This window comes from Camponotus floridanus, unplaced genomic scaffold (assembly GCF_003227725.1).
Source record: "Camponotus floridanus strain SB8 unplaced genomic scaffold, Cflo_v7.5 scaffold38, whole genome shotgun sequence".
Classification (NCBI taxonomy): domain Eukaryota; kingdom Metazoa; phylum Arthropoda; class Insecta; order Hymenoptera; family Formicidae; genus Camponotus; species Camponotus floridanus.
In genome coordinates this window covers 516,629-754,141 of record NW_020229525.1, presented here as the reverse complement: position 1 = coordinate 754,141, position 237,513 = coordinate 516,629, and the positions used below count along the sequence as shown (strand labels likewise).

Sequence of the window (237,513 nt, the reverse complement as noted above, 5' to 3'; positions counted from 1 at the left end):
GAATACATTTATGTATTTTACGTTTAAATATTTTTACATGCGTCGTAATATGAGATACATTTTCTCGTAAAAATTTCCCTTCTTTTTCTCCGTTTTTTACATTTATTTAAAATTGAATACATTTATGTATTTTACGTTTAAATATTTTTACATGCGTCGTAATATAAGATACATTTTCTCGTAAAAATTTCCTTCATTTTTCTCCGTTTTTTAAATGTTACTTAAAATTGAATAGATTTATGTATTTTACGTTTAAATATTTGTATGTGCATCGTAATATAAGATACATTTTCTCGTAAAAATTTTCCTTCTTTTTCTCCATTTTTTAAATGTTACTTAAAATTGAATACATTATGTATTTTACGTTTAAATATTTTTATGTGCACCGTAATATAACATACATTTTCTCGTAAAAATTTCCCTTCTTTTTCTCCGTTTTTTACATTTATTTAAAATTGAATACATTTATGTATTTTACGTTTAAATATTTTTATATGCATCGTAATATAAGATACATTTTCTCGTAAAAAAGATAACGTTGCTCTATATTTATTATACATTTCGGCGAACATAAGGATTAATTTACGAGTGAATCCTCTTTTTTATCAGAACCGTCTAAAGAAGCCTCGATCATTTATTTCTCCATCATATATGCGCGAGTAAAAGTGTAATCGTTAAAGAGTTAATCTAGCCAGAAAGCTCCTCTCCGAAAACGAGCAGTCCCTCGTACCACCTGCACGGCGGTCTCGAAGGGTCATTCGGGGGAAGAAGACGAGCGGAGGGCAAAGAGAGAGAGAGAGAGAGAAAGAGACAAACCACCTACTCTACCTCTCTTAGAACGTTAATTGGTCGTTTCACGAATTATAAAGCACGAGGAGGGCAGAACATTCGCGGGCACACTTGCTATCGCGTCCATTAACATGCCTGCGTTCGCGCTATCGTCGACGTCGTGTCTCTCGCTTAAACGTTAACGACGTAAAAAGATACTAATTATTCCGCTGCAGCAGCAGCTCGCCTCCTTCTTCGGGTCGCGTAGCCCGCTTTCCTTATTTCCCGCGCGTTTCGCTTTCGGCCGAGAAATCGCGGAATTACCGTGTAATTATGTCGAGGAGAGGGGAGGGTATTTATTTAGGTTTACGGCGCGCTGAGAAAGTCGAAAACTATGATTTTCGCGATTATTCCGCGCACAGACTCCGAAAATAACGGCGCCATCGACGGGACTCATCGATGCAGAAAATTACACCTGGCGTGCGGGACACTCGTTGTTTACTCGGGACAACCAGTTCCCAAACTAGCCCGAGCTAATAACGCCCGCGGGATACGGATACCGCGAGTGCATAAATTATATATCTTCGCGCGTTGGATCGCGGAATTAATTTTCCCTCCGTGCACAGAAAAAAAATAAGTGTCAAATCCAAATTTATGTACTTAAATTAACGCGTTCATTGTTTCGTATATATACGCAACAATTTATAATCTTCTTAGAAGAATTTAATAATTTTAAATTTCAACAACATTACAGTCTTATTTTAATATTGTAATTATTACCTCAAGAATATATAATTATTTAAATAATTAGTATAATAATTAGCATATAATTCTTTATATAATTAGTCTATAATTATTTGAATAATTAGGATAATAATTAGTATATAATTATTAAAATAATTAGTATAATAATTAGTATATAATTATTTAAATAATTAATTTATATAATATTTATATAATTATTTCTATTTTAGGAAAATTGTAATCTTTGATTTAAAAATGTTATTTTCTGTCTAACATTGTTCCTTTTCCATTCAAGAAAATTAAATTTTAAGTCACAAGAATATATTTTTCTCGATTGAACTATATAAAATAGCTTCATTCAAGTAAACAATTATATTTTCCTTAATTAACGCGATATAATCTCATTTCAAGATTTCCATGTTGAAACTAAATATATTTTCAAAACAAGAATGTCCTTTTTTTCTGTGTGCGCGAGAAAGCGAACGATACCGTAAATTTTCGATAAGTGGCGCTCGATCGCTCGTGATGAAAGAATGCTTAGGAAGATAATTCTCTTAATTAGTCCCTCTCTCGCGGTCCTTACACGGGTGGCGTTTTACTCGAGACGCTTCTTCATTCGGAAGATAATTAGATTTTATATCGAAAGTTAAGGATGTTTTGTACCTATTTTCAAAATATTGAGAATTTAATGAAAATTGTACAGAATGTCCTTACATATGTTTAGAATCTTCAGTACAATTTTTAAATGGATTCACTAAAGCGTTCACAAGTTATAAGGATTTTAATTTGCACCGAATTAACATGTGTTCTTATGGGAAACGTATAACCGCGTTGATTCAAATGACAAAAACACATGGAAATAATATTCAGAATTTGTTTAAAATTTGTAAAAGTTTAGAGGAAATATTTGGTCAAATAATATTATACAAGTACTAACTGGTTAAAAAGATATTAAATATAATTCAATCAAGTTAGCCATGTATCTGTCACAAGGCGAAATTCTTTGCCAAAAGTTAATCATTTCGATTCACAAAATTCGGAATATTTCATTAAAAACGCAATAAATATTAAAAAATACATCTCTGCACTGTAGCTAAGATCACATTATAATATTCCATACAATTTCTCATACTCAAAATACACCAAAAGTGGATATTCGTCAATATTGATTTTCAGCTACTTTTTGCTGGGATTATGCATACAAAATATCCTTAATTAAATACCATCATTGTCCATACCATCATTAAATACCACCATGTCCTTATATATGTTTAGAATTTTCAGTACAATTTTTAAATCGATTCACTAAAGCGTTCACAAGTTATAAGGATTTTAATTTGCACCGAATTAACATGTGTTCTTATGGGAAACATATAATCACGTCGATTCAAATAATAAAAACATATGGAAATAATATTCAGAATTTGTTTAAAATTTGCAAAAGTTTAGATACAGAGGAAATATTTGGTCAAATAATATTATACAAGTACTAGTTCTCTGCCAAAAGTTAATCATTTCGATTAACAAAATTCGGAATATTTCAGTAAAAACGCAATAAATATTAAAAAATACGTCTCTGCACTGTAGCCAAGATTAAATTGTAATATTCCACGCAATTTCTCATAATCAAAATACACCAAAAGTGGATATATTCGTCAATATTGATTTTCAGCTACTTTTTGCTGGGATTGTACAAAACATCCTTCACGCGATACCTTTCGCAACATTTTTTTAGGCAACGATAATTATCTTTTTATACTTGTATTTTATGAGGAGAGAGATTTATCGATTACATATACATATGTGTATATTGCTTAATCACGCGTGTTGACAAATCTCGTTTCTCATGCGTGCAGTTTGCGCATCTTTGAAATTTGACATTTTACCAGCTTGTCGTTACGGACTCTATTCATGAAACTGTCGTTCGGACGCATGTCCGGATCCGTGCGTGTGCAGTGGCAATGATTCGCATTATAGCATGGCATGGGCGCGGGATGCGAGAAACGTTGGTAAGCATGAGTCGACGATCGGCGGTAACTTTGCGTACGCTAGCGTCGTTAAGACAAAGCTCGAGGCGAGTACGGGTAGGCCGGCTTCCTGGTGATCGGTTATATAATACGGCGATCTCCCTGCTATTCGCGACCATTAACTTATGCACAAAGTAGCGGCCCTTAAGTGTATTCCTGCACTCTTCGTGTTTCAATTTTACCGTTGAAACTGGAAGGGCGCGATGCTCTAATTGAAATACTCTGTACCTTAGAAACGTGATAATGGAAAAAAATTTTTTATTACACTTATTCTATTGCGTCGACATTTTGCGATGGAAAAATTTAATTTTTTTTTTAATAGATGAAAGTATGAAATCTTCTACAAATATTAGATAATATTTGTAGAAGATATATTATTTTTTATTTATTATTTTATTATTTTTTTAAAGAGATTAGTTTTCTCTCTCTCATAATTGAATTATGAGAGAGAGAAAACTAGTCTCTTTAAAAAAATAATAAAATAATAAACAAAAAATAAACAATAAAATAAAAAAAATAATGGAAAATCTATTTTTATATAAATATTTATATAAATATTTTATATAAATATGACATATTTTTTTGAAAATTTTGACATGAATGAAAGAGATCATGATAATGGAATTAGTAGATCGCAGCGTGCGTTGGTGAACGTAGACGCCAACAATACAATCGCTCGTAAATTTTCGTGAATCGTGGACTTATCGAACCTCGATAGAGATGTACATTTCACGCGGTCAACACTCGAAATCTCTCTTCGCTTTGTGATCTAACGGCCCGCCAGTGACTTATGAACCAACACGGGAAGCTGCGGTCGTTCACTTGCCATGGAATAGACTTAACTTCTTGCGCGACTTCGCGGTCAAGGAACTGAATTACCGAGTGTAATTTGTAGCGGTGGAAAGACGCGAGCGTCAGCTGTAGCTCTGCGGAACATTCTATCATTCAATTCCGGTGATGCTATTAAATTTCAATGGCTTATTGTGGTCCGATGCAGGCAGGTGAAGCCTGGCGTCTTTTATCGCCGCCAGAGATTCCACGATTATTTGAATCGAGTTCAAATTGCAATTGTATCTGGCTTTTTGTAGGTGACATACAAGAGAGAGATAATAGAGGTATACGATGTACCGAGATAGTCGACACTCTCCCCCTTCTAATACAGCGTAACGATATTTTCTATAATGCTTTGAGATGATTACTAAAATTGTAGTCATACAATACAGAGTTATAATTTACAGGATCATTTATCATTTCCGTCAATTTGGATTATTTGTGTAATTATAGATTAGTCATTGAAAATTAAAAAGTGTATTATCAAGCTTCAGGAACAGTAAAATAAAATCGAATCGAGTTCAGCTTTACAGACTTCACTTATGGATTGTGAATGTTTTCAAAGATGTTTTGTATGTGCAATCCCAGCAAAAAGTAGCTGAAAATCAATATTGATGAATATCCATTTTTAGTGTATTTTGAAATTAAGAAATTGTGTGGAATATTACAATTTGATCTTAGCTACAGTGCAGAGGTATATTTTTTAATATTTATTACGTTTTTAATGAAATATTCCGAATTTTATTAATCGAAATGATTAACTTTTGGCAGAGAATTTCGTCTTATGACAGATACATGGCTAACTTGATTGAATTATATTTAATATCTTTTTAACCAATTAATACTTGTATAATATTATTTGACCAAATACTTCCTCTAAACTTTTGCAAATTTTAAACAAATTCTGAATATTTTTTCCATGTGTTTTTGTCATTTGAAAACGACGTGGTAATACGTTTCCCATAAGAACACATGTTAATTCGGTGCAAATTAAAATCCTTATAACTTGTAAACGCTTTAGAATCGATTTAAAAATTATACCGAAGATTCTAAACATATGTAAGGACATTCTGTACAATTTTCATTAAATTCTCAATATTTTGAAAATAGGTACAAAACATCCTTAAATTAAATAAAGGATATAGAGATTATAATACGAAAAAATAATAAAATTTAATTATTTTTTAAACTATTAAAAAATGCATAAAGACAGCAAACAAAAGTTTTTCACATTTTCGTCGAAACATCTGTAAGATTTGCATCGATATCGAGTTAAAGTAATATTAAAAATAGTGCGTACTACATTAATCGAATCTAAACTCTTCTTTAAGATTAAATAAACTTGAGAACTCTGCTTGTTTAACTTAGCACCGCAGGTGCAGCTTTCTCATTAATTCTTGCAATCAAGTCAACGGTGCAGAAGCGCAAAAATTCCATTGACTGTCCGCTTATAATTCATGATTCCACTCTGTCATCACGGAGGCGGGCAATTTTTATAGAACGCACATCGTATATCTCCGCGTCAATTATGTCAGACGTAAGCCTCTTACGTTTGCATAGCTGAAAATAAAAAGTTCACTTTGTATACTCAAACGACGGAGAGAAATATGTTTATATGCATACAAAGGCAGGGAGGTTTGGCGAGTGTGCCATAATCCGACAAAGTTACCAATTTTTTTTTTCTTCGGAGAGGGATAGAGAGAGAGAGATGTCCTTCGAGATCTGCGAATCTTGACGCGACTCTCTCTGCGCTCAATCTTAGATTACTTGTCGCGATCTTGTGTAGATACTTGGTCCCTTATTGCAGGCTTAATCCGTTACTAATACATGTATACGGAATCCACCGAAGAGAGTTGCTTTAATTACTCTAATCCAAAGTTAATTACATTAATTTTTTATTAAGAGTAATGCAAAGTTATAACTAAAAAAATATGCATACGATAAAAAAAAATTAAAATGTTTATAGCGAATTATCTACATCCTTTTTTATTCCTCTTTGCAATATATATTTTACATAAAGTCTCTATATTTATATAATATTAATTTTTAAATGTATTGTATGCAAAAAAGTATAATGCATCGTAATTTTTGAATTGTGTTTCTTTCTTGACATATCATTGTATCTATCATATTGAATAACATGTATTTTTACAATTTTTTTTTGAAATGGTAGCATTAAAAATTGTTTTCGATATCATTTTTTCTTTGTTTTTAAAATTTTTTGTATCATTACGAGTCAATTTTTATGAGAAACTTGTTTTCAATTATAACTCCTGCAAGAAGCATGATTAAAAAATATAAGAAGCTTGATTGATTTCTAAACTATCTTGATGTAAATCTATCATTATTCCATGCATATGAGTAACTGGACTGATAATGAGTTTTGGTCAGTGATTGAACCCAGTAGAATGTCTCAGATCGAATGACTTGGCAAGATGAATTGTGATTACTTGACGTTACGCATAATCTCAATGTTACGTCAAACTATTAAGTAATGTTGGACTTACATTTACATCGTCATGGAGTGGTAAACATCTTGGAAAAGAATCATGTGACGCGATGGTGCGTATCTTTCGAAATTGTCTTGCTATACATAGAGTGGGCGTTTTAGTTCAGTCAGATTTAAAACGATAGCACGGTGAAATCGTATTAAGACATAATATGTAACGTAAGGTGTTTCAGATTCGATATCGCAGGCGTGACACATTTTCAAGATACGTGTACCTCATTAACTCAACCTTGTCGCGCATTTCTTTCTTTTTTTATTATCAATAAACTCGCGAACTTAATTAGAATTATGTGACCAAAACACGATATTGTTATTAATAGCGTTACGTGATGGAGGTAAATCAAGGCCGTTAGCGAGCAGACAGCCGAGGTCGCCACGACAATTTTCGTCGCAATAAAATCTCGAAGAGGGGTGTAATTACACCTGATGTCAGTTAATCGCCGGCGATCGAAGGCCGCGGCGGCAGCGCTGTCGCTTACCTATTAATTACGAGCTTCGATTATTAATTTGAGCGAGAGCGGGGTGTAACCAGCCGTTTCCCGGTATTAGCTAGCGCCATTAATTAATTATTTTCGCAGGCAGGCCTGTCGCATGATGCGTGCGACGCGTGGATTGATGCCCTCGCAAACCTGGTGGAGGGGTGCGACTAGGATCGTAAGTTGATTCAGAGATTAGGGACTCTTTTGCGACCTCTCCGTTATATTAGCGCGAACGGGAGGTCTTTATCGAACGCGATTTCGAATTAATTCGATGTCGATCTAATGCACTTGGCCGGTATCTATCGACGACAAACCCGTTTCGAGCACTTGATGTTTTACCATGAGCCTTCTGCTCTTCATCGAGGTTAATGAACGGCAATGCGATCGTGTTTGAGAAATATGCAGGCGAAGATTGCAGGCGAACTTTCAGTTTCGATACGTTCGAAGGAGTTTACGATGCACGACGCGCGCGAGCATAAATGCGATGCATGTTAAAAAGACGCGACTTTCGCGTCGAGTACGAGCGCGTGAGGTAATAAATTTGTCAATTTATACGCTTGTGCGAGCATGCAACTGAGCGTATACATATAACGAATGTAATATACGGAGTTATAAAAACTATTATCGACTAGTCGAATTACTAGAGAATATCGCGGAAGCGATCTAAATATCTTAATTCATGAAATACAGAGATCCTCGGGACAGAAGTGGTTTGTTAATCATTACTTATATTTAACTAATGTCTGAATTTACGTATACCGGCTGTTTCTTAATAAGTGCGAAAAATTTTAGGAGATGATTCTTTGTCGAAAATTAAGGATATTTTGTACAATCCCAACAAAAAGTAGCTGAAAATATTGACGAATATATCCATTTTTGGTGTATTATGAGTAACAAATTGTGTGGAATATTATAATTTGATCTTAGCTACAGTGCAGAGATGTATTTTTTAATATTTATTGCGTTTTTAATGAAATATTCCGAATTTTGTGAATCGAAATGATTAACTTTTGGCAGAGAATTTCGCCTTGTGACAGATACATGGCTAACTTGATTGAATTATATTTAATATCTTTTTAACCAGTTAGTACTTGTATAATATTATTTGACCAAATATTTCCTCTGTATCTAAACTTTTGCAAATTTTAAACAAATTCTGAATATTATTTCCATGTGTGTGTTTTTGTCATTTGAATCAACGTGGCTATACGTTCCCCATAAGAACACATGTTAATTCGGTGCAAATTAAAATCCTTATAACTCGTGAACGCTTTAGTGAATCCATTTAAAAATTGTACTGAAGATTCTAAACATATGTAAGGACATTCTGTACAATTTTCATTAAATTCTCAATATTTTGAAAATAGGTACAAAACATCCTTAAGGGGAGTTTTTCATATAAACATATATTCTTACATCCCTGTCAAATTACGTTCCTCCAAAAATAGAGGTAAAAATTAGATTTTAATTTTTTTTCTCAAATTTAGAACAAGTTAAAGAAATGAAATTAGGTGAATATTTTCTACTAGTAAAAAGGTTATTTATTAATATTTTTTTCAGTCTCCCGTATTATAAGAGGATGAAATTATCAAGCCTTATTCAATTTTTTATTAGAACTTTTTAATAGCCCGGAATATGATCATTTAAAAATATGCATTAAAAAGTTTGATTTATTTAGAAACTTTTTTTCGTCTTTTATTTTTTTCATAAAATCAGTAGTTTTCAAGAAAAAAAAGATACGTTATCATACATAGCACGATGCTAAATTTCGAATTACAAAAAGTTAAATTTTAAAATAAAAATAAGAGAGTAAATGTTGGGAAAATTGGAACAAAAACAAAATTATAATAAAAATCTAAAAAATAAAAATCTAATATTTTATCCCCATTTTTGTAACTTCACAGGAAGAGATGGAGGAGTATATGTTTATATGAAAAACCCCCCTTAATTTTCGAAAGAATCATCTAAAATTTTTCACACTTGTTAAACATCTTGTATTGTGCATAATATGTACACACAATAAGCACGATCACGCGTAAGAAGCGAGTTAAGGAAAAGAGAGATGGTACTTTAACAGCGTGTAACGTCCCGTTACGGATCTAAACGGATCTAAATGAGAATCGTGGAAATCTCATTCGTCAACAAAATGACGATAATTACGCGAGTACGCGATAACACTGCATCGGATGTGAGTTTCCGCTCGCGCTGGAGGGTTCAAGCCGAGACCGTTGCTGGATCGTCGCACGAGGATCGTTCTTCAATCTCACCGTCGCCGTGAGCGAATCCTTCGAGATCGACGTTGCGAGAAGACAAATTTCGCAATCCGTTCAAGCGTGACGAGACGTAGACTCTCTATGCAGTTTGCGGTAATTCCCCCGATCGTGACGATCCCCGACGTGATAATTGAGCGAGATCTCTTTGTCACGCGATGATCGAACTAATATTTTACGACAAGATGGGGTCACGCTTTCGATTGTAATATCTTATGGTAATTAGACGATTTATAGCAAGTTGTAAATCATGAATAATTTAATTTTGTTTTCAATCATTCTTATTTTACATTCATTTGGAATAAAATAATTTACTTTGTAATATTATGATTGACATGCAATATTTTATTATTTTTTAATACACATTTTTTTCGTTTACTTTAAGGATGTTTTGCACCTATTTTCAAAATATTGATTATTTTTTAATTTAATGAAAATTGTACATTTAATGAAAATTGTACAGAATGTACTTACATATGTTTAGAATCTTTGATATAATTTTTAAATCGATTCACTAAAGCGTTCACAATCGATAAGGATTTTAATTTGCACCGAATTATAATAACATGTATTCTTATGGGAAATGTATAACCACGTCGATTCAAATGACAAAAATACATAATAAATAATATTCAGAATTTGTTTAAAATTTGCAAAAGTTTTAGATACAAAGGAAATATTTGGTCAAATAATATTATACAAGTACCAACTGATTAAAAAGATATTAAGTATAATTTAATGAAGTCAGCCATGTATCTGTCACAAGGCGAAATTCTCTGCCAAAAGTTAATCATTTCGATTAACAAAATTCGGAATATTTCATTAAAAACGCAATAAATATTAAAAAATATGTCTCTGCACTGTAGTTAAGATCAAATTGTAATATTTCACACAATTTCTCGTACTCAAAATACACCAAAAGTGGATATTCGTCAATATTGATTTTCAGCTACCTTTTGCTGGGATTGTACATACAAACATCCTTAAATGACGATATTTAATAATTATATTTTTAATCATTATGCAATCATTATATATATGATAAAAATACCATAAAAAAAATAATTTATTACTTTTATTAATCCAGATTTTTTAAATAAATTTAAGTGTTTCTATATATTCATCTTCTATGTACATATTTCTTTAATTTTTGGATTTTTTTCCTTACTGAAAAATTATTCTTTTATATAATGAAATTTATTGAGGGAATTATTTTTTTTTATTTACGGTAAAATTTCATTTATTATAAATCGCAGGACAGGTTGAGAAACACTCTCGGCGTAGCAAAGTGCGGTTAAGCATTACGAAGGACCGTGCCAAAATGACACGCTCACCGTAAATTCATGTTCGTTTCAGAATGCTGTCCCCGGGACAAGACGCGCCGCCCAATAATTACTCGTCCGGAAATGTTGTCCTCCAAGGTGCACCGTGCGGTCAGTGCCGAGAGTTGTGCCCCGCTGGATACATGCCACACTTTTGGCGGTGAGTACCACCATATGTAATATATTTGCGTAGCCTTTGTTCTCGCGAACGAGAGAAGCACAGGTGCAAATTGTCCATTTTTCTGCCCTCGGCATCGAGATAAGAGGGAAACAGTCGAGGTTGTATCGCAAAAAAATAAGACCCCCGAGTCGGGCTGACCCGAGTAAGATCTTGAGGTCAGCAACTGCGCGTGATGGGCGGATCGATAAGACGTTGAAAAAAAAAAAGGAAACATTCCTTCGCGCAAAACCGGAAAAATGATTGCGAGTTCATTCCGCGAATATACGCGGTAAATTGGCCCGATGTATACTTCTCCGTTCTTCTCATGGTTAAAACCGACAGAGTAACACGTATCATTTCGAGAAAGTATCGAGCTAGAGAATCTCGCAAGAGAAATGATTGATGCTCGAAACATATTTATCGCGTATCTTGGACTCATATTTCTCGCCAAATGTACAAAAACTGAATTGATGAGAGATCTTAAGCAACATTCTCATGCATAAGATGGATCGTGCTTCGCGCATTATTTTTTTATATTTTGAATAGAACCAATAACGCGGGTCAGCTTCGATCTAATTGCAAGATAGCGCGGCTGAAGACTTTGAAAAAAAATTTTTTAAAGAGAAAAGACACATTCGTTATAAGCGGTAGCTTTGACTTAGTCTCTCTCAAGCATCTCTGGCTCACCGGTCGTTATCATGGATCGTAGTTATTTCACCTTGCGTGAAAGATAGATCAGTTCAAAGATTATCTTCTTCTACGATCTTCAATGAAACTGAGCGAGGTAAGATTTTCACATCAACGCGAACTTGAGGTGATAGCGGTTCCATTCATTGGCTGCATTTATGAATGCTTGATGGAAGCATGCGATTAGGATCCATCAGATTATCGTTGTCACCATCCTTTATTAACCTGCAAGAACTTTAACATAAAAGATAGGTGTCTTTTTCGAACGAAATTTTCAAGTGGTGAGAAAAATAACCGATGAAAAGGTAACGAACGGATATTATCCGATTATTAACCGATCACTTTAATCGAAAAAAAAAAGAAACCGAATAGACATCCAATCAGAAAATATCAATCGATCGGATATCTGATCAGAAAGTTCAAAATTCGGAACTTTCCGATCAAATATCCGATTAAAGTGATCGGTCAATAATATCGGATAATATCCGTTCCTTTTCACCGGTTATTTTTCTCAGCGTAGCGATTCACATTTTTCCCCTACTTGATAAAAAATGGTAAAGGAGCTACGTCACTCGTCTATCCGTCTCCAAACATCCGATCTAAATTCGCACCCCGCGCAGGGGCGTTTTATTTCCGATGCAGCAGCTGACGCTGCCGATCACTCGATCAGGTTAGCCTTCGACGGGAGAAATGAGAGGAGGCGCAAAGGAGGCGGTTAAGAGAAGAGGAGCCAAGAGCCGCGGTCGAGCTGCGAGAGCAGCGAGTTCGAAAGAGGGCAAAACGAGCGTTTCGGGTCGTAGGGTCGACTCGTCGGTCTCACGCGAGCCCTGCGTGCAACGAGGCCGGCGATGGGGGCCGTTCCAAGACGAATCGGCTGGCAACCGAGGTAACCCACGGCAAGGGGCTGTGGGACGCGGTGGAGCGAGAGAGGGATACGTATGTTGGTCTGTAATTAACATACCGAACCTCCCTCGAACCAGCGCGCTGGCCCGGTCGTTGGTTCGTTGCTTGGCGGATCGCTCGTTCCGTGGTTCGCGAAACGCATCTCGCGTAGTTGTACCTACATCCAGGCTCCATTATCGCCTTAGAACAGCACCGACAGATTTCATATCCACGGCCTTTAATGCTCGGGCGAGAGTTTACCCTTTCGCTATTAAAGACGAGAGTAGTTGCTTGATGTATGGCATCATCTCTCTTTCTCTTTCATGGCCTGTCTAGGAGAGCGATTGCGAGCTTCAATCGGAACTGACATGAATCTCGAACAGCCTAATGATCGGCATTTTATTATCATTGATAATGAATGTAGCGCAAATATGATAAAATTATGCATAACGTATAAATTATCTTTCTGTCAATTGCGTTCCCGTTATTCTTCTCATTAAAAAACATGTTATTTTAATGATCTTATGAATTATTATTTTATGAGCTATTTTAATAAATTTGAATAATAAACTATTGCGAATAGTTTTTTATTATCGAGCCTTTAACCGAGTATCAAATCGAAACTTTTCAAATAAAATATTTGAAATTATATTATTGCTAGAAGAATAAAATAAAAAATAATACATGTTTTATATATATTTTTGAAAATTTAACTCACAAAATTCTCTATTTCAATTTTCAAGTTTATAATTGGATTCTTTTTCTCAAAATTTCATTCAATAATTGTAATATCTTGCAATATCTGACGTTCAATATCTAACATTCGAATCAGTCTATGAATAAAAATCAACTCTTATCGCCTCAAATTTAAAAATAAACATATTTGACATCCATAAATAAGAGAGGGGAGCATATTATGTTGAGTATGTTATACTTGTTATGTATATTATGTAACTTTTATGTGATTCTGAACTGAATTGAGATTGAATTCCTTTTAATGCGAATCGATTGAACCGCTGAAAATTGGGCTTAATCGCATTCGGAATGATTGAGAATCGTCGAAAACACTTTATATATTTTTTGGCGCAGATCGTTATCAATATCGAAGATCGCCCGGTAAATTGCTAAAGATAAACATACGAGCCCGTTCGATACAGTTAGCGCTAACGAAGCGTTACGAATAATCGACAGGAGATGAGAGCGCCGAGATAATTTTATACTTGAACGTTACATAATTTTATCTTCGCGCCCAATGACCGTGGCTTCGTCTCGTTAATGCCATTAGGCTTTCTATAGCCTCGAGAATGGCCGCTCGACGGATCCGGTAATCACCGGCTTTCCCGCGATTGTCGCGTTCCATGTTCACTGCATGGCATCTAACGTAAGTACAGAGCTGCGCAAAAAGAAGGCTCCTCGCGATCCTTGCGGGATGTCGTGACGGCTCGATGAACTTGACGGGGAAAGTGGCACATAATGAACATCCGTTATTTCTGATTCTATTCGTCACGAGGAAATAGCCGTTAAAATGTTGGGGTTTCGTCTCTCGGATGTTGCTGCTTTGACGACCCTCAAAAGCGATGAGCGTCGACGTTGAGTTCTACCTCCTCCCAGCCGCGGTCTCTCATCATCATCATCATCATCGATATCTTGTCACCCAATGAGATGTGAAATTTACGGCACGCGGAAGTTTGGAGAATTGTCTGCAAAATTTATGCGTCATTTTATAAAATTTCTTTTGAGTGTTGATTAAAAATAATGCGAGTTTTTAGCCTTAACTTAAGGATGTTTTGTACCTATTTTCAAAATATTGAGAATTTAATGAAAATTGTACTGAATGTCCTTACATATGTTTAGAATCTTCGATACAATTTTTAAATCGATTCACTAAGGCGTTCACGAGTTATAAGGATTTTAATTTGCACCGAATTAACATGTGTTCTTATGGGAAATGTATAACCACGTCAAATGACAAAAACACATAATAAATAATATTCAGAATTTATTTAAAATTTGCAAAAGTTTAGATACAAAGGAAATATTTGGTCAAATAATAATATACAAGTACCAACTGGTTAAAAAGATATTAAATATAATTCAATGAAGTTAGCCATGTATCTGTCACAAGGCGAAATTCTCTGCCAAAAGTAATCATTTCGATTAACAAAATTCGGAATATTTTATTAAAAACGCAAATATTAAAAAATACATCTCTGCATTATAGTTAAGATCAAATTGTAATATTTAACACAATTTTTCATACTCAGAATACACCAAAAATGGACATATTCGTCAATATTGGTTTTCAGTTACTTTTTGCTGGGATTGTACATACAAAACATCCTTAAAATATCATTTTTAATTTCTCTTAAGCGTCGTTTACAATGAGATTTTAAGGAGACTTAAGGCGTAAGACTTAAGAAATTGACGATCACAGTCAAGTATTAAGAGAATATTCGATTGTGATTGGTCAATTTCTTAAGTCTTACGTCTTAAGTCTCCTTAAAATTTCATTGTAGACGACGCTTTACGAATTTATCTTTAAAGCTTATGTTTTTTTGTTTTTTTTTATTGCCACTTTTTAAAGCTGGGAATAATAATAAATATAATAATAATAAAAAAATAATAAATAATAATAAATAATAAATAAATAATAATAAAAATAATAATAAATAATAATAAAAATAATAATAATAAAAATAAATAAAATATTTTTATTTAACAAACAATTTTATGTTAAAAAGCAACATCGATGTTTTCCGTAAGAAATGTAGATCTCTCTGGAGAGATTGAGATTCCAGGTGTGCATGTGGGCTAACAGGCTACACGACAGCATCGCACCTGTCGGGCCGACTTGGCCACGTCGCCCAAAATGTAAGTCGCGAAAAGGCTTTATCGAGGCGCGTCTTGCGAATGTTGGACACAAAGTTATTCCGTTAAGATTTCGGGAGAGCCCGGTTTCACCTCTAAATACGATCGCCGCGGTTAAATGAAACTCCCCGGATGAAACGCGAGTAGACCTAATTAGCGGCTACCGAAGCGGTCGCGGTGTACCTTAAAAGGCAGGAGACACGAAGCGAGGAGCCTGAGCCGGGCCCAGAGAGAGGAGCCTAGAGAGGAGAAAGGCGCCTTCGAAAGGCGCGGGACGGCGAGGGGTGGACCCACGAATGGAGACCGAGAAAAAGCGACCGGATCCGTTGCCATAAAAATCATCCCGGGATAAGAGCATTTCCGAGCCGCCGAGATATCCTCATCGGGTTGGCTCCCGCCGGTATTCGGTTTACGCATACCCTCTCATTTTTTAATTAGTAGGAAAACCGGGAATACGACGGTAATTTACACGGGCGCTTAGTCTAAGTGGCTCCGTGGAATTTACCGGAAAACTTTACACGGCGCGGTTCTCTGCCCCCCCTCCCCCTCCCCTCCCCCCCGCGCGCGCACACCTGTCGTCTCTGTCTCCTCCTCCTCCTCCTCTCGTTTCCTCCTCTTCTCACCCTCGTACGCGAGACATTCATCATCGAGATCCTTTAAATCACTTTACCGGCCGCATAAACGAACTCTGGCCGCTCATTAACGAAAAGAGATATTCGACTAGCGTGAGAGCTATTTATACACACGTTCAACCGGGATAATGAACTTTTAAAGCGGGAAACTTCGCTCGCGCGAGTGCGATGATGGACTGCGAGTTCATCTAACCCCTTCGCTCTTCGCGTGTTTAATCACGGACAAATTTTTTTTTTTTCGCTCGTCTTCCGTAATAACGCGAACGCGTAACGTCATTCGACGTTATTTACGATAAAATTGTTGCCTGGGAAAGCTTCGACGCGATGTTATTCTTTTCACAATTTTTTACTTTATTTCTGATATTAAATGAATCTTTGGAACTTGTCATATAAATTGCAAAAGTTTATATTATTTATCGAAAAACAATATATTGCAAATTAAGAATGTTTTGTATGTACAATCCCAGAAAAAAGTAGCTGAAAATATTAACGAATATATCCACTTTTGGTGTATTTTGAGTAAGAAATTGTGTGAAATATTACAATTTGATCTTAGCTACAGTGCAGAGATGTATTTTTTAATATTTATTGCGTTTTTAATGAAATATTCCGAATTTTGTTAATCGAAATGATTAACTTTTGACAGAGAATTTCGCCTTGTGACAGATACATGGCTAACTTGATTGAATTATATTTAATATCTTTTTAACCAGTTAGTACTTGTATAATATTATTTGACCAAATATTTCCTCTGTATCTAAACTTTTGCAAATTTTAAACAAATTCTGAATATTATTTCCATGTGTTTTTGTCATTTGAATCGACGTGGTTATACGTTTCCCATAAGAACACATGTTAATTCGGTGCAAATTAAAATCCTTATAACTTGCGAACGCTTTAGTGAATCGATTTAAAAATTGTACTGAAGATTCTAAACATATATAAGGACATTCTGTACAATTTTCATTAAATTCTCAATAGCTTGAAAATAGGTACAAAACATCTTTAAAAGAAATCTTTATACAAATATAATGACAAATGTATAAATAAATATAAAAAAATAAATATGAAAAATATATAAAATAAATAAAAATATAATAATAAAAATATATAACTTTTTTTACAAATATTTTATATTATTATCAGTACAATAAATAAATGTTATTTACGCATTTCATTGTAAAAATAATATAGCACAGGAAACAAAAAAATTAAGACAAAGAGAGGAAGAAGCCTTATTTTTATTTTTTCGACAATGTGGCCTGCTAATTATACCGTGGTATATTAAAATAGATATTGACAATATTTGCATATTGCTTTGTTATATCTTTTAGCGAAACTTTCCATCATATTATAGTATAATTGCAATTTTTTATCCAATAATCATCATGCATTATCGATCGAATACTCTTGATAGCCTTATGATATTTTCTTAGATATTTTCTCTCTCAAATGAACCTTTATTCTTAAATCAGCCAATTAATCTGCCGATTTAAATGGAAGCTCGATGTTGGTCGAACGAGTAATCGGGGATGCGGATTATCGCGGCGGGGATCTCGCTGAGTAGCTGAGAGCTCGCGGGTACAAATAACGGGGAACCCGAAACGCGCGAGAAGAGATATTTATTCCGGCTGTCGACTCGCTTGCCACCCGCGTTTGCTCGCTCGATCTACCGATCGGCGACGACAACTGGAGACCGCGATTTCTCTCGCGTACTCGAGGGCGTCCTTCACTCTCCATCGATGGAATGAAGAACGCAACGGGAGCGAGAAAAGAGCCACGCGTTGCTCTCTCCTCGGAGAGCACGTCAAGAGAGTACCCCAAAGGTCTTCAAGTTTTTGCCCAACTCGCATACGAGAGCCGCAACAGGGAGCGACATTCTTCCTCCTTCGGGCCCTCGCCTTCTACATTCTTGACGTTCGATCGACGTTCGGGAACCTTGCCCGTCAGTTTCGACTTAAAATCGCGCGATTGCCGTGATATAAATCCGCATTTGTACTTTGCTTCTTAAACGAAACCATAGAAAAATATCGGTGAAACTCGATTATAATTAAAAATTTTGCTATCAGCGAAAGTGGATATATTTCTTTAAAATATTTGGAATATTTTAAAAGTTCCATATTTTCACATTATAATTCCTCACATTTTGATATAATAATGTTAACGATTCAATTAGCATGATTCGCATGGAAAATAGCTACCTGAAAGAATAACAATTAAATTGAAATTATATTTCAAATTAAAATTCAGTAATCATTTTGAGCTACAAGCTCTCTTGCATAAGTCATTACGACACAGCGAAGGAATCGACAGTCTGATTTCAACATGATATTGCTGCGACGTGAAAGTATCGCGTTCCGTTGACATTCCGGCGCTTTCCGTTATCGTCGTTAGAATTTCTCAGATCGACATTCCTCGATGCGAAGAGAGCAAGAATTTCGGGCATACAGGGAGAGAATTGACACACGAGAAGAAGCCAAAAGGGATGAATGAGGGGGTGAGAGGGGGACGCGTCTACGTCTACACCGGATGCTTTCCCCTCAGCTTCGCTTTCATGATACAACACGGCCCTTCGCTATCTATGAATAGCTTTCGGTACGTGCCGAGCAAAGTTAATAAATGTGATGCTTCTAATCAAGTGAATGGAGCAAGTTTTCGATGTACATGTCGCAAAGTTGGCGGCTCGAGTCTGCGACACCTAAGAATTATTTCGAAAATTATCGAGATGTCTAGGAATTCGAGGAACTCTAAAAATTTTAATACGTCACGTATTAGTTACCAGTAATAGTTAATCATCTCGCCATAGAATCTAAAATGTTAGGAATTAAGAAGGTGAGAAACTAAGGCTTGTGACTCGTAAATTTAAAGAGTAAATATATGAGGATTGCAATATTAGGAATCAAAAATTTTTGCAAATTCAAAGAATTTAAGAATTATAAATTGAAAAGTATATTTATTCTTTGGTTAAAATCGAGTTAAAATCAATGACAAAATATTTTTCCTATTCTTTATTTATTTTTAACTTTATGCTAATGGAAGTTTATTTCGAAAGTTAATGGAGAATAAAGATTCTTGAGTTTAGAAACTTGAAAAAAATTTAATCAAACTCTTATAAAAAAATTAAATCAAGGTTAGTGATAGAATTTTCAAGTGAAAAACATGTTAAAAATTAAAAATTTGCAATTTGAAAGAATTTAAGAAAGAATTATAAACTAAAAAGTACATTTATTCTTTGGTTAAAATCGAGTTAAAATCAATGACAAAATATTTTTCTTACTCTTTATTTATTTTTAACTTTATGCTAATGGAAGTTTATTTCGAAAGTTAATGGAGAATAAAAATACTTGAGATTGAAAACTTGGAAAAGATTTAATCAAACTCTCCTAAAAAAATTAAATCAAGATTAATTCTCAAATGAAAAAATGTTAAAAATTAAAGATTTGCAAATTGAAAGAATTTAAGAATTAAAAACCGAAATACATACTTCCGAATTTTAAAAATCAATGATAAAATTCTATTTTTCATTTCTTTTACGATATACTAATAACAGATTATTTCGAAATCTAATAAAGAGCAAAGGGATATTTGAGATTGTTGAAAACTTGAAATAGATTTAATCAAATTTTCTTATAGAAAAAAAAATTAACTCAAGGACTAATTACAAAATCCTTAAATGAAGGAAACTATGCAGGTAATTTGAAAAAAAATTCTACGTACCGGATATCTTTCCTAAATCACGATTAACGTGTCTTGCTGCGACGAGCTTTGCGTTTCTTGCGCGTCTATCGCGATTATCGCGGACGAGACGGACGCGAACAAAGCGCAGTTGCGAAAATGCCGCAAAAGTCGCTTCGTTACGCCTCGACTTCCGGCGCGAGAGCCGCTAATAAATTTTAATTCGCGCAGCTGCGTCGTGCAGTTGCAGGCGCGAGCGCAAAAAGATAAAAGGCGCAACAAGGACGTCGGCGCGTTTCGCTTTGCGCGCGACCCGCCTTCCGCAAATCGTTCATCGTAATTTAATAGGCAGATTTATGGTTTTTGAGAGGTCCACGTCGCGTTTCGCGTTTTCCTTCCTTCCGTGAAAATTCGGGCGAAACGCGCCCGAATTTTCACGCGGGCGGCACGCACGTTGTTGTTTACGGGGCCATCCACCCGTCGTTTGTCAACCGTTAAACACCGGCCACCCTCGCTCCTCTCCCATTTTCTCCCCCATACACCTCGTGGCCGATAGCGCGGCTCTTTTGATTAATGAGACACCCCATATATATCCGGCCCTCGCGGCCCTTTCTCTACCCGCGCATCATGTGCGGGGGAGAATCGCATTGTTGCATTCGTGCTTTACTGCATATTGCGGGTCGACCGATGGTTCACGCATGGTACTTTCAACTTCTCGACGTCGGGAATACCATTGATATGCTTTCAATGATATTGAGTCTTTCAAATATTGACATCTTGCCTGTGATAAGACTCAATAGACGGTATTATGGAGGAAGTGAATTGAACTTTTAAGGATGTTTTATACCTATTTTCACAATATTGAGAATTTAATGAAAATTGTACAGAATGTCTTTACATATGTTTAGAATCTTCAGTATAATTTTTAAATCGATTTACTAAAACGTTCGCAAGTTATAAGGATTTTAATTTGCACCGAGTTAACATGTGTTCTTATGAGAAACGTATAATCACGTCGATTCAAATGACAAAAATACATGGAAATAATATTCGGAATTTGTTTAAAATTTGCAGAAGTTTAGATACAGAGGAAATATTTGGTCAAATAATATTATACAAGTACTAACTGGTTAAAAAGATATTAAATATAATTCAATGAAGTTAGTCATGTATCTGTCACAAGGCGAAATTCTCTGTCAAAAGTTAATCATTTCGATTAACAAAATTCGAAATATTTCAGTAAAAACGCAATAAATATTAAAAAATACATCTCTGCACCGTAGCTAAAATCAAATTGTAATATTTCACACACAATTTCTTACTCAAAATACACCAAAAGTGGATATATTCGTCAATATTTTCAGCTACTTTTTGCTGGGATTGTACATACAAAATATCCTTAAGTCCTTTTTTTGATAGCGATGAATAAAACTTGAGGTGTCTTTAGATTTTTCAAATAAAATAAAATTAATCAAATTAGAAGATATTTAATAAAATTAATTAATTAAATTAAATAAATTGTCAAATTATATTGATGATATAAAACGTTGATTGGCGTATCAATATTCTGTCGGATAAATGAAAGTATTTCATTGAGTTTAAGCGACTCTAAAGTATAGTTTTCGTGTCTCTGAATGCAATGAACACATTGCAGCGCAAATTAAGCGTGAGCTTAACCTTGCAACGAGCACGCGATCCTTGCGGCGAAACGCAACTCGCGTGCTACGACACTCGTTAAAATAACGAGACGTTCGTGACAAGTCCTATATCCTCGCGAGAGAAAACAATGACAACAGAGACGGTAGTCGGTGATAACCGAAGAAGGGTTGAAATTATCAATACGTATATCTCTTATTTTCTAGATGTTTAAATTATTATTAAAAGAAGAATTTATCGAAGATATTTTTCTCGTCGCTCAAAAAAATTCGAACGAGATGATTTCTCAAGTGCTCGCGTCATAAATTTCGCTCGCATCTGCTTCTGTCAAGGTTGAAAAAGTGAATGGAAGAAACCATGAAAGTAAATTCCGGTTTTTACGGTGTCAGACTTTATCCAATGAAATAAACTATAACAAGAATTAATATATGATATTAATATATGACTTATGATTAATATATGACTAATATATATTAATATATGATATTAATATATGACTTATGATTAATATATGACTAAAATATATTTATATAATTTTATGCAGAGAGATATTTTTGTTTTAATTAATAAAGTATAATTTAAAAAAATGAAATTAGTATAAAATCTTCTAAAATTAAAAATAATGTATGAAACAAGAACATTTTAGAGATATAAATATTACTGAATTTTATAATAATTTTTTATTTAATATAAAAATATATATATACATAAATGTAGTTCGCGTTTACTATTCAACATTTAACAAAAAATTTTTTTACTGCGTCGACTTTTAATTGTCGAGTTTTATTTTAGATAAGACTTGAATTAAAAGACACTCTCAATTGACGAAAAAAAAATCTCTTTATTTTAGCAATTTTAACGTAAAGGATTTTTCGCCAGTTTTTTTCCCGTAAAATACTGGTTTTCCCCGACATGAATTTTATCCAAACATGTGGAATTTTGCCAACCCTAGTTTCCGTCGATCTCGTGTGTAAAAGTCGCACACGTGATAAACACGATTTAAATCTCGTGATTTATATATCGTTCCCACTGTAAAATGTTTCACGAAAATATATAGCGCCGACAGAACGTTACACGCTAATGTTTCGGAGCATATCCCATGCTGTATGTCGCGCGGGGAAAAACGCTCGAGGAACATGTAACACCGGTTCGCCGGCACGACGTGACGCGCAGCGGCACGCTTGATTGGACTTCGCCGGTTTGACGATCGGTCTCGAGATCACGGCGGCAACTCGGTCCGACTTGGATAGGACGCGACGGTTGCATCACGTACGGCCAACCAACATTTTGTCATCGTCACCACCGGTCATTGCCGCTCGCCTTTCAATAGCGCTATTACTCGTCGCGGTTACCGTAACGAGCAACGTGCGGAGCAACCCTCGTTAGGTCGCGAGTGTGTGACTCAAGGGCGCGGGAATTCTGAGAATGCAGTACCACTCGCTTTTTCAGATCCGCAAAGCTTGTCCGGACACTGCTCGTTTAGGTTTACATTACTTAATAATGTTCCATCATGAAACCATATTTCATCATGATCTTATTTTTATTTGTCTTTTTACAAAAAGAGTTTACTTTTATTTACTTGGGAAAATAATTAAGTTTCTTTTATCGATATTTTGGAAATAAGAGCAGCTTTTCGTTGGAAAAATTGAATGTTCAAGTGAAAGAATCAGAGAAAAAAAATTGTTTCTCCGCAACGTCAACTTTCGAATCATCTTTCATATAATTATGCGTTCTAAAGATGAAATAAATTGATCAATGTATTGCATCATTAATCTCAAAGATATTATCGCTTGTCAAATTCCTAAAGATTAAATGACGTTACAGATGTTTTAATCGAATTATTCAACTTTATTTTCCTACAAGAGTTTTATTAAAACACTCGAGTTTTAATATCCCTGGCAATTCGCGGCACACAAAGAAAAATATCATCATATCAAAATATCATTAATATTTTTATTTATACCGTGGATAATTAAGACCGTTAAAAATTAAAATTACAATATAATCGCCCTTCAAATCGATAATGTAACATTTTAAAAATTTGTTCTTAAATTTATATATTTGTTAATGAATTTTTGAACCTGTTATTAAATTTTCAGCTTGAATTTTTCGATAACCTGCCCTTCAAGTATATTTAATAAAGATTAAAATAATAGAAATACAACAATTAATATTAAATTTGTGATTTAATATTCTCAATTGAATAATAAATTCTCAATTTAACAATTTTTATTTAATCATTTCTGTACCATTAATATATAAAAATTATTACTTTGTTAGAATTTTTAATTAAAGTATTCGTAACAATTCAAGTCTTTAATTATTATTCGAATTAAAAAAATTTTTGCTCCATTATTTATATGTACATTTCTACGCTAAAATCTGATGATCTGCACAGAATAAAAGATAAAAATTGCTTAATTGGTATTAGAAAATCTTGCTTGAATTACAGTACCAGCCAAAAATATATCCTTATTTGGTCAGCGAACGACCTTTTTAAAGATCCTCCATGGCAATCCATCGAGCAAAATACTCGCAACATCGCTCTGGAGTCGCATATAATTGTGTTAAATAGCAGCATTAGGTGTGAGGTCCGGATAGCTCAGTGGTCTAGAGCAGTTGCCCGGAAAGCGAAAGACTCGGGTTCGATTTCAGACCCAGCCACTTGCACCTCACATATATTTCTTGTCCACGTGCTACGATGGATGGATCTGTCATTGATTAGTAAAGCGAGAGTTACTCGTTTGTTTTAATACTTATGAAGGATATGAAGGGTTAGCTAAAAAGATCTATTCGCCTCTACATCCGTATTATTGAATTTATATTTTGGTTCTTTTCCTTGAAATATATCTTCAAGTATATTAATATTCATATTATGAATATATTCATAATATGAATATTAATATTATGACTTGTGTAAAGTACGTGTGTGTGTGTGTGTCTTCCACATAAAATAGGCCGCTACTGTTTGTTAGCATTTAATTATTTTATAATCTTCAGTTAATTTTTTTATTTATTTCCGTTATTTTATGTTCTTTTATTAAATAATCTGATATTTTTCCTGTTACACAGAGAAAAATATCATTCTACTACCAAGAAAAGCGATTACTCAGTTTATTTTTCTTTTTTAAATATATTTTTTAATAGTTTTCTTCAACAAAGAATATATTCTTGATAATAATCTTAAAATATACTCATCACAAGTGTCAGAAAATCTCATTATCATGTACTCAAAATTAAATTTATTTTATATCAATTCTATGTAATAAGCAAACCAAATTTTAGTTTTAATTTAATATTCTTCACTGAAATATTGCACTTATTAAAATTCAGAATATATATATTCAATTAAATTTATAATATATTCAATTAAATTTCATGCTTGTGATAAATCTTGTGATATATCCGCGGATATACAAACTTACGATATATTTAAAATAAATAACATTTACTTCAACACAGTAGGGTATTCAATTTCTATAATATCAATTTATCGTATCTACAAAAATTTGTTGCAATACCTTATTATGTTCATATTTATTGGTTAAATGAAAAATATTAGCAAGGTTATTTAATGTTGTCTCATATTGTTATATCTAATTTTTTATTGTGAGATATTACTATCATAACGAATATAACATATAATGAGCTTTTATGTATTTTTTAAATATATATTCCTTTCGAAGGGAATAAAGTACTCTATAAATACGAAAACTTATAATGAAGATTATAGAAGATAATAAAAAAAAGAAACAGATTAAAATGAATAATTTTGTATATAAATGTAAATATGGATATGCATAGTTTAGCATTAAATCTTCTATCTAAATCTGTCTAATGTATCTTAATTTTTATAATTAGGTACTAAACTTATTAGTTTACTAATTTTGTGCCGATAATAATCATCAATTAAAAAAATATTCTATAAAAATTTTCACAATCGTAAGTATTACAATAGACATGACTAAAAACCGCAAAATAGTTTGAAATTAGCGAAATTAGTTCCATCAAAGCATAAAACATTATAATGATAAGAAGAAATAAATATATTAATCGAATATTATACATATGTAAAAAACTTTTAAGTGCGTATTGGAGTAATTATAAATTAAAAAGGTACAATATTATGCTTATCAAAAATACCATTTAATTTAAATATTTACATCAATTTTACATTATTTTTACTACACTTTTGATACAATTTTCTACAAATTAAATACAAAAATCTACTGATTTATAAATATATTTGTTCATGCAATACGTTTAAAAAACTATTCTTCTAGAAATAATAATAGGTCATAATATATGATGATGTGTATAGCGCGCACGCGCGTGTGTATATATACGTGCGTGAGTGCTTGCGTGTGTATGTGTGTGTGTTTGTGTTTGTGTTTGTGTTTGTGTTTGTATCTATATCTAATAAATTATAAATATAAATGATATAAACAATATAAAACAATATAAAAACTTAAAATCTTTGCTTGATAAATAGATGATTAATAAATTATATATTCGTCAAAAACAATGGATACAATTATGAATATGTTATATTTAAAAGATAAAATAATGGCACAAAAAAATGATTATTCATCAAGAACACATTAATTCTCTCACTTATTCTTAATGTTTTAACAAATCAAACTCATGAAAGCTATCAAAAACAATGATCTAATCAAAATCAGAATTTTGTTTAAATTAACTGCTGATGGTTAATTGATGTGTAGCGATATTACGATATTGATCATCTCCTTCAAGATTTATAAGTCTGATTGAATCATTGACATCTGAATAGACAGACGGGACCTTTTGATAGAAGTAACTGATAATTGCAGTAAAGGGGGAGTGCATGAATTTCGGTTAATTCCGTGAGCGTTCGACTATTCGGCACAATTTGACATTACATGACGATTCCATTGACATCATCGATTCTCAACTAGATTTTCACAGAAATGTTTAAAGAGTGTTTATTTGGAGAAAATCGCTAACGTCGTTAAATATAAAAATAATATGACAATAATAATATTAAATAATATATAAAATATACATATATACATATATATACATATATACACACATGTATATGTATGTATATATGTATACATATATATATATATATATATATATACATATATATATATATATATATATTACTTATATATATTATTTAAAATATAAATATAAATAAATATATATATATTTATTTATTTATTAATATTATTAATATTATTTATTAATATTATTTAATATATATGTTATATATTAAATAATATATATAAATTTAAAAATAATATAATAAATATAAAAATAATATAACATTAGTCACAACACAACTTCGCACAATGCATGTGAGAGAACTTTGATGTTAATGAAAGAAGTTGGAGTCGAATTATTAACCGTTCATTATCGGGAGTAACCTAATTCAACTGAAGTTCATAGAGTTCCCCATTACCGCGATTATCAACGATTAAAGTCCTTCTCGTCTTAATTGATAGCTAATGTTCCGTCTATCTATTCAGATGTCAATGGTTTGAATTATGTTAACAATTCTTTTCATTGTTTTCATTGTTTTTCAATACTTTCAATAATATTCAATACTTTCAATACTTTCAATATAAACAGGAGAACATCGAGTGTCTTGATTACAATATAATGATACTAAAGTATCAGAAATCAAATCTAGAGGCCGAACTTGTGTGTGTAGATGTTGAAGCGATGTTATGGTGTTGCTTCGTGCAATATCACTAATCATCTTCGTCACTGCTTGCATTTTGACTGATTTTCCTGGAAGGTTTTCCAGAGCTGCTTTTAAAACGGCCAGAAGATGTTGATGGCTGTGGATTCATGGTCGATGCAGCATCTACATCTTCTGTTGGCGAATTATCAGTTTCCTTGTAACTGGCATGTTCTTGCATCGGAAGGAGGTCATCAGAATGATGAGATGATGATTGTAACTCTTGACAGCGTTCATTGATAAGTTCTTGAAGGTTGCTATCAAAAAGGTCAGATGTTGGTGACTGTGGATTCATGGTCGGTGCAGCATCTACATCTTCTGTTGACCAATAATTAATATACAAGTCATAAATATCTTCCATCAGACTGGACAGGACATCAGATCGACCAGATATTGATGGACTGCTGCTCCTCATTGCATCATCAGAATTTACAATAGCTTCAATCTCATTCGATTTAAGTAATCTGTTAGAACATAAAAAATAATTGTATTAATTAATACTATAAAATATAGCTTCAATTATATATCACTAAATTTTTCAACTATTATTTTTTAATGTCAAAAAATATTTTTATTATTAAAATATTATCAAAAACTTGAGTATTCTTAAAAATTTGATATCAAAAAACCAAAATTTTCGGTCGATTATTTAAAAAGAAATTCTTTATACTTATATTCACAATTTATATTTACATAAAGTTTTACAAATTCTTTCTCTCTCTCTTTCAATTATCGAAATACTAAACTAATAAATTTTATATTTATTTATATATGTAATGATATTTTTATGCGGTAACACCTAACAATAAGTTAAATTGACTCAAATATATATACCAAATATATATATCAAATATTTATCGTAAATACATACTATATGTGCTAAATATATGAATTTTATAGTTTTATATCCATGATTCTCTTTTGTTATTATCATGCAATAGTATCTATAAATGATTCAAAATAGGTAAATTAATAAAATTTGAGTTTTGCCGTTTTCTTACCCGTTTGGTAGTATATCCGAAGGTAAATATAGTTTCGAAGGTGAAGCGCGTCCGAAGGTAATGTCGGATGGATGATATTGAATAAAATGCTTGAGCATGATGCATAGATTACTATATGGAAACTTATGTTTACATTTCTTACACATTTTTGTTTTTTTGATCGATTCTATCTTTTGATCTTCATATTCCTCAATCAGGTCATAATACGTTTCGGTTAGGATCGCGTCTCGCCAGTTTTTAAGATCTCTCCATTCATTTACCGTAACGTTATGTACGTATTTTAAATGTGTTTCCATAGTATCACAACGCATGTATAGTCGAAGCTTTATATCATATGGATTTTGAGCACATAGTTTGCATTTTACATTAACGCTGCTTGTATCAGTTGAGCATGGCACCCTTTCAAAGAACACTTCCCATTCTTTACTTCTTATCTTTTCAATTTCTTTATAAATTTCCGTATGCATAGTAGATAAATGACTATATATTTTTTCCATATCGTAATTATACTTTCCATGGACCCTTTTTGTACCACAAATAACGCATGTCGATAAACTTATACTATCTTTTATCGAAAAATAATCCCATATCCAATTTTTGATACCTTTTGTATACGTATATTTAGTTTTTGGCGACATGATATCCTCTATGTCACAGTTCGTATATTACTAAATACAAAATGAGATTTCAAGAAAAAATACGAAGAATATAGAAACTGGTGTCATAAAGACATATGATTGTATAAATATAAACATTGCTAGACTATCTAAATCTGGCTAACATGCCTGCTTTGTGTGTGTATTGATTTAATAATATTATTTTATAATGGGTGAAGAAATTCTCGTCAAAGATATCAATATTTTTATATATACCGTAATTAAAGTCGTTAAAAATTAAAATTATAGTGTAAACGCGCTTAACATCGATAAATCGATAAATCGATAACATAAAATTTTTTAAATTTACTTTTAAATTTATATATCTGTTATTGAATTTTTGAACCTATTAAACTTTTAGCTCGAATTTTTAAATAATTTGCCTTTCATTATATAAGATAATAATATTTCATAAAGATTAAAACAATAGAAATACAATAATTAATATTAAAAAATATGTTATTCAATATTCTCAATTTAATAATAAATTCTCAATTTAACAATTTTTATTTAATCATTGTACCATTAATATATAAAAATTATTACTTTGTTAGCATTTTTAATTAAAGTATTCGTAACAATTCAAGTCTTTAATTATTTTTCGGATTAAAAAGTTTTTACTCGATTACTTATATGTACATTTCTACGCTCAAATCTGATGATCTGCACAGAATAAAAAATAAAAATTGCTTAATTAATATTAGAAAATCTTGTTTGAATTACAGTACCAGCTAAAAATATATCACCTTATTTGGTCAGCGAGCGACCTTTTCATAGATCCTTCATGGCAATCGACATTGCATTTATCGAGCAAAATACCAATACCACTCTGGAGTCGCATATAATTGTGTTAAATAGCAGCATTAGGTGTGAAGTCCGGATAGCTCAGTGGTCTAGAGCAGTTTCCCGGAAAGGAAAAAACTTGGGTTCGATTCCCGACCCAGCCACTTGCACCTCACATATTTTTCTCGTCCACGTGCCATTGTCATGGATGGATTCTGTCGTTCGTTGATCAGTAAAGCGAGAGTTACTGGTTTAATATTTGGATATAAAAGGAAGAATAGATATTCGCCTCCACATCCGCATTATTGAATTTATATTTGGATTTTATTCCTTGAAATATATCTTTCAGTACTTCCTCATTTAAATTGCATAAATATTCGACGCAAAATAGGCCGCAACTGTTTCTTAGCATTTAATTATTTTTTTAATTTTCAGTTAAAATTTTTTTATTTATTTCCGTTATTTTATGTTGTTTTATTAAATAATCTGATAATTTTCCATTAGATACTTGTACACTGAAAGTTTCATCACAAAGTATACATGTGGTCGTATGTATATTTTTTAACGTGAAAAAATTCCATTTCCATAAGTTGGCCATCTTATTGGGACTACAGATCGTCTACTACTGAAAACAAAATAAGATTTCAAACGAGAAATTCTCATTTTACATAATAATTTTTCAATAATAACTTTTCTTTAATCATTTCTGTATTATTAATAGATAAAAATTGTTATTTAAAATTTTTAATTGAAATTTATTCATAAGGAACTCAAGTATTTAGCTTGAATTATATTGTTTGAATTAAAAAATTTATGCCCGATTACTTATATATTCACTTTTTTAGTTTTAAAAATTATTGATTATATTCGAATTATAAGTAAATGACAAATTTTTGAATTATTTTATTTAGATAAAGTATTAGTTAAATGAATTTGATTTTAATATTTATAACAGTTGTCAAACGCGATATGTTTGTCTTTTGAATAATATTTGTGAAACAAATATTAAACGTTTGAATTTTACATGCGGATTTATATGCACAAGAGAATAGAAAGACCTTTAGAAATTAATTTATGCACATATCGTAATATGTTGCTTTTCCTATAGGTATTGATATCTAAACTTAATAGGATTTCTGTCTTCGTGAAGCATTTTTATATATGTATATGAAGTATATATATAAAAAAAAACAATCAAATGAAATAATATCTTCATAAATTTTTCTTAATATTTTTTATATTTTTTGTAATTTATCGCTGTTGGTTTTAATTTTAAAAAAAGTATAGGGTATACATTTTTCTCTGCGCAGGATGCGATTAAAAAAGAAAAAGTTACCCTCGATGACAGTCGAGGTCGTTGTGTACGCGGCCTTAGAGAAGGACCTTCGTCCTCGTGCATTGAGTAATGCGTCTGGTCCGGCTTTAACTCTGCCGACTGCACCGGCGACGTGCACGCACGTCCCGCGTGTATGTACCTCTGTCCCCGCAGACTCATCGTTTTAATGCGGGCGCATCGATTGGCGATCGATATGCGATAAGCGGAGTAGCGACCCGCCGGGCCGGTCTAACAGCGAATTTTCGTTACACACGTTGCCCTCCATCTAGCACGGGGCATTTACGTCGAGCACGCGATCATTTTTGCCCACCGCTGCGGGATTATTAACGCACCGTGCTATCCCTAATCGACTATAACGCATACGCGGCTGCGGTCTCTCGCGAGTCTCTCGCCGACCGAGTTAATCACTCGCCCTCCGCGAGCGCGGATGCGACATTTTTGCGGCGAACGTGCCCAGCGTGCTGGATGCAGGAATGCTTAATTCCGGTGTCGCTCGTCGGGATGTTTTTTTTTTCTTCTTTTTTCTCTTCTCGTGTCCGCGCGGGGCAGCCACATATATCAAAGCGCAATTTATTTACGCGTTAATTACGAGATACTAGAGTCGCAAAAAGAGATTAGGGTAGTGAATAGGTAGGTTAAATTTCTCCTGACGAGAATCTCGCGTGTTAATTTTCCGACGATGTAGCAGGCGGGATGTCTGCGTGCGTCTGACGTTACGATATAGTTTGTCGCGATTTTCGATATATAATATAGCGGTGCGCCGTTCGATAAGAAAGCGCGATAATGTATTTATTCGCTCGTGGCGTCGCGTATATTCGTGGTTAATCAACATTTCACCGGTCGCGAGTTATGGCATCACTGTCTTGATCGATTATTAATTGGATATTAAATTACACGATATCTTTTGCGTTTATTTACTCGCACAGTAGCCAATTCATAAATTGCTTCGTGAAAGATAAGGAAATGCGCAAGAGGAGTCTGGGTCTCCAGCTGAGAGAATCGGGCTTTTATGAATTTGTTCGAATGAAATGTCTGTTAATCATGTTATACTAACATGATATACATATGTAATTAATATATATATTAATTATTGCCATGCTAAATGTCACGCATACACGTGATGATGTCATAGAGTGTCATATGATATGGAATTAATGGAGGGACTTTACAAAAAAAAACACTACTCTTGTATTTAATTAACATATATTTTTTTAGTAATATGATAATTATTAAAGAATATAATAATTATTAAAGTAATTAATTATTAATTTTAATAGTTATAATTAAATATTGAATTTTAATAATTATTATATTATTTTATCTTAATTGATTATTTTAATATAATTCATTAAAAGAAAATAATAATAGGAGAATATAATAATTATTAAAGTAATTAATTATTAATTTTAATAGTTGTAATTAAATATTGAATTTTAACAATTATTATATTATTTTATCTTAATTGATCATTTTAATAATTCATTAAAAGAAATATAATAATAGAAAAATATAATTAATAAAATTGAAGAATTATTCCAATGTATACATCTACTATCATACTTGCATTTTTGTCACATTACATAATCAGAATACATGTGTATATGTGCGCATAAAGTTAAAGAAAAAAATTTTCTTACAAGTTTCTTACAATTCAAGTTTCTTTTTCGTGTTTGCCATTAAGGATGTTTTGTATCTATTTTTAAAATATTGAGAATTTAATGAAAATTGTACAGAATGTTCTTACATATGTTTAGAATCTTCAGTACAATTTGTAAATCGATTCACTAAAGCGTTCACATGTTATAAGGATTTTAATTTGCACCGAATTAACATTCTTATGGGAAATTAATGTTCTTATGGGAAACTTATAACTACGTCGATTCAAATGACAAAAACATATGGAAATAATATTCAGAATTTGTTTAAAATTTGCAAAAGTTTAGATACAGCGGAAATATTTGATCAAATAATATTATACAAGTACTAACTGATTAAAAAGATATTAAATATAATTCAATCAAGTTAGCCATGTATCTGTCACAAGGCGAAATTCTCTGTCAAAAGTTAATCATTTCGATTCACAAAATTCGGAATATTTTAGTAAAAACGCAATAAATATTAAAAAATACGTCTCTGCACTGTAGTTAAGATCAAATAGTAATATTTCACACAATTTCTCATACTCAAAATATATACCAAAAGTGGATATTGGTCAGTATTGGTTTTCAGCTACTTTTTGCTGGGATTGTACATACAAAACATTCTTAAAATTTTATTTTTAAATAAAACTTTACATTTTTTTATTTATTATATTTTGCGAAAATATAAAAATTGCTGTTTTGTAGTGGTAGCAATCTTTCTTACGAATATAAGAAAATAAAGATTAGACTAATTTTCCTTTATAGAAATCTTTTAGTGACCAGTGATTGAAAATAAAAGGCAATTATTCCACGCAATTTCTCATACTCAAAATCCACCAAAAGTGGATATATTTGTCAATATTGAGTTTCAGCTACTTTTTACTAGAATTGTACATACAAAACATCCTTAATATCACAAGCATCTCGAATGATTTTTTTAAGGATTTTAAAGATTTTAATCCAACGGATACGGTGACATGTACACCGCGAATCTCTATCCGCGATATATATTTCAAATCGTGACGAGCCCGCGCGTTTTACGTACGTCATTCGTTATGACGCCGACCGGATAATGAGCACTTGGAAAAATTTATGCTCCGAACGCCTAGGATCGAAAGTGACCTCGAGTGTAATGGGCGCGAGGGGATTTAATGGCATCTCCCTTTCTCTCTCTCGCGCGAGAGATGCTCCTCTAGCATATCGCGGGCAGCGTTACGCAGTTATATCGCAGCTGTTCGATACGCGATACGCGGGATGATGATTATAGGAGAGGAAGTCGAGGAGGAGGAGGTGGAGGAGGAGGAGAAAGAAACAGGCAGGCGATCTCGCAGATGCACGAGTAACTAAAAGAAAGAGATCGGAGAAGTGTAGAAAGAAAAAGAGAAGGGTAGGGAAGGGAAAAAGAATGGTGCGTACAGGATGATGGGGGCGGGGACGCGGGGGAGCGGGGAAGGAAGATGCGCGGGAGAGGTAATAAGGAGAAACGGAGCAAAAGAATCGTCGACTCTTGGCTGTGCTCTGTTACGATCGACGAGACGAGAGAAGGAGAGGGCGAGGGTGGGAATTAAATGGGGCGGGCTCTTGATTAGTTTGGCTATCCACCCCCGGTCGGTCGCGCGGGACTACCCGAGGGTACTCCCACGCTTAATCCAGCATTATGAATATTTTCTCCTCGTCGTTGTCGTTATCCCCCGGCAGCGCGAGTCGGGAAGAGCGAACGGAGCCCGACGGAGAAAGGTAGCGAGAGAGAGGGAGAGAGAAAGGGAGAAGAAGGGAGGCGGAAAGTCCGGTTTGTGGTCGGAATAGGGTGACGGCCTGCGTGCGTTCTATATCCCATACGTGCTATCCTCGTGTCCCATTGTGGCGCCGACAACGAGAGACGACCCCATATTTTTCGCGCTTATTCGTTCACCGGACGAAACGACGCAAACAACCGCGTAACTCACGCGTCAGTTAGGAACAAGCTGAAAAGTCGGCAAATCACGGCGGAGCAAAATAATACACGACGCGATTTCGAAAAATACGCGATATAATAATCAAACGAGATGTCAAAATTGACAATTTATTTATGTTTAAAGTCGTAAAATTTTTATAGGAAAATCTTTTTATTTTTGGCATTTTTTCTTGGAATACTTTTGACAAATTGTGTTTATTATTACTTATTATTTTATTATTATTTTATTATTATTATTTTTATTATTTTATTATTATTATTATTTTTATTATTTTTATTATTTCTTATAAATAACAGTAAAATCACGTATACATTTTCGCGACAAAAGAGATGTAAACCTAGGACGAGAGACACAATTTGGGCGAACAAACGGATGAACTAATTTAGTTTCGCGGCGTACGCGCTTCAAGGTTCAGGGCGTTAAATAAGTTTGCGACGCAAGCCTTAATCCAGTCTTCTCGACTATCGTCACCGCGATGGAATTTCGCTCGTCAACCGTTGCGGATCTCATAGCGAGATGTCTCGCACGATTCGTGAAAATCATCTCTTCACGTCGCCGTTGGTCGAAGAAGAAGAAGAGCGAGTAAGGGAGGGAGAGAGAGAGAGAGAGAGAGAGAGAGAGAGAGAGAGAGAGAGAGAGAGAGAAGGAGAGGTAGAGTCAGTTCGTTGTCGTTTTACGACTAAAAGGGACTACCCCTCCGTCGATCCTCGAGGCGGAATGAATCTCTTGCTGGGTAATTAGGCAGATTACTTTCCGGAGTCGTTCGAGTCCCGGTTTCTTACTCCGGAGGTCCGCTAGGTGCAGTATATATATTTCGTCTACGCCGTAGTCGGAGGTTGGGGAACAATTAAAGGAAGAAATTCTTCGGGCTTGTGGGGCGAGGAAGGGTCGGGGACGTCCGTGGGCGACGGTGCGGCCGATTCGAGCGCGGCTTAAATTTACCGCAGGGCTAATCGACCAAAAGGCGCGTTCCTAGCGGAAGTAATGTCGCGCTTAAAGGCCTCTTCTACTCCGACCTCGCGGAAACCATCGTCGCGATTACCGAAAATATCGTTGCGGCTGGAAGAGGTCTCTCTCTTTCTCGCTCTCAGGCATCAGCGACGACGACGACGACCAGAGAAAGGTCCGCCCGAGGGCGAAAAGGAGCGACACAAACACAGACGCAAGGGCCGCAAAGGTTACCGGGAGAGAGTCACCATGCGAATGTACCGTTTTTATTTACGACCGAAGGAAGATCCAGGCCTCCTTCGACCACGCCGGCGGTCGCTTCCCGTTAATTAAATAATATTTCTCGTGAAGCCCGGCGTAAAGCCTCACGATAAGAGCCGCGAGGGGAAATCGCATCCTCGTCGAACTCGGGGAAAGGAGGAGAAAAGGAGAAAGGACGAAAAAAACATGGCCCCGCTAAGAGCACTTATTGCAGTATTGAGATCGTAACTCAGAGGCCAAGACCCGTCATAAACGCGCCCCGTACGTCCGACCGCTGGCCACTCTTTTCTTCTCTTCCTCCTTCCGTCGCCTTTTTCTCTCTTTCTCTCTCTCTCCCTTCACCTTCTTCACCCTCTTCTGCGATAGGATATGTTCAACAATCGCCCACGACTGTAGGAACGACAAAAAATCAAAGTGCTTGTTTGGGTAGTTGAAGTTGTATAGAAAAGCTCTCTCTCTCTCTCTCTCTCTCTCTCTCTCTCTCTCTCTCTCTCTCTCTCTCTCTCTCTCCCTTTCTTTTTGCTTGCCTTTACATTTCACTTTGTACACACTCACGATCACGGAACGGTGCAATTTGCTGCCTTAGGCAAATTTTCAGTCTTACGTATCTCACCTTTCTTCCCACGCTATGTATGTATATATTTTGGAAAAAATTATATAATTATTTTGTTTCGATCAGTTGCACACAAGATTATCTTTTTGTTGCGTTTCTTAGATTTTTGCCATTATTGTCGAATTTTTAGAAATTTATTATTGTCATTTATAGTTTCAACATATCTCGATTCGTCTGTTAAGTATTTACGATACTTAGAATTAATAAAGACTATTAAGGATGTTTTGTACCTATTTTCAAAATATTGAATTTAATGAAAATTGTACAGAATGTCCTTACATATGTTTAGAGTTTTTAGTACAATTTTTAAATCGATTCACTAAAGCGTTCACAAGTTATAAGGATTTTAATTTGCACCGAATTAACATGTGTTCTTATGGGAAACGTATAACCATGTCGATTCAAAACACATGGAAATAATATTCAGAATTTGTTTAAAATTTGTAAAAGTTTAGAGGAAATATTTGGTCAAATAATATTATACAAGTACTAACTGGTTAAAAAGATATTAAATATAATTTAATGAAGTTAGCCATGTATCTGTCACAAGGTGAAATTCTCTGCCAAAAGTTAATGCCATTTCGATTCACAAAATTCGGAATATTTCATTAAAAACGCAATAAATATTAAAAAATACATCTCTGCACTGTAGTTAAGATCAAATTGTAATATTCCACACAATTTTTCATACTCAAAATACACCAAAAGTGGATATTCGTCAATATTGATTTTCAGCTACTTTTTGCTGGGATTGTACATACAAAACATTCTTAAAATTTTATTTTTAAATAAAACTTTACATTATTTTATTTATAATATTTTGCGAAAATATAAAAATTGCTGTTTTGTAGTGATGGCAATCTTTCTTACGAATATAAGAAAATAAAGATTAGACTAATTTTCTTTTATAGAAATCTTTTAGTGACCAGTGATTGAAAATAAAAGGCAATTATTCCACGCAATTTCTCATACTCAAAATACACCAAAAGTCGATATTCGTCAATATTGATTTTCAGCTACTTTTTGCTGGGATTGTACATACAAAACATCCTTAATTAATAAAGACTAAAATTAATAAAGACTAAATTTATACTGTTAACTGCGAAAAGTTATTTTAATTTCTTGAATTTTTTATACTTAAATTCAAGAGAAATATATATTTCATGTCCGTGAATTGCGTGATTCAATTTAGTGTTGGTAGAAAAACAGATTTGTTGGTGATACGTGCCAGCGCGTATTTCTTCGTTGCGCTAAAGTTTGTAGTCCACCATTAGCGAAGACAAGTTCGTGGCGTGCATACAAACATGTAATAATGCGAGATGCAACAACGATCCACAAACGTGATGCGACGTAGCGACGGCGATCGCGGTTCGATAACAGCGATTTACATTCCGCAATCAAGCTCTAGTGTACGGCTCGCTATCAGTTTCAGATCAAGTTTTTAGAAACCGAGCTTGCCTGAAATAATAATATGCCGAATACACTTCGTATCTCACCGCGTGACAGAACAACGACTCTATCCCTCGGTCCGTATTTATTCTTGTGCAAAACTTCCGCAGGTTTTGCTTCGCTGAAAATGAAAATTAAAGTTATGCGCCCAGACTTTTTTCCGATAATAAATAAATTCACTTTTGAATATACTTTTTTTATATACCTTTTCTCGTCCAATACCAAGTTGATTTTTCTCCCCAGCGAACAATCGATATATTAACGATATAAGCGATCAAAGAATTGTCTGATGAATAAATGAGCGATTATTATAGAAGTATAATAATGAAACTTAAATAACACATTATTCTGAAAAAAAAAGAAATCAATTGCAAGCAGATTTTTTCGCCAAACTAGAAATCATCTTTCTGACAAGTTTTACAAAATTCATAACTCATTCGGATTTATCTGGCTAATAAGTCTGATATGATATTCGATCTCGTATATATATTTTAAGGTCACGAGGCCCATAAGCACCGTTTTTACCTCGCCATCTTTATAAATTGGCTGTAAAATAGATAGAAGGAGACCGAATCCGGTTATTTCAGAAGTAATAATTAATTATGCGCCATTACTTTAATATTGGTGGGGAGAGAGGAGAAGGGGGAAGAAAGAAGCCGGTCTCGTCGCCATCGACAACGAGCGAATTAAGATTAAGCGTTGAAACCCGAGGGAACGGATATATAAAACTTTGTAGTTCGCCCTTTCTCTTTCTCTCTTTCTCTCTCTCTTTCTCTGTATCTCTCTCTTTTTTCTCATTTACGTAAAGGAGAACAGAAACGAGCGATCCTCGCATGGCCGTTAACCCTTCAAGCGTCGACTGTGAACCCGATCTACTCGTTAAGTTATCGCGAGACGGCAATGAGAACGGCGTGGAATGTGCTACAGGTAAATCGAGAGGAGAGGTAAGTCGTGGAACCTGCCGGATATCGACGGGGAAAGGGCGAGCGGGTTTTAATGCGATGGCCGTGACTTCTGACGAAGCTAATACATATAAATATCTATGCCCCTCTCTCTCTTCCTCCCTGTCTCTCTCTCCCTCCCTCCCTCTCTCTCTCTCTCTCTCTCTCTCTCTCTCTCTTCCTCTCTCTCTCTCTCTCTCTCTCTCTCTCTCTTTCTTTCACTTTCTCTCTATAAAATTTCTTTCCATAGGAATAGAAAATCGCGAGCGCAGAGAAAATTGTATCGAAACAGACAGATGTATGTGTATTTCGTTTTGAAAATGACTCTCTCGAAATTCACCTGCGAATAGAAGGACGCATAATTCGTGTTCCGACGAAGATTTTTTTTTTTTAATGCGCGCGCGATCTTTCAATGGCAATTAAGGTAATGGCGCTCATTAGAGCGCCGAGATGAAGCGACGAGACCGGCAAAAAATATTTGGGCTAAAAGGGTTGATCTCTTTTTCTGAACGCTCGCGAGAGGAACGTTCTCTCGATTCGAGATGTGTCTTCAGGAATGTTATCTACGCGAATAAAGTTGTGTTTTTTTTGTGGTTTTTTTTCCTTCTCAAGTTTGCACGGGGCATTGATGGAGAGTTTTTGTTCGAACCGAAGAAAAAAGAAAAATTAAAGAATACGCGTGTTTGACCTGTCTGCGTTAAGCACTCTTCGCGCTGTCTTGACACACGTGCAGAAATCGGGCGTGCATAATTGACTGTCTGTCACGTCTGATGCATAAATTCTCGCGAAACGGAACGAGAATTATCTTATCTTCATCTGAACACCTGCTACTGGCTATATTTGCAGTATAATTGATTGTCAAAGTTGATTCTCGAAAGTTGGAACGTACGCTATTAAATTTCAAGGTTATTGGCAGCATTTATAATATTCTCACTACGTAATAGATTTTAAAATTGCGACACCACGATGTTAATATTGCCACTTGTTGCCGTTTCATAAAAAACTCTCGTCAATAAAAACTCAATAAAACAAGATAATATTTATTAATTAACATTTTTATAACGGTTTTCGTGAAGGCACAGGCACGCACTAAGAGAGAGGAGCAAAGTTTAGTCCTCTTTTATTTCTTATCCCTTCGTTGGGATGGATACATAAGCTTTTAACTTAATAATCACTCAATTATTAAGTTCTCCGTCAATTACGTCAGAAATGCGATCCATTATCGATCCATCAGCGATTTAGTTTACTTGGATAATTATTACCTATTTAACAAGTTTGATACTTACCGAACACCCTGTATTTACTCCTCATTTCTCGTATCATATCTCTTATCTTGGCGTCTCTCGTCGCTCGCCGACCAGACGTCGCGACGCCAGTATTCTCGCAAACACAACGATCGTGTTTTCCGCGGATGCAACGCGGTGGCTGGACCGGATCGCGAAAGGGGGGTGGGAGGAAAAGCGGGCGCCGCGACGCCAGACGCCGGCGGACGTCGGGCGCCGGCTGTCCTAGACTCGGGACAACGACCGGGCGATGTTTGCCGGGCGAATGACAGAAGAAGAAGGGAATCGAGCCAAGGGACACGGAGAAGGAACGTTACTCGCTACGTATTTTTTCGATACTTCGAACAAGTACGTCCCGTACGTCACGGACGGGAAAAGGAGGAGACGCTCTCTCTAATGGACGGTGGAGATGAAAAGGAGGAGCTCTCTCGTTGCCGAATGTCGACGAGATGAGACGGTGGCGATTTCGCGAAGAGCATAATCTCGATGTAGGCCACGTCGCAATCACAACGAGTGGCAATTTCGTGTCGTCTATCGGCATTCTCTCCCGTGCGGAAGTACGGGTTCCTCTCTTTTCCCACGGATGAGTCGCTTCTCAAGTAGCTCGTCTTATTGCGCAACGAATTTTAGATTGATAGATGAAAAGTCACGACATTCCTCCATTCTTCCATTCCGGATCCATCTGATTATCTCGCGTCGTAGTAGTATTAATTCAAGCGGTATTCGTGTCATTAGCGAGAAACGAGGCTAATCGAGGCAACCAGCAAAGTAAATACGTGCCGTGTACAACATCGCGAGATATTCCCTAATAATATGATTGATAGCTTTCATTTATGAAAACGATTTCACAATGCAGCGTGTTATCAATGGACGATTATTTAGCAACTGTACGATAACTGGTCACTTAGTCTGAATGATCTCCGAGTAAATTGCCATGCTTGTTACGCGTGGTATAGATACGATTTTATTGTGAAGTCGCGCATCTCCGGAAAATATTACGCCGTTATGCCGATTATTCCGATGTCGTTCTTAAAAAAAAGGGAAAAAGAAAAACTAGAGGAATGCTGCACCGCATATGCTGATTATGTCCGACAACGCGCCGTGATATCATTCTCAAGGTGCTTTCGAGCATCAACAGCCAAAGCCGCAAATCCCGCAACCATCGCACGCAAGTAATTCCGTTTAATAACAATCAACGTTGATCTCGTTACGATTCCGCCGCGGCTGCGCGGATGAGAGTGATAAGAGGGAAACAAGAGCGGCATCTCTCTCATTCTCTCTCTCATTCTCTCTCTCTCTCTCTCTCTCTCTCTCCCTCCCTCCCTCCCTCCCTCCCCCCTCCCCCCTCTCCCCGTTTGAAATATATCTATAAAATATAAAAATATTGTCAATATAAATGTTTTATCATCAAAAGTGCATTATATATTATCTTAATATTATTATTTAATGTTATCTCATATTGTTATATCTAATTTTTTATTGTGAGATATTACTATATATATGAATATATAATAACATATGATGAACTTTTATGTATTTTTTAAATGTCTATTTCTTTCGAAGGGAATAAAGTGCTCTATAAATACTAAAACTGATAATAAAGATTATAGAAGTTAATAAAAAAAAGATTAAAAATGAATAATCTTGTATATAAATGTAAATATGGATATGCATAGTTTAGCATTAAATCTTCTATCTAAATCTGTCTAATGTATTTTAATTTTTATAATTAAGTACTAAACTAATTATTAGCTAATTTTATGCCGATAATAATCATCAATTAAAAAGATATTACATAAAAATTTTCACAATCGTAAGTATTACAATAGACATGACTAAAAACCGCAAAATAGTTTGAAATTAGCGAAATTAGTTCCATCAAAGCATAAAACATTATAATGATAAGAAGAGATAAATATATTAATCGAATATTATACATATGTAATAAACTTCTAAGTGCGTATTGGAATAATTATAAATTAAAAAGGTACAATATTATGCTTATCAAAAATACCATTTAATTTAAATATTTACATTAATTTTACATTATTTTTACTACACTTTTGATACAATTTTCTACAAATTGAATACAAAAATCTACTGATTTATAAATATATTTGTTCATGCAATACGTTTAAAAAACTATTCTTCTAGAAATAATAATAGGTCATAATATATGATGATGTGTATAGCGCGCACGCGCGTGTGTATATATGCGTGCGTGCGTGCTTGCGTGTATGTGTATGTGTGTGTGTGTGTGTGTGTGTGTTTGTGTTTGTGTTTGTGTTTGTGTTTGTGTTTGTGTTTGTGTTTGTGTTTGTATCTATATCTAATAAATTATAAATATAAATGATATAAACGATATAAAACAATATAAAAACTTGAAATCTTTGCTTGATAAATAGATGATTAATAAATTATATATTCATCAAAAACAATGGATACAATTATGAATATGTTATATTTAAAAGATAAAATAATGGCACAAAAAAATGATTATTCATCAAGAACACATTAATTCTCTCACTTATTCTTAATGTTTTAACAAATCAAACTCATGAAAGCTATCAAAAACAATGATCTAATCAAAATCAGAATTTTGTTTAAATTAACTGCTGATGGTTAATTGATGTGTAGCGATATTACGATATTGATCATCTCCTTCAAGATTTATAAGTCTGATTGAATCATTGACATCTGAATAGACAGACGGAACCTTTTGATAGAAGTAACTGATAATTGCAGTAAAGGGGGAGTGCATGAATTTCGATTAATTCCGTGAGCGTTCGACTATTCAGCACAGTTTGACATTACATGGCGATTCCATTGACATCATCGATTCTCAACTAGATTTTCACAGAAATGTTTAAAGAGTGTTTATTTGGAGAAAATCGCTAACGTCGTTAAATATAAAAATAATATGACAATACTAATATTAAATAATATATAAAGTATACATATCTACATATATATACATATACACACACACATGTATATTTATGTATGTTTACATATATATATATATATATATATATATATATATTACTTATATATATTATTTAATAAAAATATAAATAAATATATATATATATATTTATTTATATTTATTTATATTTATTTATATATTTATTTATATATTTATTTATATATTTATTTATATATTTATTTATATATTTATTTATATATTTATTTATATTTATTTATATTTATTTATTTATTAATATTATTAATATTATTTATTAATATTATTAATATTATTTATTAATATTATTTAATATATATGTTATATATTAAATAATATATATAAATTTAAAAATAATATAATAAATATAAAAATAATATAACATTAGTCACAACACAACTTCGCACAATGCATGTGAGCAGAACTTTGATGTTAATGAAAGAAGTTGGAGTCGAATTATTAACCGTTCATTATCGGGAGTAACCTAATTCAACTGAAGTTCATAGAATTCCCCATTACCGCGATTATCAGCGATTAAAGCCCTTCTCGTCTTAATCGATAGCTAATGTTCCGTCTATCTATTCAGATGTCAATGGTTTGAATTATGTTAACAATTCTTTTCATTGTTTTCATTGTTTTTCAATACTTTCAATAATATAAACAGGAGAACATCGAGTGTCTTGATTACAATATAATGATACTAAAAAAATCAGAAATCAAATCTCGAGGCCGAACTTGTGTGTGTAGATGTTGAAGCGATGTTATGGTGTTGCTTCGTGCAATATCACTAATCATCTTCGTCACTGCTTGCATTTTCACTGATTTTACGGCGTTTCCTGGAAGGTTTTCCAGAGCTGCTTTTAGAACGGCCAGAAGATGTTGATGGCTGTGGATTCAGGGTCGATGCAGCATCTACATCTTCTGTTAGTGAATTATCAGTTTCCTTGTAACTGGCATGTTCTTGCATCGGAAGGAGGTCATCAGAATGGTGAGATGATGATTGTAGCTCTTCACAGCGTTCATTGATAAGTTCTTGAAGGATGCTATCAGAAAGATTAGATGTTGGTGACTGTGGATTCATGGTCGATGCAGCATCTACATCTTTTGTTGACCAATAATCAGTATACAAGTCATAAATATCTTCCATCAGACTGGACAGGACATCAGATCGGCCAGATATTGATGGACTGCTGCTCCTCGACATTGCATCATCAGAATTTACAATAGCTTCAATCTCATTCGATTTAAGTAATCTGTTAGAACATAAAAAATAATTGTATTAATTAATACTATAAAATATAGCTTCAATTATATATCACTAAATTTTTTAACTATTATTTTTTAATGTCAAAAAATACTTTTATTATTAAAATATTATCAAAAACTTGAGTATTCTTAAAAATTTGATATCAAAAAACCAAAATTTTCGGTCGATTATTTAAAAAGAAATTCTTTATACTTATATTCACAATTTATATTTACATAAAGTTTTACAAATTCTTTCTCTCTCTCTTTCAATTATCGAAATACTAAACTAATAAATTTTATATTTATTTATATATGTAATGATATTTTTATGCGGTAACACCTAACAATAAGTTAAATTGACTCAAATATATATACCAAATATATATATCAAATATTTATCGTAAATACAATACTATATGTGCTAAATATATGAATTTTATAGTTTTATATTTATGATTCTCTTTTGTTATTATCATTTAATAGTATATATAAATGATTCAAAATAGGTAAATTAATAAAATTTGAGTTTTGCCGTTTTTCTTACCCGTTTGGTAGTATATGCGAAGGTAAAAATATTTTCGGAGGTGAAACGAGTGCGAAGGTAATGTCGGATGGATGAGCTTGGATAAAATGCTTGAGCATGATGCATAGATTACTACGTGGAAACTGATGTTTACATTTCTTACACATTTGTGTTTTTTTGATCGATTCTATCTTTTGATATTTATCTTCCTCAATCAGGTCATAATACGTTTCGGTTAGGCTCGCGTCTCGCCAGTTTCTAAGATCTCTCCATTCATTTACCGTAACATTATGTTCGTATTTTAAATGTGTTTCCATATCGTAACGCATGTATATTCGAAGCTTTATATCATATGGATTTTGATCACATAGTTTGCATTTTATATTAACGCTTCTTGTACTATCAGTTGAGCATGGCACTCTTTCAAAAAACGATTCCCATTTTTTACTTCTTTCCTTTTCAATTTTTTCATAAATTTTCGTATGCATAGTAGATAAATGTCCATATATTTTTTTCATATCTAAATAATTCCTTTTATGGGCCTTTTTTATACCACAAATATCGCATGTCGAATTTAAACTGTCGTCTTTTATCGAAAAATAATCCTGTATCCAACTTTTGCGAGCTGCTCTTTCTCGTTCTACTGATGGCTCTGGATTGTTGCTCGATGTAACATCAGAATCTACAGGATCTACAGGATCTACAGGATTTACAGGATCTACAGGATCTACAGGATCTACAGGATTTACAGGATTTACAGGATCTACAGGATCTACAGGATCTACAGGATTTGCAGGATCTACAGGATCTACAGGATCATTCGATGGATTTCTGTTGAATCTGTTAGAACATAAAAAATAATTGTATTAATTAATACATAAAATATAGCTTCACTTATATGCATAATACAATATATATCATCAAATTTTTCAACTATTATTTTTTAATGTCAAAAAATACTTTTATTATTAAAATATTATCAAAAACTTGAGTATTCTTAAAAATTGTATATCAAAAAACCAAAATTTTCGGTCGATTATTTAAAAAGAAATTCATTATACTTATATTCGCAATTTATATTTACATAAAGTTTCACAAATTCTCTCTCTCTCTCTTTCTCTTTCAATTATCGAAATACTAAACTAATAAATTTTATATTTATTTATATATGTAATATATAAATATTTTTATGCGGTAACACCTAACAATAAGTTAAATTGACTCAAATATATATACCAAATATTTATCGTAAATACATACTATGTGTGCTAAATATATGAATTTTATAGTTTTATATCCATGATTCTCTCTTCTTATTATCAATAGTATATATAAATAGTATATATATAAATGATTTAAAATAGGTAAATTAATAAAATTTGAGTTTTGCCGTTTTTCTTACTCTTTTGGTAGTATATTCAAAGGTAAACGTAGTTTATTTTCATCCGAAGGTGAATCGGATCCGTAGGTAATGTCGGAGTTATGAACTTGGATCAAATGCTTTAGCATGATGCACAGATTACTACGTTGAAACTCATGATCACATTTCGTACACTTTTTTGTTCTTTTGATCAATTCTCCCTTTTCCTGAGTCAGGTTATAATACTTTTTGGTTAGGTTCGTGTCTCGCCAGTTTTGAAGACATTCCCATTCATTTTTCGTAACGTTATGTTTGTCTTTTAAATGTGTTTCCATAGTTCTGGGTGCTATGAATATTCGAAGCTTTATCTTATATGGATCATTTGACTTACATAGTTTGCACTTTATATTAATGCTTCTTGTACTATGTTTACTAGTTGGCACCCTTTTGAAATGCGATTCCCAAATGATTCTTTTTTTGTTAAAAATTTCGTTATAAAAAGCCTCATGTTTAGTAGATAAATGACTATTCATGTTTTTTATATCGTTTACAAACTTTATATGCTTCTTTTCTGTACCACAAATATCGCATACGGATATACTTATACTGTCTTCTTTTATCGAAAAATAATCCCATGCCCAATATTTGGTGGATCTTGACGTTCCATGTTCTGTCGACATGATATCCGCTATGTATCACAGTTCGTGTATTACTGAATACAAAATGAGAATTTAAGGAAAAGTACGAAGAATATAGAAACTGGTGTCTATAAGAAAGAAGGAAAGGTCGCGTAAAGACATATGATATGATTGTGTACAAATATTGCTAGACTCTCTAAATCTGCCTAACATGCCTGTTTTATGTATATATTGATTTAATAATGTTATTTTATAATATTGTGTATATATTGATTTAATAATGTTATTTTATAATATTGTAGGTGAAGAAATTCGCGTCAAATATATTAATATTTTTATTTATACTGTGGATAATTAAAACCGTTAAAAATTAAAATTATAATATAAACGCCCTTAAAATCGATAATATAATATTTTTAAAATTTGCTCTTAAATTTATATATCTGTTATTGAATTTTTGAACCTATTATTAAATTTTCAGCTTGAATTTTTCGATAATCTCCCTTTCAAGTATATTTAATAAAGATTAAAACAATAGAAATACAATAATTAATATTAAATTTGTGATTCCATACTCTCAATTTAATAATAAATTCTCAATTTAACAATTTTTCTATAATCATTTCTGTATCAACAATTTTTCTATAATCATTCTGTATTAATAAATAAATATTATTACTTTGCTAGAATTTTTAATTAAAATATTTGTAACAATTCAAGCCTTTAATTATTATTCCGATTAAAAAAGTTTTACTCGATTTCTCATATGTACATTTCTATATTTTTTCAATTTTAGAAATTATTGAGAGTGGGGAATTACATTCGAATTATAATTAAATGACATTTTTTAATCGTTTTATCTAGATAAAGCATTAGCTAAACGAACTTGGTTCCAATATTTACAACATTTTTGCCAAACGCGACATGTCTGTCTTTTGAATAATATTTGTGCAATAACTGAGCAAATAACGGTTAAATTTTATATAGATTTATATACACAAGAAGATAGAAAAGCCTTAACCCATTAATTTATGCATGTATTGTAATATGTTGTTTTCCCTGTACATATTGATATCTAAATTTATGTGTTAAGTCATTTTCATCTACGGGGTGCATTTTTATATACATATGTATGTACATGACGTATATATCAAAGAGAAATTCAAAGAAATAAATTAATAATATTTTTATGAAATTTAGTATTGCCTTTCCTATTATTTTATCGCTGTGGATTTGATTTTAATTAAAAAGTGCATCCATTTAACAAGAGTACATCAATCAAATGCTTCATTATGTTGAAAAATTTATTTTCTTGGAGAATGTTTTATCGTAAATTTTACATTGAGTATTATTGTGTATATTCAATTTCTATAATATCAATTTACCCATATCTACAAAAATTTGTTGCAATACGTTATTATGTTCATATTTATTGGTTAAATGAAAAATATTAGCAAGGTTATTTAATGTTGTCTCATATTGTTATATCTAATTTTTTATTGAGATATTACTATCATGAATATAACATATGATGAACTTTTATGTATTTTTTAAATATATATTCCTTTCGAAGGGAATAAAGTACTCTATAAATACGAAAACTTATAATGAAGATTATAGAAGATAATAAAAAAAAGAAACAGATTAAAATGAATAATTTTGTATATAAATGTAAATATGGATACGCATAGTTTAGCATTAAATCTTCTATCTAAATCTGTCTAATGTATCTTAATTTTTATAATTAGGTACTAAACTTATTAGTTTACTAATTTTGTGCCGATAATAATCATCAATTAAAAAAATATTCTATAAAAATTTTCACAATCGTAAGTATTACAATAGACATGACTAAAAACCGCAAAATAGTTTGAAATTAGCGAAATTAGTTCCATCAAAGCATAAAACATTATAATGATAAGAAGAAATAAATATATTAATCGAATATTATACATATGTAAAAAACTTTTAAGTGCGTATTGGAATAATTATAAATTAAAAAGGTACAATATTATGCTTATCAAAAATACCATTTAATTTAAATATTTACATCAATTTTACATTATTTTTACTACACTTTTGATACAATTTTCTACAAATTGAATACAAAAATCTACTGATTTATAAATATATTTGTTCATGCAATACGTTTAAAAAACTATTCTTCTAGAATTAATAATAGATCATAATATATGTGTGTGTGTGTGTGTGTATGATGATGTGTATAGCACGCACGCGCGTGTGTATATATACGTGCGTGCGTGCTTGCGTGTGTATGTGTGTGTGTTTGTGTTTGTGTTTGTGTTTGTGTTTGTATCTATATCTAATAAATTATAAATATAAATGATATAAACAATATAAAACAATATAAAAACTTAAAATCTTTGCTTGATAAATAGATGATATTAATAAATTATATATTCGTCAAAAACAATGGATACAATTATGAATATGTTATATTTAAAAGATAAAATAATGGCACAAAAAAATGATTATTCATCAAGAACACATTAATTCTCTCACTTATTCTTAATGTTTTAACAAATCAAACTCATGAAAGCTATCAAAAACAATGATCTAATCAAAATCAGAATTTTGTTTAAATTAACTGCTGATGGTTAATTGATGTGTAGCGATATTACGATATTGATCATCTCCTTCAAGATTTATAAGTCTGATTGAATCATTGACATCTGAATAGACAGACGGAACCTTTTGATAGAAGTAACTGATAATTGCAGTAAAGGGGGAGTGCATGAATTTCGGTTAATTCCGTGAGCGTTCGACTATTCGGCACAATTTGACATTACATGACGATTCCATTGACATCATCGATTCTCAACTAGATTTTCGCAGAAATGTTTAAAGAGTGTTTATTTGAAGAAAATCGCTAACGTCGTTAAATATAAAAATAATATGACAATAATAATATTAAATAATATATAAAATATACATATATACACACATGTATATGTATGTATGTATGTATACATATATATATATATATATATATATTACTTATATATATTATTTAATATATAAATATAAATAAATATATATATATATATATTTATTTATTTATTTATTTATATTATTAACATTATTTATTAATATTATTTAATATATATGTTATATATTAAATAATATAAATAAATATAAAAATAATATAACATTAGTCACAACACAACTTCGCACAATGCATGTGAGCAGAACTTTGATGTTAATGAAAGAAGTTGGAGTCGAATTATTAACCGTTCATTATCGGGAGTAACCTAATTCAACTGAAGTTCATAGAATTCCCCATTACCGCGATTATCAGCGATTAAAGCCCTTCTCGTCTTAATCGATAGTTAATGTTCCGTCTATCTATTCAGATGTCAATGGTTTGAATGTTAAAAATTCTTTTCATTGTTTTCATTGTTTTTCAATACTTTCAATAATATAAACAGGAGAACATCGAGTGTCTTGATTACAATATAATGATACTAAAATATCAGAAATCAAATCTAGAGGCCGAACTTGTGTGTGTAGATGTTGAAGCGATGTTATGGTGTTGCTTCGTGCAATATCACTAATCATCTTCGTCACTGCTTGCATTTTGACTGATTTTCCTGGAAGGTTTTCCAGAGCTGCTTTTAAAACGGCCAGAAGATGTTGATGGCTGTGGATTCATGGTCGATGCAGCATCTACATCTTCTGTTGGCGAATTATCAGTTTCCTTGTAACTGGCATGTTCTTGCATCGGAAGGAGGTCATCAGAATGATGAGATGATGATTGTAACTCTTGACAGCGTTCATTGATAAGTTCTTGAAGGTTGCTATCAAAAAGGTCAGATGTTGGTGACTGTGGATTCATGGTCGGTGCAGCATCTACATCTTCTGTTGACCAATAATTAATATACAAGTCATAAATATCTTCCATCAGACTGGACAGGACATCAGATCGACCAGATATTGATGGACTGCTGCTCCTCATTGCATCATCAGAATTTACAATAGCTTCAATCTCATTCGATTTAAGTAATCTGTTAGAACATAAAAAATAATTGTATTAATTAATACTATAAAATATAGCTTCAATTATATATCACTAAATTTTTCAACTATTATTTTTTAATGTCAAAAAATACTTTTATTATTAAAATATTATCAAAAACTTGAGTATTCTTAAAAATTTGATATCAAAAAACCAAAATTTTCGGTCGATTATTTAAAAAGAAATTCTTTATACTTATATTCACAATTTATATTTACATAAAGTTTCACAAATTCTCTCTCTCTCTCTCTCTCTCTCTCTCTCTCTCTCTCAATTATCGAAATACTAAACTAATAAATTTTATATTTATTTATATATGTAATATATAAATATTTTTATGCGGTAACACCTAATAATAAGTTAAATTGACTCAAATATATATACCAAATATTTATCGTAAATACATACTGTGTGTGCTAAATATATGAATTTTATAGTTTTATATCCATGATTCTCTTTTGTTATTATCATGCAATAGTATCTATAAATGATTCAAAATAGGTAAATTAATAAAATTTGAGTTTTGCCGTTTTCTTACCCGTTTGGTAGTATATCCAAAGGTAAATATAGTTTCGAAGGTGAAGCGCGTCCGAAGGTAATGTCGGATGGATGATATTGAATAAAATGCTTGAGCATGATGCATAGATTACTATATGGAAACTTATGTTTACATTTCTTACACATTTTTGTTTTTTTGATCGATTCTATCTTTTGATCTTCATATTCCTCAATCAGGTCATAATACGTTTCGGTTAGGATCGCGTCTCGCTAGTTTTTAAGATCTCTCCATTCATTTACCGTAACGTTATGTACGTATTTTAAATGTGTTTCCATAGTATCGCAACGCATGTATAGTCGAAGCTTTATATCATATGGATTTTGATCACATAGTTTGCATTTTACATTAACGCTTCTTGTATCAGTTGAGCATGGCACCTTTTCAAAGAACACTTCCCATTCTTTACTTCTTATCTTTTCAATTTCTTTATAAATTTCCGTATGCATAGTAGATAAATGACTATATATTTTTTCCATATCGTAATTATACTTTCCATGGACCCTTTTTGTACCACAAATAACGCATGTCGATAAACTTATACTATCTTTTATCGAAAAATAATCCCATATCCAATTTTTGATACCTTTTGTATACGTATATTTAGTTTTTGGCGACATGATATCCTCTATGTCACAGTTCGTATATTACTAAATACAAAATGAGATTTCAAGAAAAAATACGAAGAATATAGAAACTGGTGTCATAAAGACATATGATTGTATAAATATAAACATTGCTAGACTATCTAAATCTGGCTAACATGCCTGCTTTGTGTGTGTATTGATTTAATAATATTATTTTATAATGGGTGAAGAAATTCTCGTCAAAGATATCAATATTTTTATATATACCGTAATTAAAGTCGTTAAAAATTAAAATTATAATGTAAACGCGCTTAACATCGATAAATCGATAAATCGATAACATAAAATTTTTTAAATTTACTTTTAAATTTATATATCTGTTATTGAATTTTTGAACCTATTAAACTTTTAGCTCGAATTTTTAAATAATTTGCCTTTCATTATATAAGATAATAATATTTCATAAAGATTAAAACAATAGAAATACAATAATTAATATTAAAAAATATGTTATTCAATATTCTCAATTTAATAATAAATTCTCAATTTAACAATTTTTATTTAATCATTGTACCATTAATATATAAAAATTATTACTTTGTTAGCATTTTTAATTAAAGTATTCGTAACAATTCAAGTCTTTAATTATTTTTCGGATTAAAAAGTTTTTACTCGATTACTTATATGTACATTTCTACGCTCAAATCTGATGATCTGCACAGAATAAAAAATAAAAATTGCTTAATTAATATTAGAAAATCTTGTTTGAATTACAGTACCAGCTAAAAATATATCACCTTATTTGGTCAGCGAGCGACCTTTTCATAGATCCTTCATGGCAATCGACATTGCATTTATCGAGCAAAATACCAATACCACTCTGGAGTCGCATATAATTGTGTTAAATAGCCGCATTAGGTGTGAAGTCCGGATAGCTCAGTGGTCTAGAGCAGTTTCCCGGAAAGGGAAAAACTTGGGTTCGATTCCCGACCCAGCCACTTGCACCTCACATATTTTTCTCGTCCACGTGCCATTGTCATGGATGATTTCTGTCGTTCGTTGATCAGTAAAGCGAGAGTTACTGGTTTAATATTTGGATATAAAAGGAAGAATAGATATTCGCCTCCACATCCGCATTATTGAATTTATATTTGGATTTTATTCCTTGAAATATATCTTTCAGTACTTCCTCATTTAAATTACATAAATATTCGACGCAAAATAGGCCGCAACTGTTTCTTAGCATTTAATTATTTTTTTAATTTTCAGTTAAAATTTTTTTATTTATTTCCGTTATTTTATGTTGTTTTATTAAATAATCTGATAATTTTCCATTAGATACTTGTACACTGAAAGTTTCATCACAAAGTATACATGTGGTCGTATGTATATTTTTTAACGTGAAAAAATTCCATTTCCATAAGTTGGCCATCTTATTGGCACTACAGATCGTCTACTACTGAAAACAAAATAAGATTTCAAACGAGAAATTCTCATTTTACATAATAATTTTTCAATAATAACTTTTCTTTAATCATTTCTGTATTATTAATAGATAAAAATTGTTATTTAAAATTTTTAATTGAAATTTATTCATAAGGAACTCAAGTATTATTGAATTATATTGTTTGAATTAAAAAATTTATGCCCGATTACTTATATATTCACTTTTTTAGTTTTAAAAATTATTGATTATATTCGAATTATAAGTAAATGACAAATTTTTGAATTATTATATTTAGATATAATAATTATCTAATTTTATAACTAATATTATAACTAATTTTGATTATTAGTTAAATGAATTTGATTTTAATATTTATAACAGTTGTCAAACGCGATATGTTTGTCTTTTGAATAATATTTGTGAAACAAATATTAAACGTTTGAATTTTACATGCGGATTTATATGCACAAGAGAATAGAAAGACCTTTAGAAATTAATTTATGCACATATCGTAATATGTTGCTTTTCCTATAGGTATTGATATCTAAATTTAATAGGATTTCTGTCTTCATGAAGCATTTTTATATATGTATATGAAGTATATATATCAAAAAAAAAACAATCAAATGAAATAAATAATATCTTCATAAATTTTTCTTACTATTTTTTATATTTTTTGTAATTTATCGCTGTTGGTTTTAATTTTAAAAAGTATATACATCGATTTTTTACAGCCAATCAAATGTTTCATTATTTTGAAAGAATTATTTCTTTGGAAAATGTCGTAAATTTTAGATTGTGTGTCTTTCTATGATATTAATTTATCTATAGTTACAAAAATTTGTTGCACTTTCTCTACCACGTTTATATTGATTGGTTAAGTGAAAAATATTGGCGCAAGTTTAATATCGTATCTTAAATAGTTAATTACTCATATATAAAAATTTATTCTTAAATGTCTCCCTTTCTCTCTCCCTCTTTCTCTCTCTCTCTCGATTTTCCATGTATTGATGTGATCCAAAATAATCTCTCTCTGTTCATCTAAGTCTAAGTGTATAAATTCTATTATAATATAAATATCACATTATTCTTTATTAATATTTTATAATAAGAAATCCCTATATTATATTTTTAGCATGATATTTGATTGATGTGTCAAAGATCATATATATGTTATAAGAGGAAAATTATTTTTTTGAACATGTACATAAAAGCTGAATTTTTTATATTATTTTTCTACACAATCATGTTGCAATATGTTAATATAAATATAATATATAAATATACACATCTTTTTTAATTATTATAATACACATATGCGAAAAATTGACCTACAAAATCTATAATTATAGATTAGAGGGAAAGGTATCGTATTAGATTCTCGTGAAGTTGGCACATTTTTTCGATTTCGATTTTTTAATATAATAAATACGGAACTCTTTTTAATTTTGATCAGGAATTATAGAACTATGAAAAGTGCTATCAGAACTCTTAATATTTTTTTTAAATTCGTAGATTGTTGTGCCAGCTTCAGACACATTAAATGACGGATATATGTACATATATAAAACCTCAGGTGCCTGACATCTAGCATATCTAGCATATCTAGCATATCTAGCACCTAATTAAGAAATTTAGATTTGCTTTTCGATTTTTATTTTATAAAATTGTTTTATGTTACATTAAAACACGCAAAATGTATAATTGTACATTAAAATATTAAAACTCTTCTGTTAAACAAAATTATTTAAATTAGGATTAAAATGTTATGTATTATTATACGGGCTGATTGGTGCAGTACAGCCTTTTGTAGCTTATTTTGATATCTATATCATTACTATTGAAAAAACTTGAACTTTAAATTTTAATTACTCAATATACTATGTACAGAAAAAAAATTAAATTTAAGCAATTTGTAATAATCAGGAACAACTTGTAATAATCAGGATTATAAAATTTTTCATTAATGTGTAACATTTTGATTCATATCAATCAAAATTATCATTATTATTGTCATCATTATTATTAAATATCTAAGAATTCAAAAGCATGTAGATATCAATAATATAAAATTTGATTTTTTTTCAAGAAAGATTCTTGTGTCCAATTATTGAAATTTATTTTTAGAAATTATTAATTACAATTAAATTATAAATTAATGACAAAATTTGAATTATCAAATATGATTATAATATTTGCTGAATTGTATTTAAAGATTTATAATCTTATTCAATATAAATATAATATATATTTACATATCTATAAAATTGTAATATAAAATATTCATAATATTATAATATCTAATTAAAAAATACTTGTAATATTTGTGAGGAATATCAAACTTTTAAACTTTATGTGATTATTCGCAAACAAATGTACATTTAATAACGATTCAAAGTAGATAATAGAATATTCATAGAATTTACATTTCTCTTATTTTGTAGATTTGATTATCGAGAATACATTGATAAATGATGTGATAAACGTCGAATATATGTTTTATTAAATTAAAAAAAAATTGCTTCAAATGTCTCTATAAGTTTTGCTTTATATTTCATTAAAATATTGAAATATCTATGTATGCGAAAATCTTTTATATTTTCATAAATTTTGTTACATTATACATTAATACATTAGTTTATTGCATTTTCACATTAATCATAAAAAAACCCACTTATATCATTTCGTATCATACATTACTACTTTCAATATTTTGAGTCATTATTCTGATAACTGGATTTAACTTGTATATATATCATTTAAAACTTTTTTTTAAAGAGATAAAGCTGCACAAAAACTGCATTTTGCCTTTTTAGTTTTCTTAAAATATTTCCCTATTATACAACTAATAAATCTTCTCTACGTTAACATGGAATCTGCTTTGCACTGTGGATCATATATCAATAAGTACAAAAAGAAATTTATTTCAACAAAAAAATTACAAAGAATATAAAAACTGATATGAAAAAAGGATAAATCGTATAAAAGATATTTAACTTTAGGTACAAATATAAATATTAATGCGATCTAATGTAAATATATTAGTACAGTTCTGGAGTGTTTCAATAATATTGAAAGAATTACTTCCTTGTTAAATGTTACCGTAAATTTTACATTGTGTCTTTTTATAATATTGATTTATTTACATACAAAAAATTGTTGCAATATTTCCATCATGTTCATATTTATTGGATAGGAATGCAAAAATGTTGGTGCAGGTTTAATATCGTATTTTTTAAATAGTTCGTTACATATACAAATTTATTATCGGTTCTCTCTCTCCTTAATTTCTCTCTCTCTCTCTGTTCCCCTCCTTTTTCGCTATCCTATTTGAATTTGCCGTCGATGCACGCGCACAGATGCAGCGGATAGACATGTGTCGCGTATAGATACACGCAAGCGCAAGCAAGGTAGCGTGCCGTGAGAAAAGACCGGACGCAATATGTTTATGGGGAGGGGGAGAGGAGAAAACCGCGACCACTCACGCCCACACGCTTGTGGATATGTGTACTCAACTATCTCTATCTACTTACCTATCTATCTACCCACCTAGCGTACGAACTGATCGCTATTTAGATATTCCGCGTGAACGGAGATGATCGCGCGTTCACGCGCAGCATTCATTTCGTGCCGCGATGTAGAATGGACCGCGTGGCGAAAGATTAGCGGCCACGAATCGACCTAAGAAATTCAACATCGCGTGCGCAACTCGGGATGTTAGTTATCATCGATTCAATAGAGATTATCGCGCGGGAAATTCGTTGGAGATCGAGATAATAAATATTATTGCGCGATAATTAAGTCAGGGTATCTGTTCCTTAAAAAAAAAAAATATGAAAAACCTGGGGCAATTTTTTTTTTTAAATTCTCTTCGACGATGCTTTTATATTGCAAGCAATTTGCTGATAAGACGCGTGTTATGAATTATGCGTTTAAAATTATATTATAAATATACATCTATCTTTGTTTACACATTTATGGTCTTGATAAAATATTCAATATTCAGCATTCAATTGCATATTCTTTTTATTGTAGCTTTTTTATTGTAGCTTTGATGAAGAAATGAACACGTTATGCGAGTGAAAAATGTTTATTTGATAAATAAAGTTATTGATTGTTTTTCCAATAAATTTGCAAATCTAGCATTAACTCTAGATTTCGTATCATTGAAAAGCATTAGAAAAAGCTTATATATATATAAAACTTATTTTAGAAAGTATAAAAAAATTTTTTAAAGAAATTTTGAACAAAAATATCAGAAAGAAAAATTTGTATGGATATTTGTACAGATTTAAGGATGCTTTGTATGTACAATTCCAGCAAAAAGTAGCTGAAACTCAATATTGACGAATATTCATTTTTGGTGTATTTTGTGTATGAAAAATTGTGTAGAATATTACAATTTGATTTTAGCTGCAGTGCAGAGATGTATTTTTTAATATTTATTGCGTTTTTACTGAAATATTCCGAATTTTGTTAATCGAAATGATTAACTTTTGGCAGAGAATTTCGCCTTGTGACAGATACATGGCTATCTTTATTCAATTATATTTAATATATTTTTAACCAGTTAGTACTTGTATAATATTATTTGACCAAATATTTCCTCTGTATCTAAACTTTTGCAAATTTTAAATAAATTCTTAATATTATTTCCATGTGTTTTTGTCATTTGAATCGACGTGGTTATACATTTCCCATAAGAATACATGTTAATTCGGTGCAAATTAAAATCCTTATAACTTGTGAACGCTTTAGTGAATCGATTTAAAAATATCGTGTGCCATCCGATCAATCGATGGAAAATTTGTTTTTAAAAGCCATGCTAGATATTGCGCGCATATACGATGACGGGGCGTTTTGCGATCGCCCACCGGAATACGGAAGGAATCGTCGATATTGACCGTCCGCGGGCGCACAAGGGGATTTAAGGGAGCGCGCGCGCCTCGCCAGCTGGATCGCCAGCGTACCTAGGTAAGGGGTCGGGCAGTAAATTAATTACGGCTTAAAACATCGTTAGGATCCGCCGCAGCCACCGGTGGGTTCGGTTATTAGCGCAGTACATCATATCTCCTCCCGTCGCGACCGGATGCTTTTTCGCGCTCTGGCTTTTGCGTCCGTAATTCTCCGCGTTACTGCCGGACATTGCGTAGAATGGGATCCTTCGCGGGATAACATTCCTGGTATGGTCGCCCTTTCCTCCGCTTGACTCGTATCATCCGGATTGCTGTCGCATTCTTCCGGTCTTGTAGTCGCGAAAGCATTGTACCTCGCGTGCGAGAGAGAACGCGATATAATCTAATAAAACACCGACATTATAGGCTTAATGGTGCTGGAACGGGCTTTGCGCGCCTCGTCTTTATATCTTCTTTCCGAATAATCACATCATGCCTTTGTGTCTCTTTATCCTTCTTTTCGTCTTTCAAAATATAATCTTGTACGCATCCATTTATTTGTTTATCCCTGACAGCTACATTTCACAAGTTTGATCATTTCTGAAATTTCACACTAGACGTTAAAATTTTGTTTTCAGCCTGAAAATGATTTTCGATGAAAAGGGAGGAATTAATGTAAATAAAAATAAAAATATATTTCATAACTATTTCTTAAATCATCACCTAATTAATATTTTAACATAAAAGCGCATAATTTTTAAAAAAGACATTCAATTATAAATTACTTAAATTATTATTTTTCTACATATTTACATATTTAATTTTATTAATTTATTTTATTTATTTTAAACGTAGAAAAAAATTACTTTTATATTTATCCTCCGTTAGTGCCAGATACATAAAATTCTCTGCTGTTTTTCACTCTGTTTTTCTATATACATCCGTGATGCACTTGAATGAAGCGCGACAAGTCTCGTGGAAGACGGAAGACGATAAAAATGGACCCAGCCTCTCCATCCTGCTCGACTACTCGTACGTCCCACGCGTTCGATCGTCGACTCGGGGGATACAGAATTGTAAAATATACACCGAGGGCAATCGCAGATATCGGCTCGCATAAAGAGCACAAAAATCGCGGCCGTTTAGCTCAATCGCCGACGATTAAGCCCGACGTATAATTGCGGCTTAACGTCGACATACGCGTCCGCACGATTTTCCACGCGCTTTTGAATACTCACGTTCGTAAGGTCGGCGAGTTTAAGCTACCGCACAATGGAAAAGGGATTATCCCTTTTGCGGCGGTACTCTGACCCTTTTGCGCCATGAATGATGTATAATATTTTAATACCGTCAATTGACGGTAAATTCAACATTAAAGAGTCGCGATTGCAATTATAATTGCGTCTTTATTATTATTATTATTATTAATAATATTAATAATATTGATTGATAAATTATTTTTGTTTTTAATTATTTTTTATAATTGTTTTTAATTATTTTACTGTTACTTATGGAAAATAATTTCTGGTAATTTTGGATTCTTGTGTAAATGTATGTATGTCATTATAATTTGATTAGTGAGCCGAGTCGTAAAGTCTTTTGCTATTTTCGTATTGTTAAAATTTTTTCAATTTCTCTTAAATACCTACTTTGATGATTGAAAAATGTAAAAATTATTCATTGCTTAGATATGATTTCATTATTACTTTCTATCATAATTTTTATTATAATAGAAACAAAATTATAGAAATTTACATTCTAATTCAAAATCTTATAATTAGTTTTCTTTTCTGATACGAACATTGTCGATTCTGCTATTTTAATTTTCTACTTTATTAATTTCGTTCTTGCGTGTAGCGGTAAAATGTTCCATTCTCCTGACAAGTGCACTTGAGCGGTCGCTTTTTTGTATTTACAAAATTATGGTTGTTATGATGTCAGACATCAACCACGTTTCGTAGTTCTGAGGACTGCTTGTTTTTCTTCGAAAGTTGAGTTGAAAGTGGATCGCAACGCGAGACCCGTAATTTGTCTTCGAAATGTGTCATGCGCCGTTTTGCTGAAAATAACAACGCTTGGTGTTGTCGTTGATGGAAAGATGAAAATAAGATTCAATTTTCCGATCTATGAACGCGATCGTGCGCATCGCGATGCAAGCAGGTCGGCTTTCACTTAAATGCGAACCCACATTGTGTGTGAGCGGATTATCGTGAGAAACGTGTCACAGGGATTGTTTCGCATGTGGATTATTATTCGCGTGGGAGAAAAAAGCGACGTCGATCGGCCAGATCTCTTTTCGCCGCCTGCTAACCTTTCAGCTTTTTATTAACGTGCTCTAATTTACAACGATCGCGGAAAAGTGATGTCTCGCGCGAATAAAAGAATCGCACGATTTCTCTCAATAACCTCGATATCTCGGCCGTTTTACATACATGCTCCTCGTTACTCATTTTTATAATATCGTCTTCTTCTTAATCATACACTGAGAAAAAGATCTGGTTGCATTAATTAGAATTCTGGTAGATTCAACCGGTAGGTCTGTGTTGGAAAATGAACGAACCAGAATTCTTGTAGGAATTACCAGATGAATCTGATTAATTTCTTCCTGTTAAATTTACCAAATTTTCTGGTTAATAATATTAAACTCGTCAGCACCAAGTCACCTAAAATTTTTTCCATCTAATCTCAAAAGTCTGTTTAATATTCTGAATTCCAACAAGATTATTGCATAAATTCAATCCAGATTATTGAATAAATTATTTTAAATTAATTTAGTTTGTTAGAAATTAAACTGATAAACAGTGATATAAGAAGAGGATGCAGCTCAAACAATCAGAGAGCTAGCGTCTTCTTTCTGGTACTACTGCTCGTAAGAGAAAAAAAATATATTTTGGATTTAATGTTAATACTAGTTCTTTATATACATTTCATAGCAAATATTGAACACGAGTTAAGTTAAGAGTAGCTCGCCGCCTAACAGCAAGCAAAGAAATTAATGTAACAAAAAATTTTATAGATCGAACCAGAAAATACTAATCAAATCCTTATAGTAAAATCTATTAAACGTTCTAGTTATAAAAAATCGAGTCTTATCATGATAACTAGAAATTTTTGTTTGGTTTAATCAAAATGCCTTCAATCATATACGTCTTGTTGGTACAAATCAAATGATTTTTCTCAGTGTATAATAATTCCTTATATCTTGATTTATTTGTTTTTTTTCCATTTGGCGCATTTTACATCTCGTGTATATTTAAGGATGTTTTGTACCTATTTTCAAAATATTGAGAATTTAATGAAAATTGTACAGAATGTCCTTACATATGTTTAGAATCTTCAGTACAATTTTTAAATCGATTCACTAAAGCGTTCACAAGTTATAGGATTTTAATTTGCACCGAATTAACATATGTTCTTATGGGAAACGTATAATCATATCGATTCAAATAACAAAAATATATGGAAATAATATTCAGAATTTGTTTAAAATTTGCAAAAGTTTAGATACAGAGAAAATATTTGGTCAAATAATATTATACAAGTACTAACTGGTTAAAAAGATATTAAATATAATTCAATGAAGTTAGCCATGTATCTGTCACAAGGCGAAGTTCTCTGCCAAAAATTAATCATTTCGATTCACAAAATTCGGAATATTTCAGTAAAAACGCAATAAATATTAAAAAATATATCTCTGCACTGTAAGATCAAATTGTAATATTCCACACAATTTCTTATTCAAAATACACCAGAAGTGGATATATTCGTCAGTATTGATTTTCAGCTACTTTTTGCTGGGATTGTACATACAAAACATCCTTAAAATTTTATTTTTAAATAAAACTTTACATTTTTTTATTTATTATATTTTGCGAAAATATAAAAATTGCTGTGTTGTATAAGTGATGGCAATCTTTCTTACGAATATAAGAAAATAAAGATTAGACTAATTTTCCTTTATAGAAACCTTTATAGTGACCGGTTATATAATCGATTGGAGGAGCTTTCTCCTTCGAAATTTACCGTTATTTTCCATTGTTCGAAGCATTCATTATTCTCAAAAATGAAATGATAGGCACATAATACGTTTCGAGGGCAGCGCGCGGGCGTTGCAAACAGTAAAACGTATGTTAATCTCCTTCCTGCATCCTGTTTCTGCATCACGGAGCGCGATAAAAATTCGGACGGAACGCGCCGAGTGAGCAGAAGGGCAAGAATCGGGGGATGGGACTCGAGACGCGCGTCGCAAAAAAGTCTCGGTGAGATCGGATGCTGCGGCGAAGATGACGATGGGGTGGGAAGGCGGGGGGCTGGGAGGAGAGGGTAGGAAGAAAGGGAGGCAATCTGATTAGCTCTGATTAGTTTGCCCGCGCGGTTCGACAAGTGCAGCCATACGTGGATGCCATAAGCGATAACGATCGACGCGTCGATCCTGCCCTCGCGTTTCTTGCTCTCGTCTCGCGCCGTCGTCTTCGGTCCTCGACGCAAACGATATCGAATTTCATCTGTGTGTACCCTAGGAATGCGGGAATGCGCCGTGCGTAACTCTATACGTCAGTCACGCATAGAGAATTCGCTCGACGTTACAGGATCGACTCGGCAGAAGTAAGAGGGGGGGGAGGCACGTCTCGTATTATGCGTGCGTACCGCAAGGATGATCGAAGGCGGATTTACGAGGGAACGGGCGGATCTTCGCCACCGGTAACGAGCTTCATATCCGGCCGCTACGCAAGCAGATTTCTCGAGCTTCCTCGAGAAAGCGGAGAGAAAATCGAAAGTCGCGGTCGCGTATTAACTCCCTCCGATGTACGCGATCCAGTTTTCAGCTTGCATGAAAATTATTGTTCCTGTAATTTGGATTTGGATAATATAATAACTGGATACGCACGTAACTTTTTTGTAAAATATAAATGAATATATTTATTTGTATTTTTACAATTGCAGAGAGAATTGAATCTTGAGTTTCTTGTTATTATTTTCCAATTGTTACGGAAATATACATTATTTTAGGGACATTTTTATTTTATTTATTATAAAAAGAAATTTATTTTATTTGTTATAGAAAAAAATTTAATTATTTTATTTGTTATAAAAAAGTGAATAAAAGTGACAGTGTCATAAAATCGAATTTTCATGATAAATCTAAATTAAAATCAATCAAATAGGTAAATGGAAATTATTATAATATTTCAATATAATATAATATAATTGAAAATTATATTTATATCTATAATGACACATAAATATGATTTGATGTAATAAAATATTATATATGTAAAAAATGTAAAATTCGAATGAGACTTTATTATAAAAAAACGCAAGATGCGTATACATGAAATGAGATTAAGTTTTGCGAAAGCCTCGGAAGGCGAGTTCATTGTAATGAGATTATATACCGCACATTTGCTGCAGAGTGGCGAGTGCAGGTTACCGCGATAGTCCGCCCTTGGCTTCGTTGTGGCATTTTTACGGGATCGCAGCTCTCGAACGCTGGATGCGCATCGCCTGGTCTTACAACGATGAATGTGCGCCGGATAGAGAGCTCGACGGTCGCTTCGCCTATACCCATTCTTCTTATGCATTCCGCAGGCATACGTTTGCGAAGAAAGGCGCGCCGCGATGCGCCATGAAAATTATTGATCGATGAAAAAGCCGTTGCACATCCGGTTGGAGGTCTCGATTTCGTTCGCGGAATATTCAGTTCGTCTGAGACTAAATCCTGACGAGAAGATCCGCTTATATCGATATATCCTTTTTTCGCTATTAATTTCTTCATTCAGTTTAATTGCAAATAGCGATATCGTAATATCAATTTTTTGTACAAAGATCTTTTAGCGCGAAAGCGGATGAAATCCGCAGAGAAATATGTTAAGGGAGGAATGTTTAATTTACGAATTTATCTTCTTATATTTTTAGAAGACGTTACGCCCGGAGATTTGGAAAAGTTTGGCAAACTCGTCCCTCGATCGCATTTGCTTCCCCGGCTCTTTCAGAGCTCGTTTTTTATACGGGATAATTTTAAGGGTGGCGACCGAACCGTGACCGTCGTGAGGGAAAAGTCGTCTGAAAGAAGAATCGGAGCATCGCGATTCCATTTCGGTTGCGTTACTTTTCGCGCTTCTCGCGATTTTTGTCTCGCCTCGATGGTCACCTTTCATTTTATCCATCAAAAGATGCATATCTTCCGTCGACGCCTCGTAAAGTAGATATACATCATATCCTGCAAACATATAAATCGTAGAATTATTTTTTATTATTTTGTAAAATATAAATTATATGTCAAAATTTCTTTTCATACGTAGAGTATGCATATAATGTGTCCAAAAAATATTCTAAATGTCCCATACTTTCTTTCCCGCATAATTTTCAATCATTTATCCACAAAATTAACGAGAATTATCATACTCGAAAATCTTAGCGGCGAGTCATACATCAGAAAATTATTTTTCACGTGTAAAAAATATATAAATCGTATGTAAAAATTTCTTTTTATACATAGAGTAGGCATATAATGTGTCCAAAAAATATTCTAAATGTCCCATACTTTCTTTCCCTCATAAATTTCAATCATTTATCCACAAAATTAGCGAGAATTATCGTGCTCGAAAATCTTAGCGGCGAATCATACACCAGAAAATTATAATATTTTTCACGTGTAAAAAATATATAAATCGTATGTAAAAATTTCTTTTCATATGTAGAGTATGCATATAATGTGTCCAAAAAATATTCTAAATGTCCCATACTTTCTTTCCCTCATAAATTTCAATCCTTTATCTACAAAATTAACGAGAATTATCATACTCGAAAATCTTAGCGGCGAGTCATACATCAGAAAATTATATTTCACGTGTAAAAAATACATAAATCTATGTAAAAATTTCCTTTCATATGTAGATAATATACTCTTTCATATGCATATAATATGTCTAAAAAATATTCTAAAAGAAAATTTCTTTCCCTCATAAATTTCAATCATTTATCCACAAAATTAGAGAATTATCGTGCTCGAAAATCTTAGCGACGAGTCATATACCGGAAAAGGGGGCACTTTTTACGGTAAATTAACCTCTCGATCCCCATCATTACCGCAATCTTACCGTGCTTCTCGTTTGTTCTGCACATTATTAAAATGCGGACTGTACGCTTCCTTCGGAGCGGTAAATGCTCCGAGATACAAAGCAAAGTAAGGCGCTTCTCTCGGAGAGTTGCATTCTTCTCCTTCGTTCGCGAGAGAGCACTGACTTTGTATCTCGAACCGTTTTACGGGGAACGCACAGAGTAGAAGGCGAGTAAACTCGCGTGAGCATTTAGCGAGGAAATTGTGCCACGCTTTAATTCCCCGCCGCCCTCCTTTTTTCCGCGATGGGGCTCATTAGCGCTGCCGATTGCAGTGTCGTTTCGAAACAGCGCACGCGATGAAAACGGTTGTCAAGCACGGTGAACAGTCATCAGCTGGATAAATGGGACGGTCGGGAAGGAACGGTCATTTGGAACGGTCGGGGGGGGAAGAACAAGTGGAATGGGAGGGAAGGCGAGAGGCGCGTCGGCCCACGAATGGCGTCGATGTGTATTGTATCGTATTAATTATAAGTGACGTAAGGTGGTGATTAAACCGGTAGGAACCGGGCGACGATTTAGTCGACACGTACAAGTTTGCACGCGTGTGTTTGCGTTAAGATTAAGCGCGATAACGACATTCCCGCGGCGTGATACCAATATGAAAAAGTCACGCGATCATTCATATGTGTCGCGTTATTGTTACGGTCTTTAAAGAAGAATATTATCAGGGTCAGCATCGAAAAGATATATTTGAAAAATGATGTTTTCATTGAATTATGAAAGAACACCCCCTTCAAGAAAAGCTCTCTTAATTAATTTGTACAAAATCTCAAAAATGTTGATATAATATAGCAACAATGTATAATTAACCCATTCAGACCCTATGTGCATAATTATGCACAAAAACTTTAAAATCGTTTGAAATAGTTATTTTTTAGAATTAGTTTCCCTGCGATCTCTCGGTGGAAAAAAAAATATACATATCTCGAAAAAAATATTTATATATATCTCGTCGTTTTAAACCCTTAGCATCAATAAAAATTAATTCAATAATTTTTTACATTACAGAAAAAATTCAGGTCTGAATGGGCGTTAATACAGTATTATTTTACCAGCATTGTGTGCAATTGAATTCGCTCGTACATGACGCGTACACAGATTCATGTACCGATTTTCAATCCCCTCTCCCGGGAATGACGAATAACCATCATACATCCTTTTGAAGAGGATAATTTCAGAGGTTCGAGAGTTATGGCGAAATGAAACGGTACAGAGATTCGTGTCCCGCCCTGTGTTGTGTTGTTATCGGCCGTAATACATGCATACATACACGCGTTCGTCGATAAATTCGCATTAATTCGGATAAGAATGAAGCGGTCGTCCCAGCCATTTATCCACAAGCGCGCAATCGAGCGGGGAGTGGGAGGATAAGGTGGATCGTAATCTATGCCTCCGACGTGCGAATCGATGTTACGCCTCGTCCTTCCTGCACGAGAGGAGATCGTTTGTATAAAGGTCAAGCCGGTCAGTCTTTTCCTCTCTTCCCGGATACGTCACCCCTTCGTCACACCCTCTGCTCCTTCCTTCGTACTTCGGTGCACGAATTCCCGCCGGTTTTTCTCCGACTTTGACGAAGGAAAGGGATGTGCGCGGAACCGACTGATTCGAAGCGGAAAGTGAGTTTTCTTCCACGGGAGTCCGTTTTCCCTCCTTCATCCTCTTTTTCTTCCTCTTTCGAGTATCGTGCGAAAGTACGCCGCATAGGCGCATATTTCAAATGTTTCGTCTCCTTCATAGAGATAATTTCAATTTTTTTTTCGTGCACAGCTGGGCATTTTTAACCCATCATTTTTATCTATGTTTAATTACACTTTTTTATAACGAATATGTGTATCTATACTTTTATTCCTAGATATCTACATGTATGTTTATACATATATTTCTAAAAATGTTATATTTCACTGTATCTTATTTTTTTTTAAATAATTATATATCTGGATTTTTTCTTTAATAATTGAAAAAATAAAAACATTTTTCTTTAATAATTATATATATATATATATATATATATATATATATATATATTTCCACTCGATATCCAAATTTCGCAATTGCTATATTTACATGCACATTTTTTATAGTATGTGTACCTATGTCGGGATAGAAGTTTCTCCAAAATTGTCTTACGATATATATTGAAAATAAAGTACGCCTATGAAACGGAAACGCGAGTGTACGTCTCCAGCCGCGCCGGAGGCAGCACTCAGCCTTCGGGATAAGTTCGTTAGGGACTATCCGCCGCTGTCTTCTCTTCCAAGACACTCCCGAAGGACGAAGGGTCCTTCGGAACTTCGCGAGAAGAGACCTTGGTCCACCCATCCCACGGTCCCCCGACCCGAGCGGGGCTCTTCCCCCTTCGCCGCCTGTCGTCTAATTTCCAGCGCTTCGACGGCCGTTTAATTTCGAAAATTTACGAGCCCTCCGCTTCTTCTCGGTCGCGCGTGAAAGATGCGGTGCAAAGTAATGGGGCATAATTGATGCGATTTTCAACGAGACACATGGGTGTCGATGTTAATGTTAACGATGGTTAAATTTCCAATCTCTATTTCTTTTTAAGGATGTTTTGTACTTATTTTCAAAATATTGAGAATTTAATGAAAATTGTACAGAATGTATCCTTACATATGTTTAAAATTTTTAGTACAATTTTTAAATCGATTCACTAAAGCATTCACAAGTTATAAGGATTTTAATTTGCACCGAATTAACATGTGTTCTTATGGGAAACGTATATCCACGTCGATTCAAATGACAAAAACACATGGAAATAATATTCAGAATTTGTTTAAAATTTGCAAAAGTTTAGATACAGAGGAAATATTTAGTCAAATAATATTATACAAGTACTAACTGGTTAAAAAGATATTAAATATAATTGAATAAAGTTAGCCATGTATCTGTCACAAGGCGAAATTCTCTGCCAAAAGTTAATCATTTCGATTAACAAAATTCGGAATATTTCAGTAAAAACGCAATAAATATTAAAAAATATATCTCTGCACTGCAGCTAAAATCAAATTGTAATATTCTACGCAATTTTTGATACTCAAAATACACTAAAAGTGGATATTCGTCAATATTTATTTTCAGCTACTTTTTGCTGGGATTGTACATACAAAACATCTTTAATTAGCCGCAAAAATTAACACTATATATAAAAATTAACACTATATATAAAAAAAATAAAAATTAACACTATATATAAAAAATGAGTTTTCTCTTTTTTTATTTTACAAAATAAGGAATATACATTTTAAACGATACCGAGTATTTTATAGATAACTATAAAAAATTATCGTACATAAGTATTTTTTATTAAATATTTGGAACGTTTTAAGATAAAATAAACCTACAATAAAATTTATATGTATCGTGTTAAAAATAAACAAGTAATTAATTTTACAAATATATAACAGAAAAATTTTAAATATTATCATTTCCATCCATTACTCGATAAAGTATTAATTTTGTTCTTAATAAAAAAATACAATCATACAAATAAAGCAATGTATCAGCCAAATCTTTTTTAAAGATCTAAATTCAGGTGGAATAAATACAAGTGGTCGCAATTAAATAGATTCCTTAACGTTCTCGATTGCTATCTTGGCCGTAAACAAATTAATCTCGATACCCCTTTTCTTCGTAGAAGTGCGTAATTTCTTTTTTTTTCCCTACAAAGGATAGGTCGAACGAATTAATTTAAGTGCACTGGGGCGTTTCGACTTTTTCAGGAGAAAATGCGCTCCTCGATCGACACGCGATGGCATCGATCCGCGCAGCGAGATGAATCGGTGTGCTCAGATTACTCGCATTTTACTTTCTTGTCAGGACTGCTCTCGCTCTCTGGGCCTCTCTCTCTCTCTCTCTCTCTCTCCTTCTCGTTCTCTTTCGCTTTCTCTCTATCTTTCGATACAGCCGTCGCGCAGGGACGACGACTCGTCGGACAAAAAACGTGGCCGGTCGAGCGACCGGCCCTGCACCGGCTTGAAACAACTTCGCCCCTGAGATCGCGCGGCCTCGAGAATTCCGATTCCCAGGAACGTCGTGTCCAGGAAATAAGCATTAAGTTGATCGCGATGCCGAGACCGAAGATGAGTAACAACTTTTAGAATCATCGAACGGTATCGTACCGTAAAATTGATTCGACGGTTGCGCGATATGAAACCAATCCAAGATAGGAAAAAATTTCCAATGAAAAAAAAAGTAAACTTACTTTTTCCCCTATTATCAACCGCATCTCCTGAGGATATTGGTAAGGAAACATATTTCATAAATATACTTCGAAACCCTTGTGATTCCAAGATTGTTTACGTTCGTCTTTAATGTCAGAGGTCTATCGATCTCACAGGAATATCGTCTCGTATCTAAGTCGACATCTGTCTGCAGATAGATTAAACGACATCGATGATACGAAACGAGGAAAAAGGTGAATTTATTTTAATTAAATTTAAAAAAGTAAATGAAAAGAAGATTATACAGGAAATAGCAATTCTTCCTCAAATAACAGCTGAACACACATGCAACGTTTGAAAGCAGACTGTGCCCTAAATAAACACATTGATCTAATAATCTGAAAACATGGCCAGAATCGAGGACACGAGCGAGAGGCCCGATCGTGACGCTGTCGAAACGAGTTTCCGAGCCGTCATTCGCCACGCACTTTCGCAATTGTTTGCGCGAAAAGTTGGCCAAGGATCCCGCAGACTTGTTCCTGTAGCCTCGACGCGATTCCAGGCCGCGATAGAGAATCGTCTCGTCGCGCTAGAAAAATTCCTAGGTCGTCCAACATTTCGAGTTTTCTCCCCTTTCCCCCGCTAACGCCGCTTTTACAACCGTTCTATGCTGACGCGGTAATAAACGCGTTCGGAATCCACGTTCCTCTTAATCGACCGTTGCCTCCCAGTGCCTGTTAGCCGCGTTTTCTTCCCGGCTCGCGGGGATCGATCGATCGTCCCATCCGAGACAATCGACTTCTCGGCGAGCGAGGATACGGACCTGCCGCGATTTACGAGTCACCGGCTTAAATCTCCTTTCTCCCTCGTGCTGATCCTCCTCTTTCAGGTAGCTCCTTACTTATACGCCTGGCTCCTGCTCCGCTTTGAATCTCCGTTACGCGGAGAAATCGGGGGAGAAAAAGGGACGGGGGTAGAAGGGCGAGAGCGAGAGAGCAAATCCTGGCGGGGTTGATCGTCGCTCTCTGTCGCCGATGCTGCACGGCTCTTGGGAAAACCCCCTTAACGATAAACCCTCTCATCGGCGACGGGCTTATCGCCTCGAATTATCCGGAAAGCCTCGCGCGCGTCTTGAGGAAGAACGTAGGGAAGAACAACCGTGAGCGCGTCGGGGAAGCGGTACAACCTGCGGAGAGAGAGATGCCGGTTCTGATATAGAACATTCTCGCCGAATCGTCTAGGGGCCGATCTATCCGGGGATTGAAACCCGGCGATTGAACGCAAGTCTGAGAGCGACACAAATTGACTGAAAAATATATATCGATGCAATCGGATAAAAATGATAACTGCAATATTACGATATTAAAAAATTAATGTAACTTTGTAAAGTTAAGGATGTTTTGTATGTACAAGTCTCAGTAGAAAGTAGCTGAAAAGCAATATTGACGAATATATCCACTTTTGGAGGATTTTGAGTATGAGAAATTGCGTGGAATAATTGCCTTTTATTTTCAATCACTAGTCACTAAAAGATTTCTATAAAGGAAAATTGGTCTAATCTTTATTTTCTTATATTCGTAAGAAAGATTGCCATCACTTATATAAAACAGCAATTTTTATATTTTCAAAATATAATAAATAAAAAAATGTAAAGTTTTATTTAAAAATAAAATTTTAAGGATGTTATGTATGTACAATCCTAGCAAAAAATAGCTGAAAATCAATATTGACAAATATATCCGCTTTTGGTGTATTTTGAATAAGAAATTGTGTGGAATATTACAATTTGATCTTACAGTGCAGAGATATATTTTTTAATATTTATTGCGTTTTTACTGAAATATTTCGAATTTTGTTAATCGAAATGATTAACTTTTGGCAGAGAATTTCGTCTAGTGACAGATACGTGGCTAACTTCATTGAATTATATTTAATATCTTTTTAACCAGTTAGTACTTGTATAATATTATTTGACCACAAATATTTCCTCTGTATCTAAACTTTTGCAAATTTTAAACAAATTCTGAATATTATTTCCATATGTTTTTGTCATTTGAATCGACGTGGATATACGTTTCCCATAAGAACACATGTTAATTCGGTGCAAATTAAAATCCTTATAACTTGTGAACACTTTAGTGAATCGATTTAAAAATTATACTGAAAATTCTAAACATATGTAAGGACATTCTGTACAATTTTCATTAAATTTTCAATATTTTGAAAATAGGTACAAAACATCCTTAAATCTCTGTGAATATTATAAACTTGCTAAAATAAAATAACCTACATAAAAAGAATGCACATGCATTCGAGAAGCTATTATATGATTTTATAGTATTTATGCAATCAATGTGTGAAAATGTGCGTTGTGAAGAATCAAATAAATTGATTAGCTACTTAAAGCATATAAAAAAAAATACGTTATATTTACATATAAGTGCGACACGTGCCTATAAAACGCGCGTTCGGTGTGATTAAACAGGATGTAAGGTACGCGAGAGCTCCTCGAATATATACTTCCGTCATTTACTTTAATTATAGCCCATAGTAAATCGCGTAAAAGATGATGATCGTAAAAGTGCACGCAACGATCGTATCGTCAATTTTCGCTCGACGCGGAGAAAGAATGATTATTATTATATTTTAGTAGGCGTTCGCGTGTGAAAATCGATGATCCATAAACTTCGCGCCCGAAACCGCTCGCTTGACGCCGTTTGACGCCGATATTTTGAAAAGAACCATCCTCATGCCGATGGTATACATATATAAAGCTCACTTAGTCCACTATAGATAGCTCTAAGCCGCTCAGGGAGGAACGATAGCTACTCATCCGCAGAGATGCCGGCTTAGATATGAAACGACATTCTTGTTGTGAGGTCGACAGGTCGTTTCCCGTCAAAGTTGATCGTTTAGTGGACAATTCTCGAGCCATAACGTTGCTCAAAAATTTTTTTAACGATTAGATTTTACGACGGTTTCATCGTCGATACTCGAGAGAGATTTTTCGGTCGATAATATGGGAAAAATACTTCAGACAATTTATTAAGAATTGTTGAAAGCCGGCTGTCGTTTAAACACTCATTTAAAATATGGCCAGGTAGCTATAAAAGTGATGTTTTGTGACTTTGATATATAGCGCTAATATTCAGGCTGGAATTGACTTTTCTTTAAGAAAGGATGGAATTATTGAAAAATGGGATGATTGAAAAATAAACTTGAGTTGGGGTAGCCTTGAAAATAATAATTTCGTTTATTTATATCTTTAATTTGCATCATTAAATGATATTTATAGACACCATACGAAATAATTCTCATACGTCTAATGATTCGAAAAAACATCCGACGTTTTGCCGCTATTCTACAATGTTTCAAATCGCAGCCAAGAATAATTGTACCCGCTCGGTGATCATTCTTGTTTTCTGATTATCGCGAATTCGTTCGTCCATTTCTTGCGTCGGTTGGGGTGGAGGGGCACACTTGGACAATTTATCGCCGATAATAACGCAGCCAGCAGTCGCTCGTGCTCGTCAAAACTTTCTTACCCGATGGGCATACATATATCACGGCCTGGCACACGGCTTAGGTCCCGCTGTCTCGTCCCGTGCCGTCCCGGGGGCGGCCAAGTTTTCCGTTTAATAAGTCGCTGCAATTTTTCACCCTTCTTCAAGAGAGGAGGGCCCCCAGCGCGTCCTTTCAGGGGTCGGTCTCTCCTCTCGAGAGGGAAAGTGAGAGACGAGGACTCCCCTCTCATCTATGAGTCGAGGGAAGAAGGAGGGTCGACTTTTCCTGTCAAACTCGCGTTAAACTCGTCCTCTGTATTACGTTCCGCGCGGCAGCGATTACGACTTTAGTCGTGATAATTCGATAATAACGCTAAATTCGCATCGATCGGCTGAGAAAAGAAAACTTTTCGCAGTCTCTCTCTTTGGAATGGATATTTCGGAATGCCGTTTCTTAGGCCAGTGTACAGTGCACGTGAATACCTGCACTTCTTTGGTCAGCGAGCGATCTTTCAGGGATCCTCCCTGACAATCGGTCATTGCATCCATCAAGCGAGACACCAATTTAAATTAAAAATGTGTGTGTATAAAATTTAAATTAAAAATGTGTATATAAAATTTAAATTAAAAACATCGCTCTAGAATCGCATATCACTGTTAAAAAGCGGCATTGGATCCGAATAGCTCAATGGTCTAATTAGAGCAGGTGCCCGGATAGCGAAAGATTTGGGTTCGATTCCCGGTCCAGCCACTTGCACCTCACACACACACACTTTTTTTTCTAATCCATGAATTTTCTGACAATTATTCGTTGGGCTGAAAAGTGTGTGAAAGCTCTCTCCACAGGATATGCGTCGATGCCGTTGCCACGGATGGATTTATATATATGTATTTAGTAGTAGACGATCTGTGGTGCCAATAAGATGGCCAAGCTATGGAAATGGAATTTTTTCACGTTAAAAAATATACATACGGCCACATACTTATATACGTATACTTTGTGATGAAACTTTCAGTGTACAAGTATCTAACAGAAAAATATCAGATTATTTAATAAAAGAACATAAAAACAATAAATAAATAAAAAAAATTAAATAATTAAACGCTAACAAACAGTTGCAGCCTGTTTTGTGTGGAATACATTCGCAATATGAATATTAATATACTTGAAGATATATTTCAAGGAAAAAATTCAAATATAAATTCAATAATGCGGATGTGGAGGCGAATAGATCCTTTTATATCCAAATATTAAAACAAACTAGAGTTACTCGTTTATTTTAATATTTGGATACAAAAGGATCTATAATAAAATATTATATAAAATATTATAATATATTAATAAACTATTATAAAATATTATATAAATAAAATTATTATATAAAATATTATATTAATAAACAAATAAGTCTTGTTTATTTTAATATTTGGATCTCAAAGGATCTATTCACCTCCTCTTTACTGATCAACGAGCGACAGAATCCATTCGTGGCAACGGTGGACGAGAAATATACATATATGTGAGGTGCAAGTGACTGGGTCAGGAACCAAACCCGAGTCTTTCGCTTTCCGGGCAACTGCTCTAGACCAGCTATCCGGCCCTCGCACCTAATGCTGCTATTTAATACAATTATATGCGACTCCAGAGCGATGTTGCGAGTATTTTGCTCGATGGATTGCCATGGAGAATCTTTGAAAAGGTCGTTCGCTGACCAAATAAGGATATATTTTTGGCTGGTACTGTAATTCAAGCAAGACTTTGTAATACTAATTAAGCAATTTTTATTTTTTATTCTATGCAGATCATCAGATTTTAGCGTAGAAATGTACATATAAGTAATTAAAGACTTGAATTGATACGAATACTTTAATTAAAAATTCTAACAAAATAATAATTTTTATATATTAATGATACAATAATTAAATAAAAATTGTTAAATTGAGAATATTGAATCACAAATTTAATATTAGTATTTCTATTGTTTTAATGAAATATTATTATATTATATATTGAAAGGCAGGTTATTGAAACATTCAAGCTGAAAGTTTAATAGATTCAAAAATTCAATAACAAATATATAACTTTAAGAGCAAATTTTAAAAATGTTACATTGTCGATTTTAAGAGCGATTATATTATAATTTTAATTTTTAACGGCTTTAATTATCCACGGTATAAATAAACATATTAATGTCTCTAACGAGAAAATCTTTAGAAAATAATATTATTAAATCGGTACACATTTTACTATTAGAAAATAATATTATTAAATCAGTACACACACACACACACACACAAAACAGGCATGTTAGGCAAATAGTTTAGCAATATTTGTATTTATACAATTATATATATCTTTATCTTCCGATTCAAACTTGCTCCTTCCATTATCAGTGATCTTTTAGATATGCCTACTCCTAGTCTTGAAACTGTCAATATTATTGTTTCACTAAGCGTCAAGTAAATATTGTGTTGAATCATCGGTTTCTCGGCCAACCGGAATTGCACTTTTGATTTTTGGATTGGGCTCTTTCGCTTGTTTTCGTCGCATGTAAATTATTACTAAAATATATATCACGCGTATGAAACAAACGGTTTTACATTAGAACTTATTCTCAAATCTGTGATCTAAATTAAAAATCTCTCTGTATTCTTTAATTCAATTAAAGATATTTTTAATAAATATATGAAATCATTGAACAATTTTGAAAAATCCATGATACAGAAAATTATACATAGATTTCTTGTTCACGAATTTTTTGAATTTTTTATGTAATAAAATTGAATTTTGCATTTTATGACGCGTCAATTTCAATGACTAAAATCTTTTTTAAAATGTATTGTCATTTTTGATATTCATTTTTTATCGAATTTAAAAACTATACTTGGACATCTTATTATCAATATCAGTTCGGACTTTGGACATTTTTCTACCGGAGAAAATTGACATTTAGTTTGGATTTTTTTCATCGGAGGGAAGCGATATCGGGAAACAGCGACGTTAATGGAATCGAAGCGAACTGAAACCTTTGTGGAAATGTCGACGAGCCCTCTCGACGTTTATATTTAATGGTTTTAGGACTTTGATAACATTCAGAGCACGTCACGAGATTTTCTTTTCATTGCCTTTTTAGATCGCACGACAAGAAGGATATTGTTATACGAATACATGAAAAAATTCATGTTTAATTCATCTGTATCAAAAGACTTTGATGACTTTGCGTCTTACAATATTTCTCATTTGAATTCATGCAAAATAAGAATATTGCAATCGAAGATAAATGAATCAATTATAATAACTTAAAAAAAGAAACAATATACAACGTATACAATCTTCAATTTATATTTTTTCCTCCACAAAAAGTTACAAAATATAATTTTTATCCGATTTACGGAATACATACTTTAGCATTTTATATATATTTTTGAAAATTTATACAGTTGTAATATCGCTTTCCCGTTTTTTTCGATTTTCAATTTTTTGAAATTTTCTTTGGTTTGTCCCTGAAGCGACTTCAAACGACAGCTGTGTACTTTTGTGATGGATCGGATCTATGCAAAGTCGGAAAAATTCAATTGCGCACGTACCACAATAACGCAGCTCGTCAAGTAAAAGGTATCACGGGGCCATTATAACGCTCTACCTAAAGCAAAGGGTTAATATAGTTTCGGCGCGTCGAAATTTCATTGGTCCGTCTAGACTTTCACAATGCAGCTCTTTGTTCTGCAAAATCGTTCAAACGAGAACCCATCGAAATTCGGCAAACCTTTGCCGGGCAAAATACAACAAACGGTACAAAAGCCCGGCGAACGTTTAAGAGAGAAAGAAAATTTATTCATACTTTGAAGAAGTTTATTCAAGTTTGCAGCAAATATGCAAAGAGAAACAGAAATATTACTTTCGAGCTTTCACAGAGAAAAATGTATACCGTATCCAAGTAAATATTATTTTATTTTAAATATATCATAAGTTTGTATATAGCATATATATATATCACAAGTTCATCACAAGCATTAGATTTAATTTAATATATTCTGAATTTTAGTAATTACGGTATTTTAGTTAAGAATTAAATTATATTTATTAATATTAAATTAAAACCAAAATTTGGTTTGCTTACAACATTAGGCGTAAACTAAATTTGATTTTTCTTTGATATAACTTTACAATATTCTTGAAGAGAAAATTAATTCTTCTTTTGAGTGATAATAATTTTCTAACACTTGTAATGAGTATATTTTAAGATTATTATCAAGAATATATTCTTTGTCGAAGAAAATTATTACTTAAAAAAAGAAAAATAAACTGATTATTATCAAGAATATATTCTTTATCGAAGAAAATTATTACTTAAAAAAAGAAAAATAAACTGATTATTATCAAAAATATATTTTTCGTCGAAGAAAATTATTACTGAAAAAAAGAAAAATAAACTGAGTAATCGCTTTTCTTGGCAGTAGAGTGATATTTTTCTCTGTATTATTAAACCATATTTGCATCTTCGCGAAGATAAATTTTCAACTATACCGTATTTTTTATGTTTAGAAGTGACATAGAGACTAAATGAGCAATCTGTTACTGAAATATTTATCTAGACCATCATGTACATTAATTTAATAGACATTGATTCAGCGGTCGTTGGTCGGTGATCAATCATTGGTTCATTTACTCTACATATGGGATGGATGGAGAGATAGGAAACTGGCCGCGCCGGTCGAAATCAATCATGTTCGAGACGGCATAAAGATAAGCAGACGGGATAAAGATGGAGATCGTATAGAAGTGACCGCTAACAAGTGTAAGGGCGGTTGCGAGTCTTGCGAATGACTATCGGTAAACAACGGTGAATCACGGGATGTATAAAAAAACACAAAGATCCGGAAAAAGGAATGTGCGTGCGTGCGAATCGATCCGCTCGCGCGAAAGACAGACGGATGAGACGGACGGGGTCGCGGAGGGGGATGGGACCCGATGCTAAATTAAAGGGCGACGCGCGGCGGACGCGAAGGCGGATGTGCTTCGAGAGTAAAACAGGAGGACGGAAGGGTGGCGGGAAGGGTAGAGGTGGCTGGCTCTCTGCGTTAGGTGGGTACGTAGGTAGGTGAGAGAAAGATGCGAGGGTTAGCCTGCGGATCAAAGCGCGTGGCTCTGTTCTCGGCTGACGGGAATAGAGATGGAAAGCGAGATTCTCGGTGAATTTCAATGCGTTGTGCGATTCGTGCTCGGAAAGCCATTTTCGGGATCCGTGGAGGTGAGCGATGGGGATCGGCGCAAGGGATCGAGGTCGACGACGAGCTCGACGAACTGGCGAAAAGTCGCAAAGCTAGCGAATGTTTTTTATCCTTTATGTATTCTGCTTAAATTTGCTTTGAACCATCTTTGCAAAAATTAACGTCATCGAATCTATTTTTCTAATCTGTAATTTTAGGTAATAAAAATCGATATTAAATTTAATCGACTTGCACATGTCAACTGCTTTATTACTTTTATAATAGAAAGATCTATAAATAGATTTATTAATGCTACAAATTACTATTGTTACGCATATTTCTTAAGGATGTTTTGTATCTATTTTCAAAATATTGAGAATTTAATGAAAATTGTACAGATATGTCCTTACATATGTTTAGAATCTTCAGTACAATTTTTAAATCGATTCACTAAGGCGTTCACAAGTTATAAGGATTTTAATTTGCATTTGAATTAACATGTGTTCTTATGGGAAACGTATATCCACGTCGATTTAAATGACAAAAACACATGGAAATAATATTCAGAATTTGTTTAAAATTTGTAAAAGTTTAGATACAGAGGAAATATTTGATCAAATAATTATACAAGTACTAACTGGTTAAAAAGATATTAAATATAATTCAATGAAATTAGCCACGTGTCTGTCACAAGGCGAAATTCTCTGCCAAAAGTTAATTATTTCGATTAACAAAATTCAGAATATTTCAGTAAAAATGCAATAAATATTAAAAAATACATTTCTGCACTGTAGCTAAAATCAAATTATAATATTCTACACAATTTTTCATACTCAAAATACACCAAAAATGAACATTCGTCAATATTGATTTTCAGCTACTTTTTGCTGGGATTATACATACAAAACATCCTTAATTAAATACTACCATTTATTGTTCTAAGTGTTGAATAGAAATATTTCTGGCAAGTTTAAAAAAAACATTTAACGAAAATGATCTTAAAAGTTTAAGCTGTATTATATAGTGAGAAATCGTGATATGCAAATTACTTGTTTTTTTCGCATCGCATACGCATAATGAAATTTGGAGGCTTAATTCGATATATCCACGCTTGGTATTTAAATTTACTCCGGCATTTATTACGTGCATTAACATGGACGATGGTTGATGCAAAGTGTTGGTGCAGAGAACTGTGGAGGTACATATTGCGTTATAGCGGGGAGAGAGAAAGAGAGAGAAAGACAATCGTGGCTAATAGCGGTATCTAATTACCGGAGATGTTGCTGTCGATTAATTCAAGCGGAAGGTACTCGACGGTATCGTTAAACCTTTTTTACCGTCCTTCTCGAGTAAACGTCTTTTCTCGAGTAAACTACCAAACTGCCTACAAGTTTAAGTGAACATGATAAGATAATTAACCAAAAGTTTATAAGATGATAAATTATTATTCGCATCGTTCGTATTAAAAATGTGTGAAAGCTGTTTTCTTATATTTTATCGCGAATTATTCATCGTTTAAAAAGAGATTTTTAATAGACTAATAATTTTTTAAAAACTTTATCTCTAGATTACTGCTCGCGTCTTAATTTATATTAATTAATTTATTAAATTAATATATTAATTTAATAAATTAATATACTAATTTAATAAATTAAGTGTAAAAAAATTACAGATTGTGCCCTTATTCGATTATATTTATCTCTAATATTTGTTTGTTTTTAAATTTCAAATTAACTTATCCAAGATCGATTATTTCATCGCGAATTCTCGTGGATCGCGATGATGTTCGCGATCATTTTCCAAATCCGAGTGTTATATCGCGAGCAGCTCTACCAGGCAGTTTCTTAAGGTAGCTCGGCACCGAATCACACGCAACCCCCCCCTTCCCCCCGTCCGATTTACCATAAGAATGGTCCCCATTATCCCGTAGATCCGCGCCGGGAGATATTCCAAGTCGAGAATGGCCGGGAGCCGGAGCTAAGGGGCTGGTGACAGATGCTCTGTATGCAAATTTCCGCGAGCACCACCCGTGAAAACCCCATAACACGCCATCTTTCGGCCGATCCTGCTCACCCCCTCCTCCCCTGTTTATCCACCTGCACCCTCACTTTACCGCTCCTTCACCGTTTCACGATGTTGGCCGAGACGGCCTCTCGCCTCCTCGTGATAAAGACTTTTCTCTCCTCCCCGGGTGTCTTTTCTTCCTCCCTCCTCCTCTCGAAGGATTCACCGGGAACAAAGAAAGGGAGAAGCGTATCACCCGGGAAGCGAGAAAGGCGTTAATTGAAAGGAGCCGGGGGAAGCGCAAGCGGACCCAGTAAAATCTCATCGTGGCAAGAGAACGTCTATCGCCAATTTTCTCGATCCCATTGAAGAAGGAAATATCCTTTCCTCTCGACTGATTGACTGACCTACAATGCTAGATCGCATGGTATCGAGCTGCGATTTTCTTGACAAAATTTTGTAGATTTTTTAAAAATTAAGCAAAAAGTATTTTGTTCCCATGGATCACACTGCAATTTTCATCACATTTTCATAGAAACGCGTCTTGATCTATTTTTTACAGTTTTAAATGCACGATAAAAACTTGCACAACAAATTTTTTTTTAATATAATTTACTTTAAAATGTAATCATAAAATGTTGAAATACAATTGATATACTTTTTACGAAATATATATATACAGGGTGTCCCAAAATTCTTAATCAATCTTTCAAAAACAGATTCCTGGGATCATTTGGAGACGATTTTTCCTCAGCGAAAATGTCGATGAAGGCCATCATTTTTTACATGCTCCCGATTTTTGTCATCATATATCTTTGCAATTAAGCCTTAAATTAAAACTCAACTAAAGTAAACTCTATTTAAAATTAATCGAAGAATGTGGTTTTGTTAATATTTTATTTCTGCAAAGCTTAGTTTACGAAAAACCCCTTATTTCCAATCACTTATAATTCGAAAATTATTAGTGCCTCGACATTTTCGTTGAGGAAAAATCGTCTTCAAATGATCCCAGGAATCTGTCTTTGAAAGATTGATTATGAGTTTTGGGACACCCTGTGTATATATATATATATATATATATATATATATATATATATATAATATTAATACATATTTTAATTAATACATAAATATATAATATTAATATGTATTTCGAAATTTGTCATCGCGAATACTGCTGCACCATTGCATTGGAAATTGCAATTAGCGCACGCTCGGTTAGGTTAATCAAGCGACGTCGCGTAATAAGAAATTGTTACGGCTGCGACGTCGACGACGATAACAACGACAGGTGCGATTAACGAGCGTTTGACTGAAGTTTGGGGCTAAACCGACCGCTAATTAAATTAATTTCAAGATACGTCTCGTCCCTTCATCCTTCCCTTACTTAGAACGTCGCGGTGAGAAGGGGTGAAAGAACGTACGATCTACATTTCCCACTCGTTGATCGATAAAAAAATAATATATGTAATGCAAATATTTAAATGTTTCGAATGTCTAAAAATTAATTCTTTACGAAACTTTACTGTTTTGCTTTAAGAGAATTTCGAGATATTTTTTACTTTAAGAATCTAGAGATTAAAGTATGTATTTGAAGGATAATAAGGAGATATATTTGGAGGAAAGGGCTTTATTCTTTTTTAAATAATGATTCTCGATGCCCAGCTCAACGTTTGAAGTAAATTGAAATAAGACATATAAATGACAGAATTTTATATAAGATTGTCTCCCGAATTTTACGGTGCATTTATATTCGAGATAAATTGTTGAAATATTAAGTTAGTATAACTTAAGAGATCGTATATATACTGTTTACGGACTTTTTGATACTCGCAAAGCACACAACAACCGGCAGCACATAAATCCGCGCAAAAACAAGGTGCGATATTTATTTAGTCACCGGGTGTGTCGCACGTGGCGACATTAGAGCGCAAACAATCGGTGTAGCGATGTATCCTTGCTTCCATTCGACGTGCATTCCATGCACGAAAGGCGCTTTCGAGGGAAGTGAGGGTTGTCCGATTTATTTTGCAAACGACGCTTTCTTCTTCGTCATGACTTTGCGAGCATTTCAACGTTTTTATTGAAAAAGCTTCGCGCGATTGCATGAAGCTACGATTGTCTGAGAAGCAGCTGACTGGCGCAGGCATAAGAGAAGAGACACAAGGAGCAAAGGAGGAGAGGGTGAGTCGAGCCTTCGAGAGAAAGCCGGTGAGAAAGGATGGCTACGAAATGGTCTCTCGACTTAATACAACGAGAGAGGGAGGGAGGAAGAAAGAGCAATGTCGGGGATGAAATTTCATCGCGGGAATTCAATTAAAAGTAATATGCCAGGGGGAGGCTTTCGGCCGTGGAAAAAAAAGGGCAGTCAACGTTGATGGATAGATAAGCAAATGTGCGAATGGACGGACGGATTTAGCATCGACGTTTAACGTCAACGACGTTAAACAACCGGTGGATAATCAAGCAATGGAATGACGTGTCGAGTTAAAAGCGCGCTTTTAACGTTTCCCGAGTGCAACGCAGTGAATCAACCACTCGAATCGAGTTGCATTCGACGCGATGACATTTCAAGAATGTAAACTTCATTCACATCGTACACGTGTAATTATCCGTCAATTTTTCCCCCGCGTTGTAATATTATTTTTATACACGTAACATAATTCTAAATTGGTGCATTTTTCAGATTCGAATGATGTCTTGCACAGAGAAAAATATTATTCTACTGCCATTACTCAGTTTATTTTTCTTTTTTTAAGTAATAGTTTTCTTCAACAAAGAATATATTTTTGATAAGTCTTAAAATATACTTATCACAAGTGTTAGAAAATCTCATTATCATGTACTCGAAAAAATAATTTATTTTCTCTTGAAAAATATTATAAAGTTGTATCAAAGAAAAATCAAATTTACTTTACGTCAATTCTATGTAGTAAGCAAACCAAATTTTTATTTTTAATTTAATATTCTTGACTAAAATACTGCACTTACTTAAAATTTAGAATATATTCAACTAAATTTAATGCTTGTAGTGACCTTCTGATATATTTGCGAATATATAAACTTATAATATGTTTAAAATAAATAATATTTACTTGAATATAGTCTACATTTTTCTCTGTGTACAGAGCTAGCCTAGTTCTTGGAAAAAAAATTAAAAATCGAATTGTCTGTCATCCGAGCACACAGAGAAAAATATTATTCTGCTAAGAAAAGCGATCACTCAGTCTATATTTCTTTTTTTAAGTAATAAGTTTCTTCAACAAAGAATATATTCTTGATAAGTCTTAAAATATACTCATCACAAGTGTTAGAAAGTCTCATGTACATTATCATGTACTCGAAAGAAGAATTTATTTTCTCTTCAAGAATATTGTAAAGTTGTATCAAAGAAAAATCAAACTTACTTTACGTGAATTCTATGTAATAAGCCAACCAAATTTTTGTTTTAATATTCTTGACTAAAATACTGCACTTACTAAAATTCAGAATATTTTCAATTAAATTTAATGCTTGTGGTGAACTTATTTGTGAATATACAAACTTATGATATACTTAAAATAAATAATATTTACTTGAATACAATATACATTTTTCTCTGTGTACAGATCCAGCTTAGTTCTTGGGGAAAAAATTAAAAATCGAATTGTCCGTCATCCGAGTATAACGATCACGCGACGCGATTAAACCCGTTGGATGAATAATGCCTCGAACATATTAATATGCACACGTGCGTGTGCGTGTGGGCGTTAATAGCGCTTTAAATTTATTACACAATTAGATTTGATGCGCAAAGTTTCCCCGCGATTCGGCGAAACCGCGATCGTCCCCGATGCCAAATTGAACGTCGGCCAGAAAAGTTTTCGCGACTCCTTATTGTTTCGATGGCAATTAAGGGATGGCGCGAGGGGGGACGAGCGGGACGGAGAAGGCTCTCTCGTACAGGTTCCGGAAGAAGGGCGAGTCATCGTAAATTTTCGCTCCGTGAACCGGCGGAAAATTCGATCGGAATGGTTTGAATTCTTGTCTCGCGAGACGAACGGTCGGCACGATTCTAGAATACTGATGTGTCACATCAAGGGGGCGAAAGTCGCTTGTTTTCTTTATTCCTTTGCTCTCGCTTTCTATGGTCGTGGCATCAAGGCCGAACCTTGCCTCGCGAATATGGGAAGTCAATAGGGAGGCGAGTCGAGCAAGTTACTCGGTCTTTCCATTATCGGCAGATAAATAACGTCACTTCTGTAGAGCAATTTTAACCACTTTTGACAGATTCAAACAAAGAAACACAAGTTTACATCTCCATACTTTTAATAGCCGATGATAACTTTTTAATAATATTATAAAAAATCGAAAACAGAAAGCAAATTCAGCTCTTCAAAAAGATGAAGCTTTATTCGCGAATTAATTTAATTAGACATTGTATGTGTTAATTAAAAAACTTTAATTGAAAACTTTAGTTTAAACTTTTAAATATTTAATTTTTAATTAAAGTTTTAAATTAATTAAATAAATTTAATTTAAAACTCTAATTTAAATAATCATGACAAAGAAATGTACTACAATAGTTTCGATCAAATTTGATCAGGACCAATCACGGTACTTTAAAAACATCCCTACAATTGCATTATTGCGACAATTTGAGATTCGATCCACAACATATCCCAATATAAAATTATCGCCGGCGTTTCCGCTATTTGCATACTTTGATGATATGTCAAAGTATTGCGTTTCCCCCTTTTTTCATATTGCAGCGATGAAAGAAATAGAATCACGGAATAAACCTACCGCAGTTTCGAGCATGAAATTTACGAGACAACGCGACGGTGGCGATTTCGGGAAGACCCTCGGGATTCGGGTGATGCGCGACCTTTTGCGAGTTTCCGCCGCCGATATCGAACATCCTGTATAATTGCCGGCGTTTTGCATTTTTATCGAAAAATTCCATTTACGGGCGTACGATAAAACGGCGCGTAAATAAGCGGACGCTAGCAGCGGAGCTTAACGACTAATGATTCCGGTCTTTTCGGACTGTGAGAAACGCATCGCGCCGCGCGGCGAATTAAATGCCTGGCGAGGGGGGGGGGGAGGGAAAAAAAAGACCCGCGGTTCCCCGCAAACGACACCCATTTCCCCCCAATCTCGCTCGGAGAGTAACGGACTACAAACCGCGGTAAATTCGCTCTCGGGCAAAATCGATTCGGACACGTGTAAAAGAAACGCTTAAGAGGGAAATTGCCTGCGTTCGTTCAAATTCTACCGTGACATTCGATTTTCACCGCGGCATCCACGAAAAAAATCCCATGATATACGAAAATCGAATGTCAGGCTGGAATTTTTCGAAAGTTTGCGGTTTCTTAAATTAAGTAACGATAAAATACGTTTCTCTGGCGAGGATTTTTACCCGCCGTTTCCGAGGGGGATGGATAACGAGCGGCTTACAATGGATATAAAATAACGAGCCCTGGCCCGATATACGCTCCGTGGAAAAGCCGCTCTTTCTCTCGGCGGAAACGCCGGGATTAAACGCCGGAAGGCGCCTCGTTTTCTCGTCCGTCACGCTCTCGCCAGGCCAGGATCGCGATCCTCCGATTATTTCGTGAGGTGACGACGCAAGATCCTTAGTGGCGTGCTGAGAAAGGCGCGAAAGGTTTGAGGCGGCAGTACGATTTGAAGGGTAAAAAGTGCGTGTCGTTAAGGGGGACGCGCACGTATGATTATGGGACTCCTTGTCGACGACGCGCGAAATGACGCGCGCCTCGCTCCTTAACGAGGACCCGCGCGTCTTTGAGCCCGCGGGGTGCATGTAATCTTCAATACACACAGACAAATCCGTACTGATGAATCGCACCCTTGTCCTTAACCCCTTCCTTTTCCCTCCTTTCTTCTTCCTTCGCAGCGTGCCGCTGATACAAACGCGCTCTCACCGTGTCAGCGTAGTGGACTTGCCTCTTTCGTGCTCTCTCTCTCTTCTTTTCTCTGAAGCTTTTAACTCTATCGGGCGAAATTGCTTTCCCGCTGCGAGAGGATGTTGCTGTCATCTATTGAAATTGGTTTATTAATAGAAATCAATATGAACTTATTACGGTTTTTATTGTTATTATTATTCTGGAAAAACGAGTCTTCGCGACTGTTTCGTGTAATTTCTCGAGTTAATAATATATAATGTTAATAATAAATTAATAATGTTAATAATATAATGTTAATAATATATAATGTTAATAATAAGAACAATAAAAAGAATACCTCCTAAATTAGAATATTATTAATTACATTTCTAAATAATATTTGTGCGATTGCGAGTATTAAATAGATTTTGAAATCATATCATAGTCAATAAGGCTCATTTTTATTAAGAAGTTTTACTATCGATGATAAAAACTTATTTAACGAAATTTATGACTGAAATTTATGAGAGAATGTTCTTCTAAATGCGTTCATCGCGAAAATTTATTATTCTTTCAAATGTAAAAAATTCAGGCGGATATCCAATTTGAGTTAAACAATAAAATATTAGATAGCAGATTTGAAATACCTCCGATCGATATCGTTCTACCGAACGATAATAAAATCGTACATAAACTGACACATTCACATAGAAAAAAAATGTGTACTGTATTCAAGTAAATATTATTTATTTTAAATAAATTATAAATTTATATATTTGCAAATATATCACAAGTTCACCACAAGCATTAAATTTAATTGAATATATTCGGAATTGTAAGTGCAATATTTTAGTCAAGAATTAAAACAAAAATTTGGTTTGCTTACTACATAAAATTGACGTAAAGTAAGTTTGATTTTTCTTTGATAAAACTTTACAATATTCTTGAAGAGAAAATATATTCTTCTTTCATGTGTACACGATAATAAGATTTTCTAACACATGTGATGAGTATATTTTAAGACTATTATCAAGAGTATATTCTTCGTTGAAGAAAACTATTACTTAAAAAAAGAAAAATAAACTGAGTAATCGCTTTTCTTGGCAGTAGAATGATATTTTTTCTCCGTGCACAAATGCAGAAAATAGTTAAGATTTTAGATTTTACGTCATCTCGAATGTTTATATTTATGTTGGTGCAATTATAATTTATCTTACGAAATCCGACGTTAAACCGTGTTCCGGTACGACGAATGAATCCTTTCTAATTCGTATCTTTTGTCAAGCCTCAAGAGAGGACCATTACGCGGGGAATGAAAAGTCTTTGTCATCGTTAATTGCCTGGCTCGTTAATGACGACCGCACGATTATGACGACTTAAGCGGCAATTAATAAGTGGAAGGGGGGAAGGGACGGAGGAAAAATACATTCGCCGCTCGTTACGAAACCGTAACTCAATTCTTATTTTTTTTCGGGGAGGCCGACAGTCCCATTTTTATCATTGGCCGCATACGCTGTTTACCGTCAAGGACCAATATACATACGTTATTTCCCGAATATCTCGCACGGAATCGGAGAATCGTGCGAGGGGAATCCTCTCTCGCGAGGGGATTTACGACGAGAGGAATCGCAAGATCCATTAAAATGCGTGCATGCGCAATGTCTCTCGTTGATGGTGTCTCCCGAGGGAGGATGTCGATAAATTTATATAAATCTGCTTACATAGGTAATGCAATCTCTTGGAAATTTTACACAAACACGCTCCATCGAAGTACCATTCTTGTATCTTTATCGATAAAAAAAAAAAAAACTTACTGGCTTAAACAGCTATTGCAAAATATTTCAAATTATTTTTTTGTATATTGCCAGCAATGTTATAATTTATTATTTCATCGAGTGTACAAATATTTCTATACATATACTACTATATTATATTTTATCACATTAAATAAAATGCCAAAAGATTAGCTTTATTTCTCGAGAAAATCCATTTGAGATATTTTTTAGTGAAAATTTAAAAAGCAATCAATAATTTGAAGTATCAAAATTCTATTTAAAGGTAAAACACTTTACATTTTCTCTCAAGAGGAATAGATCGAAAGATTTGCACGAGAAAAAGAGATGGAAAATTCACAAATTAAAGAAAATTAAATAAAATAAGTAAAATTCATAAATTCAATAAATATATTACCGCAAGTATAGATTTAACCGGGCGATTCGCGAGACGCGCGAAGGGGTGGGCGTTCCCATCCATTCCGGACGACGGTGTGTCATCAACGAAAGACGGTTGTCCCCGCATAAACAGCAACGGGTATCCCACTCGGCGATACGCACGGTTGCTGTGTTCGCAGGGGGACGCAGTTGTCGCGGACGGTTCCTCCTCCCCTCCGCCCCCCCCCTCGTAGAGAGAGCATACGCTCTCTCCGCGCTTTCCATCAGAGCAAATAGAATTTGCGGTCGTACCCACGTCCGCATCCGGATCCCGTCTGCGAAATTCACATCGCGCGAGCACGACACTAACGCGGGATTTCCTAGGGGGAAGGAAAAGGGAAACGCGCAGCGACACATAACGAAACCGCATGCGACCGAAAGAGAGAAGATCCGACCGAGCGGGGGAGGAGGAGGAGGAGGAGGGGGGGAAGGAGGACTCGCAGCAGGTGCCTCCCTCGCTTTTACGACCGGTCGCCAAAGGGCAGTATACCGGATGTCGTTTACATGGGAATCGCTCATCGGGGAGAAACTCACTCTGCCAGATAAACTCTAGATTTGCGCGGATGGACCGCGCGGAAATTTATGCAAAACCTGGCGATCCGTCGCGTATCATCTTGCGCGACCAGCCCCTCCCTCCTCCCCCCGCGTCCTTCCCCTCTAATGTTCGATTCTTCGTCCGCCTTTCCCCGAGCGAGAGGACGGATCGATTGACTTTTTTTATCGATGCCTTTTTATTGACTCGTCCAGTCGAACCTTAACTTGTTGCTTGAAATTCTCTTTATTCTGGATTTTTAGCGAGATTACATTGGAATACGTTTGAAATTGCGACGAAAAAGGAATATTATTTTGCGCTCGAATAATTTAATTTTTATTTCCATTTTTATTTTTCAATGTTTTTTTACTTAAAATCTTTAGTTAAAATAGTGATATTTTAATACTCATCGAATAAATAATGGATGTGACGAGTAACTAGGACACATTCGTTCGCGAAAATAGTAATGTATATGAAATATTGATATGTAATACGATTTCGTTTCAGCTGACACATTTCAGATATAATTCTTAATCGTATTAAATATTTTTATTACATATTTGATTTTTAATGAACAGATAATAGTGTAGCGTATCTCTCTTTGACCCTATTTTTTTAAAGAAATGTCGATCGATCGGGCAAAAATATTTTACGACTTTTCTTATTCGAACCTCGTGTCTCGAGAAGAACGCGGGAGTCTTTGTCGTTCGTTGCTGAAACAAGGGATGATACGACAGGGCGAAGCTCATCAGGCGAACGTGTATCCGCGGCGAATACTAATGCGGCGAGTTTCTAGGGGGCCACAAACGTCTATACTGATATCCATAAGCCAAACCACCCACCCTGTTATCCTTCGTATAATGTTCAATAGCCGTTATTCGGTAACGTCTGTCTTGAATAATCGAGGAACGGCTCAATTTGCTTCATTTGCTTCCAGAGCACACGAGTTTAATGAAGGGGAATTGGATGATGTGTATTTGTTTGTATTAAAAGAGATACAAAGCATGCAAATTTTACAAAAATTTTCTGCGCCAACAGTCTCTTATTCGGTTTTTATCTCGCGACAAATTCTGCCGCGTGATAAAATTCGCGTGAGTTTGCATTTTTGCGCGATTTATCATTCTTTGAGAATCTACTCCGATATTCGGAAATAACGGATGCGCGACGATCCGTCTCAGGATTACGTCGTTACTATACGACACGTCCGTTTCCATTGACGTTGATTTATGCGCTAGGCTAATCTGAAAAAGTATACCGTCTGTCGTACCACAAGCCCGATGCTATACACTTTGAATGTTCGAAGTGCTTTTGTGTAATAGGATCTGTTGTATCACGGTCAAGTAGTTTATAAGGCAAACATTCTTTTGTGCGATGGGTTTTCATGGAATGCTATCTCTCAAATATATAACCGTTAAAATAAGAATAAATAAAAAGCATTAATTCACAACACATGTCAGTATTTTAAATATATTTTGAATATATTTTAATTATATTACATTTCTCTAGATAAAAAAATTTCTTGAAATTTCTCATAGGCATAGCTTTTATATTTTTCCATCTCTCTCAATTTCAACTTTCATTAATATAAGAAAATTTAGAATAATTTATTTTTGTAAATGTGTAGTCTTATCAATGAATGATTGTTATTTTACTTTAAATTATTGCGTTATTGATCTTATAAAATATATTTTTTTTCAAGGCAGAAAGTGAAAATATATTTAGAAATTAAATTACAGACACTATACATAATTGTTTATATGTTATATACATATAGTGAAATCTGATTTCGAAATATATTGTCGCTTACATTTGTAATTTTGCAATTAATTTTTCAAAATTTGGAATAATTTATTTTCGTAAATGTAGCCTTTTATAGATGAGTGATTATTATTTTATTTATAAATTACTGTATTGTTAAAGTTATAAAATTGTATATATATATGTATATATTTTATTCATATATATATATATATATATATATATATATATATATATTAGATACATATTATATAAAGTCTGATTTCTCGATATAACAGTCGCTTGTATTTATAATTTTATAACTACTATTTTTAAATTTTTATTTACGGACGAGGCTTATAATAAATAAATTGAAAGGAATTAGGTTCTATATATATATTAAACAACACAACTAGACAGAGTAGAAAGAGACTAGACGATAAGAAAACTAGCGATTAAGAGCCACAGCGGATGGTAATGCCAAAAAATTCTTTAATTTACGCGAAAATTTAAACGAGAACGAGGTATATGCATATATTTTACTACATCTCTTCAGGGGGGTAAAGAGGGTTTATAGAATTCTCAAAAATGAGAATCTATATCTTGGTAAATGCCAAGTAAAATATATGCATATGCCTCGTTCTCGTTTAAATTTTCGCGTACAATTAAAGAATTTTTAGGCACTACCGCTGTGACTCTTAATCGCTAGTTTTCTCGTCGTGTTGCTTATAATAAACGTTTTCATATACGGGTTATCGTGTACATACGTAAAAACAACGGGAAGGACGCGACGCGCGGTGACTGAAGGGCATTGACGACAGTACGCGTGGTCGCGCGCGGCCACGTGCTCCGCGGCCGAACACTCACGAGCGGCGCCGAACACGCCCGAGCTCGGGATTTCGTGCGCGGACCCACCGTCGGAATGCGTCGCACTTAGTCGTAGGCGCGTGCGACGTACCGTCGCGTCACTCGTCGTCGGTGTGCGGCTCGCTTCACTCCTTTCGCGTAACTCGTCGCGTTTCCGCGATCCTTGAAGATACCTTTAGATCGCGAAGATACTTTTCGTTTTCTCGACAGTTTCGCGAGTATGCTCGCAGTGATCTACCTGTGCGCGATCGACTCGCGATCGATTCGCAATTTGAGAAAAGACTCGAGGAAGGAGAGATAGTGCGACCAACTACTTTTTCCCTTTGGATATGAAGTTTGCGTCGAGCGAGAGTGGACGACGGATGTCGACGATTCGCCAGAGCTGCATGGAATAAAAGGTAATTTAGTTGTATTATAGTCTGTGTCGATTAATACCGTCATAACCTTTCAATACCGTTCACGTAGATGCTCCTTAAATGTTTTATCATTGACAGGAGTCGTATACTTCTGTGCTCTTACTGCAGTTATATCGAATTATGACGTCAGAGCAACGAATTATATAAACTTTTTTTCGATCGAAATAAATAAGTTTCTTGTCTCTTTATTTATTTATTTTTTTTTTTTGCGCTCTCAGAAGTGGATCAGGGAAATATAAAAGACACACACATCATAAAAAAATGAAAATTTACAAAACTTTTTTTTGTGTTATCTAGATCTTTGTCTATTGTATTAAATAAATGTATACATATGATTCTACGTGTTTTTAAACGAATATAAATTTTATGGCGATCGAAATTATTAGTTATTTATTATCTACAAATTTCGAAATGAATAAGTTTCTTGTCTCTTTATTTATTTTTTTTTTTACGTTCTCAGAAATGCATCATGAAATATAAAAAACACACGCATCATAAAAAAATGAAAATATACCAAACTTTTTTTTGTGTTATCTAGATCTTTGTCTATTGTATTAAATAAATATATACATATGATTAAATATATACATATGATTCTACGTGTTTTAAAACGAATATAGACTTTATGACGATCGAAATTATTAGTTATTTATTATCCACAAATTTCGAAAAAAGAGAGTCGTTGATATTTCCTTTATCTATCAACAAATACGAATAATAACATAAGTGGCACAAGTAGAAAAAAATTTATTTATTTCGTAAGAAAAAAAGTTACTTGATCTCTTGCTTCTCATAATTCAACATGACGTCAGTGAAGGATCAAGGGCCTTAATTTACCTGATTTTCAGTTTAAATTATATACACTGTCAAGAAGACAGTTTCTCAATCATTACAGTCTCTTTTTATGTTTAAAAAAGAATAGTTTTATCACTTAACTTGATGATTGCCTTTCGCATGGCGCACCTTCCGAGCATATTTCTTATGAATTATTCAAAGACAATCTGCGACGTGCAGGTACTGAAAGGGTTTACGGTATTCGCGATTTACACCGCGGGCGATGCGGCAAAGATGTTCGTTTCGCCCGGGAAGAAGAAAAGCGAAGTAACTTGGAGAGAAAATCCATCGAAGCGCGGCAGTATTTCGAGAAGCGCCAATTAGCAGTTGGCGCTTTTTGCTGTTCTCTTTGCATGTAATCAGAGTGTATCTGCTTGAAGGAACACGCTACGCCCTTTTGAGCGTATCGCCCGTTACGAATTCTAATTAAAACTCTCATCCATTTCGCCGCGATAAGATTAAAAGTATCGTATGTTTGTTTCGTTACGATGAGAACTCGAGATCGAAATGAGAAATTTCGCTCGCGGATTAACTTACCGGCTGGAAAAGTATAGTTTTTAATCGTGCATGCGTGAGAGCACGTGTACATTTTCTGAACAATCAATAAATTATTACTCGAAATTGCAGCTACTGTGTTAAAATTTTATTTAATAAAATAGTATTGATTTTTAATTAATTTCGCGTCAGCATCAGGAAAGCGTATTTTCAACATTAAAATTATAATTTAATTGCTCCGATAATGAACAGTAATATAGCGTTATATATTAGTAATGATTTATATAACTTTTTACCGTGAAAAAAAATATAAAATGATTTATTACTATAAAATTAATGCAATTATTTATTAATATTTTTATTTATTTATTTTTATTTCATTAATATTAATACTATTATGTATTCATATTAATATTATTATTATAAAATTAATGCAAGTATATACACTCTGATGTACATGTCAAGCATTAGTCTTTCTTCTACGATAATAATGTTTACGATGCTTTCTACGATAATTAAAATCCCATCATTGATAAGAAAAAGAAACTTTATGTTTAAAAACGACTTGAAAATAATGAATATCGACTTGAAACGGTAATAAAAACTAACGATCTAATGGACGAAGAAGAAATATTCGATGCATGTCGAGTAGCAGCAAAATCCAGATTAAGAGTCGTAGAAGGAATGGCATACTCTGCCGAATCACTGATAAGAAGGACTCTTTCCAAAGAAAAATCGCCGTTCCGCTGGTAGCAATCGTCTCGAGTTTCGACTATTTGTCCCTGAAAGACAAGATCCTAAATGGGAAAGTAATCCCTTTCGGGTAAGCGGCAGAGAGAGATAAAGGCAATCGTGGTCCGGGGAAAAGATTCGAAGAGATCTGTGTGGATCGCATGCTTGTGGCGAGTCTGGATAAGGCCTCCTCCAGATGAGGTCGCCGATAAGGGTCCCTCTTTTCGGGAGCTGGGCTGGAATTTGTCTTTCATGGACGCGAACGGTTCGTCTTTGATTCTCCGTGAATCTACAGCTATCAGTGAAAGCTGTTAAGACAGCGTTGAAGATCCGTCGCTAAAAATGAGAGAATGTCATTGAGCTGGTCGTAAAAGAACATTCGGCGCTGTTTGATCCTTTGTTCACGTAGAGTTATAGGACATGTTTCAGTTGGCAATATTGCGAGACTCTAACGCTTCCATTACGTCAGATTGATGATGAATATTTTTGATATAACGAGACAAAAAAGATATGGTTAAATTAGAATGAATTATTTCTGAGTAGGTTGGCAAAAATCGCGAACTTGCACAAATTGATATAATGAGAAAAAAAAGATATGGTTAAATTAGAATGAATTATTTCTGAGTAGGCTGACAGAAATCGCGAACTTGCAAAAATTTTATGAATCTGCAAAGATTCTTGGATTTTATTTAAAAGGGAAATTATCATGGGACGAGAACCCTTTAACTTTGGAGTTATCTCGTTTACCGAAAATTAGTGATTCGGATTAGCCCGATAAACCGACAAGCGCGAAACCGACCGATGCGAATTTTCCTGGCAACGCGCGAGAGACCAGTCGCGGTTGACGACTTCGTAACCTGGAGATTCGTCAATGTCAGACCCCATTAGCTGCAGCCCTTCGTCCGCTGTCGAGTCGCTAATTCCCTCAACGGCAAATATACTTTGCCAAGTAGGATATGCAATACCGTGCGTCGTCCCGGATCACCTTTAATAGGTTGCTGATTTAGAGATGCTCCAAAGGCTTGACAAAACAAAAATAAATTTGGAGTAAAAATATATGTGCGAAGAGAAATATAGAATTTGCAAATATGAGAGAACATTAAAAATCTTTACTTTTTAAGTATAAATTCTCCCTTGAACTTCACTATTTGATTATTCCCGTTTTACTCTTTATTTATTGTATTAAAAAAATGAAATTATGATAAATAGAAAGCGACAAATCTTGATGAAAGACGCTTTTGCCGATCAAATCTTCTGAATAACTGGATCTGAGAGTTGTAAGTTCGATTAAAATTAGCATGCTCGATATAGGATTCTAATGAATACGTATTCTTTTCACTATCGATCGTCTCGGAATATTGATTTACAGGAACTGTAAAAATAATTCTATCCAAGAAACGCGTAGTAGGAATAATCTCCATTTTAGTTTTCGTATAAATATATTTCTTGCTCTTAAAAATTTAAAGAAATGAATTAGTTTAATTTATTCAGATTTATCACTTTATATTATGTTTGTCATAATTTCATTTTTCTGATGATGTATCTCAAAAGTATATTTATACTAAAAAGAGAAAATAAAAATTAATACTTTTTTCTATTTGCAAATTTCACATTTTTTTATGTGTTTTTTACGTGTGTCGATTACAAAGGGAGAAACGAAAAAATATCTCGTTCGCGAGATATCTGTGTATTATACGATAAAATGTAGTCAAGCGTAAAAGTGACAGCGAGATGAAGAAAGCACCGAAAGCATGAAAAGTTGCAAAGCATCGCGGTACTATATTTAACGCAGCCGTTAATAAAGCACCGTACGCTCCCACACGTTCTCGAACTTTGACTCACGGTTTATGTCTCGGCATGACGCGTGCCGGCAGCCATTGCTCACGCACGCGAAAGATAAAGGGTTATTTAACGCTCGCACGTAAGAAGGCTCTCTTTAGATGTTAAACTCTTTTAGTACCGGCGTCTGATATCGCGGATGCAGATTTTGTTACGCGACTCGTTGAAGTACGTAAAAGCCCCGTACCTCGAAACCAAGAGTCGCCGTCATTTCGATATCGCATTCACTCATTCACGCACAATGAAATCTTTCTTTGCCACGCTCCCAAAAGAATTATAATGTTATAATTCTGCGCGAGTTATAATCGGACGTTACTGTTTTATTCATCGCTCTAGACTTAAGTAAGTTAGCGGTGAGAGAGATGATTTTCTCTTACACGCACACATTTATTATTGACTTGTGCTAATTATCCAAAAGATGGGGGATTCGGAACAAAGAATAATTTGGAGCAATAATATAATAATAAAATAATAAATAAATGTATATAACATATGGTAAAAAAATTATACACAAGATGTTTCTTAATAAGTCTGATAAATTTTAGAAGATAATTCTTTGTCGAAAATTAGAGGGGGTTTTTCATAAACTTCTTCCTGCGGAGTTACACGCCTCCAAAAATGGAGGTAAAAATTAGGTTTCTATTTTTTTCTCAAATTTGAAACGAATTAAAGAAACGAAATTAGATGGATATTTTCTAATAGTAAAAAGGTTATTTAATAATATTTTTTTCATCCTTCCGTATTGTTATAAGGGGATGAAATTAGCAACCCCATTTCAATTTTTTATTAGAACTTTTTAATGTTTATATGAAAAACTCCTCTTGATTTTCAACAAAGAATCATCTCCTAAAATTTTTCGTATATTAAAATATAAAAAATAAAAAATGTTAAAAATGGTCATGAAATATTATGAAAAATCTACTCTAAAAAATTTGCAGAAGATACACAAGATGCAAACATGCATCTTGTTTCAATTCCAGATAATAATATTAAAATGAATTAGAGTGTATAAAATATGTTGTAATTATAATATAACTAAAGATAATTAAAGATAAGTAGTTTGGGAGTGCGATAAAAACATTAATGTTCCGCGGTCAAGAGTTGAAGATAACATCGTGTTAGAATTTACGCGCATGGAAGAGGGATATCTCGAGAAAACGCTACAGAGCGATTATCACATGCGGGGACTTATCGAGAGAGCTCGCGAATACGCGCGAACTGTCGCACAAAGCGAATTTCATTTACGCGCGCGGAGGAAGGAGTACGAATTTATAGCCGCTCGCAACGTTTGTCCCGGAGCGCGCCCTTGTTGTCTCAGATAAAGCCTGATTTAACGCTGTTTTATTTTCATCCGGAATCGTAAAGCGCGCGGCGAACCGCTTGACGATGAGTAGAACTTTGTGTTGCCGGTTAAATATTTTTTTTTATTGTTTTCTTTTTTTTTTATTGAATACACAAAGTGTACTTTCAATAAATAGAATGGCGAAAATGATAGTATTTACGGCGAAGTACGTTTGAATATATTAATTCGTTTGAATTAAAAATTTGAATAAAAGTTTCAAAACTCGAGATATTAATATTTAAATTTATGCAAAAAGTCCAATCATTCAGCATGTTTGTAAATTCTGTTACAAAGTCAGTATGCAAATTGTTGTCAGATTATCTGTCCAGTTGTTTTGAAAGTATTGACGAAATATGCAAAACACATAATCATGATTTATACAGGATGTTTCTTAATAAGTGTGAAAAAATTTAGGAAATGATTCTTTGTCGAAAATTAAGGAGTTTTTCATATAAAAAGATACTTCTACAGCTCTCCCTGTGGAGTTACCCTTCTCCAAAAATGGGGATAAAAATTAAGGTTTTTGGGCTTGAGTGATGAGATTAGTCGTGTTTTTAAAATTGTAGGTCTTAATATTGTTTATAATGTAACATTCATTAACAATCTATAATGTCTTAATTAAGGTTTTTATTTTTTTCTCAAATTTGGAAAAAGTTAAAGAAATGAAATTAGGTGAATATTTTTTACTAGTGAAAAATTTTATTATTATTTATTAAAATTTTTTTCAGCCTCCTCTCATATTGTTATTAGGGGATAAAATTCGCAACCCCTATTCAATTTTTTACTTTTTAATATTCACATGAAAAACTCCCCTTAATTTTCGAAAGAATCATCTCCTAAAATGTTTCGCACTTATTAAGAAAGCCTGTATAGTCGATTAAACTACAGAAGTGCAAGCTAAAAGTGCGGTTTACTATTTTATCTCTTAATGACTGATCTTGTTATATGCTATTAAATATCAATCTCGCAGCTTCGTAATTTACTGAAATCGCTGTTAACAAGACTTTACATTATCTAGAGCTGGGCTATCCGATAAAAAGAAAATTGCCGTTTTATGATGGGTTGAAGATTTTCAATCCACGATGGAAAATGAGGCGCATCCGAGATATAATACATACTTTCTCCGCCGACCGCACGCATAATCCTCGATCAACGGCATCGAGGATTAATAGTGCAGGCGTAATAACGAGCTCGCTTCGCCTCGCGGCGAAAAGATACGGGATATGCTACGGTTCAATTAAAGCCCGCCGTAAAAAGGCCCGATCGTAAAAAACGTGAATAAGAGAAGTCGTCCGTTTCCCGGTGCGAGTGCTCGACGTGCCTCTTGCCGTAAGTCACGACGATGAAAGGAAATCTCTCGAGAGGCGACCGCGAAAATATGGCGTATCCCGAGACGACGCGGCCTTTAGCGCGGATCTACCGCCCAAGGAGGCTCCTCCTGGAAGCGAGCGGATTTGCGCGTGTTTGTGCGCAACGGAAATCTTAAAAATATCCGACGTCGGGACGCGCGTGACGTGGTCCGAAAATAGAAACGCGCCACCGCGATACACGTGAAGCCACCTTCCGGTGCGCCCTGTCAGGACACGACGTAGGACGCCAGCGAGAAATCTTTAAAGAATATTTTCTCTTTAGATTTGTTTTAAAAGGAAATTTCTAACGGATTTTTATTAATTAAATATTTTTATTAATTAAATATTTTTATTAATTAAATATTTTTATTAATACAATATTTTTATTAATTAAATATTTTTATTAATACAATATTTTTATTAATTAAATATTTGTATTAATTAAATATTTTTATTAATACAATATTTTTATTAATTAAATATTTCTTGATTTGTTTCGGTAGAAAATTTTTCTAGGGCTTTTATTAATGACATATTTCTTTTAGGCAATATAAATGAAAGGAAAGATATAATTGTAAAATTGTTATTTTTTAAAATTAAATGCGCATTACTTGGGAAAATTATAATGACAATCTTTATCATTGATAGAAAGAAAAGTCCAAGAAAAAGTCTTACTATTTTTCTACATGACATTTACCTGACTTGGAATAATTTCTTTTTTTTATTTTTCTTCCTGGAAAGTATAATCTCGACACAGTATAATCTCGATGCACTTTGCATTCCTCTGGTTTAGTCACGCCAATCCATAGGAAAGGGATATGTGATTAACTATGTCATGTATGCGTGAGCGATCTATTGCAACTGATCTTGTAGAGATTTCTAGTCAGATTTTTACACATAACGATTTGCACTATGCATTGATTTAAAAAAATCATATAACTCAGCCGGTATATAAATTTGCAAACAGAAATCCGAATGTGTAAAAATTTGACGATTTTTTAAAGGTTTTTTTTATAATTCTACGCCTCTTATTGCATGCAAATAAGTGCCTAGAAATGACAAGTCAAAAAGATATAATAAATTATGACATTGAGAGAGAAATTTTATATGTTGTATAAAGACTGTAAAAAACATGTATATTTTTCTTTGGATAAAAATGTGTTAGAGACATTTCTAATACATAGTTTTCTTATTCTCAAGCGAATCACTTTGCAATGAAAAACAATGAAAAATTAACTCTCAATAATGTTCTAGACAAATATTTGATTGGCCTTCCCCCAGTTGAATTGGTAAACTTAAATTTATAGAACTCGTGATATACTTTTGATGATTATTATCGTGACATTAAGAAATACTCTCTCTTCCCCGTACTTTGCCAAAGATGGAGGCCTACAGCAAACATGGAAATTATAAGATTGGACAAGAGAGTGTCCCCCTCGTCGCGTTCGTCTCGAATAAAATTTCTCCGCTGTCACCGGACGAGTTTCTCTTGATTTGCCGATTTTTCTCGGCGACACGACGCCTCTCGTATTGCGCAGGAACAAATATTTGACGTGATTTTTCTTCCAGCCCTCTGCCCTTTCGTTCGACCCCTCGTTGGATCTTCTCCTCGGACCCTATCCCCGGCGAATTTCCTCTTCTCGTTACCTCATTTTCCGCAAGTCCGGTCCCTGTCTTGTTTTCACAACCAACGGAATATTTCTCTCTACTCCTCTCCTCCTTCCTTCTCTCTGTTGCCGTTACTTATTACCTTCCTTTCATTCCTTATCATCTTCTAATGCGCATCGATTCTTTACCGTTGTCGTCTCTTTTCCCAGGATATCGTAATCTCGCGTTTCCTTCTGTTTTATATCTGAATCTTTTCACATTATCCGCATTAAAATTTATTGTCATAAAATTACGATGGAATATGAAATTTGAGATTTATAGCTCTCCCGCATGTGATTTATTTAAACTTTACATATGATTATTCACTCTATCCGCATCGAAGTTTCCCTCTTCGTGTCCTTTTGCGTTTTACAAATTTTGAATAATCTATTAGAAATAATAATAAGTCAGGGTTTTAATGTTACTAAACGAAATATATAATTTTGATTAATTATTTTTATCATAGTTATATATATATATATATATATATATATGTATATATATATGATATATATTATTAAATTTCTCTAGAATATAAGGTTGTTAAAATAGAAAAGACGTAAGCTTGAATAAGTCTTACAGAAATTTCTAAAATAAAAAGTATGATTTGTGAAAATAATATGATAATTATAATAATTGAATTGTTAATTAAAAGTCCGGATGAACCTAATAAAGTTAGTAATAAATGACCTGCAATTATATTAGCTGTTAAACGAATTGCTAATGTAAGGGGACGAATAATTGATCTAATTGATTCAATTAAGACTATAAAAGGTATTAAAATAAGTGGTGTTTCTTGAGGGGTTAAGTGAGAAAAAAAATCATTAAAAAAATCAAATATTAAATAATATTATTGAGATTCACATAGATAATGGTAAAGATAAAGAAAATCTTAAATGTCTAGAGGCAGTGAAGATATAAAGGAATAAGCCTAAAATATTATTGATAAAAAAAAAGTTCAATAAAAATAATTAAATTTAGTATAGAATATTTGAGAATAATTCTAAATTCTTTAATTAAGAATTTAAAAATAATATTTCAGACTATAATCATGTGGGAATTAATCAATATTGAAATGGAAAGATAAAAATAAGTTAATCTTATACTTAATCAATTTATAGATATATTTATATATCGGGCTTGCCAGAATTTTCGACAATCGCGTTTGAACGAAATAGCCATCGATCTGTCTACTTCGTGTCTCCCTTTCTCTCCCGTCGCAGCTGCTAACACCGAAAAATGCGACGAGGCGAGATGCACCTGTAGTACCATCTACAAATTCGACGTTCCCGCCGTCGCTTTCACATCGCGCTTTTTCACGCTTATCGCATTGTCCCATGTCATCCGTTTTTTCGCGCAATTCATTGCGTCCGGACGCTTCGCTGACACTTCTGATGTTTGGGGAAAAAAAAGAACGAAAAAAAAAAAATAACACCGCCCTCGGCGGAACTCCGCAAAGGGAGAAGAGAGCAACGCTCGCACTTGCATTACGAAATTACTTGGTGACGAAATTACATGATGGAGTCACGTATATGCTGGTAATTGTCGCAAAATGCAAAGTACCTGTAGCCAGCTTGAATACTCATGGGCGAGGAAATCTGAAGAACGCAAAGTAGGTCCTATAGATCATAATTAATGTACGTGCCATTTTCTTCGGTCACATTGAGTTGTTTTTGCTCTTTCGTAAGTTAATTTTTGTTCCTTTAAGCAATTCTTAATGTTATTATCTTGATGTTATTATTATATTATTGTGCATTTTATTTTTATTTAAACACGATTATTTATTATAGATATACTATATTGAACGTAAATTTTCCTCAAAACCTTTATATTTGTATTTGAATATAAATTTAATAATATTAAATTCTTGAAAGTCGCCAGTAGATAAAATAACGTAATTTAAATCGACCACACTGCCAATTTATTGGTTGGTAAAGAATCACAACGTTTCAACCATAGGTTTTGGTCCTTATCAAGTGAACTGCAATAATTTCCAATATTTTAAACAGTGATTAAATTACAATAAAATGTGAACAAAAAGGAGAAAAAAATGTACCTAAAAAACTGAATGCATTGATTAAACGTGGAAAAGATAGATTGCTTATTAATAGCAGGACTGAAGTCGTTTATAAATTAGACTGTAAAAATTGTAATAATTCATATATAGGCCAAACGAAAAGACATTTAGGCACTCGTGTCTCTCAAGGAACACTTTAACATAAAATTGCACGAAAGCAATCTGTCTGTTATTAGCAAACATAAATTGGAATTTAATCATGACTTCGATTGGTCAATACCGGTTATTTTACACAATGAAAGACATGTGAGAAAGAGAGAAATTGCTGAAATGTTTTTTATCAAAAAGTTTGACAACACGATTAACTTACAAAAGGAAACTGAGAGTTTAAACAATATTTATGATAGACTAATAAAAGCTGTATAGTCTTTCTCTTTGTGTTTGATCGGGAGATTGACATGACGGAATCCTAACAGCGATTTCCTTTTTTCTCACTATATATTGGTTAACTAAGATATTGTATGTACATAATAATTTTTTTCTCCTCTTTGTTCACATTTTATTGTAATTTAATCACTTTATAATATTGGAAATTAATGTAGTTCACTTGATAAGGACCAAAACCATGGTCGAAACGTTGTGATTCTTTACCAACCAATAAATTGCCAGTGTGGTCGATTTAAATTACGTTATTTTATCAATTTAATAATCAAATGTCACCATTATGCATTATTTTATATATCATATATAATAAATGGAATATATAAAATAATTGGAAATATGGATGTCGTAATAAGTGGGAAACTTAAAGAAACTTCCATTCTTTCCTCAATAGTCTATATGATATACTGCAGGTGACATAAGAAAAAGACGAGAGGAGCGTATTCTTTGAACATGCAAATTCTCATGCGTAGTTTCGATGGTCTCTTGTCGTTGTCGCGGAACGAGAGGCAATCTCGGTAGAATTGAACACCGGTTCCACCCGCGACATTTTTCCTCCAAAGGATCATTACCGAGCGTCGTCGTGGGACGCGGCGCGAATTTCGATTCGCGCTTTACATATATCCAAACGATCGCGACACATGGGGCTCTCCTCCGGTGGAAAATTTGATGTACTAACCGTTTTCGGGGAGAAGCAAGGCGGTAGAAAAATATATATATATAGGGTGACTCTCTCGCATCTGGCGCGCGATAAAAACGCGACGCGCGCGATGTCCCAGCTCGCACGCCTGCGAGAGGATAATGCTAGGGCGGGACGAGATGGCCCATCTAACGTGTCATAGAAAGGGATAAAGGGTGAAAGTCGGTGGGGTTGCTGAGGTTACTGCAACGCCGATTGCGATACCGCGTGTTCTAGCACGGAGACATTTCGTCGGTATCGCGAAAGTACAAAGTACGTGAGAATTAAACACATGAGATGGGTTTTAAAGTTGAGTTAATCAGTGTTTGTTAATTATTGAATTATTCTGCAGAAATACGCTCCATTTTCGGAATCTTACTATATTTGCATTTATTTATTTTTTTTTTACATAAATGAATTTAAATAAATTCAAGTTCCAATAGTTATTTAAATTTCTATTTTTTGTTTTACTATTGGATAATATCTCAATTTTATATTGATAAAAAAATTGCTCTTTCTCTTTTTTTTAAATAATATATATAAGTATTTTAAATTTTTACATAAATTTATTATAAAAATTATATAAATTGTATATATTTATATATAAATTTATATAAACTATATATTTATATAAATTTCTTATAAAATAATTTCTTCGTAAAATAATATATATAAATATATATAAATATTTTCGTAAAATATCTGATATTTGATATGCAAAATATTGTAACATTTCTAATTATCAGTTGATTTAAATGTTATATGAATTAACGTTTTTTCTATCGTTATAAAAAATAAATTCCGGAGAAGAAAAATGATAATATATAAAAAAAATTCTAAAAAAGTAATAAAACTATTACGTGAAAGGAAACACAAATTCTTACAGAAAGCGTCAAAGTATAGGGAGTTACAAGTCTATAATCTGTCTCAATGACCGTCGCGACGTTGGGCGCCTAAACAATCGATCGTACCGTTGATGATAGCATACAGGGATGGCTATTCCAAAAAAAGTATCGACACTTTTTCTTTATTCATTTACATAGTCAGAGTGCGATATATTATGATATGTCGCGATTAGCATAAAATAATTATAAGGGCTAAAATTTAAGAATAATAAAATCATTTAAATTTCCACTTCATTTATTCTAATTTAACATTGATAATTCAATTATACTAAATTAAATTATTATAAAAAAAGACTCTCGATCCCAACTAAAAATCTAGTTTCCCATCCACGCATCTCTCTCGGATAATTTCCAACTAGTTTGTAAACGAATCAAACACTTTTCCGATACCTTTCTTAGGAGAGGGTGACGCGCCACCCTCGCATCGTTTAACGTGCGATGCACCCATCGTGTGACACAGTCTTCTAGTTCTTATTAGTCATAGCCGCGGCAAAGGGAGGACGAGCTGCGGCCGTAACATAGGCAACGGCAGGTCGGGGGAGCCCTTCGCGGACGTACGCGATACACGCATATGCGCACGTGTACACATACATACGTATTTACATACACGTACATCCGCGCGCGCGAGCGAGAGCTCTAGCTTACGGGGGGGCTCGTAACGAGGGGCGCCCTTACGACTGCACCCCCGATATCGCCGACGCTAGTGTTTCGTCCGACGCTTACCCGTTCGCCTCGCGCCTGGGTTTCGGTAAAGGACAAAAACAAACAAAGATACGCGCCAGAAGCGTTAACGAATCTCGCGCCAGCCGCGCCCAAAAGTGCGTATTTACGCGCATCCCTCGTTTACGTCCACCTGTTTTGCACCAAATTTGCGAATCGATTCTAAATCTCGCTGATTCGAGAGACCCGTGTTCATCAATCGAAGGACGCCTGCCAAGTATACGTGTACGCGTCAAATCCGCGTGTTCGCGAATCCAATCACGGGGTCCGATAAATCCACGCGGTCTATAATAGACGCGGTGACAAATTTATGCGTCTGCAATCCGCACGTGTCCATAAATCTACGCATCTGCTATTCACGCGCCCACAAATCCGCATACGTCATAGCAGGAGCGATTCTCTCGAGTATGCGACCATAACCGGGAGGCTGGATCCCGAGGCGCGGTGGACCGTGACCTGATCTGCATCGTTGACAATAACATCGGTTTGGCGTGAAGATGCCATCGTGACGACGCCACCGCGGGGGTTGTAACCCTTGGATCATGGCGCGAGTCACCCTCGCGTCGCTGGCGCTCGTCTCGCTGAAACTTGGATCGGACGCTTCGAGGTACCGGAAGGAAGATCCGGTTGTGCGTAGAGAGGATGCGTCGCTTCCCGCAAAGACCCTACTACACCGTCGGCGAGCAGCTGCGATGGCGGATGACGAACGTGCAACACTCCCGCATCGGATTCGCGAACGTGAGGTAAATCTCTCGCGCGTACAGTGGCGTAGCTCGTGCGGCGTCTCTTCTTTTTTTTCTTCATCTTTATCAACATTACACGGTTTTCTATCTCCATGTAAAACTCTTTTGCAGGTATATGATTTTGAAATAATCTGAAATTGAAAATAAAATAAACAAAGTTAAAGGCTCCTCTAAATTAACAAATCAAAATGAATAGTGAAAGGCAGTAAAGAGCCAATTCATTTTGATTTGTTAATCTGAAATTTAACGATTATTTCATTTAATTCCAACGGAATTATTTACAACGGAAATAGTCGATTATTTGACATTCGAGAATGATTATTCAGTCAGCTGATACATATGAAATCATATACCGAGATTAATAGAGTCCTTTAAATATTGGAAGCAAATTACAAATTTAATTATTAGGCACAAAATTAAAAATTTCTATTTTCTTGCTTAAACTATTACACTGAAAATCCGTTTAATAAACCCCATGAGATTTAACTCTACGATATGCGAGTATTTTATTTGATTCCGAATTATTTACAACAGAAACAGTCGATTATTTGACATTTGAGAACGATCGTTCAATCAGCTGATACATATGAAATCTTATACCGAGATCAACAGTGTTCTTTAAATATTCTATGTCGAAAACAGCAGCCAGCCTCGTTTATAATATTTAAAAAATGTACACTTGCAGAGTGTTATATTGCTTCAATTTCTCTGCTTAAGTTGCCTATGACCAAACGGTAAAGACACGCATCGACAAAAACCGAATGTGCAATTACTGTGAATTTACAAATTGATGGCACTTTTAAGCACTGGATAGAAGAAGCACGATCGTGCCGCTTGACGCTGAAACGGATAATAATATTATAAATACCTTTATGTTTCTATCTTATGCGTTTTCTTATATTGTTATAGCATCGCTGAAGAGTATAATGTTTATTACAAAAATTGCACTTTGCACATGTAATGTAAGTTTTTGTGAAATACGGCCATACATAGCCAGCCATAATATTCGTTTATGAAAAAAATGCATATAACTTTTTTTGTAGAGTTTCCCAACGATTTTATTTTGTGCTTAAAATTTTTTTTTTCAAATTAATATTTTTGGAGATAAAAAGCATTAAAATTGTAAAATTTTTTTGTTAATAATTTTTTAAGAAACAACGAGCGACGGCTAAAATCTTTTAGATGTTACTCAGGGCAGACAACATATGTCAAGGTCAAGATAATCGAGACGATTTATCATAGAAACAAATTACAAATTTAATAATTAGACACAAAATTAAAAATTTCTATTCATTTGCAAAATTGCTATTTATTTGCAAATTATTACACTGAAAATCGATGAGCAAACCCCATGAGATTTCGCTAATTCTGTAGCGACTACGCTCATGCGAGAACGTCGGTTTTGTTTACCGCCGGACAATTCTTTTTTCATCCGTTTACGCCGTTATACGTCGAACGACCCTAAAACGCAGTACGGAATTTCGCGGGGCATTGTGAGGCACGCACATGCGGCAACGATACGCCGATCGTGGGGAGTTGTAAAGCACCTGATACTAACACGGCCTCGGAATCCCGTAAGATGACGTCGGTGCCGTGCTCTCCTCGCGCCTTGTGCGATTCTCGTCTCCAACGTCGGTTCCGATTACCTTGCCCTCGTCAAAGGTAACACGGGGCACCCGATCCGCTTTAATTGGCTTCTGTAGAACACGGTCGGAGTCTAATCCGAGGAAATTTGTGTATCTACATAGATTGCCGGCTAATTATCAGTCTTATTGAAGTCTATATTGAAAAAGTATGTACCTTACGCGTAGATATGGATTATAAATCCGGACCCCGCACAGAAAACGCTTGTATGCATTTATGCAGGCTATTTAGAAGATCCTACGCATCTATAAATTCCGTGTAACCGCTACCAGAAATCCAGATATGTTAGCAGATAAGCTAATCCTTGTATTCGGCTATCCTATCTAAGGATATATGTATCTACAAGTCGACGCGTTGCGTAGTAGCATACCTCGAGAGCTTTTCAAAACACTGTAATAAAGTATTTTTTACATCGAGTACTTTTCGAGTTATGAGGCTTGAGGCTGATAATTTCTTAATTTTTACATAAAATATCTAGCAAAATATTCATTTTTCGATTATCTTACCTTAATACTTTTATGTACAAAATAATGAGAGAAATCAATTGGTGTAAAGAAAATACATAATTGTTAATTGCAAATTACATATTTTTTTTTTTCTAAACAATTAGGTTTTTTTTACACCAATTGATTTCTCTCATTATTTTGTACATAAAAATATTCAAGTAAGATAATCGAAAAATGAATATTTTATTAGATATTTTATGGTTTATATAAAATTAAGAGACTATTTCAAGCCTCATGACTCGAAAAGTACTGGATGATAAAATACTTTATTACAGTGTTTTGAGAAGCTCTCGAGGTAAGAGCTTCTTTTGGGAAAGAGATTGCTTTGACATCCTGGTATAGATTTCTATTCAATATATGTATGAGTCAAAATTAATCGTATATCATTCCTTACGAGTTCCTTTTATTATTTCGCGAATCAAAACAAAAATATAAAACGATACGGTATATTTTTGATGATAATTTAAATCATTTATTCCTTTCTCGCCGATAAGTTTCCGGTCTTCCTGCCGAGCAAAGGAGGCGCGCTCGCCTCGGAATCCCTAAATCAGGATTAAGGACGAGCTACAGCTACCGGTAATCCTCTGCGCGGCAAACTAATGTCTCGTTCGCGCGCGTCGTAGATTTTGCGTTCTGTGTCACAGTTGGGAATAATGCGTATTAACTCGTTTGTACACAGGCCCTTCGTTACCGCTTCGTGCACGCCGCCGCCGCTTCGTTTAGGTCTCGGCCGTTGCCATTATTTCGATAATCCATCTTAATTTAACCTCGGATGAAGTCAAAACGAGCTATTAATTCATGCCTCTTTGCGCTTAATCCTCTCGTTATTACCTTTGCTCAGGATTTAGAATCTTTCGGAACTCTTTCCTTTGTCGTTTTAGATTATATTACATTCGTAGAGCATTTCATTTCATAAAATTTTATAATTAATCATTAATGAAATTAATACACACTTAAATATATACGTTTCTTAATAAGTATGAAAAATTTTAGGAGATGATTCTTTCGAAAATTAAGGAGGGTTTTTCAAGTAAACATTAAAAACTTCCAACAAAAAATTGAATAAGGGTTGCTAGTTTCATCCCCTTATAACAATACGGGAGATTGAACAAAATTTTAATAATAACTTTTTTACTAGTAGAAAATATCCACCTAATTTTATTTCTTTAACTTGTTCCACATTTGAGAAAAAAATAAAAACCTAATGTTTGGAGGAGTATAACTCCACAGGAAGGGATGTAGGAGTATATGTTTGAAAAACCTCTCTTAATTTTCGACAAAGAATCATCTCCTAAAATTTTTCGCACTTATTAAGAAACACCCTGTATAATATTATACATATTATATTATACATATCATATTGTACATATTATATTATATATATTTATTATATTAATTAAGTATTTATTATATTAATAAATACATAAAGGATCCCGAATGGCTTAAAAAATGCATAAACTTTCTTTTATTTAATAAAGAAATTTCAAAAGGAATACAATATACGAGATTTTTTTCCGGAAACGTGAATAATTCAATATATTATGGAAATATGCTGGGCCGCACATTTTGTAAACATCCGGCAGTGTATGCCATCCGATGGGTACATGTGGGTTCGTAAATACATTATTATTCTAAAACATGTAACCGCGCAAGAGGTTCGCTATCGAAACAAAAATAAAAATATCCGACACACTGTCAAAATTGTGTGCCGACACGTACGATCACTTTCTTCTAACAGACGTCCCTAGAGACGCGCTGATCTCGCCGAATCCCCTTGTCTTTCGATTCCCTCGAGGCGCGAGTCAAGTACTTGGTATTCAGACGATAGACCTCCATCGAAACTTGAGCGGCCGCGGGCCGAAACTTTGCGGGAGAAGCGTCTTATATTGGATCTACGGCTCCGTTAAGTCGTAGCGAAAAAGCCACAGGACCGATATAAGAGGAACGAAAAAAAAAAAAAGAAAAAGAAAGCGTTGCAGAGCGCGAAAATCGATCGGTGTTGCTCGTACATGCGTGCCTTTGTGAATGCAAACGTGTGTGCGTGCAAACGAGAGGTTTGTTCCCCCACTAGATCAGTAGAAGCGCCATTTTTCAACTTCTTCTGAACGCATAGACTGTATTTCAGTACTATTTGCGTTAACTAAATTGAGCCAAAGATGTAGCAATAGTTAAATTACATAGGTATCGTTTTTTCTTTAAATTGTCTCTTTTGCGAGATTTTTAAATTTAGATATTAATTTTCAAACTTACTATAATTATTTGACAATATTTTGGGAAGAATAATATCTTGGGATCGCGAAAGACCTTGAATTTAATTATCTACATATTAATATAACCGGAAAGTTGAAATTAGTAGGAGTTTGAAATGGAAAAGTTAAGGGGTTATACCTCAGCAAGTCGAAAAAAACGTATTTTTGGGGGAATTTAAACAAAACTGTTGGGTATTTTTATTTCATGGATTCTTTATCATAATATATAACTATCAAAGAAGTTTTCATAATTTTTTCAATTAAAAATATCGAGAAATGTAGACGTAGTAGCTATTTTCCAGAGACATCTTTTTTCGGAGGCGCTTGGCGGTGAGCAAGATTGCTCGGAGCTTGATCATCTGAAATAAAAAATTCAAAAGGATTTAGCTTTTGTATGAATTGATCTAGTCGGTGAACGAAGGATTTTACAAAAAATTGATTTTTGACAATGTGACAGACGTTTGACGCAAAAATACGAATTTTTCGTGTTAAAACTTTTCGTTCTTTTGTTAATAAAAAAAAGGTTTCATCAAAATTAAAATCCTTTCGAATTTTTTATTTCAAATGATTCAGCTCCGAGCAATCTTGCTCACTGCCAAGCGCCTCCGAAAAAAGATGTCTCTGAAAAATAGCTACTGTGCCTACATTTCTCGATATTTTTAATTGAAAAAATTATGAAAACTTCTTCGATAGATATATATTATGATAAAGAATCCATGAAATAAAAATACCTAACAGTTCTTTTTTTAAATTCCCCAAAAATACGTTTTTCCGACTTGCTGACGAGGTACGACCCCTTAATTTAATTCGATTTAATTTAAATTTATTATTTCTTTGATCGCGATGATATCTTTGAATTTACGTACCTCGATTAAATTTTACGTGGCCATTGTATTCGCTGAACTCAGGTTCTCCAACGTGCGCGGCTTCTCTCGGATGCGACGTTTAGCCGGGTCCGACAAAAACGAGCGAGGAAATTCGTCCGTCGTCGAGAAACGCGCGACGAACGAGCAAGGTGAATTCCCGGGGACGGGAACGCGATTCTCGTCACGATCAAAAAAGACGGTATGCTCTAATGCCGGGGAGAGAAAGAGAGAGAGAGAGAGAGAAAGAGAGAGAGGAGATCCGCTTGGTATTCGAGACGCGAGTTTCGTCGGTATAGTCGAAGGGGTCGTGATTGAATCTACCCGTGGAAGGTGACCGGCCACGGTCCAAGGAAGGAAAACACCCCGAGCGGCATTTATATCCTACGGGATTCGACCCTCCGCCAACCCCATTGCGCGAGCTACGACAGGAATAGTTTTATTATAGCAAGTTCCTTGACCATAACGCGCCTGCGAAACCCCCCACGGTGCCCCATCCTCCCGTTCCCTCTTCTCGCATCGCGCACCTCGACGTTCTTTCAGCTATTTCTTATACAATTTCGCCAGTATTCATCTGATCAAAACGATCGATCGAAAAAAGTTTTCTAAAAATGAAGGAGTGAGGAAATTGTAAAAATAAAAAATCAGTAAAATTGCGAAGAGATTTTATTATAATAAAACAAATATGTATAGGATGTTCGACAAAATGAATCTCTCTTAATGTTATTTATTTATTTATTAAATATTATTATTTAATATTATTTATTAAATATATTCCTGACAAAATTAACGCATAATTTTTTTTCTTTAAAATTTAAATATCAACTTTTAAAGAAAAAGTAAAAAAAATTATGCGTCAATTTTATCCAGGAGTATATATTTATGTCATTATAATAAAAATATAAAGAGAAGCGACAAAAAAGACGCCAATATTCTAATAAACATATAATCAAGCGATTATGCGGAATAAAAGTTGAATTATTAATATTATATGTGATAAATATATGTGACTTGGAAAACGCGAAAAGTTTGAAGATAGCGTACATTATACGAAGGGTGCAAACGTAAGGCAATCCGATACTGCGAACACCCTTCGGCTGTGTTTCTTCCCTCTCTTGCATCTGTTTCTTCCTGTCGCCGGTATTATTTATCTGTTGCGGCATACGGTGGTGTACCATTCGTAAACGCGTAGATTGTAATAAGCGTCCGATTATGAGCGGGCCTTTTACAAGTAGATTAGTTAATCTTATCTTATATCTCGTTCTCTTGATCGTAATAAATATTGGATTATTATGGTGAAAAGGACATTTCATATTCCGTTTCTTAAGCCGTATTAATTACTTAATGAAACCGCCTTGAATAGAAAATGCAAGCATTATATTTTATCATAAAATCATAAAACACAATAATAAAAACTATAACATAGAATTTTATTTTTGATTTTCACAACTAATTCCGCCTTGAATAGAAAATGCAAGCATTATATTTTATCATAAAATCATAAAACACAATTAAATCGTAAAACACAATAATAAAAACTATAACATAGAATTTTATTTTTGATTTTGACAACTAATTCCGCCTTGAATAAAAAATGCAAGCATTATATTTTATCATAAAATCATAAAACATAATTAAATCATAAAACACAATATAATAATAAAAACAATATAATAATAAAATATAATAATAAAAACTATAACATAGAATTTTATTTTTGATTTTCATAACTAATTCTTTCCACATATAATATTTTCATAAATAATTTTCATAAATAATTTTATAAATAAATTTTATATTTATATAATATATATATATATATAAGAAAAATTTGTGAAATATAACGAAGCTAGGTAATTCTAATAAAGATACGAGCGTGACAGAATGTAATAAATTTTGATACAGAAAAGATTATTACGAATTATATTGGAAATAACACGATATCATTTATTCATACAATTTTATTAGGACACCCTATATGTATGTGCGCTCCTGTGCGTAGGCAAACCACATGCATGAAGCCATCGAAGCGGTTTGTTGCAGGCGTCGACTACGCGCGAATTGAGGACGCTACTCCATTCATTCAGGTCTCACGAGATTTACTTCATTTTTCTTTCTCTGATTGCATAATATATCGTCCCGTGTTCATCTGTTTTATTTTTTCTGACGCATCATTTATTATACATCATACGCTAAAAATCACATACGCATATTCTTGTTATAATTTTTTAAATAAATTAGGGATTTATTTGGTCTTAGAAATAAATCTAATCTCGTGTTCCTTCATGTTAATTATGAAAAAATTCGAAAAAATATCGAAGAGAAAAGATTTTATAAAGATAAATAAGATGTTACACTTGCTGTTAATTTCAAGTACACTTTATTTTAAAAACTTTGGTTCAAGAATCAAAATATTTAATATAGAAAAAAACAGATTATAATATGATATACAATAAATTCTTTAATATAATAGTTTTTATTAAAATTTAGTATTCTATCATATATTTTTATTTATTCAGACTTTTTTATCTATTAAATGATTATAAGAATTTTCCATTATATATGTGAAAAATTATATCAATAAAATAAAATTTCGCGTTAATATCTTAAAATCGAGTATCTATTTATAATTGAATCTAATTAATTGAATTATTATTTGAATTATTATTAATGGAATTATTATTCCATAAATATATTATTAATGGAATTAATAGATATTATTAATGGAATTATTATTCCATAAATCGCGTGGCTCGTTCGATGTTGTAAAATAGAGATACAGAAAACGTTCAGAGCACGTTTCGATGGCAGTAAACTCTCACTTTAAAAGTTCCCCTTCGTGAACTGACGTATGGGTCACATGGCGCTCTATATGTAATATATACTTCACTTCTCTCGCAGCCCATCGCCCGGTCCTTTTTTTCCCGGTAAGAAACCGTCTAGTTTTGAAATACGTTCCACCTTTTGAGATTGTCCCCGAATCGTTGGGCTCTCCCCGACTTACTATCATATTGAATATGGAAACCCATAAGTCGGACGATAATGCAATATGCCGACGTCAGGTCCCAAGGTTTACATGTCGCATAGACTCGCTCGTATGTGAGAATTCTCTATTAAATCTGACTTTACCGCCATTTCTTTTATCGATGCGCTTATCGAAATCCATCGTATATTTGATTTCTGTCGATGGGACAGGTTTTTTTCCTTTTTTAGATATCTGTCTTTTTTTATATTTGCTAGCTAGGATTTTTTTCGTTCATGTTATAACATTTTTTAAAAATTATTTTACATTTTACATACAATTAAAACAATGGAAGCAAGAGAGAGAGAGAGAAAAAAAATTTGTAACAATTTTGTAAAGAATAAGAGAGATAAAATATTATAGAATATTATATTTTTTATCTCAATATTTTTTTAAATTAATGTTAGATATTAAACTTCGTAAATGTTTGATATTTATGAGAATAATAAATAAGAATTTCAAGAAATGATAAGACATTGTAATTAAAATTATTGTAATCATAAATAATATACAATATCTTCTCATGTTTATTGAGAATATTAACGTCTTTCTTAAAATACAACATTATACTTACTACTGTAAACTGCTTTAAAGTACGGGTTGATTAAATATCTCGGTAATTTCCTGATAATATGGCATAATTTACAAGCTTGTCCGCATAAAGTGTTATCGTGAAATTTATTTACTAGTCCCCCTTTTAATCCATGTTTATAACATGACGTATATCGCTAACAACATTGCCGAATGAAGTACCTCACTTTCAACGATCCCTTTCATCCGTTAATGCATTCCGCCACTTCCATCGATGTCGCGTATTCAATCCGGCGTAAATAACGACGCACCGTCTCTTTCCGTTTCTCTCGCTCCTTCGATCGATCGATTGGAGCTCGTAATACTTTGCCGCTCGTATTTTACGCGTGCCGTAAGCAGCTGCCTTTCAATGCCCAGAAGGGAGAAGCGAGAAAAGGACCGAGAGGATACGATCGAAATGAACGGACGAGCCTGTCACGTATCGTAGGAGTAAAGGGTGCGAAAGGAATCATTGTTTAACGCCGTTGACATTTGTAGAGTTTCACGCCGACGTTTTTCCTCCTCGGTATTGTCGGATAAAGGAGAGCTAAATGTATCTAGGATACGTCCTGCGACTGATCATAAAATTTCCCTTCCTGATAAATCGATAATACCCAGTCATCGGAATTATTGTTTAACGCTGTTGACATTTGTAGAGTTTCACGACGTTTTTCTTCTTTGCTATTGTCGGATAAAGGAGAGCTAAATTTATCTAGGATACGTCCTGCGACTGATCATAAAATTTCCCTTCCTGATAAATCGATAATATGATCATCAGAATTATTATTTAATGTCATTGACATTTGTAGAGTTTCACGCCGACGTTTTTCTTCCTCGTTATTGTCGGATAAAGGAGAGCTAAATTTATTTATATAATTAAATATATTTATATAATGAAATATATTTCAAGATTTCCATGTTAAAACTAAATATATTTTCAAAACAAGAATGTTTTTTTTTCTGTGTGCTTAATACCGTTGACATTTGTAGAGTTTCACGACGTTTTTCTTCCTCGTTATTGTCGGATAAAGGAGAGCTAAATTTATTTAGGATATATCTTGCGACTGATCATAAAATTTCCCTTTCTGCCCTGATAAATCGATAATACAATCATCGGAATCATTATTTAACACTGTTGACATTTGTAGAGTTTCACGACGTTTTTCTTCCTCGCTATTGTCGGATAAAGGAGAGCTAAATGTATCTAGGATACGTCCTGCGACTGATCATAAAATTTTCCTTCCTGATAAATCGATAATACCCAGTCATCGGAATTATTGTTTAACGCTGTTGACATTGTAGAGTTTCACGACGTTTTTCTTCCTCGTTATTGTCGGATAAAGGAGAGCTAAATTTATCTAGGATACATCTTGCGACTGATCATAAAATTTCCCTTTCTGTCCTGATAAATCGATAATACAGTCATCGGAATCATTATTTAACACTGTTGACATTTGTAGAGTTTCACGACGTTTTTCTTCCTCGCTATTGTCGGATAAAGGAGAGCTAAATGTATCTAGGATACGTCCTGCGACTGATCATAAAATTTTCCTTCCTGATAAATCGATAATACCCAGTCATCGGAATTATTGTTTAACGCTGTTGACATTGTAGAGTTTCACGACGTTTTTCTTCCTCGTTATTGTCGGATAAAGGAGAGCTAAATTTATTTAGGATATATCTTGCGACTGATCATAAAATTTCCCTTTCTGCCCTGATAAATCGATAATACAATCATCGGAATCATTATTTAACACTGTTGACATTTGTAGAGTTTCACGACGTTTTTCTTCCTCGCTATTGTCGGATAAAGGAGAGCTAAATGTATCTAGGATACGTCCTGCGACTGATCATAAAATTTTCCTTCCTGATAAATCGATAATACCCAGTCATCGGAATTATTGTTTAACGCTGTTGACATTGTAGAGTTTCACGACGTTTTTCTTCCTCGCTATTGTCGGATAAAGGAAAGCTAAATTTATCTAGGATACATCTTGCGACTGATCATAAAATTTCCCTTTCTGTCCTGATAAATCGATAATACAGTCATCGGAATCATTATTTAACACTGTTGACATTTGTAGAGTTTCATGACGTTTTTCCTCCTCGATATTGTCGGATAAAGGAGAGCTAAATGTATCTAGGATACGTCCTGCGACTGATAATAAAATTTCCCTTCCTGATAAATCGATAATACCCAGTCATCGGAATTATTGTTTAACGCTGTTGACATTTATAGAGTTTCACGCCGATGTTTTTCTTCCTCGTTATTATCGGATAAAGGAGAGCTAAATTTATCTAGGATACGTTCTGTGACTAATCATAAAATTTTCCTGCCCTGATAAATCGATAATACACAATCATCTGAATCATTGTTTAACGCCATTGACATTTGTAGAGTTTCACGACGTTTTTCTTTTTCTCTATTGTCGGATAAAGGAGAGCTAAATTTATTCAGAATGTGTCTTGTGACTGATCATAAAATTTCCTTTCTTATCCTGATAAATCGATAATACACGGTCATCGGCATCACGCGATGTTCCAATTAAACAAGAACAGCTCGTAGGCGGGAAACAAACGTGACGCGGGAAAAAACAGATCAACGACTCTTATTAAATGAATGTAAGAGCCACGTCAGCGCGTCCGGCTTTAGCTCTCTTCTCTCCGCTTTCTCCCTCGATCATTCAATTCCGTACCTCGTTTAACTTACGTCCCGAGATATTCGACCATAATTACTGTTTGCACGTCAAACAGCCGTGTGCTCGTTTAGGAGATTCGAGGATTAACAATGTCGAGAATGGCAAGAAAACGTGCCAATGTACTTTATTATCTGCCAACACATTAACAGAATTACGATCTTTGTTCGTTTTGCAAATGATGTTTATTTCATAAAAAATGTTGGCTCAATCAAACAATTATTATTAAGAAAAATCTGCAAAATTCTAAGAAATATTCTGTAAAAATCTGTAAAAAAGGTGCTCATTTATTATAATTTATTAAATTTTTTTTTCATTTAATTTAATTAATTTAATTTAATTTTTATTTAATATTAATTTATTGAATTTTTTATGTAGAGAGAAAATTTCATTATAAAATGCTGTTCTAAAGGAGGTCATGTGATTGCGCTCTGCGTAGAAATAGACAGCATATGACTTCTGACATGGTACAGCCTCGGGCTACAAGTTTCATCTCGCATCTGGCTTCCTGATCATCGATGAGCGCGTAAGACTTGTCATATTTGGATAAAGACGTTAGTGATAACAATGAGGTTACAAATTCCCGTGACATACTTTATGCGTAAAGTTTCAATTCGGAAAGACCTGTCAAATTTTATTACATTCTCACTTGATGAAGTAAACCGCGATTAATTCCACTTGATGAGAAGATTTCTTATTAAAATAAAGGTCCGTTTCTTCGCGAGCGACGATAAGCGATCGCGTAATTGCGTTTCCTCTAGAAGACAAGTATGGCTTTTAACGTAATCCGCCTCAGGGGCGCGCAGATCTCATCTCGCTAAATCGTGGATCCCGGAATCTGTAACCAGCGTGAGCGAATGAAGACATTAGTAACGTACCGATTCGCGCGGATTCTCTTGATACATACATCCGGCGCGCCGGGATAGCGTAAGCTCCCTAATTCGCGTCGTCGGTCTTATCTACGGTCAGGGTCTCGCTTGCGGCAGTTGACAGTCTCGCGATAACGTTTGGGCTGAAAATTCCTGTATGTTGCGCCAGAGGCGGAACGCGCCGCGGTCTGATTTAAGGGCTCGCCGCCGCCGCCCCCCCTCTGCCCCCCCCGTCGCCCGCGGGGATGGAAAAGCGCCCCAACGTGGGCGTTATGCCACCGGTAGATAGTCAGCCGCGATAAGCTAAATGCTCGAGCCCCTATATTACGGCCCTCACGACCGGGCCCTCAAGCTCTGTAAACCGAACCAAGTTTCTCTCTCTCTTTCTCCTCCCGTATAGTTGCGGCGAGACAGATCGTTCCCAGAGACGACGCACACATCGGCTCCACGCTTTACACGCTACTTTCGCGAGATTGTTCCCCTCCCTGATCCGCGATAGCGAGCAGCCACTTGCCGCGAAACGTTTATGTTTAGCCTTGCATTCGGCAGCGAGCAATGAATATGCAATTTGTATGATGATGATCGTGATATATTGGGAAAAAGAGGATAATTCTCTTTATGTAGCGATTAATAAATACACGGAATTTTAGGTGGATTTTATCGCGTGCGGCAATATCAATTTATAAAATATTTTAAAAAATCTAATAATATAAAATATAAATATAAAATTAATATATAATTAATATCTAAAATAATATAAAACATTAAAAAATAATAATATAAAAGATTAGAAAATAAATAATATAAAATATTTAAAAAATCAAATAATATAAAATATCAATAAATAATTAATATATAATTAATATAAAATATTTAAAAAATCTCGTTTCGCTCGCGCATGATTATCCGTTCAAGGCCCACGTGTTAAAAACTTAGGCCGTTCGACGCGTACTAATGCGAATGTCAGGTCGAACAGCATTATTTGGCATAACGTGCATGTTAATCAGACGAGGCTACGTCGGGTGCCAGCACCGGTGGCATAATTCGCTCTATTTACTAGCATTATCGCGCTCGGTGCATTTAATTGCTGAAAATTAGGTTACATCACCGAGCTGACGTGGCCACGCTCTGCTGCTGGCTTTTGCCATATTAAATCATATTAAAACCTTTTTTTTACGCTTTTACACCGCGCCGCATTTTTTACGAAAGAAAATATAATCGATGATTAAAATGCGATATAAAATGTTTTCAGTTTAAAAGGAGCGATTGTACGTGTATGAGATGCTGTGTTTTTTAATTGCGATGTGCTTCTGTTTCAAAAATAAAATGATAAAAGTAGATATTTTTTACCTGACATTTCTATTTTTCACCTGAAATTATTTCATATATGTAAATAGAGTAATAAAAGTAAAGTCTTCTCTGAAAAACGCGTCGTGATACGATATATGCATATATATATACACGCACACATACGTACACCCGCACATCTCATAGGAAAATTAATTCTAGCCTAGCGAAGCCGCCAGGATAGAAATGTGCGCCCGAGCGACGTTTTTCTTCAGCGACATATCTTACTTTCGGCACACACGTTGTATCAATCGCAACGACGTGGATTTTTTTAGCCAAGAATACGTCAAGAGTAATCGCGTAAAAATTTTCGATTTTCACGGTTCTTCTTGATATAAAAGATACGAATCTCAATATGAATTAAAAAATATATTTTACATCAAATATACTTAAATAATATTACTCGACGATAAAGAATTATTATAAATTTTTTAGAAAACTTCCCGAATTTTCTTGTTTACTGAACATTATATGTATTCATTCTTCGAATATGCTGGCTTTGTTGCGTTTCCGAGCTATGACGAAATGTGATAAGGCCTATGTAAAAAAAAATCGTTTGAACGCACATTTCTAACTTGACAATTTCACTAGACTAGAATTTCATTAAAAAAACTTGAGAATTTATTTTAGTATATCTAGTATATTTTTATTACAGCCATTATTTCACAGGTTAAGGCTGATGAAGGCAGAACGCTTTCAAAATTTTCCGCTTTCTTCTCTATCTACCACTCGGAGGAGATGTTGAAGTTGAAGTTGTAGTTGATGCAATTGTAGTTGTAGTCGTGGTTCTACGTCGCCTATAATTGTCCCCCGTCTTAAACAATTGACTGTTCTTCAGACAGAACAACATCTCCGGCACAAGAGACTATCAAAAATTATAAATTAACACTTACGGATTCCTGGAACATGGCACAGACCAGGATCGCCATGATTAGAAACACCACTGTCAACTTCATGTTGAAATTTTATATAGAATGCTTGCGTATAGAATGCTTGCGTCGTAATACAAGTGCGCGGTATTTATATTGCATCGAATGACTATCTTTATTTGTTAGATTAGGTTAGGTTAGGTTAAGCATTGACAATGAAAAATTACACGTGTCAGTTTTGCCATTTGCGTAGCATATCGTGTAATGAGACTAATTATTGATTTCACAAGATGTCAAATTGTTTCGCATTTTTCTTGACATATGCATAAAATTTGTCACATGGGGAAGCGGTCTGACAATGTATTTGAATAAATTGCGATGTTACAAGAAAAAAAGCAGCATACATTGCATTTAAAAAGAACAATGACATCATTTTTCATATTTTAGAATTGCTCTTCTTTCTAGAATAAATAAATAATAGCCAAGAGCTAAACAGCATATTGTAGCACATACAGTTGCAAAAATTGTTCGCACGATAAATTAATTTTTTTAATAATAAAAATTTAAAAAATATAATTATATAATATTCTAAAAAGAGATTGTGTTACACGTGTAATATGTATACGTGCGTATTTGCAATATTCGTATGATAAAATTGATTTAATTTAATGCTATTCGATTAGAAATCAAAGTGCTTCCTCTATTGTAACGTAACTATAAGAAAACGAATTATTTTCGACGATATTATATTAGATTAGGGTATTAACGAAGTATTGCGCTTTTTTCCCGCCTATACGTCGACAGTGATTATCACGGGACATATTATGGAAGGGAGTACAAGGCAAATCCGAGCCCTACATGCTTTCAAGTAATATAATAATATACAATTCTCTCTCTTTCTCTCTCTCTCTCTCTCTCTCTCTCTCTCTCTCTCTCTATTTCTCTCTCTCCCCCTCTCCCTCTCCCTCTCTCTCTCTCCCTCTCTCTCTCTCTCTCTCTCTCTCTCTCTCTCTCTCTTTCTCTCTCTCTCTCTCTCTCACTCTCACTCTCATTATACATTATCTTACTATAAAATATTAAAAAATAATAATATAAAATATTAAAAAATAATAAATTGATAAAGAATACGGCTCTATGTATTTAACAACATGATAATTATGAAACGAGCGATAAGAGCCTAAAAACGCGGATGGTAATGCGCAAATTTTTTTTTTTTTTTTTTTCAAACTTATTGTTCGCGAAAAAATTTTTTCAAGACGTGCACAAGATATTTATACATATATTTTACTTGGTGTATATGCCAAGTTATAGATTCTCTTGGTTTGAGACTTCTATAACACTCTCTTTACTCCCCTGAAGAGATGTAGACAGGAAAAATATCGGGGCGAAGTCGCTGAATCGGGAATCGAACCCGAGTCTTTCTCTTGCCGGGCGACTGCTCTTACCACTGAACTATTCAGCCTCACACCGACACTCCTCCTGTCCGTTTTTATTAATATATGAAAATAATGAGAACACGATCTTTTTAGCTCGGCGTGTAGTTCTAAATAAATTGATAAAAAATACGGCTCTATGTATTTCACAACATGATAATTATGAAACGAGCGATAAGAGCTTAAAAACGCGGATAGTAATGCGTACATTTTTTTTTTTTTTCAAACATCAATTGTTCGCGAAAAAATTTTTTTAAGACGTGCACAAGATATTTATACATATATTTTATTTGGTGTATATGCCAAGTTATAGATTCTCTCAATTTGAGACTTTTATAACACCCTCTTTACCCCCCTGAAGAGATGTAGACAGGAAAAATATCGGTGCGAATTAAGAAACGAGCGATAAGAGCCTAAAAACGCGGATGGTAATTTCATAATTATCATGTTGTTAAAATACATAGAGCCATATTATTTATCAATTTATTAGAACTACACGCTGAGCTAAAATGATCGTCTTCTCATTATTTTCATAGATTAATAAAAACGGGCAGGGGGGGGTGTTATAGAAGTCTCAAACCAAGAGAATCTATAACTTGGCATATATGTATATGTCTTAAAAATTTTTTCGCGAACAATTAATGTTCGAAAAAATTTACGCATTGCCATCCGCGTTTTTTAGGCTCTTATTGCTCGTTTCTTAATTATCATGTTGTTAAAATAAATTCTAGCCTAGCGAAGCCGCCAGGATAGAAATGTGCGCCCGAGCGACTTTTTTCTTCAGCGACATATCTTACCGCTTTTCGTCACATCTCGAAGACATCATCATCGCAAATCCAGCATGTTCGACGAGGGGCCCACAGGTACGATAAAGAGAAGCGATGAAGCTCTCTTTTCACACTCGCGTACCTTCGGCACACACGTTGTATCAATCGCAACGACGTGGATTTTTTTTAGCCAGCAATACGTCAAGAGTAATCGCATAGAAATTTTCGATTTTCACGGTTCTTCTTGATATAAAAGATACGAATCTCAATGTGAAATAAAAAATATATTTTACATCAAATATACTTAAATAATATTACTCGACGATAAAGAATTATTATAAATTTTTTTTAGAAAACTTCCCGAATTTTCTTGTTTATTGAACATTATATGTAGATATTGATTCTTCGTATATGCTGGATTTGTTGCGTTTCCGAGTTATGACGAAAAATGATAAGGCCTATCTATAAAAAAAATCGATTGAACGCACATTTCTAACTTGACAATTTCACTAGACTAGAATTTCATTAAAAAAACTTGAGAAGTTATTTTAGTATATTTAGTATATTTTTATTACAGCGCTTATTTCACAGGTTTTAAGGCTGATGAAGGCAGAACGCTTTCAAAATTTTGCGCTTTCTTCTCTATCTACCACTCGGAGGAGATGTTGAAGTTGAAGCAGTTGTAGTTGTAGCCGTGGTGCTATTCGGGCGTGCTACAACCCATGGTTGAAAACGCCGGTTAAACCAAGGAGGAGGTTAACTGTTCTTCAGACAGAACAACATCTCGTTATTCTCCGGCACAAGAGACTATCAAAAATTATAAATTAACACTTACGGATTCCTGGAACATGGCACAGACCAGGATCGCCATGATTAGAAACACCACTGTCAACTTCATGTTGAAATTTTGCGTATAGAATGCTTATGCCGTAATGCAGGTGCGCGGCATTTATATCGCATCGAATGACGATCTTTATTTGTTAGATTAGATTAGGTTAAGTTAAGCATTGACAATGAATAATTACATGTGTCTGTTTTGCTACTTGCGTAGCGAAACAACGATAGCGATGAGCCACTGGCTGCGAAACGTTTATGTTTAGCCTTGCATTCAGCAGCGAGCAATGAATATGCAATTTGTATGTTGATGATCGTGATATATTGAGGAAAAGAGGATAATTCTCTTTATGTGTAGCGATTAATAAATACACGGAATTTTAGATGGATTTTATCGAGTGCGGCAATATCAATTTATAAAATATTTAACAAATTTAATAATATAAAATATAAATAAATAATTAATATATAATTAATATATAAAATAATATAAAACATTAAAAAATAATAATATAAAATAAATTTATAAAGAATACGGCTCTATGTATTTAACAACATGATAATTATGAAACGAGCGATAAGAGCCTAAAAACGCGGATGGTAATGCGTAAATTTTTTTTTTTTTTTTTTTTTCTAAACGTTAATTGTTCGCAGAAAAATTTTTTTTTTTTTTTTTAAGACGTGCACAAGGCATTTATACATATATTTTACTTGGTGTATATGCCAAGTTATAGATTCTCTTGGTTTGAGACTTCTATAACACTCTCTTTACTCCCCTGAAGAGATGTAGACAGGAAAAATATCAAGACGAAATCGCTGAATCGGGAATCGAACCCGTGTCTTTCGCTTGCCGGGCGACTGCTCTTACCACTCTTACCACCAAAAAAAAAAAAAAAAAAAAATTACGCATTACCATCCGCGTTTTTAGGCTCTTATTGCTCGTTTCATAATTATCATGTTAATAATATAAAAGATTAGAAAATATAATCGATGATTAAAATGCGATATAAAATGTTTTCAGTTTAAAAGGAGCGATTGTATGTGTATGCGATGCTGTGTTTTTTAATTGCGCGATGTGCTTCTGTTTCGAAAATAAAACGATAAAAGTAGATATTTTTTACCTGACATTTCTATTTTTCACCTGAACTTATTTCATATATGTAAATAGAGTAATAGAAGTAAAGTCTTCCCTGAAAAACGCGTCATACAATATATGCATATATATACACACACACACATACGTACACCCGCACATCTCATAGGAAAATTAATTCTAGCCTAACGAAGCCGCCAGGATAGAAATGTGCGTCCGAGCGACTTTTTTCTTCAGCGACATATCTTACCGCTTTTCGTCACATCCCGAAGATATCACCATCGCAAATCCAGCATGTTCGACGAGGGGCCCACAGGTATGATAAAGAGAAGCGATGAAGCTCTCTTTTCACACTCGCGTACCTTCGGCACACTCGTTGTATCAATCACAACGACGTGGATTTTTTTTAGCCAGCAATACGTCAAGAGTAATCGCGTAGAAATTTTCGATTTTGACGGTTCTTCTTGATATAAAAGATACGAATCTCAATATGAATTAAAAAATATATTTTACATCAAATATACTTAAATAATATTACTCGACGATAAAGAATTATTATAAATTTTTTAGAAAACTTCCCGAATTTTCTTGTTTACTGAACATTATATGTATTCATTCTTCGAATATGCTGGATTTGTTGCGTTTCCGAGCTATGACGAAAAGTGATAAGGCCTGTGTAAAAAAAAATCGTTTGAACGCACATTTCTAACTTGACAATTTCACTAGACTAGAATTTCATTAAAAAAACTTGAGAAGTTATTTTAGTATATTTAGTATATTTTTATTATAGCGCTTATTTTACAGGTTTTAAGGCTGATGAAGGCAGAACGCTTTCAAAATTTTGCGCTTTCTTCTCTATCTACCATTCGGAGGAGATGTTGAAGTTGAAGCAGTTGTAGTTGTAGCCATGGTGCTATTCGGGCATGCTACAACCCATGGTCGAAAATGCCGGTTAAACCAATGAAGAAGATAACTGTTCTTCAGACAGAACAACATCTCGTTATTCTCCGGCACAAGAGACTATCAAAAATTATAAATTAACACTTACGGATTCCTGGAACATGGCACAGACCAGGATCGCCATGATTAGAAACACCACTGTCAACTTCATGTTGAAATTTTGCGTATAGAATGATGCGCCGTAATGCAGGTGCGCGGCATTTATATCGCATCGAATGACGATCTTTATTTATTAGATTAGATTAGGTTAAGTTAAGCATTGACAATGAATAATTACACGCGTCTGTTTTGCTACTTGCGTAGCGAAACAGCGATAGCGATCAGCCACTTGCTGCAAAACGTTTATGTTTAGCCTTGCATTCGGCAGCGAGCAATGAATATGCAATTTGTATGTTGATGATCGTGATATATTGAAGAAAAGAGGATAATTCTCTTTATGTGTAGCGATTAATAAATACACGGAATTTTAGGTGGATTTTATCGCGTGCGGCAATATCAATTTATAAAATATTAAAAAAATTTAATAATATAAAATATAAATAAATAATTAATATATAATTAATATATAAAATAATATAAAACATTAAAAAATAATAATATAAAAGATTAGAAAATAAATAATATAAAATATTTAAAGAATCTAATAATATAAAATATCAATAAATAATTAATATATAATTACTATAAAACATTAAAAAAATCTAATAATAAAAATACAATATCAAATAGTGTAGAAAATAATTGAGAATAATATAGAATCACTGAAGCAGAATTTTACGTGATTCTAGAAACCGCAATGGGCGCGATAAAAACAATAAAACTGATAACTTTTTATATTTTTCATTAAAAGCAACATCGAAAATAGATCGAGATGAGCAACTTTTTTCCACCACGAGAAAGAGAGAGCTTACTGTGATTCGAATGGAAAAGCTCTTGAATTTACGACATATATCCTATAAAGCGAGGAGAGCCCAGCCACGGCGGCCTTGGCTCAATTTCCGTCCTGGTCGCGCCCTAAATTTCAGATAACGCCGCAACTTGTCCCCCGCGTATCCTGTTTGCGGAGCGAACCCGCCCGCGATTTCTAGGATCCGCATCGTTCCCCGAGGAAAAAGTTTCACCTCCGGCGATGGGGTACCGAAAATTTAATTGCTTAACCGAATCAGCGTCCCCTACGGTTTGCGCCTACCGCTTCGCCATCGAAGAGCATTCACGCGATAAGATTTAAAGCGCTTTAACCGAACCGCCGCCTCTGACTTCCTTTGGGCTTTTCAGTGAAAATTCTATTTGAGAAACCAAGTACACAAGCTTGAATGGGGGGAGCGTAGCGATTTAATGGGTAAGGGATCAAAATCTGTGGGAATTCAAGTACAACCTCAACTGATATAATTAGATTTCTGCAATCTTTAAATAAGCTACCTCCATATTATAAAAACATATCATGATAGAACGTGGAAAAACTTGGAGGAAAATTGATTAAGGATAGAGAAAATTATTTAAAAAACTATTTTTGAATTTAAATTATTACAGTCTATTAATGGAATTTGAAAGCTATTTGAAAATCATATGCAGATAATTTTTTTTTTTTAATTTTATAAGTGGATCAAGGCTTGATTACTATGTTACTCTGCGAGTTATATGCGAGAAACTGACGCCAGGTAGAATGCAACCGTTGCAACGTTGATGTCTGTACTTGCCAGGAGACTTTGACTTTATAATTCTACCGAATATCTTTCTTATCCCCCTCCGGGATGATTATCGGAGTAACGATATTTATGCGTTTCAAATCGAAAGTGACTTCTCGAGGAGCGTTACCGGTGATTATTCGCCATAAAATTTATCTACGCAGACAGAATCGTGTGTAGCTTTTAACGTGCAATCAGTGTCGTTTGATTGCGCGATATCAACATGCACGTATCCAGCAGATCTACGCGTCTACGAATGATTAATGAATTATAACGATAGTCATTTGCCGCGTCTCGCGACATAAATCCGTTATGGCAATTTGTTCCTTCTTTTATCACGTAATTCTCTTAACTCGAGTTTATTTGAGAAAGTGCAATAAAATTCAGTGGACGCAATAAATCAACCTGGAAGTAAACTCTCCGCAATTTATTTTTGTACGATATTACTAATATACTTTTAAATCAAGTTTCTTTTAATATCACGGAATAATATGGAGGAATTTTTATACATCTGATATAGTCTTCTAACATATTTTTCAATCTCCCTCTTTTTATTTGCCCCGAGTTAGGGCCTAATGTATAATCTAAATTGATTTTTACCTAATTTGACATGACGTAAAGATGTCATATGAACAGCGAAAGCGCGAAGGAATCATATATGCTCTGTAATTATGTAGCATTTTCGGCAGACGATGGATCTCTACGCTCGCGTATCGGATATAATTACACATATTGAAATTTAATTGCGACGTGGGTATAGCTAAACGGGTCCCGAGGAGAGGCTTTTAAGAAATACCGCTGGGAGGCAATTAATATACCGGTCGCTCGGTGATTATAATTCCGTCGTTACGTCGGAGAAATTCCGGCTCCCGGCGACTACGACGAGCTCTAGTTGAATGCATAAAATACAGGCGCACTAATTGCATCGCTAACTGTAAGAGGAGAATGCTAAATACGGATTACCCGGATCGCTGCTCCGTCCGCGCGCGAATAAAGGCGCGTGTTAAATTGCGCGACGATTTTATAAAGCACGAGCCACTGGCGATTTAATGGCGGCCGGTTGACCGATAATTACGAATCCGACTCGCGGTGCAAAAACATGCCGATCGTCCGCTAACAAGTGTACGGCTTTCGTTTCACAAGCGCAAAATATCCCGCGTGAAATACGACGAAACGAAATTATTTGCATGCGGAGTCTGTTATAAGCGCGCGATCGAGCTTATTAAGGGAGCCGGGAGAAAGATGGGAGCGATTCCCGGTGGAAGGTATATTCGCGCGTGTCGCGAACAAACTCTTTATCACGTCGGATCGCATACGGTGTAAGGTACTAACTCACTTCTTCTTATCTGGGATATTTACGTGTATTTTATGCCACGCACAATTATATTAAATATTCTTTAACGCGGTGCATCGTTATACATATATATGTAATTGCACCTGTTTTATGGTATCGAAAGAGACTCAACATTTACAAATATCAAAATATCCGGAATCGATATTTTCGTTTATACATCTTAATACACACATTTTAGTGAAATACTTAATTAAATAATAATCTTTTTATTTGTTGCATTAATATCAGAATTATTTAATATATACTCCTGGACAAAATTAACGCATAATTTTTTCCCCTTTTCCTTAAGGATGTTTTGTACGTACAATCCCAGCAAAAAGTAGAAAATCAATATTGACGAATATATCCATCAATAAGCTGAAAATCAATATTGACGAATATATCCATCAATAAGCTGAAAATCAATATTGACGAATATATCCATTTTTGGTATTTTGAGTAAGAAATTGTGGAATATTATAATTTAATCTTAGCTATAGTGCAGAGATGTATTTTTTTATATTTATTGCGTTTTTACTGAAATATTCCGAATTTTGTTAATCGAAATGATTAACTTTTGGCAGAGAATTTCGCCTTGTGGCAGACACATGGCTAACTTTATTGAATTATATTTAATATCTTTTTAACCAGTTAGTACTTGTATAATATTATTTGATCAAATATTTCCTCTGTATCTAAACTTTTGCAAATTTTAAACAAATTCTGAATATTATTTCCATGTGTTTTGAATCGACGTGTTTATACGTTTCCCATAAGAACACATATTAATTCGGTGCAAATTAAAATCATTATAACTTGTGAACGCTTTAGTGAATCGATTTAAAAATTGTACTGAAGATTCTAAACATATGTAAGGACATTCTGTACAATTTTCATTAAATTCTCAATATTTTGAAAACATGTACAAAACATCCTTAAAAGCTAATATTTAAATTTTAATGAAAAAAATGAAAAAAAAATTATGCGTTAATTTTGTCTAGGAACATATTATTAATATATTATTAATTTCTAAATTATGTCTATATTATTTATTTATTTCTATTATTGTCTACGTGCTGTTAATTTATTTTTATATAGAAAAACATTGTATCTAGTGCAAACTTTTTTTCTCAATATTGAAATTTCACAATTTCTTCAATAAAATTCCACGTTGGGAAATTTTCAACCGTACTTCAAGTATCTATTCTAAGAGTTCATTCATCTCTTGAACTCACTCTTGAAATCCAAGGTTCATTATACGGAACCAGGAGATTCGGCCGACGGGTGCTGAAAACCTGACGTTGTTTGCGAAGTTGCCCGAAAGTGCGGACGCGGCATTTAAGGAAGGCATTTCAGACGGCGCAGGAGTTGCTCGAACAAGTCGAGGAGAGAACGCGCGAGAGAAGGAAAAGAAAGAGAGAAAGAGAGAGTGACGGGCCACTAACAGCGGGATTCCTCCGTTAAACACTCATGGAGGGCCTTAACGCACGAAACGCCTCCGTATTCCTCTCATCTCTCTCTCCCGAGCCGCCGTCGTCGTCGCTCGACGAGAGCTATTTATATCGTGTCGATTGCGCGTATTCCGAGGGTGCCGTCCCCGTCGATGTGTATGCAAACAAGGCGCTTGTTTCTAAATTGGGTTGCAAGTCTCGGGACCCATCGTTAATTAATATATCTCGTGGCACACGAGACCGAATTAAGCGCGGCGCGAAACGGACGGGCGCGCCTTCCTTCCGACGCGGACATCCGAGGGAGCTTCCGGTTTCCCCGCACCCCAACGACCGTCCTGGGAGTCGTACCAATCATAAACGGACCGTCAGTGGGAATGATGGTTATGAAACCGTGGATTTTCGTCGAGCATAGACGTGACCGGGTTGCAAAGGCCCGACCATCAAGTCCGACGCGTGTCCATATGATATATATAATATGATATATCGAATTTTCGCTCTTGATGTAATTTTTTTATTACACGATATTGATTAAAGGGTAGCCTCTGAGCAATAAATAGAAATTGGAATATAAATTACAGTTATATATTTTATTTTGCTCCGACTAAATTTTCAATCATTTATTTAATAATTTAATAACATTATACAGGGTGGCAATAAAATAAAATAAAATAAAAGTTAGTTAAAAAAAAATATTATTTTATTTTTATAAAAGAAAAAGATTTTTATTTTTTATTTTTATCGTTTTTTTTCAAGAAATTTATTTAGTTTCGCTTTCTTTTTATTTCATTTTGTTTTCACCTTTTGCTCTTCCTTCATCAGAGGTTTTTGAGCAATAACTTATTAAGGAAGCATTTGTCGATCCATGTTTATAGGAAATTTTTGGTTTAGAATTAAATTTCCTATAAGATCTCAAAGTCTGGCTGGAACGTTCGGGGGCACCCTGTATATAACATTTTAATTCTCCATTCCATTTCGCAAATATTGGGTTTATCTGGAAACTATACTTTTTTCATACAGATTATGTGAAATAAAATACATATTTTTCCTATAGATTTCTTTACTTTTATAAAAATGATTAATTTCTATAGATAATCATCATGGGCTTTGATTTGTGGCCGCTGCTTGTAATTCTTTAAGAAAGTTTTCTTTTATAATAGATTTTTTTCAGCGTAACGAATACAAATTTTGTAAGAAATAAGAATATGTTAAAGTCATCAAAAAAAAATGTGATTATATCGTTGAGTTGTAACGATTCAAGACACGGATCGACCCTGAGTTGATCTAAATTTATGAAACCATGGACTTTTCAACGTCAAGCGTGACTTGCTTACAAAGACGGTCCGACTTCGAAATGGCTTGTCATGATGTTGCAACAATCTAATCTGATTGCCTATATAGGAGGAACTAATATGAAAACAAAAGCTATTAAATTCAGTTGTACTCGAACTTGAGCCCCGGCGCGTTTTCTACCTGCGATTATTATAAGAAATTCTATATTACTCTTATGAACGCTTACAGGAAGGAGCTAATTTTATACGATTTCATTTGAGATGTTATCTCGCAAATAATCAACTTACTTATAACATTCACCATTTGCGATAAAATTTCTCGGAAAAGTGTCGTTTAAAAAAAAAAAGTATGCACAAAGTTGCCGTAAATTATTATGCCAAGTACGCGCATTGGCAATGGAATCACGAATGGGTGAGAGGATGCGTGTCGTTTCCTTACGAGACCACAGGGGAGAATGTTAAATCGCAACTGACAATGTCTTGAGACAACATTCGGAATCGCCTCGATTTGCTTACCTGCCCGGGGAAAAATCGTAAACAGTCGGTATTATCGCCGCTTCTGGCTGGGAAGCGGCTCGAGAGGGACGCTATAATTCGACACGCATCTCCGAGCATGCTTAAAAATTACGTCGCGTTTGTGGTGGGTACCGTTAGTGCACTCACGCATCGTCGACAGATCGTCGAGGGATCATACGTGTTGGGTTTATATGCGATAATAGTTGTGGTCGCGGCCGATAACTGTAATTAGCCCATAATGCGGCTTCGATTAAGAAACGGTTCAACGATAAGATGGGTACACGCTTGAGCAGCGAAGAGTTAAACGGCCGTTTCCGTTTTTCGATTAAATCGCTATTAAGTTTAATCCTACGCGCGACTCTGATTAGTATGTACCAAACCGGGTGAGAAGGCTGCGTCACGTATCCTTGATCGTACCTGATGATCCTGCCTGAAATATCACGAGAAATCGTTGCGAAATCGTTGTGAAATTTTTAACGATTCTCCTTGACCAGTTGAGAAGGTGTGATTATCGTCGGAGTGTAAGATAATATACGTTTATTAACGCATTAACACGCTCGCGATGGATGGTGTAGTCTCTGGACATCGTGGAATAGGTTGTTGTTATAAATAATTAATTGTACATTAATGGCTTCTGATAATATCTGCAAGAAATGCTGCATTTCACATTAGGCGCAATATTACAACTTTGTTTAAGCACACCAATTAAAATAATAAAAGACCTCGCTATAGTATTAGTATTGAAGTATAGTAGTAGTCAAAGAAACGGGTAAGACTAGGTCAATCCCTAATGTCACTTACAAAAAGTTCTTGTGTAACCCTCGATGATTGAGGTTACGAGAAAAAAAATTTGGTTGCATTAATTAGAAATCTGATGGATTCAACCAGTATGTCTGTTGGAAAATGGACAAATCAGAATTCCTTTAGGAATTACCAGAGTATGATTAACTTCTTCTTGTTAAATTTACCAAATTTTCTTGGTAATAATACTAAACTTAAAAATGACATTACCGTGTCCATGTTTAATTAATATAACAAAAAGTTTTATAGATCCAATAGAAAATACTAAATAATATTTATATTTAATATTTAATAATATTAAACATATTTAAAAAATATTTAAATATTATTAAATATTATTATATAATATTTATAAAATATTAAATATTTTATAAGTATTATATAATAATATTTAATATTTAATAATATTTAAAAAATATTTATAGATCCAATAGAAAATACTAAATAAATCCTTGTAATAAAATCTATTAAACGTTCTAATTATAAGAAATCGAGTGTCATCAAAATGCCTCCTATCAGATACATCTTGTTGGCACAATCAAACAATTTTTCTCAGTGTGGCGATCAAACTTCGCCCTTGCAAGAAGGTTGCATAAATCGTCTACCCTCGTTTTGTAATTGGAATTCAGAAAACATATGACGTATTGAAGTGTAAAGCCAACCTAATTGACGTCAAGATAATAGTGCAAAGGGTAGAGTTGCAGAAATATTTCGATTATCGCATCTGAGATCTCTATTAAAGGAAATACAATATACACGTGAGTGTGCATCCTTGCGACGAGGAATTCGACACTCCCGATCGTGCTGCGAAACGCGCGTAAACCGCGATATTTACGCAATCGTCGTAATCGGGAAGAGGGGAATAAAAAATGCAACGCGACGTTAACGGCGTGCCACAGGCGAGAAAATGGCAGGTAGGTGACAGTGGTGGTTTGACGACGCGGGGGACGAGGGGGGAACGAGGACGCGCGAGAGGAGGGCGCGTTTCGCGTGTGTTTTGAAATTCCATTACCGGGGCGAGATGAGGGTCAGTGCACGAGAGCGATTCATTAAGCGTGATATTTTCCTCCTGCATTTCTACCTGGCTTTAACGCGCCCTGTCGTCGGGGAATGCCCGCCCGCGAGCCCCCCCGGACCCCCGCGCCCCCCTCTCGTCGCCGTCGAATTGCCGCTTCTCTCCGGTGGATTCGCGCTCAATGAAGGAGCAATCCCTTAAAACAAAGGGCAATCCAGACTCGCTCGCGACCTCGCGTAGCGGGCAAATTACAGAAGTCGTCCCCTTTTCCACGTTCTTATTATCTCTTCGCGAAACACTACGAGTGAAAAACTATGTATTATAAACGATTATATTGTCCCTCGAGAGCGAATCCTGCTTTACTTTACCTCGAAAAAAAATAATAGAAAAATATAATAAAATAATAATTAAAAAATAATATTTAAAAAAACAATGTAAAATAATATAAAAAAAATAATAGAAAAATAATAAAATAAAAATAATAAAAAAATAATATAAAATAATATTTCAAAATGAATATAAAGTAATACGAAAGAATAATAGAAAAATAATATAAAATAATATGAAAAAAGTAATATAAAAATAATAAAAAAATAATAATATAAAAGAAATAATAAATGATAGTTATAGTTAGCTAAGGTTTTATTGATTGTTTTATTTTGTTCGAGATGTAAAAGCTTGAAAGGGGCAGAGAAAATGAACTTATTAATTACAAGTGTTCTTATAAACTTTTTGCTCCGATATCTGTTGTAATGGGACGAGGCCCTTATCCTTTTAGTCGCCGAGAAGTACACGATACGAAGATTGGATATAAACACAATTCTTATCGTAACAACATGACAGTTGGTAAATGTATTGTCCGATGTTACATGGTTCCCACCTTTCGCGACGCTTACCCTCGCATGTCTCCATTTTCGGGACACTTTATCATAAAAGCAAGGCGCGCTACCCGGAGGCGTCCATTATATGGTAACCAGATTAAGATATAAACGACGGTTATTAAGCGCTATTTCGGGTCGCCCGCGGGCGGTTACGGGAAGAATTAAGACATAAACGAACGGGATATTAACGCTCCCGTCCGATGAAAAATTCGCCCGTATCGTGCGCGATTGCGTCACGGGAATCCCTCGAAGAATCTCTTCCATACCCTCGAACGAAATACTTTCCGGGGCCATAAATATCGCGCGGGGCCCGCGCCTTCTCTCTCCGAAGGAAGAAGGGTTTCTACCACCCTAAATCAAGGTCGCCGCCGTCACCGTCGTCGTCGTCGGCGCTCCTTTTACTCCGTCCCTCCCTCCCTCGCACCGTCCCCGGAATGCTTCTCGGAGAGCCTCCGTTGAGAGATATGATTTAGTACTTTTGACGGGATTAATAATTTCCAACGGGGCGAGGGAGAGGTAGCAGATGTCGAGACATTTTCGCGCCCCGTTCTTGCCGCTCGTCGTCGCCAACCCCTCCCCGCATTTACTCTCCACCCTGACAAAGGTGAATCTGTCACGGTCCTGTGACGGATTTACCTCGGCCCGTGGATTTACCGCGTACCACCCGCCTCGGGAAGCCACTCGCCTGCGACGTAACTCATCGCCGAAAGTCATGTATTATTACGATGTAGGCGGATGCGCGATGTAATAGCTTCGTCGGTTCGCATGATTATAAAACATACCTGTCCGCGATGAAGTTTGAGCCGCGGCATTTTCTTATTAAAGGAGTTGCGTGACGCGACTTTTCGCTTTTTATTTTAATTTGTCCCACAGAAAAAAAAGGACATTCTTGTTTTGTATAGTTTTAACGTGGAAATCTTGAAATGAGATTATATCGCGTTAATTAAAGAAAAATATGATTGCTTACTTGAACGAAGCCATTTTATATAGTTCAATCAAGAAAAATATATTCTCATGATTTACGATTTAATTTTCTTGAATGGAAAAGAAACAATGTTGGATAGGAAATAACATTTTTAAATCAAAGATTATAATTTTCTTAAAATAGAATTAAATAATTATATATTCTTGAGGTGACAATTACAATATTAAAGTAAGACATAATATTGTTGAAATTTAAAATTATTAAATTCTTCTAAGAAGATTATAAATTGTTACGTACATACGATTGTTGCGTACATACGAAACAATGAATGCGTTTAAGTATATAAGATTTGGCATTTTTTTTCTGTTCATTTATATTTGTGATTGCATTCTAATTGCAAGTTGCTAATTTAATATTTGCAAGTGTCGATTTAATTTTAATTTAAAAATCGGAAAGTAATTGAAAGAAGGAAATTCCAGTCGAGAAATTTGAATCCCACCAATTTCTATATATTGGAAATATTTGTAATAATATAATATTTATATATAATATAATAATATAATATTTATATATAATATTTATAATATTTATATATAATATTTATAATATTTTTTATAATAAATTAATTTTATTAAAAATTGTTTAATATTACAACATAATTTATACAATTATCTTTAATTAAAAAATTTTTTATTTTTTTTAACATATTTTTCATATTCTTCATTATTTTAAATTTATTATTATTTTCCATATTATCAATTTTCTTAAATGATTTTTTTATTATTTTATTTATTTATACATAATATAATAATATAATATTTTTATATGTAAATTATATATAAAAATTCAACATTTATTGAGAAAAATAAGATTTATTGTTAAAAAAAATACAAGAAAGGTGCGTACATTTGTGAAGGATTACAATGAGAGACAAACTTCTCGAATAATATCCATCATTCGAAGGTGAAAGTTGAATGTTGAGATAGGTACGGAATGAAAGATGAGACGAATTTTTATCACTGACGACGATACCGATCTTCAAAGGTAACCCGCTCCCGACCCGCTGCACCATCAACGACGGGTCCCTCCCGCGCGGACAAGCCTCGAGTATTCGTGTTCTTTTATCTCCCCTGTCGTTCTTGACACGGACGTATTCATCGTCAGTCTGGTATTTTCGTACGTCGTTGTCTTCATTCCTTCAGTTATGTCTTTATCTGGAATTTGAATACTTTTTTTTTCTTTTACAAAACGGTACACATCGCAAACAATTTTTATAATAATTAAACGAGATACTTACATTTTAGATTCCGTCTTTTTAAGTATTTTAGCTTTAAAACTATCTTTTACTTATTTAAAATAATGAGGCAATTATTTCATATTTTTTTTATTATATTAAAAGAGATTGTATAAATATATAATAGTAATTCTATAAATCTCCAAACTAATACAGTTAATAAGTATGCTGAAAAAAAAAAAACATAAAATATAGGAAACTTGTAACGATGGTAAAAAATCTTTCACAAAACGGTACACATCGCATACAATTTTTATAATAATTAAACGAGATACTTACATTTTAGATTCCATCTTTTTAAGTATTTTAGCTTTAAAACTATCTTTTACTTATTTAAAATAATGAGGCAATTATTTCATATTTTTTTTTATTATATTAAAAGAGATTGTATAAATATATAGTAGTAATTCTATAAATCTCCAAACTAATACAGTTAATAAGTATGCTGAAAAAAAAAGACATAAAATATAGGAAACTTGTAACGATGGTAAAAAATTGAAACCGGTCTCTTGAAAACTCTGGACACTACATCGCGGCACGATCGAAGAGCAAAAAAACAATATCGGACGTGTATATGAAACAGATCTGAAGAGAGAAGACGTCGAAAAGAGATATAAAAGTTGAAGATTCTAAAGTCCGAGCATCGATCATCCAAAGATCGGAAAGCTAAAGATCTAATGATGATACAACGATGGAATGAGTCTTCGAAGAATGTATCTCACACGATCCATCGATGCGCTTATCGGTGCGCTCCATCATTAGAGCTTCTACAACTAGGACGTACATCTAGACGTACCTAGAATCCACTTCATTAGGAGCACTCTGCCTTTTTTTTGCCGGCGGATGCACCTGCGGAGAAGACCCGGTGAGCGAAGGAACTCAATCAGCGAGGTCGTGCCGATCGTTAAAGTATATCTGACCCGGGATTTCTTGCATCGGTAATCCACGCGAGGCGTGGATTAATCGGCCGGGCGATCGTTACCGTTAATAAATAAATCCCCGCAACGCAAACATACGGGATTTTACGTCTCGAAATGATTACCCTTCGCCGAGATCCGTCGCCTTATAATTATAAGTCTCGGACTGCGCGGGATCCTACGGGAACCCGAGTGTCGGGAGCAAAAAGCGTCTTATCCCTTTCCCGGCGAGATTTAACGAACGGCTCTCTCGATCTTCTCGGTGAATCTCACGAATGAGGAAAGAGAGAAAAATGGCCAGACCTTAAACTGGCTGCGAATCGAGGCGACTGACAGGAAGAAGATGTATTCCTCTTAGGATCTCGAGGCGCACACGCGATATTCTCGCTTTCGCTTTACGAGCTCTCCCAGCCCATTATATATCGACACTCGCATTTGGCGAATCTTGTTTCATTAGCCCCGCGATGTTCGGGGTCCGATGCAATATTTAAGCGTCCTATCGCGGCTGCAATAATTTTTTTTCTATTCGATATTGGGCGAGGCACGATCGATACATACGGTATCGACAATGGCTCTGAGAGAAATGGCGTTTCGATTAAGTGAATTACGGCGAGGTTTAATAACTATAAACCGATTTTACGAGCGATAAAGATTTTATTTCCTCTTTTCGGTTTGCGAACGATTGCTTCGAACATAATTTCCTCGATATTATTTAGCAATTATTTTGTTTTAAATTTAATGCATCGAAGAAAAATAGTATTATATAAAACGAACGTATTATTTTTTTATTATTTTTATTATTTTTGTAACGAAATATACTTTCAGAGAAAAAAGCAATGAAGGTACGAAGCAATTATATCGAATTTGTATATCGTGAAATTAATTTGCAAATTGACACATCGCAGTAAAAACAAGAAATTTATACACATGTCCCCTACGTAATTTTTTATTTATTTTATTTCACCTCGACGCTTTAACGGAAATTGTCACATTGCGGTCAAAATATATCGCGATATTTGCACGCGATAGAGAAGTTGCCAATATCAAATGATGTAAAATAATAATCCATCTCTCTCTCTCTCTCTCTCTCTCTCTCTCTCTCTCTCTCTCTCTCCTCTCTCTTTTTCTCTCTCTCTCTCTTTCTTTTCCTCTGACAATGAGCAAAATACGATTATTGGAGGGTCGAAATCGATAAGCGAGCAAATAAAATGTAATTTCCAACAGGCGTTAATCCGCGCCCCCTCTATCCTCCCCCTCCTCCGCCTCGTGTGCTCCCACAAACACCTGGAAGTGCAAACGCAGAGAGGGGAACTCGTCCCATCGATGCATTCTCTCCATTGCTCATCCCCTTATTTCCCGCGCGAGTAATCGTAGATTGATTGGATTCTTCTCCGCGGCGCGTCTAAGCGCATTCGACTCACGCACGAGGCATCCAACGCTCTCGCTCTGTCTCGATCGCAGGAGCCGCAACTCGCGGAACACGCGGAGCGAAGAACGGGCCCCTTCACTGGAGGGTAGAGGGGGGGGGGGAGCGGGGCCCCGCGGAGAGAGTGGGTGCGCGGTGGAGGGACCGAGGGGTGGAAATGTAGGCTGCTGCTGCTGCTGCTGTTGCTGCTGCTCGAGCGACGGACGCGCAGGTTGTTCCCGATCCGGCGCGCGTAATAGAGGCCAGGTAGGCGGGTCGACGGGCAGCACGAAAAGTAGGGCCCCGCGGCTTCTCCGGCGAACGTTTTTCTCTAAATTACAGCTCGGGCCCGATCCCCCTGCCTCCCCTCCGCCTCCTCTCTTCCTCTCTCTCTTTCTCTATCCGGTTCTTTCTTTCTCTCCTTCTCGTTCCTTCCTCTCCCGCGGGCTACGTCGAAGCGAGCCTCTTCGGTCCAGGCTGCTGCCTGAATTGCCGAGCGTGATCTCTCGCGGGTTTTAGGGTTCCCCGGCGCGAGATTCCAGAGTCGCGTCGGTGGAGTCGCCTGGACGTCGTCGGCGGCGGCGATATCTAACGTCCGGTTAATCGCGCGGATGAATTAACGGGCAAATTGTGTTTTTGATTTAATACGCGGCGGTTTCCACCTCTCTGTCGCTCTCTCCCGACCGGACTCGAGGTTTCCCCGGGAGACGGGAAGCTTAATGCATACCTCCGGAGAGTACATTATTCTCTAAATTATACCCGCGACCGAGACTCGTTCTCTCGGCTCTCCTCTCTTCCCTTCTCTTCTCCCTTACCTTCCCCCGCGGGGCTGCCGAGAAAGCCGACCCAGGCAACCGACGCATGCTACTACCTGAACCACGCACGAGTTTTCTCCCATGCGCGATGATCCTCTCCGGAGATCGCGGTCGTAATCATTGGCGCCCATTGTTTGCGCCCAGAAAATCTTAAAGCTGGAATCCGCGCCCGTCACGGGCGAATCCGGCTTCGCGATAAAATCCGAGGTCGACATTTTCATTCTCGCTGCGAGATTACCGCCACGAGAGATTAATTTTGCTTTTTAATCGTTCCTTTAATTATCCGCTCTCTTAATCCGCGTTTGTAAAATTAGAAGAAACAAAGAGCCGTCAAACGAAAGATTATTTCTAAAAAAAATTAAATTGTACGGATTACAAATTAAGGATGTACCTATTTTCAAAATATTGAGAATTTAATGAAAATTGTACAGAATGTTCTTACATAAGTTTAGAATATTCAGTACAATTTTTAAATCGATTCACTAAATCCTTCACAAGTTATAAGAATTTTAATTTGCAACCGAATTGTGTTCTTATGGGAAACGTATAACCATGTCGATTCAAATGACAAAAACACATGGAAATAATATACAGAATTTGTTTAAAATTTGCAAAAGTTTAAATACAGAGGAAATAATATTATACAATTCAATGAAGTTAGCCATGTATCTGTCAAAAGGCGAAATTCTCTGCCAAAAGTTAATCATTTCGATTAAGAATGTTTTGTATCTATTTTCAAAATATTGAGAATTTAATGAAAATTGTACAGAATGTCCTTACATATGTTTAGAATCTTCGGTATAATTTTTAAATCGATTCTAAAGCGTTTACAAGGATTTTAATTTGCACCGAATTAACATATGTTCTTATGGGAAACGTATTACCACGTCGATTCAAATGACAAAAACACATGGAAATAATATTCAGAATTTGTTTAAAATTTGCAAAAGTTTAGAGGAAATATTTGGTCAAATAATATTATACAAGTACTAACTGATTAAAAAGATATTAAATATAATTGAATGAAGTTAACCATGTATCTGTTATCGAAATTCTCTGCCAAAAGTGAATCATTTCGATTAACAAAATTCGGAATATTTCAGTAAAAACGCAATAAATATTAAAAAATATATCTCTGCACTATAGCTAAGATCAAATATTCTACAATTTCTTACTTAAAATACCAAAAATGGATATATTCGTCAATATTGATTTTCAGCTACTTTTTGCTGGGATTGTGTACATACAAAACATCCTTAATAAAGAAAAGCTAAATTTGCGATATTCAAATTAAATTTTTTATAAAACAAATATCTTGAATTTTAAAAAATCACACATTAATTATCGTTGATATTTTGCGTTAAGCCAAGCCAAGAGTTAGTCCGTTGACCCAATAACCTCCATAAATATTATTGCGCCGGAATCTAGCGGTGCGCCGTCAACAAGACATATATAATTCCTTCCGACATTTTGAAGAAGGTACGAGATCGCGAACGGTACTCGTCGGCGCGGGTTTATTTTCGCTACCGCGCTTTTCACGATCAGACGACTTTTCACCGCGTTCGTTTCAAAGAGAATGCAGTCGCTGCATCACGCGAGGAGAGGAGACCCGGCCAGAACTTTCCGCCGAGAGACAGACCGATGTTTATTGAACGAGATAGGTAAACCGGATCGCGCGAACAAGCCGGGAGCCATCTTTCAGGAATGAAAATAGAGGAGAGGAGTATCCCACGAGAGGGTGAAGCTGGACGCTGAAATTTCCGTCGTTTCTCCGCCGCGAGGAGGAAACGTCCCCCCGCCTTTTCTCCACCCCCTCAATCTCCGACACCCGACACCCTACCCACTACACTTGGATCATGAGAAACTGTCAGAATCGCGATATACGCGCGTATAATTGATGCAATTCGGCGCGCTCTCGAGCCGCAGGAGGGATCCCGCGCTAGCGCGATTAAGACGTAGTAATTTTACCGTTAATAACGGCGATTAATTCGCTCATTTATCAAGTCGCATATACACGTCACGCTCGACGTGTGCATTAGTGCGCTTCGCAATCAGCGTCGCGTAAGCGCGGGCCGCGGAAGGTCGACGGAGTCGAACGGACGTAGGAACGAAGGAAGCGAGAGCTTGGCGGCCGCAGCACATATATATGAATATATGCATATACGTGTGTGTGTGTGCACGCGTGTATCGCCGGCGCGGATGAACTCACGTATAGCGTTGGAGCGAGCCAATGGAGATGGATTCCAACCTGCAATCTGCATAATTCTCCGCCGGGGATTGCCTTATCCCTTCGCACTCGCGCGAGCGATTCGCGGAATCTCCTCCGGTCTCGCATTAAAACGAGTTCCTGTCCGTCCGTCGACCGTCCGGCGTCGACTCGTCGGACGATTAGAACTTGGGCAAAACCGCGCGATCGATCGCTTATAAGGTGCGAATGTGTTGTATCCGCGGATCCTTTGTTCCGTTCGCGATGGCCGCGGGAATTCCTTCCAGGCTTCTTGTTGTCGTCGTCGTCCGTTATCGATCGTCCATCGCGTAGCGTCGTACGCCACATGAATGACGATGAGTAACGGGGAGAGATCGGTTGTTGGATTAAAATCTAAGACTCTTTATTGCCGCTCGTTACATTGGAAGTAAACGCCAGACGATTGCCTCTCGCAAATGAGTCCAGGATTGAATATAAATAATGGATGCCTTAATTTCAATGGCGCTATAAATAGCGTGAGATTATAATGGCAGGACTGTAGAAAGAGATTCTGACATTATTCTTAAGAAGATCCGTAAACATCTCATACCTAAAGCGATAGTTATTCGTGATTAAACACACTATCAATATAAATTATATTTTAATAGCTGTATTTGTTTTTAATCGTTTTTTTTCCTAATTTTTCAATTTTATTAAAATATTTATATTTTTATTTCCCAATAAGTTACTCTCTTAGTAGAAAGAGATCCTGAAATTATTCTTAAGAATAAATCTACAAACATCCCAAACCTAAAAAGCGCGATAGTTATTCATGATTAAACACACTATCAATATAAGCTAATTATATTTTAATACGACCTAAATTAATTTTTTTTCGTAATTTTTCAATTTTATTAAAATATTTATATTTTTATTTTCCAGAAAGTTACTCTCTTAGGGGCATTCATTGAGAACAACTTATCTGTGCATCAACAAAAATTTAAAAAAAACTTAAAGTTTTTTTAGGGAGGCTATAAAGGGGGTACAAGGTTACCTTATATCTCTAAAAATTTTAAAATCTTTTTTTATTCCGACATAAAATTTGTCGATATAATTCTGTAGTTATCTTACAGTTTATATCTCATAGGGCCCTTATGTAAAATTTATCCCTATATATTTCGTCCGCTGGTAGCCTAAGAAACACGACGTAAGCCTTCGCGCAAGCCGGTCTTCCAAGAATTAATTTATCGCGAATGAGGGAATATTAGCGTTGTCCATTCGACGTTACGGTGGAGACTAGACCTCTCCCGGTTAATGGTAGACGATCTCCGGCGATCGTCGTTAACGTAAATTATCAGAGTCGTAAGATTGGGCGACGTGATGATACGGCGCAGGACCTCACGGAATCCCATCGTATAATTGGGAATTCGAAGTTGGCGTGGCGTTTCTCCCCACGTGAAAGAAATCCCTCGCTTCAACGAGTGAATTCCGAAGAGAGGCACGTTATACGACCGTAACGATATCGCGGCGAATGTTTATTGACTCCTCGCAATCTAAATTATTTTACGCGCTACGCGTATAAATAGAGTCGCGATGAAGGATGCCCCGAGCGTAGCAAGATTCTTTTTCCCTTTCATACGGTATTCATCGGTATAACTCGTGGAATGCTCCTTCTTAATAGCAGCATCCATATATTTCACCCAAAAAGTTTCTATAATTATTATTTGATACGCCATTCTCGTATATAACGTATTACTTTATCGAGTGTCTATTTCCTGGAAAAATGTGGAGAACCTGGAATTCTCAGGGGTTCTTTTTATACCTGAAAAAATCAAGGAATGCTGTATGGAATTTCATTGGAATTCAGGGAATTTTTTGAAAAAGAATTTTTTCTCTCTTTGATAATTTTGCTCTAAACAATTGGCAATTCCACGGTTGACCAAATGATATTACATGCATTTAAAAAATATATGAATATATAATAAAAATATGTAAATCTATCTCTGTTTATATTCAATTTAATTTATTAAAATATGCATATATTTAGAGATAAAAAATAATATTATGCGGGTGAAAAGTGTTTATCTTATGAAAGCGATTGATTTTATCAGTACAATTACAAATCTGGCACTTGAAACTTTAGAGACTTTGTGTCTTTTTGTAGGATTGGAAAACATTAGAAAACGCGTGTAGTAAAAGAAAATTATTTTTAAAATCATCAAAATATTTTTAAAATATTCTTTTTACCTGGAATTTTGAATTAAAAAAACTGAAAAATCAAAGAATTTTTTTACAAAGTTTGAATATTCTGTTTCAAATCTCTTTATAAGACAAGTTGATTTTATAATACTCGATACATGGGGATTAAACTCTCACGTTTCGCAATTATAATTAATAAAATAATAAGAAATTTCCGCCAAAAGGTCCGTTACATTGTTAATAACAGTACGAAAAGAAATTGAAAATAAATAAGCTATTATATTTTCCGAATCGTAGAATATATTTATCGCATCAAACGGAATTGTTTACAACTTTCTGATTTCGTGAGTTGAAAGTACTCCACATAATTCCGTTGGAATGCTTGGTGCACTCTCGTACACTCTTACCGCGCGATTCGCTCAGAAATCCGTTGGTAACGCCATTCCGTTCTCGTTCCTCGATGCGGCCCGGCAATCCGACGATTACGCAAACGCAATCATTTGCGTGGCAAATCATTCTCCATCGTAACCGAGCGAGGCACGGGGGAAGGAGGCAACGCTTCCTCGCACACGCGCGCCCAAGGTAGCAATGAGCAAATGTATATACGCGCGAATTAAACGAAAGACGATCTCTAATGTCCGACGGAACGGGGAGCATCTCCTGGTTGAGATGGGAGGGCGGCGGATTTAAGAGACCGACAATTATATAGCTTCTCGGAAGCCGCTCGTCTCGCTCGCGATAATAAAAGCTGCTGATGCAGGAGCCTCTCCTCCCCCCCCCCTCCCATCGCGAGAGATGCGAGGTGCGCCCGGTTAATTTTCCGCGACTGTTATAACCGTTGCGGCTTTTCTAGTCCACCACCCGTCGAACGTACGTGCTTATTTCCAGTGATGATGCACGGACAGCGGTAGGCGGCTCTTCCGGGTCACAAGTCTTGTAATTCGCCCCCGGGGCAGCCCCTCCGCCCGCACGATTCTCCTTCTCGTCTCGCTACTTCCCAAATAGCGGGATTGCCCTCGGGATCACGGTCGAAAAAAAGAGAGGAAAGAATCTTTGAAGATAGAGCTCCGATACATCCGTCGGATCATAAATCTCTCGCGCCGCGGATTTTACCGAAGATGAAGAGATCCGAGGCCATCTCGAAGAATGCGGCTGCGTAATGAGAATTGGAGAAGCGTCGAAAATTATCCCGTTTTCTCGGGGCGGTCGCCGATGTCGAAGACAGATAACGCACGATTCTATTTATGGACACGCTCGTTTAATCGTTACGCGTTTGTAGCCGCGAGAAAATTATCTCCTCGAGCTGTCTCGATTTTATACAGGATGGTTTATAAGTCTGGACGGTCAATTATCTCCGAAAATAGTGATCCTGTGGAAAAATGTTTCAGACAAAAGTTGTAGGGTTTTGAGTGACGCATTACACAGTAATATTACTATGGCCTTGAAGAGTGTTGTTTAGGTCACGTCAAGGTCACTTTCAATTTCTTAAATAGAACCCCCTATTTTTTATTACATATTCTTTTAGCTTATCTCGAGAGCTTTCCAAAACACTATAATTAAGTTAGTTTTCATTAAGTACTTTTCGAATTATGAGGCTTGAAATAATTTCTTAATTTTACATAAACTATAAAATATCTTGGAAAATATTCATTTTTCGATTATCTTGCCTTAATACTTTTATGTACAAAATAATGAGAGGAATCAATTGGTGTAAAGAAAATACATAGTTGTTTCGAAAAAAAAAAATGTAATTGTTAATTGCAAAACACATATTTTATAATAATATTACTGCGTCATTAATGCGTCACTTAAAACCCTACAACTTTTGTCTGAAACATTTTCCCACAGGGCCACTATTTTCGGAGATAATTGACCGCTTCCAGACTTTTAAACCATCCTGTATATGTAATCTTGGGTTAATTAAGATATTTACTCCATTATACGCGATTTTTGCTCACGTTAATATCCGACGCGTGTGACTGTAACAATGTTTTATTAATGAGGATCCAAAGAATTATGACACCTATGGAGGCCATAACATGGGCTATAACGCAAAACGTCAACATGTTAGAAGGACATCTGGGTCATAATTCAAAACGTGCCAATAACTTAGAAAGACGCACGTACCCATCGCGTTGAAATATAACTTTGGCATGTTACATCTAAACGTTTCCAGGTTTCACATCGTTGGCGACGAGGCCTAAGCCTCCTCGCTGCCACCTGAATTGTAAACTCGTCCCTAATAAAAAGTCGCACCTGACGCTCCCGTCCATTAGCCTCTTCTGCTCCGCCATCCGCGTGTGTTACTCGGTGTTAAATAATTTGACCAATTAGTCCCGAGTTAAGCATCCGGCGCTAAAAAAGAAGTTGCATGCAAATTACTCGCGCGTCGCGGTACCGCTACCCCCTTTTCCGGGACACGTCGTACGAGGCGGACCGCCTTATTCCTGGTAACTGTCGAGAGGCCTCTCATCCGGACCGGAGGATACGTTACACATACGTGAAGGAGCCTGGCATGTCGCCGCTCGCGCATTCTAGTACAAATATTGAAACAGGCTCCCCTTGAGGTTCCACGAAACGAGTAGTCCGCGTTGCACATCGAAGGAGAAGAAGCAGAAGGGACTTGTCGTGTATTTACAGCGCAGGGATATTCCGTTCGGGAATCCGTCGTGTCGGGACGCGCAGCAGGTCGGGAAGTCGTAATGAGCCGTCGTGGGAAACCGGGGGAGAGATAGGAGGAGAGCGGGAGAGAGAAAGAGAGAGACGGACGACGTCGTCGTCCTCTTTGCCAGTGCTACCAGTAGCGCGGGAAGGAAAGAAAGCGAGCAAGCGCACGCGCGACGCGTCCGGTTCGCTCTCTTCTCGCTCTACCGCATCGCCGCGATGCACCTGCGACCTGCTGCCTGTCGCCTTTTCCTCCAAGCGGCCCAATTTGCCCGAGTAACACACGAATAAATGTGAAAATTACCACGGGTACGCCATGATTAGCAAATGTCTACTTTCGGAGCGCGTCTTTCTTGGAAAAGCCATTACTCTTATGTAGGTGATTGAAGACCAAAGACCACACTGAAAAAAGAATTTAGTAGTAAACATTAGAATTTAACAACAATTACTAAACGATTTGGGCAAATAGTTCTAATTAAATGTGTGGTAATAATTACAAAAAAAATTAATTGAGTAAATAAAGTATTTAGAAATAAAATATTTAGACTATTTAAATTTAATTCATTCAATCACATATTTGATTCGTTTAACAAAACTTTAATAACTGTAATCAAACTTTGGTAGCAGAAAATAATACATTTAATAAGTATTATCAGATATTTGGTAATTTTAACTAAATCATGATAACGAGAAATTAAAAAATTAAAATTAAAATTAATTAAAATCAAATTTTTTAATCAAATATCAGTTATCAAATATCTAATAATCTTAAATTGAATGATTTAGTAATATTTACAATTTAATATATATTTAAAAACAATCATCAAAAATTTTATGATATGTATTAAATATATTTAATAATTATTACTAAGTTGTTTAATTGATTCAACCGCAAACAAAATTTGTTTGCAACTAGACCAATTGAAGATTTAGTAATTATTATAAAATATGGTAATATTTATCAAATATTCAATTAAAATTCACACCTAAATATATTTGATAATTATTACCAATCAGTTTTTTCAGTGCAGATTGTGGAGAATGTGATGTAATGAAACCTTGGAGATAGATTTCGTATATTTAATAAATTTATAAAAACATTTAAAAATTAATCTAAACACACGGGAAGAGTTTAAAAGCCTCGTTGTAACTAGGCTACAATGTAGAGTGATTTTAGTATAATAAATTACGCTGAACACCTGTTACCTGGGGAAACAGGTGATGCGTGTCGGACTGCTTGCAACGTACCGGTGTATCCATTCCGTTTGCTCGAGGAAGCGTCAACTTGATGAAAAGTCACACGAGAGTTTTATACGCGCGAGGAACGCAAAGTAACTGTCGCTTGTGAAGCGACCTCGTCGTGAAATTTTGCAAAGAGGGAGCGAGACAAAGCGATTAAAGGGCAAAGTTAAATTGGCAATTTGTAGGTGAATACAACGGACAATCCTCTGTTCGCCCATGTATGCTGCATAATACAAACTGGGTATTTTCAGACTTTACGGCTCGATGCAATTCTCATATGGATACAGTCATTCGAAGCGATGACGTTAAGTATAAGCGATACATCAGTCTGCATAAGCGAAAATCCATCCGATTGTCGACGTTGATGAACGCGTTGTAAGCGACGTGTGCGAACGTAACGTCGAGTTATTCACGTGCGCGCGAGCAACGCGTTCCTAAATGCGCTCCTAGATGCAGGGGTACTCAAACTTTGCAACTTGGTGGCTAGAAACGAAATGCAGGAGATGACGAGACGTCGGATTCGATCAAATTAAAGTTAGATTACGAATACATGAATCTCCAAATGGATCGAGTTAACATTCAATTTTCATTTCCCTAATAAAAGTCTTAATTTTTATCCTTGTAAAAAACATTTTTAACATTTCGATAATTTTCTCTGGAAGATGATCTTCTTGGTCCATCTGGAAACTTGCATCCTCGTAATTTATGCGTCACAAATATTATTTTAGAGTAAAAATGAAGTCTAATCTTGAGTTGGAGGAATTTTAGTTCGCTTTTTACATCAATTAATGTCTGTAATTGTCTGTCTTCGATTTAAGGATGTTTTGCATGTACAATCCTAGCAAAAAGTAGCTGAAAATCAATATTGACAAATATCCACTTTTGGTGTAGTTTGAGTAAGAAATTGTGGAATATTTGATCTTAGCTACAGTGCAGAGATGTATTTTTTAATATTTATTTCGTTTTTACTGAAATATTCCGAATTTTGTGAATCGAAATGATTAACTTTTGGCAGAGAATTTTGCCTTGTGATAGATACATAACTTCATTCAATTATATTTAATATCTTTTTAACCAGTTAATACTTGTATAATATTATTTAACCAAATATTTCCTCTGTATCTAAACTTTTGCAAATTTTAAACAAATTCTGAATATTATTTCCATGTGTTTTTGTCATTTGAATCGACGTAGTTATACATTTCCCCTAAGAACACATGTTAATTCGGTGCAAATTAAAATCCTTATAACTTGCGAACGCTTTAGTGAATCGATTAAAAAATTGTACTGAAGATTCTAAACATATGTAAGGACATTCTGTACAATTTTCAATATTTCGAAAATAGGTACAAAACATCCTTAGCTTGACATTTTTTATAGAAGCCACATCCGCGAACGAGGAGAAGAGTTAAAGTTGTCGGGATCCCGTCTTAATAACATTAAACGTCCATTTGGAGCCGAGCATTGCGGTATCCGCGAAATGTATAATTTCACGACTGCAATATATAAACGTAATTTCCCCATGTGTCATAAAGTTAATACGCGCGTTTATATCTCATTTCGCGGCACAAAGTACGAGCGGTTTTTTTTTTCCCCGCGACTGCGTCAATTTGGGACGGGGGACGGAAACCGACTGACCGCGTTCCCGCGTCCCTTCCGCGCAAAAATCCCCCGCGGTTTGAGAACCCGGGGGCCGGCAATTCCGTGCGACATCGGCCGCGGTTGCGGTACCGCTCGCTGGATGCCCATAGCGCACGATTACCTACCTACGCCCCGGCCCCTGCTCCAGCGAGTAGCAACAGCAATGTCTATCTTGCGGCATAGCCGCAGAGAGAATACGCTACAATATAGTTTTACACGCCGGAGGCGGCGTTGAGGCCCGTGCCGTCCGCGGCACCGGATATCGCATTTGCCTGTCGGGTCGAAGGGCAGCTGCCTGCGATTATAACCGCGCAGGAAATCGATTCTGCTAGAAAAATTACCGCGCGGAATTCCGTGTATCGGTTTATCGACAGATTTCTATCGGGGAGAGAGAGGGAGGAAGAGGGAAAGGAAAGGTCGAACCTTTGTACCGGGAGCCGTGCAAGAAGCGCTTCGCCTTCTCTCGATCTCCCGTATCGAATCGTAAAAATTTATTGATCCGCGGGAAATCGGGTCCCGCCGCTTTGACGCGAACGACGGTCGTTAGCGTGTCGTTAAAATTTTTCCGTACGATTAGATTGCCATAAAACACGCGGAGAGAAATCGGGAATGTGAAACGATGTGCTAAGTAGTATACACCCGGTAGGCAGGTAAGAAGAGGAGCGGGGCGAAAGAAATCTTCATTCGTATTAGGGTCATTATTTTTTTATGTATCTTTGATCGCTCATAAATCGAATGATTAAATGATAGAAGCCTTTTGATTTAATTCAATTAAACTTAGAAAACTAAATTATACATTCGGCTTTCGTTGACCCCAGGGTCACACGTCGCAAATCTAAAGTGTGACAAATTCACTATCGCGAATATATATTTACAGAAAATCTAACAAGACAGACTTAATTTTAAAAATTATCAAATTTTTTAAATTTTGCAGGCTATTAAGAATCAGCAAAATGATATGACCTCAGTTTGAAAATTAATCTTTCTCTGAAATTGATTAATTTTGCACGAATTTTTTTTTGGTTCTATACCAAATACAAATAAAATTTTCGAAATTTCTGTGCACAAGAGAAAAATTAATTAATTTCAAAATTGACACCATCCTATGGCTTTGAATAGCCCGAAAAATTAAAAAAATTGCTATGTAATTTTGTATACAATGTTTTGGAATCAATGAAATCATCTCGATATGTCAGACAATATTACAAACTCACTATCGCGAATATATATTTACAGAAAATCTAACAAAACATACTTAATTTAAAATTTTCAGTTTTTTTTCAATCTTGCAGGCTATTAAGAATCAGCAAAATGAAATGACCTCAGTTTGAAAACTAATCTTTCTTTAAAATTGATTAATTTTGCACGAATTTTTTTGATTCTATACCAAATATAAATAAAATTTTCGAAATTTCTGTGCACAAGAGAAAAATTAATTAATTTCAAAGTTGACGCCCTACCATCCTATGGCTTTGAACAGTCCGAAAAATTAAAAAAAGTTGCTATGTAATTTTGTATACAAATGTTTTGGAATCAATGAAATCATCTCGATATGTCAGACAATATTACACGCGCGATTAATGAAATCCCCGAATGAAATGAGAGAGAGACCTGCATTCACGGTTTGCGTCATTCAAATCGTTATTCCTGCCATGAGTCTTAACATCAAGTGGTGGCATTTCTTCCACGGTTTTTGCGCGATTACCGCCTTCATTTATAACGCATTTGAACGAAAATCCTCGCACTTCGCGTACGACAGTTTTTGCGGTGGACTGGATGCGCGCCGACACCCTCGGCACGAAAGACCTCGGAGGGTCCATTTAAAAAAGATGATTGTCCGGTGAGAGGGCCTCGGTCTTTGGTCTCGAGGAAGAGAGAGCCCCGGAGGAGGCGTGTCGCGCACGTACGAGGACGAGTCGCCATGTTACGTTCCTCACGAACGGGTCCATTGTACGTGGGCATAATTCGGCGAGGACGTCGTGCTCCTCTTTCTCAACCGTGTACTATCCGTAATAGACGCCTTTATTGCAAGGACCGAGATCGAAACTAAACCGCGAAATACGGCGCTAAGCCATTGTTGTTCGACGTGTTGCGCCGACACGTGCTCGCGTTCCTAGGAGTCGATTATGTTAATACCACGGACAAAACGCGGCCTACGCTTTAGCCTTTGGTACGATCTCTTTCGAGCATGTGAAAGATAGGTAGATAGGACACTCTGTTGTTCTGGGACAAACTCCGTGAGAGTAAGACCATACCCGCTGCAGATAAACCGATGTAATTGCAAGCTTTGCGCGATTTTAATTTCTTCTTTCCGTCGTTTAATTGGAGGGTATTATGTCCATAAAATTTGCCTTACACGATTTAATTGTATAATAAAATGTTTCCTGTATTAAACGATACGTAAAATAGCAGTCTGTCTTTATCTTAGCAAATTACATAAATCTGTCTTCTGTCTTTATTTTAGCAAATTATATAAATATGTGATGTAATAAAATGTAATTATTACTAATTAATTAGATATATAATTCGTAATAATTATGTATATTTATATAATTTGCAGCTAAAATGAAGACAGAATGCTATTTTACGTATCGTTTAATATAGAAAAATTTTAAAAACATAAAATATATACATGTATCACACACATGCATTGAAATATGTGGCTCATAAAATTATAAGTAGATTTCTACTTTGAACGAGAGTCGATGGATACAATTTAATTAAATATGATGTATTATAAACAATATTTATCAATCTTTTATCGAGACGACGTGCGGGAATATTTTTTCGAAATTATCAACAAACAAAAAGGGCGTAACATTTTAACGTAAAATAGCATTTAAGTTATTCTAAAAACGAAATTACAAGTGTATCTGCTCATGTATTATACATTACTTAATCAAGATGTTAATTCAGATATGAATTTATCTTGAGGAAAAGATAAGGTATATACTGTTGAAACGCTAAGACTTATGTAAAAGCAGACGCTAATCATTTAACGGGGAAGAGAATTCTCACTTTGGGTGGTCGAGCTTTGAGTCTCTGAACCTTTATCTTTATTTGTTGATATTCTTAAGAAGGAGACGACTAACCAGCGGTATATTTGATCACGGAAGCTCTGTTTTAGTCGGACCCACGTATCTAAACACGATCTACAAGGATCAATCTACTTTTTTACTAATTCCGATCTAATCACGATTTTGAAACGGCAAGTCTTTATACGAATTTAAATTTCGTCGCGCGTCTATGGAAACGGGATAAAAAGTATCTCGCTTACATGCGTACAATCCATAAATTTCACGCAAGAAACAAAAACACACGAATAAAATCCATAAATGCGAAATCCACTTTAGATGTAAAGTTTATCATGATGTATACGATCCATTTTAACCCTAAGGCGAATCGCATAAATCACGATAATTGCACTTTTTGCCGTCGTCATCGGCACTTTTCCACTCGTCCTTATCGAAAAGAATAAAAACAAGAAGCTGTCGAGCTATCGGTTCCATTTAGTCGCAAGTTATATACCCGCCAAACTTGACTGGTGTTTTATCTCGTCGATAAGAACGCGAACGTCTTCGGCATCAGCGGCAATTAAGGAGCTTCGTGCGGCAAGCCTGTCGTCTCGTCAAGGCGGACATCTCTTTTTTTACCCCTATTTCGACCGCGCGATATCTAATCGGGACGGAAGAAACGAGACGTTTTACGCGCGACGCGTCTTTCAGGATGACGTCGCCCCTCGCAAGGAGAGAACAGAGCGGAGCAGAAACGCAACACGGAGAAGCGGGAGCGTCCTCGGCTCGCTCGCAGGGCCCGAGGCCCCGTACGCATACGCGGGCCCCGCGTATTCCGACGGTGAGGCCCACGGCGAGAGAGGCGTCGTGCCCCGACACGCCACACGTATTAGAAACGAATATAAATATATCGAGGGACAGAGAAGGAGAGACACGTGGGGCGGAGGTAGGGGAGAGAGAGGATCGCGCGCGCGTATAGGTAACGTCCAAGTTACACACGCACCGACGCGGCTCTCCCCTTCGCTCCCCCCCCTCGTCGTTCCTCCTTCCTCGCGCTCTCGCTCGCGGGCCCTTGCCGCCGCCCGGCCCCCTCGAGTCCCGCGTCGGGGCCCGAGTCCCGGAGTGTGCTTCAGTGTCCGCTCGGCTTCAGCACGCCCCGCGCCGTTCCCGCGTGGAACCGAGACCGGGACGCGCTTCTAAGAGACTTCAACGCGCCGCCCATCGTGTTCTCCAGTGATTTCTCTCTCGTGTGATCGCGCCGCCGAGTCGATTTCGCTCGGTTAGGAACCTCCGAGAGGGGGATCCGTCATCGAGACGCCGAGTGTGCTCCGAAAATAGTGATGCTCCGAGATGGGAAAGTCATGAGGGATCATCAGCGATCCGCGAACTTGTTCTCGCGGCTGTCACTCGCGCTCGATCGGATCCGAGACAAGGAGTTTGAGATCGCGTTGTCGGATTTTCCTGGTCACCTCTGCATCGCGCGTCGCATGCGTGTCGCGCATTGAAACGTTAATCCTCGTGCTGTACTACCGGTTATACATACTGATTGGTTCCCATCCCCCCGGGGACCGATACTCTCTTATTCATCGTCCGTCTCTTTCTCCCTCTAGCCTTTGCGATCCTGGCGTCTCCTCCCGACTGCTTTCGCCGAGCTGGAGCGCGCTCGATCCTCTCTCCCTTTCCTTGTTCTCTTCGATCACTCGTTCCCCCATCGCGTCGCCTACCTCTCCCTCGTACCGTGTCTCTATCTCCGTTCCTGGCCCCTTATTGCTCGAGATCCAGGCTGCGAGTTGGCGAGCGTTTCGCGAACACGCGTGCCAATCGAGAAATAGCGAACGAGCGACGCGATGAGTCTGATCCCGCCGGCGGCGAGACACACGCGAGACGACGATACGGGTCCAATTGAGGAGGCACCCGCGAGGTATCTCTATTGCTGAGGTCGAGACGTTCGTTAACTACGAGACGGGACAGTTATAATTCGCGAGAAGACATTTTTCCCGTGTATCGATGCGAGGAGAATGATGTACATGAAGACATCCGAAGTACATCTCGAAGTAACGGAGAGGAATAGCGGGAGATGCGTCCGCGAATGCGGAATCGAAGACTGGTAATCGTTTCCGTCATTATCGCGACCAGCGAGGAGACACTTGAGCGGACTCGCGAAACAGAAATGTGCTCGAGGAGAAGAGGAAAAAGGAACATTGCGAGAGGAAAGATAGAGTGCCGGAGATATGGTACCAGTCCTCGTACGCCGGTCTAGCATCTATCGACCGTTCCAATTGACGAGAGAAGGCTCGAGCGCGTCTGTCTCTCATTAGCTTCTGCTCGAGAAAGACTCGAGGCTGGTTCTCGCCGCAGAAATTCGCCCGCTGGAGACAAATGCCATTCGACGAGCCATCCCACGAGCCGTTCCAGGAAAGTCGCCGAGTCTCCAAGCTCCAGAGGCGCAATCAAGAGCGTATGTCACGGAGAGAGGCATTTAATACGCTTATACTACCCGCAGAAGGGTTTCTACGGAGAGAACAAAAACCCTCCAGTGCCCCGAAGCGTCGCCTTATTAGCTTTTGCGAGAGGACGACCGGCGGCCGCCAAGAGGGACGTAATATAACAAGAAGGGAGAGAGAAGGAAGGAGACTCCGTCGGCGCGCCTTCTAGATTAGAAGGTCTCGCCACGACGATTATTACCGTCGGGTCCCTCTCTCCACCAGAACCAGTACCCTATAGAAAAGCGCGTCACTCGGAGGAAAAGAAGCGCCGGTAGAAAGCCGATCTTAACAGCCACCACCGTCGTCGTCGGTCGGGTCCGGATGTTGGTGCCCGTTCGTCGTCGTCGGTCGCGCAAGAAGAAGAAGAGGCATGTCGAGCTTGGCGCGGAGGAGACACACGGCGTTGCTCGGCTCGAAGCGATGGTGGCAAGGCGGCTGCTGGGCGACCAGGAGCCACCAGGAGGCGTACCTGCGCAAGCTCTACGGCCGGAAGAACAATGTCAGGAGCGATGATCAGGGCGACGGGGATGTCGTCGCGGCGGAATCCGCCAGGGGCATCGACGCGCCCTGGGCGACGTCCAGCATCGCCTACGACCTGCCGTTCGTCGCCACCGCCCCCGCCACCGACGAGCACTACCTGGACGCGTTTCTGCGGGGTCGCAGCGTCGCCGCGAACGACGTCGTCGTCGACGACGTCGTCGCCGCGGTGGTCGGCTGCCCGGACCTGGCGGCGTCGCGCGCCAGCCCGACGGAGAAGTGCGTGGAGTTCCTGAAGGGCGCGCATCCCGACGACGGGACCGGCGCTTTCGATCGTCGCGCCGCGCCAGATTCCGAATGCGGCCGCGTAGCCGACTGCGGTCCGGCTTACGACGTCGCCGGTTGTTCGGAGTAAGTTGCTGCTGTTATAGTGATGGAGAGGCTGCTTCTCCGCGCGAAGCGAAATCGATAATTCAAGAATGAAGATATATTATCCGCGTGCAGAAAATTTATTTATTTTCAAGTTTATAGAAAATGCGAAAAGAGCTTCTGTGCATTGGATACGTGAATTTATAATTTCCAAGAATTCTAAGAAATTTTTTATTATATTTATTATTATATCGTGCTCTCTTTTTTAAATAAAATTTCTTCGTGAATTAAAGATGTTCTGTACGTATTTTCGAAATGAAAAGAGCTTCTGTGTATTGGATACGTGAATTTATAATTTCCGAGAATTCTAAGAATTTTTTAATTATATTTATTATTATATCGAGCTCTCTTTTTTAAATTAAAATTTCTTCGTGAATTAAGGATGTTTTGTACGTATTTTCGAAATATTGAGAATTTAATGAAAATTGTACAGAATGTCCTTACATATGTTTAGAATCTTTAGTATAATTTTTCAATCGATTGTAAAGCGTTTACAAGTTATAAGGATTTTAATTTGCACCGAATTAACATGTGTTCTTATGGGAAACGTATAACCATGTCGATTAAAAACACATGGAAATAATATTCAGAATTTGTTTAAAATTTGCAAAAGTTTAGAGGAAATATTTGGTCAAATAATATTATACAAGTACTAACTGATTAAAAAGATATTAAATATAATTGAATGAAGTTATGTATCTGTCACAAGGCGAAATTCTCTGCCAAAAGTTAATCATTTCGATTAACAAAATTCGGAATATTTCAGTAAAAACGCAATAAATATTAAAAAATACATCTCTGCACCGTAGCCAAGATCAAATATTTCACAATTATTCATATTCAAAATACACCAAAAGTGAATATTCGTCAATATTGATTTTCAGCTACTTTTTGCTGAGAGTGTACATGCAAAACATCCTTAAAATTTTATTTTTAAATAAAACTTTACATTTTTTTATTTATTATATTTTGCGAAAATATAAAAATTGCTGTTTTATATAAGTGATGGCAATCTTTCTTACGAATATAAGAAAAAAAAGATTAGACTAATTTTCCTTTATAGAAATCTTTTGGTGACCAGTGATTGAAAAGGCAATTATTCCATACAATTTCTTACTCAAAATACACCAAAAGTGGATATATTCGTCAATATTGATTTTCAATTATTTTTTGCTGGGAGAGTGTACATACAAAACATCCTTAATCTCTTTACAGAAATAAATTAATAACATTTTTTATTCGTCCAACTTTCAGAATATTTTAATACAAGTTGTAATTGATCAAATAATTTGCTCATCAACATACTTGAAAATACATATTTAAAAATTAGCAGTGCGAAGAGAAACTATATCCAATGAAAAATTATATGTCATGATCAAATAGTAAAGTATGTATGTACGCAATAATTCGACTTTTATATTGGAATGAAATGGCAATTAACTTTGCTCGTTTCTTGTTACCACTACTTTCACGTAAGATTATCTAGAACGCAATTTCTCGTTTAATGTCTCACAAAGTGTCTTTCACGGTGCTTGAAGAACGGCATTTTTGCATCATGATCCGCAACAGCATCAATCAAGAATCATTTCTCGGTTATGGTAAAAGTCTATGTACCACGTCGTCTTCGCTTGAACGTTTCGATAACTACTTAGCGCTCGCTGATCCAGAACATGTGGAACAGCACACGCGATTCTCTTACACGCTCGGAGCATTAAATTTTCAATCGAAACATATCGATTTATTCAAGCGAGGAACAAGATGCTGTCGGATGGTTAGGTGTAATAACTCCTCCTTTTCGTTCGTCCTTTTATGTTCTCATGCATCGTGTTCTATTTCCCTAGTTACCGTATCCAATTTTCTGTTACATTTTTCAAGAAATATTTATAGATTAGGTACACGAAATTTTTAGGTCCTACAAGACCTGGAAATTCTGGAATTTTAGCTTACATTCCGAGTTGGATAGATTTTAAATTTTAAGTCTATATAATTAGACGGGGATCTTAGGCTCTAATATTAGAGGAAGACCCTAAAGTATGGGCCTATAATTTAATTCAGAAAACTGTATAGCGAGAAAACTGACTCCAAAATTCTATAAATATTCTCTCTCTCTCGTGAGAATTTTTCTTATATAACATATTTATCTTATATCTAATATATTATATACATAGTTTATATTTGATATATATATATATATATATATATATATATATATATGTATATATTATAATATATATATTTAATTCAGGAAAATACACTGAAAATTTATTACATAATTTTATAACTTAATTTCTATTCATCCAATTTCTGAAATAACACTTGGCACAAATGATCACATATTATACACAAAAATTGAAACTTCCTAATAATTAAGAAAAATACATGTATAATAAATATATAAAAATAAATAAAAAATAATATAATAAATAAAAAATAAATAAATAATAAATGAAATAATAAATAAATAATAAATAAAAAATACTTTAAATACACACTTAATTTTCTATTGTAGGCAAAAATTTAAAAACGATTCAATATTAACATTTGAATAAATATCTAGCTATTGATTACACGATTAAAGTTGGTGTCTTCTGTTTTTCTCTACAGGAAGGTGTGCAGGAGCTGCAGGTGCCCACGAGAGGAGCATCAGCGGTCCTCTACGGTCGAGGCGGGTCCCTCGGAGCTCGGCCTGGGCCCGGGCCCGCCGATGGCGATGGCCATGGCGTTCCCGAGCGGCGCCGGCGGTGCGCCACACCAGGAGCCGTTCAAGAGCCCGGTGCAAGCCGCGCCGGCCGGCCTGGCGTTGCAGGAGGCCCTGATGCAGCATCACCAGAGGCACTCGCAGAGCGACGACGACAGCGGTTGCGCGCTCGAGGAGTACACGTGGGTGCCGCCTGGGCTGAGGCCCGATCAGGTAACGCATTTGAGTAAAAATTATATGCTAAACCAGTTTCTTTTTACACCTGATTTTTTACTGGTAATTCTAACATTATACAGGGTGTCCCAAAACTCATAATCAATCTTTCAAAGTCAGATTCCTGGGATCATTTGGAGACGATTTTTCCTCAGCAAAAATGTCGATGAAGACCATCATTTTTTGCATGTTCCCGATTTTTGTCATCATATATCTTTGCAATTAAGCCTTAAATTAAAACTCAACTAAAGTAAACTCTATTTAAAATTAATCGAAGAATGTGGTTTTGTTAATATTTTATTTCTACAAAGCTTAGTTTACGAAAAACCCCTTATTTCCAATCACTTACAATTCGAAAATTATTAGTGCCTCGACATTTTCGTTGAGGAAAAATCGTCTTCAGATGATCCCAGGAATCTGTCTTTGAAAAATTGATTATGAATTTTGGGACACCCTGTATAGATATTTAATGAGTAGACTATATTACTCGGTACTAACATTAACCCATAAGTTACACATACTTATTTTCTATAAATTATTGTATATGACAGCGAGAGCTCTGCGTAGTCGATTAGTTTTGTTAAAAAGATTTATGTTAATATATTTGCTTTTGTTTATGGAGCATTAAAATTTGTATCTATATATTGGTCTTTAATGAACTTTAATAAATTTAAAAAAAAGAAAAGGTAACGCAATTTGCTGCATCTTGGGAGTAAAACATAATTCTTCGGGCACGAAATAAAATAATTTATTATTGTTAAATAATTTAATTATGTTTCTTAATAATTGACGCGAACAACGGAAGCCAGAGAATTTGCATAAAAATTTGTATTAACGGCAGAAATCGAGAAAAAGTCATGTACTGTTAAAGTGAGAGAAGGGATGAAGGTCTTTCCGATGTGACACCCGCGCGCGACGTGAGGCAATTCGTTTCACCGGGGACCAGTAACCGCGACGATTACTATCGTGAACGACGACGGCGCAGTGAGTCATCAGGCCGCGCGTCGGTGAAAGCTCTCGCCGGACACGATGATAAAGCGCAATCCAAAGGGTTCACTCGAAAAAGGGGACATGATAGAGGAGAAATACGAGGAGGATATAAAATGTATTAATTATATATAATTATACATCAAATTGATTTTTTTTCTTTTTTTTCTTCTACATTTTTTTTTGGATTTTCTTCTGAAAATATTTTTCAGGAATATTTACCGCTGTAAATTTTATAGATATATTTTTCTAGTATTTTTGCTTTATTCTCAAGCGTTAATCTACGATTGAAAGGGGACTCGCTGGAACGTCTCGCGTACGAGAAACGTCAAAAATGAAGTCATTTGATTTAATTAAACGCACGATGGCGTACAATCGGATCACGCTACGTTAGAGGCTCCCGCGAAAGAGCCAACTAACGCGCTCATGATTCTTTTTAATTGCTTTCGCACGGAATAGAGCTCTGTCCTTTCTTTCGTAGCGCTGCGTGCCGGCTTTTGCGCGAACATCCGTCGTTTATTTCGCGACTCGGGACGCGATGCGTGCAAATCCCCTCGCTTCTCCTCTTTCTTCCACTTCAGTCTCCTCTCTTCTCCCTCTCGCTTTTATTTCTCACTTTCGCGCCCCGTTCGCAGCCTGTCCCTGTCCCAGCAGAGCGTTCGTCCGCACGTTTTCTTTACTCACTTTAAGTGTCATTACGTCTAACGCGCATTATATATTATGACTCGGCGTTCTCGGCGAGGGGACGATAATCCTACGCAACAAGCTTTTCGCGCTTTTAAGTCCCCGCCGCATGACGATTGCGTCAATTCGCGTTTCCGCGCGAAGATGCTCCGAAAACACAAAGAGTGCGCCAAGATACTGCGCTTGCAAAAAGCGACATGTGAAGCTTGTCAAATCAGAAGATATTTTCTTTTCTTATATCGTCGTATTATCTTCTTATTAATTAATAATATATTCATCACGCAATTAGTAGTCTTTTCAAAAGTCCTGTCTTTTATTGAATCAATTCGCGCGAAATTGCTCCGAAAACAAGCTCCCAAGGAATGAACGAAAATATGTGCTTGCAAGAAGCGACATGTGAAGCTTGTCAAATCAAAAGTTATTTTCTTTTCTTGTATCGTCATATTATCTTCTTATTAATTAATAATTCATCACGCAACTAGTAGTCTTTTCAAAAGTCCTGTCTTTTATTGAATCAATTCGCGCGAAATTGCTCCGAAAACAAGCTCCCAAGGAATGAACGAAAATATGTGCTTGCAAGAAGCGACATGTGAAGCTTGTCAAATCAGAAGATATTTTCTTTTCTTATATCGTCGTATTATCTTCTTATTAATTAATAATATATTCATCACGCAATTAGTAGTCTTTTCAAAAGTCCTGTCTTTTATTGAATCAATTCGCGCGAAATTGCTCCGAAAACAAGCTCCCAAGGAATGAACGAAAATATGTGCTTGCAAGAAGCGACATGTGAAGCTTGTCAAATCAAAAGTTATTTTCTTTTCTTGTATCGTCATATTATCTTCTTATTAATTAATAATTCATCACGCAACTAGTAGTCTTTTCAAAAGTCCTGTCTTTTATTGAATCAATTCGCGCGAAATTGCTCCGAAAACAAGCTCCCAAGGAATGAACGAAAATATGTGCTTGCAAGAAGCGACATGTGAAGCTTGTCAAATCAGAAGATATTTTCTTTTCTTATATCGTCGTATTATCTTTTTATTAATTAATAATTCATCACGCAATTAGTAGTCTTTTCAAAAGTCCTGTCTTTTATTGAATCAATTCGCGCGAAATTGCTCCGAAAACAAGCTTCCAAGGAATGAACGAAAATATGTGCTTGCAAGAAGCGACATGTGAAGCTTGTCAAATCAGAAGATATTTTCTTTTCTTATATCGTCGTATTATCTTCTTATTAATTAATAATTCATCACGCAATTAGTAGTCTTTTCAAAAGTCCTGTCTTTTATTGAATCAATTCGCGCGAAATTGCTCCGAAAACAAGCTTCCAAGGAATGAACGAAAATATGTGCTTGCAAGAAGCGACATGTGTGACGCTTGTCGAGAAGATATTTTCTTTTTTTATATCGTCATATTATTTTATTAATTAATAATCCATCACTCAATTAATAATCTTTCCAAAAGTCCTGTCTTTTATCGAATCATTTTGCGCGAAAATGCTCCGAAAACAAGCTCCTAAAGAGTGGATTCCTTAAAATATTGCGCTTACAAGAAGACATATGAAGCTTATATACAAGTCAAAAGATATCTATTTTTCTTTATCGACATTCTTATATTCGCTGTGTATTATTTCCTTATTATATAATCGATAATTCATCACGCAATCGATAATCTTTCCAAAAATCCCGTCTTTCATGCGTTCGGCGTAAATAAAAGAAGTGCGTAACACGTTTAACAATGAAACATCATACGAGTGCTATTGCCACTTGTGTAAACCGACTTGTGTGAGCCGTAACATGGAGAGATTTACCGCTAGATCGTGCGAAGAAACTCGATTATACGCGAATTCCAATGGTTATTGAAGGAGCGCGCGCGGTTTCGCTTTCCAGACATATTCTTATGGAAATACTCGCGTTGACAGTCGTCTCTCGATGAAACGCGCATCTTTTTATCGTGCCTTCTTTATTGCCTTCAGCGCATCGCGGACTCGTCGTAGCAGGTTTACGGTCGCAGTAATATAAACGCATTCGTCAGTGTTTTCTTTCGCGACTCGTCCCTTCGGTATGTTGACAGTATTCATTCCGATACTTATCTAAATTTGCAGGGCAGATTTCAATGACCATCGATTAACGTCAGTCGTGGTTGACGCTAAATTCCTCCCCCCTGTCTATATCGATGATGCGATCTATGAAGGACAGAGAATTAGACACTATCGGTTCGTTAGTTTCAGTTGTCAGCTGTTGATAATCGATACATGCGTATATAAGACTGCACAGAAAAATATCATTCTACTGCCAAGAAAAGCGATTACTCAGTTTATTTATTTTTTTTTTAAGTAATAGTTTTCTTCAACAAAGAATATATTCTTGATAATAATCTTAAAATATACTCATCACAAGTGTTAGAAAATCTCATTATCATGTACTCGAAAGAAGAATTTATTTTCTCTTCAAGAATATTGTAAAGTTGTATTAAAAAAAATCAAACTTACTTTACGTCAACTCTTGTAGTAATCAAACCAAATTTTTGTTTTAATTTAATTTTCTTGACTAAAATACTGCACTTAAAATTCAGAATATATTCAATTAAATTTAATGCTTGTGATAAACTTATGATATATTTGCGGATATACAAACTTATGATATACTTAAAATAAATAATATTTACTTGAATACAGTATACATTTCTCTCTGTGTGGTCTTTCAAAGTCTTTTCTAGTATACGAAATGAATCTTGAAACGTGTGCAGATCTTGTTATAATATTGTATTTTTCGCTATAAAATATGTGTAATATTATTATAAATATTTTATAAAATCATGTATAGAGACAGATATATTTATAAAGCAAAATTATTATGCTCTTAATAACGTGTAGTAGATGCGGAGGATTGGCGCAAACGAAATGTCAGGCAAAATCGATTCGGCATAGAACACGTTAATATTAAATATCTTCAAAAAAATTAAGTTATTTCTTTTAAAGGAAGGGGAAAACAACGCAACACGTGCATCGACACTACGAAAGCCGTTAGATAATCTTGGCAACATAGTATGGCAAAGTCACACGGTCGATGTAAAGTACCACCAGGCTGTCGGAGTAATTTTCTCGTGATAGGCTTACCATCATTATTCACGGATAATTTGACTCGATATTAGCGGGATATCCGAAACACACGCTATATAAGGTGTTCCAAATTTAAAACTTTGAGAGCGTGTGAAGGATCGATAAATTAAGGAAAAAAGTTCTTTGGAGGTTTACTCGTCTTTGCTTCATTTTCGAGAAAATTGTAAAAAAAAAGAAACAAAAAGCTTTCACCAAAAAATTTAAATTAATTATCAGATTTGTGAAAAATTTATTGCCAATCAAGCGAGCAGTTGAGAGACCGAATCGTAGCTGCAGTGCATCATGGGAATATTGTCTAGCTGCGACTAGAGGACTTTTTTCCCCAATTTATCGACTCCCAAAGTTTTGACACTTAAACTCGACACAGAAAAAAAAACATTCTTGTTTTGAAAATACATTTAGTTTTATCATGGAAATCTTGAAATGAGATTATATTGCGTTAATTAAAGAAAAATATAATTGCTTACTTGAATGAAGCCATTTTATATAGTTCAAGAAAAATATATTCTTATTCTATTCGATCAAGAAAAATATATTCTTATGATTTAAGACTTAATTTTCTTGAATGGAAGAGACACAATGTTAGATAAAAAATAATATTTTTAAATCATAACATTTTTAAATCAAAGATTATAATGTTCTTAAAATAGAATTAAATAATTATATATTCTCGAGGTGACAAGTACAATATTAAAATAAGACTAATATTGTTGAAATTTAAAATTATTAAATTCTCCTAAGAAGATTAAAAATTATTGCGCATAATATATTATTTATGTAATATATTATTACGAAACAATGAACGCGTTAGTTTAAGGATGTTTTGTATGAACAATCCCAGCAAAAAGTAGCTGAAAATCAATATTGACGAATATATCCACTTTTGATGTATTTTGAGTATGAGAAATTGTGGAATATTTGATTTTAGCTACAGTGCAGAGATGTATTTTTTAATATTTATTGCGTTTTTACTAAAATATTCCGAATTTTGTTAATCGAAATGATTAACTTTTGGCAGAGAATTTCGCCTTGCGACAGATACATGACTAACTTCATTGAATTATATTTAATATCTTTTTAGTCAGTTAGTACTTGTATAATATTATTTGATCTGTATCTAAACTTTTGCAAATTTTAAATAAATTCTGAATATCATTTCCATGTTTTTGTCATTTGAATCGACGTGGTTATACGTTTCATAAGAACACATGTTAATTCAGTAGTCAAATTAAAATCCTTCTAACTCGTGAACGCTTTAGTGAATCGATTTAAAAATTGCACCGAAGATTCTAAACATACGTAAGGACATTCTGTACAATTTTCATTAAATTCTCAATATTTTTCAAATAGGTAGAAAACATCCTTAAGTATATAAGTTTCGATTATATCATTGCTCCAATCGTATCTAATCCCGGCGGCGCTCTTTGTGTCCCACAGGTGCACCTGTACTTCAGTGCTCTACCGGAGGACAAGATCCCGTACGCGGGTAGCGCCGGCGAGCGCGAGCGGGTGAAGCAGTTGCTGCAGCAGCTACCTCCCCACGACAACGAGGCGCGTTACTGCAGCGGCCTGACCGAGGAGGAGAAGCGCGAGCTACGCGTGTTCGCGGCGCAGCGGAAGCGCGAGGCCCTCGGACGCGGACACGCGAGCCAGCTGGAGCGGCCGCACGGCGCCGGGTGCCGCGAGTGCGGGCGCGCGATCGCGGCCGGCGAGATGGCCGTGGCGGCGAGCCGGGCCGGCCCGGCCGCTCTCTGGCATCCCGCCTGCTTCGTCTGCTGCGTGTGCCGCCAGTTGCTCGTCGATCTTATCTACTTCTGGCGGGACGGCCGTCTGTACTGCGGCCGTCACCACGCCGAGACCCTCAAGCCCCGATGCTGCGCCTGCGACGAGATCATCCTCGCCGACGAGTGCACCGAGGCGGAGGGCCGAGCGTGGCACATGCGGCACTTTGCTTGCCTCGAGTGCGATCGACAGGTAGGAATGCCGATGCGATGACGATGATGATAATGACGATGATGACGCTCGAGATTAAAAGCCGAGGCGTACGTTTTTCTCGGAGCAAAAGGACGAATCGATGTCGGGATTATATAATTTACCCTCGAGATTAGATAAGAAGTTGAATTTTTTTCAAGATTATAATTAGATTCCTCGGATTTTTGAACAGAAATTTATTTCTCATTAATAATTAAGATTTAAAGTATTTGTAATATCCGACATGTTTAGCTGAGGAAGCATTTGTCTGAAGAAACTTACTTTTTAACAAATAAACTTGTGTTTAACATATATGCAAATATGCGCAGAATATGTAAGCATGTGCAATATGCACAATTAAATCATTTTTACAACAATCTTTTGATAAGACAAATTTCCACATTTTTTCTTGCTCTCTTAATCTGTCCTCTAAGAAAGATGCAATTAAAAATTAGCAGTTTAATTATAATTATAATTTACAAAATTTTTCAAGATTGTGTTTGAATGATGGACATGTGTATGCATTGATTATAAGTCATTGAGAATGACTGGGATGAGAGGAACGGGTTTGAAAACTCGAGAAGTAAAAATATACTTTTTTATGAAGATTGAAATTCTCCTCATCGCGTCGATTCTCGAGTGTCTAGCGGTACTCGCACGCTTGTACCATCGGATATGCATACGCCCGTGGATTTAATGATTACGTTGTTATCAAATTTACAACCGCGTAGCGATTCATAATCCCAGCCAGCGCCAGCTGACTCTATCTTCTGGATACGTCTTCCGAGTTAGATAACGTCGCTCGTCGAACGCACAGAAGCAACGTTTTCCGCGTTACTCGTATTACATCGGGTGTTCGCTTTAGAATAAACGATGAATATATATATCGTACGCGGGGGAAACTTGGGAAAAAAACTCCAAGAGGATGGAGTTCTTTGTATTTAAATCTACGCGATGTAACTTTTTTTATTTTTTTTTATATTAACAATGAGTGATAAAGTAAGAATTATTTTCCTGTTGAAAACGTGGAAGAATGTAATGACTACAATATATTGCAAACGCACACTTGAAGCGAGAAGTTTGTAGGGACCTGCGCTTTATCAGATTGCCGCCGTATATAGAGTACATGCTTCAGTGAATAACCGGTCATCGGTATACTAGCATTATCACTAAAGCTATATGCTTACTTTCTTTGAGATATTATGACTCTATATATTCTTGAAAACAATGCATTACTATTTTTTCATATATAGCATAACATTTTTTTATTAATTTCAAATAGTATGCTTTTCATGTCTAAAGTCGATAATCTCTGAAAATTTTTAATTTCATCTGATATCCTAGAAAAAAAATGTATAAAATGTGGAATAAATATTTTTATCAAAAAAATTTATATAATAATAATATATAAATTATATATTATATTAAATTATATATTAAATAAAATATATAAATTAAATTATAAATTACATATTATAAATCATAAATTATATATTTTTTTATAAAAAAATATTCTGCGTGTATGTAAAGTATATTTTTCCCAGTTTGATTCATGTCGCCTCTGTTCCTCTCATGAAATATCCCTCATAAAAATTCATGTCTCTGGTCGCAGCTCGGTGGTCAGCGGTATGTGATGCGGGAAGGTCGGCCGTACTGTCTCAGGTGCTTCGACGCCTCCTTCGCGGAATACTGCGACAGCTGCGGCGAGCCGATCGGCGTCGACCAGGGCCAAATGTCGCACGAGGGTCAGCACTGGCACGCGACCGAGGCCTGCTTCTGCTGCGCCACTTGCCGCGCCTCCCTCCTAGGTCGGCCGTTCCTGCCGCGACGTGGTGCCATTTACTGCAGCATAGCGTGCAGCAAGGGGGAACCGCCGACGACACCGAGCGACTCCTCCGCCGGGCCGCCCCCGCCCCCGCCGTCCTTCCTCAGGTAATATACTCGCGCGTTATTTCGCATACCGCCTCTCGCACGGGGTCACGGGGGCTGCTTTTCATTGTTCTACCTTTCCGACGACGGTGCGGCGACAAAAATTATGGCCGGTTAAGAACACGTGATTGCACGTGAGCATGCCGCTTCCTCGCTTGCACGAAATGCAATTGCGGGAAATTATTACGGTAGTGATAAATTTTATTAAAATTTAACGCAAAATACAGAGCTAGAAAGAGACACAGAGTCTTGGAAACTAATATTAAAGTTTGCTGACAATAGAATTGGCTATTTTAAATGTCTTATTTCTAGACAATCAGGAGCAAGTTGTGTCTATTTTAATAATTGAAAGAATAATTATTCGAATCTATTGTTGAATACTTTTAATTTAAAAACACAAAGGGATAAAGACAAAAAGCCCTAGACACAGCTGGAAGTGTGTGAAAGAATTTTTTACAAAATCATAAATTGTATTAAAAATATACAGTTTCACACACAACTCAATTTAACTTGTCGGCATTGTAAAATTCAGTTTTTTAATTTAAGGATGTTTTGTATGTACAATCCCAGCAAAAAGTAGCTGAAAACCAATATTGATGAATATATTCACTTTTAGTGTATTTTGAGTAAGAAATTGTGTGGAATATTACAATTTGATCTTATCTACGGTGCAGAGATGTATTTTTTAATATTGATTGCGTTTTTACTGAAATATGCCGAATTTTGTTAATCGAAATGATTAACTTTTGGAAGAGAATTTCATCTTGTGACAGATATATGGCTAACTTTATTGAATTATATTTAATATCTTTTTAACCAGTTAGTACTTGTATAATATTATTTGACCAAATATTTCCTCTGTATCTAAACTTTTGCAAATTTTAAATAAATTCTGAATATTATTTCCATGTGTTTAAATTATTTGAATCGACGTGATTATATGTTTCCCATAAGAACACATGTTAATTCGATGCAAATTAAAATCCTTATAATTTGTGAACGTTTTAGTGAATCGATTTAAAAATTGTACTGAAGATTCTAAACATATGTAAGGATATTGTGTACAATTTTCATTAAATTCTCAATATTTCGAAAATAGGTACAAAACATCCTTAATTTGTCGACATTGAAAAGAACCTAGATGAGATCGAAACGTTTGTCACAACAATATTTTGTATGAATTGGAAATTTGTAATATGCGAAGAGTATATTGTTGAGTATATAACTGTATATTTTTAACACAATTTATAATTTTGTAAAAAATTCTTTTACACACTTCCACCTGTGTCTAGGGCTCTTTGCCTTTATTGCTTTGTGTTTTTGATTTATATATAAGCCTTTCATTACACTGTCTTATTACTTTTAATTTATTTAAAATATTTAAATTTGATATATTATTAGTGTTGAAAGGTTATCACTTAGTGGCGAAAGGTTATCACTTAGATCTCTTCAAAAATATTTACATGCATAACATTTTAAAATATACATTTTATAGACGATACTTTCGAAATGGCACATTTGCTGATGAAATCGATAAAGCGTTTACGCGAACCATTTACGCTTGATTTGTTAATGCGTCATCTGCACGCTGGTACCTTGAATGGTTGGTTTTAAATTCGGCTTATATGCATAACGACGTCGTTTAGGAAATGTGTACAAGGCGACACGAATGTCGCATCTAAATTTTATGTGCTTTTAATTGTCGCGTGCTTTTAACGTGCTAGCTAAATATGGGCGTTATTTAAATTCTAATGAAAATAACAGCATCCGATGGATGAATTGCTCGATGATGAATGAAACAAAATCTTAAAGAAAGCTACTATTATCTCTTTCGATCAATTGACAGCACATTATAATTAATTTCAGAATGCAAAAGAGATGCAAATATATTTTCCAAATATGTATTAAAATTAAGTCGCACACATAAAAGAATTAAAATATTTTTTAATATTATACAATATAATCGTAATCTTATTTTTTTCTATGTATATTTTTTTAATTTTTAATATTACATGATAATTAAAATTTAACATTCTTCATCTCTTGCAGGAGCGGTAGAAGGCAAACGGTGGCTACGAGCGAAGGTTCGTCGAGTCCACCGCCTCCGCCTCCGCTTCCTCCAGGTTCGAGGCATACCTTAGGATCTCCTAGAAACTCGCCTCGAATGACTAGAAGGCATCAACAAGTTTCCGCTTCCTTGGCGACGACACCGACCCAAAACATCCTGAGTCCCGAATTTGCCGCGGAAGGACTTACATCCAGCGGCTCCAGGCCCAGTGGCCTCGACAGGGTACTACTGGAGCGAAATCTCGAGAGATTATTACAGGAACGCGGCTCTCATCCCGAGGAAAATCGCAATGAGTTGGGAAGGTACGGCGCTTTATTAAAGAAGAATTTACCGACGAGCAGTCAGCAATCTAAATTCAAATTTTTATGACACATTGGATTTTTCGAGTAAATTTTATATATTATTTTTATATATTATATATTAAATATATATATTATATATTTAATTTTATATATTATTTTTTTTTTAAATAAAATGTGAATAATATATAAAATTTGCTCGAAAAATCCAATGCGTAAAAATATCAGGATATATATATCGGAGAAATTAATTATAATTAGTTTAAAAATTTAAAAATAATACAATAAAATGCGTTAAACTGATTTTAATTTTTATTCAAAAGATATATTTAAGATCGTAATTTTATTGCAGGTTGATGCAAGCGCGGGATCGAGAACCCCTCAGATGTATCCAGAATTGCTCGCCTTCCCACGCGTCGAGCATGCCGGAATTGCCGCCACCCCCGCGGCCGTCGTCGGGAGCGTCGGTTTCGGCGTCGACATCGACCGGCGGCGCGGCGTCCGCCGGCGTACTGGCGCAAGAATCAGCGACGTCTCCGGTCAATCCCGGGATCGCAGCCAGCCAGACGGATCCACCGACGCCGACGTCGCGACGCGTGCGATTCCAAGGGGATTTGGATGTCAACGATCAGGGCGCAACGTCGCGCGTCCCTCTCTCGCCGATGAACGACCGAAACTCGTCGTCGTCGCCCTCGCCGCCGCCCATGTCATTGTCGAGAACGAATGTATCTCGATCGAGGAGTCTGCAGCCCGACGAAGTCGCCAGCACGTCTACCTGGGGTATGTGAAATATTTATTATTTATTAAATATTTATTATATATTACATATTCATTATATATTTATTTTCTATAGAAAAGTTTGTAAAGAGGAATGTATCTTTATTGAAAAATTTATAACTGAAAAAAGTAGCGCGGTATTTATTTAACACATATGCTTGCAGGTACAGCTGGCACATCTAGGTCGAGGATAGACGGCGAGGATGACGATGTCGAGAGCTGCTGCTCGACATGCAGCTCGTCCAGCAGTTCGGACGAGGCTGCGGCCTACGCACTGCCACCTCGACGAGCTTACGGCGGCGTCAGAATCTCTTACGTGCCGAACGACGCAGTGGCGTGCGCGCGGAAACGCGCGCCCGCGTCCTCATCGTCGTCGAATCAGGCTCAGAGGGACACCGAAAAATGCGTCGTGTCTTGATGACTCCTTCTATGCTTCACGAGTTTCAAAATCGTGCCTCGTGATCATTTGGGGAGAAGAGGAACGATACCAGAGGAAGAGTTCCTAAAGTCCGGACGCACTTTTCAACATCCTTCTGTGACATACGCCAAGTACGCGTGGTGCTTCCTGCGCGAAGCACGCGTGCGCGACAACGTGAAAACAATACTCATTTAATTTATGTAAATATTGCGAGCTCTCTTCCGGGACGATCGCTGCCACGTTCCAGCGGACGCGCCCGTCCCTTTATTTTTAATACCCCATTAATGTATTTGATAATAATAACGACGACAAAATAATCCTGCTTGTTCCACTGTCATCGACATTACCCTCCGCGAAACAAAAGTACGACGAAGGCATGCGCAGTTTATTGGCTGTAATAGCCCGTGATCTTTCCCCGCAACCGATCATTTTCATGCAAGATCCGAGCTATTTAGCGTGAGTATACCTCCTGATTATACGCTATTATTCTCTCGAAGCTATGTTCAACGGTTTGTTATTTTTCGTGCGATAAACATTTCGATTATTACTTTTATTTAAGGAAGATCTGGACGAATCAAGCACGTCAAAAATTTATAAATATAATACATTTCGAAATTCAGAATTTACCCATTTTAAATGTCAAATTCACATGAATCTCAAAATGTATTAGATTTATTAATTTTTGATGTAGCTGATTCGTTCAGTTTCTCCTTAAGATCATTTTAAAGAAAATCTCCAGTTTCTCCTAAGATCATTTTAAAGAAAATCTTAAAGTGGATGAAGTACACAGTGAAATATTTGCCATTTGCATAGCTTATATTTCGATTATTAATTTTTCGTAATGTAATTTTTCTTGCGATATCATGCGTTAGCAATTAATTAATTTTGTGATTTTATTTCTTTCATTAGCTTCACGGGATTAGATAATTGTCCACTTTAATATTTCAATTAACGAAGGATGAATACTTTCTAATATATCGGAAACGCGATATAACAATTTATATGTCTAAATTTTCGATGCTAAAACTGCTGCTGCGTCTGTTACTTTTTTTCATAATGAATTCACAAAGAATGCCAGCGTGTTCACCACCAGATCTAGTCGAACAAATTGATTGCCCGCTTTCATTTTTAGACGCGCGGCGGTATGAAAATCTCCGAGTAAAAGCGACAGGAGCGAAAATTAGAATTAACGGCCGAGTGGCGGAAAGAGCGAAAGTAGTAGCCCCTCTTAGAAACAATCAGTCACGACGCTAGTTCACGGCTTCTCGATGAGAGATTCGTGCTTTCTCTCACCTGACGGGAGCACATTAGACACTCCCGAGGAAGATATTGCATCTGACAGCATGTCGGATTAGCCATTAGCCTCTTGAATTTTTCATTCTTTGATCTTGAATCTTTCAAAAGACCATCGTTAGGAGCCGTTAAATGTATTGCTTAATCGACGTTCCGAACGCGTTTGCATCGCGTGTTTAAATGACAGAAACGTTTGAGATAGAATCTGATAAGCCTTCGTGTCTTCGATTAAGACATAACGAGCGTGTCTTGTCTAGATAGGGGAGATTGCTCATCCTTTTCATCTACTAATTCTCCTTAGGATAATTTATTATAATTTATTTTTTCTTGCATACTGATATAATATTTTCAAACTTATCTAAAAAAGACGTTGAAAATGGCGTTTCTCTAATTATTTCTATTTATGTTAATTGGATAACGAGAAATATTTAAATATTGAATTATTTAATACTAATTTCAATATTCATCGCTTTACAAATGAAGATAACGGTATTATAATGAGGCTATTTTCAAAACAGTTGAGATTGTAGAGATGATGGAGAAGATATTCTATCAAAATTTATATGTTTCAATAAGTAGCTATGTGTCTTGATTAAGGATTATAAGGAGATCAGAATGGGCGACCATAATTTAAAGATTTTTCATCATCACAAATACAAGTTTTCCTCGCAATATCATAATTTCGATATGTTAAACGTGGAGCGATATTTCAAAATCTCGGGCCTGTAAAGCATAGTAGATTGTATAATGCATGAAGGAGGCTATATAAAGACCGCTAATCACTTTATATAAACCTCACATAAGTACGGTATGCAACAAGAGGAGAAAATTAAGAAAAAAATACACGATACAGCAAGACGAGTGAACTAGAGTGCAAATCGGATCGCATACAGTTAGATCGCGTACCGAAAAAAGAAAATGATTTGTATAAAAATAATTACCGTTCGACGATGGATATAGCTTTTTCTTATTCATGGGCGCAGAGATACATGGAAATATATCTACAGGAAGTACGGCGCGAGATCACGAGGAGAACCGCCTCGGACGCCGAGCACCTCCACCGGGGATATAATTGGACACGCCTTTCTTTTCGCACTGCGCGAAAATTGGCATCGCTCTACGTGTGCGCGCGAACTGGGCCATGATTACGCAATTATCGCGTGCGAAACGTGATTTCCGAGTCGGTAGCTACGCGATATAATTACACATTTGAAAAAAATTCCGCCCCTCTCTCTGCCCCTCTTTCTTTTTGTATCGCTACCTCTAATCTTGATATCACAGTTTTGTGGTTTATCAGGGAAATGGAATAAATACAGTTGCAACGCGATATTATTCTTTTACAGCCCTCCGACGATGATATCTGAACTCAGATTCACCCAAGAGGAGATGAAGCAAATAAAGTTAAATGTATTTAAAATTGAGGAAAAATATAAAAATTGAGAAAAATTAAAAATTATATAATATCTAGACATTATGGTATCTCTTTTTATATTCAATTATATTTTTCCAACACGAGGATTAAATCTTTGTTTACATCGGAAAGATTCTATCCTGTGTGTGCGAAAAATATAAAGATTCGCTATTATAATCCCCGACCACCTTCGCGACATGATAGGCTACTCGTTACGTCTGATGGATGGCAATACTGTACGTATCGGATTCGCGCTATTTCACCTGGCGTATTTGCCGATTGATCGATGACACGTAACGACCGCGGCGCAGAATGATCGGCAAACGAACGAATGAGACACGATCGGGAACCCGGACTAGAAGGTAACTAAGGGAAGCGAGGAGGGGAGGAGGAGGTGGTGGATAGGAAGGACGGCGTGCCTCCGTGACTTCTTCTCGAGGCCGACCGAGGGAGAGGCCGCATTCCGGGCCGCGCACAGGAGAAAGCCTCTCGTACGCGCTTTAGCCGCGGGAGCCTTCGGAGGACACGGGCGTGAGCGAGCAACTTCTCTCTCCTTCTTCGACCACGCGGCCACCACATCGTATTTCATCGCCCATCGATGAATAGCATGTCTACTCCCTGGAAAACATGGAAATCTCAAGCGTTTCTCTCGCATGAATGAGAAACACTAGGAAATGCATGCAATAATAACAAACTTGTTTTATAAAGTTGATAAAAAAATCTTTTTAAGGATGTTTTGTATGTACAATCCCAGCAAAAAGTAGCTGAAAATCAATGACGAATATTCACTTTTGATATATTTTGAATATGAAAAATAATATGAATATGAAAAATTGTGTGGAATAATTGCCTTTTCAATCACTGGTCACTAAAAGATTTCTATAAAGGAAAATTAGTCTAATCTTTTTTTCCTTATATTCGTAAGAAAGATTGCCATCACTTCTATTTTTTAATATTTATTGCGTTTTTACTGAAATATTCCGAATTTTGTGAATCGAAATGATTAACTTTTGGCAGAGAATTTCGCCTTGCGACAGATACATGACTAACTTCATTGAATTATATTTAATATCTTTTTAGCCAGTTAGTACTTGTATAATATTATTTGACCAAATATTTCCTCTGTATTTAAACTTTTGCAAATTTTAAACAAATTCTGAATATTATTTCCATGTGTTTTTGTCATTTGAATCGATGTGGTTATAAGTTTCCTATAAGAACACAATTCGGTTGCAAATTAAAATTCTTATAACTTGTGAACGCTTTAGTGAATCGATTTAAAAATTGTACTGAAGATTTTAAGCATATAAGGACATTCTGTACAATTTTCTCTCAATATTAAAATAGATGCAAAATAGATACAAAACAAAATAGATACAAAACATCCTTAAAATATTCTCTTTTTTAGAATTTTAACTAAAAATATCTGGAAGATGAATTTTACAAGATTTGAAATTAAATTCCTTGATGAGATTTCTTGTCGATCGAAAATATGATTCATGACATTATTTGATTTTATGCAAAAGAATATGCCTTTTGAAATTATGTAATTTTTGTTTCGTATTTTTCGAAAGATGTTTATGTAAACGACTTATGTTCCTTTTAATTTGATTAATTTATAATGGACTTATAATTATCAAAGTATATTTTTGAGATTTTTCGTCACTTGTGAAATATGAAAAATGGCCATTTTGAAAGTACCTTCATTAATTCTGACATTTTCATTCCTAATTATTTTTTTCATAATTATTATTTATACATAGTATTTAATAATCTTCCTGCTCCGATGCTTTTTAATGATATTCATCTCATGTTATATCACGCTGGGAATCACTTGAATGAATAAAAGCATCTACGCAACGCGTGTTTCGTAACGAGTACTAAAAAAAACCTTTGATTATTTTGATGAAGAAGTCTCGCTGAATAACTATCCTTAATCTCACAGTTACGTAACATATACATATTACACGTACTTGAGGAAGAAAATAGGATTTATATATCGTTTTTATTTTTGTTTTTATTCAAAGTAAAGCCTCTGCGTGTCGAAGGTGTTTTTCTTCACGAGGCGTCTCAATGATCCATCTCTCCTCCATTGACTTGATTCTGATCTCTCCTCGACGAAGGCCGCAAAAGACGATCGAAGGCTGTGGGGTTGCCGAGCTCGATCATCGGTACCTGCGAGCAAAAATGACCACGTGTCCCTCTCGCCCGCTTTCTATTCCGATCTCCCGATCTCGCATCGGTAAGGAACAAACAAACACCGTACGCGAACACGTGGGAGGAGGGGAAGAACCGTCAGCCACCTGCTGCCTGCATACCTACCTCGATCGTCTAATCGGATAACGATATTAGGACTGGAAGTACCGCTAAACGATCGGTCCGCTATAACGCGCCGATCGAGATTCCCCCCTTCTCCTCCCCCTACCCCCCTTTCGTGATAATTCTGCGCCATTTAAAAATTGAAAAAACGCGAGCAAGGCGAGGCGCGCGCCGATCGAGGATGGCATCGCGGATTCGACGTCGCGATAATACTTGTTTTGCATTCCGATCGCGCGCGAGGCTCGCGCAAAAAGCGCGCGCGGCTCGAGCCGCCTTCTCGAGCGCATACCAACGCAAACGACGACTACTGCGCAACAGCTGAATGGAAAGCTACGCTCGAAAAATTTACCTATCCAAAGGAGAAACGCCGTGCCCGAGGCGCGCGAGAGGAACGGGGACACTTTCGGGAGGGAGAAGGGTGATCGAGAGATTTTCTTTTTTTCTTCCGGACGATTTTTAACGTCCGAGAAAAACAAACACGCTGTCCGAGATGAAACCTGGGGGACAAGACACGAGGGAAATAGAACCTGAGGGAAAATCTCGCGAAACGTATCCCATCAGCTGATTGTCAAACTCGTCAAATTCGCGCTCACGATTGCAATTGGATTCGTGGAAAATTGTCGACCCGCGAGGACTCCCGGAGCATGAATACGACTCCATTCTAATCGACGTAACGCGAGAACGCTTGCATCTGAGATGCGACTCTCGCGAGGATTATGTAACGCGATTTTTATTTACGCAACGCTCGCCGTGCGTTTCAAGGTAATTCAACCTTACGGAAATGGCACACGGTACAGTTTCCACACTTTGGTATCGCGAACAAAAAAATTGAGCGTAATTTGCGAATGCGACGTGTGAATTTTCCGATTTTCTCGTGAAATAAGATTTTCGTCCACCGCGAGAAGGGGATTTATGCACTTTGCATATGATACGATATTTATTACGATACTATCTCGCGTTACGAAAACCGCATATAATATAAATAACGCATATTTATGATTCATTAGAGCCTAGAATATTTCCAAGATACATTGACATCAACTGTCGCGATGTTGTCACATCGATTGCAACTCTTGTGTATCTCGTCAATTATCTCTCTCTCTCTCTCTTGTAAGCGTCAAATATAAAATACCGGCTTTACGGTATCACGCAATCAAAATTCCTCCGGTGTGGCTAGTCACATATGTGTCGTAAGATTATTTATTTTCGATTATTTATTTTAATTCATACTTCACGTAAGCCAACGTACAGGATATCAGCTTAATATTGTGATCTCGTGTGCTTTTCACATTTTAGAAATCCTGACTTAACCGCGAGTAGATTGTGTGCCTAAAATTTCCCTCCAATCACACGAAAATCATGCGAAAGCGACGCATCATGATCATCATGATTATTGCGAATGCGAGGAAGGAAATGCGATTTGCCTACAGCTGTAGGGATCCTGCACAGAAAAAAAAGAAGTGTCAAATCAAAACTTATACATATACTTAAACTAACGCGCTCATTGTTTCGTATATACGCAACAATTTCTAATCTTCTTAGAAGAATTTAATAATTTAAAATTTCAACAATATTATCGTCTTATTTTAATATTGTAGTTGTCACCTCAAGAATATAATTATTTAATTCTCTTTTAAGAAAATTATAATCTTTGATTTAAAAATGTTATTTTCTATCCAACATTGTTTCTTTTCCATTTAAGAAAAATAAATTTTAAATCATGAGAATATTTTTCTCGATTGAACTATGTAAAATGGCTTCATTCAAGTAAGCAATTATTCAAGCAATTATATTTTTCTTAAACGAACGCGATATAATCTCGTTTCAAGATTTCCATGTTAAAACTAAATATATTTTCAAAATATAAATATAAGAATATCCTTTTTTTCTGTGTGGACAGAAGACTGTCTCCCATGGACGTCGAATTTACCACGTGACACGTAGAATAGAGGTCCAAGAGGAGAGCGCGCGTCTTCTCCGCGTACAATTCATCCAAGAGTTTTCAAGCTTACTCGCTCTCGCTCGCGAGGAAGGCAGGTATTCGAGCGACGCGGGGAGGGGGGGGGAGGGAGCGAGAAGCAGGCAGGCAGGCGGTCAGGTAAGAAAGCGGGCGAGCGAGTCCTCGACGAGGGAGATGGTGGGAGGAGGCGAGCGTAAAGTGAGTTTTCGCTTGCTGGCGAGTAGTGGAGACCGATCCGTCAGTCGACTTACGCGATTCCGCGCTGGTGGGTCCGTCGCGTTATCATCTCCGCTACCTGTTGTTGCCGCTGCATCCCGTGTGACCCGACTGGTTTCTCTTTCCTCTGCGATCGCGTAACGCGAACGTCCGGTCGAAAAAAAAACCGAGGCCGACAAGATGGCCGCGCGCTGAGGAAGCCGTCCGAGTGTCTTGGGGCCCTTCTTCGCGGCCGAGGCCCGCTCCTCGTGACATTCGCGAGGCGTTTGTTCCCGACGATGATGTCGACGTCTCGGGCAGGATCCCCCGCGGAAGAAGCGTGAAGGACCACGGTAATTTGAATTTAAGTTTGCCTCTCTGAATCTCGCGCGTGTGCGAGATTTCTCCTCTTTCTTTTTTTCTTCACGCAAGTGAAGTTCTCCACGCTCCTCCGGAGCGGAGTCGTGAATAATTCCTCGGGACGATGTTGAATGAACAGGCGTAGCGCGAGCGATAGCATCGACTTGCCGCGAGGTCGACGGCATCCGCCGCTGGTTACGTTCTCCATGAGAAATATGTTGATGTTGGCTGCCGTCAAACATGACGCAAGTGTAAACCATAAGAGTCGAGTATCACTTCTAGCGCTCTTTGGCGCGAAGCGCTCATCGCGTCTCGCCTTTCGATTTCAGAATAAACAGAACGCGAGAAAGTGACGCGCCTTGACGTCCCCCTCGCTTCTAAATCATGCCTCGAATATAAAATTGGTGGAATATCAAAGTTGAGTAATAGAGGTCGTGTATTCTGTAAATATTGCATAGAAGCTTGCATTAAACTCGCACAAAGATGCACGGAAGAAAAAGACATTATTGTTTCGAAAATATATTTAGTTTTGACATGAAATCTTGAAATGAGATTATATTGCGTTAATTAAAGAAAAATATAATTGTTTCACTTGAACGAAGTCATTTTATATAGTTCAATCGAGAAAAATATAATCTTATGATTGAAGATTTAATTTTCTCGAATGGAAAAGAAATAATGTTAGAAGGAAAATAACATTTTTAAATCAAAGATTATAATTTTCTGAAAGTAGAATTAAATAATTATACATTCTTGAGGTGACAATTACAATATTAAAATAAGACTGTAATATTGTTGGAATTTAAAATTATTAAATTCTTCTAAGAAGATTATAAATTGTTGCGTATATACGAAACAATGAACGCGTCAGTTTAAGTATATAAGTTTTGATTTGACACTTATTTTTTTTGCGTACTAAAATCAGACCTCAATTTATTAATTTTATTAATTTAATTTTATTTATATAAAATTAAAATATCCCATCATTTTTTTCTCAATTATCAAATAATACTGTACCATCGTGTCTTAAATTTGCAGCTAATAAGCAGAAATGATTGATAAATTTATGAAATATACATCTTTCGTTTGTTGACAAATAATTGCGCATTAATTAAATCGTGTTAAATCGAGGAGGAGATCGATCTAAATGTCAATCGCGTGGAAAGGAGTGAAGGATCGCGATTACGGTTAATTTATTAAATATACCGAGGGGCTAATGACGAAATAATAGGGGATCGGTCGCCGATCAATTTCAGTCTTTATCGCGGAACGAAACTCGTCGGAGGACTCTTCTGGTGACCGAGCGTCACGAGAGCAGGGCCCACGGTATTATACCGTTCTCTCTTATTCAGCTCCGTGTCGTAACATCAGGTTTGTTTATTTCGAGGGAAAACGGAACGGCGAGCGCCGACAACGCGGCCGCAACGAGAACGGGATGTTAATGAGTTCGACGTCGCTCGCTCGGAATGCCAGGCTCGCTCTCCATAATACATCCCCAGCAGCGGCGATATGTTCTCCATAAACGTCTTCTTCCCCCTTCCTCCGCCTGCCCCCTTGCCTCCTTTCTCGTCGCGCCGCGTATCTCCTTCTCCTCCTCCCCCCTCCCCCTCCTCCTCCTCCTCTCGCGTTCGCGAGATAACATCGCGACCGCGTTGGTCCAGGTACGAGAGACGCGAAGTGCAAACGAGCGCGATCGACAGAAACGGCCAAGGCCGTTTTCGAGGAATGTCGACGAATAATCGAGTCGCAAAGTCTGCTCGAATCGACTTTTTTTGAGATCGATCATGCTCCTCGATAGTACTCTTTGCGTAGAGATAATTGCATCGGTGAGGGGGCGTGTGAGTAGATGAAGAATATGCATTTTCTTTTTCCAGTTATGTTTTGATCGAATAATAAATTAATATTTCCTATCATCTACTAGCTGTTAAAAAAAGATGAAATTCTTCATCAATTTATTAATTTGTTAAAAGATTAAACGTTTCGATAATTTATTTCGCTTTTCACGTCGGTGACCGAGAAGATAAAGATGCTCGTTATAATGTAAATAAATAAGTGATTTTCATACAATAATTATGAGATATACCGCATATTCCCGCAATTAAACGCAACTTTGAAATTCCACGTAAAATTCCCAACTTTCATTAAGCATCATCTGATATCTTAGCGTGAATTCATTAACGTTAGACAACATTCGCAATTACACGAGCAATTAAGCTATGCTCCCGGGGAAACAGCGAGTCGTTAGAGAATTCAGGGAAAAAATAGTCTCAGGGACGCGCGAATCAGTTTTGCGTCGCATTCGAACACAATGTCGGGGCCCTCGAATCCGAGGTGCGATTAGAACGAAGGACGCGCGCACCTGCCGCTTCCGGCGTCGCGCCGACTTCCGCGTCGGTCGCATCCTTTCGCCCTTCGTCGAGAGAGAGAAAGAGAGAGAGAGGGGGGGGGAAAGAGGGGGAAGGGATCAACGGCATTCGCCGGAATGCCAGGTAGCTTTCCAGCTTGCCAGGACGTAACGAAGGAGAACCGTTCCACGTACGCGCTGCGGTCTTAATCTCCACTACCTTTTCTTCTCGCCCTGCAACCTCTCCTCTCGTCGCCGCTCTCTCGTTTATGCCGCTCGCCTGTGCACGCGGCCTGTGACGTATCAATGAGAACGATCGGCTGCTCCTTCCCGCGTTTAAAAGGCGAGCAGTGGCGGGTCGGAGCTGCTCCTTCAGGCCCTCGCGCCTAGACGAGTCTTTGTTTCAATTTTACTTGTTTTATATTTTAGGCCCAGTTGCACCAACATTATTTTAGTTTTAAACGAAACTTAAATATATGTCGGTCTTTATTTATTTAGAAAGAAAAATAAAGATAGACATATATTTATGTTTCGCTTAAAGCTAAAATAACGTTGATGCAACCGGGCCTTATGCATACAGAGTGTCAGGGCAATCTTTCTCCCCAAAAAAGCTCTTGTAACTTACCTCGAGAGCTTTTCAAAACACTATAAAACACTCAAAACACTAATAAAATATTTTTTCATTGAGTACTTTTCGAGTTATAAGGCTTGAAATAATCTCTTAATTTTACATAAACCATAAAATATCTAAAATATCATAAAATATCTAATAAAATATTCATTTTTTGATTATCTTACCTTAATACTTTTCTGTACAAAATAATGAGAGGAATCAATTGGTGTAAAGGAAACACATAATTGTTTCGAAGAAAAAATATGTAATTTGCAATTAACAATTACATATTTTTTTCCAATTGATTCCTCTCATTATTTTGTACAGAAAAGTATTAAGGTAAGATAATCGAAAAATGAATATTTTATTAGATATTTTATGATTTATGTAAAAATTAAGAAATTATTAAATGCCCTGACATCCTGTATACACAGTATATTATTTGGTTAAGTGTACACACTCAGGTATTTTTTTTAAATATTAGAATTTGTTTAAATAATAAAGATAATGAAAACTGTTTCAATAATTGTTTCAATAATAATAGAGTTATCTCGTTCTCCATTATCATTCAAAATAACAAAAAATGACTATATCTTGTGAACAACTATTGAAAATTTGATTTTACCAAATTTGCCATAAAATGTCAAAAAAAGTAAAACTGTCAATATTTTAAAAAAATTAAATTTTCGTTTAATTATATATGTATTTTTAAACAAAATAACTTTTATTTGAAATATTTTTTATAACTCTATTATTTAACAAATTTGTGTATACATTTTAACCAAACATCCTGTATATATATATATATATAAATATATATATATATATATTTATATATTTATATAAAATAATAATAATAATAATAATAATAATTTATTTTATGGTCTTTCTTAATCGATCAATCATCAACAGTCTTTTGAAGATTGACAGTATCGGGATACTAAAGATTGCTACGTGAAAAACGAACGGATATTCCATGACGAGATGTGTTTAAATGTAGTCCTTGACGCATTTGTTAAAATTGCTCATCCTTTCTAACATATATATCTCTTCGGTTGTGTGAGAGATCAAGAATTTTTGGTGACTAATCGAATTCGTGTACACGACTAAAGCACACGAATTTCTGAAATGTTTATGCACGTCAGTCACCATATTTGAAATAATTTTCAAACAGGATGTTCTAAAACTTTTCCACTTGTATAGTGTTTTTTTTTTAATATAAATTAAATATCGAGGCAATTATCCTCTTTCGTCGCTTAATTTTATCACAATTCTAAAATAATAAATTCCCCGCGTATCGATACATCTATACATTCATACCGACAATAAATGATGACTCGCATTAATAAAGGACGAGCTACATAAGAGCAACGAGGAGAGATAACAATCTCTTATGTTTATCTTGCTTCTTCTTCCACCAGGACCGCTTGCGGTTTATCTTCATCAAAGCGATTCATCAATTATTTATCGCGCGCATCAATATCGCCAGGAGCGCGTTGACAGCTCCTGCCAGATGATCGTTCATTTCCCGACGCGAAATCGGTAATAACTTTGGGTTCTCTCGCGTGTGTTTCAGTTCCGTGTGCTGAACGATTCCCGCTAATACCTGCTATTTTTACGTATTTATATTTCTCGCCGTCTCGAGCAAGGTCATCGGAGGGAAGGAACTTTATCGAAACTGGAATTCTTGTTTGCTTCGAGCGGCATGAAACTATTCTGTCTATGCCAAGCATCCTCAAACCTCTCGGTCTCGAATCTTTGCTTTGACATGTTTGAAATTTTCGAAATTCTCTGCCGGATTTCGATATAAAACACAAAAATCTAGAGCTTATTCACGTGAGAAATTCGCCAAATTTCTTCCTACATGTTGATATTTTTTCTGTTGATGAGATACTTTTTAATGAGAATTTAATGAGAATTTTTTAATCTCTTCTGTCAGTTACAGACGTATGATACACTTTGCCTCCTTATCTGTCTTGATAAAATTTCAATTAAGGGTTAACGATGTGAATTCCTTAATTACTCTTTACGCAAACAATCCTCTTTTTTTCCACATTAATTAGCTTCTCGCGATATATCACCTCGCCGTTTGGGAAACAAAGCTCCGCTCTTTGTGCGTATATATTTAGCATATATAGGGCAATCCCTTTCCAAAAAAAAGCTCTTGTAGCTTACCTCGAGAGATTTTCAAAACACTATAATAAAATATTTTTTCATCGAGTAATTTTCGAGTTATGAGGCTTGAAATAATTTCTGAATTTTTACAATAATTTATGTAATTGTTAATTGGAAATTACATATTTTTTCTTCGAAATAATTATGTATTTTCTTTACACCAATTAATTCCTCTCATTATTTTGTACATAAAAGTATTAAGGTAAGATAATCAAAAAATGAATATTTTACTAGACATATTTTATGGTTTATGTAAAATTAAAAAATTATTTCAAGCCTCATAACTCGAAAAGTACTCGATGAAATTATTTTATTATAGTGTTTATATAATATTTTATTATAGTTATATAATATAGTAATATAATATTATAGTATAGTATACTTTATTATAAAATTTAAAAATATTATAATATACTTTATTATAAAATTTAAAAATAATTTATTATAGTATACTTTATTATAAAATTTAAAAATACTTTATTATAATATACTTGATAGTGTTTTGAAAAGCTCTGGAGGTAAGCACTACAAGAATTTTTTTTTTTTTGGGAAGAGATTGCGCTGACACCTTGTATATTCCTCTCGCGTTTATGCTTCCCACGTGGAAATCCGATGCCTGAATGGGACCGTTGATCGCCATCGGCGCCGATGTGTCATCTGTTCCAACGAAGCCTGCAACGCGCAGGTGGTTTCAATCCGCGATATTTTCACGCCGTTTGATTCCGTTCGCGTGACAAGCTCTCGACAAGAAAGAGTTCACTCACGAACGCGTCGCGTTTATCGGTCTCTTTGATATGCAAAGACACCGTTCGCGCGAAAGTTGCCTTCTCCTTGCGATGCAACGCTCGAATGTGATCGAGATACTCCTTCGTTTATTCAGCAAAGTCGATCGATGCCGAGCAAATAAAGAAAAGCTGTCGCACTCGCTGTTATTTGCGTATCGTCGAGTGTTCTTTTCGGGCTGGTTGCTTGGTTCCCGCGAGCGATCGCCTCTCGTGGAATCTCGCGTTGCATCGGAGCAAAGAGGAATGGCGCGGAATTAACGACGAGATAATTACAGACTGCAACGTGCCTATTGTTCGCCACCGATCCGGACGTACGCACGTACATCGAGTTATCTCGGCTTGGATGACTCATTAGCGCGCCATGGAAAGTATGCATACGCTTTATATACCCGCAAGAAACAAACCAACACCGACAGGAATTCGCGTTGCGAAATCGGATCTCCGCTAATCAGGAATGTAAACTTTTGATTACCTCGACGGGGAATAAATAGTAGCGCGAGTGAATAAATTCCGAATGTTAAATAGAGGTAGAAATTAATTTACGCACATTTTCGCGTGTTTTACAACTCTTACGAAAAGAAATTAAATATCTCCAAATTCTCGATTATTTATATTTTAAGAGCGAGAAAGTTTATACGTTCATATCTTTTACTATTGGACATCGCGTTAATCTTGCGCTTTCTACTTTTAATTATATACAATATAATAAGAATTATAATTTAAATATTTTTAATATTTAATATTAAATATTATAATATTATATAATATATTTAATAAATATATTTAATAAATATTTTTAATATTAAATATTATATATTAATATTAAATATTTAATAATTAATATTTAAATATTTATTCACTGATGCCAAACAATATTCAACAAATTAATTTTCTCCCCAAAAAGAAATGCGTGAGAATAACAGATCGTAGCCTAACGTCTCTAGAACTCGACAAGCAGCTTCATAATAAGAAGATTCGAAAATGACTTAACAAGAATTCAACCGTGCTCTATAATCAAAGAATTTACACTACCAAAAAGAGATTCGGATAGGATGTAATCAGTTACGCGTGTCAATCGTCCCGTCCTGGTTTGGAGATGACGCGATGTAGGCCGGGTCGTTTTTACAAAGGGCTTTTGTGGCGAACGACTCGCGGAGATGACTGTAATATTGAATAATTTTATTGTTCCACGCATCTCTCTCTCTCTCTCTCTCTCTCTTTCCGCGCGCGCGGGTGAACGCAAATTATACACAGCCTCCTTCTGTCTCTCCGCTCATCCCGACAATCATTCCTTTTCCGCGCGTCCTTCTGCCCCGCCAAGGGAAATCACGGAGGTGGCAAGGAGGTCGCGAATACGAGATGCAAGTATCCTTCGAATTATGCGATCCGCAAGAACCCGACTCGCACGAGGAAAAGTACATTGCTGCTGCTTGCTGCTTCTCCTTTTCTCTCTAACGCCACCTCCACCTTCCTCATCTGTCTCCTCCTCCGCGTCGAGCACACGTCAGACTCTTCTTCTGATATACTCGTTACGTGTTTATTTTGCAATTATTACGTTCTCGCGCCTGGCATACCGATGTACATCATCGCTGATTAACGGGCATGAGAGTTGTGCAAAGAAAAACGAAACATGGCGAAAGCTACCGGCGGCTTGTTCGCGAATGTATTTACGTAGGTGTACCTCGTGTTTCATTAGATGTTTCCGGTAAAATACAGACACGCATCATCATTATTAAATCTCACTCTTATGTTTCATTATTGCTGACAATGAACGTCTTTTCTTACAAAACAGAGTTTTGCTTTGTATATTCAATTATTCTTCTATTCGAGTCAGTTTGAAGTTTTAAAAGGTCGTTTTAAATTTTACACGTTGAAAAATTCAAGCTTTTAAATATCTAAATTTTAATTAATTTTTTAAGTAATTTTTAATTTTTAATTTTTAACTAATTTTTCATCTGATGTTTGTAAAGAAAATGATGAAAATTTTTTTCTATTTATAAAGCCACTTATGCACATCAATTTCCCATAATTGAATATATGAAATGCGAGCCGATTCTTCGTGTATACGTGAAAAATCTTTCTTCGCACAAGCAATTTCCCACGTATCTTCGTGAGCGAATGAATTAACAGGCAAGCGGTCGATCATGCGATTCACACAGTGAACGTCTTCACTTTTCACCTTTCACATATCTCACGTAAATCTTTTTATTTAAATTAATTTCGCGTGCCGAAAAAAGTTGCTCGAGAATTACGATTTTGGCAAACTCATGCAAAGATTCTCACTTTTTATCACTTCTTGACGAGTGAAACTTTTACTGTGTTTACCTTCTTTTACTTTTAAGACATGATTACATGATCGAACCAACATACTCGAAACCCTTATAGAATAAAATAGAATAAATAATATATATTTGAATATATAAAAATAGAAAATCTTTAGAAATTACGGAATCAACTTTTTAATCTTTCTCGGAATTTTAAATTTAATTTTTTTAATTGTCTCAATTTTTCAATTATAATCGCAAAGTTATCTTGTAAGTATTAAATGTCCAATTTTATTACAATATTGGCTTGGAAAATCGAGTTTATCGCTAAATGCGTGTTAAAATATATATTTTCTTATCAAGTTTGTCCAGAAAAGTGAGTCGAAAAAAATTAAGTTAAATTCCGACTTTTAGTTTTGGACTTGGACAATGGAAAAAAATAGCAAAAAAATTACAAAAATAATTAATATATCTAACAAAATATAAAACATATATTACTTTAGAAAGAGATATTTTTTGTTTTAATTAATAAATCATATTAATTATAATTTCAAAAGCATGAAATTAACTTGATAATAAAGTCTTTTTTAATTAATATGTAAAATTTTTGAGACACAAAAACTTTGGAGATATAAATGTTATTAAATTTCATATTAATTTCATATTAATTTCATATTAATTTTTGAGACACAAAAACTTTGGGGATATAAATGTTATTAAATTTCATATTAATTTCATATTAATTTTATATTAATTTTTAGTTTAATACACAAAAAATGTGCGTATGTAATGGAATTAAAAATTCTCTTATCAATGTGATTTACCTTTCAACATTTCTCATAAAAAAATAATTTATTTGCTACGTCGATTTTATTACAAATTTAATTTTAGATAAAGTTCAAATTAGAAGACACTCTCTCAATTAACGAATATCGACAAAAAGATTTTCTAGAAAGACTAATTTTTACTACTGGAGCATGGATTTTACTCAAAGAATTTTGCCAACCCTTCTCATGTATTCGGATCAAGATCGTGAGAGGAAAGTACTATAGCCGTCGATCTCTGGTTCAGAGCGATCGAAAGATCGAGGATAATCGTAAAATAACAAAGTTCATCGCTCGGCTTTCAGATCGGCCTCGCCGGAGCGAGCAATCAGCGACTGGACGCTCATGCCGGGCTCGGACGGAAGGATTCATCTCAGGAGCGCGAGAGGAAATATCGCCGGTGAACGCGGAAGCATCGTCGTGACGTCGTGAAGAATCCCTCTCTCACCCCCTCCCTTTTGCCGCGTAAACAGAGACTATTTTCCCTCCTCGAGAGCACCTCGATATAAGGATGACCCGGAGAACGAAAGGGAACTCGACGCTGTTCGCGTCGTGCCTGACGTCGTTGTTGCTGATGCTGATGGCGACGTTCTGGCAAACCGCGCGAGCCCACGTGGCACTGACGTTCCCGCCAGCCAGGCAGTACGACCTAGACTTCCTGGATAACGCCAGGACGCCGGCACCGTGCGGGATGCCGCGTGGTGAGTATATTAACGATGATTACTATTATTATTAGCCCATCACGTGTACGATGATGTCTCGCGCGTTTCCTTTCACTTCTCGCTTGGAAATTTCTCAACGCTCAATTTAGAATCAATTTTTTATTCCCCCCGCGAAGAGGTATCAATATTTGATTGTACGGTGAAAAAATGTATATGGAGATTAGCTTGCGAGGAAGCGATTGGATGAAGATGCTCGCATATTATTAGAGTATTCAGGCTTAATTGCTAATGAAATATATGAGTTGTCTCACGGATCATTATTTAACGAAAGTTATCATTAAGTTGTTTGAAGCGCGAGAAAAAGTATTATGGTTTCAGACATGATTACATGATCGAACCGACAATCGAATCTCTTATAGAATAGAATAGAATAAGTAATATATTTTTGAATATATAAAAATAGAAAATCTTTAGAAATTACGGAATCAACTTCTTTAATCTTTCTCGGAATTTTAAATTTAATCTTTTCAATTGTCTCAATTTTTCAATTATATAATCGCAAAGTTAAATTTTGTAAGTATTAAATGTCGTCTAATTTTATTACAATATTGACATCGAAAATCGAGTTTATCGCGTTAAATGCGTGTGTTAAAATATATGTTTTCTTATCAAGTTTGGCCAGAAAAGTGAATCGAAAAAAATTAAATTAAATTCCGATTTTTAGTTTTAGATTTTATAATGGAAAAAACTAGCAAAAAAATTACAAAAATAATTAATATATCTAACACATATAAAACATATCTAACAATATAAAACATATTTATATAAATTTAGAAAGAGATATTTTTTTGTTTTAATTAATAAATCATACTAATCATTATAATTTCAAAAGCATGAAATTAACTTGATAATAAAGTCTTTTTTTAATTAGTATGTAAAATTTTTGAGACACAAAAACTTTGGGGATATAAATGTTATTAAATTTCATATTAATTTTTAGTTTAATACACAAAAAGTGTGCGTGTAATGGAATTAAAAATGTTTTTATCAATTGTGATTGATGCGTTGAAATATCTTTATATCGAAGCCTTCCGTCGTAATTATTAAATTGGAAATATCAATGAATAATTAATAATAATAAACTGGAAAAATATGTATTGATTATACCTTTTTAAAAAATCGGGAAAATATTATTAGCTTATTGTCGAGATACTTTAACGTTCGAGAAAATCCAACATTGCGTTACGAGAAATATAAGCGAGTTAAAGGATATTAATTTATTAATAAAAAATTAAATTTAATCGACTGCGAATATCGCAATCTCGGCAGCCTCGAGTACTTTCGCCATCGCGATTCTGAAAAACATGCCTCAGCCTTTGATGGAATGTCAGGTGGAATACGCACGCGATGAAATCACGCGTTCCCCCTCGGAAGCCCATTGCGAGGTAGTTGACTATTCGAGCATTGTTCTCCGGAAACGCGCGGAGCATTTTCGTTAGAGATTCTCCGCGTCTCTGGAGAAGCGATGAAAAGAGAGAAGGGATTAAATGTACATCGCGGGATGAAGCCGCAGAGCAATGTGCAGAGGGAAAGGGAGCATAGATTCTATGGGAAAACGACATTAACGTGGAGTCGATTTTTCTGGTCTCCCTTTATCCAGGTGGGGATAGACAGTTAGTACGAATCGAAGCGACTTTCACCGACTTGCATGAAGGGAGCGCGAACCTCTCGGTATTCGCGGATATTATCTTCCACGTTCTACACGCGTACCCTGACTGCCTAGAGCCTAGAATCGTATCTAGAAGGGAAAGAATGCAAGAGAGCCAAACAAATTTTTTCTAGAAAAAAATTTTTTTAAAAAGTATGATAAATCTCTGTAGTAGTTTGTTTTAAAATATAAAGTAAAAGTATAAATAATGTAAAATATTAATATAGCGGAAATAATACTACGATAATTAAGGATATTTTGTACAATCCCAGCAAAAAGTAGCAGAAAATCAATATTGACGAATATCCACTTTTTGTGTATTTTAAATATGAGAAATTGTGTGGAATATTACAATTTGATCTTAACTACAGTGCAGAGATGTATTTTTTAGTATTTATTGCGTTTTTACTGAAATATTCCGAATTTTGTTAATCGAAATGATTAACTTTTGGCAGAGAATTTTGCCTTGTGACAGATACATGGCTAACTTCATTAAATTATATTTAATTCTTTTTAATCAGTTAGTACTTGTATAATATTATTTGACCAAATATTTCCTCTGTATCTAAACTTTTGCAAATTTTAAACAAATTCTGAATATTATTTCCATGTGTTTTTTGTCATTTGAATCGACGTGGTAGTACGTTTCCCATAAGAACACATGTTAATTCGGTGCAAATTAAAATCCTTATAACTTGTGAACGCTTTAGTGAATCGATTTAAAAATTGTACCGAAGATTCTAAACATATGTAAGGACATTCTGTACAATTTTCATTAAATTGTCAATATTTTGAAAATAGGTACAAAACATCCTTAATTAATTAATTGAATATTTAATCTGACGAGTTGATAAAAAAAAATGAAAGTTTTCTCTTCGAAGTCAGCAAGAATAAATAAGAATAAATAGAAAATATACTTGAATGTGTATCTCGAAATATCACTTGGTATTTATTCCTCAGTCTTTGATCTTTATTTTCCAATATTTTACCATCGATTTAATGGAGAAGCTACCAGAGGGAAAAGTCGAGAATAAAGAGATTATGACTGCACGTTGAGCGTTTTCGCATTGTTGCATCGCGCGAGATACAAGAACATTGTTACAATTACCCACCTTGTCCGATGTCGTCGGAGATTCTTGCTCCCCGTCATTTTCCCTTGCGAAAGCGTAATTAAGACCACACCGTAGATGGCACCGCGCTGGTTTGTTACATAAGCGACGGGGAAAGAAAGAAAGACCTGTATCATTATGCCGTCAAGTAACGCGAATTATCCGTTTTTAACAAAGGGAGATGACGAGTCTTCTCCTCGCTCGGGCTCCTTTCCGCCCTCATTTGCTCCTCGCCATCTTCGGCGCGGCGATTAATTTGTATCGCGCTGCTTCTCGCGATCGTAGCATTTTCTCACGTGTCGCATAAAATTGCGAAAAAGTCAACTGGTATAACTGGTCGTGGAAAATTGCACGTGCGGTTGTTGAGTGACATTTAATCGACTTTACCGTAATTGATGAATCGAAAGATTACGATGCGTGATTTGTCTCTTTTCCAGCTTCTCCGATGAAGATTCAATTATATACGTTATTTCTCGAAATTCGCAGCTTTTCGTCGTCTCTTTCAAATTTTAATTCCAATTTTTATATCGAAGATAGAACATATAAGGCAAAGTTTGACTCGACTGCCTTTACGATTGCGTTAACGCGTACCGGCTGATGCACGGCTACAAATTTTTCTTTCCGCGATCGTAATTTAATCGAGCCGCTCCGACGATTCGGCTCGGTCAATGGAAGAGAAGAACCGCTTTCCTTCCGGAGACGCTTCGGGGAAGCGGAAGGGGCCGGTCTGGTAATACTGGAAAAGTTGATTAAAAGTACCGGAGGCTAATCAGTTATTTGCATTTATATTAAATTAGCGCGTAAGCCTCGCGGATTCGTCGCGTCTCCCGCACAAAATCCCTTTGCTAAAGGGATTTATGTACCCAACATAGAGAGAGGAGAGAGGAAAAGAGAAAGAGAGAGAGAGAGAGAGAGAGAGAGAGAGAGAGAGATATTCATTGTTATTATAATAGAAAAAAAAGGATTGGAAAACAGATTTATTACATAAAATACTGACATACGTGAAAAAAATTATTAATTATGTATTTAGATGTTGTTTTTCGAGAAATTGATAAAAATAAAAATATTTTCAACTTCTTAATATCATGAATTTTATTAATGAGCAATTAAGGATGTTTTATATGTACAATCCCAGCAAAAAGTAGCTGAAAATCAATATTGACGAATATATCCACTTTTGATGTATTTTGAGTATGAGAAATTGTGTGGAATATTACAATTTGATCTTAACTACAGTGCAGAGATGTATTTTTTAATATTTATTCCGTTTTTAATGATATTCCGAATTTTGTTAATCGAAATGATTAACTTTTGGCAGAGAATTTCGTCTTGTGTGAGATACATGGCTAATTTCATTAAATTATATTTAATATCTTTTTAACCAGTTAGTACTTGTATAATATTATTTGACCAAATATTTCCTCTGTATCTAAAGTTTTGCAAATTTTAAACAAATTCTGAATATTATTTCCATGTGTTTTTGTCATTTGAATCGACGTGATTATACGTTTCCTATAAGAATACATATTAATTCGGTGTAAATTAAAATTTTTATAACTTGTGAACGCTTTATAACTTGTGAATTAAATTTAAAAATTATACTGAATATTCTAAACATATGTAAGGACATTCTGTACAATTTTCATTAAATTCTCAATATTTTGAAAATAAGTGCAAAACATCCTTAAATTCATTTATATACAAATATCTTACAATCTTTTCGAAAGACGAGATAAAATCTTACTATGTGTCTACGATTAGTTTAATTCCAAAGCTCCTCGCGTTGGAAAGAATATTCAATAAAAGGCTGAATAATTAATAGGCGAGATATGAATATTTTCGAAGCGCCTTTGAATTGCGATGTATATTCGGCGTTAAAGGTATGTGACCTCCAAAACAGGTCGCAAGCCGAATGAGGTCGATATCAGCGTGCGACATTTAACGGTAATGAATTTTCAGAATTAATCGACGATCCATCATTGTCCGGTTATACCAGAACCTTGCGACACAAGTCGCGGTCTAATTTTAATATTCCATATTTTATTTTCCAGGTCACATCAAGACATCATTATTGGCAGGAAGCAATTTCAACGTCACGTGGCACCTCGCCTATCCCCATAGGGTGAGTAAAATTCCTTACAAGTTCTTTTTATCGCACGAATCTTATTTTATCTGTATTTTATATTTAATTATAAAATATAAAATATAAAACTTATAAAATGTACAACTCTTGATACAACATATATATGTATTGGGGAATGATTACACATTTATAGAATAAGGTTTTCGATGTTTAGAAAATTAATTAGCAAGAGTCTAAAAAAAAAACGGGAATTCCTTGAGAATGTCGAAAATACTCTCGAGGAACTATCTCCTTGAATATTTGATGACATCGCATTATTTTTTTTCGCTCTGACGCGCAACATTACCGATGCTGATGCGCGATGTATATTCATTTTACGGTATATTCAAGTTCCCATTATACATAGCAAGAGATTTTCATATTAATCTTTATTCTATGTTACTTCTATTCCATGTTGCTACAAGTTGTGAGAATATTTTTATACGGTAATAATGTACGGTAATATTTTTGTACTGATAATATCATTGCATTATTTTATTACAGTAATATTTTATACGATAATATCATTGAATTATCTGACTTTATTTATCGCGTCGCTCCACATATAACAAAACAGAGAGGAATCTTGAATGAAGTAACGGCTCGTTTTACGCTTCGTCCGATCGTGCTGAGAATTTCTCGGATTTCTCGCGGATATTTTGCGAAGAGAAAGGGAAACGCAAAATGTGTGTAATATGCGTGTTTATTGCCGCCGATCGCCATCGGCGCGAACTCTACGTGCATGTTACACATCTCTACTTACGAGTAAGCGAACCAGCTACTTAAAAGTCGTATCAACGGTTACGTGAAGACGGGATAAAATCGTACGCGTGCATTTTATTATTTATGCATCGGGACTACTTTCTCCGGAGCGCGCTGAACTTTCCGGGCTTTACGTTCCTCGGCCCGATGCGAGCGCGAAACGCGCTCGACATAACGGAATATTATTCGCGCAGTTATTTACGTAATGTGTGCTGCATTTAAATATATATACAGGGTGTCGGGGCAATCTCTTCCCAAAAAAAGCTCTTGTAACTTACCTCGAGAGCTTTTCAAAATATTATAATTAAGTATTTTTTCATCGAGTACTTTTCTGGCTTCGAGGCTCGAAATAATCTCTTAATTTTACATAAACCATAAAATATCTAATAAAATATTCATTTTTCGATTATCCTACCTTAATACTTTTATGTAGAAAATAATGAGAGGAATCAATTGGTGTAAAGAAAACACAGAATTGTTTCGAAGAAAAAATATGTAATTCGCAATTAACAATTACATTTTTTTTTCGAAACAATTATGTGTTTTCTTTACACCAATTGATTCCTCTCGTTATTTTCTACATAAAAGTATGAAGGTAAGATAGTCGAAAAATGAATATTTTACTAGATATTTTATGATTTATGTAAAAATCAAGAAATTATTTCAAGCCTCATAACTCGAAAAGTATTCGATGATAAAATACTTTATTATAGTGTTTTGAAAGATTCTCGAGGTAAGCTACAAGAGCTTTTTTTGGAAAGAAATTGCCTTGACACCCTGTATAAAAAGAAGTTTCTAAAATAAAATAATATCTGAATATGAATAACTTGTAAACAGGTGTTACGCAATAATTGCTCGATGAAAAGTTGTATAAAGGAAGCAAATTGGAATGATGTCATCATCACTCCACTTTATATCTTATCCGTCAGTTTTTTAAACGGAACTCCTAATTTTTTTATCTAAATCGATTCCTCGTAATATTCAGTGTAAAAAATTATAAGAGTAGGATGGCCAAAAATTGAATAGTTTACGAGATTTTTTGACATATGTGTTACTTTAATTTGACATAATTTTATATAAACACTTTCTGAAATATTCTCATAAAATATTCATCTTTCGATTATTTTATTTGAATACTTTTGACACAAAATCATGAGAGATGTCAATTAGTGTAAAGGAAATATAATTGTTTTTAAGAAAAAAATATTTGCAACGAGCAGCTACATATTTACGAGTTTATAAGTTTATAGGTGTATTATTTTATTTCAAACATCCTTCATATATATCATAATAATTGAGTCTTTTACACAGCGTGCATTACAATCATCACGATGAATTGTAATGATAATCGAGATAATCTACGTAAATTCTCATGAGTTCACATACAATTCTATAAACGATTAAATATAAAGATTGAAATCCAGATAAATTAAATTTAAATTATAGTGAACGGCTATCGATTACGTGTGTTAAATTGATCTTGTCGAATGTATGATTCTTGCGAATCTCCGGTCAACCGAAGGAGAAAGCTTTACGAGTCTTCGGAGAAAGCAATAGTATCGAAGTGCGAAGCGTAAGATTAAAGACATTGCATGTTATCAGAATTCTAAATAATAGCTCTTGCAATATTGCTGTATCAAAATCAACTTTTACCACTTCATGTCAACTGCAAAAAAGAGAGAGAAAAAGAAGGAATTTACTAAGCTGTTTCTAGAAAGTATTCTCATGTAAAATGCCAAAGATTGTTAGAAATTATAAATATATTTTCTTTCTTTTAATATTTGAGAAACAAATGTTAAGAAGATGAGAATCATCAAGAATCGTCTATTTCCATCTCATACATTTCATAGATTTCAATTATCTTATGTATACCTCTGATGTCTCATGATGTTTATGATTACACTTTGCTCTTAATTCTTTTTTATAATGATCTTGCTTTTCTAGTACATAAAACAAAAATATTATCAAGCAGTAATAATAATAAATTCTCCTCGTTGCTCATTAAAGTGCACCATGGCATGCAAGCGAGGAAACGTTGCGGCACTCTTATTCGTCCAACGAGCTCGATAATAATCGCCACCGGTCGTTTGTATTCAATGTACGAGTACTCGAACACTCGACACTATCCGCCGGGCATTACAAATTTGTTTGTCGTGATTACGAAAGGAAAAAAGCACATCTTGGAGAGATTCTGTCTCTTTCTTTTTCTCTAAAATATATCTATGAATATATCTATATATAATGTCATTGTAAATATTTTATCACCAAAAGTGCATTATCTTATCTATTATTATTTAATGTTATCTCATATTGTTATATTTAATTTTCTATTGTGAGATATTACTATCATAAGTATAACATATGATGAGTTTTTATGTATTTTTTAAATATATATTTCTTTTGAAGGAAAGTGCTTTATATAAATATTAGAACTTATAACGAAGATGATAGAAGATAATAAAAGAAAAAAAAGAAAAAAATTAAAAGTGAATAATTTTGTATATAAATGTAAATATGGATACGCATAGTTTAGCATTAAATCTTCTATCTAAACCTGTCTAATGTATCTTAATTTTTATAATTAGGTACTAAACTTATTAGTTTACTAATTTTGTGCTGATAATAATCATCAATTAAAAAAATATTACATAAAAATTTTCACAATCGCAAGTATTACAATAGACATAACTAAAAACCGCAAAATATTTTGAAATTAGCGAAATTAGTTCGATCAAAGCATAAAACATATTGATAAGAAGAGATAAATATTAATCGAATATTATACATATATAATAAACTTTTAAGTGCGTATTGGAATAATTATAAATTAAAAAGATACAATGTTATGCTTATCAAAAATGCCATTTAATTTAAATATTTACATCAATTTTACATTATTTTCACTACACTTTTGATACAATTTTCTACGAATTGAATACAAAAATCTACTGGTTTATAAATATATTTGTTCATGCAGTACGTTTAAAAAACTATTCTTCTAGAAATAATAATAGGTCATATAATAATATATGATGATGTCTATAGCGCGCACGCGCGTGTGTATAATGCGTGCGTGCGTGCTTGCTTGTGTGTGTGTGTGTGTGTGTGTGTGTGTGTGTGTGTGTGTGTGTGTGTGTGTGTGCTGTGTCTGTCTGTCTGTGTGTGTGTGTGTGTGTGTGTGTGCGTGCGTGTGTGTGTGTGCTGTGTCTGTGTGTGTGTCTGTGTGTGTGTCTCTGTGTGTGTGTCTGTGCGTGTGTGCGTGCGTGCGCGTGTGTTTGTGTTTGTGTTTGTATCTATATTTAATAAATTATAAATATAAATGATATAAACGACATAAAACAATATAAAAACTTGAAATCTTTGCTTGATAAATAAATGATTAATACATTATATATTCGTCAAAAACAATGGATGCAATAATGAATATGTTATATTTAAAAGATAAAATAATAGCACAAAATCGTCAAATTCATGAAAGCTATCAAAAACAATGATCTAATCAAAATCAGAATTTTACTTAAATTAACTGCTGATGGTTAATTGATGTGTAGCGATATTACGATATTGATCATCTCCTTCGAGATTTATAAGTCCGTTTGAATCATTGACATCTGAATAGATAGACGAACCTTAGAACCTTTTGATAGGAGTAACTGATAATTGCAGTAAAGGGGGAGTGCATGAACTTCGATTAATTCCGTCAGCGTTCGACTATTCGGCACAATTTGACATTACATAACGATTCCATTGATATCGATTCTCAACTAGATTTTCAGAAATGTTTAAAGAGTGTTTATTTGGAGAAAATCGCTAATGTCATTAAATATAAAAATAATATATGACAATAATAATATTAAATAATATATAAAATATACATATATACATATATACACACACACATATATATATGTATGTATATATATATATATATATATATATATAACTTATATATATTATTTAATATATAAATATAAATATATATATATATTAATATTATTTATATTATTTATTAATATTATTTAATATATATGTTATATATTAAATAATATATTATAAATAATATAAATTATATAAATAATATATAAATTTAAAAATAATATAACAAATATAAAAATAATATAACATTAGTCACAACACAACTTCGCACAATGCATGTGAGCTGAACTTTGACGTTAATGAGGGAGAGCAGGTATTTAATTAAAATGTAAGAGTATTATATCTGATAAAAGTAATAAATTGTAAATTTATTAATGAAAATATTAATTTTTCTGATACTAATATATATATATATATATATATATAATATATATATAATAATATATAATAATATATATAATAATATATAATAATATATATATATAATATATAATAATATATATATATATAATATATATAATATATATATATATATATATATATATAATATATATAATGATGAAATGAGGGGATTGATAGATTTTAATTTTAGGGGTATATTATTATTGAGTATAAGGTATATAAATATATTTATTTATTTAATTTATACTAAGTAGGTAGAAAAAAATATATGAAAAAGATTGTTAGTTTAATGAGTGTAAATTATTTATTTAAAGTTTAAGTGGAAGAGTGTAATAATAAGTTATATTTTGTGATGTTATTTATTTTGTTTATTTGATATATATTAATGAAAGAAGTTGGAGTCGAATTATTAATTGATCATTATCGGGAATAATCTAATTCAACCGAAGTTCATAGAGTTCCCCATTACCGCGATTATCAAAGCTCTTCTCGTCTTAATCGATAGCTAATGTTCCGTCTATCTATTCAGATGTCAATGGTTTGAATTATTAGTTAAAAATTTTTTTCATTGTTTTCATTGTTTTTATCAATACTTTCAATGATATAAACAGGAGAACATCGAGTATCTCGATTACAATGTAATGATACAAAGTATCAGAAATCAAATCTAGAGACCGAACTTGTGTGTGTAGACGTTGAAGCGATGTATGGTGTTGCTTCGTGCAATATCACTTATCATCTTCGTCACTGCTTGTATTATGACTGATTTTACGGCGTTTACTGGCACGTTCTGGAAGGCTGATATCAGAAAGGCTGCTGTCAGATGTTGGTGAATGTGGATTCACGGCAGCATATTTTATTTGCCAAATATTCATGGAACTGTCAGTTTCTTGCCTCATTTTGGAGGGATTAGATTGGCCAGATGATGATGGCCCTTGATTACTGCTCGATGGCTTTGGATTGCTGCTCGATGCAATATCAGGATCTATAGGATTTACAGGATCTACAGGATCTACAGGATTTGCAGGATCTACAGGATTTGCAGGATCTACAGGATCTACAGGATCTACAGGATCATTCGATGGATTTGTGTTGAATCTGTTAGAACATAAAAAATATTTGTATTAATTAATACATAAAATATAGCTTCAATTATATGCATAATACAATATATATCATCAAATTTTTCAACTATTATTTTTTAATGTCAAAAAATACTTTTATTATTAAAATATCATCAAAAACTTGAGTATTCTTAAAAATTTTATATCAAAAAACCAAAATTTTCGGTCGATTATTTAAAAAGAAATTCTTTATACTTATATTCGCAATTTATATTTACATAAAGTTTCACAAATTCTCTCTCTCTCTTTCTCTCTCTCTCTCTCTCTCTCTCTCTCTCTCTCTCTCTCTCTCTCAATTATCGAAATACTAAACTAATAAATTTTATATTTATTTATATATGTAATATATAAATATTTTTATGCGGTAACACCTAACAATAAGTTAAATTGACTCAAATATATATACCAAATATTTGTCGTAAATACATACTATATGTGCTAAATATATGAATTTTATAGTTTTATATCCATGATTTTCTTTTGTTATTATCATGCAATAGTATATATAATATATATACTATTGCATGATAATAACAAAAGAGTATATATAAATATATAAAATGTATATATAAATGAGTATATATAAAAGAGTATATATAATAGTATATATAAATGATTCAAAATCGGTAAATTAATAAAATTTGAGTTTTTCCGTTTTTCTTACCCTTTTGGTAATATATCCAAAGGTAAACGTATTTTATCCGGAAGTAATCCGAAGGTAATCTCGGAATCATGATATTGGATCAAATGGTTTAGCATGATGCACAGATTACTACGTTGAAACTCATGTTTACATTTCTTACACTGTTTTGTTCTTTTGATCAATTGTCCCTCTTCCTGAATCAGTTTATAATACTTTTTGGTTAAGTTCCTGTCTCGCCAGTTTCGAAGACATTCCCATTTACTTTCCGTAACGTTATGATCTTTTTTTAAATGTGTTTCCATAGGTTTGGGTGTTACGAATATTCGAAGCTCTGTCTCATATGGATCATCTGGCTGACATAGTTTGCACTTTATATTAATGCTTCTTGTACTATGTTTACTAGTTGAGCATGGCACCCTTTCGAAATGCGAGTCCCAAACGATTCTTTTTTTGTTAAAAATGTTCTCATAAAATTCGTTATGCTTAGTAGATAAATGACTATTCATTTTTTTTATATCGTCTGTATGCTTTGAATGGTTCCTTTCTGCACCACAAATATCGCATACGGATATACTTATACTGTCTTCTTTTATCGAAAAATAATCCCACATCCAACTTTTGACTGTCCAAAGTGCTTCTTCTCCATGTTCTCTCGACATGATATCCGTTATGTATCACAGTTTGTGTATTATTAAATACAAAATGAGAATTTAAGGAAAAGTACGAAGAATATAGAACTGGTATCTATAAGAAAGAAGGAAAGGTCGCGTAAAGACATATGATATGATTGTATACATACAAATATTGCTAGACTCTCTAAATCTGCCTAACATGCCTGTTTTGTGTATATATTGATTTAATAATGTTATTTTATAATATTGTAGGTGAAGAAATTCTCATCAAATATATTAATATTTTTATTTATACTGTGGATAATTAAAACCGTTAAAAATTAAAATTATAATATAAACGCCCTTAAAATCGATATATAATATAATATTTTTAAAATTTGCTCTTAAATTTATATATCTGTTATTGAATTTTTGAACCTATTATTAAATTTTCAGCTTGAATTTTTCGATAACCTCCCTTTCAAGTATATTTAATAAAGATTAAAACAGTAGAAATACAATAATTAATATTAAATTTGTGATTCAATACTCTCATTTTAATAATAAATTCTCAATTTAACAATTTTTCTATAATTATTTCTGTATCAACAATTTTTCTATAATCATTCTGTATTAATAAATAAATATTATTACTTTGTTAGAATTTTTAATTAAAATATTTGTAACAATTCAAGCCTTTAATTATTATTCGGATTAAAAAATTTTTATTCGATTTCTTATATTTACATTTCTATATTTTTTCAATTTTAGAAATTATTGAGAGTGGGGAATTACATTCGAATTATAATTAAATGACATTTTTTAATCGTTCTATCTAAATAAAGCATTAGCTAAACGAACTTGGTTCCAATATTTACAACATTTTTGCCAAACGCGACATGTCTGTCTTTTGAATAATATTTATGAGGCAAATAATATTAAATTTTATATGGATATATATACACAAGAAGATAGAAAAGCCTTAACTCATTAATTTATGCATGTATTGTAATATGTTGCTTTCCTTGTACATATTAATATCTAAATTTATGTGTTGAGTCATTTTTCTCTACGGGATGCATTTTTATATACATACATGAAATATATATCAAAGAGCAATTCAAAGAAATAAATAAATAATATTTTTATAAAATTTACTATTGCCTTTCCTCTTATTTTATCGCTGTTGATTTGATTTGAATTAAAAAGTGCATCCATTTAACAAGAGTACATCAATTAAATGCTTTATTATGTTGAAAGAATTATTTCCTTGGAGGAGGTTTTATCGTAAATTTTACATTGTGTATTATTGTGTATATTTACTTTCTATAATACCAATTTACCCATATCTACAAAAATTTGTTGCAATATCCCTATCATGCTCATATATATTGTTTAAGTGAAAAATATTAGCAAATTTAATATCGTACCTTAAAACAGTTAATTCACTCACGTATAAAAGTTTATTTTTAAATCTCTCTCTCTCTCTCTCTCTCTCTCATATATATATATATATATATATAGAGAGAGAGAGAGAGAGAGAGAGAGAGAGAGAAAGATTTAAGAATAAACTTTTATACGTGATTTATACTATTTTAAGGTACGATATTAAATTTGCTAATATTTTTCACAAAAAAAGAGAGAGAGAGAAATATATATATATATATATATATATATATTTTTTTTTTTTTTTTTTTTTCCTCTACCTACGTTGCTCGTCGCTCAAGGTGACGTGCGCTGAATTATTCACGAGCGTGGTCGCCTCGTAGGCATGCAGCCTATGAGTAGGCCGAATAGAGGCGGTTTATAGGCGGCCAACGTGGACGCGGTGCCTGGAGAGAACCTCCCGAGGTTGTGGAGATCGGTATGCCGGGTACCGTAACTCGAACGTCCGCCGATGACGATCGCTCGGGCACGAAGGCGTCGTCTCGCCTTCGGCTAAATGTGCAAAACCCGCGATTCTTACTTGGCGAAGCGTGCAGCGAAACCGAGCCTCCGTATGCAGCCGCGGCCTCCATTCTCGAAACGTTTTCCATTGTAGGTTCGCGATTATTCAACGATAATCTGCATTTTTTCGACACAGTTTCAATGGATGTTGTATCCTTGTCTAAGATATTGCGTTATCCGTATTATCATAATAGAGAATAAAATCTGAAAAATTTACGTGGAAAAGATTCCTTGATTAAAAATAAAAATATGATAGGAAATAGAAGGTATATTCTTTGCACAATCGATTTTAGATTATTCATAAATAATGAAATGAAATTTACAATTGAAAGAAATGAAGTTGAGAGAGAGATTTTAGATTTTACTCGAAGAATGGAAGAGAGATACCGAGGAAATCATATTCTCTCCTCTATGATGTACCTAGATTCATGAAAATATCAACCGCAATCGCGACAAGAATTATTTCTTAATATGCAGGAAAAATGTAATCTCTCCTTCTTAGGAAGGCAGTCGCGAGGTGATCGTTAACGGGATGGACGAAACGCGCGCGATAAACATTCGCGCCGATTACATTACGACATTTAGGGACATTAAAATCTTGACCGCAGCCTCCTCGGTCGCGCGGGAACATCCGCGCGAGATGCTCCGTCGACGCGAGAAAAATTCGACAATAACAACCGTGGCTGCTTCCGAGAGTGCAGGTGTGTTCGCCGTGCGAAGCAGTACCACGTCGTTGCGGCTGCACGATCTCTTCCCTTTCTCTCCATCGCGATTTCCCGCGAGGTGGGAACGCGCGACCATCATTTCGCTCTCCAACGCTCGTCTTTCATCGACTGTCTGATTGCTCGTCGACGCGATGTCACGCGACATTCGTAAGACAGCTACGAAATTTGCGCGTCTAATCCACGGTTTAATCCGGAAAATATGCAAGCTCTAAATTCGTAGATTCGTAGAATGATTAGATGTGATAAATAGAAAAAAAGAAAAATTTTTTTCTTTTCCATAAAGTAGTTTTTTGTGAAAAAATCAGCAAATCTCTCTTTTTTTTTCAAATAATATTTAATATTTAATATTTAATATAATTTTGATTATTACAAATTGATTTTTTCGTTATTTTTTAGATAATAAATATTAATGAATAACTAACCATTTTAAATATAGATTGCATTTCAATTGGGTATATAATTATATAATTATTGTTTTTAATTACAATTAGTTATAAAGGGCATGTAGAGCGAGAAAGTAAGTATATTACAAAAGTTTATTATGTTAAGATGTACATCAAAATAAGTCTATGTCGACGGTGACATTACAATAATACCGAAAAGATCAAAATATAGGCACGTTAAAGGCGATAGGTACGTTAAAGGCGAACGTTTTGATCGATTTTTCGATCGGTATTATTGTAATGTCACCGTCGACATAGACTTATTTTGATGTACATCTTAACATAATAAACTTTTGTAATATACTTACTTTCTCGCTCTACATGCCCTTTATAACTAATTGTAATTTTGTATAAGTAGAGCCTCGATTACTTTTATTTTTATTGTTTTTAATTAGATTTTCCAAAAATAAATCAAAATTGAATTTGAATGAATTGTTGTTATTATAGATACAAAAATAGTTTGTGGTAATTTTTAAAAATGTTCGTTTCTTTAGTCAAAAGATAAATAAAAAATATAAGAAGTTTAATTGTTTTTTATTATATTAATAAAAATGTATGGGAAAAAATAATATTATATTTAATATTATATTACATATTTAAAGAAATTTAAAGAAACGTGTTTTTTTCAACATTTATTTTTTATTAGAAAAAAAAACCAATTTCTTAAATATCTCTATAAATGACCTAAACCTTAATTAATTGTAAGAAAACTGAATAAAATTAATTTATACGTACGAGATTTTTTTTTAAATCGATGATTGCATAACCTGTTCGTGTAAACGTTTTCGCGCATCCTCTTCCTTCCGGATGCATAATATCGAATCCAAGAGTGAAGATAAAAAAGAATGGAAGATTATCCAAGGAGATATGTCTACGCGTGCAATTAAAATTAGCGATTTCCGATTCGAGACTCGCATATCTCGATTACGAGGTCGTAATAGCATATCCCGCAGATCGGCCCGCGGATAATCCTTACGTCGTTTCCTCCTACGATGCCGTCACGGACGGATACGGATGTTACTCAATAACGTTTATGAACTTGCATCGGCGCTTTCCTAACGGTTTGCTCGGGGGCCGACGTGATTATAAGGAATCTCACGATGTCGCAACCGATGGCGCATATCAATCGGTCGGCCGGGATTATTCATTAACTCGCTGTCATTATTCCGTCATTACCCCGGCGGGGGAGAAGAGGGAGGGGGCTCTTAATTCGGCCGAGAAGAGCCTTTTTTGCGCTTTTAATTCGGCGCACGATTTCACAAATCGTGTCGCAAGCGCGAGATTGCGAGGCGCGTTTCGCGGATAAACGCTGACAGAAATAACTTGACCGATCGCGGTTCGTGCATATGATGTGCTTGTACGATGCGACCCCATATACCGCTATCCATCGACATTCTGGCGTCGATGCGGACGCAGATATTCGTGTCAGGATCCGGATAATTATTATAGCCACGACCGAGATACATACTTGTCTAAATGGGCCGGGTTGCATGTCTTGGGTTGCAGCCGTAAACGTTGCCAGTCAAGTAAAATTAATGCGATAATTAAAAGAGCTTTAATGTAATTAAAATGATGCTTTCTCATTTTATATTCACTGCATGCATATGTTTATATGCATTTAATTATTTTATACTTATATGTTTTATGTAATTGCTTAAATAACGTGCCAATGAATAATTTTGTACTAATGACATCACTCGTGTCAAATTCAAAGAAGAGAAGTTCTAGTCCGTTATTGTTGATTTATTAAGGCCAGCGTAGCAAATGGCAATGACGAATGGAACGAATGCTTCTTGCACTTTGCTTCTTGCAACTCGAGAGATGGGAGAAAAAAATCGAGAAATCTCGGACAACCGGGACCCACTTGCATCAATTCCGCTTACGTGATTGGTATCGAAACCGCTCTAACGTTTTGTCGTGTTCCGATGATGTGCCATTTATTGCGGAACTCAAAGAAGAGCCATAAGTTAATAGAAAGGCATGAATGGACAAAATATAAATGATTAAATTGGACGTTTCGTGACTCGTATGTGTGACAGGAATACACTTTTCAATTTTTACGCTATAGGAAAATCCCCAATAGATGCCTGAATCTCTCTTTTTCTTATAAAACACTTAATCCGAGTCATCTTTTGTATCGAATAATGCACTGACATGATTATGTCAGTATAAAATATTTTGTCAGAGATGAATAACACGAACCATTGATATTGTAATTTAGGAGTAAATAAAAGAAAAATAAATTAACTTTGCAGCAAATGAGCATTTCACGTTTTTCACACATGTATAAATATGTATATTTCTTATTTTTCAGGGAGGCTTTCGGCTTCAGATCTTAGATTTCTACGATAGACCTCTGATCGACCTGACGCCTATCACACGAAACAGCGAATTCGTCGAGGACGATGTTACGTAAGTACGCAACGACGCATCGTTTCTGCTGATTTATCGTAAATTTGATACGATATTTCCGATTTTCAGGGCACAGAGCTATGCCGTGCACCTGCCGCAAGATTTCAGCTGCACCGACTGCACCATCAGACTGCTGCGAGAGGCCGAAGAATGGGGCTCCAGCTACAGATTTTGGTCGTGCGCCGACATTGATGTGAGTTTCTCATGATTTCTCTCTTGGCATAAAGAATAGCTTCTCTGATTCTATTAAATAATGCGATGATTTAACACATAAACTGGGATAATATCATTGCGAATTAATTGAGACGTAAGTTATTTTTTCCGAGTTTAATAAATAGACATACAGTTTAGTATTCAAAAAAATTATAATTGAAGAAAAATTGGATAAAGAAATTATTCTAACATCTTTTAAGAAAAATTGTACAAAAACATAAAATCCAGAAATTATTAATATATATATTTATAGATCAATAACTATTTTTTAATTATTTATATATTAATTATAAATTATAAATTAATTAATTATTAATTAAAAATTAATTAATTATTAATTATAAATTTATATATTAATAATTATTTAATTATTTATATGTTAATTATAAATTTATATATTAATAATTATTACCAATGTATTAAATTATCTCTCCTCTTAATTTATCTATAAAGAAAATTTATGATATCAATTTCTATCGCGATTTGGAAGAACATTTTCCTCGTAACTTTTTTTAAGTGATTTACACGTGCAATCTGACTGCTGACAGATTCGTCAGAAGAAGGATTATCGAGAGGATTGTAGCGGTCATGGACATTACCTGAGCCAGAGGTGCAGATGCGAGCGTCTTTATCACGGCCCGAGGTGCCAATTCAAGGAGGAATGCCTGGACGATTCGGACTGCGGTATTCAGGGCACGTGCATCGACAATGGTGGCACGACCGCGCCTACCAAGCACTGCTACTGCAACACCGGCTGGTTCGGTCCGGGTTGCGCGAAGAGTAAGTTTCACCGCGGAAATTCCTTTCGAGAATTTCTCGCGCGACTGGAACACTTTGGCCGAACCGGAGTTCCACCGATTCGATGTTAGAATGTTTCTCTAATGTAGAAAATATCTTTTGACATTATTTTAGTTTCTTTTATCTTACGTTAAACTTACCTTTCAAGAATTATTCCGGTGCACTATGCTATAGGTACGTTGGTGGTTCGCGATGAAACAGATTTCAATTTTGAGATAATTTTTTAAATCACTTACTGATGATTCTATTTTCAGGATCGCCGGTGAAAACCATCGACGTAGACTTGGACTCGTACACAATGAAGCGATTTTCCGATGACGTCGTATTTTACTGGAGAATCTTGAAGGAAAGCAAAGAGCTCGAGGGCGTCCTCATGGCCAATTCCACGACGTGGATCGCCATCGGATGGAGGCCCGACAATTTGGGACCGTCCTGCCGATCCTTCCCAATGATCAGGGATATACCCGAGCCACTTCCGCAGCCGGAGCCAAAGCTGGAGCCGATCGCCGAAACGGAACCGAAATCGGAACTAGAGCCGGAACCCGTAGCGGAACCGAAACCGGAACCGGAACCGGAACCAGAGCCCAGCATAGAAGGCGAGAAATCGATTGCGAAGAGACGATCGGCTAAGGCGGACGTTGCGACATTCGTAACGTCACGACCGGATGTACAGACCAGTGTGACTTATCAAGTCAGCACAAAGCTGGGTAGGATTTTTTAAATTATTTTTTAAATTATTTTTTCATATCGTTATTTCCCTAAAATGATATATTTGTCAATGCAATATTTTCATGAAATCATATCTCAAAAAGTTCTAATCGATGTTATATAATGACTTATTCTACATTCTTTTTAAAGTTTCTTTTTAAAATTGGTTATTTGCTATGACACGTGATATTTTTGTACAAGATTGCTTTTATATTATGAGAAGAAAATAAATGTTCGCATTCATAAGAGTGCTTATATTTTTTTTTCTACAGCTGCGCATAGCAAATAATCGCTAATATGCCATCATTGTTACTTGTTGTATTCTGACGTGTTATATTTGATCCGCGTGTAGGAGTTCAAGGCACGTAATTACACGAATGTCGGTCATAGAAAAATGATAATGCAAACAAAAGTAATTTGCGTTTGAATAATAATAATACATCGGATATTAGATAACACATATGAACATTACATGCAGATAAAAATACACATGTTTTTATCTGCATATGAATTGTAAAGTCTTTAAAGTCAGAATTTTTTTGTAATTTTATCATGATATATCAATTATTACATTGTCATAAAAAAAATCCTTATGCTCTGAATCGAGAAATAAGAAATGAATGATTATTTATACAACGTGATCTTTGTAACCGTTGCTAATGATTTTTACGAGATGGTTTTTTATTGATAATTAATTTTTTTTGCATAGGTCGTAAAAGAAGATCTCCAGAACCAGTCACTGTATCTTCAAACGGTATGTATTGTATATTTATGTCCACAAAACGCTCCCGATGAGTCGCTCGCTTATTCAAAAATTTAGTAGTGATATGTAGTTTGTCCAAAAAATCCCAGTAGTCTCTGTAGGAATCCTTTATACGATTTGTAATTTCCCTTTTTTCGAGACACGACGCACAAGGTGATGGTCCTTATAAGTAGGTAGTTCGCACGACGTACGATGCTTTGTTGCACAGGAGAACCAATCGCCAAGTCCAGCATTGTCATCGGGCAAGAACCGAAATCCGAGCCAGAACCTACCTCTGAGCCAGAACCAAAATCCGAGCCTGAACCCAGCTCTGAGCCAGAACCGAAATCCGAACCGGAACCTAGCTCTGAACCAGAACCAAAATCCGAACCGGGACCTAGCTCTGAACCAAAATCTGAGCCAGAACCGAAATCCGAACCGGAACCTAGTTCCGAACCAGAACCAAAATCTGAGCCAGAACCCAGTTCTGAACCAGAGCCGAAATCTGAACCAGAACCGAAATCCGAGCCAGAACCGAAATCCGAGCCAGAACCGAAATCCGAGCCAGAACCGAAATCCGAGCCAGAACCGAAATCTGAGCCAGAGCCAAAATCCGAGCCGGAACCAAAATCCGAACCAGAACCGCGATCCAAGCCAGAACCCAGCTCCGAGCCAGAGCCAAAATCCGAGCCAGAACCGAAATCTGAGCCAGAGCCAAAATCCGAGCCGGAACCTAAATCTGAACCAGAGCCAAAATCCGAGCCGGAACCTAAATCTGAACCAGAACCTAAATCTGAACCGGAACCCAACTCGAAGCCGGAGTCAAAGTCGGGAGCGACGAAAGGTAACGAATGGACCGATTTAACGCTTGTTTTCGCACATATAAAGTCGCCACGCTATGTAATATCATTAACTCTTGAGCTACCAGAGATTTTTGCCTTTTACCTTTCGTTTAGTGAAATACTTTTTACATCGGAATCGATTGTCAATTTTTTTCAAAATTCTGATCTTTTATTGAAAGGAGATTCAATCGTCTTAAAATTTTAATAGTATAAAAAAAAATCTCTTGTAGCCTGTGATAACCATCAGAACATATTGACAATGATCAGTAGTACATCATCCACGTTACTTTCGATATTCGCAACTTTCACGATAAGGGAAAACGTTGTACAATTGGAACGAGAGACCCGTAACGGTAAATATTTGCCGAGAAAGCGTAATTAGCGTATTGATAAGAAGAGAGTAATCTATTCCGTGCGTGCGACATCTGTGTCGCTTCTACCGGATGCGGCATTGATTGCAAAATGTTAACGCAACTGCGCTGACGCTGCATAAAATTTCCGTTTTATTAATTTGCCAATCGCGTTCTTAACATAGCAGTGAAGAAACACTTGTAGATAATATCGATAATGCTTATGCTTCATGTCTCCTCTCCCCTTCCCGGCCATTATTTATCCGGAATTTTGTTTTCTCTCCTGTAAATATACCGATATATATCTTCGGATTGTAGCATGCTTCGGATTGTTACTTCGACACGAAATTTGCACGTGTCTCGATTTTTACCCGTCACGATTTTTCACCGAAACTGTAGGATCATCATTTAAACTCGCATTACCATAACATCGACTCATCTCATATACAAATGAATAGTTAATTCCCTATCGATTAAAAAAATTATAAAGCAAGAATGTTATTCTGATTAAGTAAAAACAGAGAGGAACTTGTTTTAAAAAATATTTAAAGATATACATGTGATTATTTCAAAAAATTTTTAAATAATTTTGAAAGAATACACATATTCGGGATCTTCAAATTAGTCGTCTTGTATGATATAAAAACTTTCTAAAAAATTTAGGTGATAAAAAGAATACATCGGACACACTTTTCTCAATTCATTATTCAATTCATCATCATAGGCGTTTTACGATAAATATTTCGGGTGTATATTCGATTTTGCGTTAACTAAATTTACATGTTGGCTTTCTCCAAAAGCATCGCTACCGGCACCAGGACACAAGTACACACCCAAGCACGACTTCAATCCGATGGACTGCACGGACATTATAATCGGCATGGCAAGAGAGACGAATTATAGGATCGGCGATTATTACACGAGGGATCGATCGACACCTCGCAAGGACGAATATTGGGGCGGAAGGGACAGTTTGACGGCCGCGTTCGGTTACGAGCGCGATGGAGTCACGACGATGGTCTTCCGCAGGAAATTGGCCGCCGCGGAGCCGACCGATCATGAGATTCGCGACGGCAATATGCAAGTGATTTGGGCGAAAGGTCAAGAGCCGGGCAAATACGTGCATCAACCGGCTAGCGGTATCGAAAAGGCCAAGGCCAGCGTCAAAGACTTCTACAAGGTCGACGAGCTTAAATATCACGGCCATGGAATGCAGAGAGGCGCGGTGACGATGAATTTCTTTGGTGAGGCTTCTAGTCAACTTGCCACGTTTATTCGCAAATTGCTAGGCGGTAGGACGAGGCACGATACTTGGCATCTCCCGATAAAATTGTTTTCACATTCTCGAGTATTTTAAAATTATTATTTCTATAAATATATTTATAAATTTATTTATTTAATTTTTCTTTAATTTATTTATTTACAAATTTATTCATTTAATTTTTCTTTTATTTATAAATTTATTTATTTAATTTTTCTTTAATTTATTTATTTATAAATTTATTTATTTAATTTTTCTTTAATTTATTTATTTATAAATTTACTTATTTATTTTTTGTTTAATTCATTTATTGATAAATTTATATATTTACAAATTTTATTAATTTCTAAGGTTTTTCGTACGGTTTTATATATTTATAAATTTTATTAATTCCTAAGGTTTTTCATTTTATGATAAATGTTGATCATTTCGTGCGTAACATCCGAATATTTCAGACGAAGCTAAAAAACCGGAATTCGCCGGCGGGGTAACATTACAAGACGGTCGCTGCGGTGGTCAATGGCGTTATCCGAGAAATTGTTCGCCGGAGAATGGCACTTGCGAATACGCTATACAATGGACGTACAGGGGTAAAAAGGTAATCCATCTCATATTTTTTCCTTGACGTTTCATACGCGGGAGCAGACAAAGCCCAGTTCCTCTCTGATGAAATCAATATCATGGAAATTCTTCTTCTCCCTAGGATTTGATAACCTTCGTAATTTCCACGACGAATACCAATACATGGACCGGAGTTGGATTTTCCGATGACAGCAAAATGGTAAGAAGAATGGTTTGTCGTTAGATTCATTTTTCTCTCAATAAATCTCTGATATCTAAATTTAATTGTGAATTATAAATTAGTAATCTGTATGGATTTATTTTTCTTATATTTTTTCTGTTAATTTTTAGTCGCAAACCGATGCTGTGCTTGGCTGGGTCGACAAGACGAACGGTCGGGCTTTCTTGATGGACACTTGGATCAGTGGTTACAACGCGCCGTTGCTAGATCCATCGCAAGACGTTTATAACATCAGCGGTCGTATCGAGAATGGCGTAACTACTCTTGAATTCTCGAGAAAGCGTGTTACGAAGGACAGCAAGGATCTTTCGTTCACGGACGATCACTGTCTATACATGATGTTCCCGGTAAAAGGTGGCTCATTCAATCCGATCAATAAGAAGATCCGGAAACATGACGCAAATCCAGTCGTTTCGTCGGATAGAATATGCATCAAGTCATGCGGCTTAGAAGGTAAATATTGACTAAAAATTTATCGCATTTTATGATTTACTAAAACTCATAATGTGATTATTAATAATATAATTTTTAATTAATTTTTAATGAATATAATTTTCACCATTGCGTATTTCATATTCTTAATTAATTGTATCATCTGTTTCTATTGAATTATACATCACACATATTAAAATTATCACGATTGTGTTAATTATTTGATAGTTTAATTGATTAATAATTCTTTTTTATTAAAAAAATTATTTTTTTTTGTAATTATATAGACTCTTATGATCATTATATTAATTGAATTATTTATTGATTCATTATATTAATTGAATATTAATTGAATTCTTAACTGAATGTTCTAAAATGTTAATTTCTTACGTTCTGAAATATGTGTCTGAGATTATATTGCTATAAAAATATTGTTCAATTGTCTATCTAGAGATTGAAGAACAAACCACGCCCGCGCCACCGAGATTGCATTACGATATTGAAGTCAAACTCGTTAATCTGGGCGACGGATTTAAAACTCCCACACCCGGTAGTCCCGACTTCGAAGTGATCTCTAACAGGATATCAGACAGCTTCGGACCAGTCTTTGAGAAACTGCCAGGCTATTATCAAGTTCGACTTGACGAATTACGAAAGTAAGACAAAGTACTACATCAAGAGATCGAAGAATAGAGTAATGTGCGTGATGTTTAAATACGTTTCATTTTTTTCTCTTTTCGCAGAGACAACGAACAGGGGGTGATTGCCCGCATGAATCTGATTCTTGACAAGAACGAAGCTAAGGGCAGATCCTTGAAAGCTGCTGACACCGGGATAGAAGCGGAAAAAGCGTTACGCGAAGCGCTGGTGACTGGCAAAGTCGGAGCACTCAGCGTCGATCCGCAGTACTTAGTAATCAGAGCACCCCGAGGTAAATCTATAATCAAATGTATATATGATTATGAGCATCTCTACTATTCTTGCAACTGAAACATTTTTTCCACATCTACTTCAAGTTGAAATTAGACTTTGCTTCTTCTTACCAGTGCATATAATATGGCGATATCGTCTTAAAATATTGAAAATCACATATAATTAAATTAAAACAGGCCAGTTAGTGTCATTTCTAAAATATTAATAATATAAAATAAAATGCGAATGAAGGAGGCAAGACACTTGAATTATTTCAAATATTTATCGTCTCTTTCGATGTATCTTCAAGAATGATAGAATAGAAAACTGGAATTTGATTGCAGTGAACGATATTGAGGCGGAAGATGAAGATGATCGCTCAACCTCAGATATATTTCTGGGCACGACGAAGCTCTATATCATCGTCGGTTGTGTAGCAGCGTTGCTGGCCCTTGCATTGTTGCAGGCTAGTTGCACTCTCTATAGAAGCTCGAAAAGACGAACAACTAAGGTACGTTCTGTGTGTGTTAAAACTTTTCCTTCTTCGCATATTTTTTTTCTTTCTCCACTTTTCTCGCATTCCCAGAGAGGTCCTTTTTCTGAGTGTATTGTGTGTATTCTGTTGTTCCTCTAACGATCTTATTTGATTTCTAACGTGTTCCAAGAAACGTGTAACGTTAACAGAAAATTCTACTCCTGAAGGAAGAATAATTTCGAAGTAAAACATTTGACTAAACCCTCGCATTTGCCATAATTTCTCCACGTCTAATAATTGAATTAATAATTAGAATAACTCCATAATTGAATATATTTCAAATTAAATTATAAAGGTATATATGAACGATATGATGATTTGTTTCTTCTTTTACTTTGTTTTGAAAATGACTTGAAGAATTAATTTATCGTTCGTGTATGCCTCTTTTCTTGGAACACCCTGTAGCGTACGAACTACATACACTTTCATCCCCTAATGAACCCAAACATCTATTGCTTCGCTTGTGTTGCATGACCCGCGCTCCTCGCGACCAAAAAAGAGGGTGTACTCGCTGCCTCTGGCTTCTTCCGACGCGCCCAACCCGATTCATCGCACGAACGCGACGCGGTATCATCGACAACAAAACGGCGATCATCATCACCACCATCACAACAACAACAATCACCATCACCATCATCATCATCACCAACTACGGCATCATCAACAACACATCCCGTCCGAAATGCATCGGGCTAATCCCAGCTGGTAAAACTCCTCGTCGAGTATAACCGGTGCGCAATATTACACTCTTCCCACACATTTTCTTTCCGTCCGTTAATCGAAGCTTTTTTACTAATCTGCCTCTTCTCCTCGCATTCTCATTTCTCTCGCATGCCCCACATCTTCCCAAAGAGCTTTACTAAATCTAACGTCTTTCACTAATATTGTCAGAAATTAATTTAAGTAAAACTATTTTCATTCCTCGTGATTGTATACACATCGGATACTGAACTCTTTTTTGCACAGGAACGTTTAATCGCTAATGCCTGGAAGGACTATGCTTCCGGCGCCAACACAAACTTTGCATTCGAAGCATTTGAGACGGAGGAGAAGGCGCCACCGCCGCCGGTTTCCAGCTTGCCGAGGTCCAGAGAGATGATGACCAGCAACGGTATGACTGTCATGAACGGTACCGATACCGTCGAGGGACCAAATAGAATGGTCGGGCCTAGAGCAACCTACAGTTTACCTCGCGCGCCCGGTGCCAGACACTCTGCGCCCATCCAACCCGGGTACTACACGCAAGATCGCAGGGATCATTACGGGCGTGCCAGGAGCGTGCACAATCCAGCGGGTCCTCAAACAAACCAGCCAGACTTTTACTTTATGCCCAGTCAGCGAAAGTACAGCGGCGAGGTCGTGCGCGTTTATGTAGATTACGGCAGCCAGAAGTAACGAGGGGATTTAGACCGTGAATCGCGCGATAGAACGATTTAACCGAGAAGCCTCACCGAAGCGACTTGTGTATATCTGATATATATATATATCTGAATTAGTGACAGAGAACGCGAAGAAAAAGACTTGCAGCCTTCGCGCGGTGCTATTATCTCTATTTTCTTTCCCTTTTTTCGCGACTTCCCTTTCCCGAAAATCCGTTTGACGAAAATACCGAAGAGGGAAGTCCCCGTACGGAAGCATAGAAGTGGCGCTTTACGACCAAAGAAAGTTATTTTATAGGGCGCACGCCTTATAATCCTGTACAGAGCGCATAAACTCTTGTTAAAACTTTTGTGCTTTTGTAGTGGAAAAATGTATAGTTATGTAAGCCTATGTAGTTGAGAATCTGACACTCCAAGGACCCCTAGATCTTAGTGATAAGTATGCGAAGATTTTCAAGAGTAATCCAACAATCTTAAAATTTAATATCAAGAAAATATGGCGTTTTAAAGTTATAGAGCATATACAGAAATCTTAAATTAATAAGATCCAACTGTTTTGAAATTGAAGATCCAGAAAGTCATCTAAAGTAGTATTTCGTTCGATGGATTACGCGCAATAATATATCAACACATGCCCAATAAATGCATCTACTTAAAAAGAGCAAGCATGGACGTTTAAACAATAAAATATTTGTACATTTCTAGATGGAGTTAATGCGTCCTGTTTCTTTGATAGATTACCATTACTTATCATCAAAATATTATATCTACGTCTACAAAGAACAAGAATGTCATAGAAGAAGCGACGATACACACGATATAACGATAAAAATAAACATGCGCAGTATATCTGCGATAATTGAAACAATTGTTTAGTTGTTATGGATAAAAGTTGTAATGCCTCTGACAATGACGATACTGTAGTTAGAGAATCGTGTTGGTACGGATTATAAAGTATTACAATATAGTGATAAAATTAACGATATAATACTTGTAATAATCATAATAACGATAGTTGTAGCAGCAGTAATAACGATGGCAATAATATTACAGTATTAATTACATTAATATCGTTAACAACGGCGTCGCGTGCAGCCAGACTTCCGGGATATCCACTAACGCGATGGAATATATCATAATATAAGGCGACGCCAAAGATAGGCTCTCTCTCTCTCTCTTTCTTTCTCTCTCTCTCATTCTCTCTTTCTCTCTTCTTTTTGTATCTTCGAAAGTACGCAAACATATATCCGGAAGCCAATTGTGGCACGCACTGCCCGCGTTCCTATTATATTACGTAACTAGTATCGAGCACATATTTTCGGCCCTACCATAAAGTTTATTTTATTGATTTTCTTCTGTCACACGTGCGAAGTTTGAGAAACGACTTCTACGCGAATCTAATACTTCCATGGCATGCTCGACGAACGTGCGAGCGCAGAATGTACGTAACGAATAAACGCACGATCAAACTATTGGTGTTTATCAGAAGTTCGCACTTCGAAGTGTTTTTATGGAAACTTATATCTACTCATCACGTTCGGCGAGCATGCTTATTTTTCGACTTGTCGCGATCTCTATTTACTTTTAAACTCTTCATTCATACATTATTTTTTGTTTCTCTTTCTCTCTCTTTTTTCTCTATATTTTCCTCTCTCTCCCTCTCTCTCTCTCTCATCCTTCATTTCCTGGCACACACATTTCTATCATCATCGGCACTTACTTATACATATAACTCGTGTCAACACATTTTTCTCTCCGTCGGTCAAAGCGGTGTAGTTAAAGAATACGAACAGGCGAACATCTGATAAATGGAGTGAACACCGTAATAAGGCTTAATTTAATTTGTTAGTAACTTGTGTGATCCTGCTATGCACGCGTTTGCTGCACGAAACCTGCCTTCACGCAGGTGTGCACCATGAATGGCCCACTTGAGCTGCAGTCCATTTTTCAGTGTTTATTCCATATTTGTGACATTATATCTCTCTCATTCAAGTCCCGATATCTTTACGAATTTTCTTTATAACACTCTGTGACACATAACAGCCCCTCGTTTCTATTGCATCGCTCCCATTCGTGTATTTGTTGATTCACTTTCTCTGTCTGACATCGGACTCCTTGTTGGGCGTTGGTTTACTACAAATATGAAACGAAATATCAGACAAACAATCGAAAATTTATAGAAAGTTTCTATTAATATAATTTACAGTCATATTCAATATAGCAGTCATATGCTGCAAGTTTATAATTATAAAGAATCAAAATATATATAGAAATGGAACGAAATAGGATAAATAATTCTCATCTGCGTTTTTCTTTTCGTAAACAGTCGGGACAAATAATTTAGCCAAGCCGGGACAGATTTTAGAGTAGAATATTTCCGGAACTTATCCGAAGTAGGCTCGAAGTGGACGCTCTTGGTGGATTGTAACGTTGGAGACGAGATCGGAAGGTCGGTGGAAAGAGGTTCGTGTAGTGAAATATAACATTCTAAAGGTTCATCGAGGGAGATGGGTTCTAAGGCATTATGTCTATGGATAAAAATATAAAATTAAACTCTATTATCTACTTACATTTCGTAAAAATTTCAATTAAAAAAGCAAATAAATAGATGGCTAGAAATAAAGAAAGAAAAGAACAGAGAGAGAAAGTATATAATCCTAAAACATACTTACGTATCAGGACTCTGATCAGTATCGGACTCCTCGAGTTCGGCTTTGTTCCGCTTCTTTTCGTAGACCAAAATGATAGCGCACAAAACTACGACCTCCACACAAATGCCTAGGAAGGGCCAGAGTGCCGCAAGTTTATCCTTAACCCTGAGGAATGTCTCGGCTTCCGACGAGTGTTCCGCGAGATTGGGATCGGACCAGTTGTACGACATTCTGCAGATAACGTTACCGCGATCGGTCATTTCGATGTTTTCAACATTTAGAACAGCGCCGTAGATGCCGGTTTCCACACTGTTGGAGATCTTCACGCGATCTTTGGATTCCGTATAATTTTGATCTCCGAAAGTCCAGGATATCCTTGCGCCGGGGCTCGGCTCTTTTGCGTGGCATACCAAGTGCAGCTTCTCGCCCTCCACCACACTAGTAGATTCAGCCAGAAACGCTATCGGTTTCGCTGAAATTTTAAAACGCCGAATATGAATTAAAAAAAATCTCTTCGGTATAAATCTTTGCTTAAAATTTTTTTCTCTTTTTTTAAGGCAATTTTATAATAATGTAATATTACATAATGGTTTTGTGTAAGATTTTTTTTTATTATTTTTAGTATTTTTATCTTTGACATATAAAATTACGTAAAATATTCGTGTTGCAGAGTACTCACGTACGACTTTGTATTTGATCGTGGAGTTGTCCACTTTACAAGTATAATTGCCATAAACCTCCTTCTTGTCCTTTAAAATCTCCAGACTGCCGGTCTCATTGTTAATCTTTATGATGTCTTCGTTGCCAGTTAGCGCTGTACTCAATGATGTGTTCTCCTTCATCCACACCGCTTTATCACTCTTGTTTACGCATTCAAGCACCAAAGGTAGTACATCCTTGGGCGTAAGTACTCTAATCTTTACATCTGTATCAAACAGAGACAGATATTATTTTTCGATACTTCTACATTAAACATTACATATTACATATTACATATTACAAATATTGCAATATTACGTGCAACTTATTACAATTTTGAACGAATCGAAAGAAAAAACATACGTGTATATTTGGTTTTCGTGCTTTACTCAAAGCTTTAACGAAAAAGATAAAAATCCATTTTATGATATGAAAAAAAATCTATTTATAGCTTCATTCTAAATTGCTCAAATATTATGAGTGACGGTAGCAACTACTACTATTACAGTTATATTTAGAATGTCCTAAATATTCTATAATAATAGCTAAGAAATACATAGCACATACATAATCGAAGAGAAGCAAACAATTTGTATATTCTACTTTTGTAGAAAAAATTCATTCACTTTCATTTACATGAATTGTTTGGATGTTATCGCGTTATCATTAAATTATGAGAAGTACGGGCACTTCTTTCGATTTTTTCCAAATACAAAAATATTCATCGTATATTTCGATTATCAGAATTGAAACTGTTGCATTGAATCTATAAAAGAGTATAATGTATAAATACATATATATAAAGTATAAAGATATATCGATTATATATTTTACACAAATATATGATAATATAACGAAAATGATTGAATTTCATATTGTTAAATATATATTCATAAAAGAAGGATTATTAATTATTAACAGTTAATTATTATTTGCATAATGATTTAATACTAATATTAGTAATATGAATGAAATGCATTAATACGTCAGTAAGAATAGAATTATTAATATTCTAGAATATATTTTCAGATCGAGAAAGAAGGAAAACGAATAAAATGATTTCGAGCATGAAATAATCAAGGCAATACTCAAGAATTTACTCGAGATAGCGACAGAACAAATCAAGTTATCAAACATTATCAGAGATATAGAGACAAGATTTAGATATAAGACATGTAAAACTGTAAATACTTGAACTTATTAATTTAATCGATATAATCGATATTAGCTGTATCTATTTGACAATGAAATATGTAATAAATACATATGCTAATAAAAAAAAGTAAGAGAATAAAATAAAATCGTAGGCTACATATTTCTGTAATAACAGCTAAATATATATTAATCTTTTTAATGGAAACTGTCATAAATGTATTATATCTCGGGAGAAGGAGAATGTGCGGTGACGTAAATATATACAGAGTGTCTCAGAAAAATTACCAGAAATCCTCTTAATAATAGATTTCTAAGAAAAAGAAAAACAAAAAGAAAATAACTTATGTTTATAATACTACGAACCGTAATGTATCATGAGATGGAAAGAGTCCGCACTGTCGGACGTGCATTTGTAATTTCCATCGTGACTGTCTCTCGCTTGGGTCGCCGAAAGCGTGCTAAACCCGTCGCCAGGTTTGACAGTCAGCTGACCACTGGACAGCTCCAGTTCCAGCGTCTCACCGTTCCTGGTCCATCTAACCTGTTCATCATCCTTTAAGTTCTTGCACGTGATCTGCCAATTTGCTCCCTTGAGTATCTCCTTCGGCGGTCCCTCATACGTCACTTTTATCGAGAAAGAAAAAAAAGATTAGCTTTGTGTACCAATACAAAAGATACGAGAAACTGTGATAAAGGTCGACAACTCATTCTATTTTTAATTTCAGCTGATTCATCGCTTAAAATGATTTGTAAATTTATAACATAATACAATTTTCATAACATTATAAATGTTAAAGGATATATATGTTGTAACAAAAACATCAAATGTAAAATTCAATCATATTAGTCTTCTATAGTTATTGCATTGACATGTAAAATAAGAAGAATAAGGAAAATTAATAAATTAATTATAATTATTTCAGTATTTTTATGTGTCTTGATGAGATGTCTTTCACTATTACTTATAACAGACAGATCAGACTCATTTCGAGAAAAATTCATCAACCATTACTGTCTGCACGAAATAAAAAAGTCATGCAGGACGAACCGGTATCTGCATAAATGGTCAACCTTGGACATGACGACCCTCCAAAATATTCACCTCGCGTGAATAAAAAATAAAATAAAGCACTTGAAGAATAGACTATCCTTGTAAGAATAGATATCCTTATCATGAATAAATGATTGCATTGTTTTAACGAGCTTTGTTACTTTACGAATTTATTCAAAGTGATATTTATGCTGTTTATCCTTACTAATGATAAAAATATTTTAATTAAGATAATTAATTTACTCTGTATGTGTATATCTTAATTCTGGGAGAAATTAAATTTGCTAATTAAGTTTGCAATTTTTAAATTAAATTGAATAATCTTGTCGCAATTTCAAGATTCGCATTGTATGATCGATCCAACTCGGAAAAGATCCACACGACGAAGACTTGATGGAAAAAGTGTATGTTCGTCTTTACTTTGGGTGGAAGAGATCTGGATATCGATTATACTCGGGGAGCGCATGTTTACGCATATTTACGTCAGCAACCTATTCGATAAGAAGCCCTCTCGTTCTTACGTCATCGATTGACATTGTGTGAGTGACAATACAATCAGTTAATAGTCAAGTCCATTCTTGAAGCAACAAGCTCATCAAATCCAAGAATTTTCTCTCGCGGGAAACAATTAACGGTAATTTAGCTGATTGCCTTTACTAATACGCGCTCGTAGCTTTGCACAAACAACTATTCTCGGATTTTAAGGGAATATTGTATTAAGTAATATTTATTGTGATCGACTTTAATTAACTTGGTTCATTAGTACCTTTTATAAAAATTAATTTCGTAATACTTTGCTAATCTGTTTCATTCTTGTCATTAGAGGATATTAATAGAGAAAATATTGATATATATTTCGAATATATTTGTAAGCAAAATTATACAATTTTACAAGAATGTGTGTAAGTCGAGTCTTTTGGACGTGAACAATTTGCATGAAATTTTTCTCTCTCAGCACCGAGCGACCTATGCGTCGATGACGAATCGGCGGAATTATACCGACCTGATGACGTATGCACACATGCATATACATATATATATGTATGTGTACGTGTGAGTTATATCTATGTATATAGAACAGTTTCACAGTGATAACAAAGCATAGTCGGTGAAAATAAAAGCGAATCATTATTTGAGTCACTGTACGATTTAGTTGAATGAGAGAGAGAATCGAAGTAAAATATTCACGACGTTATTAACGTCGACTAAGGATCAAAGATTATAATTTTCTTAAAGTAGAATTAAATAATTATATATTCCTAAGGTAACAATTACATTATTAAAATAAGACTATAATATTATTGAAATTTGAAATTATTAAATTCTTCTAAGAAGATTATAAATTGTTGCGTATATACCAAACAATGAATGCGTTAGTTTAAGTATATAAGTTTTGATTTGACACTTATTTTTTTTCTGTATAAAGTCGTGTTAAAATGACGATTGAATTAATGTAACTTTTGTCAATTGAATTAATACAATTTTATTCTTGTTATTGAATTTGATCCTGGCTGTTGCAAGCAAAATCCCCGAGGACGAATAACTCGTTTGAGGAATTGTCGTTCGGTCATTTTCATCATAAAATTGTACACAGAAAAAAAAGACATTCTTGTTTTGAAAATATATTCAGTTTTAACATGGAAATCTTGAAATGAGATTATATTGCCTTAATTAAAGAAAAATATACTTGCTTGAATAATTACTTACTTGAATGAAACCATTTTGTACAGTTCAATCAAGAAAAATATATTCTTATGATTTAAGATTTAATTTTCTTGAATAGAAAAGAAACAATGTTAGATAGAAAATAACATTTTTAAATAAAAAATTATAATTTCCTTAAAGTAGAATTAAATAATTATATATTATTATATATTATTATATATTATTTTTAATTATATATTATTAAATAATTATAAATAATTATATATTCTTAAGGTGACAATTACATTATTAAAATAAAACTATAATTATTGAAATTTGAAATTACTAAATTCTTCTAAGAAGATTATAAATTGTTGCGTATATACGAAACAATGAATGCGTTAGTTTAAGTATATAAGTTTTGATTTGACACTTATTTTTCTCTGTGTATTCGTCGTGTTAAAATGACAATTGAATTAATGTAACTTTTGTCAATTGAATACAATTTTATTCGTGTTATTGAATTTGATCCTGGCTGTTACTAGCGATAATGAATATTGAAAACTTTCTGCTCGATGTTCTCGACGTTTTCAGCGAAATTCAATCCAAGGTATACAGGACCGAGCACAGAGAGAGGAGAATTGTCCGCTGACAGCGTCAAATGCGAATCAACCGGGCACGGTTACTCAGGGAAAATCAATAAACTACGAATGTTATTTTAAGACTACGCTTTCACGACAGCTCCACGCAGCTAAAAATCCACACGAGGAATCCACATCGGAGATGAAACGAGAATATGGGATTCTTAATCGTTCTCGACGCATTTCCCAAGAGTATTCTCGATAAGAATGCAGCTCGTTGCTTTTGGATCGATATAGGGAAAGCGCATGGAAATTGGAAAGGTGTGACGCCTCTAGAATGAGCGATTGGATTTTTAGATGAATGACACGCGAAACGAATCGAATCTTTTACAATTGAAGGACGTATTCTTCGAACGCAATCGTGATTCACACTTCCAGCTCGTGTGATTGTATCATTTTATATACAGTTTGCATACAAAATACGAGAAAGAGAAACTATCCTTTCTGTTTCTAATCGAAAAGACTTATTGCTTTATCTTATACGCTTCTTTATCATATTATAATAATATTTAATACGGATACTTATATATAAACGATATAGAAATATTTCTCAATTTTTGTAATTAGTTATAAATTTTAGTTATAAAGTTTTGTAATTAATTATAAAATTCTATAATTATACAGGGTATTCCTTAATAAATGCGAAAAATTTTAGAAGATGATCCTTTGTCGAAAATTAAGGAGAGTTTTTCATGTAAACAACTTCTCCAAAAATAGAAGTAAAAATTAAGCTCTTATTTTTTTTCAAATTTGGAACAAGTTAAAGAAATTAAATTAGACGGATATTTTCTACTAAAAAGGTTATTTATTAATATTTTTGTCAGTCTCCCGTCTTATTATAAGGGGATGAAACTAAGGGGAGCAAACCCTATTCAATTTTTTATTAAAACTTTTTAATGGGCCGGAATATGATCATCTAAAAATATGCATTAAAAAGTTTGATTGATTTAGAAACTTTTTTATTTCTTTTATTTTTTTCATAAAATCAGTGGCTTTCAAGAAAAAAAAAATAAAATACGTTATCGTACAGCACGATGCTAAATAGCATAGATTTCGAATTACGAGAAGTTAAATTTTAAAATAAAAATTAGAGTAAATGTTGGGAAAATTAAAACAAAAACAAAATTATAATAAAAACCTAAAAATTTAATTTTTACCCCCATTTTTGAAGGAGTGTAACTCCACAGGGAGAGATGTAGGAATATATGTTTATATGAAAAACCTCCTTAATTTTCGACAAAGAATCATTTCCTAAAATTTTTCGCATTTATTAAGAAATACCCTATATATGGACAACAAAAGTAGTTTCGGAAAAAAATGAGTCATTAATCTTTTTCGGAGAATGCGTTTTATAATAAATATCACTAATGATGTGTGCAAGGTTATCGAAATTTCGCAATATATATAATGTGTACATTTCTGAGCGTGCTAATTACCACAAGATACGACACACTTTCGAAGTATATTCCCAGACTAGAGATCTAAAATGTAATCGTCTCTATGTTTCGAACGCGTCAGAAAGACCATGAAACTTCGCGTACGCGTAGGAATCATAAAAATAGATGCATCCTTGCAGGATGAGACGTAAGCGTTCTCATCTGCTGTTTAAGAATAGAGATATTTCTCTACCCGAACATGATAGCTGGATAGAAGAGCGATAGTATGAAAACAAATTAATATTCTTTATGCGAGCCTAAAAATGTCTAATAATATATTACATGAAGGTTACAAGAATATCGTTAGTGCTAAAAACCAAGCGATTCTCAAAGTTTAACTCTTTCTTGATCCTACCTATGGGGTAGGTCGCCAATGATTTATAACGATCTCCTAAAGAACCTACGGAAATTGCAATTTCGAGATTTGTAGCGCGACCTTGACAACTAAAAGATGAACGCGATGTCTAACGGGAAGTCACGAGTGTCTTCTGGCGAGACGGCGCCGATTCAATTCGGAATATTATGATCGCCGTGTTGCGTGGTTTATAGATGTAATAAAAATAGGCGGTCCCCGCAGCTATTCGGAGTCAAGCTTTTAGCATTCTCGCACGGAGTCTGGCACAAACGCAGACAAGTTTTTCCTCTCCGTCTCTCTGTCTTCCTTTCTCCCTCCCTCTTCAGTGTAGCTGTGTAGATATCTTTGCGCATCGTGTATACAGGGTGTTCCAGACTTAATGAATCAGCCATTAATAGCAGATTCATGAGATCATTTGGAGAAAATTCTAATACCAAAATGTTGAGGAAGACTTCATAAAAATGTTTAAACTACTGACTACTATCGCATCGAAAACATAATCGCGTTCACTACAGAATCCTATTTTTCATTTTATATTGATCCCTCTATCGACATCGATATTATCGCGCTGTACGCGAGTCCCTTGATGCACTATGTCTCTGAGCACAGAGACGTAACGCGATTGGTAATCTTTAATCTTTTGTAGCGCCGAAACTGCATCTTCCTCAACATTTTGGTATTAAGATTTTCGTTTCCAAATGATCTCAGGAATCTACCATTGACGGCTGATTCGATAAGTCTGGGACACCCCGTATTTCGGAGCTAGAGTCTACATAAACGATAACGATCTCCTCGGTGAGATACAGATATCAGATATGGGTTACCATTCACGAATTGAATTTTCTGGTTGGACGGAAAATAGGGTCGATCGTTGCGCAAAAGTTAGCTCGCTCGGCGAATCGTCATCTTCGACGTCATCGAGTCGCACTATCGCTTTCGATTTAGCGATTTTAAGGACGATCGCCAAGATTCGAGATCCGCATCGTGACGCGGTGCGTACCCTTTATACATGCATGCGTGCACGTGGACTCGGAGACTCCACAGAGGTGCTCAACGTTGACAGCAACCTCTCGCAGCAGTCCTTCGCTGGGGAGATAACTTGTCGCGATGACGCCCAGTTACTGTCGCATCGATTGTTATCAACGATAAAAAACATTTATTAACCTCACCGATATAGACTTAAAAAAAGAGATGCGATGTAATAATTTTCCAATATGGGATTTTAAAGAAGATCCTATCGTTCAATTATAAAAAAATATTTTATTTTCCTCTCTTTCCATTATATAATTAATATGTATCTTTAATAAATATATGATATAAAAATGAATGATATATGCGTTTTTCCTGTTATAATAAAATTTAATATCGCATGTTCGACGAAAAATGCTCTTTTAGAAACTAGAGATAAATGCATTCTCGCGGCACTTAATAAACGCTTCATTATGAAACATCGCTGAAAAAAAATATGAAATGCTCGGAGAAGTTTCTAATTTTTGAGAAAATGAATATTAAATGTCAACATGTTCAGAAAATTGATGTAGAGTTAACGACCGTGATAGAGATATTACGAAAATCGATAGAAACGAGACACATTTATCGTGTAATTTAACCTTGTATCTTATTTGATATATTTCTTATTTGATATATTATTAATAATTTATTGATATATTATTATTTCTTATTTGATATATTATTAATTATAAATTTTATTTTACTTTTTTGATTTTTTAAATGAAGTACGATGAAGTTTTTGTAAAAGTTGAAGAGAAACGTGTGCGATGATTACAACATCTTGTGGAGCCCCCCTCTCCCCTCTCTCTATCATTATCACTATCTCGCAAGGATGCACAGTTGCAGCATTATCGACTAAACTTTTTTAGAACGCGTCCCGACGTTGTCGATAAGTCTCATTAAATGACCTAGAAAGCGATATTAGCCGCGAGATACTCGGCAAACCGCAGATTATATTAATAAATGCCTTGTCGAGATGCGTTTCATTTCCGGACACTCTTCCTGATCACCTGCTTTTGAATCATGATCTATAAATGTATCCTATTGGGGACGTTATATTTCAAAGGATAATTACTAGAACTGTCAAATTTGGCAAAAAAATTCGTTCTTGAAAGTGATTTCTGGAAAAGAGAGTTTCCTTATTTATGTAAGCTTCTTTTCAAGTGTGCAATGTGTGTTTTATAAAAAATACGTATCATACGTATTTATCTTCATACGTGTTTTTAATCCACGATTACGTGTTGATGGTCTTTATATTCGGTCGCAACACTTGTTACAGGAATGACTTTGACAAAGATGAAACTTTCGGCTTCATCTGGGCGAAAACTTATCTTACGGCACTTCTCCTCTTAAAGAAAGTTAGTGTATCGTTTTGATAGGAGTGTCGGTAGCGTTGTAAATATTAGCAGCCCGCGGAAAGATTATATACCTATGAAAGCCGTTATATTCGTAAACACGAAGCGGCACGAAATTTCCAACATGACTCGAAATTACCTCGAAAGAGCAAATACGTGGTTTACACTGCGTATACATTAGCATATACTTATGCGATAAAACTGCGAATGTGTGTGTGTGTGTGGATATGTCAATAAAAAACATCCATCACACGAGACAGTCGCTAATTTATATCTATATTTTATTTGTCGCGTATATATTGTTTGATTTCTTTCCAATTATTACCAATAATGTTGGTACGATAGATCACTCGCGAGGAAAAAAACGAGAATTAATTAACGAATTAATGAGAGTATGTCTAAAAATAATGAAATGTTTGACAAATGTCGAATTTCTCTTTAATTTATATTTAATTTTTTTAAATCTTTGTAGGATCTGTTGAATCAGAAATCGATCACGTTCATTTATCGGACGGGCAATCTAATCTTCGGATAAAGAGAACAACTATATTGAGAAAAAAAAGTTGTTAACTTGACCAAATCGTCCAACTAAATTATTATTTTTTTAATTGAAATATTGAAATATTGAAATATTTAAGTTAAATAGATGTCATGATGATTTAATATGTATTATTTAATTTAAATAGTAAAATACTTCAATTAAAAAAATAATAATTTAGTTGAATGGTTTAGTCAAGTTAACAACTTTTTTTCCTCAATGTACATATGATAGACACGTGGATATGAGGTAATGTATTCGAGGACATCATCACTCGCACAATTATTTCGCGCGTAACATCGCGTTTCCAGAAGCTATAACATCGCGCTCAATAGAAAGCTCGAGAGATGTTCCATTTTCGTAACTAGAACTAAAAGCCTGGTATTCTCTTGTGATACATTTAACGCTGGACGCATCTGTCCGTAATATCAAAGCGAGCTCTAATATAGAAAATAATAATAATCAACTTGAAATAACTGCGTTTCGTCCAAAATACGTAGCATAAAATTTCGTTATTTTCTCTCCTGACAATTTTCGATAAAAAATTTATAAAATTTCGATTAAAAATTTATAAAATTATCAAAGAAAGCGAAAGATAATTTTTTTTCCTCCGAAAACTTTCAATAATCAGATACAAAATTGAAGACGATGTTTAAAGACTGCACATTCGAGATTCGTGAAAATAATTCTAATTTTAAAACAATATCATTAACATGATTAATTATTCGTACGTTTATCTGTATTACGATCGTAATTTATGAATAGTCAACCCAGAATTAAATCCAACTCGTCACACGAAACTATTAGTCAGACATCGATGACGATGATGGTGGAAATCAATCGAACGTCGCCTTGGAAATACAATTCAAGGGAACTTGACTCATATACGTAGTTTTAAATCAATTTTTATATCATTTGTAAATTTGTATATAATTAAATATAATGCAATGAATGGCTGCCTAAATGATAAAAAAACGATCGAGATAATCATGATCAAAAATGTCATCACGATTGGCGGTTACTTCAGTACCAACGTGTATAATAATTTTGTACCGAGTCATATCGTGAGTTATATCGATGTATGAATTTTTTGCGATATTATGTAATATTGATGCAATATTAAAACTAATTATTGCGTGATCTTGAGATGTATTACAATTCTTTAAATTCTAAAGTACCCTTTTCGACGAATCAAGTTTTGCAATCCCGATTTAACATTATTAATCAATCAGCATATCGACCTTACGTAAATCACAATATCAAATGAAAAGTTTATCGAATATCTTAGGGACGATCAGACTCTTGTCGGGAAAAACAGTAAGATAGCCGATGGATAATATTTAGGGTTGGCAAATTTCCACATTTTTTGTAAAATCCATGCCAATAGTGAAAACTGGTATTTACCGGAAAAGCTGGCAAAAACTGGTCTTTTCTATTAAAATAGATGAAAAACCTTTTCATTTCCGATAATGTGGTTAATCGAGAGCACTGTCGGATCCTGGGGGGAGGGGTTTAGGGTTAAAAACCACCCCCTTGCAAATTGAAAGAAATTAATTTTGCTAAATCCGCTTAAAATATGTCCGTAAAGAAAGACAAAGCTAAGCATGAAACTAAAAATATTAAATCAAATAATTTTGCAGAACCCCTCCCCCCCCTATTATCGAAGTCAGGATCCGTTAGTGATCAAGAGTGTTTTCTAATTCAAGTCTTATCTAAAATAAAATCTGCAATAGATCAGGAATCGATGTGGCGAATGAATTAATTTATTGTTAGATATTGAAAGCTAAACATAAAGCTCCATGTTGATAACAATTTTTAATTTTATTACTATTTTCTCATTACATTAAAAATTAATATAAAATTTATTAATCCGTTTATATCCAAAGTTTTTAAAAATTTCACATATTAATTCAAACAAATTAAAAAAGACTTTATTATTAGATCGATTTCACTTTTTTCAACTATAGTACTTATCGTTGGTATGATTTTTCTTAATGAAAGCAGAAATATGTTTGCATAAAGCTACATAAATAAATTTTCAGCATTACACATCGCAGTTATTTTTACAGCTTTTGCCAGTTTAATCTATTGGACCAAGTCCGGGAGAGTAGAGAAACCGGAATTTACTGATTTTTTTTTTTACTCACTGGACCTGTCCGGTCAACCCTCGTATAATAGAAGTCGCGAGGGAGAGAGGGCTGTGGCACGACAGGACAAATAAACGAACGAATGCCGTTCGAATGTTGGCCGACGAGCCAGTGCCCTGATGATACTCACCTGCCTTGACGAGGGTGCCCACCGCTAAATATAGCAGCCCCAGCAGCACAAAAACGGCTCGTCTCTCCATCCCGGTGGCGCTGCTGCCGATGTACGCGGTGACGCGTGACCGTGCGACAATACGATATCAACGAGCACCACGTCGATGATCCACCTCGTTGTTTCGCGGAACGATAGGGGAGCCGTCCTTTCACGGATAGATTGACGTTCACCGATGCCTCTGGATGACGGACGGTTCCCGAGAACGACGTATCGCGATCGTCGACCTCCTTGCTCTCGTCGTCGCTGCCCTTGTCCTCTCCCTCGTCGGCCAATCCGTCAGTCGCGAGATTTCCTTCTCACTCGATCGTGCGCGACTGCCGTTCGTATCGTTGACGTGAAAGATATCCGTCACTGTTTCTTCTCCTCCTCTTCACCCTCCCCCGCAGCCGTCAACGACGATGAGAGAGCAGACGCGATCTATCACTGACGTCTAAATGTTATCTCTGTACTCGGCCCTTATCTCCTAATACGCACTGTACACAGAGACCATCCGGGTATCACCACCACCACTATCGCCGTCGTCGTCGTCTTCCTCGTCCACCTCGTCGTCACCGCCTCGACGTAGCCGCTCCCTCCTCCTCGTTATCGACGTCGTCGTCGCTTCAACTTGGAGCGAGACGGATAGAGAGAGAGAGAAGAGAGGAGAGACGATTGCGAGTCCCTGCGACAATAGCACCGCGAGAGCAGCTACGATGGCAATGTCAAGAGAAAAATGGCGGCGGTTGTCTTCTGCTCGGACGTCCGTCTCGCTCTGTCGTGCGCCGTTCGTTCCCTCCTTTTCCGATGGAATGAATCAAGAATCGCTCCTGCGGCCCCGCGCCCTCTGCGATGTATCCCGTGTCATTTTAGGGCGTTATCGCACCTGTCGTCGAGTTTAGAGATCAAAAAATGATTGTATGCGAAAGTGACGCTGCGCGATCTTTGATTGGTGTATACTCTTAGTCCCGATCTACAATAGGTAATTTAAGCTCTAAGCCTTAAGAAATTGACCAATTACAGTCGAGTATTCTCTTCATACTTGACTGTGATTGGTCAATCTCCTAAGGCTTAAAGCTTAAATTGCCTATTGTAGACCCGGCCTTAGATCTAAAAATATACACCAATCAAAGATCGCGCAGCGTCACTTTCGATAATTTTTCGTACGATTTCAAGAATAGGACCTCTGTTCTTTATAGTTGAACTGGCTGCACTAGTTCAGAAATTATGGCCGATATTCATAGTCCGGTCTTACATTTAAGATCATCTTAAGCTCTCATTCCACCAATCAATGCATTGTAGCTATTTGATTGGTTGAATGAGTTCTTAAGATGATCTTAAATTAAGACCGGACTATGAATACTGACCGATCTCTTTCCTTCCAATGGGCGTTTTCCAGCTAGCGACACAGAGATGTTTACGACAATTAATCGGATCTTTGATCGGACTGAACAGTGGTACTCAGCGATAGACTTTCTAAATTTCCCTAGACTAATCCGGATCAATAATGTGTCTCTGAAATAATCGAATTAGATTAACAACTTATTCTTATTTTATAGAAAACATCTTATTCCAGTAAAATACATTTTTTATATATTTTATAAATAAAGATATATTAATTAAAAGAATAATAAAGTATCTTCTATAATTTTTTATGATGTTTTTCACAATTTTTTCGATCAGTTCGACCGCAATTTCTTTCGACTGTTAATCTAATTCGATTACTTCAGAGACACATCATTGATTCGAATTAGTCTAGGGAAATTTATGAAGTCTATCGCTGAGTACCACTGCTCAGTCCGATCAGAGATCCGATTAATTGTCGTAAACACCCAGACTCACGAATTTTACAACAGTTGCAAAGCAGCATTTTCTGCTGAACGCAGCGTCCTTACTATGGCCGGTATTCATAGTCCGATCTTATATTTAAGATCGTCTTAAGTCTGGTCCGAGGTTGACTTGAGACCTCAATCAACCAATCAAATAGCTGCGTAGCAGCTCGAACAAGCTCGAACTTAAGACGATCTCAAATATAAGATCGGATTATGAATACTGGCCTATAGGATCTCTAGATACATTTGACGTATTTACCTATCGATTGGCTATCAGATGGAAAATTTCTAGGGTCGCGAAAGTCTCCTCGTGTTTTTCATCGGACCGCGTAAATCGCGAAGCGTGACGCGTGTCGCGAGCGAATGGCCGCATTCAGCGGACTCAACCGCTAAGTAGCAATCGAATATGATTGGTTTCTACTTTCAGGTCCGACCAATCACCATCGAGTTACGTCGGAAAATCTAGGAATGTTGCCCAACTGTTGAGTCCGCTGAATGCGGCCAATTTCACTTCGAAGCCGAGATCGTTTGTCAAAGCCAGCCTCGGGACCTGCAATTTCTCCGAAATAAAAAATAAACGCGTCGCCCTTGACGGAAACACCCTCGAGACTGCGAAACGCGAAATGAGTTCCTTCTCGCTTGTCGTCGAGCCATTTCACAGGGGTCGCGAGGCGCGTTTCAAAGGGGCCCTCGAATGAGCGCAGTGCATGGTAAACAACGTGAGTTTCGCGAGAATGTAGCCGCGCTCAATAAATTCGAGCGCGAAAATTTCTCGTCGCGCATTTCTTTCCGTCGATCACGTTCCCTATCGTCGAACGCGATCATTGGCGGTCACGTTTCAACGACTGTCAACGACGACCGGTCGCGCGGCATCTGCACCGGAAGCGGTTCCCGCGACTCGCCGTTTGCCGCCAAACTTACCTACCTCGCGTGCCGCGATGGAGTTGTTTATCCGTCGACGCTCGAATGCGGCAGCGTAAATAACTGAGTTCGAAACGTGCGTACATTTATATGCTTGGCTGATTGTCGAGCCGATACGTCGCAATCGTCTCCGGAGCGTACGTTGGATCGTGATTGAATTCCGATCGCTGATAGAAAACCTCGTGTGAAATTCGTCGGACGCGCCATGGCCAAGGTTCAGCTGGCGAACGTCGCCGTTCTCGACAATCCCTCGCCGTTTCTGAACCCGTTCCAGTTCGAGGTCACGTTCGAGTGCATCGAGGAGCTGAAAGAAGGTGCGGGTTCCGATGGTACGCGCGGCGATGCTCGCTTTTGCCGAATAAGCGCGCGACCTTCAAACGCGCGCATCCATCTTTAGGTTAATTTTATGACAGTGATGTCATACGCATTTTTCCCTCCTAAGCGGAAATTGTTCGAGAGTATTCGTAACATTTATCGGTCAATTGTAAAGACGACAAGTTACTGTTGAAGAACGCGATAGATACGATGGGAAACTTCTACTGGTTCTATCCTGTTTTATTGAGTCTTACAAAGCAATACACATTGTTGATTTATGTTTCAGATTTGGAGTGGAAAATGATATACGTAGGCAGTGCAGAGTCGGAAGAATTTGATCAAGTTCTAGATACCATTTATGTCGGTCCAATCCCAGAGGGACGACATATGTTTGTATTTCAGGTAAAGCGTCACAGTCAGCTGTACTATTATAACTGCTTTGCGTCGCAACTTGAGGATTTTAATATTTTTTAATCTATTGTATTTTATTTTTTTAGGCTGATCCACCGGATGTCAGTAGGATCCCAGTCAACGATGCTTTAGGCGTAACTGTCGTATTGCTGACTTGTTCCTACAGGGGTCATGAATTTGTTCGAGTGGGTTACTTTATAAATAACGAGTATACGGACCCGGAACTCCGGGAGAATCCACCTCCACAACCACAATTTGATAAAGTTCAAAGGAATATATTAGGCGATAAACCACGCGTCACTAGATTCAAAATCAACTGGGACGATTGTCCAACCGGAACGGCGAATAATCTTCCCGAGGGCATGGAAACACCAGCGTTAGAAGATACGTCGCAAGACGCACCTACGTCCACATTAGGCTTTACAGAGAATACACAAAATGGGATGGAAGTGATGTGAAAAACGATTTGCTGTTGATAAGAATAAGTTAGCTGAACTAGCATTAATACAGTAATTTAAACGATAAAGTAGTACCTGGCAAAAAAGAAAATGGAAGTACACACTCCATACATCTATTTAGATATAACTCGGAAAATCGCGCAAAATATCCTTTCATATGATTATCGATGTTTTCCCTCGATAAAAGATTCACAACAAAGTTTGTATATTTCAAAAAAGATCCTACATGTGATAATCTTAAACCTGACAAAAGAGCGAATTAATTGTTTGTGGATAGTTAATATTTCTTGTTTCTCTCAATTGAATAATGATACTGTGGATTACAAGTTATTGTCTTCTTAAAATGGCATAAGTTTTGCAAAAAGTATAAAATTAATTATAAATTAGTAATTATATTAAATACCATCTACAAACGAACTAAAAATAGTGATTTGCAAATTATTTTATTATAATGCAACGAAATATTTAACAATGCTCTATAATGCAATATTATTTTAAAATTGCTGTTTTGATAGCCTATACTTTAAAGCGTGAAGTTAAAATACATTGAGTTCCCTAAGTATTATATTATTATTGCTTATATTATCGTCACACGTTGCATGTAGATCATAAGGCAATTTCCATTTTTTATTAGTGTATATACATATTAAGATAAAAAATATAATATTATGTTTTTTACTTGAAAAAGACATAATTCTTCACAATTTTCTTCCAGATAAAAATCCCTGTTTTATTCAATCTACAATTATCTATATTTTTATGCAACAAAAATTTTGCATTTTATGCAATACTATTGTCAAATCAATTAATATTTTTTTATATGCTAGAATGTTACAAAGCGTGCTATTTTTTATACTATATATTACTCGTCATTTTCTTACATTATATATTATTTAATAAAATGCAATTAAATGAAATGAGATCAATTATAAAGCTTGTAAGTAAGAATGTGATACGTATGTGTATAGCAATACACACACAATTTTACATATCTTCAATGCGCGTGCGTCACCAGCGACGACATTTTGTCGCACATAATTTTTACAGCCAACATGTATTCATCGTAAAATTTTTACCATTTAATTTTTATTCCGAAAAAATATGGAATATATATGAAGTTTTTCAGAATTATTATTTCATTTAATTAGCAAAGTATAAAAAAATCGCAACGAATGTATGTGTGTATAATTTAATTTTTCTTTAAAAAAGTCTCTTCTATAAAGAAAGATTTATTACGTCCGTAGAGAAAATTTTATTTTTAACATACCTTGCCAAAATTACATATAATATATCACTATGTATTGTTATAGATATATTTTAGTCACTGACAGCTATTCCTAATTCCTATTGATGGTATTCAATAGATTATCAGGAAAAGGCCCAAAACGTACCTAAAATTGAACCTTCTATTGTTATATTGTTTTATTCTATTGTTCTATTGTTTGACCAATTTTTTTTTCTTCGGTTTCTTTTTATCTCAAAATTCTCTTATTTACCTCTTATTTATAAATTATACCTCTTATTTACCTCTTATTTATAAATTATATACTAAGCTTATATAACACGTTGGAAATAATTTTCTAAGAAAAGTAGCTGAAAAGAGAAATCCAATTCGGCTTAAAAATTTCTGAGAAATATATTAAAATTTTTTTTTCTTTCATATCGTATATACAATTTTCTCTTTTCATAACTAATATATAAATACCGATATATAGTTATAGTATTGCATTTTGAAAAGCTTCATTTTGTAAATTTTCAAGATACAAACAAAATTATAATTAACATTATAAAATATAATCTTCATTTTTTTATAATGAAAGATATGTATAATTATGAGTTTTTAATTATTTATATTTAATATAAAGCAATATCCTAAAAAGTTGCATTTTAGAAACATGCAGAGAAAATATTAAATGTCAACTTTCCATATCCCAGGTAACAGCATGACATCTTAATAACGACATGACGTCATTAAAACGTTAGAGAAGATATCATTTGACGTCATTTGGTTACCTGGAATATACGTATATGTATATATATATATATGTATATATATATATATATATATATATATGAGGAGCAACATGCAAAACTTAACAAGATCCCTTATAATTTTTAATATAGAGAAAAAAATTTCTATAAATTAATAAATTATATATATAACGATGTGACAGTGCTAATTTTTTTAATAATACTTATAAAACTTAATTCTTCAGTTCTACATGAAAATGAATAAAAAATTATTCAAAATCATGCGTTACTTATTTTCGGTTTTTTTATGTTGAGTTTTGTATGTGCTCTTCATATGTGTATGACATTTTACACATGTGTATGACTTTAAAGTGACGCATCGAAAAAGTATCCCCAACATAAAGAAAAATCATTATTAAAGAGAAAAATTAGAAAAAGCAAATAATTTATATATTTGTATTTGTATATTTCTGTTATATATATATATATATATATATATTTCTTTTTAACTTCAACAATATAAAGAAAGAAGAAAAAATGAAGAGATAAAGAGAGAGAGAGAGACAGAGAGAAAGAGAAAACGAAAGCAGGGAGAGAAAGCAGAAATAACTTAATTTCATAAAATTTATGATGCTTATTGGTTTTAAAAGATAGGTTATATAGGTATATTTTCAGATGACCCCCCCCCCCATTCAATTTTGTAAAAGTGCATTTCTGAAGCTTATAGTTTTATGGCATCAATAGCGGATGAATGTTATGAGGATCCAAGTGCAAATAATCTAAAGACCCTGATCTGAAAATCTAAAAGAAAAATCTATGCAAAATACATGCGAAATTGAAAAACAAAAATTTAATGATGCAAGATGTAATTCCACATTCTACTTGTATCTTTATCATGTCACTTATTTTTCAACAAGAGTTACAAATTTAATTTATGTGAGTATTAATTTCACATGTCGATATATCTCTTGGTATATAATAATGCTACTGATCACATTTAATATTTTATATCGTTATTCAAGTATAATCAATTAATATGCAATTATTACATATATAAATTAATTTCTCGTAGCAAGAATTATTTAACTTCGGATTCGCTTATCTATTATGTTGTGTGCGGGCAATTCACACAGCGAAGGATCTTATCTTTTTACGCTCTCTGCAAAATAAAAAGCGAGTGTATAAGCATGATAAAATTAATGTATAATCGAGTATTAAAAATGTGGAAAAAAAGGAAAATGAAAAATCGATAAAATGGGAAACGTAAACGAGAGGAACAATAAGACCCGATAATTCATTTGGTGAATGGAAGATACACTTTAGCAGCGCAACCCGTAAGAGGGAATAATTCTCGCTGCGTTAAATAAATCATTAAATTATTATTAGAATTCATTGATTAATT

The 237,513-nt window shown here is 35.1% G+C and overlaps 8 protein-coding genes across 14 annotated transcripts; 3 read left to right on the top strand and 5 right to left on the bottom strand.

Moving 5' to 3' along the window:
* Positions 1-26,866: 26,866 nt before the first annotated feature.
* LOC112638831 lies at positions 26,867-28,879 on the bottom strand. The gene is made up of 2 exons (XM_025411217.1): positions 28,243-28,879; positions 26,867-27,705 (listed from the first exon to the last, which is right to left on the bottom strand). Exons 1-2 carry the CDS (start codon positions 28,737-28,739, stop codon positions 27,252-27,254), a joined length of 951 nt encoding a protein of 316 aa, XP_025267002.1. The 5' UTR covers positions 28,740-28,879; the 3' UTR covers positions 26,867-27,251.
* A 14,663-nt stretch (positions 28,880-43,542) lies between these two features.
* LOC112638822 lies at positions 43,543-46,880 on the bottom strand. Its single transcript, XM_025411149.1, has 4 exons — positions 46,778-46,880; positions 46,243-46,546; positions 44,862-45,680; positions 43,543-44,322 (listed from the first exon to the last, which is right to left on the bottom strand). The coding sequence occupies exons 1-4, from the start codon at positions 46,878-46,880 to the stop codon at positions 43,857-43,859; spliced, it is 1,692 nt and encodes a 563-aa protein (XP_025266934.1). The 3' UTR covers positions 43,543-43,856.
* Positions 46,881-50,260: 3,380 nt separating this feature from the next.
* On the bottom strand, positions 50,261-52,049 carry LOC105249821. Its single transcript, XM_020026999.2, has 2 exons — positions 51,413-52,049; positions 50,261-50,863 (listed from the first exon to the last, which is right to left on the bottom strand). Exons 1-2 carry the CDS (start codon positions 51,556-51,558, stop codon positions 50,410-50,412), a joined length of 600 nt encoding a protein of 199 aa, XP_019882558.2. The 5' UTR covers positions 51,559-52,049; the 3' UTR covers positions 50,261-50,409.
* A 52,878-nt stretch (positions 52,050-104,927) lies between these two features.
* On the top strand, positions 104,928-171,891 carry LOC105255515 (protein prickle). Of its 2 annotated transcripts, none has more exons than XM_025411216.1 (7): positions 104,928-105,761; positions 158,752-159,058; positions 165,285-165,821; positions 167,431-167,750; positions 169,797-170,117; positions 170,467-170,894; positions 171,056-171,887. In XM_025411216.1, exons 1-7 carry the CDS (start codon positions 105,661-105,663, stop codon positions 171,307-171,309), a joined length of 2,268 nt encoding a protein of 755 aa, XP_025267001.1. In that variant the 5' UTR covers positions 104,928-105,660; the 3' UTR covers positions 171,310-171,887. The 2 variants fall into 2 exon arrangements, with proteins under 2 accessions (XP_025267001.1, XP_011263130.3); XM_011264828.3 differs by lacking the exon at positions 104,928-105,761 and adding an exon at positions 153,903-156,129 and having other exon boundaries at positions 171,056-171,891.
* Positions 171,892-178,506: 6,615 nt separating this feature from the next.
* Positions 178,507-216,241, top strand: LOC105253456. 3 transcript variants are annotated; one of them, XM_025411185.1, is made up of 18 exons: positions 178,507-178,840; positions 188,158-188,553; positions 193,383-193,453; positions 206,301-206,398; positions 206,468-206,591; positions 207,160-207,391; positions 207,664-208,116; positions 208,827-208,871; positions 209,089-209,703; positions 210,852-211,295; positions 211,768-211,910; positions 212,016-212,093; positions 212,225-212,567; positions 212,998-213,202; positions 213,290-213,477; positions 213,803-213,969; positions 214,493-214,724; positions 214,960-215,139. In XM_025411185.1, exons 2-17 carry the CDS (start codon positions 188,364-188,366, stop codon positions 214,700-214,702), a joined length of 3,606 nt encoding a protein of 1,201 aa, XP_025266970.1. In that variant the 5' UTR covers positions 178,507-178,840; positions 188,158-188,363; the 3' UTR covers positions 214,703-214,724; positions 214,960-215,139. The 3 variants fall into 3 exon arrangements, with proteins under 3 accessions (XP_025266970.1, XP_025266969.1, XP_025266971.1); XM_025411184.1 differs by lacking the exon at positions 214,493-214,724 and having other exon boundaries at positions 178,508-178,840; positions 214,960-216,241; XM_025411186.1 differs by lacking the exons at positions 209,089-209,703; positions 214,493-214,724 and having other exon boundaries at positions 178,508-178,840; positions 214,960-216,241.
* Positions 198,849-200,921, bottom strand: LOC112638828. The gene is made up of 2 exons (XM_025411188.1): positions 200,282-200,921; positions 198,849-199,591 (listed from the first exon to the last, which is right to left on the bottom strand). The coding sequence occupies exons 1-2, from the start codon at positions 200,917-200,919 to the stop codon at positions 199,222-199,224; spliced, it is 1,008 nt and encodes a 335-aa protein (XP_025266973.1). The 5' UTR covers positions 200,920-200,921; the 3' UTR covers positions 198,849-199,221.
* A 102-nt stretch (positions 216,242-216,343) lies between the features above and the next one.
* Positions 216,344-230,994, bottom strand: LOC105253449 (basigin). 2 transcript variants are annotated; one of them, XM_011261511.3, is made up of 5 exons: positions 230,186-230,994; positions 220,241-220,501; positions 218,703-218,948; positions 218,045-218,495; positions 216,344-217,505 (listed from the first exon to the last, which is right to left on the bottom strand). In XM_011261511.3, the coding sequence occupies exons 1-5, from the start codon at positions 230,253-230,255 to the stop codon at positions 217,460-217,462; spliced, it is 1,074 nt and encodes a 357-aa protein (XP_011259813.1). In that variant the 5' UTR covers positions 230,256-230,994; the 3' UTR covers positions 216,344-217,459. The 2 variants fall into 2 exon arrangements, with proteins under 2 accessions (XP_011259813.1, XP_025266972.1); XM_025411187.1 differs by lacking the exon at positions 230,186-230,994 and adding an exon at positions 230,056-230,157.
* A 1,560-nt stretch (positions 230,995-232,554) lies between these two features.
* Positions 232,555-234,773, top strand: LOC105253448 (histone chaperone asf1). Of its 3 annotated transcripts, none has more exons than XM_011261507.3 (3): positions 232,555-233,285; positions 233,558-233,673; positions 233,769-234,773. In XM_011261507.3, exons 1-3 carry the CDS (start codon positions 233,162-233,164, stop codon positions 234,138-234,140), a joined length of 612 nt encoding a protein of 203 aa, XP_011259809.1. In that variant the 5' UTR covers positions 232,555-233,161; the 3' UTR covers positions 234,141-234,773. The 3 variants fall into 3 exon arrangements, with proteins under 3 accessions (XP_011259809.1, XP_011259812.1, XP_011259811.1); XM_011261510.3 differs by having other exon boundaries at positions 232,556-232,754; XM_011261509.3 differs by having other exon boundaries at positions 232,559-233,270.
* The last annotated feature ends 2,740 nt before the right edge of the window (positions 234,774-237,513 follow it).

What these genes read in the sequence shown, in the direction of transcription:
- LOC112638831 (XM_025411217.1), bottom strand. Translation starts at nt 28,739, where the DNA reads ATGGAAAAAATATATAGTCATTTATCTACTATGCATACGGAAATTTAT. An exon ending in TCGGATATACTACCAAACGG is followed by an intron (nt 27,706 to 28,242) that starts GTAAGAAAACGG and finishes ATGTTCTAACAG; the next exon opens with ATTACTTAAATCGAATGAGA.
- LOC112638822 (XM_025411149.1), bottom strand. Translation starts at nt 46,880, where the DNA reads ATGTCGACAGAACATGGAACGTCAAGATCCACCAAATATTGGGCATGG. An exon ending in TTGAATATACTACCAAAAGA is followed by an intron (nt 45,681 to 46,242) that starts GTAAGAAAAACG and finishes ATGTTCTAACAG; the next exon opens with ATTCAACAGAAATCCATCGA. An exon ending in TCGCATATACTACCAAACGG is followed by an intron (nt 44,323 to 44,861) that starts GTAAGAAAAACG and finishes ATGTTCTAACAG; the next exon opens with ATTACTTAAATCGAATGAGA.
- LOC105249821 (XM_020026999.2), bottom strand. Translation starts at nt 51,558, where the DNA reads ATGTGTAAGAAATGTAAACATAAGTTTCCATATAGTAATCTATGCATC. An exon ending in TTGGATATACTACCAAACGG is followed by an intron (nt 50,864 to 51,412) that starts GTAAGAAAACGG and finishes ATGTTCTAACAG; the next exon opens with ATTACTTAAATCGAATGAGA.
- LOC105255515 (XM_011264828.3), top strand. Translation starts at nt 155,612, where the DNA reads ATGTCGAGCTTGGCGCGGAGGAGACACACGGCGTTGCTCGGCTCGAAG. An exon ending in CTGGGCTGAGGCCCGATCAG is followed by an intron (nt 159,059 to 165,284) that starts GTAACGCATTTG and finishes TGTGTCCCACAG; the next exon opens with GTGCACCTGTACTTCAGTGC. An exon ending in AATCGCAATGAGTTGGGAAG is followed by an intron (nt 170,118 to 170,466) that starts GTACGGCGCTTT and finishes ATTTTATTGCAG; the next exon opens with GTTGATGCAAGCGCGGGATC.
- LOC105253456 (XM_025411184.1), top strand. Translation starts at nt 188,364, where the DNA reads ATGACCCGGAGAACGAAAGGGAACTCGACGCTGTTCGCGTCGTGCCTG. An exon ending in CGGTCCGGGTTGCGCGAAGA is followed by an intron (nt 207,392 to 207,663) that starts GTAAGTTTCACC and finishes TTCTATTTTCAG; the next exon opens with GATCGCCGGTGAAAACCATC. An exon ending in TCAAGTCAGCACAAAGCTGG is followed by an intron (nt 208,117 to 208,826) that starts GTAGGATTTTTT and finishes TTTTTTGCATAG; the next exon opens with GTCGTAAAAGAAGATCTCCA.
- LOC112638828 (XM_025411188.1), bottom strand. Translation starts at nt 200,919, where the DNA reads ATGTCGAGAGAACATGGAGAAGAAGCACTTTGGACAGTCAAAAGTTGG. An exon ending in TTGGATATATTACCAAAAGG is followed by an intron (nt 199,592 to 200,281) that starts GTAAGAAAAACG and finishes ATGTTCTAACAG; the next exon opens with ATTCAACACAAATCCATCGA.
- LOC105253449 (XM_011261511.3), bottom strand. Translation starts at nt 230,255, where the DNA reads ATGGAGAGACGAGCCGTTTTTGTGCTGCTGGGGCTGCTATATTTAGCG. An exon ending in GGGCACCCTCGTCAAGGCAG is followed by an intron (nt 220,502 to 230,185) that starts GTGAGTATCATC and finishes TCTCGATAAAAG; the next exon opens with TGACGTATGAGGGACCGCCG. An exon ending in GATCAAATACAAAGTCGTAC is followed by an intron (nt 218,496 to 218,702) that starts GTGAGTACTCTG and finishes TTAAAATTTCAG; the next exon opens with CGAAACCGATAGCGTTTCTG.
- LOC105253448 (XM_011261507.3), top strand. Translation starts at nt 233,162, where the DNA reads ATGGCCAAGGTTCAGCTGGCGAACGTCGCCGTTCTCGACAATCCCTCG. An exon ending in AGAAGGTGCGGGTTCCGATG is followed by an intron (nt 233,286 to 233,557) that starts GTACGCGCGGCG and finishes TTTATGTTTCAG; the next exon opens with ATTTGGAGTGGAAAATGATA. An exon ending in GACATATGTTTGTATTTCAG is followed by an intron (nt 233,674 to 233,768) that starts GTAAAGCGTCAC and finishes TTATTTTTTTAG; the next exon opens with GCTGATCCACCGGATGTCAG.